This window comes from Eublepharis macularius, chromosome 4 (assembly GCF_028583425.1).
Source record: "Eublepharis macularius isolate TG4126 chromosome 4, MPM_Emac_v1.0, whole genome shotgun sequence".
In the NCBI taxonomy this organism is placed as follows: Eukaryota; Metazoa; Chordata; class Lepidosauria; order Squamata; family Eublepharidae; genus Eublepharis; species Eublepharis macularius.
The window spans coordinates 94,083,508-94,327,300 of NC_072793.1; the positions used below are offsets into that span (position 1 = coordinate 94,083,508).

The following is a 243,793-nucleotide window of genomic DNA, read 5'->3' on the forward strand; positions in this document are numbered from 1 at the left end:
CATATGCAAATTTGACTCTGTCAAGCTGGGACTGAATAGAGACTATGAATGGTTATCACATTATCACAGGTAACAGATTTCCTTTACAGAGGCGTGGTCTGGGGGAGCCCAGAGACGCCTGGTGTGGGCTTTGTTTGTCAATTATCTCAGCCTGAGTGCGTGTGGGCTTTCGGGGACCACAGTTCTCTTTGTCAGATGCAGCTGGCAGGGAGAGCTGTGGTTATCGAGGGCTTATACTACATAGGAATTATATACCTTCACTGCGGCAAACTAACACGGCAAACTGACTCCACACCAAAAGGAGATGTTTACATTTACAAGCAAAGGAATGTTTTGATTGCCTTCACACTAATTGCATCCTGTCCTCTTGTGATATATGTCCCGTTCTTTCCCCTCCCCTCCTCTTCTGTATTTGACCAGTTCGGATCAGGCATCTGATGAAGAGAACTTGATTCTCGAAAGCTTATGCTACAATAAAATAAAATTGGTTAGTCTTAAAGGTGCTACTGGACTCTTTTTGACTATTCTTGCTAAGGCAGCTTGTTTCTTGTTTGATTAACTGACCTTGTAAATAAACTATTTTGTTTGTTGTTACTCTGCTGGGTCCTCATGCCTGTTTATTGGCCAAGCTACGGAGGTCAGAAGGGTTGGGAGGGTACTCTGGGCCTTCCCAAAGGACCCTAAATCCCAGAGTGGTGGCAGCGTAAGGTGGCTCACCCCACCTGAGCCATGACAGTGCCACTGTTCAAAAATCCTGCTGTTCTACTGCAGACCAACACGTCTACCCACCTGAACTATCCTGCCACAGAACATGTGCACGTGGTAAAGGATTTTTGGGATATGTTCAAGGGTGCATCCTTTATTTACATGGAATGTTGCCTGGCCCTTTTGCCACCACCCACCATGAACTTAAAATGTGACACAGAACAATACCGTTTCTTTACTGGAGCGGTGTGTTGCAGAGGGTGATTAACAGTGGTGAGTAAGCTGATAGTCTGACGGGTTCCCTAGATATAGGCTGAAAACTACTGAGTTTTCTTACTGCTATTATATTGTGCTAGGGCTACCTACCTGTCTTTCCTCGGATTCAGTCAATACCCTCAGGTACTAAATTCTAGGACACTAGCCATGTTGCCGCATAGGTTTTAACAACAAAGTTGTCTGGTGCCACTTTAAGATTGACAAATGTATTGTAACACTGCTCTGTTAGCAATTCTCCAAGGTATCTTAGGCTTTAATCTTATTATTGGAGATGCCAGGAAATGAACTTGGGTTCATTTGTTGTATCAAAGAACTATATGGTCCCCTCTTTCAATTGTTGCCACATCCTTTCTTCGCTTACAAATGTCTAATGAAGTTTTAGGTGGGTAGCTGTGTTAGTCTGTAGTAGAAGAGCAAGATTTGGGTCCAGTAGCATCTTAAAGACCAACTACATTTACAGGGTATCTGCTTTCAAGAGTCAGAGCTCCCTTTATCAGATACGAGGAGTGGAAAAAAGAAGGCGTCCTTGTAATCCAGGCAGAGGGCGGGAGGGGTATTGTAAATTAGAGTGTCAGGAAGCTAGCTATAATACGTGTAGTTAGCTTGACAGAGCCTGGGTGCGAAGTGCAGAAAAATTAGCATTTGTAATGTGAGAAAAATCCTATGTCCTGATTCAACCTGACACGCTAATTTACAGTACTTCTCTCATCCTCTGCCTGGATTATAAGGACCCCTTCCTTTTCCTACTCTTCATATCTAACGAAAGGAGCTCTGACTCTCAGGAGCTCATACCCTGGAATTCTAGTAGGTCTTTAATGTGCTTCTGGTGTATCCTATATGCCCATGGAATCTATTTCCCTTCCTTGGAAAGCAATATTTACACAATATTTACAAGCAACCAGATACACTTAACAGTGCAATCCTGAGGGCAGCAGAGATGGAGGTGGCCTGCCAATGGCACAACAGCAACAGTGCTGGTCCGTTGTTTAATGGAAACCCTCAGAGGCTGGGGCAGGGGCAAATGTTTTGGCAGTAGGGCAAACATGTTCCCAGCCACATTGTTGTCAGGCACATGTCACAGGGGTGTGACGGACAGGAGGGAAACCAACCAATCACAGTGTGAACAAAATGATCAAGAGCATTGCCATATTACTAGCATGCAGTTTGAAAAGGCCCAGCTTGCTTGGCCTTGAATGGGCAGCTGCATAGGAAATAGCTGAAACAGCAAGACCACAGAAAGCAGTAAACAAAAGCTGGTTAGGACCAACAAGATAAGGAAGCAGGGCAATTCCACTTAGAGCTGAGAAGCAAACAAAGAGGTGGGCTTTCCCTTAGCAAGGGGGTGGGCTTTGCCTTAGAAAAGCAAGGTATTAAAGATCCTTCCCACCTAAATTGGGCAGGAACAGAGCTGTTTTTTCACATAAAACTCTGTACCCCCTATTTCCTGGAATAAAGCCTTTTCTCTTCAACATTCTCCAGACTGGTATAGTTATTGGGCAAACTGCACCAGCCAAATGAACTTGCTATTTTTGCAACAACGAGGCTGCAGCCATGCAGACTTGGTCCCTGGAGGAGTGGGCATGGAAGGGCTATGAGCTGCTGGACCACGTCTGCAGCATACACTCCACCCCCTTAAAGACACAGATCCCTGCACACAGAAAACAAGCAGCAGCACAAAAAAGGGGAAGGAGGCCCACCACCCCACACACTGGGAGTGATCCCAAGCATGTCTACTCAGAAGTAAGACCTATGTGAAGCAACATGGACAACCCCCAGGAAAGCAGCATGGAGACAACAAAAGGAACACGGACTGCTATGGATGCCCCAGTAGTCACCAGCAGGGGTGCCTATCAGCACCATGGTCATTGTGCCGAGCCCAGTTCCGGGGGTGTAGCCCAGGAGACCCCTTTCAGTGCTGCCAGTGAATTGGGTGGTGCAGGGGCTGTTGCAGGGATACAGATCGCTGCTGACAAATCTGCATGCAGCACCTTCATGGGCACCTTCCACTTGTTCATGTCCCAAGCAACAGCTATCAGCTACTCAAGGTGCTCAATAGCCATATCCTGAGGTGCTGTGAATAGGGCTGCCAGGCCCTTTTACCTTGGAAGTGGGTGATAGGGCTGGCCCCAATCTGTACTTTTTGCTTATGTGAACACTCCAGAGGCCCACCAGTGATGTCACTTCTGGTGTACAACTGAAAGTGATGGCATCTCTCTGGGACCAAAGGGGCCCCAAACATAGGGTTTGGGGCCTCCAATGGGAGGGGGAAGACCTAGCACTTACCTTGTACCTTTAGTGTGCTTGGTTTCACGTGCATGCCTGCTCCTGGCTCTCACACCAGCAATGGGAGTGCTTTGAGAATTGGCCCGAAACAGCTGTGAGGCCCTGCAAGCATGACTGGCTCCAGTCCACAGCATACCTCCACATACACCGGATATCCAGCCATCCCCCCAGATGGATGAGAGGGTGGAGTCATGTGCTTTGCTGGGTATAGGCCCTATGCCTGTGGGCCTGGCAATAGCCCCCAGACCTACTGGCAACTGCATGATCCAGGGCTGGGTCAGGGCACACAGTCACTTCTGGGAATGACATCATTGCACTGGCCATGAGTGCTCCCATGCTTTGCACAGACCTGATTCTTCAAGACGTGGCACCAAGTAAAACACAGGAGCACTTCCACAGTGAGTGTGATGACATCACCCCTGGAAGTGACGTCGTGCCCCATCAGGGCCATGCCTGCTGTGGGCTTGCCTGGGAAGTATTTTGTCTCCCGGGCCTGTTCCCTGAGCCTTTCCCTCCTGCCTGCCAGGTGAGTGGTGGCTGGGGGTGAAGGCTGAGAGCAAGAGATCTCCTGTCACCACTGGGGGACTGGCAGGCCTAGTCTTGTCCAGAACTACTTGCCCTGGGGAGTCCCTGATACCCAAGGCCTGGAGGATGACTGAACCAATCTCCATGGCCCATCGCACAGGGGTAAGGGCGCAATAGGGTTGCCAGGTCCCCCAGAGCTCAAAGTGGAGGAGGGGGGGCTGTGGGAGGGGACTGCAAGAGTACTTTCCTTGCAAGCGCACACATATACACACATGCACTCCGGAACACTTCCACATTGTTCTGGGAATGACATCATTTATGGTGCCATGCAGAAGGGATGTGTCGTGCCAGGGACTGATTTGGTAAAAATCAGCTCCCAATCTAGCATTGTTGTGTGTGTGTGTCGATTTTTACCAAATCAGCCCCTGGCATGACTGCACTTTCATGTTGCACCAGGGATGATGCTGTTCCCAGTGCGATGCAGAAGTGTTCTGGAGCAAACAGGAGCTTGCTATGGGGGTTGTTGACCTGTTCCTGTGCCTTTCCCCCCTGTTGGTCAGGTGAGAGGTGGAGGGGGGGTGGAGGCTGGGAGCAGAGGACCCCCCCCCCTGCTCCCACTGGGGGAATGGGATCCCTAGGGCATAAAGATGTTCTATGACACTGGAGGAGGTCAAAATAGCCTGGAGGTAACAGAGAGCAACACATCGGTCAGTGGGGCCCACCTGTGCCACACACAGGCCCATAGCCATGCCCCATGCCCATGGCCACCTCACTTGCATCCCCATCCACCCTTGCAGTTGCCATGGTGGTGATGGCCACTTGATCACTGACTTCCATCTCCTGGTTTGCTGCTGTAGTATTGGTGGCAGGGGACCAACCTGCTGGGGGCCTGATGGAGAGGCCACCCAGATTGATGGACCCAAATGGCACCAACACTCTCTTCCCCTGAGTTTGTGAACCTCAGGTAGGCACATGGTTCAGCTCCCTCACCAGCTTCTGCACTCGATGGCCTGGTGCTGGCCTCCATATTAAGCGAGTTGCCTGCATGGGGTAAGGCAGGAATGAGAGGTTCTATCCTATGACAAAAAAACCACTGGAATTATAATTGATTCATACAAATATTAATAAATAGTTAATTAATTTTTATGATTTTTCAGTGCAAGGTGCCAAAGTGCTATAAATATAATTCACAATAAATACTACATATAAATATACAATAAATACCATACACAAATATTAATATGCATTTCAGCCTGAAGTCCAACTGGTATAGCTTCACCACTAGGGTGACTAAATAGAACCTCCAAGAATGTTGTTCTTAGTTATTAGTCCTTTTTGTATCTTTTTGCAGGTTATGTCAACTCCTGTCAACTCCAAAAGACAACATGGTCTAGTGGTTTCTGTTGAAAGCCAATACGTGGCTGACGGGTCTTGCCAGCTTGTTCTCCCGTTTCGGCAAAATGCTTTTTCAAAGGCTCACATTCATAATAATACGCAGATTGCTCCAACACTGGTCCATTTCCGACAGACCATTGACGGCAATGGTCCATCAGAATTCACACCAACCTTAAGATGAGTGTTACTGTGTTGGAGCAATCTCAACACTGAGGCGATCAACATAACAGTCGGGATCACTGTACACAACATGGCCATGGCATCAGGAAGACCCCACACCCCACTTATAAGAGATGCCCTAGGCCAGGGGTGGCCACACTTGCTTAATGCAAGAGCCACACAGAATAAACCTGAGATGTTTGAGAGCCACAAGACATGATGCATTGAAGGGACTTCAGAGGAAGAGGCGGGTTTGGGGGAGTGCCGTGAAATGACATCACAGGAAGGGGTGGGGTTTTGTCACAGTATGCTGGGAGTGACATCATCAGAAGGGGTGGAGCTTGGGAAGGACTACCACCTAACCTTTGACCTGGAAGTGACATCACAAAAAGTGATGTCATCCTTGCAAGGCACCACCTCTAGAGTATTCTGGCTAAAGACTCCAGGTTTTTTTTTAGTTGGAATTGGCAACCCTAATGTTTTATTGAAAATAGGAAATACATGGAAAGAAAGAAGGAAGGGAAAAAGGAAAGGGAGGGAGGGAAAGACATGGAAAGATGGAAAGGAAGAAAAAAACAGACATGGAAAGAAGGAAGGAAAAGACAAAAAAGAAAGAAGATATGGAAAGAAGGAAGGATAAAAAGGAAAGAAAGAAAGATAAGGAAAGAAGGTATGGAAAGAAGGAAGGAAAGGAAGGCATAGAAAGATATGGAAAGAAGTAAAAAGGAAGGAAGAAGGGAAGGGAAAGAAGGAAAGAAATACACGAAAGGAAGGAAGACATGGAAAGATATGGAAAGATGTTAAAAGAAGTAAAGAGAAAGGAAGGGGAAGATTTTGAAAGGTATGAAAAGATATGGAAAGAAGAGGAAGGAAGGAAGGAAGATATGGAAAGGGAAGGAAGGAAGATATGGAAAGGTATGGAAATATATGGAAGGAAGGAAGGAAAGAAGGAAAGAAGAGAAAGGAAGAAAGAGGAAGGAAAGAAAAAGAAAGATGGAAAGAAGAAAGAAATGGAAAGAAGGAAAGAGAAAGGAAGGAAGGAGGGAAGAAAGAAAAATCAAGGAAGGAAGGATCACAAAAGCAGAGCCACACAATCTTAAAGCAAGCACATGTCCTCTGAAGCAAACACATTCCCTGCTCCTCCATGTCAGCTGTCCTGCACACACTTATGGGTGTGCCAGTCCTCCGTGCAACTAACGAGGCTTCCACCCATGCAAAAGCCCCCCGGCCCAGGCTGTGCTTCATGCCATGAGCGGCTCTCGGCAGCTGCGCACTTGCCTTCTCGGGAGTAAGCCGGAAAGCAGGAAGTCCTGGGCCACCTCTACCTTGGCGCTTCCTCGTCGCGTCTTCACTCCTCTCTTTCCCCTTCCCCCCAACTGCCCTTCCGGGCGCTCGCTGAGAGCGCGCGGCCGACAAAACTCAGTGCTTGCAGAGGAGTGCCCAGCAAAGCTAGGAGGGGTGGGCTGTCCTCAGCCCTGGCCCGCCCCTTCGTTGCTCCAGCGTTGGGAAAGGGGAAGCACGCTGGGTGCATAGATCGGGTGAGCGGCTGGTCGGCTCTGCCCCTTAAAGGAGCCTGGGGGAGGAGTGAACTTGCAAGCCTCCGGGAGCCGCCAAATAAGACTTGAAGAGCCGCATGCGGCTCGCGAGCCGCCATTTGGCCACCCCTGCCCTAGGCTATGAAGCCTCACACACACCTCCAAGCCAGCCTGAAGGAGTTATTCCAGCACTTTAGAGTAGACATCTCCACTCCAGCAGCATGGCCTAGGGCAGAGACCTGCTCTGCTGCCATGCACCAGAAGGCACAGGGGCAAGCAGTAGCAGAGCTGCCCATGGTGATGAGGGCCCTTGCCTTTACCCAGCTACCCTCCCCCCAATTCCTGTTTAGGAAATACTTAGAGATTTGAGGGTGGAGTCTGTGGAGGGAGATGTTTGGGAAGAGGAATGACCTTAGTAGGGTATAATGCTATACAGTCCACTCTCCAAAGCTGCCATTTTCTCCAGGGTAACTGATCTCTGTTGTCTTGAGATCAGTTGTAATTTTGGAAGATATCCAGCTGCCACTTGTAGGCTGGCAAGCCTACCACCAAATGGCCCACATCAAGATGGTCCACCTCCTGCTTGTACCATATGTTTGGATGGCACAGTAACACTGCAGGAGGTACCATGCTAGGCACTATCATGAGTGCATCAGCACCTTGTAGCTCCCCGAGGGTACCTGCATGGAATGGTTCTGCCTGGACAAAGTGGCCTTCTAAGCCCTCTGAGAGGAACTTGGTCCCATACTGTGCGGCCAGGCACCTGCCCCCAGAGCCTCTCCATCCTCCATCACCTGCCCCTCCACTTCCTCTCTATGGGCTTGTTCCAGATGGTTGCAGCTGAGATACTGGAGGTATCCCAGTCCTCTGTGAGCTACTGCCTCCACAGCTTCCTGGATGCCATGCTGCTGTGCTTGCAGAAGCAAATGTGCTTACCCACAGAGGAGGCGGAGCTAGCCCATTCATGCCAGGTTGATAGGCTTCCCAAATGTTCTGGGGGTCATGGGCTGAACTCATATTGTGTTCATTGCCCGCCCCCCCCAGGAGGAGCTGTAGGTCTACTGCAACTGAACCACTTCTAAACCTTAACATGCAGGCCAGCTGTGACCACCAGGGCATCTTCACAGACTTTGTAGCCAAGTTCCCAAGCAGAATGCATGATGCACAGATCTGCACTCTGTCTGGTTTCATCTGCTTCTTGGCTGCCTGGCTGGAGGGCAAGAGCTAGCTGCTGGATCTGTTGCTCTGGTGGGGAGGGAGCAGGGGCTGGGGGAGGTCCTGACAGTCACCTTCCTGCCACAGGTGACTGGGGCTATCCTGTACCTGTATGCTAGGGATGAACCACTGAGTTGTGCCACCTACAGACTCACAGTTTGACTCTCATGGTCATCAAGTAGGTATTTGGCCAGCTTAAAATGCACTTCGTTTTCTGTATCACATGGGGGGGGTTGCAGAACCATGCAGCCCCTGGCAGTAACCAAACTTTTTGCCATATGTTCCATGCTCCACAACATGGCCAACCAGCAGCTACTGCTGCTGCCCTAGTTGGGTGGGAGGGGAGGCTACCAGGCTGGAGACATGGGAGACAGGCTGCTGTAGCCAGCAACAGTGGTCCAGGATTTCTGGGGCATTGCCAAGTGAGAGTGGGTCTGGAGAACACTTATGGAGACAAGGCTGGTGACACAGGGTGGTCTTGCAACCGTGCCCTAACACCTGAGGCCTGTGATGCTGGCCTGTGGTGCTGTGTCTGGGGAATAGGTGAGTAGGGCTCACCATGCCCCTTGCCCAGGGCATGATGCCAGAATGTTCCCTCGTGTGGCCCTGTCCCTTCCATACATATCCCCTCCCACTGACACTCATTCCTCACAGCAGTGATGAACTGGGCATGGGAAACATCCACCTCCACTGATGCGTACCTTGCAGAAGCTGTCCTTGCACAATGAGGAGGGGTCCACCAGGAGCTAGCAAAGTCTATAAGTTTCTCCTCAGCCAGGACCATCAATGGGTCCATGGTGTACATGGAGGGAGACATGGGCCTGGAGCTGAAGCTGGTGTTCCCCCTCAGGTCCATCCCATTGAAGGTGAGTGTCCACTGTGTGAGTGCCAGATTGGAGAACGATTGCTGTCCCAGGACATCCTGCACTCTGCAGGTGGGCTTCATGCAATCTGCACCTAACCAGCCAGGCAGCCACATCCTGCAGACCAACTAGGGAGTGTGGGTGGCTGGCTGGTTGTACCCCCATTCCTTCCCACAGGGCTGTTGACCATGGCTATTCTGGCAGTCCAGCACTGTGTGGAGGCCTGGCTAGACAAAGTGGCAACGATGCTACGGCACCTAAAGTGGATGGCATGAAGCAACTTCAGCATGGTATGGAGGGGACCCTGTGCCAGTTCTGCTGCTGTCATGGATAGTTCTGGACCCCAATGGCTATGCAACAAATGGGAGCATCACCAGAGGAGCAACACATGTGGACAGAACAGGGCAGAGAGTGGTGTGACTGGGGGGATGTGCAGCAAACAACTGACCCCTGCCCACCTGCAAGATCCCAGGGTGGGTGGGTACTGCTGTTGTTATTTGAGGCAGTCCTAAGAGTTCAGGGCCAGGGCCATGGGGCTGTAGGGGGGCGGGGTCAAACCAATTGTCTTCCACAGGGTAGGTGGTAGCTGTTGTCGGAGGGGGAGGGCCATATCCAGGTGTGGTCTGGCCCACCTAAGGGTTGACAGGGAGAACCGAGTGGGTAGAGGTGGTTTATTTCAAAAGTCGCCTGGGTATTATTTCAAGAGTCGCCATGTTTTGTTGTAGCTGGCCTTGGTGGTGAGTGGGTTCTGGGTTGCTGTCCCCAGGGGACTGTGGTTGGCAGCAGCCCCCCACTGGCCAAGAGGTGTGTTGTTGTCTGCCCTGGGCTGTCAGCTGTGGTGGCCCAGATGTGGCCATGGCCCCTGACTGGGGGTGGGCAAGGGTGTGGGACCTGCTGGAGGGGTGTGGGGGCATTGAATTTAGCTTGCTCTGAGCTGGGACATCTACGCCATGGCCTCTGGGATATGGGTCTGCATTTGCATGGTGTGCTGCTGCTGCGGCTGCTCCAGGTCAATGTGCCTGCAGGAGAGAACCAGGGTGCACCCTTCTGGGGCAAGGGGGCACCCTCTGTGGGAAGAGACAGGAGTGCAGGGGCCTGCTGGCCCTAGGGCCATGCCAAAGAGCTGGGGGCTTGACCAGGGATCAATAGGTGCTGGGCATTGTGCTCATTAGCCTCCTTTCGTTCCTGGAGCACCAGGGGCATGGTGGTTGAGGGGACAGGAATGTTCAGTTTTTCCAGATTTGATGGTCACCTATGAGATATGCTACAGATTTTGATGGCATAACTTTCTGCTGGTTCCCAAGCTGGAGCAGCTTAGGTAGCTGACTAACCCAAGCCACACCCCTGGGCCCACCCCCTTCCCCATAGCAGGTTGTGACAGTGATGCTTCAGTGAGGGGGACTGCAGTGGCACCATGTCAGCACATGCCACTAGTGTGGCAGTGCTGAAATATTCCACCAATTTATCTCCAGGTTGCACCAGTGTATCTCTGATATTCTCCAGTATAGCGGCGGGTCAGCTTCGTGAGCATTCCCGCCCCCTGAATTCTGCTTTAATTTTTCTCTTTCCACACTGCTTGATATATATATATATAAATCAGTGGTCTCCACAGTTGCTTTCTTACAAAGCCGGTCTACATCCACTTCTAAGTCACTTTGGCACTGCTCAGTCATTTCCATATCCAGCAGCAGTGAAACTGTGGTTCCACACAGCACATACCATATCACTGTGTTTCCCATAAAAATCCAGCAGCATCTGACTACCAGGACAAGATAATAATATTAAGTTTACTGAGAGTACATCCTGGTCAGCTTTTCTTTCTAGGGTTCTTCCTCCCCACTCTTGGTTTAATAACTTAATTTATTATTTCCTATTCTCTCTATGGCCACAAAATTCCTAAGTCAAATGTTAATTCTTGGATTTGCAAGGCAGGGGGCACTAAGTACAGTTTTCACTTTGCAAGAAAGCCACTTTCATTATTTTTATTTTGTATTATAGCACTATCATGAACTTAAAATAATAAAAATATGGAAGTGAGTGTAAAGCAAGCATAAAATATGAGTATAAAGCAAAAAACAATATTTAAGCCCTTCCCTAGTCACCAGAGAACAAGAGGTGACAATGAACCAAAAATGTCAGAGTGTCTAGCAGGCCAGGAAATAAATAATTAAGCTGGATGAAACTGGAACAGGGGAAAATTAAAGGGACAATAGCCCTTTGTCAGTCCATGTATGGATGGCAAATATTGTAATGGCATTTTATGTTTTAAAAATTGGTATAAATTGTTTCTTTAAAAAGATGGGCAGACACCACAGAAAACACTGGAATGCAGTGGAAGGCCAGCGGTGTCATCTGGATTCTCTGTTAGAACTCAGTCATGGGAATTCTAGGCTTAACTGCTAATATGGAAGGATGCCAGATATCATTCTGCTGTGAGCAGCTGATTGCCTGCTTGTATGACTGCTAAATTTGGCAATCACATTCTTTGTCTACTCTGCCAAAGGCAAACTGGTGGAGGAGCTGGTTTCTCAAAATAAGCACTCAGCTATGGCTTGGGCAACAGTGCCTACAGACAAAGCATAGGTTCCTAATGATCGTAATGGTAGCTGGACTAGCTCTAGGAGGTGGTGGATAGATGAAAAGCTCAAGTAACCAGAAAGGAGAAAATGTACAGTGGATTGGCAATCTGTCTTTCCAGCATTGATAAGAGAATCATTCATGGGAGAGACTTGGTTTCTGTTTTGCTCCATCTGTTTTTGGCTTTCTGATGTGTTGGCATGACAACTTTTGCATTGTCCGTTCTTCCTTTCTTTCCCAGCATATATAAACCATGGCAATCTCTGTGAAGTATAGGAGTTTGTAGGGATTATATCCCTCAATTTGACTTGTCCCCTTTGTCTTTTGTGAATGTCATCGCTTGTGTGGTGATCACTTTTGCACCACATCCCATACAGAATACTACTGCGCTGGGAAAATAAGAAAGGAACAATGAGGCAACCAGGTCATGTACATCTATTTAATTTCTGAGAAGTGGCAGAACATGCGTTGTTCTTTAGTTGCAGAGTATATGGGTGTCTTTCCTCCCAGGCTGCACTGTCACTGCTGGGATTGGAACTCAACAGTTGGAGGTTGCCAATGAAGTGCACTACTTTCCCCCAGCTGCTAGGAACAGCTCAGCTATTATATGTAACATGGTTTTGCAACCATCACAGGCATGTATTGGATAGTTCCTGTGATGTCATTGATTACAAGAGACATACACTCCTCCTCACAGTGCTTGAGCAATTTGCCCTTTAAAAAAAGTCTGAATTTGCTTTTTATTCTTTTTAGTAACATTTCCAGACTGATGAATTGTTCACAGCCCATTTAAAGAGGGGAAAGCACTATCTCTGTGTGTGTATTGTGTGCTGTCAAGTCGCCTCCAATCTATTGGCAATCCTATGAATTTCAGACCTCCAAAATGTCCTATCGTTAGCAGACTTGTTCAGATTTTGCAAACTGGAAGACTTGGCTTCCTTTGTTGAGTCAAACCATCTAGTTTTAGGTATTTCTCTTTTCTTAATGCCTTTACTTTTCTCAGCATTATTGAGTTTTCCAGAGAGTCTTGTAACAACAACAACAACAACATTCAATTTATATACTGCCCTTCAGGACAACTTTGATTTCCTGGATCTTGTGGAACAGAGCTCTTGTTTTCCCTTTTCTGTTGTCTTCTATTTCTTTGTACTGGTTATTATAATAGATTTCTGTCTCTGCATGCAAGTTGCTGAAAAGCTGCATTTAGAATTCTGATTCTATTTCTGTTGCTTTTGCTTCTCATCTGTCTTTAGCAATTTTAAAGCGTTTCCTCAGTCATCCATTTAGGCTTCTCCTTTCTTTTGGCTACAGGAACAGTCTTTGAACTATCTAGCTTTGTTTATTTATTATAACTTTATGAACTCAATTATCATCCAATGTGATGATCCATATTGGGTTGGATCACTAATACATTTCTGCTAATGGAAAGGGAGACAATTTTTGTTGATTTTTTCTTCCCCTTACTTCTAATTCACCCCTTATGTTGCTCCTTGGGATGTCTGGCCCCCCAGAAGCAGCATTTCAGGCTGCCGCAAGAAGAGGGAAGTGAGAAAGTCTTGTTCCACTGATGAACATCTCTTCCATCTGCAGAAATTACCACTGGATCAAATCCATTAGCTTCAAAAGCTTAATAGTTATTGCACACATTTATGGAGGATAGGTCTATTACTGCCTATTAGCAGCGACAGCTAGATCTCCTCCACGTTCAATGGCAGCATTGAGAAATGGATGCTGAAAACAAACAGAAGGTGGCTATCTATCACATTCCCAATTTGTGAGTTTCCTGGAAGCATTTTTTTTGGTCACTACTGGAGGCAAAATGCTGCAGTAGGGGGACCTTTACTCCAGCCTCACCAGCTCAAGGAAGGCTTGCATTCTTGTGAGGCAAGGAAAAAAGACCATGAAGCAGCTGTTGGACAAAGTTTTGCGCAAAACCAAAAGTGACCACAAGATGTCACTAAGTGCCAGTCCTAACTTTGCTCATTTTTGTTTATAATCTTTCTCCATTTGTGCTGTTTGAATTATATATTTGCAGGAGTGGCTGTATGGTTAATGTCCATTCACTTTTCATTATTTTACTTTTACAATGCCTGAAGATTCTATTTATCACAAATCACGACAGTCTGAAGTTTGGTATGAAGAACCTCCCTGTTGAGTAGCCATCTTCATATCAGCAGTGCACCCTCAGGTAAGCTTTCTAAGCCATATATGTCTGGTGGTGATGCATTGGCTGGTTCTGAAATGGTTTTGTTTTACTGAGGGGACCCACAGAGATCACAGAAACAAACATGTTACCCAGTGATCCTTCAGGAAAGTCTGAATCCATTGTACTAACAGGACTTGCTGAAATGTGTTAGAGAAATACCAAGGCCCAGAATTTGGTTCAGCAGAAAGCTCCAGAATCTTCTAATTCCAAACAAGCGATGGACTTCCGGGTATTTCTAAAGGAGAAATCTGAGTTGCCAGTATGACAACAAGGCTTTTGGATACTTTACACACTTCAGCAGAGGACTTAGTAAGCCCAGGTGGAATAGTGGTTGCCTCTTTGATGGATTAATTCATTTTGTATATCAACCCTGATTCAGTTCCAGTGATTGTAACTCCTGTGATACATCCTGTTCTCTCAGGACCTAGGCTAGGTTATCAGTTAAAACAACTTTTGGATTCCCTGAAGCACTTGAAGCAACAAGGTACAAAGAACAGCAATGCTTATCCCTGCTCTTTACCACAAAACTGGCTTCTATGCCTTTTAGGTAGTTGGGGCATTTCTGCTCCACAGTGCACTGCAATTGGAAGAACTGGTAGCTTACACAGCAATACAGGCAGGCCCACACTAACGTTGATGGGGCCATAATGATTGTGGACGGGTCCTAGGATACATAGTGGCCTCTTCCACTTTGTATTGCAGAAATGCTTTCAGGTTGCTGGGTCTTTTACTGTTAAGTACTTTCAGGCAGCGATCTAAGCATTGCATAGGAACTGGAATTGAAGAAAAGGGAAATGGTAGTTCTCGACAAGGGTGGCTCAAGGTCAGCTGCTGAAATAGGCAAATTCCAGAGGGCCAAATAAGAGTCCTGTGGCACCCTAAAGACAAACACATTTTTATTCTACCATAGGCTAGAGCCTACTTTATCAGGTGGGCAGTAGCCACAAAAAAGGGAAAGAGGCCTTATTTAAAGACCAGCCTTAGCATGAAGCAACTGATTTGAGTTGGGCTAAGCACACTCACTCCATAGCTCCTTGGCTTGAAACAGTCTCTCTCTTTTTTAAAAAAAAAATATTTTTAACTTTTTCAATAACAACAAAAGGGAAGATATTCAACAGCAAAATAAGATATTGTACAAAGATTTTTAGAGTTACATTATCACAAGGATTCTACATCTAAAAGCGATTATACTTAGAGCTATGAAAAATAATAATTTGGAAAATTTTACCAACATGCCTTAACATTTACGTAAACAGTTGTCTACCCTCCCTCCTGCTGAAATTGCCCACCCTCCCTCCCTCCTTAACAAACCTTCCCTCCCTGACCTCCCCCTACCCCTACAAAGATAGATACAAATTGCTAGATTCGCTAATCAAGAGTTATGCACAAAACAAAAAAAGAGAAGAATTACAGTTAAACTTAAATCACTTGATCATGTTATTTAAACAGCTCTCTATACCTTGTGGGTATATACCCCACTCAGGTACTTGGTATCACTTACCAAGGTAGAAGAGCTGTAATATTTCCTGGAGCTGAACCTGAAATAACATAATGCTTTAACTTTTCCCACCCCGAACCTTAATTAGTAAGCTAGAACACTGTATTTGTTAGAATATATACAGCAGCTTCTGCGCAGAAAAGTTAGAATTATAAGCAGGCTACAATGAGGAAAATGACTATTAAGTATGTCTGATTGGAATTTTACTACCCTTTTGGGGGGTAGGAGGCTGAGATCTTTTCCTTTTAAGAGAGAGAGTCTCTGGGTCTATGGGTATCTCCAGATCCATATTCTTCAGCAGGGTCAAACCTGATTCTTGGTCTTCTGCCAAATAAGTGTTCCCTTTGTGTGTGACTCAGAGCTTTGTAAAGCTTGACCATCTGTATTCAATTCCTGCTTCTCGGGCAGCCCAATCCTAAGAAGGGCACGGAAAGTGAACAGGAACCGAACTAAGGCTTGCGAGGGCGCATCTAGCCCGTACGCCCGCGTAAGTGGCCTTCCGCCCGCGCTGGGACGCGGCGCTGGCCCGCCGGCGGGCCAGCACCGGTGCAAGCCACAGGCGCCCGGGCGGCGGCGCAGAAGTGGCGTAGAGCCCTACGCCGACGCAGGGGGGGGCGGGGAGCAAGGCGGGGTCGGAGTTAGTCCGCTCCCTAAGCTCCTCCAGAAGCGGGAACGCCCACAGCGGCGCAAAAAAGCTACGCCACGGAAAAAGAAGGCGTAGCCCATAGGCGTCCATGGAACGGCGAAAAATCAGCCCCCTCTCTGAGCGCCTCGCCCCGCCCCTATGGCCCGAAGGAGCATAGGATGAGAACTATCCCGGGGACCAATCAGCGTGCGCGCCCGGCATGGACGAGCCCCCCTCTCTGCACCCAATCACCTGCGACCGCGCCCTACAAAACATCCGGCCAGCGCCGCCCAAACCCCCAGGTAAGTGAGCACTCGGCCGGAGGCTCTGCCCGTCTGCTGAGTGGCATTGCCCCTTTGAAAACCGAAACGGGCTGAGGGCATTCACATTGGCAGGCGCAGAATGCACTCAGGGGACTTTGCGAAAAACTGGGGGAACTTCGCATAAAGGGGAAGAGGTGCCTAACTGCCTAACTCTCTTTCTACCGTGATAGAAAGAATGACTCCACAGCTAACTGATGCATGCTAGTTGCTTCTAACTAAGCACAAACAAACTAACCCTTCCGTGGCAGAAGGGAATGACACTTTGCAAATTAACCGCATGCTCTCCCGTTTCCTTGCAGGTGCCCTGACTCTTGCGCTCCCACCTGGTGATGACCGACAGAGCGCTGACAGGTAAGGAGGAGGTGGGGGGGCATTCCGCAGATTAGTGCAAACCGCCCATTCACCTGAACCCACCCGCTCACTTGCCGCTTTGGGTGAGGCCCAGCAGGGGTGGGGGGCAACCATGCCCGCCCCTGGCTGCCTCAGAGGCAGGCGCCTCGAAAACCACATATGGCCAGGTGTTTGTTGTGACCAGCTCATTCTCTCCCTTAAAGGTAAAGGCTTGCCAAGGCCGAGTGCATCCTCACCAGACCGTCATGCATCAGCTGCTGCCCTCGACCATGTGCAACCCCCCCCCCGGATGGCGGAGTGTGGGGCTTGCCTTGCCAGTGGAACGAGGCAAAGCCCACACGTGTCTTTTTCCCCCACAGGCACGTCCAGGGCATGGCTGCTCCCCCGCGCCCCGCCCTCCCCAAACATCTCTGACGGACGGTTGGCTGCAGCTCAGGAAGCACCGTCGCGCCGCGGCCTGCATCCCAGCCCCGCCCCTCCGAGCGGGAAGGAGGGCTGTGTGGAATGCTCCGGCTCCCTCGTCAGCCTAAACGCAAGCCCGCTCTTTCCAGTGCAATAAAACGAGATGTACAACAACTGTTTTCTGTGTCTGCGAGTCTGACTTCGTCCTCCGCCCCTCCCCCAACACTCCCGTCACATCTCCCCACCTGCACATTGCCACAAATGTATCCGACACACCCCGTCTTGCCTCCCCGCCCCCTCCCTCCCTCCTCCTCCCCCCCCTCCTCCTCTGTATTTGACCAGTGTCTGTACCACCCATCTGCCGAAGAGAACTTGATTCTCAGAAGCCTATGCCACAATAAAATTGGATAGTTTTAAAGGTGCTATGGGACCCTTTTTGAATTCGCTACCACAGGCTAACACGGCTAACCCCCCTGCATCTATGGCCAGGTAGAGGGTTGGGGCGGGGCATGTGAGCGGGGAGGGGGATCAATCCCCGGTGGGGAGAATAGCTGGCACCCGATAAGCAAGGGAGAGGGTGGTGCGAGCTGCCGCTGCAAGGGAGCGGGAAATGGCAGGGGAAACGGTCCACTCGCGGGAACCCTAGCCCCCACCAATGGAGAATCCAGGGTGGTGGCAGGCGGATGCCATATCCCGGGCAGGAGGTCTCACGCGCCTGGGGAGAGTCGCCCCCATCGCAGCCGCAGCCCCAGCAACACAGTCCCATGAGCGGCCGCCTCCCAGAGTGGGTCCAGCCCCTCGGGCGTCTGCAGCAGCCCCATTGGTCATTCCAACACCTTCCACCCCAGGGCGTCCTGCCTCGCATCCAATCCCGTGGAGCAGTTGCCAGCCTCCCACGCCAACAGGCCATGGTTGTTGGGAGGGGTGGGGTGTGTCCGAGGCTGCGCGTGGCTCCGCCCTGGCTCGGCGCCGTCTCCTGCGTTCAGCAATTGTGGCCACTCGCGTTGCCCTGCCGGGGGGGGGGAACCACTCCGAGGCTGCCAGCCCCGCCAATCCTGCAGGGAAGGCCGCTGGCCCCGCCCACAGGGGCAGTGGAAGAGCGCATCAGCTGCGCAAAGTGGCTAAAATGCGGGAGCCCGAGGCCTCCCGGCTGGCTGCCACAGCGTGCCCCTTCCCCGGCCGGGCCATGCAGGCTGGGTGGCCACCCCAGGCCCGGGAGGGCCCCCCGATGGCAGGTTGCGTGACTGCCCCAGCTCAGGGCGGCATGCCAGGCAGGGCAGGTGCGTTAGGGCAATATGGAAGACATGCCAGAGCGGCCCCTGGCCAGTCCTTGTGCATCCTAAGCCCCCCCCCTTGGAAGGGATGCGCTGTCACCGCGGGCCTGGTCATGCGCTCATGGTGCCAGGGCAGGATATGGCTGGCAGTTCACCAAAGTATCGCAGGCAGACACGGGTCCATGTGTAGATGAGCTTTATTCCCAGTCCCACGGCGCAACGTACAGCCAGGCCCAAGGGTTCACGTCCCGCAAGGATGCACTTGAGCAGCACAGCATCCCCGCAAGGGAAGAGGGCCCTGGGGCCATAGGAAGCCAACCACCACGGCCCCCTCCCCTCCAACCCACAGGTCTGAGACGGGGGGGGGGCCTGTGCTGAACCTATCCATGAACTATGCAGCTGCCAGACAGAAGATAGGGAATTGTTACATCTCAGACCCTCCAAGGTCATGCCGGCGGGCGGTGTAGTTCGGTGGGCAGCACAGAAACACTATACCCACAGCGGTCCCGGCTGCATGGAGGGCGACGGGTGGCGGGAGCAGTGGGCGGCCAGGCTCGGGGCCCAGCTCATTGCCAAGGCTGCCGGGAATGACATCCTGGCAGATGAGGGTGCGATGACTGCGCGGCCAGTTTACCTGGAGGAGCTCTTCCCTGGCCGTGCGGAGGAGGCCCACCTCATACGAGCGTGGCTAGACACGGCGCTGTGCGAGGTGGAGCATGACCTCCTGGAAGAGGAGGTGGCTGCGGGCCCTGCGCGCAGTAAGTCAGGGTCCTCGGCGCCATCCAGGGAGCCTCCTCCGCTGCCACAGAGGGCAGGCCATAAGGGCCCGGAGGCGTCCCAGCCACTTCCGTCGAGGCGCAGGTTGCAGGTGCTTGCAGCAGATGCCGGGCTGCCACCAACGGGTGCCCCCCCTCCCGTCCGTCGGGCTTCTTCAAAATATACAACAAAGCGACAGTTGCCTCGTGAGATCATTATTGACTTTTCAACTAAAAAGATTCGGGACACCATCCTATATAACTCATACAATGCGGATTTGGACTTTATGGGTTTGAAAGTCAAGATTTTGAAGGACGTTCCATTTCTAGTCCGGAAACGGCGTTTTAAATATAAAAAGTTTGCAGCTCTTCTGAGGGACCATGGAATAAAGTACAAATGGTTATTCCCGGAAGGAATATGGTTCAGATATAAAGATCAGGCCTATAAGATATTATCAGAAGATCAACTAAAGGATTTTGAGAATAAAAACCCAGAATTCTGCTGCACCAAGAACGAAGAAAAGGAGGAGCCGGAGGGGGGGGGGAAGAGGAGAGCATTGCAACAGCAGTTGCACAGAGAGAATTGCGTCCGGGACCCAGAAGGGGGAGGAAAGTTTAATCAGAATTTGAAATGTTTATTCTCTGTATGATTAACCACTCCATCATTATTCTATGGAGCTATTTTTGTATTATGACAGTATGAAGGGAAACATTGAAGTGTAGTGTTTAGTGTTTGTAGTTCATTCCCCCCCCCTTTTTCTTTTTCCACTCCCCTTTGTCCCTTCCCTCTTCCCTTTCCTTGTGATAGTCTGGTGTAGTGTTTTGTAGTTATGAAAAATAAAAAAATTTATAAAAAAAAAAAAAAAAAAAACGGGTGCCCCCCCTCCCTCTCTCCCCCCTCTGCAGGGACCATCAATGACAGGTGGATGGCTGCCATGGACCGGGTTCACGGGGCATTCCAGCAGGCGCGGGCAGCGGCACCATGTGAGTCTCGCCAACAGGAGGGGCACGGGCATGTGGGGTGGGGCGGCCTGCGGCCGCGACAACAACCCCAGAGCCCACAGGGGCCCTGACGCTCCCATCCCCCACCTCTTGCCCCCACAGCGGCGCCCGCCCGGAGCCCCTCGCCAGATGAGGAGGAACTTGGGAGGGGCTTCACCGCCTGGTCTCCACCCCGCTACCCGCTGAAGACCCAGAGGGTGACCCAGTGGAGGGGCCTGGCAGGAAGCGGCCGAAGCTGGAGCCCGTCCCCGCAGACGGCCAGGCAGCTGCCGATATGTCATCCCAGGCACAGGCATCTTGGACCCCAGCCGGGCCCCTGCTCTGTAACGGGGATGCCGTGGCGGGGTCGCTGGCCTCCCCCTGCTCCGACGCGCTACCTAGCCCTCACCCTCCTGCCTGCTGAGGCCGGGGTTCTGGGTTGGCAAGCTGCTCTCTGGGCGCCTGATGCGGCCCTGGAATCGATTGGGAATAAAGCCAAGTTCATTAACCGCTTTTCCCGTGCAGCCCGTCCATGGGGGGCGGTGGCTGCTGGCCGGGGCGGCTTTCCCATGCTCTCTACATGCAGGGGTTGAGGGAGCGGGGACTTGGAGGGGCCGCCTGGGACACCATAGGGGCGTAAAGGGCGAGTGTTTGGCCGGCCGAGCCCCCCATGGCCAGGCATGGCCCTCAGCGCGCAGCATGCCACAGGTGCTCCGCGACCCTGTCTCGCACAGCTCGGTCATGCTCCTGGGGCTCTGCAGGGGCGTCAGGAGAAAGGCGACCGGCGGGCGGCAGCCAGGGGTCCTCGCCTGGGCCCTCTGTGGCTGGCAAGGGGAGCTGCTGGCGCACGGCAATATTGTGCAGCATGACACAGGCAGCCACGAGCTTGGCGACGGTGAACGGCTGCATGGCCAGGCGGCCGCCCGTGTGATGGAGGCATCTGAAGCGCATTTTCAGCTGACCGAAAGCACGTTCGATCACCATCCTCGTGCGCCGGTGGGCCTGGTTGTAGTTGGCTCTGTCGGCGGGCTCATCCGCAGGGTATGGCGTCAGGAGGTAAGGCAGCAATGGATAGCCACGGTCACCTGCAAGGGGAGGCGGAGTTAGGATCTCCCTTCCCATCCCCGTCCCCTCACAGCTCCCCCACCAACTCCTGACCTAGGAGCCAGCCTCTCCCCTCAGGCCATGATGACAGGAGCCTGTTCAGGCCGGAGGTGGTGAAGATCTGTGCGTCGTGGACGCTTCCCGGGAACTTGGCAACGAGGTCCGTGAAGATCCCCTGGTGGTCACAGGCTGCCTGGACGTTGATACTGTAGAACCGGTGCCGATTCCTGTAGACCTGCGGCTCCTCTCTGGGAGCGCATATGGCCACATGCGTGCAGTCGACTGCTCCAATCACATTGGGGAAGCCTGCAAAGGAGGAGAAGCCAGCCCAGATGGGTGCCAACTCTGCCTCCGAGGTGGGAAAGTGGATGTGCTCGCGGATCCGACCAACTAGGGCGTCCAGGAAGGCATGCAGGCAGCGGCTGGCGGATGACTGGGAGACCTCCAAGGCCTCAGCCATGACTCCCTGGAAGGAGCCGGTCGCAAGGTAGCGGAGGGACAGCAGGACCCTCTGGAGGACGGGGATGCCCCGGGGAGCCGCAGCTTGCCCCTGAAGGGCGGGCGCGAGCTCCTCGCACAGAGCCTGTATGGCTGCCCTGTCCAGGCGGAAGCGGTCCAGGCAAGTCATGTCGCCCAGGAGCAGGGATGGCACCCTGGCCTGGAACCGGCGGCGGCGTCTGAGGCGGCGCCGCCTGAGGGCCGCTCGGACAAACACGGCTGGCAGGAGGTGGCTGGTCCGGATGGCTGGGAGCCGCGGCGGCAGTGGCGGGCACCAGGCGGGGATGATCAAGGTCCTGCCTGGAAGGAACGCAGGTTGAGTTTCAGCACCCTGAACCCCCCCCCCCCACGCACAGCAGCAGGCCTACCGGTCTCAGCGGCCCGTTGCAAGTGGTGCTCAGGAGCAGGTCCTCTGTCCGCTGCATGGGCCGTCCCAGCCACCCTTCCCGGTCCTGCACCCCCTGTGCCCTCCTCCATCTTGCCGAGGGGATGGGTGAGCACATGACTAGGTGGCTGGTTCCCACCACTTATCTCGGGGACCGGACATTCCAGCGGGCACTACCCCCATGTCTGCTGAGAGCACTAGTGGCGGCGGAAGCCAGCGCCAGGCAAACTGGACAGAGGCCGAGAGAGTGCTGCTTTTTGGGCTCGTGGTGGAGAATGCGGAGGTCGCCCTGAGCACGCACAGGGGCGCCTCGTCCCGGTCTCGACGACGGGCATTCTGGCAGATGGCAGCTGACAGGGTCTCGGCTGTGGGCAACGCGCCCCGCACTGCTCACTCGGCAATGAAGCGCTGGAATGATTCTTTCGGGCCCGCGCGCAAACGAGTGCGCCTCCTCATGTCTCAGGGGGTTCCTTATGAGCGGGCCCTTGACGAGGGGCTCCCAGGCCCAGAGGCGGTCATGCGAGCGGTCATCCCGGAGGCGGTGGTGGGCGGCCTGGGCGTTGAGGTCCTGCCCGGTTAGTATTTGTGGATTCAGGGAGGCGAGGGGGGGGACGTATGGATCGTGGCACATGTGTGACAGGGCCTCTCCCGTGAGTAGGCACGGCCCCTGAGGGTCCAGACCCAAGCCAGGCGGAGGCAGAGGCAGCGGAGTCTGTGCCCCCCCTGGCAGAGAGCGGGGCCCAGGAACAGGCAGCCCTTCCACCGCCACAGCAAGCCCCTGCTGCCAGCGACGAGGAGCCTCAACCGGGCCCGTCGGGGGGCATGGATCCGGAGCACGGTATGTATCTGTGGCCCTGCTGCTGGTGGGGCCAGGGACCGGCTCGGCCGCCGGCCTCGGCCACACATCCAAGGCCACTCATGGCGCCGACCGGTCTCAAGACGAGGGGCTGCGGCCGCAGTTGGAATGGGTGTGCTTGGCCCGGCTCGGTGGCCTGTGGCAGCCCATGTTGGGCCGCTGCTCTTCCCTCCCTGGGGCCTCTTCCCACCCATGTCTCGCTCCAGCAGGGACCATGCGCCTGGAGATAGGCGGGGAGGTGATTGCCCAGCTGCGCGAGCTGCCACCCTCCCGGAGGACCTCTGCTGCCGGAGCGGCTCTCCTGCAGTCGCTCGGCTTCCCTGTGTCAGTGGAGGGTGAAGGTGGCCCTGGGACTCCGCCGGTTCAGGACACCTCATCGACAGAGCCGCTCGAGGAGCTGTCCCAGCCTGCAGCACCATCCCCTCCAGCCCCCCCGCCCCCGGGTGCCATGGGCCGTGTGCGGGAAGGACCTGGCTCCGCCTCTGAGGGGGAGGGGCCCATGGAGGGGATCCTTCCAGGCGCACGGGCTCGCGGCCCCCGCCCTGCCCAGCGGCTTCCCCCGACACTAGCCGCAATGTGGGCGGCGATCGAGAGGGAGCGGCTAGAGGTGCACGCTGCATGGGAGGAGGCGAACAACCGCGGCCGGGAGTTCATGGCTGCGGTACTGGAAGTGGGGGAAGGGGTCCGTGCCTCTCAAGTCCGTGCCGAAGCCCTGCTCGGGCGGCTCGTCGCCATCCTCGACCCTCCGGCCCCACCCGCTGCAGCAGCTCCACCCGCCCCAGAGGCACCCCTCCCTCGGGCCCAGTTGCGTGCGAGAGGCCGGGCCCGTGGACGGCCAAGGGGGTCCGGCCGCCGGCCTCGCCGGTGACCGCCGCTGCCGCCTTGGGGGTGGGGTGGGGTGTTTTGCTGCACAGACGGCTCTCCTACACGCCTCCCCTTCCTCACGTCTGCTGGGGGAGGTGGGATGATATAATAATAAAGGCTGATTTCTGTGCAATGGGTGTCTGTGTTCTTTGCCTTGGGATGGGGACGAGGGGGCAGGCCCGCTGTGTCTGCCTCTTGGTGGCGGCCTCAGGCCAGCCCTCCCCTTCGGCGCCACTGGGGGGCTGTCCCCTGCTGCCAGAGACTGGCTGCTGCCCTGGATTCCTCATGGCAGGGCGCCTGCCAGTCCCATGCCAACCTCTCTGGACGCGGCCGCCAGGGACTTGGTGCTACATTGGGCAAACGGGGGAAAGGCTTCTCAGACTACGCCCACCCCTCTCCTTCCCGACTGCGAGCCCCGCCCGACACACGAGCCGAGGCAGTCTGCCAGCATGGGCGCGGTTTGCCTGCTGCTCTGGGGCCTGGCCGGGATCGCGTGCTGCCCATAGGCTGCGCCTTTCCTGGCCCCTCCCCCTGACGCTTGTCAGGAACAGCGCCCTTTGGCTGCGCCTGGCGGCGGCCGTGGATCAGACCCGCCCACAACACTTTCTGGTTCTCCAAAATTGCATCTCTGCGCCGCTGCGGGCGCCGCTGCGGCCACACTTTGCTGGCACAGGATCCGGCCCGGCGGCACCGCCACACCACCAGTGCAGCCGCGTCGGCGTTGGGGCCGGCCATAGGATTGCGCTGTAAGAGTTCCTATGATTAGTTTAAGTTCTCTTCTTTTCTTTTGTTGAGGATTTCTTTTGGCAGATCAACAAAGACAGCAATATAAGACCCATTATAAGTAAGTGAGTTCTGTTGTCTGGCCATTTCTAAGATCTTTCTTCTTGAACGCCCATCTGAAAAAGTTGCTAAAATGTCCCTGGGGCTTTTCCTTCGTGGATTATTTGGCAAACCAAGCCGATGTGCTGTGGTAATTAGAGGGGCAGTAAGATCTCTGAGGTTTAGAATTTCTTGTTAGCCATTTGTTCAAGAAAGCTGTAGGATCTTCATTTATTGCTTCACTTTCTTCAATCCCTCTAAATTTAAGATGAAGCTTGCGATTTGAAAGTTCTAGGGATTGAATTTTGCTTTTCATTAAGTCATTGTCCTTTTGCAAGGCTTGGATTTTGTTTTGCAATGAAGTACTCAGATCCATTGCACAATCGGCCTTATGAATGGCTCTAGTAATGTCCAATTTTATATCAGAACTGGTCAGTTAAATTTGTAATTTTACACAAGATTCTTTGCTCCATTTTTTGCAGCAACAAGGGCAGATTAGTTTCAGACAAAGTTTTACCTGTTGCATTTGCCTCAGGCGCCATTTTGAGTGCTTCTTCTCCAGCGTTGTTTTGAGTCTCAGGCTGCAACGGTGCGGGAAAGTAATCCTGGAGCTTTTTAACTGACTTGCCATTTGCATTTTTCTTTTCTGCATTGTTCTTGCCCATTATTTGAGCATTGTTGCTTAAATGAGTTGCTTTCTTATACTAATTGGCTGGAGGGGAGAGCAGAGCTCAGGTTTCTGCGTCTGTCTTCATCTGAAGCAGAGCCACACCCCCGGCTTGAAACAGTCTCTTCTAGAAGATGCTTTTTTATTTTTTAAAAGGCTGTTAGAGCTTCATTGGATTGCATTTGTGTGATAGTTAACCCCTGAGGATGCAAGAATGAAGGGCCTAAATAAATATGACATTATCCTCATGTATACTGATGGGTACTTATATTATGTCTGTCAGTGTAAGCATGTCTTCATGTCATTCATCCTCTTTAACCACATTTCCTCTCTGTTCTCGTTCCTCTTGTTAAGTATGACTGTGCACCTATGTGTTTGGGACTGGTACACCTCCTGGTCACCAAGACTGTGGTTTACACACTGGTTGATCTGTTTTTTGTACTCCATGCTTGCATTTCACAAGGGGCGCCACAGGGAAGTATCCTGTGTTATTTTTTATATTTTGAGTTCGGGTGGAATGCTGTTGGGGGGTCTATTATTTTGGGCATCAAGTAATGGTTGAGCACATACAAACCTATAAACTTGAGAACAAATACATGAACGTTTATTTCAACACTCGCATAAAGGAGGTCAGTTTGAAGAAAATTCAAAATCAGCAACTGGCAATGCATGATTCCAGTCAGAGATTGGCTTGCAGCTGACCTGTCTAGTTTTTTGTCCTTTCATACAAGGAAGAGATAAAAAGTCAGATTAGTCAGTCACATGCAGAATACAGAACCACATTTTTTTTACTGACCTAAGAGGATTCTGCAAAGCTGTGTTTGCAGCTGGTCTACTCATCAACAGTGGCATTCATTTTACAATCTAGCCTGTAACCTTTAGGCTGAGGTGCTTAACGTTTTTGTGTGAAAGAATAAAAAAATAAATATGACACATCTGTGAACGGTGTCATGTATGAATGGATACCTGCAAGGAAAAAAAGGAAGGAACAGCCTAAGAAGCCATGGCTCAAGGGACTAGGCCTGTGGATACGATTACATATTGGGGGAGGACAGAATATAAAAAGAATTAAATAAATAAATAAATAGCAGGCTTGTCTCTGGCCACAGAAGAGCTGTGGCTTCTATCTGTAAACATCTCTCGGCTTCTTTTTAATATTGATATTTTTATGATGGCTGTTTTAATGATTTTATTGTATTCTTTTTACTATGTTGCCTATCTAGAACAGCTCTGAAGAGGCAGCATATATGTTTTCTAAAATAATAAATATTTAGGCTGGCCTAGAGCTCAGTGGTCAAGCACATGCATTGCATTCATAAAGTCCCAGGCTCCACCCCCAGTCTCTCAAAGGAAAATCACCCTGACCTCAGAGGTAGGCAGCACTGGGCTAGGAGACCCCGTGGCCTGACATGACACAACCCGTCTTTGTGTGTTCTAATGTGTTATGCAGGAAGACTTGATTACGGATACAGTTCTGGATATATCCCTGGCTCATGTGATAGCTGGGCTAGTCATGCTTCCTTGATCATAAATTTGACTTCCACCCACTGCTGTGATTCGTGTTTCAAAGAACATTTCCAAAGTATTCCCTGATTTTATTCTTAATGCTTTAACAGTGCCAGAACTGAGAAACCCATTCTCCACAGAATAGCTGGATATGAGGTTGCACTGCTGCAACTGGATTAGCCCTTCACTTGCTCTTTGGTTTAAAAGAAATTGGAGCAGATGGTTGTTCCAATGCTGCAAAGGGAAGTAGGCTGTCTTAAATTAGAGCTATGATATTTTTAAAAGCCCAAATTAATGGACAGATCAGGGCTGTTCTTCCAGGGGAGGTCCTCACTACTTTTTACATTGGAATGGCACAGTGAGAGTGAGAATGAGCTCAAGCAATGATCACAACATGATATTTATTTTATTTACTTTATTTACACCACCCATCTTTCTCCTGAACAGGGACCCAAGATGGCTTACATAATTCTCCTCTCTTCCATCTTCACCCTACAACCACCTATGGCTAAGTGAGTGTGACTGGCCCAAAGTCACCCAGTGAACTTCCATGGCACAGAAGAAAATCAAACTTGGGTCACCCAGATAGTACTGCAACACTCTAACCACTACATCACACTGGCGGTCTGGTATAGACATGAAGATGAGGACTTTGTGTCCTTCATCAAGAGTAATGTACAAGGCATTATTCAGCAGGTTCCCATGACTCTCATGCAACCACACAGTATCTGCATCAGTACACAGGGACACAGTACACAGTGTGTCCCTGTGTACACACTGCTTGCAGAAGGATACACTTTCTCAGGGCAATGCACTTGGCTGAAAAAAATGCCTCTGCAATGTATGTGCTTTCTTAGGGAAGATGCCTGGATCCTGTCTGCAAAACAAATGAGCAATGCTAGCGCATTTACTGTACAAATCCCCAAAACACCCTGCTACAAAGTCTGAAAGGACCTTTAGGACATGCAGCACAAGCCAACCATGATCTGATAGGGAGAGCAGAGGCTAAGCCAGCTCAAAGTGATAATGGAGATCATCTGATGCCGCAGCGTCACATTACATTTTAATCCTAACAGTGCAGATGTATCATCTCCGCCACGCCCTCAACCCCAGAGGCAGGAAAGGAGATAAGAGAGTATCAGATGCCTCTTCCAAAAACTCTGCCTTTGCTTTAGGAAGACCCCCTCCCTTCTTTAGAGGACTGATGCACCATTTTGTAGGATTGTGAAATCCTGTCTTTGCTCCTCATTCCAGCTTCAGCAGACAAGAGACAGGGATCCTGGGATACCTGCAGCTCACAGGCTGTTGACTAGAATCAGCATTAGCCCTATCTCTTTTGCCCAAGGCTTGAACAGATAGACCCAGTGGAGAGGGGCTGCAGATTTCAGACACCTTTCAACAGCACAGATATCCCTACCTCATTCTGTGGCCAGCACAAGATGCTTTCCTTCAAGGAGGAGCCTTCCTGCACTTTGCATAGGATGTTCCAGCAATCCACTTGTCTCTCTCTGCACTGTTCAACAAGCTGCTAGATCATCCTATGCAAAACATGGGAGAGCCCATGGTGAAGAAAAGTGCTCACCTGCAGTGGAGAACACAAGTCCCTCTGCAACATTGTTTGGTATGGCAGCAGCCAGAAGGATATGTGGAAGCTTCTGTGGGGCTGCTTTGGAGAATAACCATTTGTTCCAAAAGCACTGGACTTCACAGAGGCTGAACAGCACTCTGCTGGTTGGTGCCTGGATGGGAGATCCCCTGAACACCCCACATACACCACCATGAGTTCCATGATAAAAGAAGGATGGGACATAAATGCAATGAAATAAATAAATCACTCTGCAAACTGCTCTCTACTTGTGTACACAAGTTGGGTGGGTGGGGGGTCAGAGTTACCCCCTCATGTTTACATTTTACTCACTTCCCAAAAGCTAGCACTGTATCAGTTGTTTTAGATTGGACATATGTTTTTTTCAAGAGCATGTCCTTGCCATTTTTCAGAACTAGAAACTTTTGACCAAATTCAAAGAGCACAGACGCATATGCTGACAGAGTCTATATTTTCAAACTCTGCACGTGTGCATGCACACGCACACACAATCTGCTAATCAGTAGGTGTGCATTCAGATTATGGAAGATGCATGCTATGTTTTCATATTCTCTTAATCCTGCAGGCATACTTGAAAATTCCAGAAACAGGAGTGGAAATATGAAGTCGTGTCTGGGGTCTGCAAGATGTATTTCAGTCATCTGAATTTGTGCATCAGGTCTGACACTTATAATATGCATTGTTAGCATCTTCTCTATTTGCCCCAGCCATTGGAAGAGTTCCTTGAACTGCTTGTCAAACATGTTTGTTTAGAAATTTTTATATTCTGCTTTCCTGCTATAAATGGCACTCAAGATGGCTAAATGAGGGGGGGGGGGGAAATGTAAAAGTATAGTTCAAAAGCTAACCCTGCTAAAACTTGCAACCAGCAGAAATGTAATCCAAATAACTGCAATAATAATTATGTGGAAAAAACAACAGCAGGCAGTCACCAGAAAAACTACATAAGGAGAAAAATAACAATATCTGATTACGGAACCAACAACTTATCTTCAGAATCTTAACAATTTCTGGAAGGCCACAGACAAGCGAGCAAGACAAATCTCTTAGGGCAGGGAGTTCCAAAGTCTGGGGCCACAGCAGAGAAAGCCAAAATCTGGAGCCACACCAACTTAGTTCTGTTAAGGTTGAAGTACAGGATGGACAATCAGAGACCACGCCTAACAGTTACCTCTTGTTTCACTTGTCTTCTTTGTATCAGCTCCCCACTGTTGCCATTTCCACACTTGGTATGCTTCCACTGAGCAACTATTATGACATATCAGGCAGGGCACGGTATTGATTAATTGAACATAGTATACTATAGATCCCATTTACAGGCCTATAAGGTGGGGAAGAAAGCTTTTCCTTCCGTTGCTACTGTGTCTGCTGATTCTCATCCAGCAAAGCTTTTTAAAAATTGTCCAAGGCTTGTTAGCACTCAGTGCTTGTTCCTCCGAGAAGCATGTTTGGCTGGCCCGCTGTGATACGTTTGCTAGATTCTTTGCAGATAGTCTCTTTTATCTGTTCCAACTTGGCTGCCAGATTAAGAACTGATCCATTTTCAGAGGTGTCAGGTGGTGCGTGTTTGTTCAGATTGCTTGGATCATGCCAGTGTGCTCTTCCTATCTGATGTTAGTGGAGTTGTGAAGCCCACCCTACGTAATTTAGAACTGTGGGCCTTTTGACTATCATACTAAGAAAAGGTGAAAGTCAGGACTGTTAACCCCCTGGCTGAAGACATTTTCCAATAGACCTGAAAGACACCATAGTATGACCTTTATTAAAGAAGCTGTCTTTGGATAAAGAGGGCCTGGCTCATGGTAGATCAGTGTCAAATATGCCTTTCTTGGGAAAGATTATTGAGTATGTGGTGGCAGAGCAACTTCAGGCAAATCGGGATGGTGTCATCCTGCAGACAGGTAAAATCAACATCTGCCCATGCTTGAGCATTCTCAGTGCTAGTCCCTGGTTGGTGGAACAGCTTACTCAATGAAGTCAGGGAAGGTTCCATGTCATTATTCCGCAGATTAAACAAAATAGAATTTTTAGGAGGATGTTTTCAAGATGGTGAGATTTTGTGCTGTTTTATGCCTAAGGATGGATTATTATCTGTTTTGCCACATTTATTATGGGATGTGAGGGTGATCTGGCTGCAACATCTGTCACCCGGTTAATTGCCAGGGTTGATTCAGCTGATCTGGCTGGCGCTTCCTTTCTCCCTCAAGGCTCTGTGTATCTCCTGAAGCTGCATGCTCGGTGGAAGAGGGCAACAATCCCAGATAGGAGGAGTGTACCGTTTTTCAGTAAAGGGTATCTGATAGCTACATTTATTATGGTTTTTAGATATTTTACTGTAATATGCCTTGAGTCATGGGGAGAAAGGTGGATTTAAAATGCTGTATCTAAATAAATGTTTTTTAAAACTTCTCTTGAACTTTTTCTATCTGGGTTCTGGCTTGTCTTTGGAACAGACTTCAGTGGTAATGCCTGATTGCTTGATTTTATGAGTCCTGTCACAGGTTTTAATATAGCACCTCACTAATTAGTGCGGAAAATTTGGAATCTAAAGGTCAAATAACACATTCAGGTCTTTAACAAATTGGGTCCAGGGAACTCAACTTGGGCTCCCCACAGCCAGACAAGCAGCTGCAGAGAATGGCTTTTTCAAAATAGTGAGCCCTGACAGGCTCAGAACACCACTGCCCCTCCGCCCCGAGCTGTTTTCTTGCACAGAAACAGTGGCAGAAGTTATTTTCCCATTTTTGCTGCACCATGTGCACAGAATACTCCACATAGAGCAGCAAAAATGGGGAAATAACTCCCACCCATGCTGTTCCTGCATGGGAAAATGGCTGCTTCCTATGGTAGCATTTCATTTGGGCTCTCTTTTAAAAAGCCATTCTCTGCAGCTGATTGTCTGGCTGTGGGGAACCTGGACCCAATTTGTTAAAGCCCTCAACATGTAGTTTCTGCACTAGTTCCACTTCCCTGAGACAGATGGCAGAAAGTTATTATTGGAGTTTGGACTGCAGTATTCCATGAGGTTGTCTTTTCTCTAGAGTTTTTTAGCATGTATATGAGGCCCCAAAACAAGATTCTCCACAGTTTTGGAGTTATCTGTCATCAATATGATCATAACTCTCAGCTTTATCTTTCAAAAGACCTGTGGATGTTGCAGTCTTTGTCCTCAGCCAATGTTCTGGCCGAGTGAATGAGAGCACTGAAAATGAATCCAGACAAGATGGAACCAGATGGCTGGTTTGGAAGGCAAAGTTATTAGATGAATAAGATCTATCCCTTTTGGTAAAGGGAAAAAATATCCCTGTCAGGCATGAGATGCAAAGATACTAACACCAGGAGACAATGGTGCAATATAGCTCCCTTATGCAAGTCCTGAAGCTAGAATAATACCTCCCCATTAGCACTCAGGGCCAAACTAAACATTATGTAGAAGAGAGATTATTAGATCTTCTGATATTTTAAAAAACATTCTAAGTAGCCACAGGGCCCTCAGATGAACTGGGCCCATAAGTGCAGCATACTGTTTTCCTCTGAAGTAATTACTCAAAGCTGCTATCAGCCGGGTTGCGGGTTGGGGGGGGGGACAGGTATCTATTGTGCTGCAAAGTCTGATTTATCAGAGCTGAAAGCATTATTCAGTTGCAGACAGGTGAGGAAGGATTTGGTCACTGCAGGTCCGGGCAAGGTTGGAGAATGCAGCTGCTTATCTCCCCTCACCCATAAACATTCCTTCCTAGTCATTCATCTGTTTGCCAGATAAAGCCATGCTATTTGAATCACATGAAGAGCAGGAACGGACAGGAATGTCAGACACAGGTGATCAACCTTCCTTTCCATCCCATCCTTGATGGCACACCCAATGACTATGCCTTGGTGGAGGGGAGGGGAGGGCGTTTGTTGTCTTGTTGCAATGCTGACCACAGAAAATAAGAGGACCAAAACTGATGAGAACTACAGACAGCAATTTTAGGGGCTGTGCAGTTTTACAAAATGTTTCACTCTGTGAGGAAGGCAAAGCTTGAGCTTCACTCTACTTTGCCTTCCTCTGTGAGGGCTGCTCCATATATTACGAATTTAATGGGCACACATAATATATACTCAGCAAAACTGTAACAATTTAGAGGGTAAAAAACCTTTTGGGTATGTATGTTTCCATGGGATACATGAAATTAAAAAACATGAACAGGCGCTTCAACTGTTTTGGTTTTAGAAGATACAAAACAGAGGTATGATGTGTACATTTTAAAGTTGTAATGTGAAATTGCCCTCATAGATAATACCTTAAAGGCAACCCTGTTCCTGTGAAAACTAGCTCACAGCATTCCCATGAAACCATGTCATGTATTAATTTAATGCTTTACATGAAAGATACATTGCATGGAATAGAAGCCCCTGACTTGTTCAAGTATCTTAGTTGATCAAATACAACTAGCCCATCACTTCAGAAGGCTTCATACACACACTCAGCCACTACAATGGATCCTGGATCCATTCTAATCTGGCTTCAGGCCTGGCCATGGTACGGAGACAGCTCACAAATGATCTGTGGTGACACCTGGATCGGAGCGGGTCGGCACTGCTGATACTTTTAGATCTTACAGCAGCATTTGACACAGTCGATCATAATCTTCTGACCCACTGCCTTGCCGATGTGGGGATTTGTGGGACAGCCCTGCAATGGCTGAACTCCTTCCTTTGCAATCGGAGACAGAGGGTGGCACTTGGGGAACAGATGTCTGCTCACCATTCTTTCATACGCGGCATCCCTCAGGGGGTGATTCTTTCCCCGATGCTCTTTAACATCTATATGCACCCCCTTGCCCAGTTAGCTCGCAGTTTGGGGCTGGGTTGTCACCAATATGCGGATGACACCCAGCTCTATCTGCTGATGGATGGCCAGTCTGATCTCGCTCTGGATTCCTTAGCCAAGGGTCTTCAGGCTGTGACGGTATGGTTACATCAGAGTTGCCTGAAACTGAATCCCCTGAAGATGGAGGTTCTGTGTCTGGGTTGTGGGGCAATCGAGCTGGGGACCCAGCACCCAATCCTTGACGGGGTACAACTGAAACCTTCGCCGACAGTGAGGAGCCTGGGTGTGACCTTGGATGCCACACTTTCAATGGAGGCCCAGGTCACGACCGTTACCAGGTCTGCCTTTTTTCATCTTCGACAGGCCAGGCAACTGGCGCCCTATCTTTCACCCCAGGATCTGGCCACAGTAATCCATACAATGGTCACCTCCAGGTTAGACTACTGCAATTCACTCTACGCTGGGCTGCCCTTGGGCCTGACCCGGAAGTTCATAGAATCATAGAGTTGGAAGGGGCCATACAGACCATCTAGTCCAACCCCCTGCCCAGTGCAGGATCAGCCTAAAGCATCTCTGACAAATATTCATTCAGTCTCTTCTTGAAAACTGCCAGTGAGGGGGAGCTCACCACCTCCCTAGGCAGCTGATTCCACTTCTGAACTACTCTGACCGTGAAAAAGTTTTTCCTAATGTAATTTAATGCATGTAATTTAAGCCCATTGCTTCGGATCCTACCCTCTGCTGCCAACTGGAACAGCTCCTTCCCCTCCTCCAAATGACAGCCTTTCAAATATTTAAAGAGAGTAATCATGTCCCCCCTCAATCTCCTCTTCTCCAAACAAAACATTCCCAAGGCCCTCAGCCTTTCCTCGTAGGGCTCATTCTCCAGACCCCTCATCATCCTTGTCACTCTCCTCTGCACCCTCTCGATTTTGTCCACATCCTTTTTGAAGTGAGGCCTCCAGAACTACACACAGTACTCCAGGTGCGGCCTGACCAAGGCAGTATAGAGAGGGGCTATGACCTGTGATTTCGACACTATGGCCCCTTTGATACAACCCAAGATTGAATTAGCCTTTTTTGCCACCGCATCACACTGACTGCTCATATTTAGTTTACAGTCCACTCTTACCCCAAGATCCCTTCCACATATACTACTGCCCAGAAGTGTATCCCCCATCCAGTATTTGTGCTTCCCATTTTTGTGGCCCAGATGTAATACTGTGCACTTGTCTTTGTTGAATTCTATCTTCTTGGGTGTTTGCTACTCCTTCCAACTTGGTATCATCAGCAAATTTAATGAGCAGCCCTTCTACGCCTTCATCCAGATCACTGATAAAAATATTGAAAAGTACCAGGCCCAAAACCAAGCCCTGCGGCACCCCACTGGACACGTCCCTCCAATCTGATGAAACGCCGTTGACCACCACTCTTGGGTGCGGTCCTCTAACCAGTTTCCTATCCACCAAATTGTCCTATAGTCCAGTCCACAGTCTTCCAGTTTGCCCATCAGAATGTCATGGGGGACCTTATCAAAAGCTTTACTGAAATCCAGATAAATCACGTCAACAGAGTTCCCCCGATCCAGTAAGCTGGTCACTTGATCAAAGAAGGAAACCAGGTTGGTCTGGCAAGATCTGTTAGGAACAAAACCATGCTGACTTCCCTGGATCATTGAGCGGTCTTTCAGATGCTTACAGATTGATCCCTTTAAAATCTGTTCTAATATCTTCCCAGCAACAGACGTCAGACTGACTGGCCTGTAGTTTCCCGGGTCATCCTTCTTCCCTTTCTTAAGGATTGGGATAACATTCGCTCTTCTCCAATCTTGTGGCACATCCCCAGTCCTCCAGGAGGCCTTGAAGATGATGGACAGGGGTTCTGCAATTTCTCTAGAAAGTTCTTTCAGCACTCTTGGGTGCACCCCGTCCGGCCCAGGGGATTTGTATTCATCCAGTGCAGCCAGATGCCTCTCCACAACCTCTCTGTCAATGTCAATTAGCCCCTCAGGTGTCCTGCCACATTTTCTACTATCTCTAGATATGCCTGAGTCATTAAGCCTGTCTGCTTTTTCTCTGTCCTGCATCAGAGTTTCTCCATCTACTCCCAACAGTGGTCCAATTGCCTCTTTTACCTTGTGTTTGCTTCTCACATATCTGTAGAAGTTTTTCTTATTGTAGCGAGCCCTCCTGGCCAGACCCAGCTCGTACTGAGCTTTGGCCTCTCTGATGGCTGATCTGCAGTACCTAGTAACCCTCATATACTCCTCTTTAGAGGTCTGTCCTTCTCTCCATTTCCTGAACATTTCCTTTTTCTCCCTTAGCTTATTCTGGAGCTCTCTGTACATCCACATCAGTTTCTTGGAGCCCTTACCACGTTTCTGTCTTGCTGGGATAGCGAGGGCTTGAGCTTGCAAAAGCTTGTGTTTGAGAAGTGCCCACCCTTCACTCACTCCTTTCCCTTCCAGCACACTCCCCCACGGAATGACTCTCATCAAGCCTCTTGAGTTCATCGAAGTTGGCCCTACGAAAATCTAACCTTTGAGTCTGGCTACAAACTTCCTTGGCCTCCCACAGCAACTGGAATTCAAGGAGGACATAGTCACTTCCCCCTAAGGTCCCCACCACCTTCATCTCATCTACCAATTCTTCCCTGTTGGTTAATATCAAGTCTAGTATGGCTGAGCCCCTTGTAGCTTCCTCCACCTTTTGAAAAAGGAAGTTATCGGCCAGGCAGGTCAGGAAATTGCGTGATTCATGACGCTTTGCTGAGCCTGTCTCCCAGCACACATTGGGGAAGTTGAAGTCACCCATAATTAGAAGGTTCTGATGTCTGGATACTCTACCAATCTGTTCAAAGAGGGCAGCATCCATTTCTTCTCGCTGGTCAGGTGGTCTGTAGCAGACTCCAACAATAATACCCTTTGTCCTTCCTCCCCTTATTTCTACCCATATGCTTTCCACTGGGCTGTCCACCCCATGTCAGGGCTTGTCGCTGCCGCTGCTGGGCGGGGCCCCAGCTGGGCCGGCCCTGACGTCAGAGGGGCACCAGGGATACTGCAGGACCCTGCTCTGTGGAAGGAAGGGCGGTATACATCACCCAGACTCCCTCTCAGTCCACTCGCTGGCCTGCTCAACCTGGCCTGCTTACCCTCTGCGTCCTCCATCATCTCCTTCTCCCAGAACTCTCCTCCAAGCCTCCACTCTCGCACTGCTCTGCTCTCACTCCACACCATCACTCCTTACTCACACCCACCACCTCAGAGCTCTTCCTAGCCACCTTATATAGGGTTTCCTTTCCTCACCCCGCCCTCCTTCTAGGCTTGTTCCCTCTCCTGACTTGGCCCAGCTGTGCCTTCCCTCAGGTGTTTCCCTCCTACCACTAATCCCTTCTTGGCTTCCTTGCCTTGCTGGCAGGGTGGGGTTGAATGCGAGCCATCCCCAGCTGAGGTCTCCTTGGCCTTGCTCACAAGGAGCTGCCCCAGCCGGCTTCTGGGCTGCTGAGCATGCCTGGCCTTGCTTGCAAGAAGCTGCCCTGGCCAGCTTCTGGGCTACCGGCTCATTGATGCCGGGCGGGACTACCCATCTCTTCCCCCACAATGCCTGTGGCAGCTCCACCTGGAGGGGCTTGGCTCCTAGCACCTCCTGAGCCAGGCTGCTGTCCTCTAGCCAGGGTGTGGCTCTGGGCTGTAGTGGCTGCTTCTCGTCCTTGGCAGGTAAGGGCTCTGTTTGGGCCGTTGCTGGGTCCCTGTTCCCCCTGCCTTGGCCCTTTGCCTCTGTCCTGCTTAGCCCCCACTCTTCCCCCTGGAGGGTGGGACTGGCTGGTCTCCCCCTGCTCCCCCCAGCCCTCTAAGGCTTGGGCCTTTCGCCTCTTCCCCCTGGAGTGGGCAGGTTCTGGACCTGGTTGCTGGCTGGGGTGGTAGGGCCACTGCCTCCCGGTTGCCTCCCACTACTCCCTCCTGGCAAGTCTGGGGGCTGGGACCCAAACCCCGGACACCCCATTCTCCATAACTTCTTGACAATCAAGAATACAACACCACTCCACCTCCTCTTCTACCCTTCTGGTTTTTCTTGAACAACTCATACCCATCCTCTAGCACATTCCAGTCATGGGAATCATCCCACCAAGTCTCAGTAATTCCTACTATATCGTAGCCCTCTGTTTGCAATAGAAGCTCAAGCTCTTCTTTCTTATTACCCATACTTTGGGCATTGGTATATAGACACTTGTAGCCTTGTACCTTTGTTTGACCTGTCCTATCCAGGTGGGCCCCCATTGTTTTCACTTCATCATTGAAATCGCCATGTCGATCGTCCCCTTCCCCTTGCGGCATCAGTTTAAAGCTCTCCTGATGAAGTTCTTCAGGTTCGTTCCAAACGTTTTCTTCCCTGCCCTTGAGAAGTGAAGCCCATCATGTGCTAGAAGACCTTCTCTAAGAAAACCTATCCCATGGTCCCAGAACCCAAAGCGCTCCTGCCGGCACCACCATCTCAGCCAATGATTCACCTCAAGTATGGTCCGCTCCCTGTGCATTCCTCTTCCTATGATTGGAAGGATAGAAAAAAATACCACCTGAGCCCCCAATGTCTTCAACTGCCTTCCAAGAGCTTCATAATCCTCTTTAATTCTTGCTACAGTATTCACAGCTGTGTCATTCGTTCCCACATGAATCAGCACAAATGGGTACTTATCAGCAGGCTTGATGAGTTTCGGCAGTCGGTCGGTAATATCCTGAGTTCTGGCCCCGGCAAGCAACACATCTCTTGGAATAGGGGATCTGGCCCAGAGACATGGTGTTCCATACCCCTGAGCAGAGAGTCCCTGACGACTACCACCTTCCGTTTTTTCCCACTTCCATGTGGCCCCATGTCCTCTGCACACCCTCTTCCAGGTCTTTGCGGTTCTCCTTCCACTCTCATCTCCGTCACCAACTCTATCACTTCAAAACGATTCTTGAGCTCAAGTGGACCAGAGCGTCTTCTTCGTTGAAGTCTTCGGGTTTGTACCGTAGATCTGAGAGGAGGCTCAGAAGAGAGATCGACTCTTTCTTCTTCTCCTTGACTTTTCTCTTCTTGGCTGTGCAGAGCCCCCAGGCTCTTGTCAATAAAATCCTCCCCTTCCTTGATCTCCTGAAGGGTGGTGATCCTCTCCTCCAGGCTCTGAACTTTTTCTTCCAAAAGTCTGACCAGCTTGCACTTCTGGCAAGTGAACTCTGTCTTCTCTTCTGGGAGGAAAACAAACATGGCACACTCCATGCAGGTGACTGCGAAGGGGGCTTCAGTAGACATGATTGCCTTCCAAATATATACCCAGAGTACTCTCAGCAGAGTTTCGGGTCCCCCAGGCAGATCCCCAGGCTAAGAGCCACAGGCCAAGAGCCTTTCAAAAGGTCACTTCTTGCCTAGCTCAGCGGGGCCCCAGGACAGTAGGGGGCGGGGCTTGTAACCAAAAGCAACAGCAACCAGCAGCAAACAACAGCAATTCACTCAGCCCCCAACAGGCCCACACAGAACTTAACCAGAACCACTCTCTACGCTACGCAGAATTCACTCACCCTCAGCTTCTCACACAGTAGCTAGGAAAGGCAAAAGGCAGAAAGACAAAAAAAACCTTACCTTCTAGCAGCAGCTCTCCACCATGTGCTCTTGCCTCAGCCCAGGTACTTCTGCAGTTACAGCTGGTCCAGAACGCAGCGGCACAGTTCCAGTTCCAGCTGGTCCAGAATGCAGCGGCACGCGTCCTTACTGGAATGCCAATTTGAGCGCACATTCATCCTGTGCTGTGCCAGCTGCACTGGTTCCCAGTAGAGTTCCGGATCCGGTTCAAGGTGTTAACCTTGGTGTTTAAAGCCCTTCATGGACTGGGACCTGCATACCTGTGGGACCACCTCTTCCATTACGTCCCCTGCAGGGCATTGTGTTCTGCAGACAAGCAACTCCTGGTGATCCCCGGCCCAAAGGACATCCGTCTGGCCTCAACCAGGGCCAGGGCTTTTTCTGCCCTGGCCCTGGCCTGGTGGAACGCTCTCCCGCTGGAGAGCCGGGCCCTGTGGAACCTGTTACAGTTCCACAGGGCCTGTAAAACAGAGATGTTCCGCCAGGCCTTTGGCTGACTGCCAGCGGGTGTCCCCCTTCTTCCATCTAAGACCACCACTTTTTCTGGAGCTGCCCTCTGTCATCTACTATGCCCATATACGGACTTCCAAATATTTATTTAAATAGCCTGCGCCTAGACTATTTTAATGACTTTTTAAAGATTATTATTGATTTTATGGTTTTGTGATTAATTCACTGTGTTTTATTAATGTTGTTAGCCGCCCTGCGCCCATTTGTGGGGAGGATGGAGTATAAATCAAATCAAATCAAATCAAATCAATAAATAATAAATACATTCCTGTCAGAAAAGTAGCCTCTGTTCAAGGATCTTTAGGTCACAGAATAATGCCATGCTATGCTTCCGAGTGGCGAGAAGCTCCAGGGACTTTTCCTGGATTGGTTCCCATTGGAAGATAAAACACTAGAGACATGGCATTTTTACAGTGTTTGCTTTATTTTTAAATTCACAAGTTGAGCACGGATGAGAGGCCCAGAGGTACTCCTATAGGGCAGCAGAGAGAGTGAGAGCGAGCAAAGAATAGAATACAGCTCACACTTTGTTATCCACAATGCTGCTACTGTTTGTTTAGGATTAGCCTTATTTTACTATTAAAATCCTGTGAGCCTTACCACAAAGATTTAAGAACAAAAACAGGAGCTTGGCTGAGGAAGTGGGCAAAATATTGGATGCAATGAGGGAGTGCGGAAGGAAACTAAAGTCCCAATTAAGCTAAAATAAAATGGAATGTTATGGAACCTTGAAGACTAGCATTTATTGTGGCACATAGCTTTGCAAACTACAGACCACTTTATGTCCTCAGTTGGCAGATACAATTCCTTTTGATTACATTTTCCTCTTTTGGTTTCATTCTAGGGGAACTTTGCAGAAGAAATGGATTGGAAGGTTGTGGCACCTTAAATACACTTATTCTAACATAAGCTTTCATGGATTACAGCCTACTTTGTCGAATGCAACAGATGAAATTCCATGAAACTGTGTGCTAGAATATGGAACTTTAAGTCTTTATGGTGCCACAAGGCTATTTTTTGCAGTAACAACTATCCACTTGGAATTATTTTCAGAAGAACAAACTCAAGAGGAGTCACAAGAACTGAACACTGGAGAAGTTGCTCTGACTCTATAATGCAGCATCCTATTGTTACCCAAAGAGGTCTCCTTTGCAAGTTGGGGGGAATTAGCAGCAAGGAGAATTAGCGAGAGGAGGGGTAACTTAGGGATTTTTTAGTCTCTATATATGGGGATTGTCCCAACTAGAGAACTCCTTTCAGACAGATATTTCAAACAAAAGGGAATCTTTATTGAAAACCAACAAAAATCAGAATCAAATAAGTCTTTAATTTGTCTATATTGTAACCAACCATATTTGAATGGCAACTCATTTGGTTTAAGGTTCAACTCATTATCTGCTACTTCTGTTAAGTCTTTGAGAGTTAGCCATTCTTTTCCTTTATATTCTAAGTTTGGGTTGATCACCTCAGCTGGTATAATCCAAAGTGGTTTCTTCTGGTCTATAATTTTTTTGTACTTTAGCCAAGTCAACAATAAATTTCTTCTCAAATAGTGGTGCTGAAACATTGCGTCCATTTTATACTTATCGTACCACATATATGCATGCCATCCAAATAGTTTATTATAACCTTCCAAAGTTAGTAGTTTATGATTGGTTAAAGACACCCATTCTTTAAGCCAGACTAAACATATTGCTTCATGGTAAAGTCGAAGATCAGGTAACTGCATTCCACTTCTTTCCTTAGCATCATAAAGAACTTTCATCTTTACTCTTGGTTTCTTTCCTGCCCACACAAATTCCGATATCTTCTTCTGCCATTTTTCAAATTGTTTTTTATTTTTTACAATTGGTATTGTTTGCATTAGGAACATCATTCTAGGCAACACGTTCATTTTAACTGTGGCAATCCGACCTAACCACGACAAGTTTAGTTTATTCCATTTTATCATATCTCTTTAAATTTGTGTCCAGAGTTTTTCATAGTTATTCTTAAATAAATCAATATTTTTAGCTATCAGTTCTATTCCCAAATATTTAGTCTTGTGTACCACTTCACAGTTTATTATTTCACTTAGTTCCTGTTGTTTCTTCTTGGTCATGTTCTTAGTTATTATTTTTGACTTCTTTTTATTTATATAGAAGCCTGCCAAATCTCCAAATCCCTTAATTTTTTCCAGTAATCTTGGCAGACTTTGTAGTGGATCTTCTACTATAAACATCACATCGTCTGCAAACGCTCTTAGTTTATAAGAAGATCCCTTTATTTTTATTCCTCTTATGTCATCAGCTTCTCTGATCTGCCTTAGTAATATTTCTAAGACCATCACAAATAACAACGGTGATAGTGGACATCCTTGTCTTGTACCTTTTCTTATTTCAAACTTCTCTGTCAGGTCATCATGGACACAGATTGTCGCTCTTTGTTCCTTGTATATTGTTTTTACTGCTTCTATAAATTCTCTGCCTAGGTCCATCTTTTCCATTGATGCGAACATAAAGTCCCAGTTCAAATTGTCAAAGGCCTTCTCTGCATCTGCAAAGAAAAAGCCAACTTCTTTGTCTGGTCGCTTATCAAAATATTCAATGGCATTTATAACCACTCTCAAGTTGTCCTTTAGTTGTCTGTTTGGTAGGAATCCAGCCTGGTCTTCTCCTATAAAGTCCATTAACCATATTTTAAGCCTGTCTGCTAATATTCTTGCCATTATTTTATAGTTATTGTTTATAAGCGAAATTGGTCTGTAATTTTTCACATCTGTCAAGTCTTGTAATTCTTTCGGGATCAAAGCAATACTCGCTTCATTCCATGTATCTGGAAGTCCTTTTCCTTGAAGTGTGTCATTCATTATATTTTTTAATATCGGTACAAGGTCTTCCTTCATTACGTTGTAGAATTTAGCAGTGATCCCATCCGGTCCTAGTGCTTTTCCAGTCTTTGCTGCTTCTATTGCTTGTACGATTTCTTCCTCTGTTACTGGAGCATTCAGTCTCTGCTTCATTTCTTCTGTTATCTTTGGTAGATCTGTTTTTTGCAAATATTGGTCTATTTCTTCCAGATTTACTGCCTTCCTCTGGAATAATTTCGCATAATATTTGTAGAAGGCATGCTTAATTGTTTGATGATCTTTCAATTCCTTTCCTTCCTCCATTATCCTACTAATGATTTTCTTCTCTTTTTTCTTCTTCAGTTACCAGGTTAGGTACTTCCCTGGTTTATTTGCTCCTTCAAATGACTTATGTTTTAATACCTTTAAATTCCATTCTAATTCCTTGTTGCTAATGGCTCTTATTTGCTCCTGCAGTATTTTAATTTCTTGTCTTATTGATTTTCCCCCAGGTTTTTTCTTTAGTTCCTGTTCTTTTTTATGCAATTTCTCCTGTATTTCATGCCATTTCTCTTGTTTTCTTTTCTTGTCCTTGTTGTTTAATAAAATTAAATTTCCTCTTATAACTGCCTTGTATGTGTTCCATACCATTTGGATTGAAACTTCATTAGTATTATTTATTCAAAAAAATGTTTTGTCTCCTCTCTCAAATAGTTCAAGTTGTCCTGATTTTGTAATAGATCATTTATTCTCCATCTTACTTTTCTCCGACCCATTATTGCTTTCCATAATATTGGATTATGGTCTGAACTCACCCTTGGCAAAATTTCCACTTTTTTTGTACTTAAAGCTAGTTGTTTTGATGTCCAAATCATGTCTATTCTTGAAAATGATGAATGCCTCGCGGAGTAGTATGTGAAGTCCTTGCCTTTGGAATTTTCTTTTCTCCATACATCCTCAAGTTCTTGCTGGACTAATTCAAAAAATATTTTTGGTAACTTTCCAGATTTTTTGTTACCTCCCTTTATTTTCCTGTCTATTTGTAAATCCACAACACCATTGAAGTCTCCAGCCATTATCATCTGGTCATATGAGTCCTGATCCAATTTGTCCATTATTTCTCTATAAAACTGGTCTTTTGCAATGTTAGGTGCATAGAGACCTATTATCAATTTTTTTTGGCATTTACACTAATTTCCACCGCCACATATCTTCCATTCTGATCTTGAAAAATTAATTTAGAGTCTATAGTCTCTTTAATATAAATCACTACTCCTTTTTTCTTTTGATTGGACGATGTTATATATTCTTTTCCTACTTGTTTTTTTTAGATATTTAGTATCTTGATCCTTAACATGTGTCTCTTGTAGACAAATTATATTGCAGTTTTGTTTTTTTAGCCAATTAAAAATTGTTTTTCTCTTTTGGGGTGAGTTTAGTCCATTTACATTCCACGATAATAATTTGTATTCCATTATGTTAAATTCTTAATGGTCTGGGAAAGTCCTCTGCATTTTCCTCAAAAAACTTTTCCATCTGCACTCTTGTTTTGATGATGACTCTTAAAGCTTTATAATAAAAGCTTAGTCCTTCTGGTATTTCCCATCTGTATCTGATGTCCTTTTCTCTTAATTTCTGGGTCAACTCTCTATATTTTTTCCTTTCTAGGAGAATCCTTTTTGGCATTTCTTTCATAATCTGGATTCTGTTTCCCTCCACTATCAAGGGATCTTCAAAATGCCTTTTGATAATTTCCTCTTTCATTCTTTTTGTCACTAATTGGACAATAATATCTCTTGGTATCTTCTTTTGTTGTGCATAAGCTGAGTTGATTCTGTATGCCAGATCCATATTTGCTGATATTTCCTCTGTCTCTTTATTTAGAAGTTCTGCCAGAATTTCTGTCATTTGTTGTGCAGTTTGCGTATCCGATTCCTGCACGCCGTGAAATCTTAGTTGCCTTTCCGTCACCTTGCATTCCATCAACGCCATTCTCTCTTGCATCCCTTGATTTTCCTGCTTTATATTTGTTGCTAAATCCTTAGTCTTTTGCTCTACCTCTTCAACTTTTTTGTTGGTTGCTTGCAATTCCTCTTTTATTCCATCTCTATTTTTGCCAGTCCCGCTACTTCCGCCTTAATAGCATCTCTCATATCTTTTAAATCTTTTGAAAGCATTTCCTGCATTTTTGCAGCAATTCTTTGTGATTCTCTGCAACTCTTTTTTCTAATCCTTCAATTGCTGCATCTACTGAGGCTTGCCATTCACTGTCTGCTTTTTTTGCTGCCATCGTAAGACTCGGCTTCACGCCTCCCCATGTATCCGCTCTTTTCCTTAAATCTGTTTTGAATTCTTTTAGTTCCTCTCTTATTTCAAAGTATTTAAATAACTTTTATTTAACAATTAAAAATAGTTCCTTTTGATTCCAAAATGTCGGGCGTTTTTTCTCTATGGTTTCTTAACCGCTACTCTATAGTTACTGGCTTCGCTTCATACCTCACTTAAAATGGCGTGCTTCCTGTTCCTGTAGTCTTTGTAGCCTTTCCAGTACTTCCCTTGTTTTGCTTCCAGGTCTTGCTTCTTCTAGTCGGTCTTCCTGCTTCCTGCCCTCTGCTGTCTTCTCTAGGCAGCATGTTATCTGCTCCACTGTTTACTTCCTGTCTCGCGATGCTTCCACTAGTCCACACCTCCTTTCTCACATGGACTATCTCTCTTCTAACCACAAGTATGTATAAACAATATTTCTTTTAACTTTTTTTAGTCCTTAAAACTTCGCCAGCGTCCAAAATTTTACTCAATAATTGATCCTTGACGTTTACTCTATTAAATTCTGTCCTTTTAAATTTTTTATCCTGGTCTTTTCATTGCTATTCTGATTTACAAAGTCCGATGATGATCTTTACCTTTCGACGATTCTGCGGGTTGTCTGTGCTGTTTCCTTCGCTTATAGTTGGTTACAGCTGTTACTGGAGCTTGGTTTCTGACAATCTTATGCCAATTAAATGACTCCTGAGGCACTGCAGAGAAGAATGGACAAGGAAATTGTTGTACATGGCTGAAATGGACAAACTAACAAGAAATTTGAAGGAGCAAGATCCAGAAGCATTTTTGGAAGATTGGAAAAAGTTGAAAAAATACATGGAAAAGAAATGGGATGTTAAGGGACAATTATGGTCTTTCGAGGGGTTTTAAAGAAATTAAGTAAGATAAGATATAATTAAGATCTTTACTAATAATAAGAAAAGAACAACTTTAGTATAGAAATAAGGTATTATTAATAACGAGGGGGTTGGAATGCTGTTGGAAGTCATTATTGAAAAGGGGGGAGGGGAGGGGGTGGGGAAATATACACAGGGGAATTGAAATGGAATGTATTTGTATTTGAAATTGAATATATATTGACCCATCCAATAAAAATCTATTAATGAAAAACAACAAAAATCAGTAGCACACAACACAGTCAAGCATTCAAGGCTAACTAGGAAAGACAGTAGAAGTTGGGGGGGATAGTTACCATTCAGAGGTCTGAGAAAAAGGAGGAGCATTGAGTGGCCAGTGCTTCAAGGTGGAAGGGCTCGAATGGAGTTCGAGCGTGGAATGCTGGATCCAAGCATGCACACAGTTTGGGGCTAAGGGGCAGCCTATCTTATACCATGGATCCTACCTTGCGGTAAGACTGCATCTTCTGTGCAGAAACAAAGGCTTGAGTGGCTGGTCCTGGCGAGGGGCAAAGGATTGTGAAGTTGTCTCCGGAGTGAGATAACTGGCAAACTGTTCCCAAAGTGGGGCAATGAGCTGGTAAACCCTCTCCAGGGTGTAACAAAGAACTAGGAAGGTTTGATTAAGTCTTCCCGGGTGGAACAAAAGTTTCTCCCCATGTCTGCACGTTCCATCTCCCGTGCCAGATCTGGCTTGCTTGGGCAGCAGCTTCCATGTTTTCTGCCTACCTGAGCAGGGATTTTAGTGCTGGAAGCACATTCAGAGAAGGGGTCCATGGCATAACCATAACCATAAGCCTTCTAATATTAAGGAGGAGGTCTTGACTGCTTACACTATGTGCAGTTCAGGCAGCAAATATTACACCTGAGGCCTGATTTTTTTAAAAAATTAGTAATTAAAATAGTAATTATACTCACCTTTCTCTGAAGATTTAGTAGAAATCATGCCAAATAGCAGAAGCACAATGGCTTACATCCAGCCACTATTTTCACTCACTCTCCCTATTCCTCTTTACTATAGTCCTTCTCCTACATGGTCTGTACAAGTCCTAAGAGTCCACCACTATAGCCTTTTTTGATGGTCAAATGGAATGTCTATTTCCTATTTCATCTGCAGAAAAACTGGTTGGATCCAGCCCAATAAAATCTTACCTGTGTAAGCCTCCAGAATAATTTGATTTGCAGAAAGCCAGGAGAGAGAGAGCTTTACTGACCTCTTCAGGTAGGCTGTTCCATATGGTGGGGGCCACTAAAGAGAAAGTGCATGTATGGTTAGCTGTTAATTTTGTCCTGATAGCAATGGCTGGCCCCATTATACTGACTGTTTTATTTGTTCAGAGGCCAGCCCTTGGCTACTAAATAAATGCATATGTTCAAATGGGACTGCCTCAGTTTAAAAAAAAAAGCAGTCATATTTTGCAATAGTTGAAGCTTCCAAGTTGTCTGTAATGGTAGCCCAATGCAGAGGGCATTACAACAGTCCAGCCTAGAGATTACAGCATCGTGGATCAGTTAGGCAATTTCAGAAGAGTTCAGATAATGAGATCTTTTATGAGAAAGATATAATTGAAAGAACGTGCGCTAAGCAGCTGTACTAGCCTGCTTCTCCATTAGCAAGCCTGGGTCCAAAAGCAACCCCAAGTTCTTTACATGGTCAAAGACGAGCTCATTACATCTAGGATCGATAGATCAATCCCATCTCGAACACCAGCCTTCCCAACTGACATCACCTTATCTGGATTAATTTCAGCTTGTTCACCCACAGTCCCTTCACTATGGCATCAAGACACTCATTTAAGACATCAACAACAGCTTTTGGAGGCTTAGCTAAAGAAATACAGAACTGGGTATCATCAGCACACGGTCAACAGCCAACCCCCAAACTATGACAAAGCACAGGCAAGTGAATAGATCACTGAAGGGCTCTGGAGCGTAAATTCCATACTCTACTGCTGACCTCACCTCTCCAATGGAAACTGCATCCTACTGGACAAAAAAAATTCAAACTATCAGAGCATCACCTCTATACCTGCCATAGTTTCTAACCTCTTAACCAAAACATCATGCTATTCTGGGTCAAAAGTCTCAAAAAGATCTAAAAAGATTAGTAGAGAACCATATTTATCTGTATACAGAGATCATCCACCAGAGCTACTAGCATGGTTTCAGTCCCAAACCCAGGTCTGAAGTGAGACTGAAACTAGTCAAGGATAGATATTTCATTCAGGTAAACCTGAAGTTGCTCTACTACCTCCTGTTTGGTCACTTTGGCCATATTATCTCTGACCAAAGTGCTTTTTTAGGGGAAGAGGTTTAATCACTGACCCTTTAGAGGCCTCAGAAAGACACCCTCAACCAAAGATATATTCATACTTTTGCTAGAAGCAAAATCTTCCCATCAAGCAACGAAGGCTAGGGATACTGTTTGCAGGAGCTGGCCTTCATAATGCCAAGCACCCTGTCCACATCAATCAGGGAAACCAACAGGGCTGGTTGCAGGTTTTGGCAGGCTCTGGGCACTAATAGGCTCACTGATAGGCTCCTCTTCTTGTCCTCCCACCCACATGCCCCCACCTGCCTATGCACTTTTCATTTGCTCACTTGTAAGGTCTTCCACCACCTGCAGTCACACCTGCCTAAACGCCTTTTCCTAATGGTGCTGGGTGGTGGGCACAACTGTGAGAGCCACTGCCAAGGCTACCAGGAATGCTGACACCTTGCGTACTATCCACATGACTTCTTCCAGCGGTGCTAGGCAGCATATGCAGCTGGGAGTAGAGGTGACAAGGAGATAGTAGAAGGGAACGTGACTTCCGGCTTGGAATCCATGAAGGTCTAACGCAGCTCTAAGAGCTGAGCTGTCCAGGCTGCTGTTTTGGAGGCTAGAGGGGCGAGGATTTGCCCGTAGCCAACTGTTCTCAGGCGGAGAACAGGCGTAGAAAGCTCAAGAACCTGAGGGCGCATTGATCTCGGGCGAGGAGGGGGTCCTACGCAACGGACTCCCTCTTGTCCCTTGAGGTCCCACCCGAAGAGAGGTTTTGCCAAGATCTCTGCAGCAGTCTTGGAGCCAATTCAGTTGGCATAAGACCCTCATACCCAAGCTTCATACAGAGACAAGGAGATTTGAAGTGAATTGAATATTGAAACAGTGATTACAACCCGAGAAAACGACTAAGAAGGTAAAGATTACTATCTCTTGAAACGGGACTGAGTATTTTAAGAAGCAAAGTATTAAAGTGATTTTAAAAACTGCCGCAGGTTGACTGTAACGAGGGGAAACTCCGGCAAGAAAATTTTTTTTAAAAGGACTATGTATAACGAAGTTAGCAGAGAAAGTTGATAATTGTTTACATACCTGCGGGAAGAAAGAGATAGTGGACTGTGGGAAAGCCTCATCATCGCGAGAACTGCTGTGTGGGGCAGAGGAACAGGAAGTACGTCAGAACGATAGAGAAGCTGGAGAGAAGCGGCCCTTTCTATGAGACAGGAAGCAGAAGAACGCATTTTGAAGAAGGGAAAGGTCGTGGCTTCAGCGGAAGAGGAAGTAGGCCATCTTGGATTGAAAGTAGAGTTGAAATAACCATTGAGAAAAGACGACCGACATTTTGGACTGTGTAAAGGTGTTTTTTAAGAAATAAATTAAATGTGGGACTTTTAAAAGTAAAAGGACACAAAGTTAAACGCCACGGAATTAAGGAAAAGAGCGGACTTGTGGGAGCGAGGTAAAGCCAGCCCCACGATGTTGAAAAAGGAGTGGCAAGCAGCAATTGAAAGTCTAGATAAAAAAGTTTCAGAAGGAAATAAAGAAGTTAAAGATATGATACAGGTGATGGCGAAGGAGTTTAAAGAGACACTTAAGAAGGAATTGGCGGAACTGATGAAAGGTATGGAAAAAATACAAAATGAACTGCAAGCCACACAGCAAAGGGTTAATGTAGTAGAAAATGCAATGGACACTTTAACAGACACGCAACGAACTGAGATGAGGGAGATGAGAGGCAGAATGGTTGTAGCAGAAAGTAAACATATGGAGAAACAACTGAGATTTCGTGCTTTGCCGGAAATTGAGGGAAAATCTGCCCAAGAACAGATTATAGAAGTTTTGGCTGGATACCTGGGGAAAGAGGAAGATGAAATTGCGGCTTTCCTAGATGTGGTATACAGAATAAACTCAAGATTCGCGACCCAGAGGAAATTACCGAGAGATATGATTGTGCAATTCACGACTAGAAATATAAGAGAAATGATTGTGAGTAAACAATTTCAGGATCCATTGGAGGTTGACGGCAAGGCGGTGATTATTATGAAAGAATTGCCCAGATCGGTGCTGTTGGATCGGAAAAAGTATAAAGACTTGGTCCAGATCTTGAAGGACATGAAGATAAGATACAGATGGGAAATACCAGAAGGGCTGTCCTTCGAATTTGGAGGAGTTAAAAAGCTCATCAGATCTGAATTGGAGATGGAAAAGTTTATTAGGGACAATGTAAAGGACTTACCAACAACAAGATTATGAGTATGGAGTGTAAAATAATATCTTGGAATGTAAATGGACTTAATTCTCCTAACAAGAGAAAAAATATTTTCCACTGGCTATTAAGACAAAAATGTGACATTGTGTGTTTGCAAGAAACCCATATTAAAAAGCAAGATACAAAATATTTAAAGTGCGCAAAATTGGGAAGTGAATTTGTGGCTGCTTCAAAAAAAAAGAAAAAAAGGCGTGGTGCTGTATATAAAAGAAGAATTACAGCCTAAATTAGTAGTGAGTGATGTGGAAGCTAGATATTTAGCAGTGGAAATTAAAATTAAAAAAGCTGTTGGTGATTGGAATATATGTACCTAATGGAGCAAAAGAAAATTTTTTGAGGACTTGAGTAAACAATTTGATGGACTATCTTATGACCAGATAATTTTAGCTGGAGACTTCAATGGAGTTACTAATTTGGAGGAAGATAAGAAATCTGGAACTGCACAAAAGAAAAGAGGATTACTACCAAAATCCTTTTTTGCAATAAAGGAACAAGAGACTTTAGAAGACGTGTGGAGGAGACAGAATCCCAAATCTAGACAATATACATTTTATTCTGTAAGACATTCTACTTTATCAAGAATTGACATGATCTGGGCCTCCAAAGACTTAGCGTTATGGACTAAAGAGGTGGAAATAATGCCCATGGTAGGCTCAGACCACAACCCAATCATGTGGAGATTTGGGAAAAGAAATAAAAGAAAAGGATGGAGAATAAATGAAGATCTTTTGCAAGAAGAAAACAACATTGAGTTGTTGCGGAGACCAAATTCTTTATACAACATAATATGAACAGGGAAGTTTCGACTAATAAGGTATGGGACACTTATAAAGCAGTGACCAGAGGCATACTAATGGACTTAAATGCAAGAGCTAGAAAAGAAAAAGAGAAGAAGAGGTTAGAGATGATGGAGAAAATAAAAGCCAAAGAGATACAACTTAAGAAGAGACCAGGGAAAAAGAAGATATATCAGGATATTAAAATCCTACAAGAACAATTGACGGCAATGAATAATAAAGAATTGGAATGGAACCTCAAGAGAATGAATCAGAGGTCGTTTTAGGGTGCAAATAAACCTGGGAAATATTTGGCGTGGCAATTAAAGAAAAGAAAAGAGAAGAGAACCATAAATAAAATTTGTGAGGAAAATAAGACACATTTGGAACAAGCAGCCATTAGCAGAGCATTTTTCAAATTTTATGCAAAGCTGTATCAAAAAAAGGAAGTGAACAAAGACTTTATAATGACCTATTTGGAAAAGATGAAGCTCCCTGCAATTTCTGAAGGTTGGAGAGAAAAATTGAATAGGGAAGTGACGGAAGAGGAAATAAAAGAGGCAATTCAGCTAACAAAATTAGGAAAGGCACCAGGTCCGGATGGACTAACAGCTAAATTTTATAAGGTAATGGCTAATGAACTTGTGCCTTTCCTGAAAGAAGTGATTAATGGAGTTATGCAAGACCAGGAAGTCCCCGATACTTGGAGAGAAGCTAATATAACATTGATTCCTAAGGAGGGACAAGACTTGACCAATGTTAAAAATTACAGACCAATTTCGTTGTTGAACAATGACTATACATTTTTTGCGAAGATTTTGGCGGAAAGAATAAAAGGATGGATGTCTGAATTTATTGCAGAGGAGCAAGCTGGATTTTTGCCAAATAGACAAATTAAAGACAATTTGAGGACAGTTATAAATGCTATTGAATATTATGACAAGCGTTGTGATAGAGAAGTTGGTTTCTTCTTCGTGGACGCTGAGAAAGCATTTGACAACTTGAACTGGGACTTTATGTTTGCCACTATGGAAAAGCTGCAAATGGGTGAAAAGTTCATACGAGCAGTGAAAGAAATATATAGAGACCAGAGTGCAGCAATTGTGGTGAATGATGAGGTGACTAAAAAACTGACAATAAGCAAAGGTACAAGACAGGGTTGCCCTTTGTCACCATTGTTGTTCATCTTGGTTTTGGAAATATTGATGATTCAAATACGGGAAGATGATGCAATCCGAGGAATAAAAATAAAAGAGTTTTCCTACAAGGTCAGAGCGTTTGCGGATGATATAATGTTAATTGTGGATGATCCAATCGAGAATATGCCAAAGGTGATGGAGAAAATAAAGGAATTTGGAGACTTGGCTGGATTTTTTGTTAATAAGCGGAAATCAAAGATATTATGTAAGAATATGTCCAAACAGAAACAACAAGAACTAATGGAAATAACGGATTGCGAAGTAACAAATAAGGTAAAATATCTGGGTATTGAACTGACTGCGAAAAATATAGACCTATTCAAGAATAATTATGAGAAATTGTGGACACAGATAGAGCGAGATTTGATAAAATGGAATAGGTTAAATTTGTCATGGTTGGGAAGAATTGCAGCAGTAAAAATGAATGTATTGCCAAGAGTGATGTTCTTGCTACAAACAATTCCAATTATCCGAGACTCCAAACAATTTGAAAAATGGCAAAGGAAAATATCGGACTTTGTGTGGGCAGGCAAGAAACCTCGTGCGAAAATGAAAGTATTACAGGATGCTAAAGAGAGAGGTGGATTGCAACTGCCCAATCTAAGACTATATTATGAAGCAATATGTTTGGCATGGATAAAAGAATGGATGACACTGAAGAATCGCAAATTGCTGGCTTTGGAGGGACATAAAAAAATATTTGGATGGCATGCGTAGTTGTGGTATGACAAAGTAAAAGCAGACTCTATGTTTCTACATCATTATATTCGAAGAAGCCTCTTCACAATTTGGAAGAAGTATAAAAATTACCTACAGGACGGAATTCCTTCTTGGGTGGTTCCATATGAAGTAATAGATCCTGTCGTGAGTCAGCCCCAGCCCCGACTGGCCACCTTACCTACTGCCTCAGAGTCCTCCTCAGAAGATGAGCAGGAAGGGCCAGCAGAATCTCCTCTGGAGTCGGAAGCCCCTGCAGAAGCTATGGGAGAGGAGGAGCAGTCAGAAACTACTGCTGCTGCTCCAGAGGGAATTCAGCAGGAACAGCCTGGAGCTTCTGCAGAGACTGTCAGGGACGAGGAACAGCCAGAAACCTCCACAGAGGCTGTAAGAGACAAAGACTCCCCCAGGGCTAGAGCGAAATCCGAGCCTCTGGGGCCAGCTGAAAGGAGGAAACTTAGAGATAAGGCAGCGTTTCTGGAAAGGCGGAGGAGTAGCCGGCTATTAGCACAACGCCGGGCGGAGCTGTTCGAGGGAGAGGCAACAGCTGGCCCTCATTAGAACAGCAATAAAGGAAGACGCTGAGAAGACCAAGCGTGGAAGCAACTCAGCTCGCCACTCCCTGCTACCTGGACGTTCGTGTACCTTGCTCTACTGCTTGTTTGGACTTGACCTTGGCCTGCCTATTGACTACTCTTCTGCCTGCCGCTCTCTTACTCCCTGACTGATAGCCTGACCCTGGCACCTGGCCTGACTCCTGGACCCTGGTTTGCTGTCTTGCAATACTGAACTCCTGCCTGCTGTGTTCAGCCCTGCAGTACCAGTGAGCCTCCTGCCTGCTGTGCCCAGCCCTGTGCGCGACACGTTGCTTCCACCACACACTCAGCAGCTACTGGCAGCATGGATGCAGCCACAGCTGCTGCACTTGTAGCTCAGAACCAGACGCTGCAGCAGACGGTAACCCAACTGAGCAATGCTGTGGCTCAGCTTCAGCAACAGCTTCAGCAGCAAGCTGCGGCAGTGCCGCCGCCGGCCACGCCCAAGTGCCCGGTGAGTCCACCAGAAAAGTTCGCGGGCAATGTGGAGGAGTTTCCTGTCTTCCTAGCCCAGTGCCAGCTGTACATCAGCCTGCGCCCCCGAGACTTTCCTGATGATAAGACCAAGGTGGGCTTCATCCTGAGTCTCTTGAAAGGCCAGGCGGCCAAATGGTCTACCCCTCTGCTCCTGGAATCATCGCCGCTGCTGTAAGACTACACTGGGTTTGTGGAGCGGCTCCAGCAAACTTTCGCCAACCCCGTTAAGGCTGAGAGCGCCAACCGGCGCATCCAACGGCTCCGCCAGGGACGGGAGTCCGTGGCCACCTACGCGACGGAATTCCAGTTACTGGCTCAGGACCTTGCGTGGAACGAGGCAGCGCTGCAGGACCAGTTCATAGAGGGCTTGTCTGATGAGGTTGCAGATGAGCTGGCCCGAACAGAACGCCCCAGTTCCTTTCAAAACCTTGTAGTGCTGTGCCAGCGCATTGACCAGCGCCTGGAAGCCCGGAGACAGGCGCGCAGCGAAGGGGCCTGGCGGGGAAGGGTGCCCCGGCCGGTGCCTGCAGGCCCCTCCTCCGCCCCCACTGCTCCAAAGGGAGCAGAAGGGGAGGAGCCCATGCAGCTGGGCGGCGCCCGACCCCGTCTTACGGCCGCAGAGAAAGCAAGGCGACGCACCCAGGGGCTCTGCTTGTACTGTGGCGGGGCCGGCCACTATGCCAACGCCTGCCCGGAAAAGCACCACCCAGAAGGTGCCGCAAAAGACCGGCCCCGGCTCGCGGCGACCCACGCGGACCGGGACGAGAGGTTTATACCAATGGGGCCCTTGACGTTGGAGGGGGACACCTCCTCCTCCACCTAGAAATCCAGTTGCCAGACGGGCGGCGCGTGGAAACCCGCGCCATGGTCGACTCCGGTGCTTCCCGGAGTTTCATGGACCGGCAGTTTGCCCATCAGCACCACATCCCGTTGCACGAAAAACCCGTTGCTGCCCTAGTGGAGGCCATCGACGGGCGGCTACTGAAATCCGGTCCAGTAACCCACGAGACTGAGCTGGTGGAGGTAGTTGTGGAAGGCCACCGGGACCGCATCCAGTTCGATGTAGTCTGCATGCCGCACTTCTCGGTGGTGCTGGGGCTGACCTGGCTCGTGGGCAGCAACCCGCTCATCAACTGGAAGCGCCAAGTCGTCCAGTTCCCGACCAGGAAGCCGGATCCCCTCCCGAAGCTGCTCGCCAGCGCAGACGCCAAGGTCCAGGGATCCCTGCTGCCACCCCGCTATGCAGAGTTCGCGGACGTGTTCGAGGAGAAGGGGGCTGATCAACTACCTCCGCACAGACCCTACGATTGTGCCATCAACCTGATTCCTGATAAACCCCTTCCCAGCGGACGCCTGTACTCGTTGTCGGAGCCAGAACAAGTGGCCCTCAAGGACTTTTTGGCAAAAAACCTAGCGCGGGGGTTTATCCGACCCTCAGCCTCTCCGACATCTGCACCAGTCCTGTTTGTCAAAAAGAAGGGAGGGGACTTGCGGTTATGCAACGATTACCGGGCCCTTAACCAGATTACAGTCAGAGACCGCTACCCACTACCTCTGATCCCTGACCTCTTAGAGCGGCTCCGAGGAGCAACTCGGTTCACTAAACTAGACCTGCGGGGAGCATATAACCTCATCCGGATACGGTCAGGGGATGAATGGAAGACAGCTTTTGGGACTCGTTACGGCCAGTTCGAGTACCTGGTAATGCCCTTTGGCCTATGTAACGCGCCAGCGGTCTTCCAGCGTTTCATCAACGACGTGTTCCGGGACCTCCTCGACCACTATGTCATTGTGTACCTGGATGACATTCTGATTTACTCCCGCAACCCTGCCAGGCATGGGGAGCATGTGCGTTCTGTGTTGGAGAGACTTAGACAGCATGGGTTGTATGCCAAGCTCGAGAAATGCGAATTTGACCGGGAAGAAGTTGAGTTCCTGGGACACCGAGTGTCCAACCAAGGAGTACAGATGGATCCCGCTAAGGTCGAGGCAGTACTCTCCTGGCAGGCTCCCCGAAACCGTAAAGAGGTTCAGCGCTTCTTAGGGTTTGCAAACTACTACCGACAGTTCATCCCTGACTTTGCTGCACTAGCCGTCCCCTTGACCCGATTGACACGGCCCCGCCTGCCATTCCAATGGACCCAGGAAGCCCAACAGGCCTTTCAAACCCTGAAGACCCGGTTTACGACTGGACCGGTCCTTGTGTACCCAGATCCGAGCCTCCCGTTCATAGTGCAGGCTGACGCCTCTGACACCGCTTTGGGGGCAGTCTTAGCACAAAAACGCTCCTCCCACGAGGTGTCCCAACCATGTGCCTTCTACTCCCGACAGCTCACCCCAGCCGAGCGGAATTACACTATCTGGGAGAGGGAGCTGTTGGCCATCAAGGCTGCCTTTGAGACCTGGCGGCACCATTTGGAGGGAGCTCGGCACCCGGTAGTGGTATATACAGACCACCGTAACCTAGAACATCTACAAACCACCCGAAACCTAACGCAACGCCAAATCCGATGGGCGTTGTTCTTCTCCCGCTTTCAATTTACTATCCAATACATCCCTGGCTCACAGAACAAGTTGGCGGATGCCCTGTCCCGGAAACCTGAATTCAGCCGGCAGGCAGGAGAGAAGCCGCCAGCCACAACCATTCTGGCTCCTGAGTGCTTTGCAGCCACCAATGCCCCAGATGCCCTGCAGGATCGGATCCAGCAAGCTCAAAGCATGGACCCCTGGACACAACGCATCACCCAGGGACTACAGGACCCCGCGCAGCCAGACCCCCCAGGCTACCTCCTGCAACAGGGCCTCCTTACATATGAAGGCCGAGTCTATGTTCCCCCAGGTGCTCTACGAGGGGAGGCACTGCAGCTTGCTCATGACACCCTAGCAGCTGGTCACTTTGGGAGATACAAGACCTTGCACCTATTGTCCAGGGATTTCTGGTGGCCCCGTATGCAGGTGGACGTGTTTCGCTACGTGCAGTCCTGCGATACATGCCGGCGGGCCAAAGACCTTCCAGGGAAGCCTACAGGACTGTTACAACCGCTGCCCACACCCGAGGGGCCCTGGGAAACCGTTTCCATGGATTTTGTCACGGACCTGCCACCCTCTAAAGGCCATACATGCATTGCGGTGTTTGTTGACCTGTTCACCAAGCTGGCCCACTTCGTACCTTGCCCATCGCTGCCTACAGCCAAAGATTTGGCATACCAGTATGTCCAAAACGTGTTCCGGCACCATGGGATTCCCCGGCATCTGGTCTCAGATCGGGGGGTGCAATTTACTTCGCGTTTCTGGAAGGCCCTCCAGACACTGCTCGGAACCCAGGTTCACCTGTCCTCGGCCCATCATCCACAGTCCGATGGGCAGACGGAGCGGATCAATGCCACGTTGGAGCAATACCTGCGCTGCTATATAAACTACCAGCAGGATGATTGGGCAGACCTCCTAGCCATGGCCGAGTTTGCGTGTAACAATTCAGTGCACGCCTCCACATGCCAGACCCCATTCCTGGCCACCTACGGACGCCACCCACGTTACTTTCCCAGAACAACGCCAAACTCATCAGTACCGTCAGCGGATGACTTTGTCCAGGAGCTGCAGGCCCTACACCTGGTTCTGCGGGAACAGTTAGACCGCGCCAAACGGGCCTACAAAGCAACCGCGGACCAGCGACGGCGGGAAGGGGACCCTTTGAAGGGGGGGGACTCGGTGTGGCTTTCCACTCGGCACATTCGGTCACAGCGGCCCTCCCAGAAATTGGACCACCGGTTCATCGGGCCCTACCGAATTACCGCCCAGATCAATCCTGTTGCCTACCGATTGGAGCTCCCGCCAACACTCCGGATCCACCCCGTGTTCCATTGCTCCCTGCTCACCCTGGTAGTACCTCCACACCCCCTCCGTGAACCTGTACCACCGCCTCCCCCGGTCCTGGTGGACGGACAGGAAGAGTACGAGGTAGAACGGCTCGTGGACTCTCGCTGGCACCGGGGCTGTCTGCAGTACCTGGTGGAATGGAAGGGCTATGGACCCGAGGATAGATCATGGGAACCGGCCGAGAACCTCCACGCACCCCGCTTCATCCGCCAATTCCATCGGACCTACCCTAGCAAACCCGGACCCTCGGGTGGAGGGGGCCTTGGGAGGGGGGATGGTGTCGTGAGTCAGCCCCAGCCCCGACTGGCCACCTTACCTACTGCCTCAGAGTCCTCCTCAGAAGATGGGACTTCCGGTTTGGGCTTCATGGAGGTCTGACGCAGCTCCATTTGCGGAGCTGACCGGACTGCCGTTTTAAGTGGCCGGCGGGGGAAAAATAGCCCGCGGCCGACTGCTCTCAGGCGGAGAGCAGGCAAAGAACGCTCAAGACCCTAGGGTGTGCTAGATCTCGGACGAGGGGGGGCTCTACACAACGGGTCCCCTCCCGATCCTTGAGGTCCCACCCTGCGACGGGTCGGCTACAATCTCTGCGGCAGTTCTGGGGCCAATTCGGCTGGCATAAGACCTACATACCCAAGCTTCGATTGGGGGAAGAAACGGAGAGGAGAAGTTAAAATCGAAACAGCAATTACAACCCAAGAAAAGTGAATGAGAAGGTAAAGATCACTATCTTCTGTTACGGGACAGATTGATTAAAGCAGAGGGGAATAAAAGTAGATTTTCAAACTGCAACAGGCTAACGATAAAGAGGGGAAGACTCGGCAAGAGTTGTATTTGAAAAGAGACTCAGTTTAAAGAAGTTATTAAAGGAATTGGACTATTGTTTTGAATACTTGTGGTTATGGAGCTGTGAGAAAAAGACACCATCACGAGACCTACTGTGGGAAGTTGGGAGACAGGAAGTGCGTAACAACAATAGAGTTGCTGGAGAGAAGCGGCCCTTGCTGGAGGGCAGGAAGAAGGGAACCGCCATCTTTGAAAGGGGAAGGGTCGCGGCCTCAGCGGAAAAGGAAGTAGGCCATCTTGGATTGCAAAATCATAGAGAAACCATAGAGAAAAGACGCCCGACATTTTGGACTCTTTAAAATTTAATTTTTGTAAGAAGACCGGGACATTTGAAATAAAAGGACATTAAATTTTACGCCACGGAGTTGAGGAAGAGAGCGGACTCGTGGGAGCGAGCCAAAGCAAGCCCCACGATGTCAAAAAAAGAGTGGCAATCGGCAATAGAAAACCTGGATAAAAAACTTTTAGATGTGATTAAAGAACTTAAGGACACGAAATTGGAGCTGATTAAAGAGGTTAAAGAGGTTACACAGACAGTAAAATCGGAGCTGTCAGAAGTGAAAAAAGGTATGGAAACAATACAAAGTGAACTACAAGGAACGCAGCAGAGAGTCAAAACAGTAGAAGACGCGATGGAGAACTTAGCAGACACGCAACAAACAGAGATGAGACTGATGAGGGGGAGAATGTCAGTTGCAGAAACTAAACACATGGAGAAGCAGTTACGTTTTCGTGGCTTGCCAGAAGTGGAAGGAAAATCAGCGCAAGAACAGATGACTGAGGTGTTAGCTGAATACCTGGGGAAGGAGGAGGAGGAAGTTGTGGCTATCCTAGATGTGGCATATCGTGTGAACTCGAGAATTGCAACCCAGAGGAAATTACCAAGAGACGTGATTGTGCAGTTTACGACACGAAATATGAAAGAGAAGATTGTGACAAAACAGTTTCAAGATCCATTGGAGATTGATGGCAAGACGATTATCATAATGAAGGAATTACCCAGGTCAGTGCTATCAGATCGGAAAAAATACAAAGTGCTAATTCAGATCTTGAAGGACATGAAAATCAGGTACAGATGGGAGTTACCAGAAGGGGTGTCCTTTGAGTTTGGAGGGGCCAAAAAGCGCATCAGATCTGAGCGAGAGATGGAGCGATTTATAAGGGACAATGAAAAAGACTTACCAACAAGACTATGAGTATGGAGTGTAAAGTTTTATCTTGGAATGTAAATGGACTAAACTCACCGAATAAGAGAAAAAATATTTTCCACTGGCTATTAAAACAAAAATGTGACATTGTTTGTTTGCAAGAGACCCATATCAGAAAGCAGGATGTAAAATATTTAAAATCAGGAAAATTGGGCAAAGAATTTGTAGCGGCCTCCAACAAGAAAAAAAGAGGAGTGGTGTTGTACATAAAAGAGGAGCTACAGCCAAAATTTGTAATGAAAGATGTGGAAGCCAGATTTATTGCAGTGGAATGTACTTGGGATTTAAAGAGAGTGTTGGTAGTCGGAGTTTATGCACCTAACGGTGCAAAGGAAAGCTTCTTTGAGGATTTGAGGAAGCAACTAGATGATCTTTCATATGACCAGATAATTCTTGCCGGAGACTTCAATGGAGTGACGAACTTGGAATTAGATAAAAAGACAGCAACTGCACAAAAGAAAAGAGGACTATTACCAAAGCTCTTTTTTGACTTGATACAACAGGAGACTTTAGAAGATGTATGGAGAAGAGAATTCCTAAAAGTAGACAATTTACCTTTTATTCTGCAAGACACTGTACACTATCAAGAATTGATATGATCTGGGCCTCAAAAGACTTAGCGTTATGGACTAAGGAGGTAGAAATAATGCCGATGGTAGGCTCAGATCATAATCCAATCATGTGGAAATTAGGGAAAAGGAGAAAAAGGAAAGCATGGAGAATAAATGAGGACTTGTTACAGGAAGGAGAGAATATGGAGATGTTGAGAAGAGAGACAAAGTTCTTCATACAATACAACGTAAATAAAGAAGTACCAACTGACAAAGTTTGGGATGCTTATAAGGCGGTTATAAGGGGCATACTAATGGACTTAAATGGTAGAGCAAGAAAAAAGAAAGAGGAGAAAAGACAAGAGATTGAGGAGAAAATAAAAGCCAAAGAAATACAGTTAAAAAAGAGACCAGGGAAAAAGAAATTATATCAGGAAATTAAAATACTTCAAGAACAGTTAACAGCAATGAATAATAAGGAATTGGAGTGGAATCTTAAAAGATTGAATCAGAAAGCGTTTGAAGGTGCAAATAAACCTGGGAAGTATTTGGCATGGCAACTGAAGAAGAGAAGGGAAAAGAAAATAATAAATAGAATTTGCGAAGATAATAAAACGTATTTGGAACAGACTACCATTAGTAGAGCCTTTTACAAATTCTACGCTAAGTTGTATAATAAGAAAGAGGTAAATAAAGAGTCAATAGCGTTATACTTGGAGAAAATGAAACTTCCAATAATTTCGGAAGCTTGGAGAAATAAACTGAACAGTGAAGTAACAGATGAGGAACTAAACAAGGCAATACAATCTGCAAATTTAGGAAAGGCGCCAGGGCCAGATGGACTTACAGCGAAATTTTACAAGGTAATGGCCAATGAACTGGCACCATTCCTAAAAGAGGTGATCAATGGAGTTTTAAAGGACCAGCGGATTCCAGATACCTGGAATGAAGCGAATATATCATTGATCCCCAAAGAGGGCCAAGACTTGACTAATGTGAAAAACTACAGACCTATATCGCTACTCAACAATGATTATAAAATCTTTGCGAAGATACTGGCGGAGAGACTGAAGGGGTGGCTTACGGAAGTCATTGAGGAGGAACAAGCAGGCTTTTTGCCAGACAGACAAATCAGAGACAATTTAAGGACAGTGATTAATGCTATTGAATATTATGACAAGCGTTGTGACAAAGAGGTTGGTTTCTTCTTTGTTGATGCTGAAAAGGCGTTTGATAATTTAAACTGGGACTTTATGTTTGCCACTATGGAAAAGCTACAATTGGGAGAAAGATTCATCAGAGCAATTAAGGAAATTTACAGAGACCAGACTGCAGCAATTGTGGTGAATGATGAAGCGACTAAGAAATTGATTATAAGTAAAGGAACAAGACAAGGTTGCCCGCTGTCTCCACTGCTGTTCATTTTGGTATTGGAGATCCTGATGATACAAATACGACAAGATGAAAAAATTCGAGGAATTAAAATAAAGGACTATTCATATAAGGTCAGAGCATTTGCGGATGACATAATGTTAATTGTAGAAGACCCATTGGAGAACATGCCAAAAGTGATAGATAAGATTAAGGAGTTCGGAGACTTGGCAGGTTTTTATATTAATAAAAAGAAGTCAAAGATACTATGCAAAAATATGACTAAGCAGAAACAACAATTGTTAACGGAAATAACGGATTGTGAAGTAACAAGTAAGGTGAAATATTTGGGAATCGAACTGACTGCTAAGAATATAGACTTATTTAAAAACAACTATGAAAAACTATGGACTCAGATAGAGAGAGATTTGATTAAATGGAACAGACTAAATTTGTCATGGTTGGGAAGGATTGCAGCAGTTAAGATGAATGTGTTACCAAGAGTAATGTTTTTGCTACAGACAATACCAATCATCAGTGACTCTAAGCAATTTGAGAAATGGCAGAGGAAAATATCAGACTTTGTATGGGCAGGCAAGAAGCCTCGAGTGAAAATGAAAGTTTTACAAGATGCAAAGGAAAGAGGCGGAATGCAACTGCCCAATCTAAGACTTTACCATGACGCAATTTGCTTGGTGTGGTTGAAGGAGTGGATGACGCTAAAGAATAAGAAATTACTAGCCCTAGAGGGATATAAAAAAATATTTGGATGGCACGCATATTTATGGCATGATAAAGTAAAGGCTAACTCGATGTTCCTGCATCACTATATACGGAGAAGTTTATATATAATCTGGAAGAAGTATAGAATCTATCTGGAAGAAGGAACCCCTTTGTGGGTAGTTCCATATGAGGTGATAGATCCGAGAGCTGTTGATAATGAGCAACAATGTCTAACTTATAAAGAAATAATTAGAACTGAAGAATTTAAACTCAGAATAAAGACTCAGGAGGAACTATCACCTTATTATGATTGGTTCCAGTATAGACAGATTAGAGATTTATATAACTCGGACTCTGTAAAGGGAGGTATATGAACAGAAAACTCGGAACTAGAGCAGACCCTTCTTAAAGAGGACAAGAAAAGAATATCTAAGGTATACCAAGCACTGCTGAAATGGTATACTGAGGATGAAATAGTTAAAGGACAAATGGTGAAATGGGCCATAAATTTCAACAAAGAAATAACAATGGAGGCATGGGAATACTTGTGGAAGACTACAATGAAGACAACGACATGCACTAGTATTAAAGAGAACATTTACAAAATGATTTACCGTTGGTACATGACACCAAAGAAGATTGCGCTAGGGAATTTGAACACTTCTAATAAATGCTGGAAATGCAGGAAGCATGAGGGCTCCCTCTACCACATGTGGTGGACGTGTGAGGTAGCTAGGCAGTACTGGGGGGAAATAATAAGAGAAATGAGTGAGATTTTACAATTTCAAATTAATAAGAACCCAGAACTCCTGCTACTAAACTTGGGAATGGAGGGAATTCCAGCCCATCATAGGACGTTGATATTTTACATGACGGCAGCAGCTAGACTTTTGTATGCGCAAAAATGGAAAATACAAGAAGTGCCAACCATTGAAGATTGGATCCACAAATTGCTGTATATGGCAGAAATGGACAAAATGACAAGAAAATTGAGAAACCTGGACTCAGGACAGTTTAACACAGACTGGGAGAAGCTGAAACAATATTTGGAGAAGAAATGGGAGGTGGGAGGAGAACTGTGGCAGTTTGAGAACTACTGAAGTACAATAAAATGTAGAGGGGGGTGACTTTACCGGGGAGGAGAAGAGGTAAAAGAGAATTTCTAAGCAGCTATGATATTAGATTGATATATATAGAATAATAAATAGAATATTGATAGAAAATAATTAATCATAAGGGTTAACTATAAGGATTGATTAACTAATAATATTTTCTTTTTGATTCCGTACAGTGTACCAAACTGAATATGTTTATTTGAAGTTGTATATGAGTCAAATTGATTGATATCATATATAGACTTATGACTGAAGGGGAATAGAAATACTAATGTAAACAAATATAACTAAAATAGAAAGAAGATAGAATGAATAACATATAGAGTATAAGTTAAACTGGCTGATTTATATGATTGTATGGTTTATATAGTTTATGATATATAGAAATATTTGAAAGTGAAATAATGAAAAATGGGATAAATTGTTTATCCATTATGGAAAAAGGGACTCATAGTTAGGGTACAGAGTATTAAAAATAGTTAAAGAAGTATTGCTTAGAATAAAGGGAGAATATATATTTGTTAGATAGAGGAATATATAAAGAGTAAGGGAAAAGGGATAAAGGGTTGGAAAACTGTTGGAAGTCAACAAAATGGGGGGGGGAAAGGGAGGGGGTTAGAAATTGGGAAATGGGAATATTGACTGTAATGTGTAAACATTTGATCCTAACCCAATAAAAAAATTTTCAAAAAAAAAGAGTCCTCCTCAGAAGATGAGCAGGAAGGGCCAGCAGAATCTCCTCTGGAGTCGGAAGCCCCTGCAGAAGCTATGGGAGAGGAGGAGCAGTCAGAAACTACTGCTGCTGCTCCAGAGGGAATTCAGCAGGAACAGCCTGGAGCTTCTGCAGAGACTGTCAGGGACGAGGAACAGCCAGAAACCTCCACAGAGGCTGTAAGAGACAAAGACTCCCCCAGGGCTAGAGCGAAATCCGAGCCTCTGGGGCCAGCTGAAAGGAGGAAACTTAGAGATAAGGCAGCGTTTCTGGAAAGGCGGAGGAGTAGCCGGCTATTAGCACAACGCCGGGCGGAGCTGTTCGAGGGAGAGGCAACAGCTGGCCCTCATTAGAACAGCAATAAAGGAAGACGCTGAGAAGACCAAACGTGGAAGCAACTCAGCTCGCCACTCCCTGCTACCTGGACGTTCGTGTACCTTGCTCTACTGCTTGTTTGGACTTGACCTTGGCCTGCCTATTGACTACTCTTCTGCCTGCCGCTCTCTTACTCCCTGACTGATAGCCTGACCCTGGCACCTGGCCTGACTCCTGGACCCTGGTTTGCTGTCTTGCAATACTGAACTCCTGCCTGCTGTGTTCAGCCCTGCAGTACCAGTGAGCCTCCTGCCTGCTGTGCCCAGCCCTGTGCGCGACAGATCCGAGGACTGTCGATAATGAGCAGCAATGCTTAACCTATAAGGAGATAACTCGAGTAGAATCTTCAAAATTGAGAATTAAAACAGAGGAGGAGTTGTCTTCATGTTACAGTTGGTTTCAATATAGACAGATCAGAGATCTTTACAATTCGGATTGTTTGAAAGGAGGAATAAGAACGGAGAAATCAGAACTAGAAGAGGTAATTTTTCAAGAAGGTAAAAAGGAAATCTCAAGGATTTATAAAGTACTTTTAAAATGGTTTACAGAAGATGAGACAGTAAAAGTACAGATGGTGAAGTGGGCTATAAACTTTAATAAAGAAATAACAATGGAGGCGTGGGAATATTTGTGGAAAACGACTCTGAAGACTACGGCTTGTACAAGTATTAAAGAGAATGTCTACAAAATGATTTATCGTTGGTATTTGACACCAAAGAAAATTGCATTAGGAAATATTAACATGTCAAATAAATGCTGGAAATGTAAAAAACGTGAAGGATCACTATATCATATGTGGTGGACTTGTAAGGTAGCGAAGCAATACTGGGGAAATATAATTGAAGTAATTAATGAGGTTTTGCAAACCCAAATAAATAAGAACCCAGAATTGTTGCTACTGAACTTGGGAATGGAAGGTATTCCAACACAGTATAGAACATTGTTATTTTACATGATTACAGCAGCGAGACTCTTGTATGCGCAGAAGTGGAAAGTACAAGAAATACCAACTATAGAAGATTGGATGTATAAATTGTTGTACATGGCTGAGATGGATAAAATGACCAGAAAACTTAAAGATCTTGATCCAGGACAGTATAATGCAGACTGGGAGAAATTGAAACAATATTTAGAAAAAAAATGGGACGTGAAAGGAGAACTGTGGCAGTTCGAGAACTATTGAAATGTAACAGAAGAAGAGAGAAGTGACTTTACCTAGGGGGGAATTTAATTATAAAAATCTAAGCTATTAATGGAGTTATGATAAAATCAAAAACTATAGAGTACTAAATAATGGATGTTTCACTATGGATATATAAGATTAAGATAGTTAGGTATTATTTACAATATATAGTTTAAGTAAAGTGTATGTAAGAGATATTTGAATATAACAATTACCTTATAGATTTAAAAAAAGCCTAGAACAAAAATAGTAAAAGATGGATGAGTAATAGAGTATTAGAGTCTAAGCTAATATTAGAGTTAGGATGATGGTGGAAAGCAAAGAACATAGGTGATTGGAAAGTAAAATGAATACAATGTTATATCTTTTAATATCTTGATTGCTAATATATATTATTATGCCAGTATTATTTTATGTAGGATATGTGGTTTAATTGAGGCATCCAAAGGGAAATTTATATTATAGAGTATTTTTAGTAGAGATTAAATAAGTTTAGAGAAAAGAGTATTAAATGTGTGTATAATAGGATATATGAGATATTACGTAATTAAATAATAAGATAGACTTAGGGTTGGAAAACTGTTGGAAGTCAACAAAAAGGGGGGAGGAAAGGGAGGGGGTTAGAAAAAGATCTATAAGGGGGTAATGTATGTTTTGAATAATATTATAATCTAATCCAATAAAAAATTTTGAAAAAAAAACAAGGAGATAGTAGAAGGGAGTGAGTGCAGGCATCAGAGGAGCTGAATGAATAGGAAGTCAGCAGCAGTGGGACCCTGGCAGCTGCCCCATCTTGCTGTGTGCTGATGCCAGCCCTGGAGGCCAGTCCCAAAATTATCCTGCCTCTCAAGACAAGAAAAACCTATGAAGGGCATGGATTACAAATGGTAAGGTTTTACACAAGCAGTGCTCAAAACAGAGCAAGGCTTGGCCTTAGTTTACTATCCTTGCAGCCTTTGTCTGGCCACTGATTATTTATTTATTTATTTAGTGCATTTTTATCCTACCATTCCTTCCAGGAGCTCAGGAATGCATACATGATTTCCCCCTCCTCCTCTTCATCATCACAACAACAACAGGAAGAAAGATTAGGCTAAGACCCAGCCAAGACCCCAAGATCTCCCAGAAAGCTTCATGGCAGAGCAGGGGTTTGAACCTGGGTCTCCCAGAATCTATTCTACCACCCTGCGCTGGTTCTATGCTACAACAAATATGTTGGCCACAATAAAGCAATAAAAACTCCTTTTTGGTTTTGCTGCAACATGGCTACCCCTCTGGAATCTGCTAGAAGTATATAAGAGATTTCCAGCAACACTCAGTATGCACAAAAATTTAATGCTGGATACTCACTCTGAAAGCTGAACTTGACCCATAAATATGCACATATTGCCAAAGCTGTACATGGCCAGAGGTTGTGTTCACCTCTCTGACCAAAGGCAGCTGGCATGTTGTTTGAAATGCTGGACTCTTTAATATCGCACAATCGGTACATGACTAGGGAGCCTTTGTTAATTTTCTACCCTCTTTTGTATGGCAGGATGTGAGTGGGTACTGAGCCAGGCCCAGAGTTGTCTCCTAATGCCTCAGAACAATGATCCTCTGAGAGTAAACTGGTTGGGCCAGTCTATGGCTGGGCTGTTGTGTGAGAGTTCAAAGACCAATTACATGTCAAAGGAAATCCAACCTGGCTACAAAACACATCTCAGTGCCTTCCAGCGATAACAGCCATTTTAAAGCATGCGGCAGTTTAACTCCTGGCTCCCTTGAAATCCAGGCAGGTCAGTCAGAGGTTTAGAGAGAAAAATCATGTGTTTAAGTGCATTTACTCTGCACTCTAGCATAATTATGGGTTACTTTTACAAGCTGAGAAACACTAGACCTGGAGACCTTGGGGGTATATCCACAACATGGAATCACTAGTCTCCTCAGCAGGGCCAAAAGCATATCGCACAGGGATCAAAACATACAATGGAATGGTTATGGGCAATAAAAATGAGGGAAGGGGGAATGACACACACTATATTTATGGAAGCAGAGAGGGATGTTGCTTTACTTCTGCATTTTTATAGTGCAAGCCCATATTCCCAGCTTTGGCCATCAGAGTGACAACTAGTTATTTTTAATACTGGAAGTGCTAATTGGGACTGCATTGCAGCTGATAGCAGAATCCTGCCCTAGAAGAGTTCCCTTGTGGCTGAAGACAGAGGCCCATTTGGGTTGCCCAGTTGCAGGCCAGAGATTCTTGAAGATTTGAGAAGGATGGTTACAATTCCAGACATGGCTGATGAAAATGGCCAGCGACAACACAGAACCCAGTTAACTATGGTGGAAAACGGACCTTTGGACACTTACCGTGAAGGGTCCTTCTCCTCTGAGGACAGGAGGACATCTTGGGTGTTTCCCTTCGCCCAATCAGGGAGGCAGGAAGTAGAAATTTTTTTTCTTCCTCTTCCTACTGGCGTCTGGAACACCCCACTCTCCAGTTCGGGTGACTCCAACAGCAGTAAAGAATTCACAGAAAAACTCAGCCCTTGTAGCATAAGAGAGGAAAAAACAGATCCCTAAAACATGGGGACATCGGAAACTAGAACAACGTGAGAACACGGAGAATAAACATACAACTTCAAGGGTACAAAACAACAGTACTGTCAGACATGGAGAACAGAGTGATGCAGATAGACAAACAGAGGCAGAGGAACTAAGGGAACCCTGGGAGGGCAAGATGTCCTCCTGTCCTCAGAGGAGAAGGACCCTTCACGCTAAGTGTCCAAAGGTCCATTCTCCCCCTGAGGCGGAGGACATCTTGGGTGCTCCCAAAGCAGTTAATATCCATTGGGTGGGTCAGGGTTCTCATCCCGCATCACATGTTGCAAGACTCTTCTGCCGAATGCGGCGTCCACAGAGTTGTATAGGTTCATATTGTAATGCCTGACGAAGGTGGAGATAGTGGACCATGTGGCCGCTCTGCAAATTTCTTCCACTGAAGCGTTATGTAATGCCGTGTTGGTTGCCGCACTTCTAATCGAGTGCGCCATAATTCCTTGAGGGACATCTCGCTTGCAGGCTCTGTAGGCCTCCGTGATGCAGGTCCGAATGCTCCTGCCAATGGTAGACTTGGACATTCTCTTGCCTACGTTCAGTGGAGAGGTATTGACAAACAGGAAATTCGATTTCCTTATCGGTTCAGTCCTGGTCAGATAAATCTTAATGGTGCGCTTCACATCTAAGTTGTGCCATTCTTTCTCCTTTGGATGAGAAGGATTGGGACAAAATGAAGGCAGGTTGATCTCCTGAGATCTGTGGAATGAGGAAATATTCTTGGGCAGGAAGGTGGGGTCCGTGCGCAAGACCACCTTGTCCCTATGAAATTTGCAATGTCCAGGTTTGATAGAGAGAGCCCCTAGTTCGGAAATCCGTCTGGCGGATGTGATGGCCACTAGAAAAATTGCCTTAATTGCCTTCAGCCATTTCATTGGGACTTCTCGCAGAGGTTCGAAGGGTGCCTTGGTCAGTGCTGACAGAACTATGTGCAGCCTCCTTGTAGGAAAACGGTGTACCGTAGGAGGACTTAACAGAGCAGCTCCGCGCAGGAAGCGGTGAATGTGCGGGTGTTGAGCCAGACTAAGCCCGTCCCGAGAGGACAGTACTGACGATAACGCTGCCACCTGCCTGTGCAAGGTGGCCCGTTTCAGTCCCGAATCAAGTCCCTCCTGTAGAAAGGCCAGCACGAAGTTCAGTTGAGGATGCATGTAGTCCACCTTTTTCCTCTTTGCCCACGTGATGAAGGCCTTGCAGGCGGTGTTATAGATTCTCATGGTCGACTTCTTCCTGGAAGACAGCATAGTTTGAATCACTTGTGTGGAATATCCTAATTTGGAAAGCGATTGCTTCTCAATTTCCAGGCGGTCAGACACATCCAATCTGGATCGGGATGGAGAATCGGTCCCTGGTGTAGCAAGTCTGGAGCAGTAGGCAGTCGAAAGGGTGGTGACACTGCTAGGGACTGTAGGGACGAAAACCAAGGTCTCCTCGGCCACCATGGGGCGATTATTATCACTTCCGCATCTGACTCTGCTATCCTCCGGAGTAGTCTCGGGATAACCGGAAGAGGAGGGAAGGCATAGAGGAGACCCTCTGGCCAGTGAGCTGAGAGAGCGTCGGTTCCCTCTGCCAGTGGGTGAAAGTACCTCGACAGGAAGCGGGGAGTCTGACAATTCAGATGTGTCGCGAACGGGTCCATGATGGGTTCCCCGAGTCTGTCCGTGACCAGGCGGAACGTCTCCTGTTTTAAGGACCACTCCCCTGGGAGGATGGACTGTTGGCTCAGCCAGTCTGCCTGGAGGTTGGCTGCCCCTTTGATGTGTTCCGCTTGGATGGAAAGTAGATTCGACTCTGCCCACGAGATGATTTCCGTCGCTTCCTTGTGCATCCTGGAGGACCTGGTACCCCCTTGCCTATTTATGTAGGATTTGGCAGAGATGTTGTCCGTCCTTATCAAGATGTGCTTTCCCTGTATTGAGTTGGAGAAGTGAGTTAGAGCCAGGCGGATCGCTCTGATCTCCAGGATGTTGATGGGTCTGACTCTGCTATCCTCCGGAGTAGTCTCCGGAGCCAGGCAGATCGCTCTGATCTCCAGGATGTTGATGGGTCTGACTCTGCTATCCTCCAGAGTAGTCTCAGGATAACCGGAAGAGGAGGGAAGGCATAGAGGAGACTCTCTGGCCAGTGAGCTGAGAGAGCGTCGGTTCCCTCTGCCAGTGGGTGAAAGTACCTCGACAGGAAGCCTCTGCCAGTGGGTGAAAGTACCTCGACAGGAAGCCTCAACTCCCTGTATTGAGTTGGAGAAGTGAGTTAGAGCCAGGCGGATCGCTCTGATCTCTAGGATGTTGATGGGCAAACGCGACTCCTCTTTGGACCAAAAACCTTGTGCTGGGTGTTCGTCCAAGGTTGCTCCCCAGCCCGATAGGCTCGCATCCATGAACAGTTGTATCGACTGGTGGTTCAGGAAGGATGTAGGTTCGAGTCCCTGGTCCACCACCTGAGACTCTCCTTGACCTCCCCGGGGACTACCACTGGGCAGTCGAGCTTGGACATGATCCGAAATTGGAAGGGACGTAGGAAGTTGAGCAGAATCCGGGAGTGGAAACGACCCCAATAGATGGCCTTGCACGCGGCTACAAGGGTGCCCATCACTTTGGCCAGCTTTAGTAAAGGCGTGGATCTGTCCTGAATCACTGATCTGATCAAGTCCTTGGTTTTGAGAATCTTCTCCTGAGGCAGGAGGATGAGACCCCTCTTGGTGTCTATTATCATCCCTAAATGTTGGAGCCTTTGTGATGGAACAATGGAGCACTTTTTCATGTTTATCAGGAAACCATGAGCCTGGAGGCAGCGAACAACCGTCCATGTGTCCTGGGTCGCCTTCTCTCTCGAATGTGCCCGTAGGAGGATGTCGTCCAGGTAGGGATGGACGTGAATCCTGGACTGCTGAAGCTGAACAATGGGATTGATCAAGACCTTTGAGAACACCCTGGGCGCCGTGGCCAGACCGAAGGGGAGCGCTCTGAACTGAAAGTGACGTCCACCAACACAGAACCTCAGAAAGCATCTGTGGGAAGGATGAATGGGTATGTGTAGGTAAGCTTCGGTCAGATCTATCGAGGTCATAAAGTCCCCCTGCCTGAGAGCCTCGGAGATGGAGCGCAACGTTTCCATTCTAAAATGTTTCAGCTGGATGAATTGGTTCACGAACTTTAAGTCCAGGATTGCCCTCCAATCTCCGTTTTTCTTTGGGACCGTGAAAAAGATGGAATAGACCCCCAGGCCTGTCTCGTGGTATGTCACTGGCTCTATTGCTTCGATGTCCAGGAGATGCTGTATCGCCTTCATGGTGATTTGTTTTCTTTGCAGGTTCTTGCGAAGAGGTGACTTGAGGAAATGATCCAGTGGTAGGGATTTGAATTCGATGACATACCCTTGGGAGACTACCTTGGTGGTCCACTCGTCCGAGTGAGTCTCTTGCCATACTTGACGGAAGTGCTGTAGTCTCCCCCCCAGCGGAATCTGCTCCGAGTCAGGACTTTGGAGCTTTGGGCCCGAATCCTTGTCGGTCCCCTCTGTACTGAGACGCTTTGTAAGATTTGGAACCGAAGGAGCCTTTCCTTTGAGTGGGCTTGGAGGAGCTCCAGGATGGTCGTTTGTTGTCTTGACGAAACCTGGGTAGCACATGCTGTGACCGAAAGGACTGGGAGGGATAACTGCGTTTATCTGACCTTCTGAGTGTCTTAGGGAGCACCCTTTTCTTATCTCTGGTCTCAACCAGGACCTTGTCCAGGGGCTCTCCGAACAGTTTGTCGCCTTGGAAAGGGTAAGCCATGAGAATAAACTTTGAGTGTAGGTCCGCAGGCCAAGCTCTCAGCCAAAGTAGTCTCCTGGCGGTGGTCGCAGAAGCTATCGCCCTGGAAGAGAAAGTCAAAGCGTCCAGAGTGGCGTCGGCGGTAAAGGTGTTGGCTTTTAGGACTCTGTTGGCTCCCTCTAGCAGACGTCTGCGGTTACCCTGCAGGAGCTGGATAAGCTTACGTATCCATACGATCGCCGCCCTGGACACGATGGAGGCAGATGATGCCGCTCGGATGGCCATAGCTGATGCCTCGTGCGCCCGTCTGAGTGCAGTCTCCGCCTTCCGATCAAAATTATCTCTGACCGCTCCTTGACCGTCCTCAGTCAGCAGGCCGGAGGACTGGAGTGCCGCTACGGGTGCGTCGATCTTAGGTACCTGCAGGAACTCACTGGTGAAAGAAGGTAAGGCATAAAGTTTTTAAACAGAGCTGTGGTATTGTTTGGGAGCTGCTGGTTTCAACCACTCTGCCCTCAATTGCCTTTCAAAGTACTCGGGGAAAGGAAAAACCCTTTCTGGGGTACTATCTCTAGGGAAGAATTCTCTACAGCCTTTGGGCCTTGAAGACCCCTTGACACCTTTGGGGTCCTCCTCCCCCTTTTCCGGAGACTCCTGGAGTTCTAAGGCAGCCAGGGTCTTGGATAGTAAATATTGGTAGTCCTCAGCCTTGAAGAGTCTATTAGTCTGTTCTGGGATAGACATCTCTTCTTCTTCCTCTTCCTCAAAAAGGAAGTCCCCTTGTTCCCCTTTCTCGCTATCAGAGGACGATGCATCCCCCAGAAGCACCCGCTGTCCCTGGCGTACGTACAGCTGGGGGCTCTCCATGGGCCTGCGGCTGCCCGAAAGCGATGGGTACAGTACCTGCTGCTTCAGCATTTTCAGTTGTCAAGGCAGGTGAGGCAGGCCTGGAATCGTTTTCTGCCAAATCTCCCGGCGGGAGGATGGCAAGCACGTTGTTCTCAGCCGTGCGGGTAAAATCGTGAACGCTGCCACTTTTTCGCGCCTTTTCCGTGGCAGCCTTTTTCGCGCCTTTTTCTTCTTCCCGGCGAGCGCGCAATGTCGGTTTCGGGTCCTGAGCTCTTCTGGGTTGTTTCTTTGAAGAGATACACGGCTGGCTAGCCGGAAAGGTGCCAGGATTCCGTTCCAGCCCGAGGGGCAGGACGGTACCGGGAAGGTCGCTCAGGGTCTTGGATGGGATCGCCGCTGCCGAGTTCTCCTCCTCGGCGTCCATAAAGCTCCCGTCAGAGTCCCTGGATTCCATCTCAGGGGGACTCAGTAAGGTCGGAGCAAAGAGAAAGGGAAGGAGCAGGACACAGAGGAGAGACTAATGAGAGAGATGAGTAAAGAGAATAGATAGCAAGGGCTTAAAGAGAAAGAAAAAGCAGAAGTAGTAGATAGGGAAGATAGGCAGAGAGAACTGCCTAGGCAACTGCTCTCCCTGGAGGCAGGAAAGAACTGGAGAGTGGGGTGTTCCAGACGCCAATAGGAAGAGGAAGAAAAAAATTTTCTACTTCCTGCCTCCCTGATTGGGTGAAGGGAAACACCGAAGATGTCCTCCGCCTCAGAGGGAGAACATCCCATTTATACATCTCCACAATTCTTGTTACTACACTAACCTGGTTTTGCTCTTTACTGCTACGTTTGGAATGTACAGGGTTAATATCTCTCAGCAGCTGCATTTATAATTAGTTAGTCCAACCATAACATTGGCTTAAAAATAGAATTTAATTTAAAAGTGATTTTTGATTGATGGCGTTTTTATTTTTCAGCTTTCAGGTATTTCTTCTTTTAAAGCAACTGACATTTTATATAGGAGAATAGAGAGTCTTGCCCACTTTGGCTCAGGGTTGAAAAATTCTCCAAAGATGTACGTGGGTTTACAATCTGTTTGGGCCACTGTGGTTCCCCCATGATTTTTCACATGGATGACAGTGAGACACGGCAAGTCAGGCTGAGGAAGCCTTTTATGCACAAACACAGAGCATAGTTAGAAATGCCTTGGGCACACAAGAGAACCCCTCCCTTAATGACTCAGGGCAAAGGCACCCCAGTCCTTCCTTTGCAGAGCGCAGCTGCAGTGGAAAGGGCATACTTGGAGTGGAACACTAGAGATGCTGTCATGTGCAACTCCCCCCCCCCCCATGTCTACCCCCCCCCCACTCAAAGCATTTCCTTGTCTGCCCTCTCATTACTGTTGGCAATCCTGAACACCACTGCCCTAGAGTTTGGCACGTCTCACACACAATGAAATAGAGCTGTAAGATGAGCCAAGTCCAATTCCAGGGACAGGGATTTTGGTGCCACTGAGTCAGATGAGAGGCGTGCAGCAGACCTGTAGAAGGAAGAGTGCAGCTAAAAATACCCCAGAGCCAGAAACATAGTAGGAGATGTGCAGAGAACACTGAAAGACAAGGGCAGAGGAGGCACTTATAGAATGAGCTGCCATTCAGCCCAACCACCACCAATCAAGGTCATCAGCTGTTTCCTCCAGAGAATGACCACAAGTTGCCATATCTAATAAGCAGGTACAATGTTCTGCCCATCAACCCAGGCCAGATGCACAATATGCTAATACTCTTTCATGTCTGCCCAATACACACACACCTATTACAGGCTGGGATCCTGATCAGTGTAGTTCAGGGTATCCTACTTGACAAAAGTAATGGTGATGCTTCTTAAAGATTGTAAATATCCTCTATGTGCCTTAATGGCTCTGGTCAAGCAGCCCATTAAGGTTTGGGGAAGGAGACTGCCCCTTGGCTGCAGGGAGTGGGCAGGTGTGCAGTTGGAAAGAAGTGCAGTTCTGGATGCTGAAAGAAACAGAAAGCCATTGATGTGAGTTGGCTGAAACACTCTGGGGACACAGGAGCTCCCTCTCTGGGGATCTGCTTTAGGAATGTTTCTGTGCCTCAATCTGTATATTTCTAAATAAAGCAACTACTAGAAAAAATGCCTTGGATCTCCTGTGCTTTCTCCTTCAAAGAGAATTCTCCCAGGTAAATGCCAGCCTCTGAAATTGAAAGCGGGGCATATGTATGTTAGATCCTGCTGCCTGACGCATACCTGCTCAGTGTGAGCTGTGCTGCCAATCCAATTGCTCTAATGTTATATCTCACAATACTGTTCAAGAACCATCTCCTGGAATTCTGTGGCACATGTTGTCTTGTCCAAAAGAGAGGCCATGTAGAGAAGAAACCATGAGTGTTGGCATCAGCAAGGTTGCATATAGGAAGATAACTGTCAAGTATCCTGGGTTTTAAACCTTGGTATCTGCAGAACAAGGGCCTGGCCACTCTCTTCTGCACCACCATGACAGCCGGCAAGAGCAGGGAACTGCAGGAACCTCAGCCAGAAGCAGCATCTAGGAGACTAACAGACAGACCTGCTGCATCAAGAAAAGTCAGGTAACCTACAAGCTGCATTATACAAATCCTGAATCTCATAACCTTTGTAGTCATTCCATGAAGGATACTCCACTCTTTCTCAAAGAGCTTCCTTCATGTTTGGAGTAGCAAGCAGATTCTCTCCCTCCTCCATTCTATCCTCACCGCAAACGTGAGAAAGGAAAGACTGAAAGAGAGTAATTAGGGCCAAGGTGATCCAGTGGTCTTCATGGCAGAGCATACCAAGTCACCCTACTACAATATTTTAACCACTACATGACATCGGTTCTTGATAAACTTGGAATGCCCCTGCTGAGTACCAAACCTCTCTGCCACCTCTTCCTTGATCTCTCAATACCCAAAGGCCCTGGAAAAAATCTAGGCTGCCTTTGATCTTGCCAGGAATCTATGGATGGATTTTTCAATGTGGATGCTCAGCTTGCTGCAGCCTAGGAAAGAGGTGTGTGTTTGCTCAGCTGCTAGCAGAGAAGAGGAAAGAATGTAGCAGCACAGGAGCAAGTGGTGGGGAAAACACTGATCCTGAACAGTCTACGACTGTTCTGAGTCTACAGGCAAGTAGGAGCCCTTATGAGGACAACCAATTTTTCCCACTGCAAAGGCTTTTGCACCATTAATATCACATGGCTGGAAGAGCTTGGAAACTCTGCAGGTGAAGCATTTGCCCATCACTGCATCTCTGAACTTGGAAAAACAGAGTTCTGAATTGTCATGCAACCATTAGAGGCACAGCAGTCCAGCAAGGGAAAGGTCTCTTTCCAGAAACAAGGCAGCTCTTCTCTGCTGTTACTGTGCCTGCAGCACTGTCTGATGGAGACAGCACCATTCCTTTTTGTGAGAAATGCTCCCAAAGGTGACTTAGCCAGCCAGTCCCCTCAATCCCCATCACAGAGACCCAGGCAGTCCATCCTCTCTGGAAAGATCAAGTGATAGTGCTTGAGTCCCAGCAATAGCTATCAGATTCTCTCACCTTTGCCACCGTGGGATCAGCCCAACAATAGCGATCATGCTTGGAGAATCCTGAAGTCAGCACTGGAAAAGGGCAGAACAAAACACACAGCATTCTTTGGGCTGTGGGCCTCAGGCAGCAAGTGCCAGGCCTGTGCCTGCATGCTCAGCAGGACAATGACAGCATTGATGAAGGGACATTTCAAGAATGTGCTTGAGATCCTCATGGTGTACCCACAGAGATAAACATACTCTAGAGGGCACACGGATGCCAGTGCTGCAGCTCATGGGCCTCATGACCCTCTACCCACATCTCTGGCTGTGGGGGCTTTTGCTCAGCAACCAGACCATTCAGCTGTCCCCAACAGCCTGTCCTGTAGAAGGCCTTCTTGACTTCTGTGCTCTGAGATCCCTTTCCTCTCCCGTTTGTTTACTACCCTCCTAGTGGCAACACTTTATGCCCCCGCCCAGCACTTAAAGACATTCCATTCCTTACCAAGCAAGTTTGCAAAGATGTTGGACTATGAAGGGAAGTAAAACTGTTGTGTCCAGTTGGGTCCACAACAACATTTAAAATTGTCAAGCCCTTACATGTGGAGGCAGTGACAAGACAGAACCACTACGCCTCCCATCCACCTCCATTGCTTCCTTTAGCTCTCTCTTGTTTTGGCTTGGCTGTCAAAACTCCTCATTTGCCCCACAGCAAATAGGGCTGAGGTAAGAGTAGAAGACTATGGTGGGAAGAACAGCAGTCCCATCCTGACTTGCTGCCTTACAGTTAAGTGTATTGGAACTATTTGGGGGCACAAAGGATGTGGCGATTTAACAAGCAAACTAAAATCTCTGTTCTCAAAACATATGCACTAATGATGAAACACAAAAAGAATAATCATTTGGCCAGTGGCACTAGGAACATAGTCTGGGGTGTGCAAACTGCCTTTGATCAGGGCTACCAGGTCATCACCCATCATCTTTAAACAACCAGAGACCTAAAATAGGATGGAATTGTTATGTAGCTTTCCTTCCTTCTGGTGATTCACCAACCCTTTTTACACCTTCTCTCTTCCCATGAACTGCCTCATTCCTATTAACCACCTCCTTTTGAATTTTTTTTCTCAATCTGCTTCAAACTCCAACTGCTACCTGTACTCTTTTTCCCTTTCGGAAGCATCCTGTTGCCCTTTCTTTCTTGGTCCACTGCTGCCTCAGACCTCTGCCTCTTCTAATGGTAGACCCTTTTTCATGCCTAGCCCAGCTATGACATCAGAGCAGCTCAGGCAGCAGCAGACTTCCTCACTAGAACACATCTATTAACAAACAAAGAAACCTTTTCATAATTCAGTTTCAATGTCCTCAAAGTTGCCTTACTTACCTCCTTCTAGGTTTGTGAAATTAAAGAGTCCTCTGTTACAGTTGGTCTGAGCTTGTATCACTGCTTGCTACATTCTAGAAACTACTTGAGAATAGTTAGCATGAAAGCATCATACCCAGAGGGTAAACAACTAGCAGCCAGAATCTCAATAACATGCTTGAAGACTTCAAAGGAAAGTACGCAGAGCATTCCTAAGTTTTGGTCTTCTTGCCACACCTCCTTACTCAAGGCTACACTACAGAAATCTCTATAACACATACCTTAGGCATGGCTTTCTCAGTGTTCCTCATAGCCAGATAAGGGTAAATTTACACCGCCCTTCAAATCAGGATGCTAATTTATATCTGGACACAGCTGCAAGGCAGCTGCTTTTTAGACATGGTTACCTTAGCCTTCACTCAGCTTAGCCAGCATTCTCAGGGACATATATCATGCTGCATACAGCAAACCCTACCGCAGCAAAACAAATGAAATGGGTATAGCTAAGAATAATGGTAGCCAAGCTTCACTTGCTAACCCCCACATTATTAAGATGCTGCTAAAGGTCCAGGAGCAGGCCAGGTCTCTCTTTTCCTGGTTAGTTGGCAACCTCAAAGAATGTAAACTTGACAATACTATTTATCTATTTTTCACATTCATCACAAGTCTTTCCTGCCATCCGGTGTTTCAGCAATGAAGCTTCCTGCAATGAACTTTATAAACCACCAATATATTACTACCCCAGTTTACAAAGGCTCTGTATATCAGTTCAGTGCCATTTGCTAACACATTTAAAATAGCATCAACTTTCATTTTTAAAAAACATCCATTTCTTTACCGCTTCACAGTAAAACCTGAAAGGTCACAGCTACAGTAAGTCTCCAAATATAAGAAAGCACATAGTAGGGAAGATGGAGGATAGAAGGTAAGGGTGGATGTGGGGGGGGGGGGACTGAGAGGGGTAACTAGGAGCATTTATTTAAAATATTTATATCCCACCTTATTTCCTCAACCTCAAGGCAACTAACAAAGTAGTAAGAGCTGTCATCATAAATGTGAACATCATAAATTTTCATGAACAAGATAAAAACAATACACAGTAAAAATGAAGCCAAATCTGCTTACTTGCCAAGTTGCCATCAATTTACAAACAATAGTATAGCAAAAGATGACTGCACTCTCACGCTTTGAATGGGAACAGAGTACCCATGATTTGAGAATGTAAAGTTTTTGCAGAAAATACTGACTACAAGGAAACAATATTCTTAAAAATGAACTATTATAGAGGCTTCTTGTACATAAAATAGTTAAACAATACACTGTCAGGAAACTCACTTGATATCCAGACAAATGTCACTCACTGCTGATGAGAGTATTACAGTGAAATCCTGCACAGAGTTATTCCAGTCTAAGCCCATTGAAATCAACAGGCTTAGACTAGCGTAACTCTGTTTAACATTTTACTGTCAGCCTCCTTAGCTGCAGTTTCTACAGCCCTGGCCTACACCTATTTACTCAGAAGTAAGCAGTATTGAATTCAATGGGGATCATTCACTAGTCTAAGCTGATCCCCCAATTTGTATCTGTATAGTGTCTATCTAGGATATACTGTGGATTGTATCTGTCATTTATTGAGCTATAGCCTTGTATCTGGCTTTAGGATTATATAAATCTACAGCCTCACATTGTAATATCTTGAACAACTCTAGATCTATTTTAAAAAATCTTCATGATCCCCTCAAAAATTCATTTTTAAAAAATTTACATTATTTATAGTCCACCTTTCTCCCTGAGACTCAAGGTAGATTATACAGAGTTATTTTAATAGTCCTGCAAATAGCCAGGGCTTGCAAGACTCTCCCCCAGCTCCTTCCTTAGGCTGGGGGCTTACTGGATTCTGAGTTTGGCAGAAAAAGTGGGTTGGTTATAGGTTCAAGAGGTGAGGACTGATGCCAACCTATAACCGACCCACTTTTTCTGCCAAATTCCAGAGATGGCGTATTGTCGAAGGCAGAGATGGCATTTTAATTATTGGATGGATAACTGCCTGTTTACATTTGTGGGGGTTTTGTATATTTTGTACTAAGATGCTTTCCCATCCCTGTGTGAGAGTAAAGTGGGATATAACAATTTAAATAAATTTTAACCTATAAAAGTTTAAATGGCTCAGATCCAACAGATTTTAGAGACTAGCTCCTCCATGTATCCCATTACAATCTTTGAGCAATACCACAAAAACCATCTTAATAATTTCTGTATGTCAGCTTTAAAAAGCCCATGGGAGAGGGGAGGAGGGGAGGATTTTCCTCAGAGGCTTACCAAAATCAAGTTGAGCATTTTTCCAAACTAAAGCATGGCCTACCCATTGGGTTAGTTTTTGAGATTCAAGATAAATTTGTTCCGGGGAAACAGGTTGTAAATTTTGGTAATATTTTGTTGCTGCATACTCCAATCCTTTAGGATAGAGTGGATTCATTATTTGTTGCATTTATACCCTGCCTTTCTTCCTCCATGGAAACTGAGGCAATACACAAGAGGAAGGCATCTCATCTAGGAACTGACCGGGTCCAGGACAACTTTGTTTAGCTTTAGCAAAATTGTCTTCCCAGCCATGCCCAGAGACTTTACAAATCTACAGAAAAAGATAATCCATATTCACTATCAAACTGCAGCAACACTAACCAATCTTTATATACATATACTTTATGTATATACTTTCATATTCTAAAAAAGCAACATTTCAATCTTTCCTTATTTCTGAGCATGTGCAAAGAACGCTCTCCCCTAAGCAGCCAAATAGCTTCAAATTAGGAAGAAGGATCATAACATGTTGACGGATAAATTACCAAAAAAACAACTGGAAGTTTGATTTTGGAGATCGATAACCTTATTCCACTCTCACGCTTTTGTCCCTCCAATAAAAAGAGAATCATTGGGCGGGGTTCGCAGGTGGGGCAAGGCACGCTGTCTGAGCCTTGCCCCGCCCACAAGAATTTTCAGGACTGGCCAATGAAGAAGCAGGGAGTCGGAGCTTCCTTCCCTCTGCCCAATGAGAGGTGTGATGACGGGCGTGGACTCGAGACTTTGATTTTGGGTTCCTGCAACGCAGAGCCCGGTGGGTGTGGCTTCATAGAGGGCGTGTCCTGCGCTTGGGCAGGGGGCGGTGCGCCCAAGGCGGAGCCTGGAGGGTTGGGTCGAGCTGCTGCGAGCCAAGCAGGCAGACGCTGCCGAGCTGCGCGGCGTTGCGGCTTGGCCGGGGGAGGCGTTGTGATTGGTTGCGGCGCGCTCGTGCCGGTGGTTGCTAGGCTCCTGTGCGCCGCCCCTCCCCCAGGTACGTGTCGCGCGCCGTCGCGCTTGCGAGGTCGCCGGATCCGTCGGTCACTGGACCGGCGGCGAGTCCCCGGAGGGAGCGGCCTTCTCAAGGGCCGGGCTTCGCAGGGGACGCGCGCTGCAGTAGGTGAGCCCTTGCACTGGAGGCGCTTTCCGGCGTGGCGGCGGCGGCGACTGGGGCCCGCCGTTGGGCCCTCACAGGCTAGGGATCTGTGCAGCTAACAAGGCCTCCCTGGTGCGTGGGGCGGAGCCGGACCCTGGGCGGCTTTGGGACTCTGGCTTTGGCGCCAGCTGCTTTTCCCCTTCCCTCTCCCCGCATCTCCTCTTTCTCGCCTTCCTGCCCACGGTGCTCGCGTGGGGACACCTCAGCGTGGGCCTGGGCCGCTGCCCTCCTCTTTCAGTGGGGCGCGCGGATGGTAAGGAGGGAGACGGGAGCTTGGAGGTGGCTGGGCTGCAGGTGGATGTATGGAGTTTTTCCTTAAAGAAAGCCTCCAGCAGGTGCAGCTGACGAGCGTGGCTCTCGAAGCGTTGGCATGTGGGTAGCACTGAGACGCACGGAAAGAGTCGGTGCAGTGGAAGGTCCCGAGGAGTGCTGGATTGTTGGGCTCGGCGCGCACGCGTTGGGGTTCGACTGGGAAACTGGGGCACCGGCTGTATGGTAAAATCTTGCGCCTCTGTTGTCTTGCCTTTCCCCATTTGAGGAGTGTGGCAGGCCCCTCCTTACAAAACTCTGCAGTTGCTGCCATGTTGAGGAATGAGGTCCCTGTATTCACGGTGCTTTTGTTGGAAGAACAAGACGCCTTAGGCCAAAGCCAGGTGTTTTCAGAGATTTCCTGCTTCAGTAATTCCCGTTTCGTGTTTAGGAATATGTTAAATCTCAGAAGGATGTTGTAGCACTCCTTTGACGCCTTTGGGGTGGGGGAAGCTTAGTGATGCCTGTTTTAAAGGCCCCACATCCATAGTGCCTTCATTCAGAAGAACGTAGCAACTAGTATGCAGAGAAGTTAGCCGTGTTAGTCTGTGGTAGCAAAATCAAAAAGAGTCCAGTAGCACCTTTAAGACTAACCAATTTTATTTTAGCATAAGCTTTCGAGAATCAAGTTCTCTTCGTCAGATGCCGTGTTTGACCAGTCTCTGTATCAGGCATCTGACGAAGAGAACTTGATTCTCGAAAGCTTATGCTAAAATAAAATTGGTTAGTCTTAAAGGTGCTACTGGACTCTTTTTGATGTAGCAACTAGTAGAATTACACAGCTTATATAGTGCTTTAGACTGTTGGAAAATAATGTAGTGTTGGATACTTTAGTGATCATTGCAGCTGCCCTGTAAGGAGGGGTGCTAACTGGGGTTTTCCAGTGGTATATTTAGTTTGCATTTGTAACGTTAAAAGTACTAGAAACTTTATAATGACTAGGAAAGGAATGTTGCTTCCCTGTAGACAGATGTTTATATGTTGAAGTTGCTTTAGTGTTGTGTCCTGGAGTGTTAGGCCTGCAGGAATCATTGATACTAAATAGGTTAAATGCAAGTTTGTTTGAAAGAATCAATTATTCACCAAAGGTTCTATTGATGTGTAAAGTGATGCTTCAGAACCATTCTTGTAGGTAAGGCTATTATGATACCAGGGATTGCTGGCTGTTCCATCTGAAGCAGAATGAGCAAAGTATTCCAAACACTTTCTCTAATAATACAGGCAGGCATTCAGTACAATTTGTAAAAATGCATAGTATATTTGGAAGCAGGGCATGTTCAGTTTTCCTGGTTTTGTGTTGCAATACACGACTGGAAGTGTGAGAACTGTCAAAGGAAAAGGAAGATACCTTTCTTACATGGCTGTACTGATTCCACAACTGTTCTTGTTAGCCATGTGAATGGGCAAGATACCAGTAAGTGCACTGCAGGGACTAGATGTGCTGAATTAGTATGTCTGATGCTTTAAATAGGGCACATCTACTTGGTCTTAAGTGTTTCTTATGGATTGGAGGGAATTCTGGGGAAATGACTTCAGCAGAAATTGGCTGTAGTTCTTTTATTTAGAGTAGGGAAAAATATTGAAAACCCTGTATTCTAGTCATAACTATCATGTACAGATACCAGCAGGGATGGGGGGTGGGGAGGGAGGTAGTCCTTAAGAATGCTTGCTTAAGGAGACATTTTTAATGAAGTCAAGGTAGAGGGTTCCATATTCTAACATCATTATAGCAGTACCATTTGTCACAGGTTCCTCAAATCCTCAAGAAGCCCGGTGTGTATATGTGTCAAAGAGCAAAACACACTTCTGAGGGCCAAGAGTACTTGTCTCTCAGGGTAACAAGCTGCCAACAATTCCTTTTAGCTAACCCTGAGCTTAGAAACCAAGGAACCAAGTCTCCAACCCTTCTGGGTGTTAACCAAGAAGTCAGCCCTGCAAGGTAGAATACCTGCAGACTGAGTTCCACAAAAACTCAAGTTATTTAGTAGCTGAAACTAATTATTTGGTATTTTGGTAGCTGAAGCTACTTAGGCGAAAAGTACTGGATTCAAATGGAAGCCCCCAAACTCTATCATGTCACAAAAATATAATAAAGTTTATTAAGAATTGTACTAAAGCTCATGAATATAGATATTGTACAAGACAGGAAAGAAAATAATGAAAGCTAAATAGCTACTCTAAGAGTATTTAAAAAGCTATGGTAGCTTAATCCAGATGTTTTCTTGTCAGGTTAAACTACGGAAGTCCAAACAGAACTCCAAAGTCAAAAGTTCAGGAAGAAAAGGCTTAGAGCTGACGCCTGGACTGGTTGACAGTTCAAGATGGCTTGGAAGGCAAAAAACGAACGTAAAGAACCTTCCAGCATGGCATGATCTTGTTAACTAATCAGGGTGTTGCTAAGACATGTGACCACATCTCTGTGCAGCTGAAACGTTCCAAATCAGAGTAACATACTTTCACTGATATCCAAAGTACTAATGAGATGGAATGTGAGAGCAAAGTAGAGGGTCCCTCTTGTTCCTGGCCCTGAAGATTTTTGATCTCCATAATTTTATCCACACTCGTGTGCATGGTTCCATCTCCAGCCTTATTTCTCAATAAATTTGTCAAAGTTACAGAAAGTTTCTAAAGATTTCTCTTCTGTGGCCTGACCTCAAGGAATGGCCTCCCTGATGAGATTAGGAGTCACTCATTCTCCTGGCTTTCCACAAACTATGATAGACTGAATTATTTAGGTTACACAGGTAAGAGGGCTGTACTGTAAGGACATGGTGCAGAGAGATGCTGATGAAGGGTGAGGAACCATAGACTGTACTACTGTGTTCTTATTGAGTAGTTTCTGTGTTGTTTAATAGGTCATGTTTAATTGCTTATACTTTTTCAGCATTGTCTTCAACTCTGTATTGGTTTCTGCATTAAAATTTCTGCAATTCCTATCCTGTTGCAGTGTTTTTAAAAAATGTTTGAATGTATTGCAAATCTGCCTTGATTTCAATGAGAAAGGCAGACTAAATAATATATTAAAAAAATTTAAATCACCAGCAGGTCCCCAGAGTACTGTTTGGCAGTTTTTACAATTGGTGGAAGCAAGTACTGGTATCTAGCGATCTGTGGAAGAATTGCTAGAATTTTTTCTTATTCTTTCGTAAAACTCAAACTAGAGGTTACTTAGAGAAATTGAATGGCAATAAATTCAGGACAGGCAAAATGATAGTTTACATAGCTAAGTGAATTTTTTATGTTCAGAGACAGCAGGCGTGTAATATTACTTGTTGGTGGGCTAAGAGCAATCTGTGGCTGCCTTCATGCTCTGCTTATGAACGTTTGGATTGAGTGGGCTGGGTACTGTTGGAAACTGGATGCCTGACTTGATTAACCCTTGGTCAGATCCAGCAGGGTTGTTCATGTGTTTAATTTTTGTATTATGTATGCGAGAGGTTGGTCCTTGGAAAGAGCTTATGCTGTTGTTCAGTTGGCAATCTTATGATTATCTCCCATGTTTTTGTAATCAATTAAATTGGATTTAATTGTGTTTGGGGGGTATTGTCTGCAATTACTAATTCATGTTAGGAGTACTGAATTACTAGGTCTGCTATAAATAATGGTTTCACTAAAATGGCAGTGGTGATGGCAGTAGAGATGTAAAATTTCCAGAAATGTTGAAATCTCGGAAAACAATCAGTTTTGGGGACGCGTGGAGGACATTTTTGGGGGGGAAATGAAATATATACAATACTTTCCTGTCATCTAAACATCTTTTACTGATTGAACAACATAAAATGCATCATTTAATATTTACCATAAAATTGTACTATTTGACATTTATGAAATTTAATAATATAATTTTAAAAAATACAAAAATGTTTCTTTTTCTATAAGAAACTGCAGGTATACCCCATATGAGAAAGAGTTTGCAAAGTGCTTCACCCTATCCTGCGGTAGCCTGTGTATTTTTGATTTTTGCCATCTGAGAGGGAGGAAAAAATAAAAGTTGAAAGTAGAAAACAGCATATTGTTACCAGAGGTATTGAAATCTAAAAAACCTCAAAATGTTATAGAAGTTTTTAGCATAAGGTTTTTTCAGTGTACTTCCAAAACCTCCTTAGACTTTTTTCATGCAATGTATTTGGAATGAGTGAGTGAAATGCTTTTTAAGACAAGGCTCTTCTCACTCAAAGGAAGAAAAAAATTAGGGTTTTTTTTTTTGCTCCACCAAATTTCCCAATTATTCCACTAGAAAAATTAAAAACTCCTCATTCTTATATGTTAAACACTTCAGGTATGAATAACCTTGCCATAAGAAGCATTTTATTTATTCTAAAAGGGATAATAATTATTAGGAGTTCCCCAGTTCCCTAAATTTTCCAATTTTTCTGTAGTAAAAAATTGAAAAACAAATCCTTGGGGGGAAAAACCCAGGAAAAATGTTTCCTCCCCTGAATTTTTCTGGTTTGGTTCTGAGCCTTCACATGATTTACCCTTCCCCCTCCCCAAAGCACTACAATTCTTTTTGCCAAAAGAATTAATGCATTGTGTGGGAATTGGATCTGGTAGATCTACATTGAAATGATTATTTGGCAGCTGACTTTCCTGTAGATGCAAATAGTAACTACTTGCTTCACAGGGTTCTTGTGCAAGGTGCTTTACTAATGCTTCAGAGGTTGGCATTGGTACCAAGCATATCAGGTAGGTAAGAGAGCAGTGGGGAGGGGGAATGGACTGTGTTTCATGATCATGAGCCTGACAACAGTGTTGGCTTAAATGATAATTTAGGCATGAGCAGTAAGAACAGTCAGTTCTGTAGTGACAAGTTGCAGTTTTTCAGCTTATCCTAAATACTGTATAAACAATTAGAGAGATCTTTAGTTTTTCATTACAGCCTCTTTGACTGAAGTATCATAACAAAAGTATGTGAAACCAGTAATGTTAATTATAGGTGGCACTCATAGGGTGTTTCTAACTCAACATGTAAGGTTGTCTAACCTGTACTATCCTAAGATAATGTTTACTATAACTCAAACTTCTCCAAGTAGGTATCTATATAAAAACCTTTTTATATATAAAAGCCTTTCAACAGATTTGATCTCTCCCCATCATTATATTCATTGTGTCTTTTTAATGCAATACTGTTTTATTTCATTATTTCATCTTAGTTAGCAGTTTCATCTATTGCGCAGGCAAGGATGAAACATTTAGAAGCTAGCAGAAAACTTGTATTGCCAGCGCTGTGTAGAATTGAAAAGTATTTTAAATTCATAGGTGTTGACGACAAATTCTTAGTTGACTGGGTTCAGGAATTTTACTACCCCTCTCATAGAATGTATGCATACAGACTTATGTGTAGTTTTCATTATTTCTTGTAGTGTTTTGCATATTTGAGCAATTTACATATATTCTCCATGATGTTTCATGCCTGTGTGAGTTGAATGGAACTCTTGTACTTGAAAAATGCGGACTAGTGTCGCTGTTGAACAGGGGCCTCATATTGCATCATAGTAGCTCATTTAACGTCAAAAATAAAATTGTTTCAATAAAATTGTTTTTCAAAATCAGATAACTTAGATTTTGCTCTTTGCTCTCTGACTAAAGAGAGACATGTTTCCTCTTTTAGGTATTTGGGCGTTTTATTTCAGTCTACCTTGCCCGGGAGATATCATAAGCAATTGGCCACTCAGAAATCTGTGGCTGCTGTGAAGGCAGTTTTGCATTTCGTTCATTCTAATAGGGCACATTATATCCCAGCTGCGATTAGTTTTTAACTCATTGGTGATTTCACAACTTTTGTATGGTGTTCCTATATGGATCTCTGTGGTAGATGAGTCTGTAAACAGAGTACAGTCCTTGTTCCTACAGGCAATTAGAGGGCTCCCTAGGTGTAGCTCATCATTGCCCTTCGTTATGAATTTGGTCTTAGCTCTATAAAAGCCTGTGCTTGGGTACGTGCCTTTAATTTCTGGTTTCATCTATTTTTGAGGCCCCCAAGGGTAACTCGGTAAGCCTAACCCTCAGGGACTCTCATAAGGCTCCTTGGTTTCTGCTTTTTGAACAGAAGTTATCTCTTATAAATCTTAAGATGGAGGATCTCTCTTCTTCCTCTGTAAATCATTGTAAAAAACATGTGGCTAATCTGATTTATACCAGAAATAAGATTTATACCAGAATCCATTTTGATGCTCCGAGGACATGCTCTCCGCTTGCCTTGGGCCTTCTGTCTAAGGGTAAACTCCTTTCTTATTTAGACTCCTTGGTGAGCCCAAAGTTATGTAGAACCTTTATGGACTTACGATTCAATTGCCCCTTTTCAATGGTATTGGTGGGTCGTCTGTTAAGGATCCCTTTTTCAGATAGGTTATGCCCCTGCCCCCTTCAGTCAGTCGACTCTCTTGTATATGTTATCTTGAAATGCCGTTATGTGTCTCAGTCTAGGCTAAAATGGATTATGCCATGCTTTGATAAATGGGCTGTATTTCCTCTAGTGACATTAGAGCAAAAGGTTCAATACCTCTTAGAGGGGCTTTATTTAAGTTTTTCAGTTTTATTGTTCAAGACTGGTCTAAGAACAGGGGGATGAAAAGAAAAGAAGGAACTTAGATGTCTTGAGTAAGCGCTATTTATTCTCAAGGGTGAGACGAAGGTGCAAGAATAAAGGCAAGGAATCTGGTTGGGCTAGGCTGGACTATTGACATGTATTTTGGTCCCTGAGGTAGAAATTGAAGTTTAGAAATCCATGAAAAATGAAGTTACTCTATTGTGTCAGTGTTGTACGTTAGATTACCATAGCACTCAGACTTTGGACAATGGCTGACTTGGGAGACTATCAAAGAAGAGTTCACACTTGTACTGCAGGGAGACAGACCTAATGCTTGGTCAGCCATAGAATAAAATCCAGGTTCTGTATCCATTCTCCCTCCCATAGAAGGAGGCCATGAATCAACTTAGCCCACTGCTAATCTTGTACTCCTCTTGTCAAGTGAATGTGTGTAGTGTTCAGTTTTATCTAAGAAGATGAAGGGGCTGGAATCAACAAAACCACTACTTGTTTAGGTAGCCTTGTAGAAACAGAAGGGATGGCATCAGGTCTCTTCTCTCCCCCCCCCCCCCTTTTCTGTATTTTGTCTCTTGGTCAAGCTAGAAACCTTGAATACTTTCTGCAGTATTGTAATCTTTGACTATCACATCACCAGAGTATCATCTGATCTAGATGTATTCATACAAGTACAACCAAGCTAAATTGCTTACTCTTAATATTGTTGTACTGAACTATCCTAAATATAGATTAGCATGCCAGTTTGGAAAACAATGCTAAAAAGTTGAAGAATCTGGAATGCTACTAGACCTTTGGAGAAGAAATGTGTACTTACTCTGTCAATTTATATAGTAAGGTGAAACTGAAAAGACCTTGCCCTACTCATCCATCTCCTCTGATCAGAAGATGACCACATTAGTTCTTGTAATACAGCTAGTACAGTTGTGCTAGCATGAATCTTTCTGGGATATGTTGCTGTGAATTTGCATGTACTTTTATCAGATTAAAGAACTCTAAATGTGTTCTTGTATTATTACCTGTAACTGTTTCACTTTCAGAGTACAGCTGAAAAATTACATATTTGAACTTTCTTCCATGTTGGAAATTCCTTGTTATGGGAAAGCTAGTGAAGAGCTCACTTATATACCCTTTTCCTTATGTTTATGATGTGAAGAGAGCATTCAGATGTGATTTACATCTTGTGTTCTGAAAGAGTACCAAGTATGGACAGAAAGGCCAAATGTGAAGCTTGCCTATTCAGTCATGTGTGATATGACTAAGTAACTCAACTCTCCAAGATTGCTAACACCTTTGATTACACTTGGAAGAAATGTGGGTATATAGTTGTAGTACAAATTTCTGAGTTTAGATAACATAGTAATTGATAACATAACTTTATTATTAGCTGCACACTGAACAGGAATGGGACAGATAGTGAGTGATTCCGCTCATGTTGGATAATGCACTTCCAATCCTCTTTATAGATCATTTGGAATGGATTTTTTTTGTGTGCGGAACAAAAAATCCACCTCAAATGATTGATAATGTGCATTGAAAGTGCATTATCTAACGTGTGCAGAATCAGCCAATCTCGAAGTACCCATCTCTTCTCCCCGCACTCTGTGTTCAATGGATGGAATAGTATATGTTTGTGTGGTGAGGAGGGAGCTTCTTTCACCCACTAATGTAGTTGATAAAAATATAGATAAATCCCATCTAGATTAGTTTGTCCCACACAGAGTAGAATGAATGAAGCTGCTTAAGCTGCTGGTACTGGTATATTTCAAGACGGATCAATCAAAATTGCTCAAGCAAGTTTTCATTTAATGAGTGGTCTGGTTAACATCCTACCCTGACTTCCTAGCCAGTGTGACCTGAGTCATGCCCCCCCCCCCGCCCCCCAGAAAACTCACACACAATGTTCAAACTTTGGACAAAGTAGTATCTTCTGCAACTGAGGAAGTGGAAGAAAATCAAAGATGTGGAAAAAAACATTAAATTCTATTGGGCTCCAACTGCAGCACTAGATTTTTTTTAAAGTGCACAAATTGGCTGTTTTTTAAATCAGTGTAGCTGATTTGCTCCTCAAAACAAGACTGGTCTGGATTATAACACTCATAGTTAGAAGCTTCTTTCAGATCTATAGCTAAAATTTTGATGAACCATGGCCATTACCATTAGTGCTGTCCAGAATAGTTTTAAATCCAAGTTTTTCTTTTACCATTAATCCATTTAATACATTTCATGTACACTAATAACCAGAATTTTTCCTCTACTTGTCGTCTCTACAAGAAAGCTTTTGTATACTTGCTTTAATTTTAATAACTGGCAATTAGTTGTTTAAGTTTGGAGTTTTAACGTGTGACCAAATATTGAGTAGTATTAAATGTGCTTCAATATAAGGCATTTTCATTCTTTTGTTTCTCAACTAGAAATGCCACACCTAAAAGTCCAGATACTGCAACTACTATTATTGCTGTTGCATTTACCATAGTGATTTCTCATCCGGTTCCCTAGAGCTTACATTCTGTATCTTTCAAATTTATTGTTAATGTTTTAGTCCTAGCTACATGATCATTCTACTGAGAGTGATTGTTAAACTCCCAATGACACAACTAAAACTTGAGTTCAAACAATGGAAGAACACCAGTTTAAGAAGCCAGTTTAGGTTTGATTCAACAGTTTGGTTCAACAGTTCTTCAGAGTTCATTGTTTTGATCATGTAGAGTAGATTTAGATAAGATAAGATTATTCTTTGTCCTTAAGTGCTAACAACACTGAATCCATTGACCAGTGATGTTTTTCCATTCCAAGACACGTTTCAGTGCTTTGAAGTATTCAGAAGAGATGTTAAACCAGACCTAAGCTGTTTTGGCAAACTGATAGCTATTCCATGTTACCCTGGATCTCTCCCAAATGAAACTTGAACATGAGTAGGGGAGTGTGTTATAATAATTTATTGATCTTGGGCAGTCTGGGTTTGAAACTTCATGAAGCCTTGAAGCTCACTGGACTTGTTCAGTTCACTCACTCTATCTAATCTACTTTACAGGATTGTTGTGAAGGTAAAATGGAGTAGCTCTTTGTATAAACTTCCAGCAGGATGCAAATATGATAGAATTATGCATGCATCGCTGAAGAAAAGCAGATACTCATTTGGTGCTGCACAGATAGTAGGCTAACTGTGCTTCTGTCTTTCCTGGAAAATAGTAGCTAATCTAATACACTGTTCAAGTAGCTTTTTAAATAATAGTTCTTAAGTCTTATTAGCCTCATCCACTGGTACTTTGTTCTTTGGGGCTGGCCTCAGGCACATTACAGAATTTAAATACATATTAGCAATTTTTATATTTTAGTGATTCCTATCTACTTAAAGCACGCAAGGGGGACCCCAGCAGGTAATGCAAAGATACTCCTGTGGGGAGCCACGCCCTAATGGAGGTGATGCTAACAAGAGAGAGTGAGAATTGGATCAAAGTACTTATGATCAGGCTAATGTCTTGTGGCTTCAGAGCAATGTGCAGGCTGAACTGATTTGCAAAGTACATTCATAGGCAAACAATTGTTCCATTTACAGTCTACCACCCACCCCTCCCCCTTCCCCCTCACTGGAAAGAAGTTAGCCTTATTACCGTGACTCTGAAAGTTACTCTGCTCTCTAGACTGGAACTTTCTTGAGGACCTGCTGTGAGAGACAAAATGGTTTGACAAAGATTGTTGAGGCCCTTCTAGTGCTGAAACTACATTAGATCCTAACTTTTCAGGAATATTTGTGTGAAGTTGTTTGCAATTTCTAATTTTGGAGAAAAGATGACCTAGAGGAAAGTGTTCAGTTCTGTCTTCTCCCAACTTGAAAGGTCAGTATGCTTTCCACTTTTTGTAATTTGAAGGACAGTCTTATTTTCTGCCACTCTATTATTTTCTGGATAATATAGTATTCACTCTGCAAGCTATAATATGTATACTTTCATGTATTTGTAAGGTATTTAATCCTAAACCATTTCAACATGGAACTAGTAGGAATTCTTAAGTAGTACATAGCACCGCCCAGTCTTAATAGATTAAGTAGTTTGATAGGTCAGTTTTCATTTTTAAACTTCCCAGCTCGTAATTAATTTGTCCTTGTGACAGCTAACATTTAACTTCCTTCTCTTCCAAGTAAACATTTCATATCTTGTGCTGCTTTTTTAAATAATCCTTATAAGTACCACATGATCAGTCTGCTTCTATTCTAGTGTGGCTAACTTTCTACCAACTTGTGGAAGCTTGCTTTGATAAGACACAAGTATGCTATTGAAGTAAAAAGAATCATTTATAACAAGTTTGTAATTAGCCAGAAATATGGCACAAATCAATAACCCATTATTGGTGAACAAGCCGTCTAGTAAACACTACACCAGTTTGGTGTAGTGGTTAAGAGTGTGGGGCTCTAATCTGGAGAGCCGGGTTTGATTCCCCACTCCTCCACTTGAGGCCAGCTGGGTGACCTTGGGTAAGTCATAGCTTCTAGGAGCTCTGTCAGCCCCACCCACCTCACAGGGTGTTTTGTTGTGGGGATAATAATAACATACTTTGTAAACCGCTGTGAGTGGGCATTAAGTCATCCTGAAGGGCGGTATATAAACCAAATGTTGTTGTTGTTGAAGGCCGTTTGCAAGGATTGGTTACAGAATGTTAGGTCAAGTTGGGCAGCAATTACACTCAAGTTGGGCATATGACATTTTAAGGTTAAAGATTCTAGTTTTATTGTGATGGTGATGCACAGCTTGGGGCCTTGGTGGATATTTTTAATTTGGAGATCAGACTAGTTCTAGTCCTTTAACCCAAATGTGTGCTCAGATTATGCTAGTTCCTTCCCTCCATATGGTTGATGGGGTCAATTGATGGACTGGACAGCATATGAAGATTTCCTGATGACAAAGAGAGTGGTTTTGTATTCAGTGTAATAACAATCAGATGCTACTGCCCTGGATCATACTTGAGAAGCAGTAGTGTAAATGCACTCTTAGTAGTGTGAAAGAACCGATTGAGCCTCGCCCCCCCCCCCCCCATCAAAAATCTTCCCTAACTTTCCAAGAAGTTACAAGCTTCTGTGTCTTTTGTTGTTCCGGCAGAACTTTTGTGTTAGTTTTTCTGGTATCCTGACAGCTTCTCATTTGAGCTACTGTGGATTTTTGAACTAGCTGAGCAGCAATTGCCAAAACTGCCAGACTCTGAACAAATGATAAAAAAATCCCCCTGAGTTGTGGCAGTACTTGCCTTGTTCATGATAGAAAATATATGGATGCCAGGAAGAATGTAGTTGCTACAGCACACCAAGTTTGAGCTTAGTAATGCTGCTAACTGATATTTAGGGCACTGTTATTCATCATTGTCCATTCTCTAGTTAAATGGCTTGGCATTTCAGATTGTCTGCCTTTCTGACAGGCATAGGTTCTTGGGGTTGGGACTGTCAGGCTATTTTGCCTCTCAGGGAAAAACTATCATATGAAAATGGTACACTTCCTTCCTGAAAATGTATTCTATGAGTCTGTAAAGGGTCTACTTAGAACAAGTGAGACAGTTGGTTCTTTAGTGGGCAAATCTTGTTTTACCTTTTACTGTAACTTGGCTCATTATTTTCCCTCAACTGCTACTTAGTATTGCTCTAATGTGACATTCTGGAAGTGAGCAGCGAGGCTAGTAACCATTAAGCTTCTGATGCCGAGTTGTACTCTGTACCATGCACCTAGATGCTGCTAGGCAGCAGCACCATGAACAATATTTATATTAATATATGCTCAGTCTTCCTGAAACATGTCTCATAAATTGGTGGTGTGTGCTCTTAAACTAGTGTCAAGCAGCAGACACAAGTCTGGGAACCTGCTAAACTACTGAAGAATGGTGGGGCAGAATGCACTTCAGCAGGGAGAAATGGTGGGAGGGAATGTTTGGCCTTTCCCCTTCCTATCACTTTTCCCTTGTGTGGACACATCCCAGTTTCCAAACTGCTTTTCTCCCTTTGCTGTGGCAAATCTCCCAGGGAAGCTTTGCTGAAGGAGAAGGATCTAGGTGAGAAGTCACCGGCAGATGGGTTAAGAATGGTCTGTGGTTGCTTTCCTCCAATTTGTGTGTTCTCCAAGGCTTTGCAATTGGCAGCACCCCCAAGATTGAGTGATTTCTATTTTGCCTAGAGTAATGGCAAAAATTATTTGACTTTGGATGAGGGTCCACAAATTTTAGCTTGGTTTACTAAGCATTTATTTTTGATGGCTGCAGGCCTTCTCCCTTGCACAAGTTCTGTTGTACGTATAGAGAATTTAGGGAACTGAAGGATGTTTTCCCTTGTGCTGAACTTTTGCAGAAGGTGGCAGTAGCATCCCTGTGCCACCGCTTTAGACCAATCGGTAAGGGGGGGGGGTGAATCTACCCCTTCTTAGCTTCTGTGTTGTTTGTCGTAGGATGGCAGCTAGTTTTTTCTTCCACAAATAAAAGTTTTGGTGGAGACGGGGTTGTAGAGGTGCTTGCTGTTGGCAAACACAAGTGAATTTCTGGAATGCTAGCTTTAGAAATCCTAGTCAGTAGAACAAGGTGGTGATGATTTGCTAGACCAAATGTAGAAACACACTTCTGGGTTTCTCATAAAGTGCATAAAGTTGGAATGAAGAACAAATCAAAACCCTTGAAGCAATTTGGTGTTTAACAAATTGCTTTCTATTTGCTGCACTGTGGTACACTCTGGAATTCATAGGCTGGGCCTTAAATGTTTTTACCATTTGAAAGCAGGCAATACAGAGTTTTACTCAGGCATATTCTGAAATGCTTCTACTTGGAGAGAGTGTTGAGCTCAACAGTTCCACAACATTGCTATTCATATACAGCCAGTTTATTTACAGATGATCACTTAAGGCATCGTAAATTATACTGGCTTAAAAGGCAGTATGAGCTCTTTCATAGAAGATGCTGTCATACACTCTCTCATTTCTTGTTTTCTTCTACTGGTGTACTTCAAACCCTCTAGCCTTTGGATTTATAACAAAGTGCCCATCAGGAGTTCTTTAAAGCTGAGGCACATGTACAGGAACAACTTGATGATTTTTTCCAGTTGCAGGAGACTTGCTCATACCTGGATGGTCCAGGCTAGCCTGATCTTGTTGGGTCTTGAAAATTAAGCAGGGTGGGCCTTGTTTAGTGTTGGCATGGGAGACCACTAAGGGAGTACAGAGTTGCTTTGCAGAAACAGGCAGAAGCAAACCACCTCTGTTAGTTTCTAGCCTTGAAAACACTTCAAGAGAGCCATAAGTCAACTGCGATTTAATAATAATAATAATAATAATAATAATAGCTGTGCTTATATACCGCTCTTCTAGACAAATTAGTTCCCCACTCAGAGCGGTGAACAAGGTCAATGTCAGTTTGCACACAAACACGAAGCTTTAAAGACAGGGAGAGTACATAATTCATTAATGATGGCAGACAGGGACCCTAGACCTTTCTGCTGACTTAATTGTGTAAGACGCAAGGAGGTCATATTGGCTGACATGTGCTTCATGCTGGTGCTGGCCCTACAGGGTTCACTGGTCCTTAAGCAAGTCAGCCTAGATTGGTGGCTGGAGCATAAGTGCCTGGGCCTGCTTTGTGGACTTCCTGTGGTTCTGCCAGGACTATGGCAGTGGCTGCTTCACCTTGCTGCCAGCCATGAGGACAGCATGCTGGTGGGTGGTAGCATGTGGAGAGCCACACCAGACTCGGAGCAAGAAGCTCTGTTGGCCATGGCAGCCTCTCAGCAAGCCAAAATCGAAAGGTAAGTGGGCAGGCTGGTGAAGGGGTTGGGTGCCAGAGCAGCTCTCAACTTGGTGCTTCTTCCTCAAGAGCCTCTGGGCCTCTTCCATCACTTTTAATCACAGCCTCCCATATGAAGGCAGAATGTTAAGTGACAGATCAGCACAATGCTAGTTTGTAGGACTTAATTTTGTTATAGATTCTTTTCTCTGCTTAAGTGCTCAAAGCAGCTCATGGTATTGATAGACTGCAACATTCTGTTTTTTTAAAAAATGAGGACAATTTTCAGTGTCAACAGAACAGACTGATCTTAAAACAACCCCAAGTTCTTTTGAAATGAAATTTGAATAGGTACATTCAGTGAATAAGTTTCCTTTTAATGGGTTTAGTATCTGGGCACATGCTTTATTTTTAACACTGTGAGACTTACCAGTGATTTGAGAAATGACAGCCTTTAAAGATAGACATTTTTTCAGAATCCACAGAACCAGAAAAGTAGAAGGGAACAAGTGGGGAACCTGCAAGGCCTTGTGAGGGGTCTCTCTTTCCCCTCTATCGCTCTCCCCACATTTTTCCTCTTTTTTGGTAACATTGAGATTTGAATACTGTGCGCTGTATGTAAGTCTCCCTTCTAAGTTAATTCAGAAATGTAAGTCGGAGCAGAAAACTGCAGCTCAGTTGTTATCAGGAGCTAGGAGAAGCCTATCACATCACTCCCATTCTTCAATCACTCAATTGGCTACCTATTAGCTTCCAGGCTCAGTTCAAGGTATTGGCTATCACATACAAAGCTGTTCATGACCCTGGTCCATCTTATGTATTGGACCTCCTCTCACACTGTGTTCCACCACAACACTTTGTCTCATCTGAACTGGGCCTTCTGCAGGTGCCATCTTGCACATGAGCAAAGGAAACAGTTTACTGTACATGTGCATTATTTGTGATGGCCAGATATTTTAGATGCAGACATGATAGCAGGGGGCCATCACTTTGTTTCCAGCATCTCTTATTGAGAGGTATACTGCCTCTGTACATGAAGGTTAAGTTGAAGTCCTAAGTGTTCTTTTTGTGTTATAAGCCAATGGCACTTCTCCCCACAGTTTTGTATATTCAAGCAACAAAGCCCAGCATCCCCTGCATGAGCAGATGATTGGACCCTGGGGGGCAATTTTATGGGCCTCTAAAGAAGGTGTCCCCAGCCACTCTCTGTTATTCCCTATGGGGGAAACTATCTGAGGCTATCCAGGAGGCTGGAAGTGGCATTTTTCAAGCAAACTCAACCAAATTTGCAGGGGGCCTACTCCTGACTGTCCTCTAAAGAGCCCCAAGTTTCATGAATGTTGGACCTCGGGGTTCAATTCTGTGGGTCCCTGAACATGGTGCCCCCATCCACTCCATTGTTTCCTATGGAGGGAAAAGTAAAAGGTGACTCCCATTTCAGAAACACACTGGGGCAAGACTGCCATGGCCAAGGCGTACTCCCAAATGCAAACAGCTCATCACAGAAAGCCCAACTGAAGCACAGGAATGGAATCCCTCTAGAATAAAAATGAAGCAAGAGGGGCAAACATGACACCAGAGAATCATGTCCATTCCACCCAAAACAAACTGAAGCAAGAGAATGATCTGTATGAAATGAGTGCTCATCCAAAGACTTCTAATAAAATGTCTGTAGGCTATTCAGCTCTTACTCTGCTTTCCATCTAATTCCTGAGGGGTGGTAGAAACTCTGAATCAGTTCCTGGAGTGAACTGCTGGTGTCAGCAAACAGACTGACATGTAATCCAGATGAGAGAATCATGCTGTGAATAAACTTCCAGATTATACAACTAACAAGTGGGGGACTCAAGAGACTTCCTGTGAGGGAATGAGAGCTAGCCAGGCAGGAGGTTGTGTGGGAGCAGCCCTCTATATCTTCCTTGATAGCCATCTCCATCCACCCCTGCATCCCTGCCCACCCAGAGCTTGGTCGGGGGGGGGGGGTGCACAGGAGAAGTACACAAAGAAAGCCAGTCAATTTGGGTGGGTGCAGTCATAGGTGAAGAAGGACTAGGGGGTAGTAGAGGCTTCAGTCCAGGAAGCAGCAGGAGGGAGGGCAAACAAACATGCTCTCAAGCATTGCACTTACTAATACATTACCAAAATGCAGAACTGTATTACAAATAATGAAGCAGGAAGAACAAGTTCTTAGTTGATAAAACAGACTTATAAGGGAGCCAAAATGAATGTGTGCATTACTAAAACTAGCAATATCCTTAGGACTTAGTGCTCAGAAAGTACTTTTTATTATTACAAAACAATCTGAGAGGCTACCAAAAATATTCACTCCTGCAACAGCATGCAAGCACAACACAGCCTCCCACAGCTTTTCTTTCTTACTTGCTCAAATTCCTTCATGTCCTGAAATAGACTGATAAATGTTTACAAATACAATCAAGGAATAAATGGATATTGATACTTGATAAAGAACTGTGTTCATCACAGCAAGTTCCTGTTAGCATGCTGACCTGTTTTGCACCAACTGACATTTATGGACAGTTCAAAGATGTGTGCTGTGGTTTGCTCATTATGTCTGAGCTAGATGTGAACAATACGTAGGTTGGAAGGAGAATCTCTCCTTAGTTGTCTAAAATAGAGAAAAGGTTTTAAATTAGGTGGGCAATTGCCACTCCAAAAATTATTTTAAGAGCCAGCATGCTTATTTGCTGACCTTTCTTCAGATAAATGTTTATGTAAATATAATAGCCCAGCTCTGAAATTTAGTATTTTAGGTTTGTTGCCTTTTCCTATAAAATCAACTCTTGGAAAGGGAGAACCAAACTATTTTTACTGTGACACCAGTTAGGCTTGGCATAGTTTATTTTAGACTTCTGGAGTCTGTCTGGCCTCTATCCTCCCAACTATTCTCATCTTCTTTTATAATAATCTTATTTTGGAATATAGCAGGGCTAATAAGCTCTAGAGAAGCTTACCAGTTAGTGCAAAGAAGTAAGGTAATGTTGTATTCTGTTAACATGGATAAGCGTATTAATACCTGTTTCAAGGATAATGGGTATATAGAATATTTTCTTTGTGATAAGTGTAGTTTGGGAACAGTTGACCTAGTCATGTCTACTTTGACAGGAGCTTATGAAAGGTTGGGAAACTGGACAGTGTGCCATGAGAATATTTGCTTTGTTGGACTGTCCCTGGGATGCAGTTAGATTTGCATAATCAAGCTGGATATTCCCAAGGAGCTAGTGGCACGCTTAGTGAAGATCCTTTTGCCAAACTGCTCTTCCGATTGAACAAAAGTGAGTTCTTTTCACCATGTGTTTCCGTACAGCCAGCCTTTCATTCTCACAGAATCCCTGTTTGTACAAGATCCCCAAAACTGATAGACAACCCAAATATGAAAGAAATATGTTAACCCTTGCCTTTGTTATTGCAGAGTGCTAGGGCTTAATGTACCAAGTGAAGAAATCTCTCCCCAGTTTGAATTCAGGTGTATAAAAGCAAGGACATTAGAGGAAGCTTTCTAAGTTCTGTAAACATGCTAATTTTGGAAATGCTCATTGTGTTTGAGAGGCTATATTTGCTTCATTTACAGAACTTGCCCCATATTGGGTTTTTTTTGGATACTAGATAATTTTTAAAATCAGGCAAACACTTGTTATTGGGCCAGACTCTCACCTGTCTTCTTTTTCTCCCCTCCTAAGCATGTGGCAAAAATAAGACCCTGAACTTTTACCTGTGGCAAGATTTATGTCAGTTTGGAGTTGGTAGCACTTGTGCTGTAGATAAAAAGCAAGCTAGAGCCATTCAGAGAAAGCTTTGACAGGCTATTTTTTCTGGCACAGAGCTTATTTGTGTGCAGTCAGTTTTTATTGGGGCTAGTACATAACATGGGAAAGCAGCTCTCCTTAATAATAAATAAAATTTATCCAGAAATCAAAATAACCTTAATAAGTAATTAGTGTCCTATTAGGATAGTCAGTATGCTGAAGTGCTTATGAGAAAGGCATTTCCTGATATATTATGGCCAAGATCTCTATTTGTATACCAAAAAAAATGACTCCTTGGGACAACCTGCCTTATGAACTCAGTGATGCATTTGTACTTTTTCTTCTAGCTTTCAAAACACATTTTTTCTTTTTTTCTTTTTTTTTAAAAAGAGGAGTGAGCTGTCTGTAGCTGGTTTCTCTACAACTGACCCCTCCCCTTCCATTTTTGTTGGTAGAATGATTCTTGAATTGTAACTTACTGCTTGCCCACTTAAAAGTTCAAAGTAGTAGGACTGAAGGTGTAGTTGAGGATGCTGTTTCCAGCCAGGGGGGATCCTATTTACGCTTTTTAATATTATTGATGGGAAGGTTATTATAAAAATATTGTGATGAAACTACATATCACAATGTTAGTTCTGTAGTTCATATTATGACTTGAAGTAACTAAAATGCTGTCAAGTTAAATGCCTCTGCTTGAAGGCATAACCAGCTTTTCACAATCTAAACCATAATACAACAGACAAAAATAACTACAAGTGACTAAGCAAGTGATCCAGATTACACAATAAGAAGGTAATTCCTCCTAGTTCAAAAATGAAATTCCATTTGTTTCAAGTGTCTTTCTGTATAGGAAATTATCAAGAATAAGGCTGTTTCTGTAGCTGAAATTGTACAGTATGCTGTAGCCAAATCAGTGAGATATACTAGGTGAGCATCTTTCCCTTGCTTGTTACTTGTAAGACAGTTGATACTTCCCTTTCCATTTTGCTTCTCTCCATACATTATTTAATATTGTGAGTTACTACTTCATGGTGGAAGCCTGGTCTGTTATTCAGAACACTTCCTCTGCTGGCAATAGCTTTTCATAGGATCCACTTGATGCATGCTGACATAATTAACAGCTTAGAAATTATACTGGATCCAGCTTTATTGCTGGAGAAAAAAGTTAATGCAGCTGCAAAAATTACATTCTTTCTGCTTCACTTAGCTTGGAGGATGTCCCTCTACCTTAATTTGGCTGATCAGGTTATGTGGATCCAGACTTTAGTTACTTCAAGGCTAGATTACTGTGATGCACTTTGCATCTTAAACATTCCAGTTGGAACATAATGCTGTAGTCCAGCTACCATCAGATGAGAAGTGGAACATGCATATCACACCCATTCTACAGACATTCCATTGGTTACAGGTCAGTTACCAGGTTCAATCAATGTTCAGGTTATCATCTACAAAGCCATTAAATGGCCTTGAACCCACATACCTGCAGGACTGCTTCTCTTGTTGTGGCCTGTTGCAACAGTTAAGCTCATCTGAGCAAAACCTTCTGAAGGTAATGCCCTACAAAGGAGTAAAATTGGCAACTGCTTGTTCGGAAGCATTCTCTGTAGTGATCAGAAAGGCTCCTGCTCCTACACTTCTGTCATTTGGCAGAATATAGAAAATCAAAATGTTCAGGAGGGCATTTTAACAAAGGGATTAGCATAATGGAACCGAACAGCAGATTGCTTTTATAAGGGGTAGAATTGTGGTAGTATTTATTGTACATATCCCCTCCCATTTTTACTGCAATGCCCTCTACTTTTGTAACCCCCTTTCTTCATTATGGTATGTGAAGCCTTAAACAGTATTTTGTTTGCATTATTTTTCAGTTCTCTAATCCTAGTCATACTGTGTTTATTGGAGGAGTTTGCTGTCTGAATTGCTTGTCATACTTGTAATTTGCCTTGAGTCTCAATGAGAAAGGGAGTTTTGTTTCCGTTGTATACACTGCCATCATATACTTAAATTTGGCCCATTTAATGCAACTAGAGTGATCAAGGTCTCTGTGTGTGATATTTTCCCCTCAATCAACAGTTTCAAGCCAGCCAGAGTTTAACAAAACAAAAACTTTATTTACAAAGTAGAAAACTGAAGCGAATGATTTTAAAACATATAAATATGCTGTAGTTAAACGGGGAATGTTTCAATGTAAAATAACAGGTTTGTAAAAACCAGCAATATGCTGCCTTCTCTTAACTGTTCCCCAAGGCCTTCTCTCTTCCTCTCTTAACTCCATCTAACAGACTCCAACTGTCACTGGCCCAGCATTGGTTGGTTCTCAGGAGAGGCAGAACTGGGACCAGTCGTGTCCTTCACAGAAAGCTGTATGGATGAAGTTAATAATAGGTAAACATGGTTAGGATTGTGCTGTAAAAATTCCATTGTTGATGATCTCTGTAGAAAAAAGACAAGGCTATTCAAATAGTATGTGCTACAGCTGTTCTGCCTTCTGTTCTTTCAGCTGTCCATCTAGTGGAATCTCTTCCTGTAGATAGAGGTGAAGACCCCATGCCCTTGTGCCTTCTTCCAATTAGATCCACTTGTTTTGGGTGTGGCCAGACAACATAAAAAAACTGTTATTGTAAATACTAGGATAATAGGTTGAACACTCCAGAGATTTGTTCTTTTTCTAAATAAGAACATATATGTAGAGAGATGCTATAAAAGTGCAGCACACTTCCTGGCAGGAGCTTGAAAAGATTGAGCAGCTGTTCAGGAACCTGCAGAGGTGCAGGAATAAATAACAGCAGTTCCATCCTGATGGAAACTACCCTCCATTGGCCTGCTCAGGCCTTGAAATAGCATGTTTTCATAGTGGACCCTGTTTGTTTCCCCTGAAATCTCTGCTGTAGTAGATAAGCAGCTGTTTCTTTGCCAGAAGAAAAATGTTTGAGAAAATGAGAATGTATGGAATGTAGGCAGCAGGTGGAGACAGGCAGATGTGCTTATCAGTCACAACACATTTAGGAGTAGTGTTTTTTAAAAACCATCTCTGATCTGGCTTGTGCAACCACTCTTTAGATTCATTCTCACTTTAACAAGGAATTTGAAACTGAAGGATGTGCATCCTTGGTATGGGATTCATGGGCTGCATTTGGTTTCCAAGTTCCAGCTACTTAATGTGTTGTGGTGAGTGTAATCTGGTCCTCAAGTTTGGTAGTGAATGCCACTGGTTTAAAAATGTACAGTGAAACAGAGTTTGGGGGAGGAGGTTAAACCTTGACTTGCCCTGTTTTCTGTGTCTTATTTCACATCTGGCAGGTCTCATCAGTATGTTTACTGGAAAGCAAATAACACAGCTGATAGTGGAAGCAAGTTATGGGAAATGTTCTTCTTGGGAGTTTAGGAGGAAGAATGAAATCCAGCTTTGAAGAAATTGTAGTTCACAGAGAGGAGAGTTCATTCTGTTCTCTCAGCACACTTGCACAGCTATTACCTGCTCTGAACTGCACACTTCTGAAAGATGCTGGTAAAAATGGACTAATCCTTCATAGCCTCTCTTCAGTCCCACATATGAGTTCTAAAGCTATGCAAAACAACCTTAGAATGTTCTAGATATTTTGCTGCAGAAGGAACTGCTCAAATCCCATTAATTTTGCTTTACAGTGCGGTCCTAAGCAGAGTTAATGTCTTTCTGAGTCCACTAATTTCAATGGATATAATTCTTCTTAGGATTGCCTTGTCAGCATGTTCTTTCTGATCCTTCTTTTCTTTTTACTTCTCTGTGTGCAAGGCTTTGGTCTCATTTCCTTTGAGCTATTTTTTTTTGTTTCCCACATGGTCTTAATAGTACAGTAGGCCTCTTAAGAACTGCTGCACTTGCAGAGACAAGGTTACAGTTGATTCACGTTTACTTGGGAGAGCCCCAAAGTGTAGACTTTGCTCCCATTATTTTATGATTACCTAAACACACTGCTACCAGTTGAAGCCCCAAATTTCTTTGAGACTACTTTCACAATGATCTCTAATCAGCCCGTGGAGCCTGAGGCATCATTTATTGATTCCTCTCTGTGTCCAATACTGGTGCTTCTCTGTTCTTCTATACTGATACAGAGCACAAGTTTTACTTTGGCCACACTTCTTATAGGCCCAATTCCTCTCCAGCTTGTTGCCAGTATAAATTCCAAGTTTATGATCACTGAGCAGTGTAAGGAGTTGGTGTCCAAGAATCGTAAAGAAGAGTGCCAAGGAACTAGACTTTTCTTTCGCTTATTAAGGAACTAGACTCTTCCATATAGAATAAACTCTGAAAGAGAGAGAAGCAGGATACATATTCTAATCACTCCTGCGAAATTATCAAAATGCCTGCTGGATAGATCCTAAAATTGTTATCCTAAAGTTGTTAGCTCTCCAAGAGGCAGCCAAGGAATCTTAAACCGTCAACCATGGTCCTGATGGTGCAGGCTTAAGAACGTTTACTGAATTCAGCAGGAAAACTGTGCTCCTAGTTGTTTCGCAAAGGAGGCTTCTCCTTGCAGGGCATACCGACTTCCTCACTTAGCTCAACAGATTGGGATGGACATATTAGGTGTCATGAGGCATAAAATCTGTTTCGACGTTGCTAACAGTCCAACATGAATGTCTTGTTAACTGTGCTGTCTATGGGAAGAGTTGTCTCCCCTCATCAAGCATTTGCTTGTTGACAAAAAAAACACCAGAGTGTTTCGGGCAGTGGCTTTTTGTTTCTCAAGCCTGCAGATCAATAGTGCTCTCCACACCACAGCAGCTCTAGAACTGTAGCTGGTTCTCTTGCCTTGCAGAGACAGAGTGTAATTCGAGTATAGCTTAAATAGATATCATTTGTGAGCTCTAGATTCCAGTTACCATTTATCTATGAAATGTATGGATTAACTTTGGGCTTCACCTCTCAAGCCTAATTTATTTCAAAACGGCTCTCATGAGGAAAGAATGTGAAGAAAGGGGAAAACCATGGTCATTGCTCGTAGCTTGTTAGAGGAGGGGCAGTATGTAAATGTGTTTGATTGGTGGTACTACAGCCTTGTTCCTTCTCTGTTACCAACTGAGTAATGGTCATCTTTCTTTAAAAAAAACACAAACCCTTCGTATACACTCAGTGGTTCAATATTAAACCAAGGCAGACCAAGTTGAAGCCCTGTAGTGCTTCCGTATGGAATCTCACATTGTTAGTTGTCCTGTATTCCTGGTTCAGACTATTAGCCTTTAAGTCCTGATGAATTTCCAATGTAGATCTCCAAATCCAGGCTCAGACTTATTAGTGGCCCAAGAATCCATCACCATGGACCAGTGAGTACTTTGTCATGTGCCTGTGAGATGCTGTCAATTTGATATTTTGATATTATCTCCCCCTGGTATGTTTTCCATCAATTCCTTCAAATGCCTCTACTGTCCCAAGAAGCCAGTGACTTCCTGCTCAAAAGGAGTAATAAAATATGTCTGATAGTCTCAACATTGCTTGGATTTCTACTCCTTATATTTCACCATTTTCAAGGAGGATCTTTAAAATCTCATCTCTAGACCATTCTGGATCTGTGAATAGTTATTTTTTTTTCATGATTTTCAGGAAATGTTGCATGGCAGCCTTATGGCACCACCCTGCCTCTGTCACATGCAACAGCCTTGTGCCAAAACCTACTGCTTGGAGGATCCAGATTTAATATCCAAGATGCTATGGGAAGTCCTGCTAAACTGTGAAATACTGTGCAAGCAAACTGATTTGTTTTGTGTCTTTTGCCAAGAAGCAGAGACTGTTACTACTCTACCAGTTTTGTCTCTCTTTCAGCCAGATTTGAGTCCAGTGGCACCATAAAAGACCAACGAGATTTGCAGGATATAAGCTTTTGAGAGTCAAAGCTTCTTCTGAAGAAGAGAGCTTTGACTCTTGAAAGCTTCTACCCTGAAAATCTTGTTCGTTTTTAAAGTGCCACTGGATTAAAATCCTGCTGTTCTACCGCACACCAACCTGAAGCTCTCTTCTTCAGCTCTCTTCCCTGAAAGCCCGGCTGGTAGTTGTTTCTGTATTCCACTTCTGATTGAATGCAAGACTCCTTTCCCATTAATCAAATGCTTCTTTAAGGGGGCTTCACTATCTGTATTCCTCATGTTGGCCTCTGCTGAGATTTTATCCCTGCTATTCTCTCAGGAAACAAACCCTTTGAACACATGGCAGTGTGTGACCTCTGCATTTTATCTTCTAAAGTTACCTTTCTATGGCAATTACCTCTGCCAGGAAGGATGGTAAATTCTCTGCCTGGAAGCGCAGTTCTCCTTTCAAAGGCATTGTGACACTGAGCCTTTCCTTATGAGCATTTCCTCTGCAAGATGGTGTCAGTTTTACCTTACTCATGACTTCACTCTCCTAGGGCTCTTCTAGATCCTATAGGAAGGAGAATGGGGAGTATGTCCTTCACACACTGGTTGTTCACTGGGCTTTGGCTTTTTATTTATACAGAATATTAATAAGAAAACAACCTTTACCTGTGCAACATTGGACCTAAGAAAGGATTGCCATATGTCTATACAGGATGGTGGATTGTCTTGACAAGTGCTGTTGCCTGCTATGAAATTGCCTGCCAACGTTTTCTAGTGGGTAATGGAGGTTGCCATAGTTGAGCTGTTGCTGCTACTTCCACCTTTGCAGAATTAATATCCCTGAGGTGCACAAAGCAGCTACATAGAATACTTCAGGGATAAACAACCTTTCTTGGCCCAAGTGCCCAAACATTGCATTGCTCACCTGTGAAGATGGTGTGCTGGCAAACAGAAGGGGAAATGGTTGTACTTGAAGAGATGCTTACAGCAAACCAAGCCTCAGTGCACAGGCAGCATCTTAGAGTCTGAAGAAAGAAGCTCTGACTCTTGAAAGCATACATGTAATAATTTTAAGTGTGTGTGTGTCTTTGAATGCTTAGTGTGGTACAGACGAAGAGTGGGGGTGAAAGAGAGGGATGAGTGAGTGAGATGACTGGCTGATGACTGAGTGTGGGTGGAGTGAACTGTTGTTTCAGTTACTGAGGGCCAAACTACAAGTGACGCCTTACACTAGTTGGACACTTGTCAGCTTCCCTCAGGTTTTGATGGGAAATGTAGGCGTCCTGATCTTGCAGCTTGGCTCTCCGACTGCTGTCACCTGTCCAACATTCCGCCATGCTGCCTACATTTCCTATCAAAACTTGAGGGAAGCTGACAAGTGTCCAACTAGTGTCAGGCGTCACTTGTAGTTTGGCCCTACGTGGAGAGAAAAGATTCAGTCTGGGGAAAGAAGGCAAGCTGTGTGTAGCCTGAGCTTGTTTAAGCATTTCTGAGAAAAATATAACCTGTGTGGAAGCCTGAACTGTGTATGTTTGTGAAAGAACATTCAGTCAGGGCAAGAGAGGCAAACTGTGTGCGCACCTGAAAGTCTTATGTGCCTTTGAGTGAGAAATGATATCAGAAGCAGGCCAACTATGTGTGCAGCCTGAGAGAAGATCTGAGTGACTGTGTCTGTGAAAAGTAACTTTAAGAACAAATAACACTTTTTTGAAACCATCAAGCTTAAGAAATAATATGAAACCAATATGCTTATCGTAAAAATAAAAGCTTTTTTTTTTCCAACCCAGAATATCTGTTATTCCCATACCCATTCCTATCCTCAGGGCCACATAGTACCACGAAGGAGCCTGACCCTTGGACACATTATTAAAGGGAAATCTAAATTATTTTGGAATATAATTCCTGGTGGCAGCAGTCTGCCCAGAGGGGGCAAGAAGAAAAGACTTACAGGCAACATCTAAAACGGAGAGAAAGAAAGGGGTCATAACAATACACTCTGAATCTTACTGGTTTCTCAGGTGCCACTGGACTCAAATCTTGCTGTTCAACACAGCTACCCATCTAAAGCATCTTAATGGTGGAAAGAGTGCCCTCACATCATAGCTGACTTAGGGTGGTCCCTGGTGCAGTTTTCATGCCAAGAGACTAACGTACGTGGTTTGCAATTGCCTGCCCCTGCAACCCTGGTCTTTTTTGGAGGTCTCCCATCCAGTTATTAACCAAGGGCACCCCTGCTTAGTTTGTGAGATCTGACAAGATAAGGCTCACCTGAGCTATCCAGGTCAGGGGCCTAAAGCATCTTAGAGACTCACTTCGTACAGCCATGGACTGTGATGATGGACATAAGCCATGCCTTCTCCCTCTCTGCTGGCTCCAGCAGAGCTGCCAGTGGCTTCGTTGCTTGGGCAGAGATCTTGCTCTGGATGCAAAGCAAAATGCTCCGGTGTGCCTGCTGTTAGCACATGTACTGGTGGTTGCCTATCTCTGGTTTACCTGGTTGACTTTCATTAAGCACTATGCTCTTAATGTATGTGACAGAGCAGCTTTTCCTTTTTCTCCTGATGATACTGTCTCTTGCTTCCATGAGAAAGCACTCAGTCCACTGCTCAAGGCAACCCAGCGGGTTACAAGTCCTCATTTTGAGAAGGAAAGGGGCATGAGTGCTAATTTCCTGGTTAGAACTCTGAGACATTTAGAGGCTGTCTTTTGCAAGTGCTGAACCCATTTTGCGTGGATCAGTTACACAGGGAAATATTAAAAGAACATTAGTTGCAAGTAGGCAACCTGTATGGGCCGATTCTATTAGTTTGTAAACCATGATAAAATTCAAAGGAAAGTAATTCCTCGAACAAGTGCCACTGGACTGGGAAGTGCTATCAAAATCATCTTTAAGTTGCCATTTTGATTCTAGCTCCAATGATAAAGATTACATTGTAAGCTCCGATTGCTCAGTTGTACCTCTATTCTCAGAGGTGGTGTACCTCTGAATAGCAAATGTTATGGACAAACAGGAAATGACTATTATGTGCTTAGCTTGTTAGCTTCCGGAGGCATTTGGGTGGTCATTTTTGGACACTGAGTGGTAGACTAGATGGATTAATTAAAGTCATATCTGCATTCTACCTAGAGTACACATGAATATTTCTTCTACGGAATTGTACCATTGTTCCACCAGCAGTTCTCCAGAGTTTTAGGTTAAGGTCTTTCACATCACGTATTACCTGGTCCTTTTAACTGGAGATGCTGGGGACTGAACCTGGGATTTTCTCTGTATTTCAAGCAGATACTAGACTGCTGAGCTACTGTCCTTACCTGACCCTAATTCTGAATGTGCTATGATATGAAAGCTGCTGTTTGGTGTGTCTGTTAGTACTTTTAAATGTGCTTTATATTTGGGGGCACTGCGCTTGGAAATGGTGAACGCTTGAAATCAGGGCTCCGACTACCCACCTCCTCCCCCAATCCTTAACTATACCTTCAAGAGCCAATCTACCTTTAAAATGATGGGAAAAACTGGTGGAGTTAAAAACAAAACTCTGACGCCAGCTCCTGCAGCCACAGTTCCTCTCTTTTCAGAGGGAGAAGAAAAAGCTGCTCCTGCCGCAGAGATGCTTCTAAAATGATGGCCGCCATCGGAGACTCTTGTGTTACTGAACTACAGGTACTTGATAATGAAACAAAAACTAAAATTGACCAACTTGAAGGGGAAATTGCTGCTAGAATTGAAGTGCCACTTAAACAACAACTAATAGAAATTAAAGAATCTATCCAGCAAGTAGCTCGTACAGCTGATGCAGCTTTTGAACTTAGTCACTTCAAACTGAAGTGCAACTGCTGCAAACAGAAGAAAAATGGGCCAGAGATAAACTAATTGATTTAGATGACAGAATGAGGGAAAATAATCTAAAATTTTGCGGTTTTGGAGAAGATGCTGAGGTAACAACTGAATTATTAATTTTCCTGGTAGCTTGCATCAGAGCTCAATCTTGAAGAAGGAATAACACTATTAATAGTCAAAGCCTACAGAGTAGGACCACCAGTCAACTCTCCCAACTCTACTGGCAGAGACATAATAGTGAAATTTCTTGATCATCGATCAAAAATTAAAAATACTGCAAGAAGCCATAAAATGTGGAACATTCAATGTATTGTCAGGAACTACAATGCCAAGACCACCGCAATACAGCCCGGAAAACCCACAACAACCATTGTTCTCTGGCCGTGAAAGCCTTCGACAATACATCGAACACCTCTACGGGGAGGAAACATTCCAACAGACCTGGAGATTGGAAACACTTCGGAACAAGAAAGCACATCTACTCTGTTCTTTAACCTTTCTCCTACGCTGCAGGGACACAAGAACCATTCCATCTTTTCTCACTACAAAAAGAATCTTCAAAACCACACAGGCGAACCGCATTTATGACCGTCTAGAACAGGCCCTCTTACGTGAGAGAATCCACACTACCCGCAGAGAACTTGCTGCCACAGACAAGGAGCTATTTTGCTTGCATATCAACACCAGCCATAAAATGTGAAGTCAGGATTGGGACAAAGTCGATAATCTCACCTACAGGAAGATGGAACAAGTTTTTACCAACCACACATCCAGACAGAAGCAGAAGTTTAACAAACTACAGGAAAAAAGACAGACAAGCCCAATGCTTGACAATGCACGCATTGTCATCAATCTGACAGACCGTCAACTCTCACCAGAAGAAACCTCCATCTTGGCAAAGGGAGGAAATTTTGCAGTCACCCCCACCAGAATTCCAGTGGAAGACATCATTGCAAATGTAGAAGCTGCCATTCGTCATCTGCCTGAAGAGGAAGCTGAGGAAATAAGAGGAGAGACAGCCAGGATTCTACGAAAGGCAAAGCTTCCCACCAGCAATATAACATGCAAGGAGAGAAATGCCATCAAGACCCTCAATGCAGATCCAGACATCATCATTCTACCAGCTGATAAAGGCAATGCTACAGTGATCATGAAAACAGAGGAATACAAAAAGAAGATTACAACTTGAAAAATCAGCAATGGGTGAACATAGCTTAACTCAGTGCACAGTATCTTATTCCAGGACACCAAAATACTGGACAACACTTCCAACTACTTTGTCAGACTGCACAGGGAAGCCATTGAAATTCACAAGCATAAGCAAAACTTCAACAGGAAAGAAGAAACCTTAAGAATGAACAGAGCATGGTTTCCAGTTCTGAAAAACACCAGGCTAACAAAACACTCTATACCCGACAATAGCCCTGTAGAGAAGATTAGCACATCAAGCACCAATCCATATGCAAAAGAACCTCCTCAGGATACAGTGAAGCCTCCCGCCATTAGCATTCCACACCGTGGGAAACTCTTACAGGATGACTCAGCTCAACCCTACCCCTCCTGAGTAGATATAAATGACCTGCCAACATCTTTTCCACACTGTGACACACCTGGTGCTACACCTCTGAAGATGCCAGCCACAGCTGCTGGCGAAACGTCAGGAACTACAATGCCAAGACCACGGCAATACAGCCCGGAAAACCCACAACAACCAATGTGGAACATTCACTTTCACTCCAATAATATTCAGATATTCCAAGACCTTTCAAGGGAGACTTTGGAAGCTAGAAAGGTACTTAAACCTATAATAACTAAATTACAAGCAGCAAACATCTGTTACCGTTGGGTCTTTTCTAGCAAAAGTTTGATTTGACGCCAGGGGAAAAGTTACCAAGCTTCAGATCTCGAAAGTGGTTATAAACTTTTACAAGACTTCAATCTACCTGTCCTAAAGACACAGACAGAAGACCCCCAGCGACACTGGGTCGGAGCAAAATATCTGTGAAGCATTCATCTTGAACTTTTGCTCAGTCAGCTGGAAATGAATAAACTGACTTTGTTTAAATCCTAGCAGCTAGCTGCAAAACTAAATCTAGCTATCCTAATGGATTGGGGGGGTGGACGGTGGGATTTCTGGGTTCTTTTGTCTCCTGTAGAAGTCTAACTTCCCCAGGTATAGGGTTAGCTTTACCCTAACTTACTGGTCTGTTAACCCAGTAAGCCAGGTGGTCTCAGAGCACGTTGCTCTTAGTAATTGCTTATTTCCTTTGTTCTACTATGGTTTCCTTTTCTCCTCTCTCCTTTCTTCTTCCCTTCCTTCTCTCTTCTATCCCCTTTCTTTTCAATCTATTACCCTTCTAATCTCCGTTGCTCTGATCTAGACCAGCTACAAGAATTTAAAGTTTAATGTTGGAATTCTGTTACTGTGGTCTTTACAATGCTTTCTAAAATCATTCTGTAATGGAAACTCATTTACACAGAACCTTGAGAAACAAAATGTATATAGTTTGATGTTTATTGTCGTTCACTCTGGGTTAGGTGTGGCACAAAATGGATTTACTTTTTCTGTTTGCATATGTCGCTTGAAATAATTTCTTTTAACTGCAGAGGTCTGAATAATAAGATCAAATGCAAAAGGGTGCAAACCTCCTTAATGAAGCAACGCCCAGACATCATCTTTCTCCAAGAAATCCACCTCAAATCTTCATCAATTCCTATATTTAATTCAACCTGGTGGGCCCACCAACTTCAAGCTCCAGGTACTTCAAAATCAAGGGGTGTAGCCATACTCATTTCCAAAAATGTTAACTTTAGTTGTGAAGCAATAGAAATAGACCCTTCAGGTAGATACATTTTTGTTAAGGGTTTGATAGATAGAAAGAAATATACATTGGCCTCCCTGTATGCCCCAAACCAGAATCTACTTCAATTTGTATGAGAGACCCTAATCAAATTGCAGTCATTTCAAACAGGTCAAAAAGAGTCCAGTAGCACCTTTAAGACTAACCAACTTTATTGTAGTATAAGCTTTCGTGAATCACAGTTCTTTTTGTCAGGTGCATCTGACAAAGAGAACTGTGATTCTCGAAAGCTTATGCTACAATAAAGTTGGTTAGTCTTAAAGGTGCTACTGGACTCTTTTTGATTTTGCTACTACAGACTAACACGGCTAACTCCTCTGGATTTCAAACAGGTGAATTTTTGATTGAAGGGGACCTTAATATTATTGCAGATAATATATTAGATAGGAGCTCTTTAAAAAAAGGCCAAAAACAAAACACCAAGAAGTCCAGGAAACTGAAATCAGATCTTTTAATTTTACTAGAACAATTTAATTTAATAGATCTTTGAAGACACCAGCACCCTGATGAAAGAGACTACTCTTATTTTTCAGAACGTCATAGTTCTTTTACCAGAATAGACTGCATACTAACCACAATAAGCTTAGCACAACAAATCACTTTCTCCAAAATAGGAATGAAATTATGGTCAGATCATTCCTGGAATGAATGTTTACTAAACCTTGAAGATAATGAAAGAAAGAGTACACAGTGGTCTCTAAATAGTTTTTTTTTATTTGAACAAAATGCTTATGAGAAAATAAAACACAGTCTCCAGACTTATTTTGAACTTAATGAAAGTTGTGAAACTGCACCCAACTTTGTGTGGGATGCAATGAAGGCCGTTATCCGGGGTCATTATATTTCAATAGTATTGGCCTACAAGAAAAAGATTATATTAGAAATGAAATAGTTAAGAAAATTACAACATTAGAATCTCAACACAAGAAATCAGGCAATTAAAAAACTTACCGATTGTTACTCACAGAGAGGAAAAAACTTGAAGCCTTAAATACTTCAAAAATTCGGAAAAATATTTTATTTCTCAAGCAAAAATATTGGCAGAACTCCCCCAGAACCTTACTTTTACTATCATGGAAAGTAAAACAAAAACTAACGTCGAAATTTATTAACTTCATTAGAGATCCAGAGATCCAGAAAGTAACATTCAAACTAATTCTCAGAAAATTATAGATGTATTTTAAAAATTTTATAGCAAATTGTATAGTTCAGATGAGCCCTCACAAAACAATATTCCTACCTAGCATCCCATTTTTTTTAACTTTCTACAGCTCATAAGGAATTTATGGAACAACCTATAACATCGCAAGAAATTATATCAGTGATTAAATCTCTAAGAACCAATAGAACTCCGGGCAGAGATGGTCTCCCCTCAGAGTTTTACAAGAAATGTATTGAAATACTAGTGCCCCCATTAGTGAAAGCCTGTAACTACATAATGGAAAACGGAATAATGCCACCAACGTGGATGGACTCAAATATACTCATTCCAAAACAAGACAGAGACCTCACTAATCCCAGTTCCTGCAGACCCATAGCTCTTTTGAACCAAGATGCCAAGATATTTACGGCGGTCTTAGCATCCATGCCTAATAGACAGATGACAGATAATATCAGAAAGTCACTTAACATTATTAACCACTGCAAAAAGGTACACAAAGAAGCAGAAGCATTCATTTTGGCCTTGGACATTGAAAAAGCCTTTGATAGGCTGGAACCGAAATACCTGCAAACTTTGCTGCAGATTATGGACTTTGGACATAAATTTTTAACAGCAATACATACAATTTATGACTCTCCAAAAGCTCAATTAAAAGTAAATGGACTATAATCTAAAGACTTTACTTTATCTCGGGGAACCAGACAAGGGTGTCCTTTGTCAACTTTCTTATTTGCCTTGGCAATCGAACCTTTAGCTATCCTCATTAGAAGACACTCTTTAATTAAAGGCATTTCAGTTGAAGACTCTGAATATAAAATAAGTTTATTTGCCGACGACATGGCACTTAATCGTACCCAATCTAATACCTCTTTTAATGCTCTTACTTCAGTTTTTGCAAACTTTAGTTTGGCATCAAGTCTAACCATAAATCAAGCAAAATGTGAACTTAACCCAATCATTCTTAATTTGTCCCCAGTTGAATTTATTAAGAACCAATTTCCGTATAGATGGATTAAAACCTCATGGAGGCATCAAGGAGTAAAAATACCTTTAGATATAGATGAACTTTCAAAATTCAGTTATGATGAACTGATAAGTACCCTATCCCAATCTTTTAAGAAATGGAATGAGAAGACCTTAACACTATTAGAAAGAATAAGTCTTATTAAGACAAAGATTTTTTCTAAAATTTTTATTTTACTTTAGGGCATTACCGATTCCTATCTCAAATAGTACACTAAGCAAACGGCAAAAAAAATGTCTAAATTCATATGGAACAATAAGACACCCAGAATTACTCACAAGATTCTAATTAGACCTTCCAATTTAGGGGGATTTGGTTTACCAGATCTCAGATTGTACTATAATATACTTATACTGCTTGATCCTTCAACATACACAGATTGGAAAACCATGGAACAAAGCTACACACTCAGGGCCGGCGCGCCCATGGAGGCCAGGTAGGCGGTGGCCTCGGGCACTGGAGGGGGTGTTGGGGGCAGAGGTGCGCGCAGCAAAGCTGGCATGACAGGGCCGCCTGTAGCTACTGCTGCAGCCAGCCAGCCAGCCAGCCCCTTGCTGCCGCCGCCGCCGCCGCCACACACCTCAGCCGGGCGCAGCCTCTGTGCGCCGCGGCTCGCGGCTTCTGCGCCCAGCTGGGGTGTGCGGCGGCGGCAGCATGGAGCTGGCTGGCTGGCTGCAGCAGCAGCTGTAGCCAGCCACGCCAGCTCAGCTGCGCGCTCCTCCACCCCAGCCGGGCGCAGAAGCCGTGAGCTGCTGCTGGGGCGGCGCACGGAGCAGCCTCCACGCGCTGCTCCAGCAGCAGCCCGCAGTTTCTGCGCTCGGCAGTCCGCGCGCAGCCCAGCCCCCCTGTGGTGTGTGATGAAGTCTGCGCTGACGTCATCACACCTCCTGTGGGGCGCGTGCGTGCCTGCCGCCGCAGGCGCTAAAACCTCTGGCGCCGGCCCTGTACACACTTCCTAAAACATGTTAGGAAACAATTTGACCGTAAAAACTAATTTCTTTTCTCACAACAACTTTGCATATCTGGGACAAATATAGGTCAAAACTGCTACCTCCTATGTCAGTTTTTTTCTTCTTTCACTGGACAACACTGGTTCAAACCAGCAGAACCTAGTAATGCTATTTTAAATTGGAAGACAGGGAACTTAAGATTCATAGACATAATTGAAAACAAAAAACTGCTGGTTAAAAGAAAATTGGAGGAAAAAGCCAATATTAAAATACCCTGGTATGAATATTTCCAAATTCAACATCTTTTAAACAACTCAGATTTCAAATCTATGCTGCTTAACCTGTTAGCAGAATTTGAACATGGGGGAAGCATGAATAGAGGTTCCATATAGGCATGTGCGGTTCGGGAATCGGATTCGGAAAAAATGCCCGCATCGGACCTGATCCTTAAAGATTCAGGATTTCTGAATTGGGGCCAGCATGCTGGCCCCAATTCGGAAATCCCATATATTAGCTGAGTTTAAAGGGCCCCGCTGCTGCTTACAAGCAGAGGTGGGGCCCTTTAAACATCATCCAAGCCCCCACCCCGACTTACCTTGTCAGCGGCAGCGCTGGCTCTGGTCCTCCCTGCTGCCCATGGGCCTGCAGAGTGGTGGAGGAGGCAGAGAAAGCCCTTCCTGCCCCTCAAATGGCTGCCGCGGCGCCGTAGCCATTTAAGGGGCAGAAAGGACTGGAGGCAGTGGCTCCTGCCTTCCCCACCTCCCTGCAGGATCAGGAGGCGGTGCAGTGGCAGAGGAGCCGGCTGGCTCCAGGCTGTCGTAGCCTTGTGCTGCCGCCGCCAGAGCAACCCACTGGCCAGCTGATGACCCTCCCGCTCTCCCTCCGGCTAGGTAAGTGAGTGGGGGGTGGAGGGGTTGCCCCAGGGGAGGGTGGGGGGTTGCCCCGTGGGGGTGGAGGGGTTGCCTCCCCTCACTTCAGTATGCTCCTAATATTTACAGACCAAACACTGAGAAACCATAAGAAGCCACAACAATATTGTAACAAAGTACAAAAGGAATTTAGTCATATAAGCTGTATACAACAATAAAGTACATTCAAATAAATATAACAGTGTAAGAACATTCATTCATGATAAAGTAACTAGGTGCTTAACACAAGACCAGGTAACAGGCTGTACCGTGACTGGATTCTCCACAGGATGGTACAGCTTGTTACCCGGTCACACCAGGTAACAGGCTGTACCGTGACTGGATTCTCCGCAGGACGGTACAGCTTGTTACTCGGTGTGACTGGATTCTCCTCAGTGCTCCCTTCATCTTGCGCACCGCCCTTCCCAACTTGGAGCTGTATAGGGATTCCTCAACGATGGGTCAGCTGTGACCATTTTCTCCAGTGAATTACGAGACTGTATAGATGAAAGGACTCAGTAAATTTGCAAATGTTCGATTCACTGGAAGAATCCGTTGAGGCAAGCGGTCTTGTGTTAAGCACCTAGTTACTTTATCATGAATGAATGTTCTTACACTGTTATATTTATTTGAATGTACTTTATTGTTGTATACACCTTATATGACTAAATTCCTTTTGTACTTTGTTACAATATTGTTGTGACTTCTTATGGTTTCTTAGTGTTTGGTCAGACTCTTGGGAGCCGCCTCTGAGTTTGGTTTGCCTAATATTTACAGAGCATACCGAAGCAAGTAAAATACCATAATTCCGAAGCGGCTTGCTGCTTCAGAATTACGGTATTTCCGAATATCCCCCCCCCCCCGCTTCGGGTAAACCTGAAGTGGGAAACACAAATCTTTTCGGGCTGCACACCCCTAGTTCCATATCTAAATTTTATGATATTATTTTCAAATCCAAACAACATGGCATTTTTTCATACCAAAATGCATGGGGAAAGGACTGTAATATCAACAATTCTGAGGAGACATGGCGAAATATATTGCAGTCCTACATTTTTACTACCCGTATTGTAAGTATAAGACGGCAATCTTTAAAACTAATGACGAGGTAGTATTTAACTCCTTCCAGACTTCATCGCATTCATCCAGACAGTTCCCCATACTGTTGGGAAAGTTGTGACTTTAGGCGTACTTTTCTGCATTGCTGGTGGGAATGTCCCTACATCTATCAATTTTGATCTGATGTAATTAATCACATTAAACTCGTGACTGGTTATCAAATTCTTCTAAGACTGGAAATCATTCTGCTTAATGATCGGCGCAATGACACTATTCTGCATTTACGCAAGATCCTAATAGCAAATTTGCTTTCTGTGGCTAAAACCACGATTGCTTCTCTCTGGAGAGACAAGAGACTCCCTACAATCTCGAGTTTGTTAACGCGTGTTTGGAACTGTTTCATCATGGCAAAACTAACAGACCAAACAAAAAGTCTAGAAAATCCCAACTTTAAATCATCATTTGTAGAACAATGGATTCCGATCTTAGAATATCTCTTAAAGGAAGAGCCAGTCATTAAAAACATCTCTTCTGAAGATTACTTCATGTTTCTTACCTGTCTTTAACTTTTTTGTTTCTGTAAATGTTCTTGTCCTCTACTGGTAACTGTTGGATGCTTTACACCTAGAATTGCAAGACAAGTTAATGTTTTATATGAATGATGCCAAACCTTGGTATATAGTTAAAGTTAATAGTTCTGTTTACTCGATTTTTTCTTCTTTCTGCTTCTACATGTATATTCTGTATTACAACTTATTAATAATAATAAAAATATTTTTAAAGTGCTTTATATTTTTCATTTATCTCACCTCAGTCATATAAGGTAGTTTAGAGGGTTGCCTAAAAGGAAATCTTGAGCTTCGTGGCTGAGCAGGAAAATGCATGGGCTGTGGCTTGGCTATCATACTGCCTCATCCTGGCCTATTCTGGAAGCAGTAGATTTTGTTGTATGTTTTATAGCAATATTCTTGTCTAGTAGCACCGTGAAGACCAACTAGATTTCCAGGGTATGAGCTTTTGAGAGTCAGAGCTCCCTTCGTCAGTTACATGGAGTAGAAAAAGGTAGGAGTTTTCATAAGGCTGCTCTGCTAAGAAGCATTCTGCTGTAGGGGTATTCTGCTAACAATTGTATGCTGCAAGTTCAGCCTAATGGTACTAATGATTTGCCAAGAGATCACAAGCTTTAATGTAGTTCTTTATAAGTAGAAGTATGGGGCTGATATTTTGGAATAACTTGAACCATTTAACAGCAGTGACAACTCCATCAACCATATGTTCTGCCTGTGCTAATTAACTCATAACATGGAACTGTCATTTGGAGCATTCAAATTCTTTTGCTCTAGACCCATGGCTGAAAGTAGCTTATCCTGTAAGGTTCTGTTTCAGAAAGAGTGCTTAGATTGGCATTGGCTTTTTAAATGTAAAACTATGAGCTATACAGTAGCAACAAGGTCTGAAATCATTATTTGAAAGAAGAAGTAACAAATTTGGTATCAGATTGCAGCAGCTCTTCACATACACTCTAGTGTAATAAGCTGTTCAGCTTTACCTATAACGGGTGTAAAGGTTTTGGAAGATTAAAAATTCCTTCTAAACCCCCCCCCCAAATCTGTGGGTGATTTTTTTCCCTGTAGCATTCATAGATCACCTGGAATGTCACTACTTGTTTATCCAGGCATTCATTATTAGACTCTGTTTTTTGCTTGCATCTGTCACCCACATTGTGTTTTTGAAAATAGCATCAGACAATGTGTCATGCTACTTCTCCTAAACAATAATTTAAGTGGATTTGACTGTAAGCTTATTTTTGAGAGGATTTTAATAGAAATTGCGCAGAGCTTCCTTAAGGGAGCTTCTAAAAGGGAGTTTTAAGTTCCTAACATTTCTGAATTGTACAAATCAGTAAATGTTAGATGTGGAGTGCTAAAAGTAAAAATATGAGCAGAAAGTAACTAAAATAGCTTTAGCCAATAAAGTAGCCACTGTGCATAGGGAGGTAGTACTGCTTATTCTTAATTACCACAATCTGATGTTTTGAGCAGGAGAAAGAACACACCTAAAATGCTTTGTTTAGTTTTGTACACCTCAGTTACAGAGAATGCGGGAGCAAACTAGAAGTGAATCTTTATGCTTAAATTTGTGTGTGGCTAAACTCATTAAGAGGAAGAAAAGCAGAACAAAGTAAAATATCTGAAGTATGTAAAGAAGTAGCTGAGAATTTGAGATAGTGTAAACAATATTGGCCAGCATGGATTGGTAGAGAATATGATTAATAACCAACCTAGTTTTTCTACCTAGTTTTATTCTAATAATGTCTTGAAAATGGAAAAGATACATACCACTCCTGTAGCTGTAAAACACTTATATCTTGCTTCTCATCCTAAAAGGTTTCAAAGATGGCTAATGACTTAATTCATTCGAAGAAGCTGAACATCTGAAACTTGTAACCTAACCTAACATCCATTCAATAAAAATAATCACACTCAGAGGGTAAAAAATTAATTAAAAAAATTAACTGTTAGATCAGGATGGTCTGGTAAGGTCATTACAGTCACTGCTACCATTCAGATTGCATGCTGAAGTTTTGTGGTGCCTCTAGCTGTGACAGCTTATTGTCTTGCATTGTGAGATGCAGAGGTAACTGCTGCTTGTATGGACCTGGAGACAAGCTGGTTCGAGGAAAATACATAGAATTCTAGGCTTGAAATGAGACTTACTGAAAACCCGTAACTTGCTTCAGCAAAAGAGAACGCTGGGCCATCTTAAAAAGGGGCCCAGCAGTAGAATTTCATTTGAATGAAGTGGCTGAGTGAGCTGCACTATTTATGGGGCAGGATATTATACTGCAGTATGTTCCATAGGCTATATTGGTTCCTTCTGAATTTCTGAGAGCAATACCAAATTAGCTTTGACCTCTGAAGTAAAGGCCTCTTTCGTTTCCTTAATGGCAAAACTAAATTCATGTTATTGTAGGCAAATTTAGTCAATTGAGTTTCATAGATTGAGTCTTAGTGAAAAAGGCAGACTATAAACAATGTAAAAAAATAAAATGTCCCATTCACTGACTTAAAACAGGTTAACATGGGTACCTGGTGTCATTCTTCTTAGCCATGCCCTTTTGTTATAATTTTTCCAGTGCTTATTTGAGTCTTTGGAAAAAGACTGAGGTAATGTAGGAAGAGGTTCATTTATGTATCATTTAGCAGAGTTGTAAAAGTTCCAAGTGATTGGTCACCTTGACTTTTAAAACTTCACCAGCATCCAGGAATTAAAAATATTCAGTTTTGTGTTGAGCTGACTTTTCTTGCTGGTTCTCAACTGGAAATACTATTCCAGGTCTGTGGGTTAATCTGCTCAGCGCCAAGTCTGCAATTGAATGCTTTATGCAAAGTTACTATCTTATTTATTTTGCATAATTGTATTTGAAGGGTCAGATTTTCAAGGAACGCAGAATTTCTCTGCAAGATTTATGAAAGGATATGGCAATTTTGGTCTGGGGGGAATATACAGTGCTGTAGTGAGTGTGTTCTTGGTAGCAGTTGTATACATATTTGTTTTTGCCCCAGGTAACTAAATCAAATTTTAAACCTGTAATAACTACTGTGTTGTACTTCCTCCTTCAAATTTAAGCAAAGGACAGGGGGAACTGTGGGGACATGTCTGCCAATTGCATAAGATATGGCTTCTGTTTTCCCCTTTGCAGATACTTGAAGTCTAGGTATGAACATAGGCACAAGCTTTTGAGCATGAGGCAAAGGCCAATCCTGTGGCCTTGAGTAACTTTTCTGACCAGCCCAGGATATTGTTTAGTGCGCCTCTTGTTTTTTATGTTTAGATTTTATTAGTATATTTTTGTAAGCTGCTTTCATTCCTTATTGGGAGAAAAAACGGATATGAAATGTCCCAACTGAACTAAATAAGAAAATGTTGGGGCTGTGCATACAGTGAGAGCAGGCAAGACAGTTGTATAGACAGTTACTATGCCACTTCTTCATAGATCCTGCTTAAGGTGGCTAACAAAGTAAAGTGAAGTAAGAACATTAGCACCATAAAAGTTGTAACAATAAGAATAATTAAATACCCAGCAAGAGCATTAAAATAGCCTAAAACACATAATACTGTAAAATAAGTCTCATAAACGACATACAGGCTAGAAGCAGAATAATGAGTTTAAAGGTCAACCTCTTAATTAAAAGACTGTTGAAAAAGAAACATTTTAACATGTTTTAATTTTCTGCCACTCTCTGTGTTGTATTAAAATACATGCACTTATCTCATGTCTGGAAATTACTGTCCTGCTATTTTCACTAATAACCAGTGGAAGGAAACAGAAGAGAACAACAAAAAAGGAAGAACAAGAGATCTGTTCCTACAAGATCCAGGAAATCAAAGGGAAATTCAGACCACAGTTAGGAATGCTGAAAGATCAACACAGAAATACAGTATTCGGACAAAATAAAGGAAAGATGGAAACAATACACCGAAGAACTATACTGAAGAGATGGGATGACAGATTCCTTCAAAAAAGAATGTATTGATGAAGAACCTGAAATCTTAGAAAGTGAAGTGAAAGTTGCACTCAAAGCAAATGGAAAAAACAAATCACCTGGTGTATTTGGAATACCAATATAGCTATTTTAAGCAACAGAAACTAAATCCATCAAAATTTTAACAAGAACATGTAAGCAGATATGGAAAATAAAATAGACCTTTGTATACTTACCATGAAGAGTCCTTCTCCTCTGAGGAAAGGAGGACATCTTGGGTGTTTCTCAGCATCCAGTCAAGGAGGCAGAAAGTTAATTTTCTTCCTCTTTCCCGTTGGCATGTCTTCCAGTTTGACTCCGCATAGTGTAGTCTCTCTTTGTCTGGAGAGGTTAACCTGCAGTCTTTATACATAAGCTTATCATGTCAGGTAGAAGGGTAGACTCTAGGTGTTAGGAGAGTTAAGTCAGATACAGCAGTATCAGGTAAAATGTGAGACGAGTGAAGGATGGGAGACCCAGGAGGGCAAGATGTTCTCCTTTCCTCAGAAGAGAAGGACCCTTCACGGTAAGTGTCCAAAGGTCCATTCTCCCTCTGAGGCGGAGGACATCTTGGGTGCTCCCAAAGCAGTTACTCCTTGTCAGTTGGGATGCGGTCCTCATCCAGGATCATGTGCTGTAAAATTCTCCTTCTGAATACGGTGCCTGCCGAGTCATACAGATTCAGCTTGTAATGCTTTATGAAGGTAGAGACTGAAGACCATGTGGCAGCCTTGCAGACTTCTTCCACCAAAGCATTGTGTCGAAAGGCTGTATTAGTTGCTGCACTTCTCCCAGAATGGGCTGTGATTCCCTTTGGGACTTCTCTGTTGGATGCCTCTGCGATACAGGACTTGATGTTATTACTGATTGTTGTCCGCGACATTTCCCCCTCATTTGGAGGTGAAACATTAATAAACAGGGAATCCGATTTCCTGATTGTTTCTGACCTTGTCAGATATGCCTGAAAGGCCCTTCTGACATTGAGGATCCGTTTCCTTAGTGTGTTTGAGATTAGGCCAGAAGGATGGGAGATTGATTTCTTGAGATCTATGAAACCTAGAGTACACCTTGGGAAGAAAGATGAGGTCTGTGCGCAGGACCACCTTGTCATTGTTAAAGGTGCATAGGCTAGGCTTGATGGATGAAGCACCAAGCTCTGAGATCCTCTGGGCTGATGTAATGGCCACTAGAAAAATGGTTCTTAACTTCAGCCATTTCAAAGGTATGTCCCTCAGTGGCTCAAACGAAGGCTTGGTTAGTGCTGACAGGACAATGTGTAGTCCCCAGGTGGGGAAGTGATAAACTGCAAGTGGGCTCAGCAAGGTTGCTCCCCTCAGGAAGCGCTGGATATAACAACATTCGGTTTATATTCTGCCCTTCAGGACAACTTAATGCCCACTGAGAGCAGTTTACAAAGTATGTTATTATCCCCACAATAAACACACTGCTAGGTGGGTGGGGTTGAGAGAGCTCATAGAAGCTGTGACTAACTCAAGGTCACCCAGCTGGCTTCAAGTGGAGGAGTGGGGAATCAAACCCAGTTCTCCAGATTAGAATCCCACACCAAACTGGCTCTCAGGTGCTTGGATAGTTGAAGGCTGTTGGTAAGCAGTAGCACTCAGTTTAATGCCAAAACTTGCTTCCTCCATGTGGCTGGTTTACTTCCTCCACGTGGCTGAACCTCCTTGTAGGAAGCCTAGGATTGTGCTCAAGGGTGGATGCAGGTAGTCCACTTTTTTCTTGTCCATCTGACAAAGGCTTTCCTGGTGGTGTTGTAGATCTTAATAGTTGACCTTTTTCTGCAGGTATTGATTATGTGTGGAAGGTATCCCAGTCTGGATAGGGAGTCCCTCTCAACCTCCAGCCAGTCATGCACAGCTAGTCTGGGTGAGAGTGCCATACTGGGTCTTGTTGAAGGAGATCTGGAATGGCCGGAAGAGGAAGCGGATGGTCGGACGACATCAGGTGGAGCATCGAATACCATGGCCATCTCAGCCACCAAGGGGCTATCACGATCACTTCTGCCTTTTGTTCCGTGACTTTCTTTAGCAGTTTGGGGATAATTAGAATGGGGGGAGGGAAATGTGTACACCAGACCTCTCAGCCCACTGAGCTGTGAGAACATCGGTCCCCTCTGCCTGTGGGTGGTGATACCTGGTCAGGAATTGTGGTACCTGGTGGCTGTGGTGAGAAGCAAATAAGTCCAGAGCCACAGTCCCAAAGTGAACTGTCACTGTCAAGAATACCTTCTTCTTGAGGGCCCATTTTCCTGACTGTACTGTTTGTTTGCTCAACCAGTTGGCTTGGGTGTTGGCCGTTCCCTTGATGTGTTCAGCCTGAATGGATGACAGATGAGTCCACCCACATGACGATCTTGGTCACTTCCTTGTGTAGTCTGGAGGATTTGGTGCCCCCTTGTTTGTTTATGTAAGCTTTGGCTGATGTGTTGTCTGTGCGGATTAGAATTTCCTTGCCAGCAATCTGGTCGGAGAAATGAGCCAATTTGATAGCCCTTATCTTCAGAAGGTTGATGGGAAGTCGAATTTCTGCCTCGGACCACAGGCCTTGGACTGAGTGACCCTCCAGTGTCACCCCCCCCCCCCAAAATCTGTGAGGCTGGCGTCCGTGAATATTTGAGTCATTTGTGGGATCAGGAAGCTGATAGAAGTTGTTAGAAGTTGTTGTCCCTGATCCACAATCTGAGGCTTTCCTTGACTTTCCAAGGAACCTTGATGTTTGTGTTTGCATTGGACATTATAAGAAGCTGGAAGGGGCACAGAAAGGACAGTAGGGTCTGGGTGTGGAGATGCCCCCAGTGGACACCCTCGCAGTTCACTACCAGGGTCCCCATCAGTTTGGACAGGGTCTGGAGCAATGAGGATCTGTCCCAGATGATTGACCTGATCAGCTCCTTGGTTTTTTGTGCCTTTGAGAGGAACAGACGACATCTCTTGGTGTCTACTGTCATTCCCAGGTGTTGTAGCCTCTGGGAGGGTTGGATGGAACATTTGTCCAAGTTTTATCTGGAATCCATGATGTTGTAGGTATTGCATTGTTGTCCATGTGTCCTGGCAGAACTTCTCTCTCATATTGGCACTGATAAGGATGTCGTCCAGATATGGGTGAATGTGGATCCCTCTCTTCTTGAGACGAACGACTGGGTTGATGAGAACCTTGGAGAAGACCCTTGGGGACTGTAGCTAGGCTAAAGGGTAGCACTCTGAACTGATAATGGTGGTTGTTCACATGGAACCTCAGATACCATTGGTGTGCTGTGTTGATGGGTATGTGAAGATAGGCCTCAGTGAGATCTGTGGAGGTAAGGAACTCCCCGGGCTGCAGTGCTTCGGAGATGGAGCGTAATGTTTCCATGCAGAAACACCTCCGCTTTATGAACTGGTTTACAAACTTTTGGTTCAGGATTGCTCTCCAGTCCCCGTTTCTTTTCAGAACTGTAAAAAAGAGGGAGTAGACGCTGAGGCCTATCTCTCCACTGGGTACCGACTCTATCTCCTGGATGTCTAGGAGGTGGATGAGAGCTTTTTAAATGATGAGTCTTCTGAGGGTTCTTTCGGAGGGGAGAATTTATGAAATGATCCAGAGAGTAGGATTTGAACTCTAACCTTTGAAGATTACTTCGAGGGTCCAGGCGTCTGCCTTTGACTCGACCCATGCTTGATGGAACTGAAGTAGTCTCCACCCCACTGGGCCCTGAATCAAGTCAAGATTTGGGGGCCTTGCTGTCAAAATAGTGTCTGTCCCCTTGAGCCTTCTGATGTCTGTTTGCCCTGGATCTGGGGAAGTTCCACAACTAGTGCTTGGACTCTTGTCGAGGTCTTGTTAACAAGTGGTGGGAACAAAAGGACTGGAGGACAAAAGGATGTCAGTCCAATCTTGTAAGCGTTTTCAGTAATGCCTTTTTCTTGTCCCTTGTTTCCACAAGGATCTTGTCTAGTGCCTCTCCAAAGAGCTTATTGCCCTGGAAGGGGTAGGCCATGAGGATGAATTTGGAATGGAGGTTGGCTGGCCGGGCCCTAAGCCCCAACAGTCTCTGAGCCACTGTCATTGAGGCCATGGCCCTGGAAGAAAAGGTTAGGGTGTCCAGTGTTGCATCTGCCACAAAAGTACTGGCCTTAAGAATCCTGTTGGCCCCTTCTAGCATGCGTCCTGGAAGTAGCTGGATAAGCTTGCAAACCCACACCACCAAGGCTCTGGAGACAATGGACGCTGTAGTGGTGGCTCTGATGGCCATAGCAGAGGCTTCGTGGGCTGTCCTGCAAGCAATTTCTGCTTTTCTATCTAGGTTACCTTTCATGGATCCCTGACCGTCCTCCAACAGGAGGTCCAAGGATTGCAGTTCTGCCACCAGCATGTCAATCCTTGGCACCTGTAAAATAATTTGCGAGAGAAAGCAGGTAAAGCATATAATTTCTTGGCTGAGCTGGGGCATTGCTTATTAGCTGCAGGTGTGGCCCATTCAGCTTTTAGCTGCATTTCAAAATACTTAGAGAATGGAAAGACTTTTTTGGGTGTATCTGCCCTGGGGAAGAACTCTCTACACTCTTTGGGTCTAGAAGTGGCTTTGCCCACCTTAGTGTCCTCTTCCTCCTCCCCTTTTGGGGTTTCCTGCAGGTCTAAGGCCAGTAGGGTTTTGGTAAGCAGATATTGGTAATCCTCTGGCTTGATCAATCTGATTGCTCAAGTATGGTGCCCTCCTCTTCCTCTGAGAGGAACTCATCCTCCTCTCTGTCTTCACTATCTGAAGATATCTCTCCTACCCTAGAGTGCCCCTTGTTCTTGTCCCTGCCCTGGGAAGACTTCTGGACAGCTTTGGTGGGCCATTGGCTTTCTGCCTGATGTCTGTCTCAGGCCTTGGGAAGAGGAGGGGATAGAGGCCCCTTCGATATTGGATCTGGATAGGGGCTGGCAAGTTAATAATCTCTTCTCTCATAGTCTGCTTTAGGAGAGAGAGGAAATTGGCTGAATCTGAAGGGCTAAGGTTGCCAGGTATATTACTCGCCCTTGAGAAGTCGCTCTCTGGAGGATGCAGGTTCCAATCCAGACAGGAAGGGTCCGTGGCACTGTCTCCCAGCTGGAGGTTGGTTAGCACATCTTTTTGAACCATGCAGGGCTTGGTGTGCTTACTGCTGCTGTTTCCCACCTTTTCTGCAGCCTGTAGTAAAGCGTTGTTCTCAGCCTCCAGGCAAAGGTGTGCTGCTGATCAGGTTTCCCTTTGCTGAAGACATGGCCTTTTGGATGGAATACACAGCTCTGAGGCCAGAAAGTTGCTGGGAGTCCACTCCAGCTGTTAAGGTAAGACGGCATTGGATGGATTGGGTTCTGCCGCCGTTGTGGTGGACCTTGTGAAGGTTTCCTCTTCATCCATGAAGCTCCTGTCTGAGTCCCTAAACTCCATAATGCCGTCAGATTTTGAGGTTGGTAGTTCATCTGAAGGCAGAGTGGGAGCAGAGTAGAGTGGAAAGAAGAGAGAATAAGGAATGAGAGAGAGGGGGGGGGGAAATATGAAAACTCGGAAGGAAAAAATAGCTAATAGGCCTGAGAGGTAGCAGAGGCTTCTGCTGCCGCGACTGCTCTCCCTAGAGGCAAGAAAGAACTGGAAGAAAGGCTGTCCCATACGCCAACAGGAAAGAGGAAGAAATTTAACTTCCTGCCTACCTCATTGGACAGTGGGAAACACCTAAGATGTCCTCCACTTCAGAGGGCAAACAATGGCCCAGAGGCTGAAAATGCTAAGTCTACATTCCAATTCCAAAAAAGGGAATGTCAAAGAGTGCAGCAACTATCAGACCATCACATTAATTTCCCACACAAGCAAAGTGATGCTCAAAATTCTACAGCAAAGACAGTTACCATACATGGAACAAGAAAAGCCAGATGTGCAAGCTGGGTTCAGAAAAGGAAGAGGCATTAGAGATCACGTTGCAAATTTACGATGGCTACTGGAACATACCAGGGAATTTCAAAAGAAAATGAGCGTGTGTTTTTTAGATTATAACAAACTTTTGACAGTGTGGATCATGAAAAGCTATAGATGGTGTTAAAAGAAATGAGTGTTCCACAACATCTGAGTGTTTTGACACGCTACCTGTACTCTTGACAAGAGGCTACTGTTAGGACAGAATGGAAACAGAATGATTTCCAGTTGGCAAAGGTGTCAGACAAGGATGTATATTATCTCTCTGTCTGTTCAACCTATATGCAGAACATATCATAAGGAAAGCTGGATTAGATTTAGAAGAAGGTAGAGTGAAAATTGGTGGAAAGAACATTAACAATTTGAGATATGCAAATAATACCATGTTACTGGCAGAAAATAGTGAAGACTCGAAATGACTATGGAAGAAAGTTAAAGAAGAAAATGCCAAACCAGGGTTTACAGCTGAACATCAATCAAGAAGACAAAAGCAGTGACTATTAAGGAATTACATGGTCATAAGGTTGACAGTGAAGAAATTAAAATTGTTCAAGATGTTCTATTCCTTAGCTCAATCATCAACCAAAAGTGAGTCTGCAACCAAGAAATCAGAAGAAGATAGAGATTTAGAAGGGCAACCATGAAGGACAGTATAAAAAGCTGACAGGGAGAAAATTGATTCATTTGAAATGTTGTGCTGAAGGAGAGTTTTGCAAATACCATGGACAGCTGAAAAGACAAATAAGTTGGTTCTATAGCAAATCAAGCCTGAATTCTTCCTAGAAGCCAAAATAACAAAACTGAGGCATTGGTACGCATCATGAGAAGACAAGACTCTCTGGAAAAGTCAATAATACTAGGAAAAGTTGAAGGTGGTAGGAAAAGAGGAAGACCCAAAATAAGGTGGTTTGACTCAATAAAGGAAGCCACATCCTCCTGTTTGCAAGTTCTGAGCAAGTCTGTCAATGACAAGACATTTTGGAGGTCTTTCATTCATAGGGTTATCATAAGTTGGAAGCAACTTGACAGCACATAATAAACACACACATTTTCACTCGTTGGGGGGGTGGCGTTTAAAATGTCCATAGGATGATATGATGGATTATTCTTGATTCTGCTAACATATAAGACAATGGGGGCCCCATAAGGAGTTGTAGAGGACACCTCATTGTCCTTTCCCCCACATTTCCTTTCCTGCAAGCCCCCATAGGCTCTCCTCTCCCCTGTTTCAGGTTCCTTTTCTCCTTCCCACCTACCAGCCAAATCTACCATTATCTGCTCCCAGTTTTCAGCTTTCCCTCTTTTTCTCCCCTGGAAGCATTTCCCTAGGAAAAGTCACACCAAATTGTGCAGTGCCAGCCACCAAGCAGAGCTAAGTTGTGTGATGCTGGCTGGGCTGAGGCCAGTTGTACATTGGGGAACCTTCAAAGACTTACAGGGGGGACCTAACTTTTCCCCGTATCTCCCTCCCCTCACTATTTCCCCTTTCTTTCCTCCTGACAGCCCCAATATCCTCAATTTCCCCCTTTCCCCCCTCTTCTTCCTGCCCACCAACCAACCTACCTTTTATCTGCCCCCTCATTATAAGCTATATTTATTTACTTTGTTTGTATCCTGTCCTTCTCCACAATAAGGTCCCAAAGCTGTTTATATCATTTCTCCCTCTGAGGCAGGAGGACATCTGTGGGTGTTTCCCACCATCCATTTCGGGAGGCAGGAAGTTGAAACTTCTTCCTCTTCCTTAGTAGGTGGAATCATCCCTTTCACTTTCAGTTCTTTTCCTGCCTCTGGGGAGAGCAGTTGTTCTTAGGCTAGCTTAGCTATCTCTTCACTTCTGATTTGTCTTTCTCTTCTAATCTACCTTTCTCCATCTACCTTTTTTCTTCCTCTCGTCTCTCTCTACCCTTTTTCTTCCTTTGCAAGAAAAAAGACTTTAGAGAGAGACAGCAGAGGGGGAAGCACGGATCCACGGGAGTCATCGGACTCCGAGGACAGTTTCTTGGAGAGGGTCCCGGGCTGTTCCCAAGGAGCCGTCCTTCCGACGGTGGGAACAGACCCTGCCAGTGCCAATGAGTCCTTTCGGGGCTCACCACCAGCAGCAGAACAGGAAGATCGACCCTCCAAAGGCCCTGGCTTTCTAAGAGGGCGCCCGTGAGTAAAGCGTGCAACGGCCAGCCGGCTAAAAGCAGTGCTGCCAGTCGGAGCTCAGTTTTGGCGGGAAAGCAAGCCGCAGCCATGATCTTCCCTCCATCAAGCAATGACATGCTTGCCAATCTCCTGGCGGGGGAAGCGACTCATTTAGACAATTCCAGCACGCAGAGCTCCAGTCACCCAGCTCAGGAAGCCCACGTAAGTGCCCCTCATCCTGTTCTTTCCCCTGAAGTCTTGGCAGCCATCAGACAATCGATGCGAGAGGAGATTCTATCCCTCTGCATCGGGGACCCCTTTTCTGAGTCTGGCCTGTCCACATCAGGGCTGGTTTCTTCCCAAGGAGGTCGAGGCAAAGGATGCCCGTGGCCCACTAAAGCCGCTCAAAAACAGACACAGCTGGCACAGCTGGACAAGTCAACAAGGTGGGCAGAGGGAGGGGCCTCTTCCAGTGAGGACTGATGAAGGGGAATTTCTGCCAGAGGACGATCAGGAGGAGGAGACCCCCAACACTGATCAGTCCAGTAGACTATTTCAGGCTGACGACTATCAGTATCTCTTGACCAAGACCCTGGCAGCCCTAGACCTCCAAGAGATCAAACCAGGAGAGGAGGAGGAACCCAAAGCTGGGGGGGCCAAGGGCAGACCCAAGGGAAACAGGGAATTTTTTCCTAGAGAGGAGGAAAGAGCTAAAGCATTCCCTTTCCCAGAATTTTTTGAGCGTCGGTTAAAAGCAGAATGGGCCTTGCCTGCAGCCTGCAAGCACTGCCCCAATACTCTTAAAAAGCTGTATAACCTACCCAGTTTTGCTAATGAGCTTTTGCAGGTGCCACCGATCGACGCTCCAGTAGCGGTGCTGCAGTCGCAGGGTCTGCTTTCCGAAGACGGTCAAGGGTCCATCCGAGATGCCCTAGACAAAAGAGGTGATGCATCTCTAAGGAGGGCGCATGAAGCTATGTCAGTAGCCATCAAGGCTTCGGCCGTTTCGTCAATCGTATCCCGTGCAGCAGTCGTCTGGACCAGGCGGCTAATCCAGCTGCTCCCGGAGAATAACAAGTGACTCCTCGAAGGAGCCAACAGGATTTTGAAGGCAAGCACCTTCATGGCGGATGCCACCCTAGACTGCTTATCATTTGTATCCAGAGCTATGGCTGCATCTACGGCAGCCAGACGATTACTGTGGCTCCGGGCCTGGCAAGCAGATCTTCAAGCAAAGATCATTTTGATGGCATACCCCTTCCAAGGGGGGAAGTTGTTTGGAGACCAACTCGAGAAGATCCTGGTTGAGACCAAAGATAAGAAAAAGGCCATGCCAAAATCGCTGAAGCGCACAGAAAGGAGGTTTTTCAACCCTCAACCCTTTCGCTCTCATCATACTCTACCTAGAGCACGCCAGGATTCCAAGCGTTCCTGGAGCTCCCAGCGAACACAGTCTCAAAAAGGTCCCTTCCAACCCAGGAACCACAGACAATCGACCACTCGAGTCAACAGGTTTGACGAAGACGACAAGGGACAGAAGCCCTGACTCGCTCCAGGCTCCGGTGGGTGGACGACTACTTCTATTTCAGGAGGCTTGGAGGGAGTCTCAGGCAGACGAATGGTCCAGAGAAGTAGTGTCCGAAGGCTATTACATAGAATTCACCTCCTTTCCACCGGAGCGGTTCCTCAAGCCTCCACTCAAGAAGGATCCTCACAGAAGGGAAATTACCCTAAAAGCCATACAACACCTTGTGGAAATCCACACAGTGGAACCAGTTCCCATCAACGAACAAGGCAGGGGAGTCTACTCAATATTTTTCACTGTTCCCAAGAGGAATGGGGACTGGCAATCGATCCTAGATCTGAAGTATGTAAATCACTTCATCAGGCTTCGTCATTTCAGAATGGAAACCCTTCGGTCGATAGCGGAGGCCCTTCGCCCGGGGGAATTTCTAACCTCTATAGACCTGATGGAAGCGTACCTTCACGTACCGATCATCCCCTCCCACAGACTGTTCCTCCGATTCTGTGTGGGAAACAACCATTTTCAATTCCGGGCAATGCCCTTCGGACTGTCCACGGCCCCAAGAGTCTTCACTAAACTTCTGGTGATCCTCGTCGTCATACTCCGGGAAATGGGATTCCACCTGCATCCGTACCTGGACGGCCTGCTGATAAGGGCAGATACCAGAGAGTCTTCAATTCGGAGCACCACCTTCATCATGAGGTTCCTAGAGAGACATGGATTCTTGATAAACACAAAGAAATGTTCCCTGCTTCCATCCCAGAGTCTGGAGCACCTGGGACTAATCATAGACACCAGGAAAGGGTGCTTCTTCCTACCCAAAGAGAAGTCTCTCTAAACCAGGAGCCTATTGTCGACGGTTATCAGACAACGCCACTCTGGTCTTATGGAACTGTCCAAGCTCTTGGGCCTTCTGGTAGCGAATGCGGAGGCCATTTACTGGGGTTGTTTTCACTTCAAACCCCTACAGTCCTGCTCAGACCCCTTCAGCCGCAAATCGCATGGAGGCAAAACATCAAGATTTATGTGCTGCCGATGGTCAAGGACAGCCTACGCTGGTGGTCTATAGAGAGCAATCTACAGCAGGGAAAAGTTTCCTTTCTCCTCAACCACTCCAGATTTTTACGGATGCAAGTCTGGCAGGCTGGGGGGCCACCCTGAACGGGTCCCCAGCCCAGGGACGCTGGTCCACAAGGGAAAGTCTGCTTCCAATAAACGTTCTAGAAATGAGGGCCATCTTCCTTGCTCTAACTCATTTCAGGCATCAGATCCTTCAGTGTCATGTCCTGATCCGCACAGACAATATTGCAGCCAAATGCTACATCAACAAGCAAGGAGGGACCAGATCCTCCAGGCTACAGCAGGAAGCATACAAGATACTCAGCTGGGCAGAGAACCATCTCCTTCCATCCAAGCCGAACATGTCAGAGGTGCCCTCAATGTTCAAGCAGACTGGCTGAGTTGACAACACCTTCATCCAGGGGAGTTGTCCCTCAACAGGAAAGTCTTCCTCCTCCTGGTAGACCACTTCGGAGCCCTGGCGGTGGACCTATTTGCCACTCACCTGAATCACCAGCTCCCAAGATTCTTCACGAGGTTCTTCCATGCGGGGGCAGAGGGCACCGATGCACGGACATCACAGTGGCCGCCAGGGCTTCTGTATGCCTTTCCACCTCTTCCAACTATCCCCAGACTACTCAGGAGGGTGCAAGAACAAGAGGCGGAGATGATTCTAGTAGCACCATGGTGGCCCGGGAGACCATGGTTTTCGACACTACAGTCAATGTCCACCAAGCCGCCCATCCATCTTCCAGTCCAACCAGACCTCCTACATCAGGGACCAATCTGGCATCCACGTCCCGATTGGCTGGCCTTGGCAGGCTGGCGATTGAGCGGCAGCATCTTCAATTGAGAGGATACCCACCAAAAATTATTGACACTATACTAGCTGCTAGGAAAAAGTCGACTATCAGGATATACGATGTTACCTGGAAAGCCTTTACCCGATGGTGCAGAAGAAAAAGCATAGCCCCGCTAGAACCGGACCTAGGGAGCATCCTAGGGTTTCTTCAAGAGGGACTGGATAGAGGTCTCAAACCAGCCACCCTAAGGAAGCAGATAGCGGCCATCGGCTCAATCATCCCTACTGTGGAGCGGGAACCCTTAGCCGGTCATCCACACATTCAGCGCTTCCTACGGGGAGCGTCTATGCTGAGTCCCCCAACAATCCATCGTTTCCCTATGTGGCGACTCCACGTGGTCCTGTCTGCCCTTACCAAGCCCCGTTCGAACCCATACGATCGGTACCCTTAAGATGGCTGAGGTTCAAGGTGATTTTTCTCATCGCAATAACATCAGCACAACGTGTCTCGGAACTAGGAGCCCTCTCCACTAGGCCAGACCTGTGCGTCTTCCACAGGGACAAGGTCATATTGAGAATGGACCCAATCTTCTTACCTAAGGTGTATTCTAGATTCCACAGGGCACAGGAGATCGTCTTGCCTTCCTTTTGCCCGGATCCGAGACATCCAAGGGAATGGGACTGGCATACGCTAGACGTTAGGAGGGCCTTAAAAGCCTACCTTGTCAGAACGGAAGAGATTCGTCAGACAGATGTGCTACTCATCAACGTTTTCCCGCTGCGAATTGGCCAGCGCATGTCATCGTCAGCTATCGCGTATTCCATTACTACTTGTATTAGAGAAGCTTACAAGGCTCAGAAACTCCCAGTACCGTCAGGAGTTACTGCCCATTCAACGCGGAGCACCGCAACTAACGCAGCTCTTCGCAGGAATGCGTCAGTAGAGGGCATCTGCCGAGCGGCTACGTGGTCCTCGCTTTCTTCCTTCGTGAGGCACTACCATTTTACATACCTATGCCTCTTCAGATGCGGCGTTTGGCAGAAGAGTGCTTCAGCACGTCGTACCAGATGAAGATCTCATCCCACCCAAGACATAGAGAACTGCTTTGGGAGTTCCCACAGATGTCCTCCTGCCTCAGAGGGAGAATGGCTCCTTGGGCACTTACTGTGAAGGGTCCTTCTCCTCTGAGGTCAGGAGGACATAGGGCCCTCCCGAGATCTTCACTACTGTCTCTTCTGCCTGATCTTTGTTTGTTGGATTTTCTCTATTTCTCCTTACGTGTTGTTGTTCCTTTGTTATTACAGTTGGGAACAGTTTGCAGTTACATATATAGTCTAGGTTTCCTTGTACAGGTGTTGACACTGCTTTTGGGAGTCACCCGAACTGAAAGCGAAAGGGATGATTCCACCTACTAAGGAAGAGGAAGAAGTTTCAACTTCCTGCCTCCCCAAATGGATGGTGGGAAACACCCACCATCTGACCTCAGAGGAGAAGGACCCTTCACGGTAAGTGCCCAAGGGGCCATTCCCCTTTCTCCATTTTATCCTTACAGCAACCTTTTGAGATAGGTTAGGCTGACAATGTTTGGCCCATGGTCACCCTGTAATCATCCATGTCAGATTTGAACCTGGGTTTCTTAATCTAAAACTCCAACCTCTATACCACACTGGCTTTTGTAGGATGTATACTGTGGTGACAGTAGCAAGTTGCCTATGGTTGCTGCTAGACCTGGACCTGGGCCGATTCCAGACGGCCCTCTGCATTCCGAAACGTCATGCGTCGTCGCGCGGAAAACGCGAAATATCGTGTTTTCTCGCGCGAGTTTTGCGCGACCTCGCACAAAACTCGCGTGAGAAAACACGATATTTCGTGTTTTCCGCGCGACGATGCGCGACGTTTCGGAATGCAGAGGGCCGTCTGGAATTGGCCCTGGTACGTCCTCCATCAAAGGCCAAAATAGCCCTGGAAAGGGCACTGCCTTGCCCCCCCCCGTTCTTTTACTAACAGAAACTAAATATTGTAGTGGTTACCTAGTGAAGGCCACTGAGGTATTTGTTTTTTGAACATACTGGTGCTGTTTCTATCGTTTTGGGTGGTTTTAATCCCCCCAAAACATATATTATTTTAGATTTCACATTTTGCTGCAAATTTAGGGCTTTTCTTAGTTTTGTAGCAAGATCTGTCTTGTCTGTCTGTGGCCTTAATCTCCAAGTTTAAATATCCATAGATCCTCGAAAATATAAGGAATTTTTGGATCAGGGTTTTTGAGTACTTTAGTTGAATTTCAGTGAAGCTGCTTAACAAAATATTATGCACACACTTGTGCTTGAGCATTGTAACTGTTCCCCACCCCCAGATTTCTTGCAGAATTTAAGTCCCTGCATGATGCATATCACTACATGGATTATATTTATTTACTACTTTTGTATCCCATCCATCTTTGAAAGAGCTCAGGTCTACTTTTTAGCTTCATAGATCAAGGAAGTTTGGCTGGGAGACAGACTTTCCAAGGCCACCCAGGGAGCTTCATAGCTGAGTTGGTTTTCCCACACCCAGCGAAACTTTATAGCTATAACTGTTCTTGAAGCAAATCAGTGGCTAGCATAAAACCATAATGTGATAAGAACAATAGGCTAAAGTTGAGAGGGAATGGTATATTCCACAAACTCCCCTCTCATTACTCAAGTACAGCAAGTCAGTTAGATGCAAAAGCAGTTTGCTTACAGACAATAAGTTGGTTCCGGGAAGTTGTTGACAAAGCAATCTGTCTGCATAGTAAAAATCCCCCTTTCTCTTCACATTTGAAGACCTAGGACAATGTACTTTTTGAATATGTAGTCTTTAGATTGACTTTTGTATTGTACTGAATCAGCTTCTCAGTAATTTTATTATCCATTGAAATTTGCTCCAGGAAAGTGAATTGAGTTCCAGGTTCAGCAGGGTTAAGGCCTAAATTACTTGGGACATCATCTGCATACAAACATTCCTAAAGACTTAAAAGTTTGATTTGCGAAAGACAGGGCAACACTGTGCTTTTAGGCACATACCGTTTCTTGATAAACTTTTGATGCTCTGTTCAAACCTATAAACAAATGTACCATTCTTGAGCAAGGTGATTGAGCAAGTGGTGGCTGGCCAGCTTCAGGGATTCCTGAATCAAGCATTGTTTGGATCCATTCCAGTCTGTTTTCAGGTCTGGTTATGGGACTGAAACAACCTTGATCACCCTGGTGGGTGACACACTGGGAGATGGACAGGGGGAGTGTAACCCTGTTAATACTCCTGGATCTCTCAGTGGCTTTTGATATCCTTGATCATGGTATCCTTATATACTGACTTTTGGGATTGGGACTGGGAGGCATTGTTCTGCAATGGTTCTGGCCATACCTCAAGGATATGTTTCAGCATGTGGTGCTGGGGGACTGCTGCTCTTCCCTTTGACGTGTGGCCCACAGGGTGCCCCAAGGTCCTATCTTGTCTCCATGCTTTTATGTAAAGCTACTGGGAGAGGTCATCTGGAGATTTGCAGATGATACTCAGCTCTATCTCACACTACCAGCAAATCCCAGGGAAGCTGTGGAAAATATGAAGAGGTATCTGGAGGTAATTTGGGGATGGATAAGGGCTAACAATCTGAAGCTGAATCTCAACAATATGGAAGTGCTACTGTTGGGGGGGGGGAGGTCTGACCCAGGAAATGGGTTATCTTCTATGCTAGATGGGGTTGCATCACTAAAGGAGCAGATTCGTAGCTTGGGAGTGCTGCTGTACCTGGGCCTCTTGTTGGGTAAAGAGGTGGCAGTGATTGCCGGGGTGCCTTTTTGCCAGCTTTGCCTGGTTAGCCAGCTGCAGCCCTTCCTGGACAAGAACATTTTGCCTCTATAGTACATGCCTTGGTAACATCTAACTTAGTTTACTGCAATGTGCTGTAGGTAGGGCTGCCCTTGAAGACTGCCTGGAAGCTACAGTTGGTACAGAATTCTGTGGCCCGAAGCTGACTGGAGTAGGTCATATGGACTGTGTCACTTCAGTCTTATTCCATCTGTGTTGGCTTCCAGTTTGTTTCTGGTCCCAATTCAGTGTCTTGGTATTGACCTTTAAAGACTTGTATCGCTTGGAACCAGCATGCGTTAAAGACTCTTCTTTCTCATATGAATCTGTCATTCACTCTTGTCAATTTTTGAGGCTAGCTGAGTGGCAAACCAAGAAAGGGTCTTCACAGTCTTGGCACCAAAACTTTGGAGCTCCTCAGTAACTGTTTACTGGTCATCCTCCTTGTTATTTGTGTTGTGTATGTGTGTGTTTATTTAATTATTTTTATACTTTTAAAAATGTTTTCAGGTTTGCCACATTGGAGGATCTTATTTGAGTAGAAAGATGGCATATAAACAAATAAATAAAATAAGCCAGTAGTGAAAATGTCTAAAGCAGTTAAACTTCCGTGGCTTAGAGGCAGAGCATCTGCTTTGCATGCAGAAGATCCCAGTTTCCTTCCTCAGAATCTCCAGTTAAAATGAATAGTTAGGCACTGATGCAAAATATTTGTACCGAAAACCCTGGAGAGCCACTGCCACTCTAAGTAGAGATTACTGACCTTAATAGACCAATGATCTAACTCTGTATATGGCAGCTTCATGTGTTAGAATAGTGTAATACGCACCATTTTAATTTGGTCCATTTTACAAGGACATTTAAATGTTTGCTTTTCAAAAGAGGCAAGTTTCTAGTTGACTAATAAATGGGAAAAAGTAGCTACTCAGAGGAATTAGTGCTTCTGTCTAGGGGTGTGCACCCCAAAAATATTCAAGTTTCCTGCTTCGAGTTTACCATAAGTGGGAAACCAATTTGAGATAACCCAGATCCCGAAGCAGCAAGCCGCTTCGGGATTTGGATGTTTAAATCAAAATTCCTCTCTTTCTATGAACATAAGAGGGTTTTGCCAGCTTCTGGGACCTGCAGCAGCTCCAAAAGCCCACAGGTGCCATTTCCCTTCTCATCAGCTGAAAAAAGCCATTTAAATGCCCGCTGCTTTTTTTGACGGACAGCTGTAAAGCGGCTGAAGTTTTGAAAGCAACACTTTTCATGCCACTTGCAAGCGGCAAGAAAAGTGTTGCTCTTTGCCTGAAACTTCCCGAAGCGATACAAATGGGGCCAATTCAGGAACTCTGAATCTTTCCAAATCAGGCCCGATTCGGGTTAAAGACCTGAATCAGAAACCTGAAGCGCACACCCCTACTTCTGTCATTTGTTGTTTTGGCGTTGCTAATCTTACACACAATTCCCACCTACTTTCCCATAGTCTTTTGCAATCTGTTGCCCATAGGACTGTGTATGAAGCTGTTCTAATTAGTACTTCTTTGAAGAGAGGTAGGTCCATGTTCCAACTGTATTGCAGAATGGTCGGGGCAAAGTACAGGCATGATCAGTAAATAAATGGTCACCAAAGGGGAAATGACCTGAATAGCAAAAATCACAAACACAATCCTCATTTGTATAAACTTTCAGATGGTGTGCTTAAAATCTGTTTGAAATTTAAGGAAGATACTAATATTTTATGATACTGTAGTAGTCCTGATAATATCTTAGTAAATAGTGTACAAAACTATTTCTGTACTAAACAAAAGATATTAATGGCTTCTTGTTTCAAACAGCCCTATCATTGATGTATTAATATCAGCTCCTCTCAAATATGAAGCAGCAGAGCAGTCATAGCATAAGAGCAACAGCAGTCTAAGGCAGCATGGAGAGGAGCTTTTCTGAAAGAAGAAAATCCATGCATCTACATCACACAAGAATAATGAATTGGGCAAGAGCCTATAAAATCATGCTTTCAGAATATTTTAAGAAATACCTTGGTTTCAAGAGATAAAGAATTTTTAAGTGGCTGTACTATGTACAGCTTAAATCCAGTTGGCCTGCTACAAAGCAGCCCTTATCTTGGGTGAATGTCCTTTTGTAAAAAGGGAGGTTTAAGTACAAAATCTTTGACAAAGTTACAGCTTCAGTCCCTTGTACAATCTTACTGTTATACTAGAAATGCTACATGTTTTCACTCCAGAACATTCATTATCTTGTGTCCTTCCCTTTGGTCTGCTTGATTACATACCTAAAAATGTGATTAGCAAGACTAATATTTGCATAGTAACCTTGGCCCTAAAACATCTCAGAAAATCATGTAAAGCTTCCAGTTTGCAGAACTTTGGTCTGAAGGTCTGAGTCTGACATACTATTTTTGCCTGTTGAGGAAAGGCATTTAGATTCTTGAGAGAGAGAATTTGTAATGAAAGTGCTTTCCTTCCAAGGCAGTTCCCAAGCTAGTCCTGAACCGCTGTGAGGAATTTAGTTTTGCTCGGGTATGAATTCAAAAGCCTTATATTCAGAGGAGTCTCACCTTTAGGGATGTTGACATCACTGAAGATAACTTTACACACAGATTTCTATGTAGGTTTGCTTTCCTCTCTATCAAATACCTCTTAGATCATTTGTATGGAAGTTGGGGTGTGTGTAGGAGTGAAAGTGACTTTTCTATTAATGTTTTAATGTAGTCACTGTTTCCTGTGGGGTTGCTTGTTTGCAGATATGTACCCTGTGGGCCAGAGAGGTCTTCCAAAATTATGAGGTTGCTTTAGGGGCCTTAGTCTTGGTGCCTGTTCTGTCATTAGGTCTCACCATTTCCAGTTGTGTCTTGAAAACATTGAGATTTTCAGAGCTGTTAGTATTAGCCCTTATGAGGGGATAAAATGAAGGAGAGGAGAATGATGCAAATCACTTTGGGTCTCTATTTGAGAGAAGGGTTGGGAAATAAATAAATAAATGATCCTTGGCTATCTATCTTGTTGACCAGCAACAAAGCACTCCCTATCCAACCATATTACTCACATTCAACTACAATGCGTATTGGAAAATGGAGTCCAAAGAGAGTTGCTTTGTAGTCAAGTAATGCAAAACATTATATAAACTTAGGAGGTGGTAGAAAAATAGTGGCTTTATACAATTTATAGTGTTAATTTTTCAAAAATTTGTAGAACATCAAAGTGATTGGATTGGTTTGTACCCGAACCACAGGTATGCTTGCAGTATACTTGCTTCTGAAATCTTGACACAAGCTTCGGTTCCGCTGTTTGTGATAATAAAGGAGCATTGCTCATCTAGTAGTAGTTCATCCAAAACACTGAAGCATTCTAGCCTCTTTAATGTAGATCTGTTTCTAACAATGCTTTCAGTGAGCAATAGAGATGGGCATGAACCAGGAAAAAAAATGAACCGTGCAGGTCGTGGTTCATCACGTTTCACGAACCATAAACTTTCAGGAACCTGTCCCAGTTTGCGAACTGGTTTGTTTGGTTCGTGAAAATGGCACTTCCAGGTCAGCAGAAGGTCTGCAGAAAGCCCATCTCCCGTTGCTTAGGAAACTGATTGATCGGTGCCAAGCTGTCTGTAGTGAAAAATGAACCAAACGAACAGCCCTAAAGTTCGTGGTGTTTCGTCAGAAGTGGGCTCTGACGAACCACCAGTTCGCGAACCACAAACCGGCTTGGTTCGTGATTAACTTTGGTTCGTATTTCGGTTCGTGCCCATCTCTAGTGAGCAATGATGAAGAAACTCCTACCAAAGGACAGAGGGACTACATGAGCACGGCATTTACATGTAGACCTCCTGACCAGGCAAGGGATTTGAAGTCTGTGTATACAAAGATGCAGTGGTATTTTGAGTGAAATAATGGAGACAGAGAGTAGACAACAACTAGAATTGCACTAGATGTGATCTTTATTGAACATACATAGCTAGAAAAAAGAGGCAGGCATAGAAAATGCAATGGACTGTACCAAGATTAGGGGAGTTTGCTGTAAAGCTAATAAACCCTTCACTTACACATCATAAAACGCAGGGGAATGAGCAGTCAAATATCAATGCAAATTATTCCTTGTGGAAGCCATCCTGCGTACTTTAAATGCTCCTCACAGAAGCCTGTCTGTGAGGAGGAGAGGGAGAGGTTACTAGTATGTAATAGAGAGGCAAAGTTCCTCTAAGTGGGGTTTGAAGCAAGGAAGGTGAAACAGAGCATTAGAAGCTAGGGTTGAGGAAACAATGCTGGACAGGAAAGGAGGAAATAGCAGAGATGAGGAGGGAAAGGGTTTAGGAAAAAGAAGGGAGAGAGTCATATATTGAAAGTGGTCTCAGAATGCCAAAGGAATGATCCATGTAAAAACTGTCTCCTTTCAGTGGTGGTGGGGACTGCCTGTAGGTAGGGCTGGACCTCATGGGTGGTGTTGAGTCTTCAAGACTCCAAGCAATGGAGAGGTGGTGTGGATGGGAGAGACTGAGCCCAAACACTGGCTCAGAATTGCTGCTTAAGTACTGAAGCTTTGTGCCCTTTCTTGAAATTGATGGGAAACTGAAACTCACGGTCTACCTGGGGAATGTTAATAGAGCAGATGCTGAGGTTATCTGTTTGAAAAATGGCCTGACTGGATTACTAGATCAGTCTGCATTAGAAGGGAATCCCATAAATAAGGTGGAGTATAAGATCGTTGTCCTGCAAACATTAGATCTTGGTATGGGAAGAGTCCAGAAAACCTTATTGGGCCATGTGACAGCTTTCCCATGAGGAGGTGATCTTTAATTGCATGTATATCCTATTATTCTTTGGTTTGATAAAATATGGTGTGTCGCTCTATCTCTGGCTGCTTAGTCCCGTGTGATCTTAGGGAGCTCTGGTGAGGTGGATGTTACGGCTCTTGGCAAGGATGATGTGGGGTTAAGAGGTGACATACAATTCCAGCCATGATATTGACTTGAATTTTTCAAAAAAAACTGGTTTAGGGGCTGCATAAAGTGAACATAGATGGGCCTGTAGTTAGAGTAGAAGTGACAATCTAAGCACTAAAATAAAATTACAGGAGTTATTTTAAAAGCTTTGACACAATCAATTTTTCCAATTTGTAATTCATTCTTTCCTGAACAAGATGTTAATTCTGTATAATACACTTGGAGCCCTGTGAAGGGAACATTTTGGAAATTATCCCCTTCCCCAAGATTTCACCCTCAAGGATTCTCTAAGCTCTCAGGTGCTTGATTTCTCCTCCACCTTTTTTCTGTTAACTGACAGTGTGACTACTGTAATGCACTATATGCGTGACTGCCCTTGCAAATGGTTTGGAAATGACAACTGAAACAGAATGCTGTAGCTGGGATTCTTTTTGGAATGGTCTGCTGCATTTGTATGAAGAATGTTATGTCTTCTCTTTCTTATGGGGAGGACATCTTAGCATGGGTGATTCCCAATAGTCAAGGAGGCAAGCCTTAGTTTCAAACTTCCTGTCCCCTGTGCTACGAGTCACCCTACTCCTTAGTAGTATAACTTCTAAAATTCGGAGATAGAACTTATAAAGACAGACATGACAGATAAATACTGGAGAGTTCTGAACTGAAGAGATAGTAAGCAATAAAACATAGAGACCATCAGCAATGTAATGGAAATACAGAGTGGGGAGGGGGAGGAAGGCATATAGGTATATAGTCAGCCCAAATTGTTTCCTCCCTTATTTAGAAATAAGATGCCCTTCCTTCCTCAAAGTAGAAGAAACCATCATGCTAAGTGCAACTGGCTTCCCATTCATTTTCAGTCCCAATAAAAAGTGTGCTGATATTAACCTTTAAAGCCCCAAATGGCTTGAGGCCAGAGGACCCAGAATTTGAGAGCCACTTGAGGGGCTTCCCCCTAAAGAATGCTTACTGGCACCCAAGGGAGGGCATTTCCTGCTGCTGTCTGCTTATGGAATGCCTTCTACCAGAAGTTAACAGTGACCGCATCTCTAAGGGCCTTCTTCACTGTATTGAAGATCTACTTGCTCCAGAAAACCTGTGGCTTAACTTGAGAGGGTGCTGTGGTATGTTTAGTTGGGATATGAGGGAGTGGCTTCTTTGCGTAGTATGATCATTTTGGATTTAATTATTTTTATATTTTATTGAGAACCATCTAGGACCAGATGAAAAAACAATGCTCCTAGAGATGTAAAATTTCCAGAGAAACACAGATTTTTTCCCTCATTTTGAGGGGAAAAAATTAAATTTAGGGAAAATATGCAATGCTTACTTTCCTATCAAACCTAAACCAATTCTGTTGCTTTAACATAAGCCACATCATTTATAACTTAGTAAGCATATAAATATGTTAATTGGAATATTTATGGATAGGTATAAATGCCTTGGTTTTCTAAGAGCAAAATTGCAAATATACTTATTACTAAAGTGAGAACTGCTGTTGCATCATATGCTATCTTAATACACTTCACTCATTCCAAAAGGGGGGGGGGGCATTTCATAGAAGTTTTTTTTATATATGATTTTTATTTTTATTTTAGACAAAAAATAGGGAGTAGAGAGTAGAGGGAAGGGGGATAGAAAGGAAAGAGAGAACGAAAAAAGTTGCATATCTATTACATTGCACCATTCACTCTAATACATGTCATAGTATTCTGCTAGTCAGATCTCTATTTGCAAGTTTTTCCATTTATCTTCTATAATGTCCATAAAGGAGCACATCTTAGTTGAAAATTAAATTTCTCCAAACTTATCTTGTATCCATTTGTAAAAAGGCTCCCAAATGTAATTATAGGTTGTATTGTCCAACTCTTTCAATAAACTCGACAATTTGTCCATTTCAGCCATTTTAAGTATTTTTTCGACCAGGTTTTCTTGTGTTGGGATAGTTGTCATTTTCCAAAGTCTCACATATGCAATCCTAGCTGTTGTAATTGTATTCAACATCAAATGCTTTTGCTCTTTATTGACCGGGACCGATATGTGGTTTAATAAAAAAAAGTTCTGGTTTCAAAGGTAATGGAGTCTTGAGTATCTGTTGTAACATTGTATGTACCATCTTCCAAAACTCCACTGCTTTTTTACATCTCCACCACATATGATAGTAAGATCCCGGTGTCTTCTCACACTTCCAGCAATTATTTGACATATTTAAGCGAGATTTAGCTAACCTAATTGGGGTTAAGTACCACCTATAAAACATTTTATATACATTTTATTTCGGTGAGGCCGATTTTGTCATCTTTAAATTACTTTTCCACATTTGTGACCATTGCTCTAAATCTATTGTATGTCCCACATTCTCAGCCCATATCTTTTTGATATCTGGATTCCAGTTGTGCCTTTTTTATATCTGCATTTCAGTTGTGCCTGGCCCTACCATCCCAACTCAATGTCTAGCTCTGCCATTTCTTTTGGATTTTTTAATAGCCCAGCTGGTTTCAGTAAGATCTTGTAGGAGGGAGTTTTTCCCTCTTTTTTCAATGTAAAAGCTTCAATTGGGGAAACCCACAAAGGAATTTTCTCATAAAACTTCTCATAGAAGTTTTTTCAGTGTTCCAAACTGAAAGGGTCCTCAGACTTCCATCTTGCACATTTTGAATGAGCATAATGGCTTTAAAAGCATTTCACTCATTTCAATGGAAAAAATCATAGGAATTTTTTTACTGCTCCCCTAGATTTCCTAGTATACCATTAGAAAAACTGAGAGAAAATCCTGAAGAGAAAGCACCCCACTCCCAGCCTCCACATTTCTAGGGCCTGCTCACTCCAATCTGCTAAATAAATAAAATATTGTGTATTCTCAGAACATATTACTTGGTTTCCAGCTACTTCTTTTCTTTTTCATTTGATTCGTTTACAAAGCCACATTTTCCTGCTTCCTTGGTGAGTCCCCTCCTGTGAGAATGTAGAGGCCCCTACTTTATTTGTAGGTGGCTTGGTATTACTGCTTTTGTAATTGGCACTGGGCCTAGCTTGATGTACTGATATTGGATTGTAACTACATAAAGTCTTAATTAGGAATATAAAACTTCCAGACAAGTAGTCCACATGCCTTTTGCTTGTATACTTATATTTGCTTAGAGACAAGGGGAGCACTTGCAAATAGGGTTCCCAGCTCCAGGTTGGAAAATTCCTGGAAATTTTGGGGGGTGGAGCCTGGGGAGGGGACTCAGCAGGAGTATGATGCCATAGAGTCTACCCTCCAAAGCAGCCATTTTCTCCAGGGGGCCTGTAATCTGGAGGTCTGTTGTAATTCTGGGAGATCTCCAGCCCCTACCTGGAGGTTTGCAATCCTACTTGCAAAGCGAATGGATTTCTTTAACTCCTTAAACCAAACTGAGATCCATTACTTGAAGATGATCATCACAATTCATTGCAGATTTTGCCTAAACAAGCACTCTTAAGAACATAAGAACATAAGCAAAGCCATGTTGGATCAGGCCAGTGGCCCATCCAGTCCAACATTCTGTCACACACAGTGGCTAGAAATCCAGTGCCATCTAAAGGACTGTCAGTGAGGCCAGGACACCAGATGCCCTCCCACTGCCTTCCTTCCAGCACCAAGACAACAGAGCACCACCTCCCCACAAAGAGAATACCATCTATCTCCTGTGGCTAATAGCCACTGATGGACCTCTGCTCCATATATTTGTCCAGTCCCCTCTTGAAGCTGGCAATGCTTGTAGCTGCCACCACCTCCTGTGGCAACGAATTCCATGTGTTTATCACCCTTTGTGCAAAGTAGTATTTTCTTCTATCTGTTCTAACCCGACTGCTCAATAATTTCATAGAGTGCCCACGAGTTCTTGTATTGTGAGAAAGGGAGAAAAACACATCTTTCTCTACCTTCTCTAACCCGTGCATTATCTTGTAAACCTCTATCATGTCTCCCCTCAGTCGTCTTTTCTCCAGGCTAAAGAGCCCCAAGCGCCTCAATCTTTCCTCATAGGGAAAGTGTTCCAACCCTTTAATCATTTTAGTTGCCCTTCTCTGTACTTTTTCCAGTGCTATGATATCTTTTTTAAGGTGTGGCGACCAGAACTGTACACAGTACTCCAAATGAGGCCTCACCATCGATTTATACAGAGGCATTATGATACCGGCTGATTTGTTTTCAATCCCTTTCCTAATAACCCCTAGCATAGCATTAGCTTTTTTTATGGCAGTCGCACACTGTGCTGACGTTTTTAGTGAGTTATCTATCATGACTCCAAGATCTCTCTCTTGGTCAGTCTCCGCCAGTTCAGACCCCATCAACTTGTATTTATATTTTGGATTTTTGGTTCCAATGTGCATTACTTTGCACTTGGCTACATTGAACCTCATTTGCCACATGGATGCCCACTCTTCTAGCCTTGACAGATCCCTTTGGAGTGCCTCACAATCCTCTCTGGCTTTCACCACCCTGAACAATTTCGTGTCATCTGCAAATTTAGCCACTTCACTGCTTAATCCCAATTCCAAATCATTAATAAACAAGTTAAAAAGCATTGGACCCAATACCGACCCCTGTGGCACCCCACTGCTCACCACCCTCCACTGTGAGAAGTGCCCGTTTATACTCACTCTCTGTTTCCTATTAATTAGCCAGTTTTCGATCCACAAGAGGACTTGGCCCTTTATCCCATAGCTACTGAGCTTACTTAGGAGCCTTTGATGAGGAACTTTGTCAAAAGCTTTCTGGAAGTCAAGATAAACAATATCTATCGGGTCTCCCTTGTCCACTTGTTTGTTCACTCCCTCAAAGAACTCTAACAGATTGGTGAGACAAGATCTTCCCTTACAGAACCCATGCTGAGTTTTCCTCATCAGCTTTTGGTCATCAATGTGCCCACTAATTTTATTTTTGATAATAGTTTCCACCAATTTACCCGGTATTGACGTCAGGCTGACTGGCCTGTAATTTCCCGGATCTCCCCTGGAACCTTTTTTAAAGATGGGGACAACATTAGCTACCTTCCAGTCCTCAGGAACAGATGCAGAGTTTAATGACAGATTACATATTTTTGTGAGGAGATCTACAAGTTCACACTTGAGTTCTTTCAGAACTCTTGGATGTATGCCATCTGGGCCCGGTGATTTATCAGTTTTTAAATTATCTAGCAGTCGCATAACCTCCTCTCTCGTCACCTCAATGTGACTCAGGTCTTTCAAAACCCCTCCCAAAGTCAGTGCTTCCGGAGTGGGCATGCACTTCTTATCTTCCACAGTGAAGACAGAAGCAAAGAACGCATTCAGCTTCTCGGCCATTTCCCTATCACCCTTTAGTAATCCTTTTACGCCTTGGTCATCCAAGGGCCCCACTGCCTCCCTAGCTGGTTTCCTACTTCTAATATATTTAAAGAATTGTTTATTGTTTTTCTTTATGTTCTTTGCAATATGCTCCTCATATTCCCTTTTTGCCTGTCTGATCACAGACTTGCACTTTTTTTGCCACAGCTTATGCTCCTTTTTATCAACCTCACTCCGACTAGTTTTCCACTGCCTAAAAGAATCCTTTTTACCTTTTACAGCTTCGATTACATTGCTTGTTAACCATGCTGGCCTTTTCCTAAACCTATTTGTGCCTTTCCTAACCAGCGGTATATATTTAATTTGAGCTTCCAGGATTGTAGTTTTAAATAGTCTCCAAGATTCCCCAAGTGTTTTGACCTTTTTTACTTTCCCTTTCAGTTTCTTCTTCACGTACCCCCTCATCTCAGAAAAGTTACCCCTTTTGAAGTTAAACATGGCTGTGTTGGTCTTATTTGGCAATTTCCTATTTATACATATGTTGTACTCAATAACATTATGGTCACTGTTCCCAAGTGGTGCAATCACATTTACATCTCTCACCAGGTCTTCAGCATTACTGAGGACCAAATCCAGGATCACCTCTCCCCTAGTAGGTTCTGTAACCATCTGTTCCATAGCACAGTCATTGAGACAGTCTAGAAACTCACTTTCTCTCCCCCGATTCGAACACCCATTGGCCCAGTCAATGTGTGGGTAGTTAAAATCACCCATTACAACACAGTTTTTTTGTTTAGCAGCCATCTTTAATCCTGTCATCATTTTATAATCCTCCTCTATTTTCTGATCTGGAGGGCGATAACAAACTCCCACAGTTAAGTTTCCATTTGGGCCCGTAATTTCAACCCATAGCATTTCCAGAAGCGAATCTAATTCAGTTACCTTCTCAATCTTACTGGAATGTATACCTTCTCTGACATATAGAGCCACCCCACCACCAACCCTTCCCTCCCTATCCTTCCGATATAATTTATATCCAGGAATCACCGTGTCCCACTGATTTTCCTCATCCCACCAAGTTTCTGATATGCCCACAATGTCTATGGATTCGCCCAACACTAAACATTCCAGCTCCCCAATTTTACCTCGGACACTTCTAGCATTTGTATATAAACACCTGTAACTTCCCCGGCACACTTTGCCTCGAGACGTAGTTAGGTCATCTGCACTGTTTGTCTCCATCTCAGTTGACAACTCTAATCTATCTCCCTGTAGAAGTGTTATACCTAGCCCTTCATCTCTCTGAGATGAACCATCCTGAACCAGAGACACTTTATCTCTTGTCGGCTTTCCCCTAGCATTTAGTTTAAAAACTGCTCTGCCACCTTTTTGATTTTAAGTGCCAGCAGCTGGGTTCCTTCTCGGGACAAGTGGAGACCGTCTCTCTTGTACAGCTCCCGCTTGTCCCAAAAAGAATCCCAGTGCCTAACAAACTTGAACCCTTCCTCCCTACACCATCGTCTCATCCACGCATTGAGACTCCTGATCTGCGTTTGTCTCTCTGGCCCTGCGCGTGGAACAGGTAGCACTTCTGAGAAGGCTACCTTGGAGGTCCTGGCCTTGAGTCTCCTGCCTAACAGCCTAAATTTTTGTTCCAAGACCTCACGACTGCATTTCCCAACATCGTTGGTTCCAACATGGACCACGACCGCTGACTCTTCCCCAGCACTATCTACCAGCCTATCTATAACACGCGTAATGTCCGCTACCTTCGCACCAGGCAGGCAAGTCACCATACGGTCAGAACGCGGTTGTGCCACCCAGCTATCTACTTGTCTAAGGATCGAATCACCAACTACCAAGAGCCTCCCTCCCGCCCCACCCAGGGATGGTTCCTTGATGCGAAAGGAAACCTGCTCACCAACTGAAGAAGAGGTCCCTTCTGAGGGCATGTTCCCCTTATCCTCAGTACGGTGCCCTGATTCCACTCTTAAGTGCTCAGAACTTTCCAGAAACAAGGCTAGTAAGTTCTGGCAAAAGCAGGGGTGTTTCAGGAGATGGAAAGTAAATGTCTTGGCTATTGGTTCATAGCCATAAATATTTATAACTTGCTGCAACAAAATACAGCCCATAGCCTGTTGTATCATATGTATAATGCTGGACCTCAGAAGTCAAGTATCTTCTTCCACTTCCCCCTTTACATAGAAAAATAGACTTTAATTTGGTGCATTCTGAATTAATCACAAATCCAGATTTTAATGATGTGTAGAACTGAAATCTTAGTTTTTAACCCTTTTATCTTTCCTGCCTGGAACTTTCTCTTTGTCTTTAATATAAATACAGTGTTATGCTTACACATTAGGAGGATATTAAGGATTCTGTCAAAATACTGCAGGTTCCTTCTGAGAAAATTAGAAAGGTGTATCACCTACTCAAAATGTATGAAATATGCCCATACTACAAAGTGAGCCTGAATAGGACATGTCCAGAAATTTTTTCAAGTTGTACTGGAGGGTGTATATTAGATACCAGTATAAGAGCTGCTAATAGAATAAATTAGGTGGCAGTTCTATTGGCAAACATTGTAAAAGGCATGAGAGCCTGTGACCCAAGTCAAGAATCTATACTTTTGCCCCTTATGATGGAGTAGTGGTAGCATCTTTTGATAAGTTTCCTTTCCTTGTATTGCAAAGCTTTATTACTTAAAAGTTTAACTTACCTTTACACTGAGGTGTTTTCGAGGTACAGATCTAGCCATAAAGATTAACATCTCATTCTTCAAGAAAGTATCTGCCAACAGAGCTTAAAAATAGCCTTCTGTGTACAATGTAAAATTCCCATGCTTGGTTCAGTTTTTCAAACATCGTATTTACTCTCCCCCCTCTTTAAACTTCTGTATCCCCATTTATAAACACTGTCCCTGCATCTTATTTAGCTTCTAAATTGCATGTATTCTACTTCTATTCAGCATGCTTTCCCCCCAGCTGCTGCTGCTGCTGCTGCTGCTGCTGCTGTTAATTAGACCTGTATCAGAGTTCAGAGATTATGAACAAAACTCTGGGGAACCCTCGGTCATGACATTCTAAGTACAAAATTGTGTATTGTCTCATTTTGAGAAATGGTGGCTTAATGAGTATTCTGATCCCAGCACACTTCTTGTATGTGGGTCCTTCTCAAGGCAGGGGCATGCATATGAACCTGGGCCATAACACATCCCATCTCAGTTCATCTCAATCAGTTCTCATGTAGCCTCCCGAGCCGATTTTTATCCTAGGTGTTTTATTTTCACTTTTTATCAGGAATGTAGTATTACCAATTAAAATTATAGTTCTAGAAAGCATATAAAGCACAAAAGGTCCAATAAGATTAATTATCCTAAAAACAATTAAATCACTTATCAATTTTTATCACATCACTTTCCCAACAGCAAAAGTGAGACCCACATTTTTTCTAGAATATCTCTGAGACAGATTTGATTCCCCCATTTGACCAGTAGATCCTTCCAAAGAGATACTCAGAATCTACTTCTATGTATATTTGTCATAGTGGCAAATAATGTGTAGATCTTCCCCAACACCTTTATCATAAATGCAGTGTTTCAGAGCATATGGAACTTTAAGAACCATCAAAATTGCGATATGCCTCTGCCTAAGTTCTTCTGCCTGGAAATTTGTAATGACAGATAATAGCTTTGAATTTCCATATTGTGTTTGACAAGTGAAGGAAAGTTATGGTATCTTGAGTGAAGACCAGAATAACTTAAAAACCTGATAATATTACAAAAGGTACTAAATGTAAAGCACTGATATAATTTCTCTGGACATGTGAGCTAGTGAATGTTGGTGAACAGAATGCTTCTAGAGATTTCCTAATGACTCAAGTTTCACACTAATTAGCTTGTGCAGTCTAATATTCCATTTGTTACCTTGTACCTGATAGTTTTACAGATACTACTTGTGCAACTTTAATTTAACAAAGAAATGAGTGGCTGAAGTGTAGGAGGCAATTTGGAAGTAATTGTACATGTCATATACCCAATAAACATCTGAGCCCAAATCCCTGGTGCAGTCTCATCCATCAGTTTTTCAGTTGGTCTTGCTGCAAGACCATTTTGTGCTGAAAGCTAGGAAATAGGAATATATGGTGATTTAGGGATGGCAGCTGATATTCATAGTAAGTATCAAGAATTGAAACAACCTGACTTTCCTTTTCTGGGGTGCATGGTTTTCAGCAGTCATGCCTATTTTTCTCCTTGATTTCTCCCAAGGGCCACATTTCCCTGTTGTTCATAATAGATGTACTAGTAATCATATGTGTGAAATGAATACAGTAAGATTTGATCAGGGAAGTGATTGTGAGAAAAGGCACCTTGTTACTGCATATATCTGCTAACCATGTTAGGATTTTTTTTAAAAAAAATCAGCACTATAGAGCTGTGAAGCAACTCAAATTCTATACTGGAGGAATATGAGACAAACGCACTCAAAACAGATACTGATATAAACAGATACTAGATATATAGAATACTTACTCAAGGTATTTTTAGTGTACCACCAGACTTTGTGCTTATTTCTAGAGACCCTTTCTGTTGTGTTCATGTTAGTTTAGGGTGGCTGTGATAACTTGGAAATGTGAATATAACAAGCTTGTGTTGGCTTGTCTATCATGATATATCTATCAGTGATTTAACCCAGTAGGTAGTGGCATAGGACGCAAAAACACACAAGCTTGCTTTGGAAAGCTGGGCAACTTTATTGTAATCATACTGCTTGAGAGATCCAGAATTCCTGGGCTGAGCTGCTGCTATAGTTGTGAACAGTCTGGTCTTCCTGCCACCAAGTCCTGTTATGCTTCAAATACATGGTTCTGTTTGTTCCAAGAATAGATCCTGGAATGTATTTTACAGACTGGTAGAAGCTGCCACAATCAAAATCTCTCCCGTTGCTGTTGCACTCTTGGCAAGATTGAACTTTGAATCTGTGTTTGGTTCTTGATCTTTATACCCTTAAACATACGTACAGTCTTCTGACAACAAGTATTGCCACCTCAACAGAGATTGAGACTATTTCTTTTGATTTCCTGACGATGCCATACGCAGGTTTATACACTAAGGTAAGAAATACCCCATACTGGCATCTCTGAACACTTTGTCCTCTAATCTAAGACTTCCACGTATTTCTAAACCGAATATTCTGAAATACTGCAAAAAATTCCAAATATACAAGCCCAAATACATCCTTGTGAAATAGGTTAGACTGAGTGTATATGACTGGCCCAAGGTCACCCAACAAGCTGCCATCGTAGAGTGGGGATTTGAACCTCAGTCTTCTAGGTCCTAGTCCAACACTCTAACCACTACACAAGACTGTCTGTCTGATACATACAAAAAAGACAGGGAAAATGCTTCACTTTTTCCCCGTGGGATGTTCACTTGCACGCGCACACGCATGCACACGCACACAGCAAGCTATTTATAAATAAATTTTCTTAATAATAATTTAGCAATAATTTAAATGTGCTCCCCGCCATTCAACTTTTTCTGGCCTATAAATGTTTTCATAGGTAGTGGTTCCTCAGGATTTGAAAAATTAATTTAGGGATTCCTCCATGGGGGAAAATTGGGAAACTCTGGCCTATTCTGATAGTATCTTGAACAAAGGGATGTGGCAGAAATCACCTCAACCATTTCCTTTGGCTGGCTGAGGAAGTGTTTTTCACTAGGAGTTCTTGTAAAAAGCTTTGGCATTGCTATTTTACCACTACTGAACATGAACTTGGTGGGGGGCAACATTTAGGTGTTACTCATTCATGGTGGAAGTCTTATGTTTAATCAGAACAACTGCTAGTCTAGTTTATGACTTATCTATGATCTGAGCTGTTCTGTTGATTAATTCAGTTAGTGAAGGGCAATGTTTATAGGTATGAAACTATCTTACAAACAAAGCAAGTTGAAATTTTTGGGGGGAAATCAGCAATTCTGAAAGTCTTGGTGAAATGCTTAAAGGTTGGTGCTTTGCATTGAAAGCATCTGACCATTAGAATATGCCTTATTTTCTTACATTAACAATGGTAGAGATGGGGAAAGAGCACGTTTATCATTTGTAGTGTTCAATACATTTGCTTCCTCTGTACCCAGAGTTGTAAATCTGACTTGCTGCAGTACTAAACCTACCTGTCTTCTTGTTTTTTAACCCAAAAATATTGACTTGGATCCACTGGGACACTTCCACAGATAAAACCTTTTCTGCTTGTGGAGCATGACATTTCCCACTCCCAGACCTCTGGTTTCAGCCCAGAATGCTGTGCAGGGGGACAGAGAACCACCCAGAACGGCATTTGGGGGACTGTTTTGACAGAGATAGGCAAGAAAGTTGCACTTTATGGACAGAAATTGTTCAGGCCAGGGAAATGCTCCCAGTATAAGGTCTGAGGTCTAATGGAAAAATGAGAGAACACTGTAGGTAGGATGTCTTTCAAGAAAGGGTTCCACTTTGATGGTAGGGATTTATTCTTGCACATCTACAGGAACTGTTTGACTAGTGGAGTGGCCCCTGGCATAACTGACATTTAGAAAGAAGGTACCCACAGCTTTAGGCAACTGGACTTCAATAGCCAAAAGCTTTCATGCAGTGGCCACCTGGCAAACCTGGGTACTACTTGAAGGGGACATAATGAAGTTTGCCCTCACATGTCTCTCTTTTTCCCTTACAGATCCCACACCGGGCAACAATGAATCTGGTGTGAAGAACTCGTGGATGCATAGGTCTGTCTCTTCACAGCTGACTGGTGTCTGGATCCCCTTTTCTGGCTAGAACGTGGTACATGGTGCATGAAGAGAGAATGACCCTTGGATTTGTACAACTGCCCCCAGTGCTGGGGAGGACTTTACTGGTGCTGATGGTTGCTGCTTCTGTTAAGTGCCACTGGCCCAGTGAGGCCTCAGAAGTTGTACGGGACTGGGAAAATCAGCTAGAGGCCTCCATGCATTCAGTGCTTTCGGATCTCCGAGAAAGTGTGCCAGCAGTGTTGGGGATTCCAGACAGCTCTGCCGTAGTGGGTCGTTCTTTCAGAGTCACCATCCCAACAGACCTAATAGCTTCTAATGGAGAAGTTATCCAGGTGAGGATATTAGGCCCTGTTATTTCAAGCTGCTCTTAGATTCTGCCGTGCCCATCTTTTCTTCCCTCTTACCCTGCATGTCACAGTACCCTAAACTTCTAAAAAATATATCAAATGGCTTAGATACTGATGGAAGAAAGTATTCAGTGTTTTCCTTTATGTCTAATAGGGGTGTGTGCTGAGAACATTTCAGTTTCTGTTCCAGGGGGTCTAGAATAATTCTGTTCCATTACTGTTTGTTCTGGTTGGGGAAGTGATAGCTCAGATCTAATCCGTTCCCCCCCCCCACCTTCATTTTCATGAGTTTCATCCCATTGCTTGCATGTTGGCTATGCATGTACAAATGCATGCTCTTATTTTCAAGGGGTGGGGGGTGGGGAAACAAGGCTCTGGGACAGCTGTTTTTACATGCAACAGCACCAGAATTGCACAAGTTGAGTCCTCCCTCTAAACCATCAATCCACCAAGTTAGAGAGCACGCAACAACGGGCTTCTGTGTATATGCACCCTAAGGAATGCTTGGGGACGGCGTGCATCAACGCAAGTGTTGGGCAGCTGTACATGCACACCCTCACTGTTCTTTTCGGGTGTGGGGGGTGGGAACGAGTTGTATTTCCACTTAACCAAAAACCACATGATCCAAAACCCCATTGATCCAATGAGTTTCTCCTCAAGCATATGAAAACTCATTGCTTCTTCATGATAGTGACAAATTATTACTTTTGAGTCCTGCTGTTATGCCATGTGCCTTCTGGGTTTCCTTGTGCCTTGTAGGTTCATTCCACGATGAGGGGGCGAATCTTCCTCACCCGAATCTGCTTTGTAGCAGCCCAGGATAAACCCACTGGCCTGTCCTTGCACTGTGCATAAAAGCACACAGAAAGGGAGGGCTAAATGTTTTTCCTTCACAGGAAGGGGAGGAGGAGGAGGATGGCCCTCTTTCCCCCCTATTTTTTACTAGTGAAAGTGAGAGACTGAACAGGTTGCTGGCTCCCTTTCCCCTTTCCTACTAAAATTGTTAACCCAGAGTTGAATGAAAAGGAAAAAGGGGAAATAACAGGAGGACAAGCATAAAGAAAAAAAATCTGACCAGATCAGTCCTTTCATATGGAATACTAATCTGGAAAGATTTGCGTGTGCAAGTGTGTGGTGCACATGCCTGCTACTTCCCTGTCATTTAAAACTGGTTTAAGAGTTTTAATTAGAAAAGCCCCAAAAGCCGCCAGAAGGCGTTCTGGGCAAAATGAAATTCCTTTTGATACTCTTCAAACCTCTCTCTTTGGAGGACTTTAGTCACAGTGATGGCCCTGGCAGCATGGCAGCTAAGCGAACTACAGCAGCAGCAGCAAGCCACTGATAATGTGCATGGATCAGCTCAACTTGCTTGGGACCTCCTCAGTGTAGTTCTCCTTTAATAATTGCTTTTTCTCTCCAGTATTAATGGTTCTGTACTGTACTTTCCAATTTTCTTTCCAATTTCACCCTGATCTGCATAACTTGAGCTTTTGAGGCAACTGGGACCTCAGAGGCTTAAAGAGACCCTTCCCGCATGTGTATGCCTGTGTACCAGCCTTTCCTTGCATTGTGTGTAAAAACACTCAGAAAGGGATGGTGTTGCTGGCACCAACAGAACTGTGCCATCTGTTGCTCTCCTTCCTGGTGCAAAGCAAACCTTTTGTGATTTGATCCCAGTGAGCCACTCAATGCCAGTGCCATTGTGCAGGAAGCACTGAAGGAAAAAAATGCACCTGTGCATGCCAAGTGCATCCCCTTCCTGCCAATGGAATTATATCCAATTGATTGCATGATGCATGCAGGCAAACTTGCAGTTAATGAAAACAAGATACAGCCAGACAGTCAACCACTGCCTGGTCTGTCTGTGCATCCTCTGTGCAGTAAGAACTGAAATGAAACACACAGGTTTTTCAGTGTGGGGGCGGGGGCGGGAATCATTGTAGCCTCATTTTCCAGTTTTGTTCTGCCATTCCAGAAGTTGCTTTTAACAAGCCGAACCAGCATTTTCTGTGTGTATTTTGGCTCGGTTTTCCCCTTATGCACACACCCCTAATGTCTAACCTCCCATTATGATATCTAGAATATTTTTAGTGGAATCTGAAATATGACATAGGGGCAGGTGAGGAGTTGGTAGCAAACTAAGGAAGCTGGAAGAAAGGAGCAAACAAGCTCTTGATCTCTCACAACTTTGCAGCTAAATTGATACACTATGGCTAGCAATATGCACAAGCTACAAACAGTAAACCCACAAACCTATTATAAACCAACAGTAAGAGAATCATAAAGTCATATATTAAACAAAATATAGGAGATGCAATCAAATATGTAAGTTCCAGGCCATAAATGGCTTTAAAGGTAGGAATTGGTATCTTGAATTTAGCTGAGAAACGTTCAAGCAGCCAATAACATTGTTTTAAGATTGGCAAAACATGTTCACAAGGTGAAGCCATTGCCAGGAGGCAGGCAACCATCTTTTACACCAGCTGAAGTTTTCAAGGTACGCAGCGAGAGTCAAGAAGATACCAAGATGGTGTAGATGTGGCCAGGCATGGCCTTAAATAAGCAAGCTCTCCAAAAGGAAAAGCAACTAACCTGAAGCTATGTTCATATGTTCCTGAGGAAAGTGTTAATGTGACCCCAAAGAAGTTCTGTCAATAATAAGCTCACTCGGGTGGATTTTATACTTGCCGTGAACAGTAAAACAAAGTACGCAATTACACCAACTATGGTAGAGCCAGAGGTGGCTGATGCACTAGGAAGAATGTAGAACGAGGTATAGAATAGTTTTCCAGAGATGTAAAAAATCAGGAAGCACTTGGTGACCAACTCTCTTTCTCTTCTTTTTAATGGAAGCACTATTTGTGCAGGTCTCACCATTGAAGAATAACTCTTACTGCAAAGAGAAAATAATTTTCACACATGGTTCATTGTGCTGCCATTGTGGTGCTTATAAAACAGAAAATACAAAGAGCCTTTAGGAAAATGCAATCAACAATTATCCCAAATTCATATAGTTAAGGTGCTTAAAGTGCCCTGTGCGAATAAATCCATCATATGAATTGTTCCATCATACAATTTGTCATGTAACAAATATCAGCGATGGTATGAAATCACAAATTTCCTTTAGACATCAGCGGTGGTATACAAGTCACAAAATTTCTACAAGCAGTACATGTAAACAATACATAAGGTGCTTAGAAGCCCTAATAGTCCAGTATAAAGCCAGAATTCTCCACAAGAATGTAGTGTCCAGGTTATAGAAGTCTTCTCTTGAGTAATGTACGCTGCCTACGGGGTTCGCCGGCATGCGAAAAGTCCAGTCCCGTTTCACACCAAAGGCTTCTTCATAGGCAAGATATCAAGTAACAGTCAATCTCATTCCACCATTGCAGTTCCTTCCAGTCAATCTAACATCGTCAGTACATGAAGGGTTAGTAAAGAGGGTGAGTTGCTGTTGCTCAGAACAAATACATCTAAGTAAATGAGAAGAGATGGCAGACTTTGTATGAAGTTGTAGCTGTTTAAAGGCATCTAGGCATGCTAGTCAACGATGACTTTGTTGCCATGCCTCTGACATTGATTGGCCACAAAGATCTCATTTGTACTTATTCCTTTGTATTTTAAATTGGAAGTCTAACTTGTTGGAGATTCAATAAACAATTTTTGTGTGTGAACTGCTTCAGTATTTTGTATTCAAGCTATTGCTTTGCTTGCAACATTGTTTGCATAGTGTCTTCATAGAAAGTCCAGTGGGTGTTGCTTTACAGCTTGAAGGTCAAGAGAAAGTTATAGCTGCTGATAACTGCTAGTAGTATGCAAGAATCTGTGATCTGTTAAATGCTTTCCCAGCTGTAAAAAAAATAGTGGTAGATCTTCAGGCTTATTCGCTAAGATGTTCCAAGATCTTCAGATGGAAGAAGCTACCAGTCAGTGAAAGATGTTTGTCTTAGGTAACTATATAGGATTCAGAGGTTTCTATAGAGATAAAGACTAAATGTTGATATTGTAAGATCAAGAGAGCATCCCAAGTAGCTCTGTACACAAGCCTGATCTTCTAGGTAGCCCTTTTTCTCAACATGCAAATAGTTCCTGCCCTAACTTTTTATTTGTATGTGATTCAAATTGCTTTATGCAAAATTCATAGAATGTCTCAAATCAGGATGACTATTGTGAGCGGAGGAGGAGGAGTAACAACAACAACAACATTGATTTATATACCGCCCTTCAGAACAATTTAATGTCAGATTCAGAGCAGTTTACGAAGTGTGTTATTATTATCCTCATGACAATCACCCTGTGACATGGGTGATGCTGAGAGAACTCTGAAAGAGCTGTGACAGACCTAAGGTCACTCAGCTGGCTTCAAGTGGAGGAGTGTAGAATCAAATCCAGTTCTCCACATTAGAGTCCTGCCACTCTTAACCACTACACCAAACTGGCTCTCTTATGGCCTTGTAATCTTCATAATACAGGCCACTGGTTCTCATTCTTTTGGATATGGTGACCTACAAGTCCAAATTTACTTGGTACTATGACCCATCCAGAGTTGAAACCAATGAACATCACATCCTACTATGAGCCCCAGGCAAGTGGCATTTCAAATATACTGCCTTTGCATACGAGGACCACACTCCAGCATTTGACCACCCTCATCTTCTCCATTACTCCCTTTAATCCTCTTTAAGATTCTCACTGTAGTAACCATTAGAACATGTTTTACTTGATTCTTTATCAATCAGCACACGTATGCAGTGAAGAAAAAATACCAACAAATGTATGATATGGAAGATGTTGTTTTCAGGGTCAGGTCTTAGTATTCAAAGTACAGGTCAAAGCCTTGCCTAGATTAAACACTGAAGCTGGTTCTTATAGGAGCCACTTCACACATGATGACTTCCCTACAGAAACATTATTCTACATAAGAAATATGTGTATACTTGTTAATTTACTAGATGCTGGATGGTTTTGCCCCTCATTGTTGCAAAGGGTGGGGGAGACAAGAATGTGAAAAGGGTCATGGAGGAAGAGGAGAAAAAGAGCAATGCAAAGGGCAGGGTTGGCTGTTAGGGAGGGCTGGTCTGTGACCTATTTCTGGGAAACTGATACAGGTCACAGCAGAATCCTAAACAGTTATTCCAGTCTAAATCCATGGATTCCAATGGGCTTAGACTGGAGTAACTCTGTTTAGGATTGCACTGTTTATCTGATAAAAGTAACTGGGATTAGAAGTGTTCATACTCCATAGTCTATATTTTTGCTTGACAAAAACATGATTTTAAATCAGGCTTTCACTTTGAAGACTCCAAGGGCAACAAATTTGCCACCTTTGGCTAATTAATTGATCAGCCTCACCTCCAAATGTATGCTTTGAGTCTTCTTTTTGTTTTGTATTTCTAGTATTCATGACCTGACGCACATGTTTCTGTTGAGTTTTTAGTACCAGATCTTCATACCAATCAACATGCCTCTTTTGTATAATCATGTGGAATCTTAATTTTTAAAAGTTTTGACGTGCTTAACTATTCAAATTGCTTTTGGTAGTATGTAGTACCTGTAGCTTTTTTTTGGCTTGTGTTTCAGATTTTGTGTTAGAAATGTAAGCATAAAAATTGGACTTCTTGTTTTAGCTTTGTAAGCAAACCCATAGAAATTATTAGCTTGTTACTTTCTTGCAGTCTTTCTATTCAAATATAGCTAAATAAAATTCCTAACTCACTATAGCTTGTAAAAGTTCAGCATAATCCACTCTTTAGAGGTGTTATGGGTTCTTATAACCTCTGAAATCATGCTATTACACTGTATCACATTGTATTCCCTGTCTGTTGATTCATACTGAACCTTCGCAGAAGGGAGTTTTGTAAACTTTTGTGTTATCTCTGCAACTTTATCTCTTGGCAGCTGAACTCCATGAGAGATTGGAACCTCTCTCATCATTATGTGTAATCACCATATCTGCTGCAGTCCATTACCCATGGTCCCATTTAGAATGAGTTGCTACAAAACTTTGTGCTACAACCCTTCATGTCTCCCCATGCAAGCCCCACTCATGATTATAAAGGTTGGTGTGAATTTTTCATTTCATATTATGCATCTGAAGAAGTGAGGTCTGACTCACAGATGCTTTTGCTAAAATAGTCTTCAAAGTGCTACTTGATTTGTTTTATTTTGTTACAACAGGCTTACAGTTACTCTTTAGCGCACATAGTTGTGCTAGTTGTTTGGTGGTGGCCTAAGAGGAATAGAAAATATGCCACTCCCATTTTCAGAAGATTTTGTGCCTTTTTGGCAGCCAAGTAAGTGTCTAGAAGCCTGTATTATTCTGGTAATAGACTCATCAGTGCCACTTCAATTTAAACATGGCTTTTTCTCCTCTAAATGTGCTTTTAAGGACTGCATTAGCCTTCCTGCTAGAACGGGTGCTGTAACACTTATGGGAGCAACAATAATCTAGAAAATAATTACCTTCCTCCCTTGTCATGCCACTGATTAAAATCCCACAGTGATTATTCAGCCTTACTGCAGAGCAAATAGATCAAAACATCCATCTAATAAACTCCCAAACCCAGTCCTGCTTTGGCAAGGTGAGCAGCTGATACCCAGTAAACAAAAAAAGCAATTAGCGGGTAAGTTGGCGGTGATAACTTCTGTTGAATGTTATCAGACAGACTCTGTTCTTTTGACTTCTCTATTGAGAAATAGACAAGCCTTTGACAGCAGGTATTTCTTTGGGAATGGAGTGATGGACTAATTGGGACCTACCACAAAAGCTACAGTCAGCCTTAAAGGGCCATTAGGAGGCTCTGTGGCCTGTAGTGAAATGGAAGCGTGGAGTTTTTCTATTGGAGTTAGATTTCTAAATCATTAATATTTGTCAACATGTCCGGTATACAGGTTGAAGTGTGCTGAGTATGCACATCAGTGATGTACAGATGGTGCTGAAATGCCCAGGGCAAAACCAAATCCCATTCATTTAATAGGTTTCACTTAGCTAGTGACTCCATTTAAATGGTGTTTCTGTGACTGATAAACCAGTTGGCAATAAATCTGAACAAAGCTGCTTTGCGCACTCCAACGGGAAACTTCTTTTCACAAGCCCAATAACTGTCACCATCTGCTGGTGAGGCTTTTATTTAACAGGTTTATTCTTATTGGATATTAAGGAGATTTCATTCCACTAACAGGATCTGGAGAATTTCATTTGTAGAAACCAAACATGCTCATTATCTGCTGTTAGTGTGGTCATATGTGCAGGACTCCAGCCTGACCCTGTTAATGCAATGGTTCTGCTATGAGAGGCATTCTCCTAGAGCATTCAGATGTGGAGAGGAATTGTCATTTATGTTGATTTTTTTTTCTTTTGGACTTCTGTTAAGGAGATTAACCCATGGATTTCTAACTGAACATGAACTCAAGATTAGGGTCAACATGGTGCAAAGAGCGCTTTCTGTGAAAGCTTCAGGCTAATTCAGTGGGAGCAATTGGCAGGCTGCCTGTTAACTAATGGATTTAGAGTTTTTGCGTGCCTGGGTTTGTGGGAACCTGATGCTGCCAGTCACATGCTGCAGCGCTTCAGTAACACCTGTGGGCTCTTGAGGATCTGATCACAGAGGCCCCTGGAAAGGATTCGTCCACAGCCTTGCATGCTTTCTGTAGTGAAGAGGCTTGGCCATTTAACTTTCAGTAACAGGCTCCAAACTTGGAAAATATGACCCAGTCAGATTGGAGACCAACTTCTTGGGCTGAAAATGTTTTGTCTTAACAGTGCAGCTTATGAATGTCTTCCTCCAGCATTTGGAGTTTAAAGAAGGAGAGCGGTAACCAATGAGTAATAGCATATGCTAGTGCATGGCCTGGATGAAGGTCACTGCCTGAACCCTGCTGCCAACTCAGGCATCAGGATATCTGCTGACGATAAGAAATAACAGCAAGTGATGATTTGCAGAGCGCCTCAGTCATCAATAATGTCTAAGATTTTTATCCTTCTGGCCTTCTGCATATGAAAAGGTCGTATGTAAACAAGTACTGCTTTTCAAAGTTAGGGATCTTAACAAAATGGGGAACAGGGTACAGGACAGGCAACAGATCTCAGCTCCTCATCCAAGAACACATCATCCAGCTACAATAGACTAAATGAATTGTGTTTTTTTTCCAGACTGGCAACATGTGCTGATGAAAGGAACGTTTCATTGGACATTCAGTGTTTCATAGTAACCACCCAGTGAAATTACTAGCATGCCCTCTTGTTGTGCAAGAGAGGAAATCTTTGTCCTCTGAATAGCTTCTTTATTATAAGTATGGGTACATCTGGAAGTGAAGGCGTTATAGTGGGAGTGACAGAATGGTATTAGCTGGAACATCTGGTAAGACTTTTACTAATTTATGAACAATACCATATATCACAGAAAATCTGTATATAATAGACTCAAAGGAAAATTTGGGTCAGTTCCACATCTGTAAAATGAGTCTGGCTTAGTATCTACTATTGGCAGTGGAGCTCCTCAGGGTGCTGCTTGTTCTGGTTTCCACTTTCTTAGAGCTTCAGATGATGCTGACCATGTTGATTAAAAAAATAATAAAACCTGCCCCTTAGGTGTTTGAACACTCAGGACTTGGTGCATTAACCTTCTAAAGATTGTAAGCCTTTAGGCAGGCTCCTTGTATCTCTTTCATTTTAAAGTACCTAGTTGTAGGTGTTACATAAGTGAATAATTCGTATTTATCATTACTCCCTCTAGTGGATACAATGGATAATTAGAGGTTAGATTGCATATGTATTGAATTCTTGGGTGGTCCCAGAATAAAGGAGATTTATTGGGAGTTCACATTATCGTAGATTTTGGTATCTTTAGAGAGTATAAAGAATAGTGTAGTTCAGTATTTTAGTTTTGGTCATTATTTTGCAGAATGCAATTCATAGAACATCTTTTCCTCTTCAATTTCTGATCTTTGAATTGGACTCATTCTTAAAACCCATGATCATTAAAGCCCAACTGTGGCTATTGGTTCTCAGATGGCAGTGAAGTGTAATGGAATTGTTTTTTGGAAAAATGCAGGGAAATCCTAATTCAGTGCCTAAGGAACTTACAGAATTCATTGCTACAAAAACTGGTGATGGCTAATAGATATTTTATCTGGCACAGTTGCAAAAATAAACTCCTTGTAAAGAAGTAATCTGTATTTGGGACAAACTGGTAACTGACTGCATCTCATTTTGTTTCCAGGGCTTGGCTAGACATTTTGGGAGACAAAGTGTTAAACTACGTGAGCCTTGAGTCTTAGCATAAGAGGTGACTTGCTTAATATTAAACATAGGTAATTCAGCATTATTGGAGATTCTGCCAAAATGTGTAATGCTCCTTGGCAAATGTACTCTGTTACAGTGGCATGCATATGTAGTAATGTTTTCAACATTCAAAGTCTTTTAATGCTGTCTATATTTCAACTGAGCATTGTCAACTTTAGTTCCCAGAGCTGGAAAAACCTTAGTAGCTTCACTCTGTGAAGACACTGTCAAGAAATTGTTCTCACTACATTAAATTAGAGATGCAAAGATCTCTCTCCCACCCGTGGACTCTAAAATGTTCTAGTGGTCATATTCTGAGGGCAGTGGGAATATAAAAAGTCTATCACAACTGATAGACATTTCCTGGGACTTAGAAAAATACAAGTTTGTGGTTCAGTGATAGTACATCTGTTTTGCGTGCAGTAGAAAACAGATTTAACCCATGGCATATCCAGTTAATAAGAATCTCTAGTAGCAATTTTCTTTGCTTGAGCCCCTGTCAGTCAGAACTCACTACTGCGTGAGTAGTAATAATTAAATAATTTTGTATAAGACAGTTTGACTTATTCATATGAGTGGGAGTTCACTGCTTGACGATAACAGGGTCATTTTAGAATTTGTATATGCATATAGTGTGCATTTCTAATAAGTGTTAACTGCCCTATGCTTTGGACACCTCATTGTTAAGATGTAAGTTGTCTTGGGACGCCTTTTTGGTGGTGGTAGGGTGCTTGGAGAGATCCAGTATACAAATATTGCAAATAAATATTAAATAAACAAATAGTGTAGTACAGCTATTTTACTTGTTTTTTCCAAATTGCACTACATATTATGAAATACAACTTTACAGTAAATGTAATAAATTGGGCAGGATCTCACAATTAATATGTGCTGGCCTACTGCTGCCTTTTTTCAGTCCTGCTGTGTTCAAAGAAAAACACTTTGAAGCTATGTATGTTTGTCCAAAAGCCTGGATATAGATGAAACTAGACCCTGAAAAGACTGATATGTTCTGCAGTTTCATTATGCTGTAGAGTCCATAGGTTTTTCTTCCCAGGTTGCAGCAAAGATCATAGCAGCTTGTCATGGTCTGTGGATTTGTTGTCGTATTATGAGCTGGACAGAAGACAAGATGGTTACATCCATTCCATTTTGGTCCTAACTTCTGCCATAATTGGCTTGAATCTTAAGTGTAAGAAGATAATCTCTACCGGTATAGTTCTTCGTGCTAAAATGAATATATTTGCTTTTTTCATCTTTACTTGCTTTAGTGGATTTAAGGATCAACGTAGAACCAGTGACTAAGTAGAGTCCATCTTTTAACAGAGGAGAGACTGACCAGCAATCCTTGGGTTGGACCCAGCAATCTGTGGCCACAACAATTGCCAATCTTTCCTTGTTCTCCTTCCCCACCGCATACCTTTCTAACCCTAGAAAAGTGGGGGGGGGGGTCATGAAACCCCCATGGACTAATAGCCACGTGGATTGGTCAGCTGCTCTGAGGGGTGTGTGGCCCTCTCCTTTTCTGTTCTTATTTGTTCCATTGTAAAGGTTCTACATTCAGATAAGTATAAATAGACACATTGAGTTAGATTCTGCAAATTTGCGGAAGCAAAGATCATGGTTCTTTCTTGTGGGATGTTGAAATTTAATATTTATTACAAATTGTTTACACAAACACCATAAAATAAAAGTATAAAAGTTTAAATATTTATAAAATACACACAAAGTTGAAAATTCCTTAAAAATTGATGGAGAATCCAATGACCATATATATACGTCAAACAAATACTATATCATGAATAATACAGTATCTAAAAATAAATTGACCAGATGTGTTTCGGCCTGTATTGGCCTTCCTCAGTGGTCATTAAAATTCTAAGTACAACCTCACACATCTAGGAATTAATTATTCCAATAATAATTAAAGTTGAATTAAAAGGGATTAAAAACCAGGTGTTGGTATTTAAAATAGCTTTCATATTGTGTAGTTATGAAGTTTTAAACATATTACCATGGGAAAACCCTCATGGTTGTTTCACTACATATCTGACCATGCCTTCAATATTATTCTGGTACAGAATGATACCTATCACTGGAGGTGTGACATCTCCATCAAAGATAGTAATGAAAAATTTTCAGAATAACTACGCGGTCGACCGTGAGTTGTTGGCCCACTGCCTCACTGATGTGGGGATTCATGGGACGGCCTTGCAGTGGCTTGTCTCTTTTCTCCATGGTCAGGGACAGAGGGTGGTGCTGAGGGAGAGACTGTCGGCATGCCATCCTTTGGAGTACAGCATCCCACAGGGGGCGATACTCTCTCCCCTGTTGTTCAATCTTTATATGTGTCCCCTCGCCCAGTTGGTGCAGAATTTCAGATTGGGTTGTCATTAATAAGCAGATGACACCCAGTTGTATCTGTTGATGTGTGGCCGATCTGGCTCTGCCCCCTGACGCCCTGTTGAGAGCTCTGGAGGCCATGTCTGGGTGGGTAGAACAGAGCAGGCTGAAGTTGAATCCCGTGAAGACGGAGGTCCTGTACTTGGTCCATGGGCTATCGGAGGCGGGGATCCTTCTCCCGATCTTTGGGAGGGCACCATCGGTTAGGAGTTTGGGTGTGATTCTGGACTCTGGATTCCTCCTTGTCTATGGAGGGCCAGATCGCGGCTGTTGCCTGGGCGGCCTTTTTCCATCTTTGACAGGCCCGGCAACTGGCGCCCTACCTCTCAGCCCAGGACCTAACGACAGTGTTCCATGCAATTGTCACCTCCAGGCTGGACTACTGTAACTTGCTCTGCGCAGGGCTGCCCTTGGGCTTGATCCGGAGACTTTAGCGGGTTCAGAACGCTGCTGCATGTGTCCTAACTGGAGCGTCGTGCAGGACACACATTACGCCTATCTTGGAGCAGCTTCACTGGCTCCCTGTAGAATTTTGGATCCGGTTCAAGGTGCTGGTTTTGATCTATAAAGCCCTAAACGGACTGGGACCAGCATACCTAAGGGACCATCTCTCTCCGTATGTGCCCCAGAGAACACTTCGTTCAACTGGAAAACATCTGCTGGTGGTCCCTGGCCCTAGGGAGGCTCGGCTGGCCTTGGCCAGGGCCAGGGCCTTCTCAGTCCTGACCCCAACCTGGTGGAAGTCTCTGTCTGAGGACACTCAGGACCGCCAGGATCTTGTATCATTTAGGCAGACCTGTAAGACACAGATGTTCCGCCAGGCATATGGTCAGGGTTAATTTTAGTCCATCATTGCCGAGCCTTCCACCAGTCTCCCTCTATGAGGGGTTATGGAGAGTCCACTGCTGGCTTTCTCGTAAAGGGGTATAGTATTCTATCTGTCCACTACTACCCCCTTTTTGTATGTTGACGGGCAGGAGTGCAGGATTGCCCATCATGGGATGGTTTTATTACTTGCTGTTTTTATGCTGTGATTATGGATGTTAAGTTGTATTTTAATCAATGTTGTACTTTGCCCTGAACCCGCTTGCGGGGGGGGGGGGGTTAAAAATATAATTAATAAATAATAAATAAATAAATATAGACTTGTCATTAGAGTATTAATCTACTTTCAAGCATATATTGGTCTGTGTCCTGTGAATCTAAATAGCATTATGACAAATGTATAAATACAAGATCTCCTAGGGTATTATCCTTAAATTCTGAATACAGGTTACTTTTCTGCCATGAGTCACAATAACTCCACTATCTACTATGAAGCTTCTTGGTGTGTGAGTTGTAATTGAATCAAAATAATTTGGGAACAACAGCAGGCTTTCTTCAAGTATCTGATGAGATATTTCTGTCTCGCATGAAATGGCAGAGTTCAGAGATGATGTTGATATTTTGTAGCCAGACATGGAAACCTTTCTCAAATTGAAATGCTTTAGCGCTTTAAATTTGATATAGCTTTAATCTGCGGTAGCTGGATGATACAGCTTTTGCTATGAGTGCTGTTGTAAGTGGTAATTCATCCCTTCTCCTGCCCAAAAGTTCTGTTGTGTTCCTGATACAGGGTTCATCTAGTGCCCTCCCCTAACACTTTGCCAGTTTGGTGTAGTGGTTAAGAGCATAAGACTCTAATCTGGAGAACTGGGTTTGATTCCCCACTCCTCTGCTTAAAGCCAGCTAGCTGGGTGACCTAGGGTCAGTCACAGCTTCTAGAAGCTCTCTGAGCCCCACCCACCTCACAGGGTGATTGTTGTGGGGACCCAATGCTCTGAGTGGGTGTTAAGTTGTTCAGAAGGGTGGTATATAAATCGAATGTTGTTGTTATCATTATTGTTGGTGACTTCAGTCGATGGATTCTCAGAATAGGCATTCCCCTGAACCAGGTGCCCTTTGCGCTTTGACATGTAAGCAAATCTTTAGATTGAAAGAGAACTGGAAGAGAAAGGTGGAACTTGGCAAGTGTATGTGGTAAAGTGGTTCCATTTTTTCCAGTATGTTTCACAGACTAACTAGTTTGGATAATAATTGATTTAAATCAAACTCCAAAGAAGCTGCAGTAACACACACAAAATTTTCAAGCAGAAATAAAGCTCTCAGTTTTCAGACACACTAATTTTAAATCAAGCAATTCAACATTAATTCATATATTTTGCACAAACTACTTTGTTTCATTATACTATGTGAGAGGCTCATCATTTTAATAATCAAGTTTTGCCTATTAAAAGACATGTACTATTTTATTTAGTAAATCTGTGGCTGAAAGCAAACACATTGAAATTAAATCCAGACAAGATGAAAGTGATGCTCATTGGGAAGGCAGATACCTTGAAGGACATTGTACTCCACACTTTTGATGTGGTTTGTCTGACCCTTGCACTCTGTAATGCATTGTAACTTGGAGACTCCAGTTGGTGCAGAATCCTGCAGTTTGGTTGTTATCAGGAGTTATGAGAAGAATGCCTATTATTCCCATTCTGCATTCATTCCGCTAGTTACCTCTCAGTTACTGGGCTCAATTCAAGGTATTGGCTATCACATACAAAATTCTTTATGGCCTTGGTCCAGCATATCTACAGGGCCACCTCTTTCCATATGTTCCGCCATGGCAGCATTGTTCATTTGAACAGAGCCTTCTGAAGGTGCCACCTTGCACATGGGCAAAATCAACAGCTGCCCATACACATGCATTCTTTGTGCTGGAACCCACTTTATGGAACAACCTATCTGAAGAGGTCTGGAAAGATCCCACTCTTCTGGCTTTCCATAAACAATGCAAAACTGAATTATTCAGGAGGGCTTTTTCACAGATAAGAGAACTGTACTATAAGGAAGTAGTCTCAGAGGGATGCATCAGTAAAGGGGTAATGATCATAGACTTTACTACTATGTGTTATTGTATGTGGTCTGTTGTTTTGGGTAGGTAGAAACATGGAAATATAGAGCTGGAAGGGAGACCACAAGGGTCATCTAGTCCAACCCCTGCACAATGCAGGAAATTCGCAGGTATCTCTCTCCCCTCCCATCCCAGAGGAAGGCAAACACCCTCCAGGAGCCCTGGCCAATCTGTCTTAGAGGAAAATTCCTTCCTGACCCCAAAGTGGTGATCGGCCTTACCCTGGGCATATATGAAAGGGTTACGAGAGCCTAGCTCCAGCTCATCCCTTCATGCGCTCCCTCTTCTGATTAATGTTGTTTAATGTTCTATGTTGTTTAATATGTCAGTCTTAGAATTGCTTATGCTCTGCTTCAGCATTTCTTTTACTCTGCATTGTGTTTCTGCTGGTTTTAAATCTTTACAAAATTTTATTTATGTATCCTATTATATTGTTTATTGAAATGTCCTTGAAACTGACTGTACTGACGCCCACTGTGTAATCCAACTTGAGTCTCAGTGAGAAAGGTGGAGTATAAATAACATGAGTAAATAAATTGTGAGAAGCTTGTCTTTTTAGTAATAAAGTTTTGCCTATTTAAAGAAAATTTACTATTTTATTTCGGGCAGTAAAGGGTTTTTTTTTTAATCAGAAAGAGGAGGGATTGAGTGAGAGGTGAACAATTCAGCTGCGTAATAGACGTAGCTCATGGATAAAGCAAAACGGGGGGCGGGCAGTGGCGGGTCATCGTGGTGGAGAGCTTAATGAATTCATTAGGCAGTTGAGGTTACAGAAGCAGTATGTACAGCTGAAGGGCAAAAATGCTTGGTACTGTCTTTTGTGGTGGATTCTCTTTTGGGCTCAGCACTGTTCCTTTTTTAATTCATTCCTTTTCAGCTTTCAGATCAGTAAATAAAGAATTTATGTAAAACTTCCCCAAGAATCAAGGTTCTTGTTCTAAATGGACCATAGCCTTTTTAAAAACTTACTGTTCTGTCATCAGAACTATATACAAAGGATTAGCAAAGGTTTTTTTTATTGTGGATTTGCACCTCACCTGACAATTCAGCATTCTGCCTAGTTTTAGTAAGCATCCTGTCTCCCTCATGGCTCTTCCTTCTCTTTTGCCCCCTTTCAATCCATTTCTTTATTTGGTTTAGGTTTCTAATTTGTTCTATCCAAGACAACATTAGAATCAATATCAAAACACAAGTATGCTTTCTGTTAACAGTTTTGGCCAGTTGTCTGTGTAAGCTGGGGGGGAAAGACCTTTTAATCCTATAATTTCTTCCAAATACACTATTCAAATAGAACTAGCATATGGGGGTATTACTTGGATGCTTGGTTCTACACAAATATTTTTCTGGATTTGCATTTATTATGTAAAATAAATTTTGGTCAAATGAAAAGCTGGTGTTGGAATTCTTCACTGTGGAGATAATTATTTGTGTAAATCTTGGTTTTGTTGCAAATGCAGACACATTCATAGGGACAATCTGAATTATAAAAAATTAGTAATGGCAAGATCACTGTGTTAATATCACCATGCATCAAGCCCTTTTTATATTGCAGCCATAAGGGAAAATGTGCAGTATGGAACAGCAACAATAATAACATTCAATTTATATATCACCGTTCAGGACAACTTAATGCCCACTCAGAGTGGTTTACAAAGTGTGTTACGATTATCCTCACACCAATCACCCTGTGAGGTGGTGGGGTTGAGAGAGCTCTGGAACAGCTGTGACTGACCCAAGGTCATCCAGCTGGCTTCAAGTGGAGGAATGGGGAAACATCTCGTTGGATTTGAAGAGTATGTGGGAGCCCCATTTTGCTACATGAAGCAGTATGATAGGGGTTTGGCCCCTGAGCAGACTGAATTAGAGAGACTTTAGTATGCCACCATGTACTAACTGCCCGTGGTTGTATTACTTCCTGTACACCAAACCTTTCCATCCCCTGTTTTACTGTTGATAGATCAGATGCTGCCATGCCCTTTACAAACAATACTCACTGTACTGCTATGTCACAAATAAGAATAGTTTGTAATGGGAAAAAAATTAATTTAATTTATTATTTATATTCCTCCCTCCCCGCTTTCGCAGGCGCAGGGCGGATAACAAAATACAAATATCACATACCATTAAAAACATTTAAAAGCACTAAATGGTACATTTAAAAACATTTAAATGCATTAAATGGTACAGAGCTTCTACCGCACAGCAGTTCTACCAGAGCAAATACGTGCAGTGGTAATGAGTGTGGGAACAGCAACTGTGTTCACAAAGGGCGATGGTTTAACCTCCCCCCTCCATGGGGGGGCACCACCCGGCATCATCCATATGCCTGGCAGAATAGCTCTGTCTTACAGGCCCGGCGAAATGCAAACAAATCTTGCCGGGCCCGAGTCTCGCAAGACAGAGCATTCCACCAGGCTGGGGCCAGGACCGAAAAGGCCCTGGCACTGGTCAACGCCAGGCAGGCCTCCCTAGGGCCAGGGACACTTAAAAGATGCTTTCCACCAGATCGGAGAGTCCTCCAGGGCTCATACGGTGAGAGACGGTCCAGCAGATACGTCAGTCTCAGTCCGCATAGGGCTTTGTAGGTTAACACCAAAACCTTGAACCTGATTCGGTACTCCACTTGCAGCCAGTGCAGCTGGTGTAGCACTACTAAATATATTTAGTAGAATCTGTATGAGAAATAAGAATTTTACTTGATGGAAATAATAGCGACCCTGTTTTTAAATGTGTATGGGCAGTAAGTTTGAAAACTTCCAAGTTTTAGGAAGTCATGCTTTTGTGGTCTGCACTTGGATTTCCCCAATTGTCCTTATGTTAGAGTCTGTACTCACCATAAAAAATGCAACCTGCCTTTAACCTGCCAATTAGTGGGTCCCCTGTCACATCTGGGCCTCGTGTGATGTCATTTATTTACTTAATTTAAGATCTTCTTTTCTCATTGAGTCTTAAGGTGGATTACAGAATAAGAAGATAATGCAGTTGAATAAGACATACAACAAGCACTGCAATATAAAGAGCATAATATAGTAAACACTGCAAGAGTAAAAGATAACTGCCTAAAATTTTTAAACTGTAATTAGAATCCTGCTTACTTTATTAAAATGATATTGTAGAGCTTTAATTTTTTTAAATTTAACTGACCAAGCTACTGTGGTACCATGTAGGGGTACCACAGCATTTCAGCTATTGAGGGGTGAATTGTCAGCATAAAGGACTTGGTACAGAAAGGACTATGTGCTGTTAGTGGGAAAGAGTGCAATGAAGTAGAGGGGCTGAATTTTCTTCATTCAAGCTTCCCTAAAGAAGCAGATGGTACATTCCCTCCGGGTGGATGGCAGTATTAGGAAAAAGCAGGACATGATCTAATCAACGATGAGCCACTTCTCGGTACTCTTTTTTTTTTCAGTGGCAATGACTTTGGCACATGTTTATCTGACTTGTTGAAAATAATGAGATTTATGATTTAAGTTTTGGCTGGATTGTGCCTAGAGTGGTATTCCAGAGAACACCACAAAATATGCACATGCGCTAGAGCAGGGATAGGAAGAAGTCTGAATTTTAAAACAAACTTTCCTGCAAGTATTCACAGAATTCCACTAGTTGATAACTTGTTTTTCATTTATTTTTGCCTTGCCTGCAAAAAATAAAATAAATATTCAGAGTGAAGGTCGAAATTGTAAATAAATAACAATTATTTTTTAAAGTGAAGGTCAAAATGAACAATGCAAACTATAGAAGTTTCTGTGCTTTTTTTTAAAAAAGTGCTTTCCTTGTAATTGCTTGTCTTGATAAAATAAAAGCTGTAAACAGTCTCTTCATTACTTAGCATCTCAGTGCAGTTTTTAACTGCATTTATAAACTTACAAATTCTCTCAACATTAGCTGTTTTGTGGGAACTCAACAATAGTTGAGATTTGCAAAATGACAGAATATTTCCATTATTTAGGCTAAATCTTTATGGGGCACATAGATTAACATGACTCTTCTAAACTAAAGGCAAATATGGCTACAGAGTTCATCCTAAATGAGTAGCTTGTATTGACATTAAATATTTCCCCCTACAAGAGCTAAAACGGGAAGTTTGTATGTGCAATAATTTTCTCTATACCTGTTGTGCTTTCTTTTTTGCATTCAGTTTTGCAAGGAAGCTTCACCATCATCTGGGAGGGGTATTCATTCTCATGTTGCATAATTGCAACTTGTTGCGCTTTCCTTTGGCAAGTCAGAAAATATGGATGAGTGATACAGAGCTGTGATTTAGACAGCAGCAGACTCATTTGGAACTAGGGTTGCCATCTGGCCTGCAGTTTCATTTTATAGTTGAGAGTCAGTCATCCTGGCTAACTGAAAAACAAAACTTTTAGTTTCATTAGAACATTAGAACAGTCTCATATAACATAGGATGTTATATGAAGTGGGGGGTGGCAGTACTTAAGACTATGTTCCAGTAGCAACATCCAGGCCCTTAAGCCATGAGCAGGGGCTTGACAAAATACTGCCAACACATTCTACTGCAAGTCTGTGGGACAAGCACACCCCTTATAAGACTAGAAGGGCCTCTAGAATGTAAGTGGACCTAAAGGGAATTCTCTTAGTATAGTTCAGTTCATGCACTAAGTGGAAATTATTAGTTGATAACTGTATCACATCCTAGATTGCCTCTCAGTAGTGGGTACTGTGTTAATACCACAAGTGTGTCCTGTGAGAAATTATAAATGATAGCTGAAGTTGTTAAATGAAAAGTTTGCCTGAATATATCCTGAGAGCGTGCTCCCTCTCCCTCCCCAATATTCAGTGAGATCGATTGCTGGTACTCCCTTGGTTTCAGAGCAAACAGGCATTGGTATAGGCGCTATGGCTTTGTCTTTGTGGTTTTTCCATGTGTTTTGGAGAGAGAAATACACATTTGCATGCTTTTCAGACTCAGTTTTTCCTGATCACGAATGGCTGCGAACGGGGCCCTGATGTTCAGCTCATTTCCCCCCTGCATACATGCATAGTAAACATGTGCTCTTGAGTCCAGTGTGATGACATTACTTGCAAGTAATGTGATCGCTGGCGCCTGGCCTCGCTAGCTGCTCCTGCTGGTGTGCACAGCTGCAGAGCTAGCTGGCTGCCCCAGCCGGGGCCGTGCAGGAGGCCGGCAGGAGTGCTGCGGAGGCTACCCAGCCACTCCTGCAGGCATGTGCAGCCATATGTGGCCAGCTGAGTGCCCAGCCGCAGAAGGCCAGCATAAGTTCCACAGAGGGTACCAGGACTGGCCGGCCATTTCTGCCAGTACTCTGCCTATGTAATGGAGTGGGGGGGCGTGTCTTAAATTTGGGGGACGTTTTCCCCAGGTAGTCCCCCCAAATTCTGGACTGTCTGGGGGAATATCAGACACCTGGCAACCCTATATCTCCTCCTTATCCAACTCTATTCTACTCCAAACAGTCTTCTGTCCATTGAACTTGAAGCATAGAACTTAAGAGGTAAGGGGTTGATTTAGAGTACATAGATTTGCAGAGGAACGTTAGGATTGAGGTTTCTTTCTCAACTCTGTGTGTTTATTTTAAGCCTTTTTTGCTGTTACAAAGAGGCATGCTATCCAGACACAAATTCATAGTTTTGAGAAATGCAGAACCAAGCATCTTTGATGGTATCTTCTAGATAGAAAATTTACCCAAAATAATCAAATTACCGAAAATAATCTTACAGAAACTTCTGGGAGACCGTAACATTGGGGCCCTAATGAATAAAATAATGGAAATCGTTTACAGACATTTTAAAATATTGCATGAATATACAGTTTTATACTACATAATTAAAAATTAATCCTTATTTCATGATGAAAAACCTTTGAGCTACAGTGTATGTTAAATAGCAACTAGATTGACTTTTCCCAGGAAACATTTTATAAAACAAAATCCAATTTAAGTAAAAAAAATCCTATATAAATTTTAAAAATCCAATTTTAATTTTTTTAAAAATTGATTTTTATTCACTCTGGTACATACACTCCTAAATGCCTGCCTGCACCTTGAAATCCTCGGTGCTTATGCCTCCATATAGTACATAGCAGAATTTGGTGTTCTTCACTCACTTTGTCTGAACGCTGCAAACAAGACCATTTAGTTTCTGATGGCTACCTTGGAACGTGAAGGAAAAGCAGAGCACATGCCTTGAAAACCAGTTTGGTAATTTCAAATAGATGAACATGAACAGTGTCACTGATTTACTTTATTAGCAACAGAGGAAAACATTGAACATGTTGGCCCTTGATTGATAAAAACAACAGTTACTGGGCTATGTGGCATTTTGTTACAACTAAAATATTCAGAGAATACTCTTCACAGATGTGACAAAATAGGGAAATTCTTACAGAAATTTATGGACTATGAGCATTGGTACTCATTTAATGTCAGGCTTATTTGAAATAGAATGTTTTTAAAAAGCTGACTCCATAACTAGCCGATATACTTTATCAATCTGACCTTTTATCTTTGTGTCAGATACCCAACTTTGCTCCTTCTGCCCTACAATAACCATGAATCTAGTCAGCAGATGTGTCATTCCTTTCATGTTGCCACTGTGTCCTGTTCACGTGTTTTCATCTATGGCTATAATGCAACAGACCAAGTACTTTCCATATTTCTGTAATTTGGTGTTACTCCCACACCAGGCTTCCTGCTTCTTTTGAAGATCATGGGAAGCTGTGCCTTAATAAAAAATAAAATAACAGATCCAACTTTACGTAGCTGTTCTGAGATCTGACAAGATTGGGTTAGCCTGAGCCATAGAAACCAGGGTGCCTATGAAAACTACTATCCCTTAAAAACAGCATTTGCCTGCCTTCATGTTTGTAATTTGTAGTACATCAGTGACCTAAAAGAAAACATAACTTTCTGTTTAAGAAATATCACTGGAGATGGTTTTTACTTGTCACAGTAACCAATACTTTACAAGCCTGTTTACAGTAACCAGTGCTTTATGATGCAGTCATCTTTTGTCTCTCTGTAGCTCATCTTGACAGGACAGTGTATTGATCTTGATTTACCTTCTGCATTTGCATGTTGGCAGGGTTTTAAATGGCTGTTGCATAAACTTTAAAAGTATTGGACATTATTTTACTTTATCTTTTTCTTATCTAAAAGATGCCATAACTTATTACATCTGTTCTTTCTCTTTAATAGATCACTGAAGCTGGAAAAGAATCACTGCCTTCTTGGCTGCACTGGGAACCAGACAGTAGCACCTTAGAAGGTCTCCCACTTGATACAGATAAGGGCATTCATTATATTTCAGTGAATGCAATGCAGCTAGTATCTAATGGAAGCTACATACCCCAAACCACCAATGTCTTTTCCATTGAGGTTCACCCTGAAGATCACAATGAACCTCAGTCAGTACGGGTGACTTCACAAGATGTGAATGAAGCAGCACCATTTGTGTGTAGTGCAGAAGAACCAGTAACTATTTTGACTGTAATTTTGGATGCTGACTTAACTAAAATGACACCAAAGCAAAGGATTGAACTTTTAAACCGAATGAAAAGCTTCTCAGAAGTGGAACTTTATAACATGAAATTGGTTCCTGTTGTAAATAATAGACTTTTTGACATGTCAGCATTTATGGCTGGACCAGGGAATGCAAAGAAGGTGGTGGAAAATGGAGCTTTACTCTCCTGGAAATTGGGCTGTTCTTTGAGCCAAAATAGTGTCCCAAACATAAGCAATGTTGAAACTCCAGCTAAAGAAGGTACAATGTCTGCTCATCTTGGCTACCCTGTGGTTGGCTGGCATATTGCTAACAAAAAACCTAATCTTCCAAAGAGAATTCGGCGGCAAATTAATGCTACACCAACACCTGTGACTGCTGTTGGACCACCAACAACTGGCCTTCAAGAGCCCCCAACTAGAATCGTTCCAACACCTACTTCTCCAGCCATCGCACCTCCAACTGAAACAACAGCTCCTCCAGTGAGAGAACCTGTACCATTGCCGAAGAAGCCCACAGTTACTATTAGAACAAGAGGCGCTATAGTTCAGACACCGACTCTTGGACCAATTCAACCAACCAGAGTGGGAGAAGCAACTACTACTCCCCCTGGCCCAATTCAGCCAACAGTGACAGGGTATGTGGAACCTACTGCTGTAGTTACCCCACCCACAACAAAGAAGCCAAGAGGAACCACTCCCAAACCTGCAACACCATCAACCACTGATATTACAACACGAAAACCTCCTAAAAAAGGTCCGAAAACTCCTCGACCTTCTAAGACACCTGGGACTACTCGGTCACCCGTCATTAAACAGGAAACAGCTTCCCCACCAACTCGCATGCGCACTACTACCATTGGAACTCCCCGTGTGCCCAACGATCCACCTGTGCTGAAAAATCACATTGACAGAGTAGATGCATGGGTGGGCACTTACTTTGAGCTTAAAATACCTTCAGATACCTTCTATGACAAGGAGGATACCACTACTGATAAACTGCAGCTGACCATGAAACTGTTAGGTGAGCAGCCACTGGAAGAGAATTCTTGGGTGCAGTTCAATAGCACTAGTCAGCTAATGTATGGACTGCCTAATCACACCCATGCAGGCATTCATGAATATTTCATGCATGCTACTGACAAAGGTGGCCTTACAACCGTGGATGCGTTTGAAATATTTGTCCATGCACTTGAACCTGATGAGGTGCCTCCAGTTAAATTTAAGGCCAAATTCCATGGAGACCATAATACAGTTACCAATGACATTCATAAGAAAATTATGTTGGTAAAGAAGCTGGCTTTTGCACTTGGAGACAGAAATAGTAGTACTATTACCATAAATAACATCAGCAGAGGTTCTATTGTAGTTGAGTGGACAAACAATACTCTGCCTTTTGATCCATGCCCGAAAGAGAAAATTAGAACCTTGAGCAAAAAAATTTCTGATGATTCTGGTATTCCAAGCCAAGCTTTCTCTAATGCCTTAGAACCAGAATTTAGGCCCATCAACATTTCTGTAGTTGGTGCTGGCAGCTGCAGAAACATGCAGTTTATTCCAGTAACTAGAGAAGGACCACCTACAACTGCACCGCCTACAGATGTGCTTCCAGGGCGAGATCCAGAAAAGACAAGTGAGGATGATGTGTATCTGCACACAGTGATCCCTGCAGTTGTAGTGGCAGCTATTCTACTTATTGCTGGAATTATTGCTATGATTTGCTATCGCAAGAAGAGAAAAGGCAAACTTACTATAGAAGATCAGGCTACCTTTATCAAGAAGGGAGTACCAATAATCTTTGCAGATGAACTAGATGACTCTAAGCCACCTCCATCCTCCAGCATGCCATTGATTCTACAGGAAGAGAAAGCCCCTCTCCCACCTCCTGAGTACCCAAATCAGAACATGCCAGAGACCACACCACTTAACCAAGACACCATAGGAGAGTACACACCACTGAGGGATGAAGACCCCAATGCCCCTCCTTATCAGCCTCCCCCACCTTTCACAGCACCCATGGAGGGTAAAGGTTCCCGCCCGAAGAACATGACCCCATACAGGTCTCCACCTCCTTATGTTCCCCCTTAATGAACAAGAGACACGTGCGGAGATGGGGCCTATAGTTCCACACCAGTGTTGTCTGTAAGGATCGGTGGCCTGCAAATCCGTTACCAACCAGAAAACCAACATCCAGAATCTCAAATGTTGCCCGGTCCCAGCAGGCCCTCTCCAAATGCTACACCAGAGTGCTTGTGGAACTTTTGGGAGACTGATTTTATTTTTGCCTAACAGCTTTTGTTTTGTTTATTCATAGAAAAAAATCTTGGCTCAAAAAGTATTTCTGACAGCAGGCGTCTCAAAGCATCAGTGAACTTCTGCAAAGGGAGACTGGCTGGACATGCAGGCAGCACTGGGGTGGCAAGCTGGGTCTCTGCTGTTTGCCTTTAAAACTAACTGTACTGTTTTTTCTATTCACGTGTGTCTAGCTACAGGGCATAACATGAAACGTAGCCTAAGAATTAAATTCAGAGGACTTTCTGAGGTCAACATAAGTTTTTACATTTAATCTCTGTTACCTAAACTTGTATGTATAGATTTGGGGAAAGGGAGGGGAAGTGCTTTACTACAAATAAGCTCCTGGGGTGTTTCCAATGCCAGTCAGGCTGAGGGACTGTCTTTTTTATCAAAGGAATCCTATTTTTTCACACATTATACAAATCAGTCATTAGGTGGGGTCCTTCTGCAAACTGTGGAGAAAGGTCTTGTTGCTCTACCCTGCTGTTGCTGGACAGATGCCATGCTGACAGGTTTCTTAAATGAGAAGTTTAGAGAGCTCTTTGCAGTTACCAAAACAGGGTTAAATCCCGCTATGTGGTGACATTGCTGCTTTTGGGAAACTGGAGGCCCAGCAGTGATATCCTCAAGCTGCAAGGTTCATGGTGCTGCTCTGAGATTTTTCATCTAGAAGGCTAACTGGCTTTTGAAACACTCTTGAGGTATTTTGGTGAAGATGCAATATTTTTATGTAGTGTAATGCAGTTTCCTCACATCAAGACTCCTCCTAGACCACAGTATTGGAACAGTTCCTCCTCCCCACTTCCCTCTGGCTGTCTCAGCTCACTCCTTCCCTGTTCTCCTCTGCGCGCACACAGACGCAATAGTAGCTGTCTGGCGGTTGGGAAAATAAAAAGCGCCAGAAATAGTTCATAGTAAAAATCAGTGAACTCTCAGCTCTAATTTTTTACTAAATTTTTGATACAGCCTCAAATTGTTTTATTAAAAAATAATTAAAAACAGTAATGCTGCCAGCCGTTTGTATGAGCTTAGCTTCTTAGTATCAATTCAATGGAACTGACTGCTTTGCTCATTTGGATTTTATTTTATTTGGTCTGTCATAGTTATTGTTTTAAATATTAGAACCATGTCTAAGTTTCTTGCCTTTTGAAAAAGTGAGCTTTCACATATTTCTCTTGGGAAATTAGAGCTGCCCTCAAGGTCACTCCCATGCCTTTTTTCTTTAGACAAAGACATTTTAAGCATGGATTTTTTTCTTGTCCATTTGAGACTATTTTTGGTACATTAAGAGGGAAGAAAAACCCTTTGCAATAATGAGTCCATCCCCTCAATGGGGGCTGGGCAGCCTCTGGCTGACTTTGCACACAAAGCAGACACTACTAAGCCATATTGACTGTTTTGCAAAGTATGTTTGTGTGCTGACATGGCCAGTTAACTAGTGGATGAATGGCTCAGATGACCTTCACATCTGAACTTGCTAGGGTGGTATTTCCCATCAAGCCTTTTTAAAAAACTACTTGAACAGGATCATACCTGTCAAAAGCTAATGTTAGTTTGATTAAGGGCCCTTGTAGTTCTGCGCTCTGCTTCTTCCCCCTGAGGCAGGCTGGCGGGGTATGTGTTGAAGTGAAAGTGACTGTAAAGGATGCTTCAGTTTTTACCTGCATCTAGTTTGACAGGCATACCTTTGTCCTACAAAGTTTTAAAAAATTCTCTCCTCTCCCCCCCCCCCACTTGTTAGGGTATGTCTGAGATGAGGAGAGGCAATACAGGCCAGTTCCCACACAGACATGCTAGCTAAAGGGACAGGGATCAAGTGGCACTTCTTTTAAACAGATGGTGGAAGCCTGCTTGTAAGAACCCTCCCCTTTCTCAGCCACTAGCCATGGCAGCACAGTGCCAAAACCTATACTGGCAGGCCTGCCTTTCAGATGTCTCCAAGTTATCAATATACAGAGCCTCCTAAGCCCAAATGCTGCAAGTCAGAAGGGCCTTCCAAACAGTGCCGTTGTCCCTAGCAACTGATACCACTTTGTACTGGTCATGCGCAAGCAAACAGTTTCAGGCCTGGGCCTACCTGTCACCATAGAAACTGGAGGCGAAGGGGCAGTGAACAGAATAACAACAATGGCATTCTCATCAGCCGCCTTCCCACTAAGCACCAGTGCTGTTTATTTATGCCACTAGACACTGTAATGGTGGGAGAGAATCTTGTATTAAAAGTGTTCACCAACCACTGATGTGTTTTTATGTCCTTATATAATTATTTTAAAGATGTGTTTTCTGCATTCTGTAAAGAAGCATATCAACTAAATAAACCAGTGTACTTTACTACAAATGCAGAAACTAGTGAGCTCTTCCATTAAATCCTGTTGGGTTCCCAGTAAACGTTTTCTCACCTGGAGGATCCTGGGACAGAAGCTGCAGACTGTGCATTAATAGACTGGCAAATTTAAGACTTCTATATTGAGTGGAGGTAGATACTCCCCATTTGCCTTTGTATGAATTCCAGGTTTGATTACTGTTGGATTGAAGGTTTTACAACCCAGGAGATAGGAGAAACAAAGCACAATGGCAGACGTCTAGCAGAGCTGCCTGCCTAAAATTCTCTCCAGTGAAAAGACGTGCCATTTGCTTTCGTTAAAGTCCGAGAGAATGAAATTTGACAAATAGCACAGATCTTGCATTGCTGCAAAGAATTTTATTCTTTAAAGTCTCACACTAATAAAAATGCTGCTGGAATCAGAACCTTCCAAGATGTAAGGTGCCATTCTCCATAACTGGTTACATTGCTTGTTTATAATAATATAACACTTGCCATCTATAAAATGCTTTACAGTCATTCACCCTTGCAACAGTGCTATAAAGTAGGTCCCATTTTATTTAGGAGAAACAGAGGTATAGCCGCTAGTTTGAGCAGGGATTTAAATACAGAATTTGTCTACTATTCTATTCACTCACCACACTAGTCCTCAAATTAGAATCCAGATTTGTGCAAGGAGAATTATATTGGTGTAAAAAACTGTATTGGCTGCTGTTGATATTTGGGTCATACGTCTTTTCAGGATTTCTGATCACTCATCAATATATGGTTAAATTTCTTCTGTTTATGACTAGAAGTTTTAGCTTTGGAGGGTGCTGGCTATGTAGGAATGGAAGCAAGCAGGAGGAAAGTTGGCTTCTGGGCCAATTTTTATATATTTTTTTTGTATTTGTACATAATGACATGTTACATTTTGTCATACCTTTAATGCCATTTTCTTTTTATTCATATGCCCTTTCTTTAATTTGGAAAGGAAACAGGTACATTAACCCATTTCTTTAAAAATTCAAGTGCTGTTATACTCCCTAAATCCTTGAGATAAGGTAAGATAAAAGATGTAATCCCTGTACAGTTTCAACCCCATAGGAAGTAGCATTTCTTTAAGAACATAGAAGTGAAAAACATCCTTATAATTCCTCAATATTACATACAAATCATGTTTCCAATTGAATATATTTAATAATACATTATACATTTATCATATTTCTATTTGCTGCTTTATATTTCCATTTTTTCTAAATCATTTGTTTCCAGATATCAATACTTTTTTCAGTTTAAAAGAGCAGTTAATTTTATCATACTAAATCCATCTTTCAATTTGCCCAACTATTCCCCTCTGACTAGGAGGGTGAAGATTTTTTCCAGTAAAAGCAGATTTATTCATTATGATTTTTCCCTTTCCTATCTGAAAGCCTTGTTATAGTATTTTAGGATTGACTGTAACCCTATACCCACTTACATAGAAGTAGGTTACCTTGAACCTGTTGCATTTACTTCTGAATAAACAGGTATAGTATCCAGCTGTATAGTTGCAATCCTCAACCCATTTACAGAGGAATAATTTTATTAAAGTAAATTCATAGAGTGCACATTAATAGTGCTATCCCAAGCAGAGTTTTATATAAATGCAATATAAAAAGCCCAGGTTTGCAGAAAAATCTGAATTTTTTAAAAAAAAGTTAATTCCCCCCCTCAAAATGATAGATGCAGCACCTGTCATTTTTAAAAATAAAAGCCAGTGGCTGTTGCTAGGCGACCACAATGGTGTTTCCAGACTTCAAGGCTTGGTTTTTGGTCAAGACCTGCAGCAACCACTGATCCACTTGCTACCACCTGTCTTTCATGACTTACCCAGGCCCAGCTACTTGCTACTATTCAACAACAACCACTCCACAAAAACCAGTGTAGTGTAGGGCTTAGAGTTTCACACTAGCATCTGGGAGACCCAGGTTCAAATCCTCACTGTGCCATGGAAGCTCACTGGCTGACCGGGCCAGTTACACATTCTCAGCCTAACCTATCTCACTGGGTTGTTGTGAGAATAAAATGGAAGGAAGGACAATAATATAAGCAACTTTGGGTTGTCTTTGTGAAGAAAGGCAGTACATAAATGAAATAGAGGCAATACAGTCGATGGAAGAGCAGATAAAAGTAGAGGAGGAGACAAGGAAATGTGGAAAAGTGAGGATATGGGAGTTGCCAGTAAGAGGGAAAAAGCAAATATGTGGGTAGGGAAATGTGATGGGCCCATTGCAAGTTCTTGCAGGTTCCTCCTCATGCAACTAGGCCTGTGGCCAGCTCCACACCACTGGGCCATAGTTTTCCTAGCTGAATGTTACCAGAGGGAGGGAAGGAGAGAATGCTAAAGATGGGAGGGCAGGTTGGCTGGTGGGTGAGAAGGAGAGAAGGAAGCGGGAAAAGAGAGGAGGTAATGAGAGCTTTCAGGGAAAGAAAATACAATAGTGGTAGAGGGGAAAATAAGATGATCCCTACAAATCCTTGCAGGTCCCCTGCTTTTATATACTAAACACAGTTGAATCTATTTAAATTCTCTACATCAATTTTTCTACTTATACTACCTCGTCACTAAGTTATTTCTGAAACCATATTTACCAACTAAATTTATCTCCAGTTTAAAATTTTCATTTGTATTGTTTCCACAGGAAAATTTTGATTCCAAAGGATGAGAAAGGGTGTTCTAATTTGATTAAGCAGACCTTTTCATGCCCGCTGACTTCAATGGACTAAGAAAGGTCTAACTTTGTTAAGGACTCCTGTGCTTTTGTTGTTATTATTTAACCTCTGATATTTCAGCAGATCCATGGCTGGAAAATGTGCAACAACCACCAGACAAGTGACCAAGAGACTAGCTTGCGTTCAGAGAAACCATTCTGATTACCCAACTTCATTCTACTGAAATGGAGCACCCAGAAGGAGATGGCATGCAGAAACCCATGAAGTAACTGTAGGCTGGCCATTATGTGATTAAAGATCAATCACCCAAGTCGTTATATATAAAGCATCTACGTACATGGTTAATGGTGTCACTAGCCTATATATTTTTTCTTTGTGAAGCAGATGAAATACGTTTGTAAGTTAAAGTTGCCCACCAAATTTCAAGATACCTTGTGTTTCTTCTCCTTTGGCCCAAGAACTTGGAATATTTGAATTGTTTTTAAACCTGCCATGAAAGCTGGTGTAACTGGCCATTTTGCCCATATTAATTAGTGAGCTTAAGAAATACCAGCAGACGATTAAAGGAGTTCTGTCAAGACATCGCTGGTTTGCCCACAATGGAAATTAAACCAATTTCTACAAATCTTTCTGTGACACTTGACCCAATTGGCAACTGTTTTGGTTCACGTGCCACACAAATGTACAATTCATACCAGTTTAAACTTTAAATAGTGCTCATCCTTGGCAGGAACCTAAAAAAATTGAATTTCTAGTGCTCAGCTAGAGGCAAAATTAAAAGCTAGGTTTGTACATTTCATTTGTAATAAGTGTGGACTTGCACTTACTAATCAAATGTGCCCAGTGCAGTGTGGTGTTTGTTCCTAAGCACTCTTCCAGTAACTGCCGTGTCTTGTAGTCCCAGAGGCAATGACAACTCACTGCTTGGCTGCCAAGCTGAAATGAATATAGAGCTAAGGCCAACTATGCTGTGTCCTTGGACATGTTATCATACAGTGCTTAGCTCCTGCCAATCTGGGCTGCAGTCATACAAACATGACTCAAACTTCTATATCCCTCTAAGTTATTTTTGGTGGTTTGCTGCTAGGTTATTAGCATATCTTTAAGCCATTGCCTGTATCGTGTTGGTCTCCTAAAATGTGTCCATTTGGACATGCTCTTCTTTTGGCTGTGACTTATTAGCTAGCAAAATGATGATATGAGGGTAGAGTTTACATTAAGGGAGGGCTGCATATTGTAAGGATCTTGGGAGGGTTCAGCACATCTTTAGACTACTCAGCTCACAGAAATACATGGGTCGTTTTGCAAGATCCCTGTCACCTTAAGAACTGGGCTTGAAACTGAATTTTTTGGTCACATTAAAGTGAAAAAGAATGTTAGGAACTGGTATTTTTTCATACATCTTCCTCCAACAAAGGTTAGTCAGCAAATGTGGGATTTAGCCTCACAATTATATGATTTATGTATTTGTTTGTGTTTTTAGTATTCAAAACCTTTTAAAGCTGCCTTTCCACCCAACTTAGGGTCCCCAAGATGGTGAACAACAACATTATAACGAGATTAAAAATACATAAAATACATAAAAACAGACTACAAAGACGAAGGGGCAACAAGATTCCATGGGGGAATGTCAGAAAAGGCAGAAAAGTCTTCACCTGATGGTGGAAGAGGACAGACAGATCTCCCTGGGGAGGAAATTCCATGCATGACTAGAAAGGTGCTGGGTTGCCACCCATCTAACCTCAGATTGCAGGGGGTCCCAAAGCAGGTTTACTGAAGATGATTTCAGTGGTTGGGTAGGTTTCTGTGGGAGTAGAGTGTCCTAATTAACATCAGTAGAAATAAAGATGCCCCAAGATATCCCAATAAACTTTGTGGGAGACTGGATTGACCCTCCATACTCTAGCTAATCCTCTGTCTCCTACATCCAGTGTAGTGTAGTTAGAGCATTAGTCTAGGATCTGGGAGACCCAGGTTCAAATCCCCACTCTGCCATGGAAGCTTGCTGAATGATCTTCGGCCAATTACACACACAGCCTAATATACCTCACAAGGTTGTTGTAAGGATAAAATAGAGCCAAGTAGAATCATGTTAGCCACTTTGGTCCCAATTGGAGTGAAAGGTGGGGTAAAAATGAAGTAAATAAATACATGTTTGGATCTCTTTTTAGAACAGCAAAACAATTATTGCATGTATGGCAGCATTTCTGCAGAAGGTCCCAGGTAGGAAGCATGTCAAAACTATACTGGTCCACGTTTGCCTAAGGCCGGGATGGAATGCCTCCTGGAAACTCTTAACTGCCCAGAAGAAAAGCAGGCTGTAAATGGTATTTGGAGTTTCTTGGAGTTTCTAATCAACTTCCCTGCAAGGTTGGTACAAAGCTCCCTTTTTCTCATTCCCAAAAAAGGACTGCTCCCTGTGTAACCTTTTAGGGTTCAAGATTGATACCAGTTACATCTAGAACCATTCAGCATTGGCTCAGAAAACGGCAAGATGGAATGTGGGCACAGGACTTTTAGCACACAGCCACTGGGCACTGAGCCCGTGGTTCACAGTCTCTGAGGCAACTGTGGCCTCTCTTAAGGTGGGGACCTGGCAGTGCAGCAGCTGCCTCCTGCATTAAGCACCTATACTTAGTGTGCAGCCCCTGCTGCACCCTAAGGCAGGGATTGGATTTTCAACCGTGTATTAATCAGGCTGCATTCAGAGGGAGAATGTGGCAAGAATGAGAAAAGAGACTCTTAAGAGCTTTCCAGCATCTCCTCTGAAGAGGCTGAGTGGCAGCAGGGCAGCATGTGCAACTGCCACTCATACCCTCCACTGTCAGAGCAGCTCCCCACTTCCTTCTTTCAGAGGCTTTGCTATTTGCTAGCATTGTCTATAGGAGCACATGGTACTGATGATAAGAATCCCCAGACCTGTTTTCTTAGCTTTCTGCTGGGGAAGGGCAAGGCAGGCTTTGGATAGCACAGCTGTGCTCTTGCAGTCCCTGTTGCTTCGCCAACACTGTTGCTCCCAGCCTAACTTTGGCAGCCTTACAGGCAGTCATTAAACCCATCCCATCTATTTTAAACTCTTCCAGGACGGGAGAAGGGAAGGCTCTGTAAAAGGCCTTCCCTATTTATGGCTCCCTTGCAGCACAAGTAAGGGTGAGGGCTTCCTTTCCCCTCCCTCCTCCAGTCTTGCTACATTTAAAGAGAAACTTTTTTAAAAGGGGGAGGCCTGTCTTGTTATTCCATCTGAGAGGCCTCAGCATCAAGGCTTCCACAAACGACTGGGCATAAACAAGCAATTTTTAGCCACTCTGGGCGGAGTGAATTTTATATATTGTAACCTGACTCCAGTTGCCTAGAAGTCCAGGGCCAAGCAAGAAGGCCTGAGAGCTGTTTTTGTTTTGCTGCTCCCCGCACAGCTCAGCTTCTCCATTGCAGAGCATCACCTCACAGGAAGTTTGAGCATAGCCCTTAGGAATAGTCCTGGAGAGCTTAGCCCTGCTACAGCTGCTGGCCAAGGATCCCTGTTTTGTGATCTGCTAGTCTGATGTGGCCCATATCCATGGGCACTTCCTGCAGCTTCTGCTGCTGTGCATTTGTCATTCCCCAATTGTGTATTGGCTGCTGATGACAGCTCCCAGAAATTTTACTTCCTTGATGTGATTATCCCATGAGAACCAGGAGAATCACCATCTCCCTCAGGACTGCTCTTGCAGCCTAGTACATCTGTGTGCCCCTCATGGCTGCTGTTAGGCCTTTCATGTTTTGCTTCAGTCTGAGCCTCTCTACGTTCAGTGGCAGAGCTTTAGATGTTCTGGCCGTTGCAGTGACGGCAAGGGCACCGAGGAACAGCTTACACCACTTTACCATGAATGGCCTGGAGCCACTCAAGCATCATTTTCAGCTGTTTTCACATAAACTTTCTACAAGCACGGAAGGGTCTTCTCTTGCCCAGCAGAAATACCTTTGAATCACATAACTGAAGCTGAGCCACTTCTTGGCTCAAACAGAGGCACAAGGCAGTCAGCAGTATGTCAGTTGAGAACCCTGATCAAAGGTATACAGGGCTGGTAAAGGCAGGTACAAGCAGAGATGGGAAGGGAGTGTCTCTGATGTCAACAGGAAGAATGAGGAGTGCAAATTTAGCAGCAGTAGTAGCAGCAGCAGCGGCAGCAGTGGAAAAAAAAGTGGATAGATGGATTTGGCTTTGGTTACCATTCTCAAACTCTTTACTCCAGATGGCTAGCACAAGATACCTTTTTAAAGTATTTGACAACTTTGTGGAGGATCAATAGCCATTAATCATGGCAGATAAATCAGAACCTCCATCTTCAAAGGCAGTACATCTTTCATTAAGGGCATCTCTATACCTGCTTGGCAGATTCCCTGGAATATGTATCTGGGCCAGAGCTGAATTCTGACTGAAATGAGGGCTGGCCAAGAAAACAAGGCTTCCATAAACAGGCAGTGAAGCTGGCCTTGATAAAGTTATTCCAAAGCAAAGGTTTTAAGGATAGTTGATAAAATATTAAGCAAAGGTGATGCACATTTACTGAGCAGTAAGTCTCAACGAATTCATTGGGCTTAACTCCCTAGTAAGCATGCATGATTACTGCCTTGAGTTCAAAAAGCAACATGATTAACATGTCTAAGTGAAATCACAGTGCAGTGAAGCAAGTTCCAAATATCTGACTGAGCTATGTATGAGCATCTGTGCGAGAGGCTCCTCAAAACTAGAAATGACTACAAACCACACCCCCTATTTGTATTGTTCCAGCAGCTAGCAGCTTCATTCTTAAATAGGAGTGTCCTTTTGTTCAGCCCTGGCTTCATTCCTCCATGATCAACCAGGATGAAAAGCAATCGGCTATCAGGATTCAGCTCTGTGTTGATTTACACTAACTCCCAATCTTAGTCTCAAGGAACCCAAGTTTCAGTTGGGTTTTGTTTCATTTCTAATTAAGACTGCACATTTTTGTAGCTCTTTTTGAAGGCTTCTGGGCCTTTTGAAAATACAGATACAGTGTACATTTCTGTCTTATCCTGTAGGCAGCATTAGCTGGGTTTCAGATACTTTAATGGTACAAGAAATCAGCCACAGAAATGTAGGTACATGCTTCTCATAACCTTAGTTCTGTTCCACAAGAGGTGACAGCAGCAAGATCTAATTGACTGAATGGCCAGGCATAGGTGCAAATGAACAGACAGGGAGAGAATGGTGTTGATGGAGGTGCAGCCACTTGATGTCACAGGGGAATTGCAAGGCCTTTCACTAAGACCAGGAGGGATGAGCTGAGAGTTGCAGTACTTACGGAGCAGAAGTTTCTTTGGGGTATGATAGGTGATCTTGCATGGGAAATTCTGCAAGGAAGTCCAAGGGAATGGATGTGCTACTGTGCTAAAGGCCTTTGGCAAGGTTTTCCTGGGACACATTTCATTCTGGGTCTTGGCCTGTCATCTGCTGCCCGATGGCAGCTGTTGTCCAGCTGAACCCTGACAATAGATCTGTGTCTGGGATCCAACTTTGAGATGTTCTGAGGTTGGTGGGAAAGGATTACCCCCTGGCATCAGGAACTCACCATTTGTTGCATGCCCAAGTCCAAGGAATGGACTTGGAAAAACAAGCAAGTGCACCCTAACAAGTATGTCTTTCCCTTAATCTCTCTCAGCAAAGGCAGTCCAGAGTCCTAACAACAGCTGTTGCCATTCAGTGCCAATTTCCAAAAGCTGTGTCAGAGCCCCAGCCTACTCTCTGCATCCTTCCCTTGCATGATCATGGCACAATCCAGCCAACATTAAACTCTTGAAATCCCATTGTTTTCAATGGGACAGATGCTTAACTCTCTCACTGTATGAAACCCAGCTATATATTTTTGTTTCATAAATAAAAGATAGCAATCATTTTAAAATACCAAATAAGTATTGTATTGTACAAAACAAGACTGGGTGCTCTAGAGATGCTTGTGTACATACATCAGTAGGCTGTGCAGCAGCTCTTATGTGTGAAAATCTCCACACCAAATAGATGGTTGGTCACCATAGCCACTTTTGCTATGTTGTAACAGGTGCTTGGTTCTGTGAGAGGTAACATTGCTGGTCACCTGCTGGGCTAAAATGCCTGGCTCTAAACAGGAAATGGGCATGCTGGATGTGTTATAATGTCAAAAAAAAAACCTTTAGTGCACATAGGGTTTGATCTGGAAAGGGTCCCATATATAGGTGTGAAAATGGCTGTCGCTGGCTATTTTACATTATCTCACTTGTCCATAATTCTAATCTTTTCAAACCAGATTATGCCTTGAAAGCACACAAATGATAAGCAGGGATTGGATTCACCGACAAGAAGTTAAATCTGTGAGCCAATGAAAAAGTAGAATTCAGAAGAAAAATTTACAGCTAGATTTCTTACTCCTCTAAATAAGGGACATCCTCCCACATAATGAAAAGGTCTCTGTGCTGTCCTAAAATAAATAATAACAGCTCTTATGAGAGATAGGAAGAAACCCTCCAGCTATTACATTTACATGCATGTATAATATAATTTAACAAGTATAAGACTGAAGTTGTGGCCAATATAAAGGTTATTGGTGACATGAGTTGAGTCACGGATGCCCACCCCAAATTTCAATCACACACAAAGGAACTAACCTTTAAAAACCTCTCTGATGTGCCACATGGCTCCAAACACTGCAAGAGGAAGGGGCTTCAGGCTTCCTTCCTGGCTGCACTTTTTACCAATGGAAACAATCATGGGGAGTGTCTGTATGCCCTTTCCTCATGTTCCATGTGAACTGAGATAGACATCGAGAACCCAAGGAAAGGGGAAACAGTCCCACCTCTGGAGGTGAAAACTGCATAGGAGTGAAGCCTGAAGCTCCTCCTTCCCCATGCAGTGTTTGGAGCCATGTGGAGTTTTTAAAGGTTAGTTCCTGCACGTACACGTGACTGAGAGTTGGGTCAGGTAAGCACCCATGATCCGACTTGTGTCACACATAACATGCATTTTGTCCCTCAGATGAACTAAATACCAGTCAATTTCAGATTATGTATGTTAAAAATATGGCAGAGTAGAGGGATAAAGCTACTACTGCAAGAATATATACTCTGGCAAATAATCTTTCTCAGTTTTTAGAATATATAGCTGTTTCAACATGTTTTAATTTAACTTGCTGTTTAAAAATCCTCCAGAACCCCAGATAAAGGGCTATATACATTAAAAATAATATATCTAATTCTCAACATGGCCCCATCTGTGAATATTTAAGTCCACAGATTGGGTTGATGTACAAACAATGTGCATTTTCCTGCTAGCTTATGTGACCCCACAGAAAAATGTAAGTGAAACCCAGGAAAAATTACAGCAAGTGTTTTAGGTATCTATGTATAGTACTTACCTTGCTTTTTTTGTTTACCACACCCATTTTGATTGGATCTTTCACTCTTGAGTGGACCGTATTGTCATTTGTATCCAACTTGTCACAACACTCTTGTGCAGCTTCATAATGTAAAAGTGCCCCATCCCACCACTACCATCACCCCCATATACAAACCTACCACTTAAGTTACCGTGACATGCATCTGCCAAAATGGGGTCTGGCCTGCAAAAACCTATACCATGATAATTTTTGTTGATGGTGTTGCCACAACAGACTAAAGACTACACAAAGTGAGCCCTTCCATTAAATCTTTGAACAAGTAGTGACACCTTTTGAGAAAGCCAGGTACTGCATGCTGAAATTGCACATCAACCCAAATTATTCTTTAACGGCAACTGAAGCCACTGACACCATCGATGACTAAATGTAAGACATGGGGTGCTGGATCTTTCATTCCACTATTCACAGCAGCTGTGGGACAAGGATCAAGGATTTTGTGTTGAGATGTGCTTAAAGAAGCGTTCTTTGCACTTTAAATGCTTCTGGCAATATCTTTAAATCAGTGGTCAGTCCCATTTACAAGCAACAGCCATTTGAGTATTCAAAAAAACCCAAACAATATATAGTTTTGGATCCAACTCTTTTTTAAAAGCTGAGATCCCATAGAGCTCTCTGATCTGGAATGGAGATGTGAAGCCGTACCCTACCCTGCCTCATACAATACAGCTTATAAGGGGAGCATTTTACAACTCTCTGATTGATAGATCAGGATGAGGAATGGCACATATAACATCCATTAGCATACAACCTGCTCATCTTCAGCCATAAATGGCTCAAGGCCTCTTTTTTAAAACAGAAATGCACACGCAGCAAAAGATGAAGGAGCCTCATTGTAGCCAATAGTAACGTGCACCTATTTTCAGCACTGTGATCTCTAGCCAGGAGTTTTACTATACTTCCTGCAACACTTCTCTGATGCATGGACCTCTCTTGTTGCACCTAGAGGACTTCACTTGTCTTATTTTCTGTTTGTGTAAGTCAGCCTTGCAACTTGCCTTTCTGAGAGCTGAACAAATGTTCCACTGTACAAGAGTGATAAATTTATTAGCCATGTCAGTGGCAGCAAAGCCAGAATCTTATGTGATCTTAACATGAAATGTATCGTAGTTGGGGAATATCACAGGCAAGAGCCTGTTACATGCAAAATTGCCTAATACAGAGTCACACCCTTGGCCCATCTAATCCTGTAGGCTTTTTTAACTTGCAGCAGATCTCCAAGGTCTCAGGTTGAAGTTTATTCCTCCCCACCCCCCAACTGCATTGCTTTCAAGCTCCCGTAAAAATGATGGGACTGAATTTGGGATTTTCTCAGGACTCAGTCAGATGTTTCATGTTCAGGAAGTCTCCCAATCCCATAGCTGAGATTCCATTCCAAAAGCAGCAATTGATTAGCCATGTCTTCCAGTCTCTCATTGCCGTCTAGGGGGTTGAGCTTGTAAGGGGTGAATCCACAGCAATTACTGGTGTGCTGGTGGGGGAGGGGGGTCACTCCACACCACTTGATGAAGCTGCTCTTCTCCACAAGGCCATGGAACACAGGGAGGCTGCATAGTGCATATCACCAATAATGCTGCGAGTGCGGGAAATAGCAGGGTGTGTGTACTAAAATAAACACTTATTAGTAATTAAGGTGACACAAAACTTTATATTGCCTGTTCACATCAGCTGTGGTTCTCCCAAGGTTTTCAGGTAAAAAAGTTTCCCCCCAACTTTTCTAAGATCTTTTAACGGGAGATGCCAGGCATTCTGCCTGTGCCTTACTGCTGTACAAAGGCTTCAGCTTACTTGGTATCCAAAATGGGGAGGGGGAGCTGAAACCAAAAGGGATAGATCCTTGTGGAAACAAGACAGGCACTAGCCATAGTTTCAAACACAGCTGAGCCTGGATCCACCGCCAGCAACACATCCACCACGCCCACATAACCTGCAAGGTGTAGCTTTGGCCCTGGAAGGAGGGAGGAGGAAACTTTTTTAAAAGACGAGGGGAGATGAGCCTTCCAACACTGGAGAAGGGAGTGCAGCCTCCCAAGATTAAAAGGAAAGTTTTGCTGCAGGAGGGGGAGGAGGAAAGCCTTGCTGGCATTTCTATCTGTGGTGCGGTGGCTGTTCTGCATGCCCTGCCCCTATGCAATCTATACAGAAATAAGCCTAACCTAAATCCCTCAAGACTCCAAGAACAGCTGGCATTTTAAAGGGCTACTCAATGCCTCTGAAGAACTATGATGTTTTTTTAATATCGCAAAATGGGAGGTGGGTGGAAAGAGTGGTAACCATCATCACTGTGATGTTAGAGGCATAAAGCAATACTGTTGCTGTTTGCCTAACCACTTTTCACAGTTGCTGCTTTGGAGGTGAGAGGGTGGGATGAGAAATTAGTTTCTCAATAACAAAAAAGGAGGGTGGAGTGCTGGGAAAGTGCTGTTTTCTTCCAACCCCAGGAAGGATGTTTTATTTTTTATTTATTACAAAATGTATACCCTGTCTTTCTACCCTCATGAGGGCCACCAAAGTGGTTTTGAGCCATCACTACCATTGAGTCACAACTGCACAGCAACCAGACAAGGCATCAATTGCCTGGGGCAGCCCTTGCTGTCAGTAAGCTGGATCCAGCCAATAGTTCCATTGAATCTTATTCGATTCTCCTTCCTTTTACAGCTCCCATCTCAAATGGCTTTTGTACATGTAGGTCTCATGATCCCCAGCACAGCTTTTGTTGGTAGTCAAAAAAGATCTATCATTTTGTGTGTGAGAGAAAAACTGGTTGGATCCAACCCGATGTCTCCAAACTACCCAGTCCTCTTGATAACGCACTATGTCTTTAGGCTCCAGATACATAACTGAAGTTCCTTACTTGGCTAAGAAGCCTGCAAGAAAGTTCCTGTCATTTTTATTTTACAGACATAGAACTGAAACTGAGAGGCATAGTGCCTTGAATAAGGCCACCTGGTGATTCCATAGCTGAAGCCAGGTGAAAACCAGAAATTTCAACAAATTCTTTTAACTGTTCCACAGCCTCCTTTGCTTAGTTGGCTGCTGCTGCTTTTTGTTTAAAATGCAGATGCCAACAAAAACTATTGTTAATAATCAAATACTTTTCTGCCAAGCAAGGCAGAGCTGCATAGAATAATGCATGAAGCTATAACAGGAATGAAGGAGGGTTTACTAGGTGATCCTCAGCAGAGCAGCTGAGAGCCAGGGTGGTATAGTGGTTAGAGTATTGGAGTAGGATGTGGAAACTGACCTTGGCCAGTCACACCTCTCAGCCTAAACTACTTCCCAGAGTTTAGGGGAGGAGAAGATGGAGAATGCTTTGGGTTCCCACTGGGGTGGGGTGGGGGGAAATAGGTTATAAACACACAAACGTTCTTCATCACCCGTAGCATCCCAGCTGCATCCATTTGCATGGAGTTTTGGCAAACTCCTTAAACTGTCCAGTATTGGTCTTCCTCTTCCAATCAGCCACTTCTGAAATCGTTACAGGGAGAAGATATTACAGGATCTGCATTATATTGCAAGATCCCAGATTTCTACTCTCTCAATGTGCAATGAGATGCATGTGACAAGAAAGATGAACTAATGCTCGGAAAATGTAGTCTGGCTGCAGTTGTTGGTTGGAGATGGGGCATGGAGTAAAAGACATCGGGTCATCCTATTGAGTTATTCCAACATGTCTTTCTTCCAAAGAACTGTTGGCTGTTTGAGTTGTAGTTTACAGCAAGTAGTTGTTCCACTGAAAAGGAACAATTGAAGGGGACATGGTCCATAAATAAGGAAATGCCACTTAAAAGGCCATGTGATCCCTGATGCCAACCTTACCTTGGCCTGTTCCAGTGCCCCCCAATCACTTTTCATCTTTATTGTGCTTAAGGATCAAATAATGGATGCCCACCATCATTCCTAGTTTAGCCCTAAATTTTCATTTATGGGGTTCACTCATTCGTGTAATTTGAATAAAATTGCATTTTGACAAACTTTGACAAATATTTATGTCAAGACATTGAAATCTGACAGCCCTTTAAAAACTCTACCATGAGAGTGCTTGGGGGTGCCTTCTTAAGTACAAATGAACTAATACTGAGCCTTAGAAGTAATCTCTGTGAATTTTATTGTACAATATTACAGAGAAAGAGGGCCAGTGTGATATAGTGGAAAGCATTTTGGACTTGATCCATGGAAGACGTGGTTCTATTTCTGCTTATCCATGAAATCTACTGGCTGATTCTGAGCAATCATTCCCTTTCACTCTAATGTACCTCATTAGGTTGTTTCAAAGATAAAAATGCATACTCGCCTATTCATGCTGCCCTGATCTCCTTAAAGGAAGGAAAGGAAAAATATGAATTAAAAATAGGAACAAGAAAAAATCATGCTGTGAGAGCCGTCCAGCCTGCGATTTCTTGGTTGTCCAATCTCTAAAAGTTGACTAGTCAATCACATTCATTCAGATACATTTTGTCCACATTCTAGCAGGCAGGGAAGTGAGAGAGCTAGGTCACTTAAGTGTGGTAGGGTAGAAGGTAACCACAGAAAGACTCATGTGCCCCACAGCTATATGTCTGGTAGTTTATTTATATACACATATAACTTTATACACAACCACAGAGCCAAGAGTGCAGTGTATGAGTACAGATACTGATATTTCTCATGCCCAAAAGCTTGACTTGGCCCAACAAAATGGCACTGAAACTGAAAAATATATAAGAAATTTGTAATGTGATGCTGTATCCCTCCCAAAACAAGTCAGAAAGGACAGCTGGGAACCTCTCTTCTAGGGTGCAACTGCGCTCCCTGATCACAGCAACACTTCTTCCATTTCAAGCAGTTCTCATAGAGACAAATTTGTGCCTAGACTTTTTGAAGTATAAAAAACAAACATTTTACTCCTGAGATAAGCATGCAATAATAGTACAAATACAACTAAAGTCTGAACTCAAGTAGGATGACTTTTTCCAGACTTAAGTATAAAACAAGCAAAATACTCTCTCCCCTTCCACCCTCAGATGTACTCCATGAAAGACAAAAATTGCTTTTTCTGTTAAATCCAAGAGGTTATGTTCTGTGGAGACCTATTTACAGCAAGCAATAAAGCAGGTTACCTGCACTGGCATATGCCTACAGATTGCTGCTCCACATTACATACCAATAGCAGCAGAGTGTATAGACTGGTGTACTCCAAGGGCTCATGGCAAGTTGCTGGTGTTGCTCTCAATGAGATATTGGCTAACTAAAGCTCCTTCCCCCAGCAGGAACTATTGTTATTGGCCTTCTAAAACTACACCACTTAATTTAGCCCAGCAGCCACTCAAGTGGGCACTGAAATGATTTGGTCCTCTGTGGAGGGACAAGATCCATGTGGAAGGACAGACGCAGGCATGAAGGCAGGACCACAGACATTAAAATGATACTCTTGTCTCTTCACCAGTTTTCAACAGAAGCCAGGTTAACTTTTTCTTCCATATGGTGTAGAAACATATATAGCAAGTCAAATTTAGATGGCAACTCTCTCCTATATCACACAGAAGGCCTTCTTTGGGACCACTGGACTGAACATTATCCGAAGTGCAACACTCCATCCTTCATAGGGAAGTAACTGAACTGGTATGTTAGATCATGCAGCAGATTCAGGCTATGAAGGTGCTAGAAAAAAGAGAAGGTGGCTCCTGTTCCAGCTGAAAGGGCAAGATCAGTTATTAACAAAAAGCACAGTGCAGTAGTAACCTCTAACAGAGGAGAGGAAGAAAAGCTTTTAAGGCAGCAGTTGCCACCTCCAATACAAAAGGTATAGAGCCCACAGTCCTCCTCTGGTGTGCTCTTAAATACAAGAGTATCTGTCCAGCAAACCGCTCCCTGGACCTTACTGGTAAGATAAGGGAACCCCTTCTGGGTTCATGTAACAAATCTAGCTGTTCCTATGTATTGCTAGAGAGATAGCTGGCTATGTATTCCAGAAGGCTGAGAAGCTGATCACCTACATGAAGGCAACAACACAGTACGTGCAAAATTCTGCTACAGGAATCCACACACCTGGGCATAAAGTGTCAGCAAGCTGTAAAGGGCAACAAACAGGAACAGACTGGAAGGATTACTTACACAAGCCTCCAGAAGAGGACCTGAATGTATAAATGCATGCAAAATGGCTTTGTTGGGCAGCACCCCCTTTACTAAGATCAGGCTGTCTTCATCCATCCTAGAGGCAATTTAACACAGGGCTGATTATATTCTCACTTCCTTGTGATGAGATAAGAATTGCCCTAAAAAGCTCTAACAACTTGTTAGAGCTACAGGAGCAAGGGGACAACTGGCTTTATTTTTAAGTTTATAGTTCAAAATTAACCAAATGTCATATTGAGCAAACTAGTTCTTCAGCAAACGGGTTCTAGGTAACATATGAAATACAGCTTCGAGTTCTATGGCAACATCCCTACAGGCATAAGAGTCCTGACAACCGTCTTGAAGGATTTTCTCTTAGATACTGAGGTAGAACAAAGGAGAGAAGGGCAGATTGCCACAAATGTGACCAATGACAGTCACCTGGATAGTAAGGAAGGCTGCAGCATTAACCACAAATGCTGGGTTCTTACTTAGCAAATATGTTGCCCTATTAATATAACAAAACGGAGTAGGTCACAGAATACTATACAAAAGACAAAGGCTAAGCTAGCTTTGCTTTGGGCCGACTGCATTTCCTTTGTTTCAAGGCAAAAGAGACGAGGGAGAGTACTTGCACATCACTGATCTACTGCTTCAGATTCTAGGTATCTTCCTCTCGGGCAATCAAACGAGTTGGAAACATGCATTACAATCAAGAATGATAAACTATACCATCTGCTTGGAAATTTTAGAGGAATTCCATATGTTTCTGTATGGACTGAGCCACATCCCTCACATGCGAAGAGCGCTTCTGAAGACAAATACTCTGCCTTCTACCTTGTCCACATTTCTGTGGTGCAATTTAGCAGACATGTTCACAGTGCAGAGTTGCTTTCAAGTTCAAGGCAAATGTAAAGCTGCTGCATGGTCAAAGGAATGGGTCAGAAGTAACTAGCAAGATAAGATTCAGTTGAATTCATTTGCCCTGACAATATGGTACTTTCCAAACAAGCCCTGCAGATGCTTCCTTGTGCAGCTTTGCCAGTACATCACAATTTCTACTTCTCTAGTACTGACAGGCCGCCTGTGCTCATGCATTCCCCCCACCCACCCAAAGAAAACCCAACCAAATACATACTCCTTCCACAATGATCTGTAAGAGGCTATGTAAGGGTATATGCCTAACAGAAACTCAAATTATACGAACTGGTTTCATTGGTACTCAATATGTTTGAAAGCAAACCCTTTCAGACATGCAAGAAACTGGTTCAAACAACAGTCAGAACTATGTCTTTTTGCTCACCTTGAAATTTTAAAAAAATGAACTTGGAAGGCTTATTGCTATTGAACAACACTGTGCTTTGTAGTTACACTGTCTGTAAATTAACCACAATACTACAAAACTGAAAAACTCACATCCTTTAATATTTTTGGTTCCTTATAGAGCTTAAACAGAATTACTATCTTTATAAAACAAAACCTGACAACAAGGAAAAATGCTATTTACAAGCTCTGAAACTTATGGGAACGTTTGAATGGTCCAGAGGTTTTTTTTTAAAGATTATAAAACAAAGCAATCAGTAGAACAGGAAGGAAACTGGGTAGAGTGGTTGTCTATACTCTTCTCATTGTTATTGACGTGATGGAGGGATTAACAATTCCTTACAGTCCAAACCCTTCAGGGCAATCTTGAAGGATGCTGTTCAACAAGCAATTTATGATGCCTCATACTTAACATAAAGCTTTCAAAAGCAAGGCTCAACAAAGTCTAGCAACACTGTGCAGGCTCTAGCTTTTCCCTTCAGTTCTAGGAATCAAAGGTAATGCTGGAAAAACTGCACTACCCTGTTCCAAGTATAAAATGTCCCTCATTATAGTAGCTTCCCCTAGAAGCAGCAAGATCTTAGACTAGTGCTGAATTGGTCAATGCAGAGGTGGTTCTTCCACCAGGCTTACAGAACACACAGAATAGGGTTAGCGAATTTGCTCTTGCAGACACATACTGGCAATAGCTAACCACCTCCTCAACCTCCAATACCGGCTTAATAAGTGTCAACAATACTTTCGAAAACTGACCTATAAAGGCCATACCACCCAGAAAAGGAGGCACAGAATCAGCACATCAAGGAGCTTTCTTGTCCTATCTTAAGACATCCACCATAAGACAACTTTCCTCAGTTTTAATGCCTTGATATCAGTTCTGTATAGTAGCAACTCTCTTCCCAACAATCTGTATTTCAAAGAGCTAGTGCATTTTGTCTAGGACAGGGCTGTCTCTAACCAGGAGGAGACAGCTTTCAAAGTCCAAGGGAGGAGCACTCAGGACCGTCATTGGATTAACACAGCCACTCCACACAACAGAAACATGGGGGCAGAATCTGGCCCAGATGCATTCACAACTAGTCACCATTCACAGGAAAAAGGCCAGCAAATGCCAACTCCCTGAGGCAAAATCAAGCACATTCAGCAGTGAAGCCACTGTTCAAGCCAGGTTGATGATACTTTCTTCTGCAACGGGGATCAACATTTGAAAATGCAGGTGCCTACTTTCTTTTTATCAACTACTACTGTGGTTGAAACATGTGCAGAAGGGTACAGCTCACTAGAAAATCTGATTTGGAAAGCAAAAAAAGGGAAAATTACAGTTTCTGCACTGAAATGCTTGGATTTGATTGAGGTTGGCAAATACATCACTGGATCAACATAAGGTAAAAGGGCAGGATAGGAAGAGTGACCTGAATTAGTCCCAGAAAAATGGCATGGGACCAGATTAAATGTGCTATTAATATTGTCTTTATCTAGCTGAACTCTCACATGAAGTTAGAGATCAAGTCAATATTGTGTGACCTTGACCAGGCCTTTCTGGAATTTGGAGAGTTTTTATCTCAGCTCTGGGGAATGGTGAGGGAATATAGGCAATCCTCACACATGGAATACAAAGCAAAGCCATCAAGCACTGCTGTGGCTTTCCTTTGGTCATTTGTTTTCCAAGTCGGAATTTATTTTCCAAGTTGGAATTATTACTCAGACTAGAGAAAATAAACGTAGTACCTACTGTACTCTCCTAAAGAGACTCCTAAACCTGCACAGGGGCAGCAATAGCAGAGAGGATGTGTGCAAACCGTGTGCCTCTATGAGCCCCATAAATAATGTTAGTTTGGATCTGAATGCCCTTTTCAAACACGAGAGAGGTTCAGGTTGCAGTACCTCAATGAAAGGTTGACAAGGAAGGAGGAGAGTGGAATCCCCAAATCTACAACCCTAAACATCACTCCTCTTCTTTCCCACGGGGTTAAAGTCTCCATTCCTAACACGGACATGATCAAAGGGCTGCACAATAAATGCCAGCCTCAGACACTAATGCCTAATGCAGGAGTCCATGGGATGTATGTCTCCTGAAAAGCATCTGGGCCAGGATAGTCAAAGCCATATTTGACTGGCTCATCCAGAAAATTATGTCCTTCCATGTAGTTAAAAACACTGGAACGATACTTTTTTCAGAGCAGTTAAGTTTGCTTTCTCTGAAGGAGCAATAGTCCTGTCTGTTCCAATCAGTGGGGAGACAAAATTAAAGAGTTCAACCCAAGGTTACTTGTTTTCATCTTGCATCTGTTCAATTATGTTGATAAGGCTCTCTAAACCAAACACATAACCCATGTCAGGGCCATCGTGCACAGTGGGATCATCCCGAAAACCTTTGAATGTGCTGTGCGCAAAGTCAATCATACGCACATCCACCTTGGGCTGGAAGGTGATGGATTCTGTGCTGCTGCCATCCTGTAGACTCTCTGGGAGAGAGATGTCCACTTGCTTCAGGCGCATTTCTGTTCTGCGCTCCATATATGTCTCAGACCAATTGTCCTTCCCATCATAGATGATAAGCAAGGAGCTGGAGTAGAAGCGATAAGAGGCCTGCCTCTCCAGTACAGCTTTCAGGCTGTACAGTTTGCTAAGGATGGGCTCAAAGAGGTCCTTTCGTAGCTGTATACCATTGTGCAGATACTGGTAGAGAGCATTGCGAAAACCCTCAGTGGAAAGGCCCCTGCCATAGTATTTATTCCTGCACAAATAATGTCCTGTATCCAACTGGTATACCTGTAAGACACAGAGAAAGCATGTACCAATTAGGGAAGTATAGTCAAATTTCAAAAATCTACGAAGTAACAGTGATCAGTCATACTCTTCTATAACAGCTCAGGAAAAACTCTGCACCTTAAATGAGACCTGGCCAAAGAAAGTGTGCGATCAACAATGAGATGGAGATGCCCTGCTATTAGGCAATCCGGGGGCGGGGGGGGGGGGGAGTTACTTTCTCCATTAAAACATACCTCAAAGTCAGTAGCCAAACAGGACAGAATGCTCTACCTCAACAATACATCTCAGCAGATTTGTTTCCCCTCTCAAAGTTAGAAGGATTGTACATTATGCTAGCAGAAATAATAAATGTAAGCAAACTTCAGTATTCCCGCTCAACACAGAAGTCTCCTTAAACACCTTCCAAAATGTGTTACAATAAAATTGTCCACAACACACAAGACCATGCTGCATAAGACAGCACAAGAGAAAACTGCTAAATGCCTCCATGACCAATAATTGCCACTGGATTAAAAAACTTCACATCATCTTACAAATACAGAATGGTAGCTTACAGTAAAATCAGTTAGCAACCTTTATTTTTTCCTTTGAAAAAGAAAATATTTCAAATGAACACCATCCAGCAGAGGGCACTAGCATACAAGATGTGAAGGTGTGTCTGCTCACAGCTATAGCAGGCCTACCTGAAGCAATCAACACACTACCTTTTTGTTGCGTTTCTCAGTTGGGACAGCAGAGCAAATCCCTATTGTTTTACATTTCTTTCCATCCTATCACATGACGAGGTATCCAATTTACATCCTTGACTTTTCCTTGTGCAAGCCCAATGAATTCATAACGTTGATGGGTAACAATCTCAGAGTATGCCACATGAAGCTTTATTCCCCACATGGAAGAATGAGCACGAGCACTATTTACTAAGATGCCAATGTTCTATGTTAGTAAAAAAGAACAAGAGTCCAGTAGCACCTATAAGACTAACAAAATTTGTGGTAGAATATAAGCTTTTGTGAGTCACAGCTCAATTCTTCAGACTGAAGGTATCTGAAGAAGTGAGCTGTGACTCACAAAAGCTCATACCCTACCACAAACTTTGTTAGTCTTATAGGTGGTACTGGACCCTTGTTCTTTTCTACTGCTACAGATAGAGCCAAAACACATGAGAAGAAATACCTAGATTCAGCACGTGTTCTCTTACCTCAAGGTTTGCCGGGATTTGTAGGCATCCTGAAAGCTTAAAGTTTAGCATTTACAGAGCAGCAGGAAGGGGAAGGGAAATACAGGCACCTATATTTCCCTTCCTGCTGCTCTGTAAATGCTAAACTTTAAGCTTCCAGGACGCCTACAGATCCCGGCAAACCTTGAGGTAAGAGAACACGTGCTGAATCTAGGTATTTCTTCTCCTGTGTTTTGGCTCATAGACTAACACACCCATCTTGATCTGTGTTCTATGTTGTGACAGTTCAAGACTAATGAATTCCTTCAGCTAAGTCAGCTCATTAGGAAACACTGAGAATGCTTGCTTTAGACAATGTGGGTAGTATCCTGTACCAACTATCTCCTTCCTTTCAAAATATCTGCATAGATAGTTATGCCATTAAGTCATTTTATGAATATTAATATCAGGTAGTATGCCTTTTCCTTGTAACTGTGACCAGCGGTTTTAAATGTTTTAACTTGGCAACATAAAAGACAATGTCAAAGTCCTGCGCATGAATAAAGAACAGTCAAGTGGTCATATACACATGCAAAATTCTGAGACCAATAAATTACGACAACTAAATTATGACAACAGTTAAATAGTTAAAAAACAAATAGTTTAAAATAGTTTAAAAACAAATGATAATTAAGGCTCTAAAATACCACTGTGTACAAATTCAATAAAGGTTCATATTTTGGGATATATATCAATAAAGTCTTATAATGATTATTATACAAATTAACTTCACAAATTATATTACAACAATAATGTTGTAATCTATTTACAGCCAAAGTAAGTAAGAGCAGCAAGCGACAGTACACTTAATTAATCCATTCATATGAACAGCAATTTACACCAAAGTTATTATGCACTGAGTCCGAAAGCATAAAAATGACAAGTTTTCCAGATGTATTTTCTCATTTCGTGTTTCTTCATCAGATAGGACTTCTCGTAATGTGCCATGAAAGGAACTATAATATAGAGTGGAATTAAACAATCAAACTGTAATGCAAACATTAGCCCACACAGCCATAATACATACTTATGGGTATCAAAAAAAGTCTTGTGCTAATTATTTTACTAGATTCCACAGCTCAAGTTGTTTTACAAGAAGTACTTTATAATCTGCTTTAAACTAAAGCCAATTAAAATCACCGGTAACAATCCTTTCTAACAAACAATAACTTCTAGAGTTAAAACTTTAAATACCATAACACAAGGGTTCCTTTAAACATACAAACTGAAACAGAAGCTTACCAAGAATTCTACGAATATTCTCAGTGACAGGAGTCCCCCATTCAACAACAATTTAAAGGACCGCAGTCTCCTACTTCATCAAAACACTGGTGCCAGCTCTCTTACATTAGGAATTAAACACTGCTATTTAAAAGCATAGCAATGGCAATCTCAATTGACATTTAAAGGTACAGAATATCACTTACAATAGAAGGATCACATTAAATCAAACATGACAATTCATAGCCACGTTAAATCCATGTGGAGAGTACATCCTCAGTTTATATATCCAATGAGCTTCTAGTCTTGTAACAGGCTCTCTTGCCTGTGTCTTAACTAAGCTTCCACTATTCCAAAGGAAAGATTTATCTTTTCCCTTGGATAGCATTCAGCAATTAGTTTACGACCTGTCAAGCAAAATTGCTCTTTGAACTGTTTGCTTATCAGTACATTTATTTGTAAAAGGTTCTTTATTGCTTTGCCACTTCTAATCAAAGTATTCAGACACCTGTTAGTTTATTTTTTTTATTGAAAATACACACTATTTTTAAATGAAGCAAGTAGTTAAAAAACATATGATTATTAATATCCTACAAAAATAGAACACAGAATGGCAATCAGAATTAAATTTGCTAATATTTCCTAACTCTTCAGTTTAAAAATAATCAAAGTTCTTATGAAATGCATTTTTTCATAGCCTACATTGCAAAGATAAGAATCTCACCTAATCTTCATGAGATCTCTTCCAATCAGAACTCATTATCTAGATTAGCATGTTTTATAGGTTGTCATATGCAAATATCTAAGATCTTTTCACATAATAGCATAAGCAAACTATGACTTGTTTAATGCTTCATTGAATATTCATAATTTCTCTTGTATAACCTTCTAATTAGCCAAAAAATGACGTTATATCTAACTTGCAAAACAAAGCCATAAATCTGTGAGAAATGACAGAAAGAGTTAAGATACTAGATCAGCATTGGTCCAGTCTCTGATAAAGAAACATTAATCTAGGTGGAGTCCACTATTTTTAATTAGCTGTCAAAAGATTAAAGCGCACCTGTTTTAGTTACCTAACACTCTAAAAAAATGCATAGACAGTTCATGAAAAGTTTAAAAGTTCACCCAGAATACAAGCCATTACTATGTATTAGCTTAGTATTATTATAATGTGCTTTAATCTATATTATTGCAACAGTCTTACTAATTGTCTTTGAATATCTGATAAATTATGAGGCATAAACTTATGAATGACAAAAAACTTTAACTCATCTTTACCATGGCCCTGAGTCATAAAATGTTGAACTAATGGCGATTCGATATATTTATTTTTAATATGTGAGTGATTATAATACTAGTATGGATGGCCTTCAATCTCATGCCGATGTACAAAAATCCACACAAACAAAACTGTTGTTTGCTGCTTTTACTGACTGGATGTAAATAGATTATAACATGATTGTTGTAATATAATTTGTGAAGTGAATAATTTTTTATTTTTATGTGTATACATATATAGGAATAGATCCAGAGGAGTTAGCCGTGTTAGTCTGTAGTAGCAAAATCAAAGAGTGTCCAGTAGCACCTTTAAGACTAACCAATTTTATTGTAGCATAAGCTTTCGAGATCCCCACATCAAAAGGAGCTGTTTGCATCTCCCTATCAAAGGAGCTGTTTACATCCCTCCTCTCCTCCTCTCCTCTATATTTGAACAGTTTCTTTCTGCCCTCCATGCATCTGACGAAGAGAACTGTGGTTCTCGAAAGCTTATGCTACAATAAAATTGGTTAGTCTTAAAGGTGCTCCTGGACTCTTTTTGATATATAGGAATATAATTGTATATGTTTTTCAAAAAGGAAATAGATTCCTAGGATTCTGTAGTGGACACTAGATTCCATCATATGCAGAGTGAGCTATTCATAGATATTGTGTGAATTGTACTGTCAGATTTTACAATGGTGTCCCATACAGTACCTGCATTCCACAAACTCTTACACCAAGTGAGGCTGAGGTGCTCTGTGCACACTTTTTCATCTGTCGAGCAGCCTTCTCTTCAGATGCATCATCTCCATGCTGTCTGGTCCCCATTTTCAGATCAAGCACACAGGGAAATTTGAAGTGATGTACGACATTCTCCAACAAGAGGAATTCTAAGGAGCTCGTCAAGGCAAATTCCCCTCTTAAAGCTCCAGATTTCTAGAACTACCTGCATGATTTCTACAGAAGTTCTAAGGCTTCTCTTTAACCTGGTAAATGTGATGGCAGAAAACTTATATTCAGACACAAAGAAGAAGTCAGCTAAGGGACACAGAGCGCACATACAAAACAAGGTGAGCTATAAATTAAAGTATTTAAAGGGTCAAAGTTAACAACAAAATAACTTCAAATTTAGAGAGAAAAGCAGACATATGAGGGCAAGGAAACTTTAGCTGTAAGCAGAAAAGAGCAAGCCTCGATTGTCAACAGCCACAATTGGAACTGTGATATTAGTGTCGTAATGCTAGAAAAATGTGGAGGAATTGTGACTGAAGGCTATGGGCAAGCAGCATACACATGGCTGACACACAATATATAGTTACGAGAGGAAAGATTTGACTTTTGGAGGATACTGTAGAGCTTTCGTTCCTTGGACTCTGAACGCATACGGCTCAGCTGTTGCTTGTGGCAACGCAGACTCCATGGATTATAGGTGATATGTTCAGAACTCAGGCTACTATTTCCATCAAGCATCTGAAATGGAACATCTGAATGGAGGTGCATCTTGAGGCTCTTCATCTCTTGGTTGCTGTTGGCACAATGATGTTCACAATTGAGAGTGTTGCTGTCATTGATACAAGTTATTAGCAAAGCAACTAAGTTTGCTAGCAACACACAACAGACAGTACCTTTCTGAGTTGTCACAGGCCAGCCCTGCTTTTTCCTCTTTGTGCTCACTGGTGCTGCCTGACCTGTTGAGACTCCTGCGAGAATGTTTACGACGTGGCTGGTCCCTTTCTGGCACATCATCTGGCTCCAAGGCTTCGCTCTCCACATAGGGGTATGCTACCAGGTTAATGTAGCCATCGCTGTCTCCCTCAAAACAGACAGACACCACACCTGCCAAAAACACATGGAATAGTTCATTCCTAATATGGAATATTGTAGTCTGTACAAACAGCTACAAAATTGGCAATGCAAGTTGTTGTTGTCAAAGATGAGATAAGGGAGTTGGTAATCAAACCCATACATTACTGAAAGTATGGGATCACTATATTCAAGAGAAAATCTATGACAGCTTGTATCAATCACAATACTGCCCAAAAGAAACTGTTTTCTTCTCTAAATGGTTCCCTTTTTTTGAATACTTAACATGCAATGATATTCATCCTCCCAGGCACCTTTCCTTTGTATCTTTAAACTAAAAGAATCTGTTGCACTGTAATCACTAATGTTCCATCTGCTGTTAGATATTATATCACGTTACACTATCTTATCTTGTAGACTATAATAGTGTTAATATATGCTGAATCACAATATTGTATTTTATAGCAGCCTTGTATTTGTAATGTAATGTTTATAAAATAAAAATTATATTAAAAAAAACCCCATACATTAGCATGCTTCCTTGAAAAGAATTGGAGAATAGTGGTGAGTAGGGATGTGCGTTTCGGCTTTCTGAATGCCGAAAGAAAGCAGAAACAAAAGTGTTTCGGCTTCTTTCGGGTTAGCCGAAACGTTTCGGAGAAAGCCGAAACGTTTCGGCTAGCCGAAAGAAAAAAAGCCGAAACGTTTCGGCTTCTTTCGTCTTTCTTTCGGCTTTTTCAATGGGAAAATGCCTCCGTCTTCCCGGACGTCTGGGGGAGGCATTTTCCCACCGAATCAGCCCAAAATTGGTGGGGACCTTCCTCTAACCCCTCTCTAAAAAACCCCCAAGTTTCAGACCGATTGGACTTTGGGGGGCCATGTTATGGCCCCCCAAAGCAGGTCCCCCTATCCTCCCATAAGAAAGCGAAGGAGCAGCATATTGTTAGCATGCTGCTGCTCATCTTCTTCATTATTTCCTATGGGGAAAAATGAAGAAGCAGGCTTCCTTTGCCAGGGGTGGCATTTTGCATGCAAAATGCCCCCTTACCCTCAGGGGCCCTTCTCCCACCCTTCCTCCCACCCCCCACCAAGGCTCAGCCTGCTCCCACTTGGGGGGGCATTTCATGGCCTCCCCAAGTAGGTGCTTTGCTCTCATCTCTACCACTGACAGCTGGGGGAGGCTTGTCTTGCCAGGGGTGGCATTTTGCATGCAAAATGCCCCCCAGCCCTCAGGGGCCCTTCTCCCACCCCTCCTCCCACCCCCCACCAAGGCTCAGACTGCTCCCACTTGGGGGGGGCATTTCATGGCCTCCCCAAGTAGGTGCTCTTTTCTCTACCACTGACAGCTGGGGGAGGCTTGTCTTGCCAGGGGTGGCATTTTGCATGCAAAATGCCCCCCAACCCTCGGGCCCTTCTCCCACCCTTCCTCCCACCCCCCACCAAGGCTCAGCCTGCTCCCACTTGGGGGGCCATTTCATGGCCTCCCCAAGTAGGTCCTCTCAGCCCCTAAAGTCCCTAAAGCAGTATCTTACACAAAAATAACACAACTCACTTAACATCAGAGAATCACAAAAGCACAATTCCTGTCAAAAACACTTTATTTCTTGAACAGCTTTAGGATACACAGCAGGGGGCGCACCAAAGGGCATGATAGAAGTGTACTACACAAAATAATACAACCCACTTCACCGTTTTTGACAGCAGTTGTGTTTGTGTGATTCTCTGATGTGAAGTGAGTTGTGTTATTTTTATGTAGTACTGCTTTCATGCCCTGTTGTACCTTCCTACTGTGTAACCTAAAGCATTTAAGGAAATAAAGTGCTTTTGACAGCAATGTTTTGGGGTGATTCTCTGATGTTAAGTGAGTTGTATTATTTTGTGTAAGATACTGCTGCCATGCCCTTTGGTGTGCCCCCCTGCTGTGTAACCTAAAGCTGTTCAAGAAATAAAGTGTTTTTGACAGGAATCGTGTTTTGTGATTCTCTGATGTTAAGTGAGTTGTGTTAATTTTTCTGTGTGGGGGACTGCTGGTGTAATGTGTCATAATGCTTTGCCTACTTGTACTTTGAAAGGGAGAAAATAATTTTTAAAAAACTTTATTTTGTGTTGTTCGTGTTTTATTCTTTGTTGTGCAGTTGGTTCCCATCATAGGGAACAATGGGGCTGGCTGGCCAGCCATCTCTGTAGGTGGTGGGGGAATTTGAGGGAGGGTGTCTGTGGTTCAGGTGCTCTTTCACAGGGACCGGCTGGCACTCAGAAGTGTGCCCACCATTGTGGCACCCCTGGGCTGTGCAGAATTGCCCAGGGAAAGAGAGTTTAGAAGTTCCCAGCATAGGGAACAAAGGGAGAGGGCTGGCCTTTGCCAGCCTGTTCCTGGGTTTATGGGTGTGGGGCAGGTGGGGGTGGATTTGGGTCTGTGAGGGGCTAATGTGGGGATTTGGGTCTGTGTGTGGCAGCTGGGGGGGAATTGGGTTTGTGTGGGGCTGTAAGGGGTGGACTTTAGGGGCTGAGAGGACCTACTTGGGGAGGCCATGAAATGACCCCCCCAAGTGGGAGCAGGCTGAGCCTTGGTGGGGGGTGGGAGGAAGGGTGGGAGAAGGGCCCCAGAGGGTTGGGGGGCATTTTGCATGCAAAATGCCACCCCTGGCAAGACAAGCCTCCCCCAGCTGTCAGTGGTAGAGATGAGAGCAGAGCACCTACTTGGGGAGGCCATGAAATGCCCCCCCCAAGTGGGAGCAGGCTGAGCCTTGGTGGGGGGTGGGAGGAAGGGTGGGAGAAGGGCCCCTGAGGGTAAGGGGGCATTTTGCATGCAAAATGCCACCCCTGGCAAAGGAAGCCTGCTTCTTCATTTTTTCCCCATAGGAAATAATGAAGAAGATGAGCAGCAGCATGCTAACAATATGCTGCTCCTTCGCTTTCTTATGGGAGGATAGGGGGACCTGCTTTGGGGGGCCATAACATGGCCCCCCAAAGTCCAATCGGTCTGAAACTTGGGGTTTTTTTAGAGAGGGGTTAGAGGAAGGTCCCACCAATTTTGGGCTGATTCGGTGGGAAAATGCCTCCCCCAGACGTCCGGGAAGACGGAGGCATTTTCCCATTGAAAAAGCCGAAAGCCGAAAGCCGAAAGAAAGCCGAAACAAAGACGAAAGACGAAAGCCGAAACGGCTGGCCGTTTCGGCTTTCGGCTTATTCGAAAGAGATTCTTCTTTCGGCTTTTGGCTTTCGGCTTTAGCCGAAATTTTTTGGCTTGCACACCCATAGTGGTGAGTTCTACTTTTTGGATCTTTTGCTTTTTGCCCCATGTCTACATCGGCAACTTTGTATCTCTCTTCAACTTGAATATCTCTGATATCTGCAACGGAAGTGTCTTTCTGTTTTAGAAACAGTGCTACCACCATCAAAACAAGCTTTTCTTCTGCATATGTAATTTAGAAAAAATGGGCACAGAGAGACATTTATAGGAAATAATATAGTTGAGTGAAAGACTAAATGCATTTATAGGATTATTTAGGCTTAGTCCCTGACTACATTTTACTCTGACAGAAGGCATTTGTACTAGCAGAAGACATGGAACAATTTTTGATACCCCCCTCCAAAAACACTCCAGCAGACCTCGTGCTATTCCTGGGAATCCACCAACCCCTTGGGGCAGCATTTCAGGAAGTATGACAGGTTGCACAGGGAAGGTGGACACTGGCAAATTCCCTTACATGATCCAAACCTTAGTTTTACAATTAGTTGTATAAAAAGTTGCTGCTCTTAGGTCTGCATACTAGTCTAGCTTAAAGAAACTCAACTGGCTGAAACTGGTCCAGGATCTGCCTTCAGATCAATTTGACTGGTTCTCAGCAAAACAACCAAGTTTAATGAACTTATAGCTAGGGCAGGCAAAGTTTGGATTACACAATCTATACTGTTTTTCAAGTAGAACACTATGATTCAGTAAAGCGATTTAAGCACCTGACACTATGGCAAGCAATCCTGGATATACTTACTTACGAATAAGTTAAAATTAAATCAATGGAACCTGTTTCTGAATAAATGTGCACAAGACTGGGAAACAAAGCGGCAATCCTAGGGAGAGATCCATTACACTCAGTGGGACATCTCTAAAGAAACATGCTAAGTATCATGGTGTGCATGTCTCTCCTTTCAGCACAGATGAACAGGAACAAAGTTCTCTACTCTCTTGACAGCCTTCTCTGCCCCTTTGGTAGACTGCAGGCACTAGGACCCAACAGTTCTTCTGCCTCTGGAACAGAACAGTCTGGGAGCTAATGGCTCTTCCAGGCTCAGGCCGTTTGCTGCCTCTTATCCCACAGCCAGTAGCAATCACAATTTCTAGTCTGCTTTAGTATGACTGTCCAGAGGAGGGAAGAAGCCTGTCACCCCTGGAAATCAGCCATTGATGAACTTGAGAATCACAACTGAAGATGTACCCATCTCCAAGTTACAGTAGAAAAACTGGCCAGTTTAACTTGAAGAGAAAAAGAGAACCTATTTTCAGTTTTCGGTACTGGACCTCTTTTTTGGATTTTCTATATACATAACAGGCAAAAATATGCACCTGTGAATTAATGCCATGCCTAAGCATGTTCTCTTTACAAATGTGAAATTCTTACTGTTACGTGGCACCACTTTATTATGGTGCCTCGTCACTTGTGAGGGAATAAAAATATGTGGCAACATACAATTCAAGCTCTTGGTCTGGAGCGGCTGCTGAGAATACAGCAATCAGCTACTCCTGGTCTAGATGATGCAATAGCAGCAGCCTTACAGTACAAGAAAAATATTGAACTTAAAAGTAGCTTTATAGCAGGAATGCTAGATTTCAAATTTCAGGTTGGAATAGGTACCATTTTCAAACTTTCTTGGCTTATAATATAATAATAACATTCGATTTATATATGACCCTTCAGGTCAACTTAACGCCCACTCAGATTGGTTTACAAAGTATGTTATTATTATCCCCACAACAATCACCCTGTGAGGTGGGTGGGGCTGAGAGAGCTCTGGAAGAGCTGTGGCTGACCCAAGGTCACCCAGCTGGCTTCAAGTGGAGGAGGGGGGGAATCTAACCTGGTTCTCCAGATCAGAGTCCTGCTACTCTTAACCACTACCCCAAGCTGGCTTAACAAGGAAAGACAGGGTAGTGCTGTATGTTCCAATGTGGCACCAGTTAGAAAGAATATTTCAGTGTATTTGCTACAGGTGAACCTGAATGAATGAATGAATTTATTTGCAGTCAGAGACCATAACAATGACAATACATCCTTATCAATCAATAAAATAATTAGATCCAGTGTAAAAATGTAAAGGACATAAAAAATACATTTAGCATTTAAAATCTTATCTTAAAATGTATATAGTTCTCTGGGAACCGCAGGAATTCTAATATTTAGAACACTGACAAAATAGTTAAAATCGTAAAAAGAGCAGGAGACTATGCATGGCTATTCTTTTTATTACAGAATTTAACCAAATAGAGACAGAATTTGGCTATTTGCCTGGAGATATATTGTCGAAGGCTTTCACAGCCGGAGAACGATGGTTGTTGTGGGTTTTCCGGGCTGTACTGCCGTAGTCTTGGCATTGTAGTTCCTGACGTTTCGCCAGCAGCTGTGGCTGGCATCTTCAGAGGTGTAGCAACAAAAGACAGAGATCTCTCAGTGTCTCAGCGCCTGGAGATAGTTGGATTTTCATCAATTAGGAGTTTCTCCAGGCAGGCCTTATTTGCTTCTGCAATTGGTGTGTCTAAGAGTGGGGAAATAAACTTGTCCCTATAGACTTGATGGAAAGGACAATGAAAGAACATATGAATAAGTGATTCCACTTCACCAGTGGAGCAACGGCAGAGTCTATCATCATATCCTCAGTGAACCTGAAACTATTATCTGCACTGTCAGTACCCAAAGAGTTCTTCTTCATGTTCATAAATCACTGCTGTAAAATTTCTCGCACAACCGTAACTTCTTGCATACCAGCCCTACTATTAATTGGAACGACTTTAGGGTGAGCTGCAATATGTATTTTTCCTGCTGAGAAAAGAGAATTTCCTCAATAATAATGTGCCTTGAACTGGAACCACAAAGTTAGCCTAGCTTTCCCAATGCCAGTAATAGAAATAAACATGTGTATGATCTTCCCAGCCCAATCAAAAGTAATTTAAATGTTCCCCTTTTACTGAAATATGGGGTACATTGTTTTCTTCTGAGACATGTTTATTTCTGCAGTGCCTCAATTATAAGAGTAGAAATGGTTCTCCATTTCTAGAACATTCATTCCCCTACCATACTTTTGTTAAAACATTTATTTAGCATCAACAGCCAGCTACGCATTGCACAGGACATACAGCAATTGGCCCGACATTTCATAAGCCACTTCCAAGTCCTCATGATTTTTGCAAACAATGAGAACACATTGTACACTCCATTCCACTTAGACAAACACAAGGCTAGTATTGTCTAAGGCTATGTAAGATGCTGTCAGTGTTAAGTAGCTTTATAAAACATGGTGTGATGAAAACAGCTGTGGTGCTGTATAAAAAACTCTCAGTAGGCAGAGAGATGGCTGCTTTTGTCCAGTTTCAAGCTATAGTTACCAAAATTGAATGACTTAAAAAAAAAAATAAACTCTAGATCTTGCAACATGTAGTACAATGAGAGATATAATGGTTTCGATCTAGCACTTACATGTAACTGGAAGGAGATTAAGGCCTTGTTTACATGCAGAATCCTTCCACACAGGACAGTCTGCATGGCAAAAGTAAAACATAATCCAAAAGATGACTGCAGTGACTTGGCAGTGATATGTGAACACTATGGCATTAAAAAAAAAAAAAGCTTTCCACACTCACAGAAATCAACACCAAGAAAATGCATAGTCTCAAAAGGAAGGAATGCTCTGGATTTAAAACAGATTCTCCCAAAGTGCTGAAGGCTCACCTTTGTATTCAGGTGTGAATTCTTTCATTTCTGGAGGCAAGGACTCATAGAAGCGCTGTTCTCTGGTAATAAGAGGCTTGCACACTGTGTGGTCATCATACCGCATCATGCTGCTGTGGCCGCCCACCTGATGAATGAAAGGCTCCAGTAGGACCCCTCTGCCTCCTGCGTGGGTTGTGTTCTTGCCATGCTTCCCCACCTCCATGGTTTGACAAACACACATTGCGTTGGGCACCAGTCACACACATGGAGCATGGGGATAGCTGCATGGGATGGAAGGAGAAGTTTCTCAAAGAGCAAAACCACCACCATTCAGATATCCAAGTAAGTAAACATGTGCCAACAGTCTGTAAAACAGAAAGAAGATACTATGAAGCTTTACCTAACGAAGGCCACCTAGCCACCTCAATACAAATTCTAATCGTTGCATACCATATTTCTAGATATCCATACTGAATTGCCTGAACATTAATATCTAGTGTTATGACCCCTCTTAACATTGTCTTTTCCTTATGTTTACTAACAATTTACAGCCTTCCTCAAATGTTAACTCTTTTATAGCTGAATTATCCCTAATAGTGAGTAGAAAGATAACAAGCCTCTTCTAGTACCTTTAAAAATCTCTATAAATTGTTTTACTTGAATAGCTGTCAAATGCAAACCTCTCAATAATACACATACACAAAAGAGACCACTCCTACTCCAGAGATGCTCTAGCTATCCTGCCAAAACTTCAATTTTGACATACTCTGTCTATGCAAGCTAATAATCTGCTTACAAGATGAGAAGTCTCAGCTGTTCCATACATCTGTGTGGCACCGGAAGATATGAGGCCAAGGCCCACATCAGAGCATACTTAAGCATTATAATTCAACAGCTAACTTAACCTTAACCACACACATAACAAATGAAACAGAAAGTAGATAAAGCAATAACTTTGAACAAAAGGGAAATGAGATTGATGGAATCTCCATTTTTTATTTTTGCCAGACAGGTAGCTACTATGAAGCTTGAACATGGCCTATGATCCTGTGCAAAACTGGTTTTAAGTAGGTTAGAGTTAGGAATCCTTTTTGGAAAAAGATTCAGGTGCTCATCTGCTTGCAATGCTTATCAATGCTTGTATTAGTAAATACTGCTTGCATTTTACAAGTAGCTCAAATTAAATATATACCGCTGGTTAGGAAAGGCACAAATAGGTTTAGGAAAAGGCCAGCATGGTTAACAAGCAATGTAATAGAAGCTGTAAAAGGTAAAAAGGATTCTTTTAGGCAGTGGAAAACTAGTCGGAGTGAGGTTGATAAAAAGGAGCATAAGCTGTGGCAAAAAAAGTGCAAGTCTGTGATCAGACAGGCAAAAAGGGAATATGAGGAGCATATTGCAAAGAACATAAAGAAAAACAATAAACAATTCTTTAAATATATTAGAAGTAGGAAACCAGCTAGGGAGGCAGTGGGGCCCTTGGATGACCAAGGCGTAAAAGGATTACTAAAGGGTGATAGGGAAATGGCCGAGAAGCTGAATGCGTTCTTTGCTTCTGTCTTCACTGTGGAAGATAAGAAGTGCATGCCCACTCCGGAAGCACTGACTTTGGGAGGGGTTTTGAAAGACCTGAGTCACATTGAGGTGACGAGAGAGGAGGTTATGCGACTGCTAGATAATTTAAAAACTGATAAATCACCGGGCCCAGATGGCATACATCCAAGAGTTCTGAAAGAACTCAAGTGTGAACTTGTAGATCTCCTCACAAAAATATGTAATCTGTCATTAAACTCTGCATCTGTTCCTGAGGACTGGAAGGTAGCTAATGTTGTCCCCATCTTTAAAAAAGGTTCCAGGGGAGATCCGAGAAATTACAGGCCAGTCAGCCTGACGTCAATACCGGGTAAGTTGGTGGAAACTATTATCAAAAATAAAATTAGTGGGCACATTGATGACCAAAAGCTGATGAGGAAAACTCAGCATGGGTTCTGTAAGGGAAGATCTTGTCTCACCAATCTGTTAGAGTTCTTTGAGGGAGTGAACAAACAAGTGGACAAGGGAGACCCGATAGATATTGTTTATCTTGACTTCCAGAAAGCTTTTGACAAAGTTCCTCATCAAAGGCTCCTAAGTAAGCTCAGTAGCTATGGGATAAAGGGCCAAGTCCTCTTGTGGATCGAAAACTGGCTAATTAATAGGAAACAGAGAGTGAGTATAAACGGGCACTTCTCACAGTGGAGGGTGGTGAGCAGTGGGGTGCCACAGGGGTCGGTATTGGGTCCAATGCTTTTTAACTTGTTTATTAATGATTTGGAATTGGGATTAAGCAGTGAAGTGGCTAAATTTGCAGATGACACGAAATTGTTCAGGGTGGTGAAAGCCAGAGAGGATTGTGAGGCACTCCAAAGGGATCTGTCGAGGCTAGAAGAGTGGGCATCCATGTGGCAAATGAGGTTCAATGTAGCCAAGTGCAAAGTAATGCACATTGGAACCAAAAATCCAAAATATAAATACAAGTTGATGGGGTCTGAACTGGCGGAGACTGACCAAGAGAGAGATCTTGGAGTCATGATAGATAACTCACTAAAAACGTCAGCACAGTGTGCGACTGCCATAAAAAAAGCTAATGCTATGCTAGGGGTTATTAGGAAAGGGATTGAAAACAAATCAGCCGGTATCATAATGCCTCTGTATAAATCGATGGTGAGGCCTCATTTGGAGTACTGTGTACAGTTCTGGTCGCCACACCTTAAAAAAGATATCATAGCACTGGAAAAAGTACAGAGAAGGGCAACTAAAATGATTAAAGGGTTGGAACACTTTCCCTATGAGGAAAGATTGAGGCGCTTGGGGCTCTTTAGCCTGGAGAAAAGGCGACTGAGGGGAGACATGATAGAGGTTTACAAGATAATGCACGGGTTAGAGAAGGTAGAGAAAGATGTGTTTTTCTCCCTTTCTCACAATACAAGAACTCGTGGGCACTCTATGAAATTATTGAGCAGTCGGGTTAGAACAGATAGAAGAAAATACTACTTTACACAAAGGGTGATAAACACATGGAATTCGTTGCCACAGGAGGTGGTGGCAGCTACAAGCATTGCCAGCTTCAAGAGGGGACTGGACAAATATATGGAGCAGAGGTCCATCAGTGGCTATTAGCCACAGGAGATAGATGGTATTCTCTTTGTGGGGAGGTGGTGCTCTGTTGTCTTGGTGCTGGAAGGAAGGCAGTGGGAGGGCATCTGGTGTCCTGGCCTCACTGACAGTCCTTTAGATGGCACTGGATTTCTAGCCACTGTGTGTGACAGAATGTTGGACTGGATGGGCCACTGGCCTGATCCAACATGGCTTTGCTTATGTTCTTATGTTCTTATGTACAGATATGACCCCACTTGCAATAGGAAAACCCATCCAAGACAGGGATCATTACAGCATGAGCCCCCTTAACATTTGTGGCCTGTCCCACTTTCACCTGCATACTGGGCAGCAACTCTAAATGCTCCATTTTAACCAGCTTCATATATATGAAGGATGAATTCCTATGGCCCAGGATTTTATTCCATCCGTCAATTCTGTGCATGAGCTCTGGTCACTATTTTGGTTGGATCCAGCAAAAGAATTGTGCATCTTCCTGGCTTTCTCCTCTCCAAACTGTCCTTTTCTAAAGCCAGGAAAGATAATTCCCAGGGTTGCAGGTTGGGAGGTTGCAGTGGGGAGGGCGAGACATCTCTCTCTGCTTCTACTGGGAGAGCTCCATTCTTAGAAGAGGCAGGAGGGAATGGTTACCTTCTCCCTCCTCCCCACTGCAGCTCCTTCATTATTATTACACCTCATGAATCCCACAAGCCCAGGGAATGACATGTCATGAGCTCCGAAGGGACTTCTGGGAAGAGGAGAAAGTTGGGAAAATGTGCTGACAGACTGCAGAATCCAACCATGTGTCCCATTTTCAGACTTTTCTAACGATCAGGGTGCCACAGACTACAAGTATACCACTCCCACTTTGTATCTGTTTGGAAAATATAGCAATTTTGGTATCATAGTCAGAGAATGCATGAGACAGTGAGGCCTAAATGCCTTTACGCAGTAACAGGTAAACATTTCTTATGCTTTACTGTAAGCATCAGCAATCTCTCAAACTTTTCTTTATCAAGTAAATGCACTAAGAAGATCACAAACCTGAAATGCTGAGAACACTCTGCTATCAATCTTACATACTAATAGCTAAGAGGCCCTAATCTGAGGATACTTAAATCCAGAGATTGGAGCTATAAACAGACAAGACAGATCTTCCTACACACTGGAAAAATGCCCCAGGTTTGCAGAAAAATCTGAAATCTAAAACAATAACAAACATTGGGGGTTAAAAACCACTTGAAATAATTAAAGGAGCTCCAGTAGCTTTAACCAGATGCCCTCAGTGGCTGTTGCTGGGACACCAAGTAACAGCTCAGTATTCCTGGCTTGGTTTCTGTCAGGAAAAGGCAGGGGGAGGGGGCAGGGTCCTTTCCAGGGTTGTTTGGGCCTTTGAGGGAAGACTCATGGGGGGCCAGAACCAGAAACAACCACAAAAGATTTGCATGACTCCTCCAGGCCTGGCTGCTTGCTACTATTGAACAGCAGCCTCCTCCCCACCAAAAGCTGGTGCATGGTAGTGGTTAAGAGTTTCAGATTAGGATCTAGAAGATTCCGGTTCATATCACCACTCTGCTGTGTAAGCTTGCTGGGAGACTTTGATTCACTCAGTCACTCTCAGCCAAACCTACCTCTCCGGGTTTATTGTGAGGATAATACAGAGACAAGGAGAATGATATAAGTGGCTTTGGGTTCCCACTGTGAAGAAAGGCAGTATATAAATGAAGTTAATTAGTAAATATATATGAAGACAGGGGACAGATAAAAGGAAAGTTGTTTAATGGGTTTGAAGGAGAGAAGGACATAGAGAAAGGTGAGCATATGGAGGTTGCCAGAAGGGAAAGAGTGCAGCAAAGGGGATACAGGAAAAAGTGAAGTACACACAAGTCCTTGCAGGTCCGTTTCCACACACACACCCATATGTGGATATTTAAATATGAAAACTGGATCCATGAACAGATAAGGCCGATTTTTCTACAAACCTGAAAAAGCCCCAGGTTTGCAAACACACAAAAATCTAAATATATACACACTGGGTAGGGAGGTGGTGGTTAAAACGCTGCAAAATAATAGAAATAAATGCCCTCTCTGTGGCTATACATGAAACCACAACAGTACTGTCAGCCTTCAAGCCTTAGTTTCTGTCAGAAAAGGGGAGGGAAGCAGGGCCCAAGGCAGGGCTGTTTTGGCCTTTGAGGGAGGATTCACCAAGGCCAAGCTTGGCAGCAACCACTGAACAACTCAACACCATGTAACTTACATGACTCACCCAGGCCCAAGCTGTTTGCTATTATTTGACAGCAGCCACTCCACCAAAACCAGTGTGGTGTAGTGGTTAGAATTTCACACTAGGATCTGGGAGACCCATATTCTTGTGACCTTGGGCCTTTCGCACATATCCAGCCTACCTCATAAGATTGCTGTGAGGATAAAATTAAAAGAAGGAGAGCATTGAGTCCCCACCATTGAAAAAAGGCAGAATATAAATGAAGTAAATAAATAATAAGGCTAAGGTGGGTGGTAAGTAAAAAGCAAGTTGGTGGATGGGTAGGACAGGAAGGAGGAAGCAGGAAAAGGGTTGTTAGGAAAAAGAAAATAGTGTGGAGAGGGGGATGCAGGGAAAGTAAGGTGATTCTCACAAGTCCTTGAGGGTTCCTTGCTTGTTACCAACGAATATCAGCTCATGTAACTCAGGAGTTAAGAGAAAAATCTTTTCATGCTTTTAAAGCAACCAAAAAGCTGCACATGCACACTATACCATGATGCCATGAAACACTAGCAGGAGAGCACAACTACAGATAAACTACAAGTAAACAGCTGCCCAGATACCCTCCACAAACTGTTAAGAATTCAGAAGTCCAACTGCAGCACTCATGCAGCCAGATATACCATCCCCTCAGTGTTTGTTCTCAAGAGATAGATTCCTCTTGCTGTCCAGATGAGGCTCTACTAACCAGTACAACCGATCTGCATGAAGTTTGCCACTGAATGTTGCTATCAGAACAGCAAACTTTCTGTTTAATTCCAATACCAAGTAGTTGAATTTTGCAAGTAAACTGGTAAGTAAGAAATGCAAAGTAAGGCAGTATCCACACTTCTCATATGTCTGCTGCTGCATAAGAGAAAATGCACCTTAAATCGTTTCCGGTCTTAAAAGAACTACAGGTAGAGGCAGAATATTCTCTACTGTATTTTTATATTATGAACATTTATTTCATATAAATAGCGTTCAACTTGTTTTTCAGACCTGAATTAACAGATTATGAACCATATTTAATAGATACGGTTCTTAACAATTTAATATGTAGTTTGAAATGTTGCACTACCCTAAACACATCTGTAGTGCAGAAATGGGTTTTGGGTTCTTGCAAAGCCTTACATGGGATCAAAAAAGTACCTAATTACATAGCAGTTTAAAGCCACTGCAAGTCTGAGTTCAGGGAGGGCTTATGTCAGAAAATACCAATAATTTATAGCTAAAGCAGCACCTTGTGAAAATATCATTATACAGCAATGAAATGTGCTGCATATGTGGGCTGGTCTATGTGGGCTGCTGTAATCCCACTCAACTCCTCACTCTTTGCATGATGTAGCTCTCTGATTGGGTGCATAGTGTGGATCACTACTATGCAGCCTTTTGGAACCAAATTATTCAAAAAGGCTTTTTACTCAGATAGGAGGGCTGTATTGTTGGGAGGGGATCTCAGATGATCCACTAATGAGTTACGAACCATAGACTTCACCACTATGGTGTACTGGATTCTTGCTAATACTATGTGTTTGTACACTTGTATCTATTTACCCTATGGCATTGTTTATGGAAATTGTTCTTGATATTGACTGTACTAATCTCACACTGTGCAATCCGCCTTGAGTCTCAGTGAGAAAGGCAGACTATAAATGACATAAATAAAAAAATAAGTACCCCACATGACATTAACACATCCATACACCAAATGGCTCGTGCTGCTTTGCAAGAGGTAGCACGTCAATTCCTCTGTAAACAGGAGAGTCTGGATCACATTTTCTGGTGTTTAAAATGCAGCAACTTAAGTTTCAAACACTCAAACATGTTTATGATGTCAGTATTAAGTAACCTTTTAAATAATATATTCATAATTGAGATTTGAGTGGAAACAAGGCTTTCAATTTGTCTGTAAAAGCATCCTTTAGATACCTCATCAATAAATATACCAAAATCTTAACATACCATCTCTCTTTAGTTCTTAATCTAGAGCCATTGTGGTAAGATGATGTAAAATATGTGTACAAATTACTCCCTGCAGCAACCTTGTATCTGTCCAATCTCATTAACAAATTCAGGATTCTAAAAAAAAAGGTTATAGTTTCAATGGAGAAATAGATATTTTAGAATTTAATTTATTCAGGCACAATTAGTTCTCTCCAGTGAATCATCACAATGCTGTTCTGCCTGAATCACATCACAGCCGCATCTTCCAAATCATTTCAAGATTGTAAAGCCAGACATTATTTAGAATGTGTGGCTTTCCGCAGCACCATCCTATTTAACCAACAAACCAACTGGTCAAAGCCACAGCACTCTGCCATTTAGCAAGCCTAAATCTCACACTCACCCTTAATAAAAGAACCTGAAAAGCACATATTGTAATTTTCAACTGCAGGTTGGGTACCTCTATCAATGTATGTTAGCCTGAACTACTGCAGAAACAGTTTAGGAGTATTTATGAATCAGAGATCAAATTCTACTTTAGTGGATCATAAGGCTGTCAACAAATAATTGATTACTGCTGACAAAGCCCATTCCTCCTCCCTGCTAGATATAACTGAAAATAGGTGATAATAAAGAAACACTATTCAAGGCCAAAGACAAGGAGGAGATAGAGTGAGTAAATTTCTATACAGGTAAAAGAAAGAATGTCAGATCAAGGAAAAATAGTTGTTGACTATTTTATATCCTATTTTCCATTAGTATGCTCAATGCTCAAGGCAATTAACCAAACAAAACTCTATGAACAAAAATGAATATAGCTGTCCAAAGTCTTCTCCATTTCTGAAAGGAAGGGTACATTTCCTCTCAAGTTCCCATGGGTTACACATCCTAACATATTATAATAAAACTGACAAATTCCAGAGGCAGACATTCACAAGACAGACACATTGTACACTTAACTCTGAGCAAGGCCTAATTTTGAGACCTAAGTACAGATCTCTCTTTTGGAGAGCCTGTCAATTAGTACAAATAATTGATATGAGTGCGAGGGTGCGAGGAGGGGGGCTCGTCCACACCGGAAGCGCATGCGGATTGGCCCTGTGATAGTTCCCATCCTATGCTTTACTCTCCTATGCTTTAGTCTCCCAACCAAGACATACAGAGACCTCATTAGTTTTATGTTTATTTTTTATTGAAATAAATTCTAATCTTTTTGATAAAGCAAGGTATCAAAATACAAAGGGTTATTAAGATTTCAATCATGTGGCATTCTACCTAGCCAAAAAGTGATACTATGTCCAGTTGCAGGATAAGCTATATAAATTATTTAAGATGACAAGAAAATTTAAGTGGGTAGATGATCATCAGTCCATTCTAACACACTAGAGAACCATTTATCAGCTTTGCAGCTCAATCCTAAGGGGGATGGGGAAAGTGAATAGGGACCAAATTAAGGCTAGCGCCAGCGGAACTAACTCCTGCGCAGGCATAAATGCTTTTCTGCCGGCGGCAGCATGAGGCATGCTAACGCTGGCGGGCCACTGCCAGCGGGAGCGAGAGGCGGGCAGGCGGAGGTGGAGAAGTGGCACAGGGCCCCGCACCGGCATAGGAGGGGGCAGGGCGGAGGGCGGGGCTGGAGTTAGTTTGCTCCCTAAGCCCTTCCAGAAGCGGGAACGCCCACAGCAGTGCAAAAGAGCTATGCCACATAAAAACAAGGCGTAGCCCATAGACGCCCACTGAACAGGGAAAACTCAGCCTCCTCTCTGAGCACCCAGCTCCACCTCCACGGCCTGAAGAAGCATAGGATGGGAACTATCACAGGGCCAATCCGCATGCACTTCTGGCGTGGACGAGCCCCCCTCCTTGCACCCAATCACCTGCAGATGCACCCTACAAAGCATCTGGCCGTGCTGCCCATGACCTCAGGTAAGTTAACACGTGGCTGAAAGCTCTGCCCATTTGCTTTCTGCTGTGGGTACTTTGAACACGAGGCGGGAGAGAGGGTACCCACAGTGGCAGGCACTGAGTGCACTTTGGGGACCTTGCGAGAGAAGTGGGAGAACTTTGCACTCGCTCAAGGGAAGAAGGGCAAAGTCCAGACTGTCTGGCTAACAATAACCACTGAAGTTTCCTTGCAGGTTATCCGACTCTGAAGTTCCATCTCAACAAGGAGCGATGAAGCACTTACAGTTAAGAGGGAGATGGGGCACTTGCTAACCCAGCTCGCTGATTTGTGCTGGCTGCCCCATCACCTGAACTTGCCTTGGCTAGCCTTGGCGGGGGAGAGGATGGTGGTGGCAGCCCCTGCCTGCCCCAGAGGCAGATGCCCAGAAAACTACTCTCGACCAGGTGTTTGTAACTACCTGCTCACTTTCTCCCTTAAAGAGAAAATCACCCCAAGGCAGAGTGCTTCCTCACCAGAGGGTCTTGCATCAGCTGGTCGCCAGCTGCACCTGTGCAGCTGCCGCTACTGCTCTCTACTATGTGCATTTTCTCAGATGTTGGAGTGTGGGCTTTGGCTCGGCTGAGTTACTTGCTGCACATGTGTATCTTTCCCTTGCAGGCACGGCACAACTGTCCAGGAGACAACCAAGCATGTCTGCTTCAGCCCGCACCCCCCAATCCTCTGCAAGTGTAATTCAAATCCAGCCCAGGAAGCGATATCTCAAAGCAGTCAGCATCTCCACCCCACCCCTGGGAGCGCAGAATGAGGGCTGCTCAAAATGCGTTGGCTACCAAGGGACAGGGGCACTTTTTCCAGTTTAATAAAACGTGTTGAAAAACAACGAACTTCTGTGTTTGCATGCCTGACTGACATTGTCATTAGCCCCTCACTCAACACCCTGTCACACATGCCTGTCACACATGCCCACTCACACATGCCCACAAGTATCAAGGGGCACCCCGTCCAGAATCCCTGCCCCCTTCTTCCCCTCAATGTGGGGTGGGAATTGAACTGTGGCCCATGAATGTCTGCGGGGGCGGGGGGAGGAGAAGTACTGAGGACTTTCATTCTCTGATAGGCTGAGCTTCTGGCATCTGATAAGCCAGGAAGATGGTCGCTGCAGGTGGAAAGCTGCTGCCAGGGGGTGGGGGATGTGTTTGCAGGAGCAGGGATGGACTTGGCATGGGAACGGTCTGTCAGTTCACTCGGGGGGGGGGCATCTCCCCAGTATTGGGACATGCCTGTCAAGGTCCAGCCCCCATTCTCGCTTTGTAGAGATGCAGTGATGTGTTCAAGTTGCGCAGCAGCAAGTCTAAGCGCGCTTTTCATTCCCCTCATTTCCAAACGGCCTCCCGGCCTCCTACGTGGTTCCCAATGGGCGTTCCTGTCACTCATTGACGGCCCTGCCTCCCCCCACCTGCTTCTCCAGAACCTTGGGACTACTTAAGAGTTGCCAGTCTCCAGGTGGTAGCTGGAGATCTCCCAGAATTACAACTGATCTCCAGGCAATAGAGATCAGCTCCCTACGATCTGGCCCTACTTTTCAGGGAGAGGAATCTTTTTCTTTTGGTGGTGGGAGCGGCAGCAGGTATTTGCAGGCGCACTGAGCTGCAGCCACCAGTCTGGCCCTCCCCATTGGCCCACTGCATCTCGCCTTACCACGCTTGGGTGCCAGCGGGACTATCCTGCAAAAGTCCACAGGGTGCCGTGCAGCGCCGCCCCATTTACACCAGCGCTCGAGCGACGGCGCTGCCTGGGGCGTTAGGATTGGGCTGCCTGTCCACTATTTTTAATTGGCTTTCAAAGATGAAAAGAACATCTGTTTTGTTATACAACCTGTTGAGAAAACTACATTAAAGTTCATACAAAGTTCACTAGAACATATGTGTATCACTAAGGTATAATGTGCTCTAATCCATATTCCCATTACATCCTAGGACTATCTATTACAGATGCTCTCTCTTGCAACTCCTTACCTCTTGTATCTTCCTCCCTTTATTTGTCCATTTTGTAAATTGTGAGCTTGCAGGCAGGGCCCGTTATTAACGTTTTCTACAGGCACATTATTATCTGTATTATAACCAGCCCCATCAATCCTCTCAGGCAAAAAAAATATATATTTAATGCAAAAATGAACCTCCTATGTTTTACATGTAAAACACTGGGAGTTCATTTACTCTCAGATCAGGCTAACAGATACTGAAAATAAAGCAAAATCCTGAATGGATTCAAAAGGCATCTTTCCCACAGCCCAACAATGCCCTCTTAAATCCAAATAAACACTACTACTGAAAGTTCTAATTGTATCAATCTGTCTACCAAACCAATGCAATATATCTATTGGATAACATATAGGCAGGTTATTCACACAGTTCAGGCTTTGGGAACTAGGATCATCCAAGTGACAAGTCCAACCAAAAAGCAAAGCTATAAGGTGTGCAACAAGGAACAGGCCTGTTCCTTGTTGCACATTTAGTCAAGATTGAGAAGTCAGAATGAAGACATTATTAACAAGCCTTGAGCCCTAAGACAGCAAGGTAAGTATATACTTAGCAAGATAACCATCTGATCCTATGCCCCGCAGTACAGCTGTGCCTAGCCCAGCATTCTACCTCCTGCACAGAGGTAACAGAAACCATTATTTCTAAAGCTTCTGTGTGGTTCAGCATTGCTATCCAATGGGCACTGTTTCGAGATTAGGTGGATGCATGAAGATGCAGAACAGTTAAAAGCAGTTTGCACTGCATGTTAAGAACAGCGGATGAAGCCCCATTTTCCTGGTGTTGTCAAAATCCCCACAGCTAGGAACTTTTAAGGATTTGGGAGGGGGGGCAAAGCTGTAGGGCTCTTCTTCATATGCCAATAATAGAATGCCGCTACTGAGGCACAAGTCTGTTTACCTCTCATCAGCTTTTACAGCATCACAGGACTGGATTGCCCATAAGATCATTACCCTATTGACCAAACCCAGTCTCTTGCTGAATAGGGGTGTGCACCAGAAAAAAATTAGGGTTTCCCCGAAGTGGGAAAAAGCTTTGTAAGCACCCGAAACTCTAAGCAGCAAGCCACTTTGGATTTAGGTATTTAAATCGCTTCGGTATGCTCCATAAAGATTCGGAGCATACCGAAGTGAGGGGGAAAGCTTTCATAATATATAGATATATAAAATAAAGCGTCTAGCTTTATTTTATATATTTATATATTGTAAAGGTTTATATATTATATTGTTATTTATAATAACATTAATGAAATTTATTTTACCACAATTTAATTACAATATGTATAATTAAGAGCCGTTGATAAAGAATCTGCCGAAACAGAACAACAAGCTGGCAGTACCCGTCAGGCTCTTGGGCTCATGCTTGGCCATCAACTATAACCATTGGACTGCATTGTCCTTTGAAGAAAACTCCGTATTAACACCTATAAAGGAACAAGCAAATAGAATTACAACAAGTAGTACATCTCTGGAAGACTTGTATTATCCTATTATCATAGGATGGAACATTCCAGTTGACCTCCTGACTGTATTTGTATATAATTGTATATTTGGACATTTATTGGATGATCTATTGATACTTATGTGTAATATTTATTAGAAATTGCATGTTGACACTTTAGCACTTTGAATTAAAAAAAAATTAAAAATTCATAATTTAATTTATTCCTTTTGACCTCTGAGGTTTTTTCCTTTGATATTGGTTGTTTCTGACTCAGAGGAGCCCTCTTGTTTATTCTTGGTTCCATTCGCGACTTGGCAAGCCGCTGATCCAAGGGGGGAATGCCCTTTGCCTGTCGCTTCGCATCAAAAGGGAAAGGAACATTTAAATGGCCTTTCTCAGTCACTGCGAAGTGGCGGGGAAAGGACATTTCTCCCCCCCCCCCCCGGATCATCTGCCTGGCCAGACAGCTGACCCAAGGGGAGGGATGCTCCTTTGCTCACCACTTCACAGTGACAGGGAAAGGGCATTTCCCTCCCCCATTCGATCAGTGGTTTGGTGGGAATTTCCCCACCAAGCCGCTGCCCCCGTGCCATTGCGCAGAGGCACAGAAAGGGGCATTGCAAGCCCTGGCCAGTTTCCATCAATGGCTTGGCAAGCCGCTGATCCAAGGGGCAATGCTCCTTTCCCCGCTGCTTCACAGCAGGAAAAAGGGCATCCCCCGCTTCGATCAGCTACCTAGCCAGGCAGCTGATCCAAAGGGGGGGTTAAATTCCCCGCCACTCCGCAGGAAAGGGGAATTTATACCCCAGCTGGCTTGGATCAGCTGCTTGGTGGGCATTTCCCCACCAAACAGCTGGTCTTGAGGTTTAAAAGCCCCTTTCTCTGCTGCTTTGCAGCAGCATGGGAAGGGGCATTTAAACCCCTTGACAGCTTCCCGAATCAATACGAATTGCTTCGGGAAGCTTTGATTCGGGGTTTCTGAACTGGATTCAGAAATCCCAAATCTTTGCGAATCAGGTCCGATTCGGGTATTTTACACGAATCAGAAACCCAAATCGCACACCCCTATTGCTGAAGCCTTACATAGCAAGTACGTGTTCAGCTCACAAAGCAGATATCCTGTTTATACACCTGACAACCACCATTATCAGAAGTTTAAATACCAAGCTCAATAAAATTTGAGAATGGAAACGTTTTTCTTCCTCCATCCTAAAGAAAATTTCAGTACTAGCTTTTTTGCTATTATACTGGTTTCAAAGAAAAACTAGTTTCATGTGAGTAGCAGTGTTGGTCTGTAGCAGAAGAGCAAGATTTGTGACAAGTAGCATCAACAAGATTTTCCAGGGTATAAGTTTTCAAGAATCAAGCTCCCTTCATCAGATACAAGTAGGAATGGAGATCTCTGAGCCTTTATATCCCAATCAGAAGGTGGGAGGGATGATGCAAACAAGGGGGCCAGGATGTAAAGGTACAAGGAAAAATGTAATCGGCTTGATTATAGCAGGGGAAGAAATGCATAAAATTAGTGTCTGTAGCAAGATAAGAATTCTATGTCCCTATTCAACTGGGGGGAGGGTCCTTTGATCTGAATTTGTGAATTAACTCCATTCCAATAATCTAAAGAAGGACTATTAATTTTGTTGCACTCATAAAGATTGTATAATAAATAAAGATTGTATTTCTAGTCTACTCTCTTACTACCTAAAAATTATAGTCATGCATGAGCATGCACATATACATATATGTACTGGTTGCAAAAAGTCAGTAACCATATAGATTTTGGATCCTAATTTTCTTCTTACTGTGGCATGGAAATAAGACAGACTGTTCAACCTAAAAGAAATACTCCAATGACTGCCTCTTTGTCTACCTACCAAAAATTGTGGTTTAATAACAATAGCACTACTAAGCTATTGAGTTATTTTTCTCCCAACAAAATAAATGTGTAATTCTATACACCCCTACAAGGGAGCAAGTTACTTCTAAATCAACATGCACAGGGCAAAAAGCAGGACAGGTCCATCGATGGCTATTAATGTCAGTGATGATGAAATGGAACCTTTATGTTCAGAGGAAGTAACTCTCAGTACTGGGGGCCAACAATAAGGGGGAGACTTCAATTTATGCAGCACACTTGTAAGCTTTCCAGAGGCATCCAATCAGCCACTATAAGAAACGGGACACTTGGCTAGAGGGAATACTGGTCTAATCCAGCACAGATGCTTTTATGTTCCTATTAAGAGGTTGCACAGCTACAATCCTAAAAGCGCTCTCTTGAAAATAATCTACATCCAATTTATCAATGAGGTAGCAGGATGCAAGTCTTGCTGCAAAGTGTACTACTATTTGATTTCATTTAAGTGTATTAAAATTTATGAAATGAGTATGCTTACTGCAGTAACAGCTTAGTACAATGAGACAAAGAAGATCACCGTTCAACAAAAAACCTACAAACACAAAAACTAATGTAAAAAATACCCAAAGCATTAATATTCTTTTATGCTGATGGTCATTCTGTAATACAAGAGCTAAGAATACTATTCAGGTTTCTTCTGTGGTTACATATGAAAGGAGACAAGCTCAAGAGTTTCTCCCCCCTTTCCCATCTTTGTACACTGTTAGGGACAAACCATAATTAGTTGTAAAGCCTGAGTTGTGGCAAACAACAAACCGTGATCTTGCCTACAAAATAGGATTAAACCATTTGTAAGTAACACCAGAAACTACATTTTCTATACAAGCCAATCTACAACTATCAGGAGTGAAAAGCAAATGAGAAGCAAAATGGCCTGAAAAAAATTGTGGGAAAGGACAAAAAAGAATTAAGGTTGATTTCATGAGACTTATTTGCATAACAGTCATTTTGACATATTTTTCCCCTGAAGCTTCTTATGCATTTACGCTGAGCCAATTTACAGCCACACACACACACATAATAGTGAAATCTTTCTTGTTGGGAAACAGCACTCAACCTAAGAAAGCAACCCTATTTGACAACGTTTACCTGTCTTACAGAATGCCTTTCCAGTTCATGAGGTCAGTTCACGGCACATTTAATCAGGGGTTGGGAGGAGAAGCACACAAGGAAGGATTAAGGCTCAGTAACATATGCCTCATTGGTTTTACAAACTTATTTTTCTACATACCTTTTGAGTCCATCCATGTATGCAAAAAACCCTCTCACATATGTAGGTTGGCACCATTTCACTTCTCTATTACTGGCAATCAACTATAGAATTCCATATTAGAGAGAACAAGTGAGGGACTCAAGAGGACTTGCAGGGGAAAAGCCATCCCACCGACCCTCCCCTGCTGTTTCCTAAGGCTTCCGCAGTGATAAGCTGCAGCCAAGAACACTCTGCCACCACCACCTCAGTAGCCAATCAGGGGCCTCTGGGCTTGGGGCAGAAAATGTGCCAGATGCTCTTTCTGTTCCAAAGCCAGTTCAGGCCGACATCACTCCATATCAAGCTGTGACAGCTGCCAGAGCCTGTGGCTTCTGGGGAACCATATGCTGCTGACTCCTTACTCACACATCTCCTCTGAAACCTGCACTCACACTCATCCACTGTCTGTTTGTCAGTGCTTTGCCACCTCTGCCCCCAGCACCAAATGCTGCTTAGTGCTGCTGGAGAAGGGCATGTGTGTGGAGTACAGAGCATCAGCATTCCTGATGGCCATAGCAGTGGCTCTCCTAGCTGCACCCATAACTCAGCACCATCAGGGAACAGGCATGCAGGCAGTGAGGGCAGGTGTGACTGCAAGTGGTGGGAGAGCTTCTAAGTGAGCAAAGGAGTATTAAAGGCATCAATCTGCAAGCATCTGACAGATAACATAGTGACAGGGTGGGAGGCTCAGTATGGATTTGTCCCCAACAGGTCCTGCCAGACCAATCTCATCTCCTTCCATGACCAAGTGACACACTTACTAGATCACGGGAATGCTGTCGACGTAGATTATCTGGATTTCAGTAAAGCTTTTGACAAGTTTCCTTATGCTTTTCTGATGGGTAAATTGGAGGACTGTAAACTGGATCTAGGTAAGTTAGATGGATAAGGAACTGGCTGGATAACACACCCAAAGAGTAGTTAATGGTATCATGTCTAATTGGAGGGAGGTGTTCAGTGGAATGTCACAAGGCTTAGTTCTGGGTCCAATGCTTTTCAATATTTTTATAAATGATCTGGATGACGGTGTGAAGGGATTATTAATTAAATTTGCCGATGACACCAAACTGGGAGGAACATCCTTGAAGATAGGAATAGAATTCAACAAGATCTGAACACACTGGAAAAGTGGGCAGATTTGAATAAGATGCAATTTAATTAATTAATTAATTTTTATTTTTTATTTATGTCATTTATCGTCCGCCTTTCTCACTGAGACTCAAGGCGGATTACACAGTATGAGGTTAATACAATCAGTATCAAGTAAGTACATTTCAATACAATACCATAAGTTAAACATATACAAGTTTAAAAACATAGCATTAGCAAGGATCCAAGACATCGTAGAGATACTGAAGCAAAGCATAATCAGTTCTAGGACTAACATTAGACAGCATAGAGCGATGGTTGTCTATAGGAGTACATATTTAAAGCAGCAGATAATATATGAGGCAAAAATGGTGATGAAGTCTATGATCCCCAACTTGTTAGTGAAGCACCTGAGACCCCATCCCTACAATGCAGCCCTCGCATTTGAGTAAAAAACCTTTTTGAATAGTTTGGTTTTGCATTGTTTACGGAAAGCCAGGAGAGTGGGGGCTCTTCTGACTTCCTTTAACATGGATAAGTGCCAGGTTCTGCACCTGGGCAACAAAAACTGAAAGCTTGCATACTGGATGAGGGGTACACTTCTGGGTAGCAGCATGTGTAAACAAGATCTTGGGATATGATGGATCGGAAGCTAAATAAGAACAGTCAGTATGATGCAGCAACAAAAAAGGTGAATGCAATATTGGGGTGTTTCAACAAAGGCATAACATCCAAATCACAGGATGTCACTGTCCTACTATATACTGTGTTGGTCAGGCCGCATCTGGAGACCTAGCTTCAAAAAGGATGTGGACAAATTAAAACAGGTGCAGAGGAGAGCAACAAGGATGATCAAGGGCTTGGAGACCAAGCCCTATGAAGAAAGACTGAGGGACTTGGGCATGCTCAGTTTGAAGACAAGGAGGTTGAGAGAAGACATGACTGCTCTCTTTAAGTATTTAAAAGTCTGTCACTTAGGGGAGGGGGGAACTGTTCCAGAGGATAGGACTCGAAAGGATAAGTTTAATTACAGGAGGGAAGGTACCAGCTGGAAATTCTTCAGGTTAAGAGTAATTCAGCAGTGGTATCAGCTGCTTAGGGATGTGGTGGGTTCCTTCTCATTGGCAGTCTTAAAGGAACAGCTGGACAAATACTTCTCAGGGATATTTTAGGCTGTTTCTACATTGGCCAGGTGGTTGAACTAGATGGTCTGTAACACCTCTTCCAACTCTATGATTCTATGAAGGACATATCATGCAGCTGGGGGCATGAGGATGGGAGGGCGAGAATGGGAGCCTAGTGGTGGGCATAGGGAGGCCCTGAGCATTCTCTGCCCAGGGCCCCCCAAACCTTGAACCAACCCTGGCCAGACCACTAGTTGGCCACTGGTAGCTCTGGAGTGGGAAACTTGGAGCAAAAAGTGTGCTGGATGTGCTTTCCTCTCTAACATCCTACCAATCATTTGACTGGGAGAGGGCAGGGATTGAAGCAGAAAGCATGTTGGTATTTCTTTGCAAACCCAAGGGATCTTCCAGGTTTATAGAAACATCCATTCTAGCCCCATATCTGTACTTTTCTGTATTGTACTCCTTTTTCTCTTTTTATTTTATAATTTACAAAGTAGTATTTTCTACATACCTGGGAGTCCTTTCAGTATAACCCCTGGGGGTGGCCCTGCTTCACTGTCCTATAGAGAAGCAAATTTGTTATTAGAGGGAACAATCTGAGATCCTGCAAAGAACTGCCGGGGGAGGAGGGAGACAGGAGAAACAGAAACAACTGAACCCCCCCCCCCATATGTTCATGCTATTATCTGCAGATAAGCATATAACTTCCTACTCTCCAGTCCCAAACTCACCAGCATTTGAGCACAATTGCACTACAGCAGTGCTGCTGCAGCATAAGGCTAAAACAAGCAGGAAGGTGAGTATCTAGCCCTGAGCCTGAGAGTGGGAAGGAAGGTATTCTTACTTTTCCCTCCCTATGCTGTATGGGAAAACATATCTGTGTATGTGTGTGCATGCAATAATCCATGCCTCACAGTATGCAGTGTACTATACGCTGGAACCTGAAGTGTCCAGGAACTCGTACTGTGTTGGCCACCTCTGTTTTACTGCTCTGTGGATAGTACTCAATAACTAAGGTTGCTTTTGGGAGAAGAGATGATTCTGCTCTTTACCAGAGGCTTCCTGTACCCTGCCTCCAGATTACCGATCTAGCCCATACCCATGTCTTCAAAAGTGAAGCAGCATCAGGTGTTCCAATACTATCCACTGGAGCCTTGGAAAAATTCTTTTTTATTTAAAGCCAGTGGTAGATCCAAAAAAGAAAAAGAAAAAAGTAATAGGCATTAAACTATTTTTCCAAATTCTTACTAACAAAAGATGCAATAAAATCTAGAAAAAAATCTCTGGAACAAGTTGAGAGACAAAGAACCTTATAGGAGTCAACACAAATTTAGGTGGTTAAAAATATGGTCATCAGAACAAGCCAAAAATTTAATTCTGATGGTCAGGAGGAAAAGCTTCCAATATACACTTATAAAGTACAGCCATTGATAGACAGTATTGCCTTCAAAATGTTTTGTGCAGGGATGGAAAACCAATATAATGGTTTGGGACAGAACAGTTTCTACACCACTGGACAGCATGTGCGAAAGGGACCTGCTTACTTAGTCTCTGAGAAGCAGTAAAGAGAACCAAGTACTAGTAACTAATGGAAACAATAGTTTCCAAATGCCTAGCCCAAATGGTGAACCTCTGGAGATAGATAATCTACAGTTTGATTAATTACATTGTAGCCTGTTGGTACAAAATGTCTCCCTGTGTGTGTGATAACCTGCAGAACTTCACCAAATTAAACAACCTGAATCAGAATGCTAGGGAGTACAGAAAGTACCAAATTTAGTTTTTTTCTTAGTAACAGCAAGGCTTGGATTCATAAGAGCATTTCTGTGGATTTCTGCACATGAAGCACAACTTTCTCAACTCCCACCTTCAGCTGCAGCTCCAAATGCCCCCCAAAATGGTGCTCCTTCAGGGGAGATTTGGGACAGCAGTGGGAGGGGGAGAGGCCCTGACTCTTTAAGGATAGAAAAGCACATGTGGTTGCCTCAGTGGTGCTCTTCCCCATTTGAAGAATGCATTTCAGCTTGCCTATAGCACCATCAGTGAGGTGCCTGGCGCTCTAACTACTTGTAAAGTTAAAGCATTATTAAGATTACTACCAGATCACTAACTATAATCAGAAGCACTGCTTAGAAGTACTGTACAATTTTATCAGCAACTATACAAGAGAACTACATAATTTAGAAATCAAGCCAAGATCCTGTTGTAATTTCCAAGCTTAAGATACAATGCCATATCATTGTATAACAGTCTCCTTTCCCTCCAAAAGGAGTAACAACAACAACAACAATAAGCTATCACACATAGAAAGCCTTTCATGCCCTTAGTCCCTTGTATCTACAGGACTGCCTCTCTCCCTATGCTTTGCTGTGGCAGCTTCGCTCATCTGAACAGGACCTTCTGCAATGCCACCCAACAAATGGGACAAAATCAACAACTGCCCATACACACGCATTCTCTGTTGTCCCACCCCGCTTTACAGAATGGTCTGCCTGAAGAAGTAAGGAAAGCTCCCACTCTCCTGTCTTTCTGCAAACTATGCAAAACTGAATTACTTAGAAGAGCTTATTTATAAAGGTAACAGAGCTGTGCTATAAGTAAATGTTTCAGAGAGCTCTGGTAAAGGGATAGGGACTGCAAACTATACTACTATGTATTCTCTGCTGTTGTAGGTATGATTTAATGTGCAGTTTCCATATTGTTTAATATGTCATGTCAAATTGCTTATTCCTTGTGTCAGCATTGTTTCAACTTTGTATTTGGATTTCTTCTTGTTTTCAAATTTCTGCAATCCATAACCTATTGTACTGTTTATTAAATGTCTCAGCCGTGGATCATATTGACTTACACTATGTGATCTGCCTTGAGCCTCAGTGAGAAATGTGGACTATAAATAACATACACAAGTAAATAAATTTGTACCTAGTAGGTATCACCTTATTAGAAAAGATGATGTAATACATCTTTACCTTCCATCTGCATTACTAATGATAGCAATATAAGGAGAAGAAACATAGGTCACCACTCCAGTCATATCAAGGATGCATTCAGAAAATTAAAACTGGTCTAGCATTAGCTAGATCTGAGCCTTCATTTCTTTTTTAGGAAACAGTACTCAGATTCCAGGGACTTAACTCAAGATTTATATATCAGGTCCAGTCACTGGAATTTCAGTGTTCTGTGCTCCCCCTACCCTGCTCTCTCTCACCAATCTTGAATTGGCTAAGAACCAAGAATATTCATGGGTCTTTATTTTAAAGTACTGAAAGCAGGAGCAGAATTTGTTCTTATGGCAGTCGCATAATATAAACAGAAAAGAATGACATAATACCCTTCCTGTCGATATACAGCAAAGTAAGTGTGCAGAAACATGTTTTGCCAAAGCGCCATGCCAGCAACTTGCCATAGTATTTCACAGAAAATAAGGGGTGATGGTGGTTCTGCTGCAGTTTCTTTCCACATAAATGTGAAACTCAAAGAGATCACACAGGCCTCTGTGAACATTATTCACTTTTTATACAAGCATTTTAGTTACATAATGCATTTGAATGGTTTAGTACTAAAGTAATGGCAGTGAAGAACTGAAAGGGAGAAGACACAAAAACTCTTTTCTGACAAGGAAAAAAAAGCTCCACAGTCCTTATTGAGTGTGCAAATACACATGAGACTTTAATCTGCATCATTATAATAATCCTTATTAAACCCCCACAATGCAAACAATTCTCCAAGGTTAAATTCTGCTTCAACCCTTCTTTGGAGAATGACATAACATTTCTGTAGAGAGATCATCTTGAAAATAAAACTCTAATTTGCAGGGCACTGCAACCTCTTACTTTCACTGAAGATAGTTTATTTCTTTTCAGGAACATTTAATAGCTGTAAATATTCCAGATTATTTAGGTGAAACTAAGAGAGCCAACACACACCCTAAATGTACAGACATAATCCCATGTTTGTCTAAGAAGCAGTTCTTCAAATAAGACTGTTCTCCCTTAGCCAACTGGATGCAGGAAGGAGATCCAAAACTAAAATCAATCAAAGAGAGCATCATACACCCTAAATATTTACTCTTGATGCAAACATGATAACACTTCCTTCACTTAAACAGAGATTAAGATGGGATTACTGCTGCGGCTAATCAAACCACACCAGTCTTGCATTGCCTCAGCCCCTTTCAGGAATATATAGAAAATGAAAGCAAAAGCACCAACATTTATTAAGTGAGCATCTCCAACATTTTAAAGTATGCTGCAACTTCATAAAATAGAGATATTCATCTGAACCACATCACAAAAACAGTTTATAGCCCACTACATCACGGAATCTTGGAAAGTTTATTAGCAGATTAAGCAGTGAATATTAATTTTTTCAGGAAAATACAATTAAGATGCATCAGAATGAAGGCCCAACTTGCTGAAGCTTCCAGACAGTCATCAAGGTAACCCTCACAAAATGCTCAATAGTCTTCAGGTTACAAAGGCTAATTTAAATCTAATAAAATCTAATAAAGAGAACTGTAGTTTTCACATCAGAACCAAACTGATTAAAAACATTCCCACTGCTAACTGTTAAAAGTCCATGAGTAGCCAGTTGACAATTATTTTTAAACTTAGTTGATAGGACAATTATGGGCATATGAACTCAACAGCCATATTTAAAAGTGTAATACACATGTGATTATTGCAGTTAATGCCAGTAGTACTGAGGTTACAATTATCACACTATGTAGTCATCTTCATAGCAACACTGATGTTTTTATTAATTAATCTACACCCTCTTACAAAATAGGCCCATCATGGACACAGATTGCCAACAGAATTATTTACTGATTTGCATGGATATCTGCAAATGTAACATATACATCTTATTATAAATAGATTTTGCTATGGGCGTTTTGCTTATATAACAAGATATATCAGCTGATTTCAGGCAAACTGACTTACCTATTGTACAAAACCTTGTAAATTATACAGGAGGTCTGGACCAGCCACTCAAAAATATTTTTCATAAGAAACCCTCAACATTACATAATTAAGCTCCTTTGCACAAGCATTGTGAATGGAACCTTGTATTCAGTGGGAAAACAGAAAACAGATGTTCCAGTAGCTGAAAAAATACCAACATACCAGAGTAGTTTTCAAGGGTAGGAAAATAAGCAGTTTCCATATTCAAAGGCAAAATTATCACTAGTCCAGTTCCAGCACAACCAAACTTACTACGGGCAGCCATATATAAACCACACTTAATTAACTAATTTGTCAAATCAATATTTCTGCTAATCCCACAATTCTCTGGATTTGAGTCAATGAGGTTAGTTAAGAATGGAGTGATAGAGTAGGAGCTTCCTGTTGAAAGCCGAGACCGTTTCCCAGTGGGGATACACTCCTTTCTTATGAGTCTGTCATCACTGACCCATCATCAAGGCTTTCATCAGACGGCGAAGAGAGGACAACGACAGCACACTGTGAATCCACCCTATCCATTTCTCGTGCACAACTCACATTCGCTTTCCTTTAATTAAGCCCTCCTTCCTTAAAGGATGCCACCCTTGGTCTAATGATGTCAGCACCCAGCATTCAGCATAAACCACGTCCAAAACAGACATCTGAACGAAAAAGCAGCAACGAAAACAAAAAGCAGCCTGGTCGCCTGCCGCAACTGGAAGGGTGGGAAAGGGGCCACAGGGCACGCCAGGTGACAGCTCAGAAGCCCGTTGAGAAGATCTCGGGATGTTTAACAGGATAACCGCCCTGATATTCTGCAAGGTACCTGTATTAGAAGCCGCCCTTCTGTCCCCAAGAAAGACTTCCAACCCCGCCCACCAGGCAGCTTAAATTCCTCCCCCGCTTCCTCTCAACCTAGTCCCTGACCAACCTGCTTTACTTGCCTCCCTCCCCATCCGGTCCGGTCCTGACGTTCATTCACTTCACGTCTCCTGTTCCCCACATCCCGCGTCGCAGGACACAAGCCCCAAAAAACAGAGAAGCCTCGACCCGGCCCCAGAGCCTCACAACGCCCCTCTTCCATGACGGAACCTTAACTCACCAAGGTAAATTTCCCCCTGCCCGGCCGGGGGGCGCTACTGCTGCTGAGTTCCCCCACCCCCCCAGGCCGGCTCAAACACTTCCCTCACCCGCTCCCTACGGTTCGAATCAACAACAAGATGGCGGCGCCGGGAAGGAGGGCATTCCGCCGTCATAGCAACCATGTTGTCCAAGTCCCACCTCCTAAAGAGTAGAACCAATAGCATGAAGATACATCTCAGCGCTGTGTTATTTTTATATTTTATTGGGCTAAACTACTGTCACTCTTCCATATCTTCCACGCCTCGCCAGCGGGAGCCACGCCTTCAGTTTTCCGACGCACGCTGCGCAAACGTGACGTGACCAATCTCTTATGTTGGGGCGATAGTCTATAGGCTTTAAGTCGTGACTCGTCAAACCAATCATAGAAGCCTTTCACTGTTGATCTCTACCCCCACCTTGAGGCAAGGTTTTAGGACCTGACCTCAGTTTTTGCCGTGGAAAGTGGTTCTTAGATGATCTTTCCGATAGCCAGGCTTCTGACCCCTGTGAATCTGATTATCTAATTCCTGCCATATCTCTCTAAAACAAACTCCAGCTGCTCCTCAGGGACTGTTCTTATCTGAGTTATAATTCAGGACTTGTCCTCTGACCTTGTCAGAAAGATGGCAGTAGGTTTGCAAAAATCCTACCTATAATGTGTTTATTTTGGATCCCTACCCCACACTCCTCCATGACTTCATAAATCACCTACACCTCTTCAGGAAAAAAAAAGAAATTCAGTGCTTTTAATTTTTTGCAAATTATGTTTTACCTGCTCACGACCTCACTCTGTACAGCTCTTCTTTTACAAAGTTTGTCAAACTAGGAGACTAACAGTAGTTTCAAAATGAGATTAAAATACATGATGTATACGCAAATCTCACTCTCATTTAGACTTACAGACCTCAGCAAGGGTAGTCTGCCCCAGGAGATTGATGGATCCAGTGGGGTTTCTGATGTATCTTGAGGATTTTCCAGTGAGAAAGGTTGGTGCTGCTGTTGCAGCCCTGGTTGACTTGTGGATTACAGAGATGACCCAGGCTGTGGACAGGATTGCCTCTTGAGTGCCTTCTCACTTTCCATGGAGTCCAGAATGCTCCTTCCTTTATTGAAGAGCTTTAGATGATGAAATGTTTGGGTAGATAAATGGCCCACAAGCAGTGTTACCACTAATGTGAGCAATCGCTCACAGATTCTGACTCCTCTGCTCGCAGCTTTTCATCTGTAGCTCACAGATACTAACCCTTAGGCGGCCCCGCTCTCCCACTCAGCCAGTAACTGCAGGTGGGCCCTTTGGGGATGGAGCAGGGATGGAGCCTCATCCCACTTCTCCCTTCCTGACTGTGGCTGGTTTGGCCCCCAGGGTGGTGCCAGAAAGCGCCTCCAGCCACTGCTGGCTCTCTAGCTGGGGAACAGAGCAGAGCTGAGTGATCGGGTCTGGCCTGACCCGTGCAGCCTGAAATCGCTAGGATCTCCTCAGCTCCAGAGAGTGGAGGAGAGGAAGTAGCACCTCACCTGCCACCATGGTGAAGGTGTCATTTAACTTGGCCTTGGTGCAGAAGGAAGCTGAAGAAGTAAGCACTGACTCACAAAAGCTCATCTTGAAACAAACGTGCTAGTCTTTAAGGTGCCATTGCGTGTCTGCTTTATTTTGCAGCAACAGACTAATACAACTACCCCTTTATAATCAGCATGGACATATCCATTTTTATACAGAAGTATACTCTGATTTTTGTGGCCCTTTCACCTAATGGCTTTTATTGTTAAATTGTTTTGATTGTAATCAAAACAATTTGATTGTATTCGATGTATTGTCGGAGGCTTTCACGGCCGGAGAACGATGGCTGTTGTGGGTTTTCCGGGCTGTATTGCCGTGGTCTTGGCATTGTAGTTCCTGACGTTTCGCCAGCAGCTGTGGCTGGCATCTTCAGAGGTGTAGCACCAAAAGACAGAGATCTCTCAGTGTCACAGTGTGGAAAAGATGTAGGTCATTTGTATCTACTCAGGAGGGGTGGGGTTGAGCTGAGTCATCCTGTAAGAGTTTCCCAGGGTGTGGAATGTTAATGGCGGGAGGCTTCACTGTATCCTGAGGAGGTTCTTTTGCATATGGATTGGTACTTGATGTGCTAATCTTCTCTGCAGGGCTATTGTCGGGGATAGAATGTTTTGTTAGCCTGGTGTTTTTCAGAACTGGAAACCATGCTCTGTTCATTCTTAAGGTTTCTTCTTTCCTGTTGAAGTTTTGCTTATGCTTGTGAATTTCAATGGCTTCCCTGTGCAGTCTGACAAAGTAGTTGGAAGTGTTGTCCAGTATTTTGGTGTCCTGGAATAAGATACTGTGCCCTGTTTGAGTTAGGCCATGTTCAGCCACTGCTGATTTTTCAGGTTGTCCAAGTCTGCAGTGTCTTTCATGTTCTTTTATTCTTGTCTGGATGCTACGCTTTGTGGTCCCGATGTAAACTTGTCCACAGCTGCAGGGTATACGGTATACTCCTGCAGAGGTGAGGGGGTCTCTACTGCCTTTTGCTGATCGTAGCATCTGTTGTATTTTTCGGGTGGGTCTGAATACTGCTTGAAGGTTATGCTTTTTCATAAGCTTTCCCATCTGATCAGTAATTCCTTTGATATATGGCAAAAACACTTTTCCTGTAGGAGACTGTTTTTCCTTGGTTGTTTGATTCATCCTGGGTTCGATTGCTCTTCGGATTTCATTTCTGGAGTAGCCATTTGCCTGAAGTGCGTGGTTTAGATGATTAATTTCCTCATTGAGAAAGTGCAGTTCACATATCCGACGGATAGATAGAAAGCATAGATAAGAACACATTATCATGCCTACTCTGGCAGTGATCATAGTGAGGCAAGCTCACTTTTTTGCAGCATTTGCACAATATCAATGCTTTCCAGGTTGTGAAAGCATCTTTTATTTCAAGCCCCAACAGATGTTGACCCAGAAAACATACATGCCCAACTGTGATTCCTTTGCAATGCATTTTATAGATAAAATTGCTCCTATCCACCGTAACTTAAATGCCATAACTGGACTGGTTCAATCTCAGGATGTTATTGGAGTGCAGTCTGGTCTTAGTTATATGGATGACTTGCAGTTGGTGAGGCCTGATGAAATGGAAAAGGTGCTTCAAAGTGTGTGGCCCACCACATCCAGTCTTGATCTTTGCTCCTTTTTTTTTTAATAAAATTTTATTGGTGAGCGAATAAACAAAAGATTTTTTCCCCCAAGTTTGACACATATAATCTCATTATTCCCCTTGCTCTATCCCCCCACCCTTTTCCTCCCCCCTCCCTATTGACTTCCAACAGCTTTCCAACCCTTAACCCTTCTTATTGCTTAAATCTAATTCATTTATATTTTCCTACCGCCTCTAGATCATAATATCTCTTACTCTAAGCACATTCTTATTTTTTTACATAAATTCTATCAAGCATACTATCAATATAGTATATATCATAACAATATAACACAACAGTATGGTATAATATATAGCCAGATTCTCAGTGTCTCTTACTTTAGACATTTTCTATTTCTCTTCTTTTAAATATATATTCCATCAAATATACTATCAATATAGTATATATCACAAAACTTAGATTGTATGCTATGCCACCAATGTAGCACAGCACACAACCCAATATAACCCAACCACATAATATAATGTCTGATACGCTACCTTATTGTTTTATACTATATACTACGCACTGTATACCTCATTAATATATCTGTTTAACCATTTTCGTTGTCCCATATGTTCAATGTAAAATTCCCTTAAATATTATATTTGCTTAGATTATAGTTACATTCCCCCTAAGTGGTAAGATCCCTTCTCTCTTCCCATTACAACATTATTCTTTTAAAAATTTTCAAACTGCCACAGTTCTCCTTTTACATCCCATTTTTTTTCCAAAAATTATTTCAATTTCCCCCAGTCAACAATATATTGTCCTAGGTCAAGATCTTTAAGTTTCCTTGTCAATTTGTCCATTTCCGCCATGTACAGCAATTTATAGATCCAATCTTCTACAGTTGGTATTTCTTGTGTCTTCCATTTCTGCGCGTACAAAAGTCTTGCCGCTACAGTCATGTAAAATAACAATGTTCTATACTGCGCTGGAACTGTCTCCATTCCCAAGTTCAGTAACAACAGTTCTGGGTTCTTGTTTATTTGTATTTGTAAAATCTCATTAATTGCATCAATTATTTCACCCCAGTACTGTTTGGCTACCTCACATGTCCACCACATATGATATAATGACCCTTCATGCTTTTTACATTTCCAGCATTTGTCTGACATATTAGTATTGCCTAGCACAATTTTCTTTGGTGTTAAATACCATCTGTAAATCATTTTGTACACATTTTCTTTAATGTTCGTACAAGTTGAAATCTTCACTGTATTTTTCCATAAGTACTCCCATGCCTCCATTGTTATTTCTTTATGAAAATTTATTGCCCACTTCACCATCTGGACTTTTACTGTTTCGTCCACCATAAACCATTTTAAAAGTAATTTGTAAATCTTAGATATTTCTTTCTTTGCCTTCTTGTAATATCACTTCCTCTAACTCCGAATTTTCCAGTCTTATACCTCCTCTCAGGCAGTCCACATTGTAAAGATCTCTGATCTGTCTATACTGAAACCATCCATAACAAGGAGACAATTCTTCTTCTGTCTTTATTCTCAGCTTTGAATATTGTATTTGTGTAATCTCCTTGTAAGTTAGGCATTGCTGTTCGTTATCAACAGTTCTCGGATCTATTACTTCATACGGAACCACCCATGAAGGAATTCCATCTTCCATGTACACCTTATATTTCTTCCAGACCGTGAAGAGGCTTCTCCGAATATAATGATGCAAGAACATAGAGTCCGCTTTCACTTTGTCATACCACATGTATGCATGCCATCCAAATATTTTTTTATGTCCCTCCAGGGCCAGCAACTTGCGATTTTTTAACGTTATCCAGTCTTTCAGCCATACAAGACATACTGCCTCATGGTACAGTCTTATGTTGGGCAGTTGCAAGCCTCCTCTTTCTTTAGCATCTTGTAAAACCTTCATTTTCACCCGTGGTTTCTTGCCTGCCCACACAAAATCTGAGATTTTCCTTTGCCATTTATCAAATTGTTTGGAGTCTCGAATAATTGGTATAGTTTGCAACAAGAACATCACACGTGGTAAGACATTCATTTTTACTGCTGCAATTCTTCCCAGCCATGATAAGTTCAGTTTGTTCCATTTTATTAAGTCTCTCTCTATTTGTATCCACAATTTCTCATAGTTATTTTTAAACAAATCTATATTTTTCGCCGTCAATTCTATGCCAAGATATTTTACTTTATTAGTCACCTCACAGTCTGTTATCTCCATTAGCTCTTGCTGTTTACGTTTGGTCATGTTCTTACATAAAATCTTTGACTTCTTTTTGTTCACATAAAATCCAGCCAGATCTCCAAACACTTTTATTTTCTCTATTACCTTTGGCATATTTTCAATTGGATCCTCTACTATTAACATTATGTCATCCGCAAAAGCTCTGACCTTGTAGGAAAACTCTTTTATTTTCATACCTCAGATTGTGTCGTCCTCACGTATTTGGATCATCAATATTTCCAAAATCAAAATGAACAGCAATGGAGACAAAGGGCAACCCTGTCTGGTTCCTTTGTTAATTTTCAATTTCTTTGTCAAGACCTCATTCACTATGATTGCTGCACTCTGGTCTCTATAAATTTCCTTGACCGCTTGGATGAACTTTTCTCCCATTTGCAGCTTTTCCATAGTAGCAAACATAAAGTCCCAGTTCAAATTGTCAAATGCTTTTTCCGCGTCTACAAAGAAAAAACCAACTTCTCTATCACAGTGCTTATCATAGTATTCAATAGTGTTTATCACTGTCCTCAAATT

General features: G+C 43.6%; 2 protein-coding genes across 8 annotated transcripts; one reads left to right on the top strand and one right to left on the bottom strand.

Annotated features, from left to right (window-relative positions):
• Positions 1-80,810: 80,810 nt before the first annotated feature.
• Positions 80,811-180,881, top strand: DAG1 (dystroglycan 1). Of its 7 annotated transcripts, none has more exons than XM_054975999.1 (3): positions 80,811-80,924; positions 153,822-154,229; positions 176,050-180,881. In XM_054975999.1, exons 2-3 carry the CDS (start codon positions 153,933-153,935, stop codon positions 178,438-178,440), a joined length of 2,688 nt encoding a protein of 895 aa, XP_054831974.1. In that variant the 5' UTR covers positions 80,811-80,924; positions 153,822-153,932; the 3' UTR covers positions 178,441-180,881. The 7 variants fall into 7 exon arrangements, with proteins under 7 accessions (XP_054831974.1, XP_054831980.1, XP_054831973.1 ...); XM_054975998.1 differs by lacking the exon at positions 80,811-80,924 and adding an exon at positions 80,937-81,050; XM_054976003.1 differs by lacking the exon at positions 80,811-80,924 and adding an exon at positions 80,937-81,046.
• Positions 180,882-195,643: 14,762 nt separating this feature from the next.
• On the bottom strand, positions 195,644-237,939 carry IP6K1 (inositol hexakisphosphate kinase 1). The gene is made up of 6 exons (XM_054976808.1): positions 237,852-237,939; positions 213,727-214,073; positions 206,605-206,815; positions 206,329-206,504; positions 205,694-205,869; positions 195,644-201,279 (listed from the first exon to the last, which is right to left on the bottom strand). The coding sequence occupies exons 2-6, from the start codon at positions 213,947-213,949 to the stop codon at positions 200,773-200,775; spliced, it is 1,293 nt and encodes a 430-aa protein (XP_054832783.1). The 5' UTR covers positions 213,950-214,073; positions 237,852-237,939; the 3' UTR covers positions 195,644-200,772.
• Positions 237,940-243,793: the final 5,854 nt, after the last annotated feature.

Bases quoted from the DNA above. Each gene is read 5' to 3' on its own strand.
- DAG1 (XM_054975999.1), top strand. From the start codon at position 153,933: ATGGTGCATGAAGAGAGAATGACCCTTGGATTTGTACAACTGCCCCCA. The intron at 154,230-176,049 runs GTGAGGATATTA...TCTCTTTAATAG, and splicing joins CTAATGGAGAAGTTATCCAG to ATCACTGAAGCTGGAAAAGA.
- IP6K1 (XM_054976808.1), bottom strand. From the start codon at position 213,949: ATGTGTGTTTGTCAAACCATGGAGGTGGGGAAGCATGGCAAGAACACA. The intron at 206,816-213,726 runs GTGAGCCTTCAG...TGTTTTTGGCAG, and splicing joins ATTCACACCTGAATACAAAG to GTGTGGTGTCTGTCTGTTTT. The intron at 206,505-206,604 runs GTACTGTCTGTT...TTGTGCCAACAG, and splicing joins GCCTGTGACAACTCAGAAAG to CAACCAAGAGATGAAGAGCC.